This window comes from Taudactylus pleione, unplaced genomic scaffold (genome assembly GCF_031769625.1).
Source record: "Taudactylus pleione unplaced genomic scaffold, aTauple2 ptg000535l, whole genome shotgun sequence".
NCBI lineage: Eukaryota > Metazoa > Chordata > Amphibia > Anura > Myobatrachidae > Taudactylus > Taudactylus pleione.
This window is the reverse complement of record NW_028284937.1, coordinates 10,167,037-10,455,394: the sequence shown is the minus strand read 5'-3', so window position 1 is coordinate 10,455,394 and position 288,358 is coordinate 10,167,037. Positions and strand designations below refer to the sequence as shown.

At 44.0% G+C, this 288,358-nt stretch overlaps 1 protein-coding gene across 1 annotated transcript; it reads left to right on the top strand.

The window, feature by feature from the left end:
- The first annotated feature begins 64,043 nt into the window (after window positions 1–64,043).
- Window positions 64,044–282,279, top strand: LOC148501106 (galactoside alpha-(1,2)-fucosyltransferase 2-like). The gene is made up of 4 exons (XM_088450954.1): window positions 64,044–64,104; window positions 94,127–94,198; window positions 110,673–110,729; window positions 278,335–282,279. The coding sequence occupies exons 3-4, from the start codon at window positions 110,711–110,713 to the stop codon at window positions 279,477–279,479; spliced, it is 1,164 nt and encodes a 387-aa protein (XP_088307080.1). The 5' UTR covers window positions 64,044–64,104; window positions 94,127–94,198; window positions 110,673–110,710; the 3' UTR covers window positions 279,480–282,279.
- The last annotated feature ends 6,079 nt before the right edge of the window (window positions 282,280–288,358 follow it).

Genomic DNA, 288,358 nt, shown 5'->3' with positions numbered 1-288,358 from the left:
GGGTTGTGGATGGTACTCGCGTACAACTTCAGCCTCCAGCACGGCTGGAGGCCATTTTTCGGATCCAAAAACACTATCACTCACTGAATGTGATGCCTCCCTCCAGATCCTGTCCCTAAATGCAAAATTACCCGGGAGTGCACATGACTCATTCGTCATCCGGCAATCAGGGATTTGGCATAAATTAAACAACCTACAAGCTGGTGATGCGTGGCTTCTGTGTAAGTGGAGACCTTTATTAGATACCAATGCAAAGCTTGATACACAGTGATCCTGATTTTGTAACTTCTTTTTCACAGGAGACAGTGGCTACCCTTGCATGCCCTGGCTGCTCACTCCTTATTTGGCTCCCACACCAGGCCCACAAAGTGAGTATAATTCCGCACTTACAGCCACCAGGCAAGTGGTGGAGCGCTGTATCAGCCTTTTAAAAGGCCGATTCAGATGCCTCCACCGCTCTGGTGGCGAGCTCATGTATTTGCTGGATATGGTTTTGAAAATTGTGGTCCTGTGTGGGATATTTCACAACATCGCCATAAGGAGTGGTGTCCCAATGCAGCCAGAGGATGCCTTGCCTGAGGATGGCCCCCCCGAGGTTGGTCGGAGGTCAGTATGTGGGGGGGCCATACGCGATGATGTGGTGGCCAGATTTTTTAGGTAATTATTGTCCCAAATGAAGTTAGATGACACAATGTAGACATGTAATATTTTAATTAAAAATTTTAACATTTTTTTTAATCTTTTGGTGTTTTATTCCATAATATTTTTCAGAAAAACGATGACTACTACCTGATCCTAAAAATTGACTTCATGTGGACACATTGGATATAACTTCTGGACCAAATTTGTCGTCGACTCATTTGTGGAATCATGTTGGCATGCTACTTCGTCAAACAGTACTTGATTGTTTTTTTTTTTTAATTTTTGGGTGTAGGCTGTTTTTTTGAGAGTGTTTTCACTGTGTGTATTGATTGTGAAAAATCACTTTGTGTTTCTTATTTGTGATTAAAATATTTTTTGTTACGTTTAAACAAACATTTCCTTTCTAAATTACATGCAAGTGTAACCTGGTTCAAAAAAGGAAAACTTGCTTAAGGGCTAATCCTGTAATTTTTAAAAACTTCCAGTATTTTACCATGCTTAGTGGCTAAAAACAAACACCCAAAGGTATTATGGTGAATCAGTATGTTTTCTAATCTCGGCCTAAGCAGGTTTCATTTAATATTTATCTTACCCCCCAAAAAAATTAAACAACAAATGCTGCTAATTCTACAAACCTATTGGTATTGTTAGGTGTTGAATGTGCCAGCTTAGATAATTCAGCTTTCTACAATCTAAATTACATTACTTTAAAAAACTTGCTGCAATAGTCGACTTATGTTAGGTTAAACAATCTAATATTTACAGAGAAGGAATGAGACTTTAAACAAAACTTGATTTTTTTATTTTTTAAAACATGTCAAAGTTTTGGGCAAAGAAAAAAAATAGTGGCGCAGGATCCCTGACCTCTGATCGAGGACCACCAGCATGCCTATAACATGGCCCCTCAGCCTCTGCACACAAGCTGCTACCTCGGTCAGCCGCCTCTGGTCCTCTGTGGGTTAAAAAATTGAGGTGCTTAATAAAATGAAACCTTAATTTTGTTTTACAAACAACTTCAAAAGCAAATTCGACTTTACAAACATTACAATTCAAAACCAAAATTCTTTGCCAAAGTAAATTTCAAAAAATGACTAATAAAACTAAAAAATTTAAAAATGGAGAAGTACGCCCAAAAACTACATTTGTTGGTACCGTAAACAAGAGATACAAGTATAAGTGTTTGGACATGTGTGATATGTGTAAGGGGAAAACATCATAGACATTTTTAAACAAAGATATATATAACAAACATTATAAATAACTAAAATTTGAAAAATGCACAGGCAAAGGATAACATCCACCAAAAATACAAAAACAAAAAAAGTTTAAAAGGGAAACATACCGTTGACAATGACGCCTGGACCTGTAGCCCCACCATCGTCCTCCTCGGAGGTAGGCCCATGCAGGTCTGATGTAGGAGGAGTTATTTCTGAAGGTGGTGAGGGGGTGTAAAAGAGAGGGGTGGTTGGAGGGGAGGGTGATGAAAAGAGAGAGGGGGGTTGAGGGGAGGGGGAATTTTGAGAGATGGGAATTATCCTAGAGGGAGGGGCGTCCGGGTCTGGCCAGGCTGGGTTGGAGGGTGAATTAGGGGTAGGTTGGGGAGAGGAGGATTGGCTGGGAGTTGGGGATAGGGGACGAGGCCGACGTCGTCGCTGGCGATGACGGCGTAGTCTGCGCTCTGCCCCTAAATGATGGATAACAATTTAAGTTTTGTTTAATTTTTTACCTTGAAAACATCCAAAAATATTATTAAAAATAAAAACAAAAAAAAGCGGAAAACATGCACACGCAGATATGGACTAAATAAACAAATAGGGCAAGAATGAAAACATGCACATGCAGATATGTACTAAATAAACAAACAGGCCAAGAATGAAAACATGCACATGCAGATATGTAGTAAACAAACAAACAGGGCAAGAATTAAAACATGCACACGCAGATATGGACTAAATAAACAAACAGGGCAAGAATGAAAACATGCACACGCAGATATGTAGTAAATAAACAAACAGGCCAAGAATGAAAACATGCACACGCAGATAGGGCCGCAAAAAAAACTGGAAACCAAAAAAAAATAGACTTATTTTCAGTTATACGCTGTCTAAAACATGCCAGCAAGCGTGGCGTGCGGCGTTGCAGATCCGACCACCTGCGCTCCAGCTGGCCGATCTGTCGGCGTGAGCCGAAGGAGCGCAGGCGGCGGCGAACCTCCGCATATGCGGAACGCTTCTCTCTATTGCTGATGGGGGGAGGCTGGCTGGTTATCCACCGGTCCATAACCTCCGTAAGTACAAGAAGCTCCCGCCTGGCGAACGCAGAGGCTCTCATGATGGCAATGGTGGATTTTTGAAAAAACTGTTTTAATAAAGACCAGATAATAATTTTGATTGGCTAATGTAGTTGGAAAATTAACAGGAACCATTCTATTGGTTAGTGTATGAGTCATGTGTTCGACAGGCTAAAAAATCTAATGTGAGTTATGATAGGCTTAATGCAGTGACATGCGTTAGCTAATTTAAATAAAAAAATGAAACAAGTAAAATATGCGTAAGACAAAACACGGAAAACAATAGGAAAATTGGCAAAAACATGTATTTTGGATAAAGGAAACCATTGTTTAAACCGTACGTATTCTGTGTGAAAAAACAAACTGATATATTGATTGGCATGATACGATTGAAGTAGGTATGCAGAATGAACGAGCAGGTAATCGAAATCTGACAGGCCCACTTCCGGTTTGTACTTGTGCGAGCGTTCCCTGCATGCAAAATTGGAGATGTACGGTCGAAATTTGGCTCGCTCGTTAGCTAGAGGAGGGGTTGGGAGACTATGCGGCGGAAGATTAGCTGCGTACGAAATTGCGAGCGAGCGCTTGAATTTACATTTTTCGGCACGTACGCCGAACGTGTGAACGGCCACTTGCGTCCGGGTCTGAATCAGGGCCTATGTTCTTATTGGCCAGTTCGTTTGGTGTATACATACAGCTGTTATCCTGTCACCTTGGTTACGGGTTTGTCACTTGACCACGCCCCCATTGAGATCCCGACCGTCGGCGCGTCGCATGCCCATGACGTCACCGGGTCTCAGACGGGTGCACGTGGATTGCATGGAGCACGTCTGGTGGATCACTCAGGTATATATGTTGTATTTGTCTTCTATGTTTTTACATGTCTTGATAAAAGGGCTTACTTCCCTGAAACATTGACTATGCAGACTGCTTCTGTGTTTGTTTTCTGATTGCGGAGACTCCGAGTGCCACCCGCTCCACTTCTATATATATATATATATATATATATATATATATATATATATATATATATATATAATTTGATTCCTAATAGTCGCTAGTCGCTATTTAGTGCTGCAAGTCACCTAAGAAAGAATTGCTTTCCAGGCCAATCGTGTGGTTCCAAAGCACAAAAAGTTATTTATGTTATGAAAAAGTAACACGGTGAAAGAATTAACAAATTAGAGTAAAAAGCAATCAATAATAGTGCAAGCTGATACATACGCATGAGCACTGGTCCCAGTAAACAGTCATCAATCCAGAAGTCTGTGATCATCAAAGAGGATGTCTGTACACTGGGGTCGGGTCACTGCTTATATACCTTACAGAGTTCTACGTTAACAAAAGAACTAGTTTACAAGTTTCCATTGGTTCTTGCTTCTGGATTGTCTGGTCATTGGTTGATTCATACGGTGTCATCGGGGGCATGTCTCAGTTCTCCAACAGTCTTTTTGTGTAGTTTTCCCGCCGAACAACTGGTTAATACTAGCTACAACACTGCATATAGATACTAACATTCAATGCAATAACTCCCTAACATCCATAACTAGTGGACGCAAGTTGCGACTCCTTTGCCGATAGGAAGGGAGTCTGCAAATAAACAGGGATTTAGTATGATACCAAACATGACATGTTCACTATGCTCTAAACCTTAGATCTCATTTAAGTACTTTTTTTATATCATAATTATTAGTTAAAAATACTTTAATAACTCTGGTTAGTAACTATTGTGAATGGGAACCATCTTGCACATATGCGTCCGCATATGTGCGTCTGTGTATTGAAATAGCAACTATAAAAAAATGAGCATCCTTGTGTGAGTATGTGCGTACGCATATGAGCATCCGTGTATCTAAGTATATATACACTTATATGAGTGTGCATTATGTGCATCAGTGTATGTGTGTTGTGAACACTCAGTTTAGCGCATCGGATTGCGCAACGCAATGTAGCGTAGTTTACTCGACATCAGACTATAGATGACCAGTTTGTCAGATAATAATTGTGTGCGATCATATTCAATTATTTGACTTCAACAGTCCACCCTTTGATAGCAAACATAAAACTATCACATTCTAATCTTAACCTACTTAGTCATGCAAAATAAATTATTATTCAATGTTCTAGACCATAGGTTCTCAAACTCGATCCTCAGGACCCCAAAAAGTGCATGTTTTCTATGTCTCCTCACAGAATCACAAGTGAGATATTAACTCCACCTGTGGATCTTTAAAATGTGTCAGTGAGTAATAAGTACACCTGTGCACCTGCTGGGTGACTGCAAAACGTGACCTGTGTGGGGTCTTGAGGACCGAGTTTGAGAACCACTGTTCTAGACGGTGTGACACAATTTGGTCACTGAACCATCAATAATGCATTTCGAGAAAGGATGAAACAACCCTTATACACACTCAGCAGATCTATAGGGGACCATTGGTAAGATGTGGGACCTCATCGAACCTATAAAGGAAGTTTGGGGGAACGGAGACTACATTATCTAGGATGTTTAACAGAACATTTACAATATTTTATCATACATGACCAAGCCTATTCACATGTTATTTATCTGATGGCACATTCAATTTTAGGATTGTAATGCAGTTCTTTAATAACCTTAGTACCTATATCATCACCGCCCACCACCATCATAATTTCATTTTCACGGTTTACCTTGGTGGTACATTTTCCACCCTTTGCCACAGTAAGAACACATCTGACACATAAACCAATTACTAAAATGACCACAAGTATAAGAATAAGAAGCTTACCTATACTAGCAACCATCTCCTGTACCCACTCTCCCAGACCGGTGAACCACTTTACAGGGTTTTAACCAAGAGAACCATTTCTCTACCTTTACCTCTGTCTCATACAATGAAGTATTATGATCCTTCCAAAACTCCCACTTCAGTTGTAGGATTTCATCCATTTTCCGGTCTATATCCTCTTTGGGGTCATCAGTATTTTTGGCGATGTACGTGCAACACTTGACACCAAGTTGGGTGGCCAAAGTCACACAATATCCACCAGTAACAGATGTCAGGTAGTTTAGCAGTAGCCTATGTTGTACCAATTCCTGTTTGTAAGCCTGTAGCTCCTTACCAGTATACTTGAAAGTGTCATCATACATCTCGTGATGTTGTCTATTAATTTAGCCAGGTCTTGGATATATCTAAAATTTTAAGTTCCCTGAGTGATCCTGGTGGGATCTAATGCTACCAAAATTTGGAAACCAGTTGTTTCACTAATCAACTGTGTGGCTATATGGCCCTCATTCAGAGCCGTACGCTCTGAGCAGAGCGCACGCTCTGCATGAGGGCCGGGCTCCATTTTCATGGAGCGTCCTCCTGGACGCTCGTATAGCTGTGGGTCACCACCCACAGGCTATACGAGCGTGCATTTTGATGGCCGCGATGGTCGTGACCATCGCGACCATCGAAATTGCGAGCCGGAGCCTGCGGTTGAGGTTTTCAACCGCAAGCTCCGGAGTGATTTTGGCTCTATCAGAGCCAAAATCACTCCCACTGACATCACTAGTGATGTCAGTGGGCCGGCTTTTGACGGGAGGCGTTCCCGTGGGAACGCCCCCATCAGGGAGGCACGCCCCTGGCACGCCCACAAAAGGGGGCGTGCTGTCAATCAACATTGACAGCACGCCCCCTTTGATCGGACACAACGAGCGAAGGAAAGTCCTTCGCTCGTCGTGTCTGGCGCATGCGCACGACGGAGCTCCCTCCGTCGTGCGCATGCTCAGTGCAGACCATCGACCCACTTGCGAGCGGACAGCCGCTCGTGAGTGGGTCTGAATCAGGCCCTATGTTCTTCACCAGGGATCATATTTCTTTTGTCACGATGTTCATACTGTGTGTGTATGTATGGAGGGGGTGCGGTTTTATGGATACCAATCATTTCATCATGTGTAAGGGTCATAATTTCCGGTACCGCCCTTCCAAGATAACATAAACCTTCAGAACTTGGAGAGAGCCACTTGTACGCTTTCCTTCCACATATAAAATACACATCATCTTGGAGAATGTAAGGAATAGAAGGCATCATTATCATCGAACACATTACTCTGACAAAGGATCCTGCTCCTATTTCTCTCATTTGGCTGGTACATGTTTTTAGCTGTATAGCATTTGCACAGTATCCTAATGCTACTCTGCCAATTAATTTGTTGTAACTACGCGTGTACTGATACCGGAAGTATCTCCCACTTGCAATAATACTGCGTACAAGTTCAGAATCGATAGGCTCATTATCAGTTCAGTGTGAAAAGGTCATTGTCTGATTGTTCCTGGTCACCTCCCAATTTCCTGGTTTTCTGAAATTTGTGACATTTAAACATATCAGGGATCTATCTACGTGGTACTGGTGGAGCTTAAGACTAGGGGGTCTAGATATATTAAATTTCTTGTCCACCGTTCTTCCCCCATGTAATTCAAGTACCTCTGCTAACTGAAATGGGTATGGCACTAATCCCGAGTTACTATGTCCTTGAGGTACTTGTGAGCACACCCAACATTCAGTCTGGTTTAAGACCTTACCCACTAAGGAATAGTAATCCTCTAAAGGATGCCCGCCCACATACAGATTACTCTTGGACTGGCATCGTTGGATGCATTTCTCATTAACTACGGATCCACAGTACTCACAAATACAGTATTCCTCAGATAATAATCCCTCACATCATCTCTGAGTTTCATGATTAACAGATCTCTTAACCATTCCTGTAATGAATTTGACCACATACCGCCCTGATTGTTTTATCACTCTCTCTCTAGACCCCACTCCATCGACATCACTATTGGCCTCCCTCTCCATCATCTGTCCTCCATCACAGAAACAGGAAATCCCGAAACATATAAGGATGAGAAGAACCCTGGAAGGAAGCAAAAACACAAACTCAGCCAGCCACTCCATTGCTGGAATAGTGTTCTGCACACACCTCTAGCTCAGGTGTTTCACTGCAGTCTCTAGCTCTCCCGAAACAGGCTCTCAATCGACAGGCCCACGTTATCTGACTCGACTCCGCCTTGTATCTCCTTCAGGTGGTTGACTTTTCTGCAGTGAGTGCAATGGACCCAGGTATCTCTTTCCGCTACCTTCAAAGATGTGGTACTTGTCATCAACACCTGGTATGGACCTTCCCACCGGTTTGTCAAACAACGTGAGCGTAAGAAATTTTGGATCATAACATATTCCAGGTTCAACATCATGACAGTTTGTTTCTGGCATATCAGGTGACAACATTTTCAATTTCTGTTGCTGTTGTTTCAGCTGTTTACTCATTTTTATAAGATATTTCACAGTAACCTCATTATTACACTTCAAATCATCCTGTGGACTTACAATCAAATGAGGTTGCCTTCCAAACAGTATCTCAAAGGGGGACAGATTAAGAGGAGATCTAGGAGTGGTTCTGATGCTATGGAAGACTAGCGGTAAGGCTTCTGGCCATCCTAATCCAGTTTCAGCCATGATCTTACTCAGTTTATTCTTAATAGTACCGTTCACTCTCTCCACCTTCGCACTGGCTAGCGGTCGGTAGGGGGTGTGAAGTCTACTATTGATACCCATAAGCTTACACATGTTCTGGAAAACATCACCAGTGAAATGAGTACCCCTATCACTTTCTATGATTCTAGGGATACCGTGTCTGCATACAAACTCCTGAACAATCTTTTTAGCAGTAAAATCAGCAGTATTAGTGGCAGCTGGATATGCCTCTACCCAGTTAGAAAATACATCAGTACAAACTAATACATACTTGAGATTTTTTGCAAGGTGGTAATTGAATGAAGTCAATTTGTATTACCTGAAAAGGACCGTCTGTCGGAGGTATGTGGGATGGTTCGGTAGGGATTGTCTTCCCGACATTTTTCCTCAAACAAGTCAGACAGGACATTGCTATCTTTCCAGCTTGAGAAGAAAAGTCTGGTGCACACCAATATGCTCTGACCAACTTGCACATACCTTCTTTTTCCTAGGTGAGTCAGACCATGCGCTGCCTCAGCCAAGCTTGGGTAGTATGCCTTGGGAGCAACAGGCCTACCTTGTCCATCTTTCCAGAGACCGGAGGTCTCCTGAACACATCCCTTCGATCTCCAGACTGCCTTTTCCTGTAGGGAACATAAATTTTGTATTTCAGTTAATTTCTGCGTGTCTATTATCTGGAAGACCATCATGTTATCAGTTGCTAAGTTTATGCGCAACCCTGCTGCCCATTTGGCAGCTTCATCTGCTCTGTTATTGCCCATTGACATTGGCTCTTCTTCACATGTGTGGGCTTTACATTTGATGACAGCTACTGCCTTTGGTAGCTGAATTGCTGTCAGAAGTCCTTTTCTGTGATGTGAGTGTGCCACTGGTGTACCTGCTGCTGTCATAAAATTCCTAAGATGCCAAAGAGCCCCCAAATCATGTACTACCCCGAAGGTGTACCTAGAGTCAGTGTAGATATTAGCTGATTTACCTTCTGCTAGCTCACACGCTCTCCTTAATGCCACCAGTTCAGCCACCTGGGCTGGGTGAGGTGGACCAAGTGGTTCAGCTTCTACAACATCCTCGTCATTTACAACAGCATAACCTGTGCATAATTCTCCTGTGTCTGTCTGCCTGTGACAACTCCCATCTGTGTAAAATGTCAAATCTACATTTTCTAATGGTGTGTCACTTATGTCTGGTTTTGCAGTAAAAGTCTGATTCAAATACTCCATACAATCATGTGTGTCAGTATACCTGCAAAACTCACCTTTCAGCCAGAGACTCACCTTCCTCCACCCTTTCTTTGTGCATCTCAAGGCACATATGGTAAGTATGTTGCTGGATTTAACGTATTGCACCTTTTAATGGTGATATTTGCAGGTGCCATTAGGGCTAGTTCCCATTTTGTGAACCTAGCTGAAGAGACATGTCTGGTTTGGGCAGAATTCAACAAGGCAGATACTGCATGATGGTATTGACAGTTGTATCATGCCCTAATACTACATCCTTGCTCTTATTTACCAGAAGAGCAGTTGCAGCTACACTTCTTAAACACGTTGGGAGTGATCTTGCTACAGTGTCCAGTTGTGCACTGTAGTATGCTACAGGTCTGCTAGCATCACCATGTTTCTGTGTGAGGACACCTGCTGCACAGCCATCAGCTTCCGTACAAAATAACTCAAAGGGTTTTTCATAATCTGGTATTACCAGGGCAGGTGCTCTTGTCAGACTATCCTTAAGATTAAGGAAAGCCTGCTCTATCTCCTCAGTGTGTATGACATGGTCAGGTTTTGAGGATGAAACTAATTCCTGCAATGGTAATTCCAAAATAGAAAAACCTGGGATCCACGTCCTGCAGTATCAACACATGACCAAAAAAGGTACAGATTTGCTGTTGGTTTTGCGGCAGTGTCATGGTCTGTATGGCCTGTATTCTGTCAGTTGTAAAGTGTCATAGCCCCTGAGTTAGACAGTGTCCCGAGTATTTAACCTTAGTCTGGCATGGCTGTAATTGTCCTTTGCAACCTTGTGCCCTGTTTGTGAGAGATGATGCAACAACAGTTTAGTATCATTTAAACATGACATAAACAAATCAGAGCACAACAACAAATCATCTACATAATGAATGAGGATAGACCCATTGCTTGGTTGAAAGGATTGCAAAAAGTCATGTAAGGCCTAAGAAAAACTACTGGCGTTATCTATGAAACCATGGGGCAATCATGTCCATGTGTGTTATACTCCTCTGTAGGAAAATGCAAATAGATATTGACAGTCAAGGTAAAGAGAAACAGAGAAGGAAGCAGAACATAAATAAATGACAGTAAAATGAGTACTTGACCCCTAGCACTGACTATCATCCTCCAGCAGAGCATTGGCTGTCACTATGTGAGCGGGTGACCGTTGGAAATTCCCTGAATCTTGTGAGTGCCCTCTCTGAGTGTACCTAGGTGTTTCCTTCCTAGGTGGCCCCTGATTTCTCAATTTACAGTACCTCTGTATGTGTCCTACTTTATTACAATTAAAACACCTTTTTGTATTACTCAGTTGCTGGTATGTGTTGCAAGACTGTGGCGGTGTATGTGATCCCTCTAGAGCCTGAATGCTCACTGCCATCAACTTCTCACTCAGTGCCTCTTTCTTCCGGCCAATGTTCTTGTCATGTTCTATGGCTGGCTCTCTAAGTGCATCTACAGTAACCCTTCTCCAGTTAGGTAGAGAGGTTTGCACTCTGGTTTTTAGATTGTCTTTGAGACCATCTATAAGTACCAGCTACTTCCCTGTGGTGTACATCACCTTTAATATCTGCTATCCCAGTGTACTGGGTTACTGTTAGCAGTGCTCGGGCAAAATAATCTGATGCAGATTCACTATCCTTTTGTTTAATAGTGAAGATTTTACTCCAGTTAACTACCACTGGGAAATATATAGCCAATTGTGTTATTATACATTTTATATTTGCCTGATTATCCTCATCCATCAAGGATTCATCCTCCTCCAATACACAATCCTTTACAAACTTTTGCACATCAGTATTGGAGGGGAGACAGGCCCTTAACACCACTTGCCAATCCTTATTAGTTGGTTCATGAGCATTACCCAAATATTTAATACATTTCTGGCATTTGGCTAACTCTTTCCTAGGGTCTGGAAAATCTGACATAATTGAATGTAATCTGCTCTCGTCCATGGACAGTGCATTTCTACATTCCTTATGGCAGGGGTGGTGAACCTTTTTCCTGCCGAGGGCCATTTTGATATATATATCATTATTCACAGGTCCGGTGCAGACTGCGCCCCCTTCATGTGATGTCACACGGGGGCGGGGCCACAATCATCGGTGATTACAGCAATACCCGGAGAATCCTGAAGATACTCTGGGGAGCTATAAGGGCAACGGTGTGACCGTCTGTAGCGTCCTAAGTACGCTCCAGGCATCACTGCTGCATAGATTCTGGCTGCAGGGTGCCATTCTAGGCACCCTACTAGCCAGATGAGGCTAGCGGAAAAAAGCTCAGAGGGCCAGACCAAATGATTCTGCGGGCCTTATATGGCCCCCGGGCCTGAGGTTCCCCATCCCTGCCTTATGGGAACTATACCATCTTTGTCCGGTTTCCCATTGGGAATTGCAATTGTACGGACAGGATGTACACCTATCACATCATTATGTTCAGGATTACCTCTCCTAGTACGGTATCCACTAGTCTCACCAATTTCAGCTGCTGGCCCTGCTGGTTGGATCGCTGACTTTCCTCACTGTGGAACATCTAATATATTAACAGCATGTGTAATGGCTGAAATTACAGTAGGTGCATCATCTTCTACCAAAACATTTTCCTTGAGGGGACTTAAATCAGGATACAAGTTACTTAATACGATTTTTTTTATTATTTTTGGTATTGGCTGTACTTTCACCTGCAGTCGCATATGGCGACCGAGGTGTGCTTGCCCTGTCTCCTTTATGCATGGTGACGCTACCTTGCAGCGTGGGTACTCTACTGGGTGGCGTTTTACTTTGCGGCATCAGTATGCTGTTTAGCGGCGTGCTAATATGCCACATGTGTGTGCTATTTTGCATCATGAACATGCTGTTTTGCTGCGTGTACACGCTGCCTAGCGGTGTGAGTACGCTGCTTTGCAACGCACATAAACCACTGTGCTACGTGTTCCCCTCATGCTGCCACAACTTTAAACAATCATTATACTTTACTCTTTTCTTTAGAGATTTGACTAAACATACTGTATGTTATCTCTAACAGTATTCAGTACCTCCAAATCGAAACTGCCAACTTTAGGAAAGGTTTTCACACATCCTTTGGTCATTTTGACCCATATGTCACAGTATGCAGTAGCGTACTCGCCATACTTCACATTCATTATGTACCTTGCCGATCCAATTGACCCATTCATAAGCAGCTCTGCCTCGACCATCCCTAGCGACTGCTTAGCACCTATCTGGGACAACACTTTGCTACTTTCGCTAGAGATTTCGACCGGTGGACGAATTAAATAAGATGCGTCCACTCACTTCAACCCATTGTGCACCGCCGACTGCTAAGCGTTTTTCCATTAGCGTGCACAACGAGGGAACAGAAAATAGCCTATGCAATTATTCTGCTTTCCGTACAACTTCAACTTACCAAGCTATCAAGCTTCCTACTTTGAGTTACTCTCCACTGGTAGAATTTAAGTATTCCAATAACACTTACCCTTTCCAGGGATTTCCTCCCACGACCCCCAAGTCACAATCACGGTTTACACTACCAAGCGGTCCAATCGCATTGCCCAGAGACACTACCTTCTTATCAATGGACTTTGCGATTACTATTGGTGGTTCGGCAAGAGAAAAGCGCCTTCATTTTCTCGCTCAGTATACCTGCCGTGTATACCTACTAGTCAGACACCTATCGGGTCTCTCCTGTCTCTCTCTCCGACAGTGAAGAAAAAAACCTTCTTTTTCTCTATATCACATCACAAGCATACTTTCACATTCATATACCTTTGTTTTCTGAGGATTTTAACAAGTGATACAAGAATATCTATTACAACGATTGTTTAAACATGTGGCATCAATACAGGGAAAATGCCTATGCTATTTGCGAATTGCCTATTGCAGCGCAAAAGTGACAATAAAAGAAACAGACTTTTCTCTCTTGTCCCTGGATTCTAATCAGCACTCCTTGAATCACACAATAATGGACTATCGGTTTCACAACATAAAGTGATAAACAGGTTTTGCACGCAGTGCGTTCTCACCCATATATGATGCGCCTCTCCACCCTTTGTTGAGGAACCGAAATGTGTACGCTTTGTGTAATTCCTGATAGCATGACCTCAAAGCCGAGCCTCCATTTATTGATTCCTAATAGTCGCTAGTTGCTATTTAGTGCTGCAAGTCGCCTAAGAAAGAATTGCTTTCCAGTCCAATTGTGTGGTTCCAAGGCACAAAAAGTTATTTATTCAATGAAAAAATAACACGGTGAAAGAATTAACAAATTAGAGTAAAAAGCAATCAATAATAGTACAAGCTGATACATACGCAATGCGCACTGGTCCCAGTATACAGTCATCAATCCAGAAGTCTGTGATCATCAAAGAGGATGTCTGTACACTGGGGCCGGGTCACTGCTTATATATCTTACAGAGTTCTACGTTAACAAAATAACTAGTTTACAAGTTTCCATTAGTTCTTGTTTCTGGATTGTCTGGTCATTGGTTGATTCATACGGTGTCATCAGGGGCATGTCTCAGTTCTCCAATGGTCTCTTTGTGTAGTTTTCCCACCGAACAACTGGTTAATACTAGCTACAACACTGCATATAGATACTAACATTCAATGCAATAACTCCCTAACATCCATAATTAGCAGACGCAAGTTGCGACTCCTTTGCCGATAGGAATGGGAGTCTGCAAATAAACAGGGGTTTAGTATAATACCAAACATGACATGTCCACTATGCTCTAAACCTTAGATGTCATTTAAGTACATTTTATATCATAATTATTGGTTAAAAATACCTTTAATAACTCTGGTAACTATTGTGATGGGGAACCATCTTACACATATGCGTCCACATATGTGCGTCTGTTTATTGAAATAGCAACTATATTCAAATGAGGGTCCATGTGTGAGTATGTGCGTACGCATATGAGCGTCCATGTATATAAGTATATATACACTTATATGTGTATGCATTATGGGCCTGATTCAGACCCGCTCGCGAGCGCTGAGCGCTCGCAATTGGGTCGCTGGTGCCCTAGTGCACATGCGCACGACGGAGGGAGCTCCGTCTTGCGCATGCGCGAGACCCATATAGCGACAGCCAAGCCGTTGCTATGGGTCTCGCACCAAAGGGGGCGTGCTGTCAATGGTGAGAGACAGCACGCCCCCTTTGGTGGGCGTGCCGGGGGCGTTGCTGCCCAGACGGAGGCGTTCCCATGGGAATGCCTACCGTCTGGGGCCGGCCCCACTGACGTCACTAGTGATGTCAGTGGGAGTGCTTTTGGCTCTGATAGAGCCAAAAGCACTCCTGGGCTTGCGGCAGCGAGACCCTACCTCAGGGTCTCGTCGCAAGCCCGATGGTCGCGATGGTCTTGACCATCGCGACCATCTTTTTGGCCTCTCACATAAGCTGTGGGTGGTCACCCACAGGAATGCGAGCGGCCAGGAGGCCGCTCCAATTTTAGGTAGGAGGGCCCTGATTCAGAGCGAGCGCTCTTGTCAGAGCATCCGGCTCTGAAACAGGCCTTGTGTGCATCAGTGTATGTGTGTTGTGAATCCGCAGTTTAGCGCATCGGATTGCACAACGCAAAGTAGTGTCATGGTTTACTCGACATCAGACTATAGATGACCGAATCGCCAGATAATAATTGTGTGTGATCATATTCAATTATTTGACTTCGACAATATATATTTCTGCTGCTGTCCCCTGTATCTACATCCACTAGGGGTTTATGTTCTAAGTCATGGAGAAAGATAATGTACCCACCAATCAGCTCCTCTCACTTTACAAGCTGTGTTTGACAGTTAGGGGCTTTAATGGTTGGTACTCTGTCCACTTTATCTCTCTCCAAGGCTTAGGGTCTGATTCAGGTTGGATCGCAATGCTGCGTTCACACGCAGGCGGCCAATGTTTGCATTTTGCGCAGAAGACGCAGTGTGCATGCGCGAACCAGGCGCAGAGATCAGGACTGTGATCGCAGGCAGTACACAGACCCATCACTAAGTGATTGACAGGAAGTGCCATTTGTGGGTGGTGACGGGGGGTGGTCATGCAAACGCAGGCGTGTCAGTGCATTGAACGCTGTTGCAGAGAAGTGCAGAAATTATTCACAGCAAACCCATGCGCAGCCTGAGTACTCACTGCCTGCAGGAAGTTTAGCAACTTCTGTGCAGGGTCATGTCAACCACAAGTGTGCGTGCAGCTCCGATGTTACTCGATGTTACCGATGATTTTGCATACTTGCACATTAGTAAAGATGTGAGAATAGGGGTGGCATTATGTAGTGCTGGGCGTCTACATCTTGTGCTGCCCCGGCAGTGCAAATGCATTCATTAGCATATTTTTGCAGCTAGCAGGTGCATGCAAACGCAGCCGTGTGATCCGTGCTGAATCAGGCTTTTAGTATACAGAGCCCTAAGTATTTGCATATATCCCACAAATATGTTTTGATATATATGCCCCTGTGAATGACATAACAGCATTAACTTATTTTTTACCTCTAGAGTATGCTCATAATAGAAGGTTTTAATGTGTAATATGTTAAGTGCACACATTATATACATTTACAAATATATAGAAGATCTGAAGCTGTTAAGTGTTTTGTTTGGGTGTAAATCTCACAAGGACACTGAGAGTCATTTCTTCACAGCTGTTTATTTTACTGTACTGTAAATGAGGCCTGTGAATAATAGTGCCAGGATCTCATAACCTTTCCATTACTGTTGTGTTCCACGCTGCTCTGCAGGACTGGGCAGTGCCGCCTAACGATTACTGCAAGACCCATACATACTAGCTGCTGTCTGCACTGCCCTGTCTGTGTGTTGTTTTGTGTCCAATTGGCAGACTCAGGATCCGCTATGAGAAAGGCTTTAACTCCTGCAGTGCAGTTTTGCATGCACAAATCAAAGGTATGTGAATGGATAATACTCATAATCGTAAAATTATAGGGGGGAAATAAAGCTGGGGCATTGGAATGAGATTTAGAAACCATAATGCTTGTTTACGCTATCAGTAGTTTTGAAAATCGATTTACTATTAGTTACCAACTATTTGTCTGTTGGGAGCACATTAAATCTTGAGCGTTCACAGTTTTACTCTGCTATGTTAGGACACATTTTAAGCAGAGATCTGCATGTACTGTAGTTATTAATGGTACCCACAGTAAATACATTTGCATTCACAAATTTATCTAATTTCCATATTTAACTTTAACATGTGTCATTTGCTAGATCTGGTACTGTTGCTTAGTTGCATATTTTGGCCCTGGGGAGATCTCTTTGGATCCTTTTATAGAAGAATAACCTGTTCGGGCAAGATACTGTACTGTGTGTTTTACTTTCTTCTCGAGCCTTGGCTACAATTGCCTGTAATACTGTTGCAGAACTATAAGGTGAAGTGTCAATGATGCCGTCTAGCTATTTCCTGATGTACACTGTTTCAGTGATTAGGTGTCAGTGATTAGGTGTGTAATTTTTCTGTATAATAAAGTGTCCAGGTTACATACAGAAAATAATATAAATATATGATTTATGTGCAGACTTTCCAACTGTTTCTCCCTGAGCACTAGCGGTAATTTATCTACTGATTGTGTTATCAACTACAGGTTGAGTCTCCCATATCCAAATATTCCGAAATACGTAACAATACTGGATCAGAACCTTTTATACACACCTTCCTATACCTTCTAATATCCTGCCTATACCTTCTAATATCCTGCCTATACCTTCTAAGGATGACGCTAATTTCCGTACGTAGTTATACAGTAAATAAAGACTTAAGACCTGGAATCTGTGGTTCCAAAGCACAAGTATTATTAAAGTAAAAGTACAGTCAGTTACATGCTATTGATCCAGACACAATTCAGCGCAAAGGAATTATACAGACCAACGTACAGTATACATACGCAGCGCTTCCGGACCAGATGTTAGGCATCAGCAAGAAACCCCTCGTCTATCAGCATTCAGCACGAAGACTAAGACCCAGTGTTGGAGCACACAAATTTATACCCCCCAGAAATAGGCAACACAATAGAGAACTTTGTTGCTGATGCCATTGGTTCCCAAGGGGGATACATCTGTTACAGAGCATTTAACAGGCTGATTCAAATAGACACAACCCAGCCTCCAACAACTGAGGGTCCCTAGATTCCCGTTGCATGCATCATCCTAACAGTTGTTAACATAATATACATTTTGTTGCTTGAAGTCTCTGCGGTTCATAAGTTGAGAATGCATGATGTGATCTCCCCACCGATAATACCGGAATACTGTGGAAAGAGTACGCATCAGTACAATACCAAACACGGCTTACTTATCATGTATAAAACCTTAGTTACCAAACAATCTTTATTTCACAGCATTTATACTAAATGAACAAACTTAAATCTTATACCTTAAAGCTTATGAAACCTTGTATGTAGATATGTAATGTGTGAGTATGCAGGGTTTGATATAAGGACGCTAGTTAACTTGGTGCAGATGCGTGCACATACAGCTAATAAACAGCGCTTTTATATAGGATCTTATGCATTCGCTAATATGCGACTAGCTAACAGCGCAACGGTGCGTATTAATGTGTATATGAGAAATGGTGAAGGATGCAATCGCATGGTGCTAATATTAAAATCGCCATATGTACTTAATTGTGAGTTTATCTAAAATGGCGCTTGGGCGGCCAGTCGCAAAATGGCGTCTTGCGATTTCATTTCCAAGATGGCGTCTTGTGGCCAGTCGCAAGATGGCGTCGCTGCGATTCAATTTTAAACTGATTTTTGTCTCAGCCAATAATCCAGCTTCGACAGTCTACCCTTTGATAGCGAACAACATGCTATCACAATCTGATTTTAAAATATAATTTAGGGTTACATTTATATACTATTTTGTGTTATTATGTGGTTCTTAATCCATCAATAATGTGTCTCTGGGTGGGGACATAAAACTACTATTATACGCACACCGCGGATCTTGGAAGATCATGTGAAAGGTGTGGGGATGCACCAGTCTTATAAAGGCAGTATTGAAGGGGAATTGAGACTTTACATTATCTGAGGTTTTCTAAAAATAACATTCTATGCACGTCTAAATATAATACATTAAATGATGGTATTTCCTAGTTCAGGGTTGTAATGCAGTTCTATATTTACCTCAGTATTCGTATTGTCATTACTGACCACCATCATAGTTTTGTTCTTACATCTTGCTTTATTTTTGCTTTTTCCACACTTCAACACAATAGGAACACACCGGACACATATGCCAATTAGTATAAGGATCAAGAATTTGCCTATGCTGGCGATCACTTCCTGGACCCATTCCCCTAGACCTGAGAACCATTTCACTGGGTTCAGCCATGAAACTCATCCTTCTATGTTTTCCCCTACTTCAGCCACTGAAGCGTTATGGTTCTTACGAAACTCCCATTTTAGCTGCAGAATTTCATCCATCTTTCGGTTTATCACCTCCTTGGGGTCGCTGGTATCATTGGTGACATAGGTGCAACATTTTACTCCAAATTGGGTGGCCAACATTACGCAATACCCTTCAGTAACAGCAGTTAAATAATTCAACACTAGCCTGTGTTGCACCAGTTCTTTCTTGTATGCTTGCAATTCTCTCCCTGTATACCTGAATGTGTCATCGTACATCTCAGTGATATTATCTATCAATTTAGCAAGTTCCTGAATATACCTAAAATTTAATGTACCCGGAGCAATCCTGGTGGGATCCAGTGCGACTAAAACTTGAAAGCCAGTTGTCTCACTAATTAACTGAGTGGCTTTATGCACGTCACCAGGTATCATATTTCTTTTGCCTCTGTGTTCATATTGTGTGTGAAGATATGGTGATGGTGTGTTCTTATGTATACCAAGCATTTCAACATGTGTGAGGGTCATAACTTCTGGGACTACTCTTCCCAGGCAACACAAACCTTCGGAACTTGGGGAGAGCCATTTATACGCTTTTCTTCCACAGATGAAATATACATTATCAGGGAGAGCATAAGGAATGGTATGCATCATTATCATTAAGCACATTTCCTTTGCAAACAATCCTATTTCTGTGCCTTCCATCTGGTACATGCAAGTTTCTGGCTGTATTATTTTAGCACAATAACCATTTGGCACCTTACCAATAATTTCTTTGGTGGATGTATCAATGTATATCGATACCTAAAATGTTTCCCACCAGACTTAATTGAGCGTAATAGATCATGGTTTATGGACTCATTATCAGCTCTTTGTGAGAAGGTCATCGTCTGCTTATTCCCCATCACTTCCCAACTCCCAGGTTTATTGGGGTTGGTTATGTTTAAACACAAAAGTGATCTATCTACTTGGAATTGATAGAGTTTGAAATGAGTTGGTTTGGATGAGAGGAATTTTTCATCCAATGTTTTCCCTTTTTGTAATTCTAAAATTTCCATGATATTCAGCGGAAATGGCACCAACCCTACGTTATGCTGTCCCTGTGGCACATGTGAACACACCCAGCAATCAGTTTGATTTAATACTTTGCCTACCATACTATGATAATCCTCTAAAGGATACCCACCCCAGTACGGGCTATATTTAGGTTGGCACAGTTCTCATCAACTAGGGACCCACAAAGCTCACAAATACAGGAATCTTCAGACGATAAACCTCCACACCTTCCCCGAGTATCCGGAATAATCGCTCTCTTAACAATAACAGTACTAAGATTGGTCAGACACTCCCCTGATTGGCATTGCACTCCTCCTGACTCCACTCCATCAGCACTGCCATCAGCTCCCATTTCCTCAATCGGTCTCCCATCACAGAAACTGGATATTCCCGAACCGACCAGGATGGTGAACACTCTAAAAGAGAATATGAAAATGAACACAGCAGGCCCATCCATTGTCACAACAAGACCTGCAAGTTTCTTTTAGTTCAGGTATCTCACTACAACCTTTTCAATCCTCCCGGAACAAGCTCGCGAGTGACAGGTCCACACTATCATCCTTGTCTCCGACTTGTTTCTCCACCGGTTGATTGCCCTTTTTGCAATGAGTAGAATGGACCCAGGTATCTCTCTCTGCCACCTTCAAAGATGTAGTACTTGTCAGCAGCACCTGGTACGGACCTTCCCACCGATCAGTCAAACAACCCAAACGCAAGAAATTTCTGATCATAACATATTCTCCTGGTTCAACATCATGACAGTTAGTTTCAGGTATATCATTAGACAACAATTTCAGTTTCTGCTGCTGTTGTTTTAACTGCTTACTCATTGATATAAGATACTTTACAGTTACCTCGTTGTTACCCTTCAGATCTTCCTGTGGAGTTATAATCAAATGAGGTTGTCTACCGAACAGTATTTCAAATGGGGACAGATTTAGAGGGGGTCCAGGAGTGGTCCTTATGCTATGTAGGACCAAACGTAACGCTTCTGGCCATCCTAGTCCAGTCTCTGCCATGATTTTACTTAACTTATTTTTAATAGTTCCGTTCATCCTCTCTACCTTGGCACTGGCTTGCGGTCGGTAGGGGGTGTGAAGTCGGCTGTTAATACCCATCAGCTTACACATATTTTGAAAAACATCACCTGTGAAATGAGTACCCCTGTCACTCTCAATGATTTTAGGGATACCGTACCTGTATACAAATTCCTGAGCTATTTTCTTGGCAGTAAATGCAGCAGTATTAGTGGCCACTGGGTAGGCCTCAACCCAGCTAGAAAATACGTCAGTGCACACTAATACATACTTAAGGTTCCTGCAGGGTGGTAATTGGATTAAATCAATTTGTATCACCTGGAAAGGTCCATCAGTCGGTGGAATGTGGGACGGTTCGGTAGGGATCGCTTTCCCTATGTTCTTCCTCAAGCAGGTCAGACAGGACATTGCTATCTTTTCTGCTTGTGAAGAAAAACCTGGTGCGCACCAGTATGCTCTCACCAACTTGCACATACCTTGTTTGCCCAGATGAGTCAGACCGTGTGCTGTCTCAGCCAGGCTGGGGTAATATGCTTTGGGGGCTACTGGTTTACCTTGTCCGTCCCTCCAGAGCCCAGAGGACTCTTGCCCACATCCCTTGGACTTCCAAATAGATTTTTCCTGAATTGAACACATATTTTGCATCTCAATTAATTTCAGCATATCAATTGTTTGGAAAGACATAATTTTTTCAGTTGGAGAAAACATTTTTAACCCTGCTGCCCATTATGCAGCTTCATCGGCTCTGCTGTTGCCCAGTGACACTGGATCATCCTCACATGTATGGGCTTTACATTTAATTACTGCCACCGCTTTGGGCAGTTGGATTGCTTCTAAAAGATGTTTTATGCGTTGGGAATGTGCAACTGGTGTGCCCGCTGCTGTCATAAAATTTCTCAGACGCCATAGAGCCCCAAAATCGTGCACCACCCCGAATGCGTACCTCGAGTCAGTGTAAATGTTAGCAGATTTGCCTGCTGCCAGTTCACACGCTCTAGTTAGTGCTACTAACTCTGCCACCTGGGCTGAGTGAGGAGGACCAAGAGGTTTAGCTTCTATGATGTCTGTGTCATTTACAACAGCATAACCTGTACATAATTCACCTGTGTCTGTTTGTCTATGACAACTCCCATCCGTATAAAAGTCACATCCACATTCTCTAAAGGTGTGTCGTGTATGTCAGGTCTAGCAGTAAAGGTCTGATTCAGATATTTCATACAATCGTGCATATCATTATGTCCGCTGAACTCATCTCCCACCAGCAACTTGCCTCCTTCCACCCTTTGTACATCATGCTGTACATATGGTAAATATGTTGCTGGATTCAGCGTACTGCAACGTTTAACAGTAATGTTTGTGGGTGCGATTAGTGCTAGTTCCCATTTGGTAAACCTAGTTGAAGAGAAGTGTCTGGTTTGAGCTGAGTACAACAGAGCAGATACAGCATGGGGAGTACAGACAATCATATCATGACCCAATACTACGTCCTCTCTTTTACTCACCAATAGATAGAGCAGTAGCTGCTACACTTCTCAAACAGGTGGGGAGTGATCTTGCCACAGTATCCAATTGGGCACTGTAGTATGCTACGGGCCTACTGGCATCACCATGTTTTTGTGTAAGGATACTTGCAGCACAACCATCGGCTTCCGTACAATACAAATCAAAAGGTTTTTCATAATCAGGTATTCCCAATGCAGGAGCTTTTGTCAGACTATCCTTAAGATTAAGGAAAGCCTGCTCTGATTCCTCTGTGTGTATGACACGATCAGGCTTTGAGGGAGAGACTAATTCCTGTAAAGGTAAGGCCAAAATAGAAAAACCTGGGATCCACATTCTACAGTATCCACACATTCCCAAGAAGGTTTGAATTTGCTGTTGATTCTGCGGCAGTGTCATGTTTTGTATGGCCTGGATTCTATCTGTTTTAAGATGTCGTAAACCCTGGGTTAGGCAGTGTCCCAAATATTTTACTCTGGATTGGCATGGCTGTAGTTTGTCCTTAGCCACCTTATGTCCTGTATGCGAGAGATGAAGTAACAAAAGTTTAGTATCATTCAAACATAACATAAACGAGTCAGAACATAGCAATAAATAGTCCACATATTGAATTAGAACAGATCCATTGGCAGGTTGAAAAGATTGTAAACAGTCGTGCAATGCCTGGGAGAAGATACTGGGGATACTGTCTATGATACCTTGGGGTAACCGTGTCCATGTGTATTGTAAACCTCTGTATGTAAATGCGAATAGATACTGACAGTCAGGGTGGAGAGGCACAGAGAAGAAAGCAGAACAGAGGTCAATGACAGTGAAATGGGTTGCATTTGGTGGGATCTGCATCAGAATGACAGCTGGATTTGGCACTACAGGGAATTGGCTCTCTACCACCTTATTAACACCGCTAAGGTCTTGTACCAGCCTATAACCCACCACTCTTTTTCACTGGATAAATGGGACTGTTGGCTATACTAGCTGTACGAACTAAAATTCCCTGTTGCAATAATCGCTCAATTATTGGAAAAACCCCTAACTCTACCTCCTGTTTTAGTGGGTACTGGGGAATTTTTGGAGCTTGCCTACCACTTTTTAAATTTATCATTACAGGGCTTACATTTGCCATTAATCCAGGGTCCTGTCCATCCTTAGTCCAAAGAGAATCTGGAATTTGGGACAACATTTCATCTATCTGAGATGGATTTTAATTTAAACTTGTAGAGTGATACATTATCCTTTGGGGAGTGTCCAACATATCCCGCACCTCGTGTGCGACTCTCTCTAGGATATCTAAAAATACACCATCAGGGGTGCAATATATAACACATCCCATTTTACATAACAGATCTCTACCCAGCAGGTTAGTAGGAGCCGCAGCAGCCAGAAGGAAAGAATGCCTGGTATGCAACGGCCCAGTAGTAACCTCTGTGGACTTTGTTAATGGATAATGTTCCACTTTACCTGTTACACCCATAGTTGGTACTGTCTCGTTGGTCACCTGTAAATTAACGGGAGATTTTATTACTGACCTGGTCGCCCCTGTGTCTACAAGAAAAGGATATTCAGTACCAGCTACATCAACCATCATGACCGGTTCTTCCCTAGTACTTCCCATTAGCCTAACTATCTGTAGACTTCAGGTATGACCTGACCCCTAGCGTTGGCTACCATTCTCCAATAAAGCATTTACGGCCACAATTGGAGCTGGTGCCTGCTAGACATTTGCTGGTCTCTGTGTATATCCCTTATGGGGATATCCAGGTCTTCCCTGATTTGGGGTTCCTACTCTTTTTAATGTACAGTTTCTACTTAAGTGTCCTGTTATTTTACAATTAAAACATGTTCGTGGATCGGGTGAAGGCATGTGTTGTTGTGAGGTTTGAGCAGAGGGTAAAGGTGGTGGATATGGGTAAGGATAGGGAGGGTAAGGGTATTGTGGGGGATATGAAGTTTGTGAGTAGTATGGGACCTGTGGTTGTATCGGGTTAGTGGGATAGAGCTGTGTTTGTTGTTGCGTGGGGTTAGTGAGGGCATATACTTGTTCAGATGTAAGTGTGTGTGCAGGTGCAAGTGTGTCTGTTGGCTGTGATGTTACCGTCATTCCCTCCAGAGCTTGGATACTGACAGCCATTAGTTTTTCGCTCTGGGCTTCTCTCTTCTTTGAGATGTTTTTATCATGTTTGATGACGGATTCTATGAGGGTATCTATTGTAAGTCCCCGCCAGCCAGGCTGTGAGGTATGAACCCGAGTCTTTACATTCTCTTTCAGACCGTCCATTAGTACTGTGACTATCATTCCCCTGTGGTGAGTGCTATCTTTAATATCTTCTATACCAGTGTACTGGGTGATAGTCTGCGGAGCCCGATTGCAATAATCTTCTGCAGTTTCACTCTCTTTTTGCTTAATGGTGAACATTTTATTCCAGTTAACTACTACTGGAAAATATATACCCAATTGAGTTACAATACGGGAAATGTTACCTTGGTTTACTTGGTCTGTTAAGAGAACGTCACCATCCAATACACAATCCGTGATAAATTTTGTCACGTCGGTATTGCGTGGTAGACAGGCCCTTAACACCACACGCCAATCTTTATTAGTTGGCTCATGTGAACTACCCAAATGTCTCAAAAATCTTTGACATTTGGCTAGTTCCTTTTTGGGATCGGGGAAATCATTTATGATGGAATTTAGGCCCTCATTCAGAGCCGTTCGCTATTTGCGGTCGTTTGTTCAAAAACAAGGGGTGGCTATTCAAATGATCCGTTCGCAAATTGCAGTCTGTTCACACCTCTAAGTCTGAACGAGCGAGCAAAACATACGCTCGTTTATTTGATAAAAACGCCCCCTGGCCGCTCGCACCATACGTCATGTCCGCTATTTATTTGATTAATCGAGTACATCGTACAGCATATGAACTGCTCGCTATTCTTGTGGTTGGTTTTTTCAACCGCTATTTTGCGAGCAGTTCTGAGTTTAAAAAAACCAAGTGACGTGGTCAATGACGCTGCTGGATTAATTATGCACACCCCTAAAACGCCCGTTTTGACCTTTAAGCACGCCTGCGTTCGAATTCCACTCCCCCCTTTTCAAGCACCTTCCCCTGTTACCACCCACATACGCCTCATTCTGTCACTCAAAATAGCAGGCACTCGCTATATAGCGTACAAACGATTTTCGGCCGCACTGACTGGTTCGCGCATGCGTACTAAAAACCGTACGCATGCGCAGATGTGCAAACATCGCTCGGAACGAGCGTACTGCCGCTAACGAGCGGCTCTGAATGAGGGCCTTAGTTCTGCTCTTGTCCAAGGACAATGCATTACCACTTCCATCGTGGGCACTATACCGTTCGCATCTGCATTTCCATTTGGAACAGTTATTGTCCGAATGGGATGCAGACCGGTAGCGCTGCTACCTTTGACCTGGTTACCTGGCTGGGGCTTTAATCTGCTGCTGTTACGTATGATATGAACAACATCCTCTACGGATGCAGAGGGTGTTAACACTTCCCTTGCTGTTACTGATGAAGATGGCAGCACCACTCGTGATTGTGGTGGTGCAGCATCTATCATTTGCACAGCATGGGAAATGGCAGACATTACAATAGGCTCATCATCCACATCATAAACATTTTCTTTATGGTTGCTTAAGAGAGGGTACAAGTTGCTTGTTACATTTTTATGGGTATTTTTGGTAACTGATCTTGCACCTCCATCCACATAAGGTGGGGGAGGTGAGCGTGAACTGCTGACAATACTCTCCACAACGCTACCTTGCCGCACGTGCGCGACATTTTGCGGCTCGCCCGTATTGCAATTTAGCATCGCGGATGTATTCTCTGGCAATGCGGTCGCAACGCTCGTTTGCGTCGCTTGTACATTTTTAAGCCACGCATCCCCTTCATGCTGCCACAAATTTAAACATTCATAATATTTAACCTTTTTCTCTCGGGAGCGCATCAGACTGATGTGATCCCGGACATTATCTAGTACATTTTTATCAAAACTACCAATTCTGGGAAACGGTCTAACACTCTTCATCGTCATTTTAAACCGTACATCACAATACCTTATCGCACAAGTACTGTACTTAGTATGCATAATACGAAGAGCCGATCCGATCGGCACCTCCATTAGCAGCACATCATTGTCTAACATCTCTACTGTTTGCGCGGCTCCCATTCTGAGACAAAATCCTACGCTTTTCAATAAAGATTTAAACTGGTGAAAGACAATCAAGATACTTTCACTTACCTGTGGACGATTTAAGTCGGCGGCGCCCACACACCTGGATAAGATTTGAAAAAGGCAACTTCCACACCCGGATAAGATTTAGTAAGGCAACTTCCACACCTATGGAAGTTTGTATGTCGGCTACTTCCACGCACCTCTCTACAACAAAGACAACCTTTAACTGTAGGGAACAAGTTACCCCTACCAACAAACACTCACTGTTACACACTTTTTTTCCTGCGCAGAAAAATACACGTTAACCCAGATGTTGATAACAATTGAAAAATGTAAACCTCAACGGCTTTATTTAAACACGTGGCAGCACAACCGGAAGTACATATACGCTATTGTGTGACCAGCCGCATACACAATAATGCGACTACCACACAACCGTATCACAACTTTTTAGCTGCGTACGCAAAAGTGCATCTTTGCTGTGCGCAAAGCTGTGACTCAGCCGCGTACTCAATACTGCGGCACCCCTCTAAACATTAGGTTGTATCAACAAAGGAAAACAAACATTTTCCTCTCTTGTCCCTGGATTCTAGTCAGCTTCCTTGATTCACATGGAAATGGATAGTGATCTTTCAGCACAAAGCGGTTGCAGGTAAACCCTGCATGTGGCCACTCCACCCTTTGCTGAAATATCGATAACCGTATGTACCGTGTGAGCAGGTAAGTGACTTCACTACGAGCCCCCAACTAACGATACTGGATCAGAACCTCTATACACACCTACCTATACCTTCTAATATCCTGCCTATACCTTCTAATATCCTGCCTATATCTTCTAAGGATGACGCTAATTTCCGTACGTAGTTATACAGTAAATAAAGACTTAAGACCTGGAATCTGTGGTTCCAAAGCACAAGTATTATTAAAGTAAAAGTACAGTCAGTTACATGCTATTGATCCAGACACAATTCAGCGCAAAGGAATTATACAGACCCAAGTACAGTATACATACGCAGCGCTTCCGGACCAGATGTTAGGCATCAGCAAGAAACCCCTCATCTATCAGCATTCAGCACGAAGACTAAGACCCAGTGTTGGAGCACACAAATTTATACCCCCCAGAAATAGGCAACACAATAGAGAACTTTGTTGCTGATGCCATTGGTTCCCAAGGGGGATACATCTGTTACAGAGTATTTAACAGGCTGATTCAAATAAACACAACCCAGCCTCCAACAACTGAGGGTCCCTATATTCCCACCGCATGCATCATCCTAACAGTTGTTAATATAATATGCATTTTGTTGCTTGAAGTCTCTGCGATCCATAAGTTGAGAATGCATGATGTGATCTCCCCACCGATAATACCGGAATACTGTGGAAAGAGTACGCATCAGTACAATACCAAACACGGCTTACTTATCATGTATAAAACCTTAGTTACCAAACAATCTTTATTTCACAGCATTTATACTAAATTAACAAACTTAAATCTTATACCTAAAAGCTAATGAAACCTTGTATGTAGATATGTAATGTGTGAGTATGCAGGGTTTGATATAAGGACACTAGTTAACTTGGTGCAGATGCGTGCGCATAGAGCTAATAAACAGCGCTTTTATATAGGATCTTATGCATTCGCTAATATGCGACTAGCTAACAGCGCAACGGTGCATATTGTGTATATGAGAAATGGTGAAGGATGCAAGCGCATGTTGCTAATATTAAAATCGCCATATGTACTTAATTGTGAGTTTATCTTGCGATTTAATTTCCAAGATGGCGTCTTGCGGCCAGTCGCAAGATGGCGTCGCTGCGATTCAATTTTAAACTGATTTTTGTCTCAGCCAATAATCCAGCTTCGACAGTCCACCCTTTGATAGCGAACAACATGCTATCACAATCTGATTTTAAAATATAATTTAGGCTTACATTTATGTACTATTTAGTGTTATTATGGGATGGCACAAGGTGGTTCTTAATCCATCAATAATGTGTCTCTGAGTGGGGACATAAAACTACTATTATACGCACACCGCGGATCTTGGAAGATCATGTGAAAGGTGTGGGGATACACCAGTCATATAAAGGCAGTCTTGAAGGGGAAATTTGAGACTTTACATTATCTGAGGTGTTTTAAAATAACATTTCAATAATACATTCTATGCATGTCTAAATATAATACATTAAATGATGGTATTTCCTAGTTCAGGGTTGTAATGCAGTTCTGTATTTACCTCAGTATTCATACTGACCACCATCATAATTTTGTTTTACTCTATTTTTACATTTTACGGAATATTCCGAAATTCAGAATATTTTTAGCATGACTGAGATAGTGAAACCTTTGCTTTTTGATGGTTCAATGTACACAAACTTTGTTTAAGGCACAAAATTATTAAAAATAAAGTATAAAATGACCTATAGGCTGTGTGTATAAGGTGTAAATGAAACATAAATTAATTTCATGTACTGTATTTACACAAACTTTGTTTGAGCCACAAAATTATTGAAAATATTGTATAAACTTACCTTCAGGCTGTGTATAAGGTTTATATGAATCATAAATGCATTCTGTGTTTAGATTTGGGCCCTATTCCTAAGGCATTTCAATATAGTATACAAATATTCCAAACTACGGAATATTCCGATATCCAAAATACCCTTGGTCCCAAGCATTTTGGATATGGGAGACTCAACCTGTATCAGCATTATCTGTTATACTATAGCTGTGGCCACAACACTAACCTAAAACTTTTTCTGCTCCTACAGTAACTGCGCCTATCCTTTTTTTGGCTAAGCGCAAACTTACACAGTTGTGTCTCCCCCCCTCTCTGTTTGATCCTTCTTTACTATATTAAGAACTTTCTGAACATGGATACACCATCAATGGTGTCATACCCCATACCAATTATGTCACATATATCCCTTGACATCATTCCACACACGTAAACTACAGTATTGTGCTATATGATTTAGGTTATTAAACCATATCTGAGGTCAAACCTCAGAAGATGGACATTGTTTGAAGGCATGCCACACTGTCTAAGTAACGGGCCATTTATTATGAGGATATATCTGCTGCCGTTCCTCTGCTATTGGTCACAAAAGCCAATGGGGGTATAGCTGTCTATTGGAACTGCTATAATGGGCAATATGGCAAGCTCTAAAAAGCTTATCTTTTCAGATCTTGGCTGAGGATTTAACCAATTCTAGCCTATGGGCTATAGTTTGGCATTTTTTTTCGGATAAGAAAGCTTTGGATACCTCCGTCAGCCCATACTTGTTCATGCACAGCCTGATGGACACTTTAGCCACCTTAGCCATGCTGGAATTGTACTCAGAAGCAGCTGTACATGCATGTTGTGTACAATAAATACGCCACAAATATCTAAGTGTAACTAGTCTGTATTGAAAGTTTGTTTTACAACTGTGAGGCTGCATCTTCCTCCACCACTAATTAGCTTGTTGAACAAACTGCTCAAACACTCCCTCCCCCTGTACCAGCTGACCTAGCCTCTCCTGCAAAAGGGACTCCTCTTAAAGCCTGCACATACAAGCTTGGCCTGCCATTATAGCCTGCATTTGAAGCATGGAGTTAGAACCGGAGTTTGAACTGGATTTGGACTTTTGACTACTTTGTATCCAAAAATTAAACCATTTCTCAAACACAGCAGCACAGGAATGCTGCCACTCCACCTTCATCTCAACTCCCCTGAAACTGGGTTCGGGTGCTGCAGCCAAATTAAACTCCGCAAACTGCTGGATGCGACAAGACCACACACTCGAGTGAAGGAAATGCTGTGGCCTTTTGCAGAACACTCTATCATTTTTTAATTTCTGATTAAGTATATTATGGTTTTTAACTTATAATGCGGTCACCCTTTTTTTTTTTTCTCGACCTGGACATTATACTTCCACTACTTGCACACCCTGCCAGATGTAACCTACACAGTGCGGCCCAGATGGCTGCCTCGGTTGGGTTCTTTCTTGGGCAAGATGAATAAATACGTGGATCTATTCATTCAGTGCATTTTATATTTCAAATGTTTCAGTCACCTCCACAGGGAGGATGTACTTCACGTGGATCTATTCACATAGGGTATATCATACTGCCACACATGTGTCACTTTTCCCATATATTCCTTGGGTCCTTGCATGGTTCATCACCCACTGTGTAACCTTAGTAGTGCGCCCATCATGGCTGCCTCACCTGGTACACTTGTGGATGGAATGAAAAATACATGGACCTGACTATTATGTTGGGACCCTACTCCTAGCATCAGGACACTGCAACCACCCATTTTGTGTCATCTCTTCTAGGCGTAACCTATTCAACCCAGGATAATCCTACATAGTGCGCCCAAGATGGCTGCATCACTTGGTACCTTTTGTGGGTAGAATATATAACCCATGGAAGTTATTTCCCAAAATGTCTGCAACAACCCTGCAATATGCTTATTGTGCTATCTAGGTTTCGGTTGATTTTAATTATCTCGGTGTGGTTTTCTGTTTTTTTGCAACACCAAATCCTTGTACAATGTACCATGTTTTCTGATGTCTGTAAAGCGACCTTGAGTCCTAGGGAGAAGGAGAAAAGTGCTATATAAATAATATTATTATTATATGCGCCTTCCTCCCCATCCACCCCATCTGTGTCTCACCTGTTTGTCTGCCCCTCCCTGTTAGAATGTAAGCTCTTATGAGCAGGGCCCTCTATCCTCTTGTGCTTCTCCTTCTCTACTTTCATCTACTTCTTACTCCCCACTAGGCAGTGGCATAACTAGGGCAGGGCGAGTGTGGCACGTGCCCTGGGCGCCGTGGGACCAGCGGTGCGGGGGTGTGTGTGTGTGTGGGGGGTGCCGCCGACCATGGCACCGGCCCGTCCTAGTTACCCAGAGTAGTGCTGACCGCAGTGAGTGCAGTCAGCGCCACACATTTACACAGGACCAGCGCTAGGCTTCCCAGCGCCGGTCCTGTGCTGCACAGCTGAGCCCCTTCCCTCCCCATGAGCGCTTGCCCAATAGCGCCAGGAGGAGGGTGGGAGGCGGGTGGACTCAGGCTGTGCTAACACACACATCACCGCAGACAGACTCTCATTAGCTGCTGCTGCACACACATCTCCGCCAGTGCTGGCGGCGATGTGTGTGTTAAACAGCCAACAATGAGAGTCAGATAGACTCTCATTGGCTACTGAAGCGCCCACTGCAAGAGCCGGTTCCCTTTAGGCTCCTATAGTGGGTAATGGGAGAGACATCATGATGTCTCTCCCATAATGCAGAGCGCGCCGGCCCAGGAGGGCTGACATGAGGACGTCGTGGTGGCGGGAGCCAGAGCAGGAGCGTGGATGCAGGTAAGTTTTATTTTTATTTTATTTTTTTGCTATGTATTTGGGGGGGGGCACCTATACTGGGGGCAGTAATCGGGGGGACTACTACTGGGGGCACTCCATCAGGGACCACTACTGGAGAGACTATATAAAGGGCACTGCATAGGGGGGGACTACTACTGGGGGCACTATATATAGGGCACTGCATGGGGGGGACTACTACTGGGGCACTATATAAAAGGCACTGCATAGGGGGGGAATACTACTGGGGGCACTATATAAAGGGCACTGCATAGGGGGGGACTACTACTGGGGCACTATATAAAGGGCACTGCATAGGGGGACCACGACTGGGGGCACTGCATGGTGGGGGACTGCTACTGGAGGCACTATATAAGGGGCACTGCATAAGGGGGGTCTACTACTGGGGGCACTATATAAGGGGCTTACTACTGGAGGCACAAGGGACACTGCACTGGGGGCACAAAATAGTGAGGACCACTACAAGAGGCACTGGATAGTGGGGACCACTACTGGGGAGCTGCATAAAGGGGATTACTACTGGGGGCACTGTATAAAGAGCACAACTGGGGGCCTGCATAAGGGGGACCACTACTGGGGGCACTGTATAAGGGGAACTAATGGGGAGCTGCACAAGGGGGACCACTACTGGGGCTACTGTCTAAGGGGCACTACTGGGGGCCTGCATAAGAGCCACCACTACTGGGGACATTGGATACTGGGGGTACTGTACAAGGGGCACTACTGTGAGCCTGCATAAGAGGGACCACTACTGGGGGCACTGCATAGGGCGGACTGTATAAGGAGCACTACTGGGGTTAAGGTGCATATGGAAAGGATCGTTAAGAGTGACGAGAAAGGGGTATATGTGTCCTGTCCATTGTTAAGTGATCTTGCCCCTTGTGACCATGCCCCTTTTTTTGCCGCGCGTGCATACGGGGGGACTACATTATAAAATTTGCCCTGAGCTCCAAATACCCTAGTTACGCCACTGCCACTAGGGCACCTAACACTTCATTGCTTAAACTCTCCTGCTTATGTGGGTGTTGTGGTCGCTAATGTAGCAATGTATATTATCCATGTCCTTTTAATGCATTTTATTGTATTGTACTGTTATGCTGGGCATACACGACAAGATAAAATGTCTGTCAGACCGACAGACATTTTATCTGGCCGGCTGCCAGCCGCAGATGTCCGCGGCATACACTGTGAGAGACAGATAGACAGGAAATGTCTATCTGTCGGCTGCGCTGGGCATACACTGCCCGATGCGGCCGACAGTTACCGGGTAAATATCGCATCGGACGGGCATGCTGGACAATCCAGCATGTCCGACCGAGCAATATTTAACCCTCGGTCGCCCCCCCCATGCTACAATTATCGCGGCGATCCGCCGATATCGGGCGGATCGTCCCGATAATTGCAGCGTGTATGGCCAGCATAAATTTGGTCACATTTTTGTTTATATAGTTTGTAAAGCGTTGCGTAACACTTGTGGGGCCATATAAATAAATGACAATAATAATAATCATGTTATTTATCTCATGCATGTCACTTCACTAGGGGTTTAATTAGGGTTGGAGCCCCTTGGGCTAGCTGTATGTGCTGGAGTGTAAGTGTACCTGGATGGTCTAATAATGCTAATCCTCATGCAAGCCACTAGTTGTAAGCAGAAGACTGATGCTGCAGAATGGGTAGATACAGAGAACAGGTGCTGGCTAGCAGGAAAGCCAGTGGCTGTAGAGGTATGTGGCATACCTTAGAGCAGACTTCAATTACACTGGAACTGGGTGTCGTAAGCACAACTGAAGCAGGCTACAGGAAACACTGGAACTGAGTGCTAAAGCATGATTGAAGCGGGTTACAAGAATACACTGGAATTGGGTGCCAGAAGCGAAACTGGAGCAGACTGCAAGAAACACTAGAACTGCGTGCTGGAGCACGAATAGAGCTGGTTTGTTTTGATATATGCTGTGAAGCAATACTGGAGCAGGTTTGCTGGATTATATTGGAACAAAATGCTGTGAAGCAGATACTGGAGCAGGTGTGCTGGAACACACTGAGCTTGAATGTTGTGAAGCAAATACTGGAACGGGTGTACTGATTCTCTGAGAAAAATGTGCAGACAGAAGTTCCTGGTTTTTAAGTAAACACTGATAGGTTGGGTGAAACATGTGACTGAAGTTCCTGGAAGCTGGTAGGCAGAGTGGGTCAAGTGATCCAATCCAAGATGGCGGTGCCCATGGTTCAGAACAGCAGGAAGTGCCAGAAGGAGAACGCCAGCCACAATAACAGATAAGTGCCTTTGGGGGTGCCACAAGTGGCCAGCAGAGACGTGGAGGGCTGCAAAGTGACAGCGCCGTTCCTGGTAAAGGGGTCCTAGACTCTGGCGTGTGACAATACAATTGATCACACTCGATCCAGCTGCTCCACCCAAGAGCTGAGAAATTATATCACCATTCGGTTCAGCCACAAGATTCGTTCACTTGGTGCTCACACTGAGTGACCAGATTACTTCTGGCTTCACTATGACGTATTAGTGACATCGGAGGACTACACACAATGGTCATCTATAAATCACTCTTCCTCCCATGTCCTATGGTAATTTTATTGATTACATAAGGATCATTATATGGAATTTTGGTCAATTTAGTACAACACGATGCAAAATAAAGTCAATTCTAAAATTGGCTGATGTGCTTTAGGAGGAGAGGCTTTCTTAAGAGTAACTATGTAAAAGAATTTAATTTGTTAGTACAGTACCTGCCAAATGTATTATCCAATCAGCTTTTCACATATATAGTATTATTTAAAGAAATATAGTAACCATTGTTCTTTGGTGCGTATGGGATAGTGGGGCTAATTTAGCAGTGCAAGCTGATCTCAGATTCCCGATTACCGAGAATCTGCACATGTGCAGGACCCATTCTGCGAGTGTGCAAAATTGATCTGGTGTAGTCGCACGCAGCCCCTTCTCTGCCTCTGCCTAATTGACAAGCAAAGACATTTAAGTGGTGGTGCAGGGGCAGGGGTGTCCGGAATTCCCTGAAACGGGGGCGTTTGTCCCTTTTTCCGCGAGTGGCAAGGCCAGGGACTGCATCGTTATTGCATACATTAGCATAATTTTGTTGTGTATTAATGTAAGTTTTTCCTTGTGATACTTTTTTGTATATTATAGTTTTGTCATTGCATTTTACAAACATTTAACTAAATGTAGAATGAACCCAAAATACATAAAAAAATATAAAAATTCTAAACTTAAACTTAAACTAACACATTTCCATCACCTTTGCAAAAATCTGGTACATTCCATTCTCACACAAAATATTTATGCAGTGCCCCCAGTAGTGCCACTTATACAGTGCCCCATATACAGTACCCCCAGTAGTGCCCCTTATACAGTTCCCCAGAAGTACCACTTATACAGTGCCCCCAGTAATGCCCCTTATACAGTGCCCCCAGTAGTGGTCCCCCCTATGCAGTGCTCCCAGTAGCGCCCCTTATACAGTGCCCCAGTAGTGGCCCCCCTATGCAGTGCCCCTTATACAGTGCCCCAGTAGTAGTCCCCCCTATGCAGTGCCCCCAGTAGTGGTCCCCCTATGCAGTGCCCCTTATATAGTGCCCCCAGTAGTAGTCCCCCCTATGCAGTGCCCCAAGTAGTGGTCCCCCCTATGTAGTGCCCCTTATATTGTGCCCCCAGTAGTAGTAGTGCCCACTATGCAGTGCCCTCAGTAGTAGTCCCCCCTATGCAGTGCTTCCTATGCAGTGCCCCCAGTAGTGCCCCTTATATAGTGCCCCCAGTAGTAGTCCCCCCTATGCAGTGCCCCCAGTAGTAGTCCCCCTTATGCAGTGCCCCCAGTAGTGATCCCTCCTATGCAGTACCCCTTGTATAGTGCCCCCAGTAGTAGTCCCCACCTATGCAGTGTCCCCAGTAGTGGTTTCCCTATGCAGTGCCCCCAGTAGTAGTCCCCCTACGCAGTGCCCCCAGTAGTGGTCCCTCCTATACAGTGCCCCTTATATAGTGCCCCAGTAGTAGTCCTCCTATGCAGTGCCCCCAGTAGTGCCCCCCCCAGCAGTGCCAGATAAAGACACATAAAAAAAACACTTACTTGAATCCCACCCATACACACACACACACACCTACGCCACCGGCCCTATGGCAGCCAGGGCACAAGCCCTTCTCAACCCCCCCTAGATATGCCACTGATGGCAACATACCATTGCCATATATTAGTAAGAGGTATACAAAGGCACCCAGAGACGTAACTAGGTATTTGAAGGCCCCATAGCAAAAGTTTGTAAGGGCCCCTATGTATCACCCAATGGTGAAATATGTATATAACACATATAACATTGACAAGGAAGATGGGCCTCCCTCAGCTCTGGGCCCCATTGCAGCTGCACTCCTTGCACCTTTGATAGTTACGCCCATAGAGGCACTTCATCAAAGAAGCAATGTGCAGATTTTATAGCAGGCCAAAGTTCCAAAACATCATGGAAAGATCTGGCTTAAAACTACCCAAAAAGGCTATTCTTTGTGTGGACATTTCGCAGCAGATTGAGGAGACGAAGTTTCCCGGATCTGGATGGACCATCGTGTACCCTGCCCAGTGCTGGTTCCTGGCTGAGTATTGGCTAACTTCTTATGAGCTGGAAGTTGGGACAGGTAGTCTGTTTCTTTATAACCTTCAGTTCCTGGTGTATTTAGCTAAGAATAGAAGTTCTCTCTCGCATGTTAGCCTGGATAGTACTATGAGTAGTCAGTTTCTCCACTGTCTCCCTAATCCCAAGACGTCTACAAGGGCAGCAGTGGTGGATGGGGGTGGCACTGATGGTGGAGGTTGTGCCTCCCCCCATCCAACTGCAGCCCTTGATGTTCCACCTCTCCCGAAAAAGTAAAAAAAAAAACGTTTAAATTAAAAAAAAATTCAATAGACAGATAGAAAATCCCCATTCTAAGAACCCCACTATTATATAACACACACAATAGACACAAGAATAGTATACACATAAAACAAGTTTTTATTAAGAACATTATTTAGTTGATTCACATTATAAGGCTATCTGTCTATCTGTCTGTCTATCTATCTATCTTTATCACATGGGCGTATTAAGAGAGGATGGGGCTCATGTTCACCTACCGTCCGGGACCTCCTCCTCTCTCTCCGGTGGCCATGCCGCAATCACTGGTTCAGTAGACTCCGGGCACTAGTGCAATTTTTCACACAGCCTGTGACATGGCAGTTAGGAGCTGATTGGATGGTACCTTATCTCAGTTCACTTTATCTCCTGCTAAGGCTTAGTAAATAGACCCCTCAGTGTTTGATATACAAGTATATGTGGAGGGTAGTAGAAATTGGTAAGCTAAGTTGTTGCAGAAAGGTGGAAAGTTGTTGAAAATTAATAGTCGTAATATTTCTGTTTGGGTTTGAGAAGGCTTGATAGAGTTCAGTAACAGTGAGCTAGACGTAATGAAGGAGAGCGTGCAGGCAATAAGTTTGTGATCTTAGGGGTGAATTTACTAAAATGAGAGTTTTTAGAAGCCCATAGCAACCAATCAGATTCTACTAAACATTTAAATAGCACCTTCTAGAAGATTATAGCTAGAATCTGATTGGTTGTTATGGGTTGCTATGGGCAACATCTCTGCTTCTAAAAACACTCACTTTAGTAAATTTACCCTAGGGTTGTAAATGTTTGTTAATGCTCTATATATATATATATATATATATATATATATATATATATATATATATATATATATAGCATTATGTGTGTGTATGTATATATATATGTGTATGGAGATATATATATATATATATATATAAATATATATATATAAAAAAGGTGAAGCTTTAGAACTTTAGAGGGCACTCACCATTGCATCAATAAAAAACTCCTTTAATAGTTACTTATCACCAGTGTCATTACATAAAGTCCGATGTTTTGGACTGATTTCAGACCTTTGTCAAAGCACACAATTGTCAAGTAGCCACAGCCATCTGAAATAGTCAATGACAAAATATTCATAAACAGTTTAAATAGAAACCCAGGCATGTCTTACAAAGGGCACCTAGTCAGATCAGTGCTGATTCCACATGCTGTACTGAAATGTACAGCGATTAGGCCACGCCCCTATCAGCACAGAGTATTCCAAGCCTCATCTTAGATCATCCAATCAGCAAGCTTCAATACCAGGCACATGATCGCTCTCCCAGAAGGGCGTTGCTATACACACCATATTCAGACACGGCTAATACCATACGCGTCACTAGTAAACGCACCAGTTCCCCTGCCCAATTCATCCCCTATCAAGAGGAGGAGGAGAGTGGTGTGGAGGTGATCACGTGACAGCAGTGACGTGATCACCAGGCCCCCCCATATATATATATATACATATATTTGGAGCAAAAAAGGAAGAAAGAGTCATCACTCACATTTAGTAGATTTATTGTGAAGGTCACATATGAAATATACAGCATCCAATAGTTAGCGGCAGCTGCCCACCTGACAACCATTTCAACCAAATTCTAGTTGGTTTTCCTCAGAGGCTAATGGTGCATATTGTCCCTGCTTGTATATATCCTAAAAAAGGGTGCCAAACAATCTCAATCATTGCCCATACTGATATCCCCCGGCCGAGCGCTCTTCTGGCTCATTGTTTGTCGGTCAGATGTGTGGGCGGAGTTAACAATGTAAATGGTTGGTATCCTAACAGGGGTCAGGTAAGTGTACTGACCCTCCCCTTCTCCCCCTAACGCTTCCTTCTTGTAGCCTAACCCTAACCATCCCCACCCTGCCCCTCCCCGTTAGTGCCTAACCCTAACCCCCCCCAGTGGTGCCTAAGCCTAACCCTCACCCCTAGGGGTACCTAACCCTAACCTCCCCAGAAAAAAATCCAATGCTAACCCCGCTACGATACCTAAACCTAACACTCCCCCTCACGGCTAACACTAAGGGCACCCTGGACTTATCTAGTTTGGGCAGCCATCCTTCCGTGTTCCAACATCAGGATTAAGATAGACGTCGACACCGGAACACAGAAGGACTCCTATCTTAAGTCCCTTATTGGGCTTCCCCTGTCAGAATTGAGACCGGCAGCATTGCGGCTGCCGGTCTCATAACTACATCCCTTCTGACCATATGGGATCTACAGTAGTAGCTGTACATATCATAGTCCCAAAGTAGACATCTTTCAAGCAGTCTAGTAAACAATATGAGACATTCCAAGTGTCTAAAGAAAACAACTAATCCGGAATTCTTAATCGAGGCCATTGGGTACAAGACTCTTGAGTCCATAAATCCATCATAATTCTCTCTGGAGTAACAGTTTTTCACCACCCCCCCCCCCCCCCCGCCCCTGTACTGGCCCCCCGCCCCTGTACTGGCAAACATCTGGTCAATGTTGCAACATTTCAGCTGGTGGATCGTGTGGTTCTTATGTAGGAAATGCCTGGCCACGGGTAGATATTTGAGGTCCAGTTGTTCTGTACTGTTTCCCAAGCTTTTTTTTATACTTGCTGGTTTCGCATCCCTTTCATTTGTATACTCCAGATTTTTTGTTCAGCCAGTTGGTTTGCATGTTGGTCTTCTTTTTGGAATAGTCTGTTGTGACTAATAGGTCTTTTAAGTTGGGTCCGCATCTGTAGGCAAATCTGGGGACTTTGCCTATTGCGGTGGAAATCACCGGGTCACTGGCCATCAAGTGGTTCCAAAACTTTTTTATGAATGTAGTATGAGATAGTAGTGAACATACTGCAAAAATTGAGTTTGTCTGGACCTGATGATGATGATGATTATTCCATTTTCTCTCTTTTCAGTTGTCCGATCTTGTGAAATGCTTCCTCAATGTCCTCTTTTTTGTATAATCATTCAAGAAAATGTTGAATAACTGAAAAAGCTTGAGAAATCTGCAGGGGATCAGAAGTAATTCTGATCACTCTAAGAAGTTGAGAGTAGGCCCCTCTTGAGGAGAGCAGGATGAAAGCTGATAGCATGGATATTTTTATCTGATTCTTTGTTGTAGATTTTAGTGGATAGAGTTCCATTGTTATTGGTAATTGACACATCTAAAACATTTATGTGTATGCTACTAAATGTGAGGCTGAAGCGAATAGATCCTGGCAAGGAGTTGAGGTGATCAATGAATCTCAATAGTTTGGTTTCTACACTCTGCCACACAAAAAATAGGTTGTCTATATAACATACATAAAACAGAAGATCTTTCATGTATTCCAAATTGCCACTAATGTGGGTCTTCTTATATTCCACTATGAAAATTATGGCATACAATGGGGCCATATTGGACCCCATCACAGTGCTCTGTTTCTATATATATATATATATATATATATATATATATATATTTCCACAAAGTTGCACTCCTATGAATAAACAGCAGCCACCTGGGTGCCCTTACTGTGAAAACCATATAGCCCAATAAGAGAGGGGGAGAGAGAGAAAGAGAGAGAGAAATCTGAGAGTTAATACATTGAAGTAAAAATGCACTGTTACTTACCATACTCTGCTGCAGCTGCCTCATGTGTCTGCAGGGAGCTGAGTTGACAGTGCTTGAAGCTTGTTGCTGCTTGTTTTTGCAGTGCTAAATGCTATCTGCCCTGCGGTTTTGTCAACAGGCTGCCTGTTCCAACTTCCTGCTGCTCAGTAGCCTCTTAGGTGGACTGTGGTTGCAGGGAGGAAGGCAGGAACTTAACAGTGGAGGGAACAGCATCAGGGTAATGACGTTGCAACATCATTAATTTGCGAATGGTCCAGGACAAGTGACAGGAGTAATGGGGGGGGTGGGGAGGAATGGGTGGGCAGCTGTGCCAGTTGCCTGTTAGTTTATAAATTACAATTATGCACCACAGACCCATTTCTGCCCCTCTGAACTTCAGTGCCCTCTGAGCTTCAGGGCCTGGGATGGGTCTACCCTTAGTATCCCCCTATCACTGGGCCTGAATCCAAGATCAAGCTAGTGACCACCCTGTAGGGATGTTGAAATCACCCATGATGATAGTGGAGGTGTCAGGTGATTAGAAATTTTAAAATCAGGCAGAAAACTTCAACAAATTATTACAAAAAATTACATAAGATCATAAGTAATTAATGGGTCAATGTATTTACAATTGTATACACCCAGTGATGTTGTTCCCTAATTATAGTAGTGCATTTATCAAAGTATATTTATTAAACCTTAAGCATAGGTCATAAAGGGCAGGGCTTAGCAGGTTACACAGAATAGGCTTATTTATTAATAATAATGTCAGCTCGAAACAACTATTTTAATTGTAACAACAACAACAACAAATGACATACTACTCACGCCATCCAGTAACTGGTATGAGGGAGGCACAGACAGCTGTCCCCAGCCTTCTACTTTATATGTGTGCCCTAACTGGTGTGCTGCCAGGCAATACTGTACCAGCTGTTAATGCTGTGGGAGGTGAAATGACTCTTGTTACCTAGCACAGGCTTAGGGAATGAATAGCACGAGACTGAACGTCTAGCATCAGATGACATTATTAGACATACTCGGAGAAGTAGCAAAATAGAGCTCCTGCCACTGTAGATTATGTCTTCCATTGCTAAGAAGTTTGCGCTCAAAAAGTCATTCCATGCTGACACATTTCCAAGTCTCCTGGAACAGCAGTGGCATTGATAGACAGGGACAGTGCCCGAATATGATGGATGAAAAGTGGTGTGTTTAGCTGTGAAAAGTTTTGTTTCTACTTGTATCCCTATATGACATTAAGGTTACCTTGGGCAATAACTGCACCAGTGCTTTGGCCTAACTTTAGGGCAGGGCATGTTCTTTTTAAGCCACTAAGGATAACATTAATGAAAGGAAAGAACTGACATCTTTTCTGAAAACAAGATGTAACTCTCACCCTAACAGGACAATGCAGGAGAATGTTAAGATTGATCAAACTTGAAAGAAGTGACTAGGGTTTAAATATTTTCTTGGTCTTGATGTATTTGGGCAACCCAGTGGTGTCACGAGGGGGATGCGGGCCATCACCCTCGGAGAGGGTGACAACAAAATTCCCAGCTCCTCTGCAGTGACAGGAGCCGGGTGCTGCAGTGTGACATTCTCCTGCAGCATCCAGCTCCTGTCATAGAAGAGGAGCCAACAGTGCTGACAGTCCAGTCTCCGGGGGCAGACCGGCATCTCCGGTGATGCTGGGCTGCCCCCAGAGTGATATTGTCAGCATCTCCCGCAAGGCCACGGCCCCTTTATTTAGACCATACCCCCCTTTGGGCTGGGTGCACCTCCGGCACGTGGGGTGTATCAAGAATGGGTGCACCGGGTGTCTCCAGACCAGGTGACGCCTCTGGGACATCCCAGCATATATTGTGTCTATACATAATTTTTTTCTGGGTTTTTTGTGTGCTGTACCAATTTTGTATGTGCAATTATAGGATGTTATTAGACATATTTATACCATTATGTGACACTATAACTTTGTACAATAGTTGTCGGTGATGCACCACAAGGCATGTGCATTCTGTGCTTGGCTACCAGGCCATCTCCCAGTACTTCACCATCATTAAGGCTCATGAGGGCCTATTCATCATCGGGGGCTAGATGGTCCTCGAAGATTAAGTATCCAGTTTGCTGAATACTAGGCGGCCCCATAGAGATCCTAATAACGAATGGGCTCATTGCTTAAAACATGTGTTTCCATATATGTATAACGTATCCACTAGTGATAAAGTAGTGGACTGATAGCTGAACATTGGCTGCTCAGCTTACACAGGTGCACTTGTAATGAAGTCCCAAGAGATTGGTTAAGATTTTAACAGGGAATAAAAAGTAGGGTTATGGTGCTGCAGGGTCGTAACTAGGGTAGTGCTACCTGTGCCATGGCACAGGGCACCACAGGGCAGGAAGTGCTGTCCACAGGCAGCATCTTTAATGGTATTCATGTGGCTGTCATTGGCCAACAAATAATGTCACTGATAGCCCAAACTTCTATGACTGCAAATGAGCAGAGAACGTCTAACATTCATCAATCTATCTTATCACTACTCTTAAAATAGTACAAGGGGAAAAATATAATGTCAAGTAACTGACAGTTGTTAACTGTTACACTCAATGGCCCTGATTTAGCAAGGAACGCAGTTGCTAATACGCGCGTAATCAGCCGATTGTTGTGTACTGCGTATGCGTATGGATCACAGTGCGCAAACCAGCCACTGCGATGGGGACAGTGATCGCAGAAGCCCCGCAGACCCATCTCAGAGTGATTGACAGGAAGTGCCGTTTGTGGGTGGTGATGGGGGAGTGGTCGGAAAAATACAGGCACACCAGTGCGTTTCAACGCCATTGCATGGGCATGCATAAATTATCCACTGCGATGCCTTACGCAGTCTGAAGACTCATAGCGTGTGTGGAAGTTAGCAATTTCTGAGTAAGGTCAGGGCTTGTGCAAGTGTGTGTGAGGCGGCGATGGTACTCGAAGTTACCATGGTTTTGCATTCATGCTAAACATTGAGGATGTGCAGAGGTGTAGCGTGTAGCCTGGGCGCCGTGTGCACGTGCATGCTATGGCTCCCCCCAAGTGTTGCAGGGAGGAGGTGGGTCCATATGGGGTTAAAGTAAATGGAAGTTAAAATAAAGATATGGAGCAGTGTCAAACTGGGGCATGCAGGGCTTGATATATTCCAACCCACTAAAATAATTTCACTAATAAAATCCAGTTTTGTGTGTACTCAATAAAAATACACCTTAACTATATGGCAGTGTCTCTGCAATTGGAAACCTCTAAAGAAATTGATCCTCCTTGGGCAGAATATCTTCAGTCGGTATCCACTATTCATGCATGTAGGAGATCACATGGTCCGGAAGATGCCTGTTTGTGTAGGAATATAACCAATGTCATAATCATACAGCAAAGGTTCAACCAGACCCATGATTCATGTTCCGTGTCCCCTACAGCCTCCTGCCCCGTCTCTCCAGCCTCATGCCCCATCCAGCCTCTTTCCCAGTCACTCCAGCCATCAGCACCCTCACTCCAGCGTACAGCCCCCTGCCACTCCAGCCTACAGCCCGTCATTCCAGCCTTCAACCCCGTCACTCCAGCCCCGACACTCCAGCTTTAAGCCTCCTCTCACTCCAGCCCCCATATATATCAGCCCCCATTATATAATAGTGTCGCCAACTCCCCCCCCACACTGATTTTAGCAGGCCAGCACCATCCCCAATAAAACTCCTAAGTCACTGACTGCATTAAATATATAAGCACTCACCCTCCCCCCTAATGATTATAGCAGCCAGCACCATTTGCTATAAAACCCACAGCCACTGACTTCCCCTCCCCTGCCCTCTCTCACGCAGGGCCCTAAAACTTATATTTGTAAATATAAATGGCAGCACTGTGCGACAAACAGGCGCCACGCTACCAGAATGCACCTCGCTCTTCATTTCTTGGGGGGCACGTCCCAGTTCCTCTGTCTGTGCATGTTACGTCATGACACATAAAGACAGAAGTGCCCCCGAAGCTGGCTCCCTGCAGGCTGCCTGCTTAGACAGCTGCCCAAAGGCGGATGCAGGGGGGGGAGTGATAAGGGCGATCACCCCCCCCTTGTACACATAACCCTGATTCCTAAAAACCCTGCCCACCTAACAGGGCCAGAATAAGCCTTCGGGGGGCCTGGGGCATTTAAGACAGGGGTGCCCTGTCCCTCTTGTCAGCACCACCTCCCCTGTCTGTGCCTATTGTGTGTATGCCTCCTCCCCCCACAACTCCATGAGGCTGTTAAATTTATATATATATATATATATATATATATTGTGACACAGTCAGGTTAGGGGGTCCCTCTCCTGGGTAGAGGACTCCTTCCTTTCACACACAGCAGCTGGGAAACAGTACGCCAGACTGGATTCGACTACAAGCTGGTCGGCGCCAGTCTTTATTGTACAATGTCAGAAATAATATAAAAAAAACATAAACATAAATCCTAGCCCTGTCAGGGCACTAACTTCACAGGTGGTTCCCTCACTACCAGAACCTGGCAGGGCCTAATGCCCTCACCAGCAACAAAAGCACAGCACAACACTCACGGATAGGTTTTCAAGTGTCTCTGAGCAAACTCCCTGTCTGCTCTCCCAGGTGAGACACTCAGCCCTAAACACACTAGGCTTATATTGGCCACTCTCAGGAGGAAACCCTAACAAGCTTGTTACCAGGCTGCGAGAACCAAAACCTGGAGTGGCCGTGGGTGGAAACCTCCCTCTCCTCTCACCCACAACCCCCAGGTCCCAAACCGGCTTTTCAAAAAGCTGAAACTCAAGCCTGCTACACTGCAGACTTTCTCCTGGGGGTTTAAAACACATAAGACAGGAATCTGGGACAAATGTACCTGCCACAGACCACTTTACCAATGATCCTATCACATATCCCCCCCCTTTGTTTCGACCTATGGGGCGGAACAACTGAAGCCCCCAAACAATGCGTCAGCATTGGCCAGCTGGCTTCCTGGCCTTTGTTCCACTGAAAATGTAAAAGTTTGTAACGCCAAGAACCATATCGTAATTCTCACATTACTGTCCTTATTTTCGGACATCCACTTCAAAGGGGCATGGTCAGTGATCAATTTGAACTTTCTTCCAACCAAGTAGTACCTGAGAGCCTCTAATGCCCACTTTATGGCCAACACCTCCTTCTCCACTGTGGCATAGTTTCTCTCATGTACATTCAACTTTCTACTTAGATAGAAAATAGGGTGTTCCTCACCCTCCTTGTTCTGGGACAGGACCGCTCCTATACCTACTTCTGATGCATCGGTTTGTACTATGAATTCCCTTTCAAAATTAGGAGTCATCAGGACTGGTTGGGAACACAACGCTACTTTCAACTCCTGAAAAGCTTTCTCTGCCTCAGGACTCCATTCTACCATGACTTTTTGTTTGCCTTTGGTCAGGTCAGTCAGTGGGACTGCCATGGTGGCAAAGTTTGGTATAAACCTCCTGTAGTACCCCGTAATTCCCAAGAAGGCTCTCACCTGCTTCTTATTCAGAGGCCGTGGCCAGTTTTGTATGGCATCAACTTTATTGAGCTGAGGCTTTATCAGGCCTCTGCCAATGGTGTATCCCAGATATTTTACTTCCTCCATGCCTAGACAACACTTTTTTGGGTTGGCTGTCAAACATGCCTTATAGATGGAGTCCAACACTGCTTGTAAACTGGGTAAGTGAGACTGCCAATCAGGACTATGAATGACCACGTCATCCAGATAAGCAGCCGTATACCATCTATGGGGCCTTAGAATTCTGTCCATCATTCTTTGGAAGGTAGCAGGTGCCCCATGTAGCCCGAAGGGCAACATCTTGTACTGAAACAAGCCCTCTGGCGCTGAAAAAGCTGTCTTTTGTTTGGCACTCTCGGTTAACGGTACTTGCCAATACCCTTTGGTTAGGTCAAGAGTGGTTAAATACCTTGCCGTCCCTAGTCTCTCAATCAGTTCATCCACTCTTGGCATCGGGTAGGCATCAAATTTTGAAACACTGCTCAACTTTCGGAAGTCATTGCAGAAACGCACACTCCCGTCGGGCTTTGGAATCAACACAGTGGGACTTGACCATTCACTATGTGATTCTTAAATAACCCCTAACTCTAGCATATTTTTAATTTCTTTCGACACCGATTCTCTTTGTACTTCTGGTAACCTATAGGGCTTTAGATTAACTTTAACCCCTGGGTCAGTGATTATGTCATGTTTAATGACCGAGGTTTTCCCAGGTACGTCAGAGAACAGCACCCTATTTCTGATCAGAAACTCCTTGACCTCTTGTTGTTGAATTGCTGACAGGGTTTTTGCCACTGTCACTTCGGGAACTAAGGGCCCTGGATTTACTGGAGGGGCTCGGACGGCCGACAGTACCGTTCTATCTTTCCAGGGCTTTAATAGATTTATATGGTATATCTGTTCCGGCTTTCTTTTCCCCGGCTGGTAAACTTTGTAATTGACCTGTCCCACTCTTTCTAAGATTTCAAAGGGCCCTTGCCATTTAGCCAAAAGTTTATTTTCCACAGTGGGAACTGTTGAATTCGTCAATAAACCTTTTAATATATTCCTTCCTATAAACCTCTAAGATTCACCTGCCTAGAACCTCTAAGACAAAACCCTGCCTAAAACCTCTAAACAGAACGCTAATTACGTATGAAGTTTAACCGCAAATAAGGACAGGAGTGGAATCTGTGTTTCCAACGCACAAGTATTATTCAGGTAAAAGTACAGTCAGTACACGCAATCTATACATACACAAGTTAGGCGTAAAAGGAAATAATACAGACCCAAGTACGGTTATACATACGCTGCGCCTCTGGACCCAGAGATAGACTTCTGACTAGATATCCTCAGTTCACCCAAAATTCAGCATGAACTGGCAAACCAGTGTTCGGACACATGTATTTATTCCCCCCCAGACTGAAACAGGACAAAGGGGGAACTTCCTGCTGATCTCATTGGTTCCCAGAGGAGAAGCATATGTAACGACACATTTAACAGGTTGTTTCAAATAGACTTTCCCTGCCTCTAACAGCTGGAGTCTTTCTGGTAACGCCTCCTGTAACATTCCATCAACTAAACATTTTGTTGCTTGTAAGTTCTGCGATCCGTAACTTGAGTTTGCATGATGCGATCTCTCCACCGATAACACCGGGATTCTGTAAAAAGCGTACGCATCAGAACGAAACCAAACACACCTTGCTTATCATGTATAATACCTTAGATATCAAAAACCTCTATTTCTTAGCATTTAAACTAACTTAACCAACTTGAATCATACAATTTGATGCTAATGGAACCTTGTGTGCGAATATGTAGTGTGTGAGTATTCGGGGTTTGATATAAGGACGCTAGTTATTAATGGGTGAGATTTAAGTGCATAATTTCTCATACATGAAGTGAACATCCAGCAGTGTGGATGGCTGAGGGTTGTAGTTCTACATGCCCTCTGTCAGCAGGCCCCCACCTGTTGTGTGTTCAAAGGAAAACAAAACCTCTTTTGTTCTCACAGAGTCTTGTGTGAAATGCAAATGTATTACCACCTTAAGCTGTGGAATTTTGGGGCCATCCTGTCTAGGATTCAAACAAATCCAATTGTGTAGATATTATATTACAATTGCCACAACTATACTTTATCTGCATCCAGGGATTCACAATTTGTATGTAAAAATACCCATTGTCTCTTCTTATTTACTTTTACTCAGAAAGCTTGTTTTTCCAGTTGCCCTTGGTAGGTTAACAAAAACATTGCCATCTGTTCTTAGCTCCTGAGTTATAGCTTGAATTGACGCTGACCACAAAAATGGTGTCTTGCGATCTCATTTCCAAAATGGAGTCTTGCGGCCATTCGCAAGATGGCGTCGCCGCGATTAAATTTTAAACTGAACTTGTCTCAGCCAATTATTCAGCTTCGACAGAACCAACACTAACACTCTGTCCCCAGGAGCAAAGCTGCGTAACCGGGCATTGCGGTTGTATACCCTCTGCTGTGCCTGTTGAGCCTGTTCCAGGTGCTCTCTCACTATCGGCACTACCGCAGCAATTCTCTCCTGCATTTGAGAAACATACTTAATCACCGTTTTGTAAGGACTAGACTGCCCCTCCCATGTCTCTTTGGCAATGTCTAGTAACCCCCTTGGGTGTCTCCCATACAACAAGTCGAAGGGTGAAAACCTGGTGGAGGACTGGGGAACCTCACTTATGGCCAACAATAAATACAGCAATAAGTAATCCCCATCCCTACCATCCTTGTCGACCACTTTCCTAAGCATGTGTTTTAACGTCTTGTTAAACCTCTCGACCAGCCCATCGGTTTGGGGGTGATAAACCGAAGTTCTTAACTGTTCAATTTTGAACAGGCGGCATAACTCTTTCATGACTTTTGACATAGACGGTGTACCCTGGTCAGTTAGTATCTCCTTGGGTATACCCAGCCTGCTAAAGACATGAACTAGCTCTCTGGCAATGGTCTTGGTTGACGTATTGCGCAACGGGATCGCTTCCGGGTACCTGGTAGCGTAATCCATTATGACCAGAATATACTGGTGTCCCCTGGCAGACTTCATCAAGGGTCCAACCAAATCCATCACTATTCTTTGAAACGTTACCTCTATAATAGGCAATGGAACTAGTGGACCCTTAAAATGTGGCCTGGGAGCATGATACTGACACTCAGGGCAGGATGCGCAAAAGTCAGACACCTCTTTATGAAGCCCGGGCCAGAAAAACCTCTGCATTATTCGCTCAGTGGTTTTCTCTACCCCTAGATGGCCTGCCGTTATATGACCATGGGCCAGATCCAACACTGTTCTTCTGTAGGCTTTGGGAACTATTAGTTGTTCCACAATATCTTCCCCCTTCTTAGTCACCTGATATAACAAATCCTGACACATTGCCATGTGGGGATAGGACAAAGGACTATCAGGGTCTACGGGTTTACCATCAACTACTTTTACATTCTCCCTGGCTTTTACCAAAGTAGGGTCATTCAACTGCTCCACGGCAAAGACCTCTCTTCTGACCTCTAAATCAGGCAGACGATCACCTGGCCCAACAACACTTCCCACCTCAATGGGAGGCACATCAGTTGGCGGGCCACCATCACGTTCCGCATTCTCTAGTTCGCCAACCATAGTAGAAAAAGGGAATAACTCTGACTCAGAAGAAACTCCCTCCTCCACTACATTGACAACCTTCTCAAATGGATCGGGGTTGTTCACCTCTGGAACAAAACGGCTTTCCCACAACTTCCAGAAGTGAGCAAAGTCTCTCCCCAATATTGCATCGTACACCAGACCATGCACCAAACCCACAGAAACTATAGCAGAGCCACATGGTGTCTCGATGTTCACCTCGGCCGTAACATAATATCGAATATCCCCATGTATGCAGGTCACACCAACAGTTTTCCCTGTATGCCTCAAGGGGTTCACCAGCTCAGCTTTTATAAGTGTCACCAAGCTACCAGAGTCTAACAGTGCCTCTACTCGGTTGCCATCTACAGTGAGTACACACATGTGCTTATCAGTCTCAGCCTGCCGGTCAGCCATACAGGCTGTCTGTGCAAAGAAAGACCCCCTGCGGTAGACATGAGCAGTATCACATTGCATAGGTTCAGTTGTAAGTGAACAATTAGCGGCAATATGGCCGAAGCCACCACATCGGAAACACTGAGTCATATTAATGTCTAGTCGTTTACGGGGCAAGAACCTTCCTGGCCTGGCAGGCCTGTCTCCAGGTTCTACACCCTCAGTCTTAGGTACATTCCACCACCCAGCACCCTTCTCCCCTGGAACAGTCTTACCAGTGTCTGTGGGAGTTCGCCGGTGCGCCATCGGGGCTCAGTGGGGCATACTCATCAGCTCCTCAGCCGCCACGTACCTCTCCACCAGCTCGACCAACTGGTCCGCGGACTTAGGGTCTGCATGTCTCACCCACTTGCGCAGAGTCACAGGTAATGATCGCAGGTACCGGTCCATCACGACCCTTTCCACGATCTGTGGTCCCGTCAGCGTCTCAGGCTGTAGCCATTTTGAGGACAGATGGACGAGGTCATGCATCTGTGAACGTGGAGGCTTGTCCCTATGGAACTCCCAGCGGTGGACCCGTTGGGCACGAACAAAGGTGGTGACTCCCAAGCGAGTTAGGATCTCCTGTTTTAGTTTTTTATAGTCCTTGGCATCAGCCAGGCATAAGTCGAAATAGGCCTTTTGTGGCTCCCCAGACAAAAAGGTGCCACCAGACTTGCCCATTGCTCCTTGGGCCAACTCTCCCTTTCGGCCGTTCTTTCAAATGCGGCGAGATAGGCCTCCACATCATCACCCGAAGTCATCTTTTGGAGGAAGTGACTGGCTCGTACGGAGTGAGTGGGGGTGGGAGGACCAGCAGTAACCTCTCTGGGCCGGGCGACCAGGTGCTGTACCACCTCTCTTATGGCATGGCTGTTTTCCGCTAAGGCCTGGCGGGTTTCCTCAATGACGACCTGTTGAAGTCTGTTAGTCTCCTGCTGAGCTCTGGTAGATTCCTGCTGAGCTGCTCTAGCTTGGAGCAAGGCCTTAATAATGTCCTCCATTTTGTCCTGGGGTGTAGGTTGGAAGCTGAACCTTGCCTCTCTGAGCATTGGCTGACGCCTCCTCTATGGGACTCCAAGGACACAGTGTTATTTCCACACTCACCAATTGGGTGTCTGTCCCTTTAATTTTTAAACGGAAAGTTTTCCTCTTGCTGCAACTTCAGTGTGTGTGGGTGCCCGCATTCTCCACCATATTGTGACACAGTCAGGTTAGGGGGTCCCTCTCCTGGGTAGAGGACTCCTTCCTTTCACACACAGCAGCTGGGAAACAGTACGCCAGACTGGATTCGAGTACAAGCTGGTCGGCGCCAGTCTTTATTGTACAATGTCAGAAATAATATAAAGAAAACATAAACATAAATCCTAGCCCTGTTGGGGCACTAACTTCACAGGTGGTTCTCTCACTACCAGAACCTGGCAGGGCCTAATGCCCTCACCAGCAACAAAAGCACAGCTTAACACTCACGGATAGGTTTTCAAGTGTCTCTGAGCAAACTCCCTGTCTGCTCTCCCAGGTGAGACACTCAGCCCTAAACACACTAGGCTTATATTGGCCACTCTCAGGTGGAAACCCTAACAAGCTTGTTACCAGGCTGCGAGAACCAAAACCTGGAGTGGCCGTGGGTGGAGCCCTCCCTCTCCTCTCACCCACAATCCCCAGGTCCCAAACCGGCTTTTCAAAAAGCCGAAACTCAAGCCTGCTACACTGCAGACTTTCTCCTGGGGGTTTAAAACACATAAGACAGAAATCTGGGACAAATGTACCTGCCATAGACCACTTTACCAATGATCCTATCACAATATATATATATATATTGTGATAGAAGCACTGGAGAAGTTAGGGATGGCGTGTATTTGTGTCCCAGATTCCTGTAATATGTGTTTTAACCCCCAGGAAGAGTCTGTCTGATCTTGAGGTCAGAAAAGAGATCTTAAATGACCCTACTCTGGTAAAAGCCAGGGAAAATGTAAAAGTGATTGGTGGTAAATCCATAGGCCCTGATAGTCTGTTGTCATGTCCTCACATGGCAGTACGCCAGGATTTTTTGTACGGGAAACGTCCAAGGGGATTACCTGACATTGCCAAGGAGACATGGGAGGGGCAGTCCAGTCTCTATAAAACTGTCATTGAGCCTAGGAAAAGAAAGCCAGAACAGTTATACCATGTAAATCTTATTAAACCTTGGAAGGATAGAGCAGCTCTGTCAGCCGTCCCGGTCCCTCCAGTAAGCCTAGGGTCTTTGATTCTTGAAGTGACAATAGCTAAAACTCTGTCGACCGTTCAACAGCAGGAAGTTAAGCAATTTCTTATCAGAAATAGGGTTTTGTTCTTAGATTTACCGGGCAAAACCACAGTCATTAAACATGACATAATCACTGACCCAGGGGTTAAGTTTAACCTAAAGCCCTATAGGTTACCAGAAGCCCAAAGAGAATCAGTGCCTAAAGAAATTTATAAAATGTTGGAACTGGGTGTAATTGAAAAATCGCATAGTGAGTGGTCAAGTCCCATTGTGCTTATTCCAAAACCTGATGGGAGTGTACATTTCAGCAACGATTTCCGAAAATTGATTAGTGTGTCAAAGTTCAATGCCTACCCAATGCCAAGGGTGGATGAACTAATTGAAAGGCTAGGAACAGCCAGGTATTTAACCACTCTAGACTTAACCAAAGAGTATTGGCAAGTGCCATTAACTGAGAGTGCCAAAGAAAAGACAGCTTTTTCGACACCAGAAGGGTTGTTCCAATACAAGATGTTGCCCTTTTGGTTACGTGGGGCACCAGCTACCTTCCAAAGGATGATGGACAGAATTCTAAGACCACATAGACGGTATGCTGCTGCTTGTCTGGGTGATGTAGTCATTCATAGTCCTGATTGGCAGTCTCATTTGCCCAGAGTACAAGCAGTGTTGGACTCCATCTATATTGCAGGATTGATAGCCAACCCAAAGAAATGTTGCCTAGGGATGGAAGAAGTAAAGTTTCTTGGTTACACCGTTGGTAGAGGTTTAATAAAGCCAGAGCTTAATAACAAGGTGGTTCTTGTCAGTACAACATTTCAAGTTCACAGTAGAACACAGGCCAGGAAGCCAGCTGGCAAATGCAGATACTTTGTCAAGTTTGCATTGTGTGGGGGCTGCAGTTGTTCCGCCCACAGGTCAAAACAAAGGGGATATGTGATATAAGCACTGGAGAAGTTAGGGACGGCATGTATTTGTGTCCCAGATTCCTGTAATATATGTTTTAACCCGCAGGAAGAGTCTGTTTTACAAACAGATCTGAGTGTCGGCTTTTGGTAAAAGCCGGAGAATGGGTCCTGGGGGTGTGGATGTGAGAGAAGGGAGGGTTCCATCCACAGGGCCGTTTCAGGTGTTAGGCCTTTCAGCCTGTGAGCAGGCTAATTAGGACAGTGATTCTCAACTTCGGTCCTCAAGGCACACTAAGTCCTGGTTTTAGTGATATCCATGCTTGAGCACAGATGGTTAAATCAAATTAACTGAGGTACTAATTAAGTCACCTGTGCTCAAGTATGGCTATCCTTAAAACCTGGACTGTTAGTGTGCCTTGAGGACCGTGGTTGGAAACCCCTGAATTAGGGATTACACCTGGAAGTGGCAATATGGCTGTGTAAGAGTTTTGATGCAGTGTCTCATACCTGGGAGAGTAGGCCCGCAGGTTAGCTTGCTCTGAGACACTGTTTGCTACAATCCAGAAGGTACTGTGGACATGAGTTTATTTAGTGTTCGGTTAGTGAGGGAATTTACTGTCTAGTTAGAGCCCAGATGAGTTAGGATTTATTTCATGTTTTGCTTATTTGATTATTGGTGTTGCACAATAAAATCTGTCGCCGACCAGCTTGCACGAAAACCCACGTCTGGAGTGCTGTTTCCTGGCTGCTGTGTGTAAGGAGGTGTCCATCTACCCCAGGAGAGGTACCCCTACCCCGATCATATCACAATATATATATATATATCCAATGTAGGCGGCGGCACTCGGGTCACAAATAAAGCGCTTGTAGGCAGGTATAGAGTCACCAACGTTTCGGAGTACTTTATTCCTCCGTTTTCAAGGTACAGTAACATACAATACATAAAAGCACTTACTTTATACATCCAACACCCCACCACGTGTAACACGGCTCCTGGCTTCCGGTAACTCCTAATCCGACAGCGCCTACAATCGGCGTCATCAGTGAGGGACAGTAACCATGGTAACCGCTAAACACTAACCATAATGATCGTGCATACAAATCTCCAGAAAAGGTATAAACATACAGATAAGGTTATCCAATAGTCAAAAACATTAATGCTAAGCTTACTGTCTGTAAACGGAGAGTCTACATTAAATATAGTGCGTTCCCGCACTCCATTAAAACATTTTATTTTAATCCATATAGTAAGCATATCAAGTTCCACGTTATAATAAAATAACTCTGTTTGTAGAAAATCATTGTATACTAATCAGTGGTCGAAGTGGGAATTTTGAAGTGGGGGTATAGAAATTTATTGAGTGTGCGCGCCTATGCCGCGTGGGAAAAAGGGTGTGGCCACATGCCACAAGGGGCGTGACTATGTGTTATGAGGGGTGTGCCATGCATCCATCTCTCACCCTTTGCACTTCTCACTACTTTCTTACCCAATCCAACATGATGAGAGTAATCTACAGTATCCTAATGAGGACTGGTAGACCCAGAGCTACAGAAAGGAAGATCCAAGAATGCAAAACAGTGCAGGTTATAATCATATACCTGCTCTACCTTCAGCAGGAGAATGAGACTGGTCAGAAGAGCTTACAATCTAGCCTTGTGAGGGTAAGCTACAGAGCCATCAGTGGGACTAGTAGATAAAGAGCTGGGGAAAGAGAGATGCAGGAATATAAACAGTGCTGAGGGGGGTTATACAATTTAGCTTTACCCTCAGCAATGCACTGCACTGGAAAATGAGGTTCTTAAGCTGCATATACACTACGAGACTAGGGAAATACAGTACGATTACATCGTAATTGTACCGTCATTCCCCTTCCCTTGTAGTGCCTACACTGATTGGTCGTTCAGTGTAGGCACCCTCCCTCATCCCTGAACAAGCCCAATCTGTCGTTATCGACAGACTGACCGGCATGTTCAGCCGATGATTGAAGTCGGAAATGACCAGTGGGAGCGCGTAATGCTGGTCGTTTCCGACAATATAGTGCACGATTTGTGCGCGATTAATGAGCGATTGCACGATTACGATGTAATCGTGCAAACGCTCATTACTATTGCGTAGTGGATACGTGGCTTTAGGAGCTTGCAATCTAGTTTTATGATTTGCTAAAGGTGCCTACACATATGGCAATATTTTACCCGATCTGGCCGATTCCGACGCATCAGAACGACAGATCGTGTAAAATATGCCCAAATTGTGAGTCCCCACTCACGATGCGATGCACATCCCCGCAGGTCACACATTGCATCTTCAGATCTGCCGTGCTGTAGGGCAGATCTGACTATCTCAAGTCACGATGCACTGGATAGTTTAGGAGGCACGATAAATCGTGTGTCAAATTGGCAGCTTTTTCAAACCAAATCGTGCCCACGACTGGCGGGGAGCTCCCGGGGAGAGTTCAGGGGAAAATCGTACACACTGTGGGATTGTGAGCACAACGCTATGTGTGTAGGTACCTTAAGAGTGAGATACAGAGTCATTAAGGGAGACTGACAGACACAGAGCTGAAGAAAGGTAATGTAAATAGAGATGGGAAAACTGTTAATCACGTGTTAGCTATACCCTCAATTGAGAATCCAACTGAGCTGAAGAGCTTGCAATTGAGCTTAATGAGAACAAGTTATCAGACCATAGGGGCACTGTTACATCCAGAGTTGGGGGGAGAGGAGATCCAGAAATGAAAAACAGGAAAGGAGTATAATAATTACCCATCATGTATATCCTCAGCAGGAGAATGAGAGTGTGAGGTGCCTGGGAGAAGTTACCTGGAGCTCTCTTGGAGGAATACGCATAGTCTCCGCTGTTAGACGCCCCGGGATGTGGCATGGCTCCTGGTCCGTCACCCACCTGTAGGTTGTGGTCCAGACAGAGCTGGATTAAAGGGGGGCAATATGACCCCAATCCCCTCTCTCACAAAGGGCCCCCCTGGACCTGTTTTCTGATACCACAATCAAGCAGCTGCTTTGCTGCCATCATCGGGACAGTCACAGCACTGCTGCACTGCAGTCAGTGTGCTGCTGAACTTTACTCTATGTGAGGAAGTTTTCATTCTCTCCCCTCCTGTTCAAGACTCCGCCCCATTTCCTATGTGAAGCCCCACCCCCTTCCACCCATGAAGCCCCGCCCCTTTCCTTCATGAAGCTCTACCGTATGTCTTGTTTTCTTCTCCAAGTCTCCAGGGTCCACCCAGCCCCAGTCAGTGTGAGGAATTCGCGGAGCTTTGGAGGGAGGGGGAGATCAGCATGCACACCAGGCTGTGCTGTCACAGTCACTGGGGCAAGCAAAAAAGAAAAATAGTCTCAACAGGTGCCCCAGTGCCTGCCCGCTACACCAGCTATTCTTGTTGCACTTTCACTCATGTCGGACTGTCTGTCAGAGAGGGACCACGGAGCCTCTCCAGTAACTCTGGCTGCTTCAGGTGCGTGAAGGCAGGGAGGAGGTGGTGACCGGCCCCTAGCTGCTCTGGGAGGAGGGAGGGAACTATGCTGCTGCCGCCTGGCCCATAGATAGTGTCAGGGTAGCGGACGGAGGCCACTCTATCTGCACTCAGCTCAGCCGCTCATGGAATTTTCCAAAAAAAAAAATGTTCAGTGCTTGAAGTGCCGGTATACCATACCGTTGTATACCGGCTCACTTTGAGCACTGATACTAAAACATTCTATCTCAATGCAGAAATATATCCATCCTACTAATATCCATTACATGAAGTCTGTTAACACAATACATATCACAAAATTGACAGGAAATCTAGTATACTATATCCGGCTATATCAACTTCTGCACTATATTCTACTCACAAAAAACAATGCAAGCCCAGAGTTTCATTCAAACCCTTAGGCGACATAGTGGCCAAATGGCGTATCCACCGTGTTTCGCACTGCAATAGTTTCATAGATCTATCACCCCCTCTAATCGATTTAGGTATGTGATCTATGATGACATACTTCATAGTAGCTACACTATGCCCTGCTTGTACATAATGGCGCGCCACCGGTTGGTCACTACCACCTGTAGCTAAAGCTGCACGTATGGCAGACCGGTGTAGGGCCATTCGTTCTCTAAGTGTCCTATCAGTCTTGCCCACATAGGCAAGACCGCACGGACATGTCAAGAAGTACACGATAAATCTAGTAGTACATGTGACTCGGTGTCGAATAAAAAATTATATATATATATATATATATACCCACACATAAACCTTTCTATTGTCTAGTAAATGCCCCCCCCCCACTTCATCTCCTTATATATATTGTATGATTTGGTCTCTTTCCACTTCCTAACACCTCAGCACTCCCATCCTTATATCCTATATTTAAGGACCCCCCTCACCCCTTATATATTTAATGATCTCCTCACTCCAATCCCTTATATTAAATGATCCATCCCCTCACCCCCAGCCATTATAAAATATATTTAATGATGCCCCTTTTCTCACTTACCTTGCTGAGTGGGATGGGCTGCATTCAGCTCAGTCCTTTCAGAGTCCCAGCCTCCTACCGTACTGGAGCTGTCCACCAGGGAAGGTATTTTCAGACACTACCATACGCCAGAATCAGTCTCGCTTTTCGGGGCATGAGGTGTCCGCACGTGTCAGTAACGCAGATGCAGCGCCGATTTGTTTCATCCCCGCCCACCCGACCACTGGAGGAGGAAGCAAAGGAAGAGTGACAGGTCAGGTGCCAGTGACTGTACTGGCCGGGGACCGATTCTGCTAGTCTCCAGCGTCCACAGCTGGCAGTAGCGCAGGGTGGTGGAGGCTGGCGATAAACAAAATCATTCCCTGACCACAGCTCCAGCCGTGGGAGCCTGAGAGAGGGGGCGCCATGCGCACCTCCTTAATCCGGCCCTGCCACCTAATGACACTGTCAGCTGGCTGGGTTTAGCTGCTGGTGCTGCTGCCTGTCAAGTGCAGCCGCGCAGGCGGGTGCGGCACAGCACCAGCGCGATGCTATCAGCTGCCAAAGTCTTCTGTCAGCCAGCAGCCACAGCGTGTGGCGCCTCCGTATACCTTCGGCGCCTGGAGCTCGCGCTCCATTGGAACCGCGTTCCCTATGCCCCTGCGGATGTGTGTAAGGAAAGTGGGCATCCTTATGTAGTGCAGCGGCGGCATTGCGATCGAAATAAGTTAGCATACTATCGCAGTTGAACTGCGTGCGTAATCGCTATTGCATTCGCAGTTGCGTTTCCTAGTGAATCAGGCCCAAATATCCAGATCCCTGAGAAGGCTGTGATTGGGAGCACACTGAAGACAAGAATAGTGCAGAGTAAGAACCAAAAGGATGAAGGGGCTTGCCCATGAGAGCTTACAGTCTAGAAAACTTTTGATCTTCTAGAAATGACAACGTCTTGCTTGACAAGTCTATGCACTTTGGTGGAAATGTAGACATACATGTGCAAATCATGGTGCACAGTTAGACTAAAGATGATCTTTTACTGTTCATGAGAATTTTTACATTTCATAAATGACTTTCAATGTACATAAATGAAAACATCGGACAATGCAATTACTAAATGAAACTTGTTTGCATAATCAGTTTACAGGCTGTGTTTGAAAAATGACAGTTAAGAGCTGATAGCTTGGCACTTTATCTCTCACCACTTTATCTCTCTCCAAGGCTTAGTTCACAGTATATTGATACAGGAAAAAAATTAATTAAAATTAATAACATGGGCAAGGAAACATTTTTTTTGTCCTCCTAAACAACTTATAGGTGTGTTTTCTTTTTAGCCCTCACGATTAAATGTTTTTTTTTCTTTATTTGAAATATATATATTTTTTTTAACATAAACAATTATATAATCAAATAACTCCTGGCAAATACATTCACCCCTCTCACACTATTTCAATAAAAAATATTTGTGAATATTTTTGTCTTGTAAACCTTGGTCTAAAACTGTTGCTTGAAGAGATCTTTTCCTGTCAGAAACATGTCACAGGGAAAACAGTGCCAAATATTTAGTCTAAAAATAGATCTTTTACAGCCTGAGAGCAAGACGCAATGCATGCTGCTAAGTGAAACATGGTTAGTGCTATGTTTAGATATAGTTTAAAGCTTTCCAGTCGTGGGCTGGTATTTTTGAAAATATTTATTTCCAATTTCCAACCACATGAATGGTCAGCACCCTACAGTTGCTAAACTGTATGCCAGTTATGCTGGGCCCATAACCTATTAGCAAAACTGTGTGACAGTGTGCTGTGCAGCAGTGATGCTGGATGTAGTAGTCCTCCAGACATCTTACCCACCAGGAGGGAAAACACTTGGCCAAAGTATATATGACGTTGAGTGTGCTGTGCAGATATTTGGTACAGATTAACTAGTTTCAGGTAGAACAACAAGTAGCATAAAACTCACGCATATGACAGGTATAACTGTAGCATGTAGAAGCAGCCAGGAACTTTAGGATGTTGCTGAGCATTGTAGTGCACCGGGTGTCTGAGCAGTAAATGTACTGGCGGATGTTAGCATTATGTCCACACATTATAGCAGTGGTGAAATAGTGTACTTGGAATAGGATTGAAATGCCTGCGGCTCAAATACCGACAGCGGATGCCCGACATGAGGAGATCCCGACTGGGGTAGGTAAGTATACTAACCCTCCCCTGCCCCCCCCAGCCCTCCCTTAGTGGTGCCTAACCCTAACCTCCCCCCTTAGTGCCTAAACCTAACCCTCCTGGGGGGGTGCCAAAACTTAACCTCCCCCGGTGGTACCTAACCCTAACCCTCTCTTTTAGGGGTGCCTAACCCTAATCTCCCCCCCCCCAATCTAATGCTAACCCCGCTAGACTCGCTAATACTAACCCCCCCATGGGTGCCCCTCCGTTCGCGCTGGCGTCCTCGGCGTTCCGACGCCAGGATTAACATAGGCATCGGTATTTCAACACCTATGTTACATCCCTTGCCGGGATTCCGCTGTTGACATTTAGACCGGCAGCCTCTCATCACTACATCCCGTATACTTGAGGTGTTTGTGTAGGCTCTGTATGGTTAGCACGTTGGAGTGTCTTGTCTAGTTGGCAGGAATACCAGGGAGAAAGCCGTATAGAGACTCTGCACATGTGCAGTAGCACGTCAGTGCTTAGACCTCTCACTGAGCTCCGGTAGGTCCTAGAGACCACCTTCTCAATTTGCCTGTTTGCACTGAGGATGGAGGCAACTCCAGTGCACTCATCCAATACCCCCCTCGCTCAAGACTTCCTCTCATCACATGACGTAACATGATCATCATTCATTTTTATATCAGTATTCATATCATCATTCATATTTATATCAGTATTCATATCAGTATTCATATTTATATCAGTATTTATATTCATATCATTCATATCATTCATATTTATATTATCATTCATATTTATATCATCATTTATATTGACATCTCACCTACAATGAGAAACATGGAAGGTTTTGCAAACATAACAATATTCAACAAGAATAGACAGCATTTGCTTCTAGCGAATGCTAAGGTTTTATTGAATGTACTCAGGCTGCTGTCACCATAGAGGAGATGGACATACTTAAAGCCCATAGGGTTGTTCAGAGTTTCGATGTGCGTTCAATGTTTCTGATGTCTCCTCTTTTCTACATAAGCCAGGAATGTGAGATGCTGGAGGTGGGCGTCTCTGTGCACAAGATGGCGGCTGAGTCATTAGCAAATTTTTGCAAGTCCATGGGGTATGGCAGTGATTCCCAACCTTGGTCCTCAAGGCACACTAACAGTCCTGGTTTTAGTGATATCCATGCTTAAGAACGGATGGTTAAAATAACTAAGGTACTAATTAAGTCACCTGTGCTCAACTATGGCTATCCTTAAAACCTGGACTGTTATTGTGCCTTGAGGACCGTGGTTGGGAACCCCTGGGGTACGGTATTGCAGCAGCGGCGGACATTGCGTTCACCTAAATCAGGCTCAGAGTCTCGCCCTGGCATTGTGATGAGAGATTAGGCTCACCATCACTTCATAAATAGACTCCAAGAAAGGAAGCCAAAAGAGTGCAAGCTATGTATAAGCCTAAAAGCATACCTCCCCTCTTTCCAAATTTGGGGACTTCACCAGGAGCGGAGCTTACACAGGAGTGGGTAAAGGTTTGGATGGATCCAGGTGAACTTTGGGCAAATTGGGGATACTGCAAGTGCAGCTGAAGAGATATAAAGTTTGACTGGAAATCGTAAAATGCTCAAGTGGACTAACAGGACTCCTGGACATTGCTGGGAAGTGAAAGCAGCTGGGCTTGTTAGCATTTAGACGACAGACAGATTGGAGACACAGGGCCTGATTCAGAGCCGAACGCTCTGACAGAGCACTCGCTCTGAATCAGGGCCGGCCTTCTTGTTTTTTAGAGCGGCCTCCTGGGCGCTCGCATAGCTGTGGGTGACCACCCATAGCTATAGTGAGCGGCCAGGAAGATGGTCGCGATGGTCAAGATCATTGCGACGAGACCCTTGTGGTAGGGTCTCGTTGCCACAAGCCCCAGAGAGCTTTCGGCTCTAACAAGTGATGTCAGTGGGGCCGGCCCCAGACGGTAGGCGTTCCCATGGGAACGCCTCCGTCTGGGCAGCCACGCCTCCGGCCCGCCCACCAAAGGGGGCGTGCTGTCACTCAACATCGACAGCACGACCCCTTTGCTACGAGACCCGGAGCGACGGTTTGCCCGTCGCTATCTGGGTCTCGCGCATACGCATGACGGAGCCGGCTCCGTCGTGCGCATGCGCACTGGGCCACCATCGACCCAGTTGCGAGCGCACAGCGCTCGCGAGCGGGTCTGAATCAGGCCCTCAGTACCTACAAGAGGGCAGAGAGACATACTGTATATATCGTGGCACATGCTCCAATTGTATTTAGGTTACAGAAATCTGGAGATCCTCTGCCAAATACGAGAGAGGACTCCACAAATACATAAAGACAAGCTCATAAAAGGCGTAACTGTCTTAAGGCCCCCATACATCAGCAATTGATTGCAGCAAATGTGCAATTTGCAATCGATTGTGTATAAAAATCTTTCCCTTTTTCAATCGATTGTGGCAATTCTGCAATCTGCAATTGATTGAAAAAGGGAAAGATTTTTATACACAATAGATTGCACAATTGCTGCAATCAATCTCTGACGTATGGGGGCCTTAAAATACCCACAAATGTGGATACACGAACATTGTGGTGCACATTTGCAGTACAGAAGTATATATACACTGCCCAAAAACTAATGTACCCCTAAATATAAATAAGACACACTGAGATTTTATTAGCTATCTGAATTTGAGCATTTTGACTTCTTGTACAATATAAAATAGTTACATTGATGTTCTTGTATATGATCTGAAAATTGATTTTTGAATTTGTTCTATTTTGTTTGGAACAAAACTAATAACATATAAAAGTACCAGGAGCATGAATAGAACACACAGAACTGAATCATGCAATGAGGAAGGTGGAAATACTTGCAGATTTCATATAAAATTCCGGGTCTGACCCGGAGTTGGAACAGGGTTCCTATCCGGATCAGACCCGGAATTTAGCTGGCGCCGACTCGGGATATTCCCGAGTCGGCACCGCTCACACCGCAGTCAGGTCTGCAAAGGCCCGGCTCTTCCGGCGTGAAAGTGGACGCTTGGAGATTACGTCATCTCCAAGCGCCACTGAAGCCGGACCAATCGGCCGGCTAGCAGCGCACTCCAGGTCATCGTGACCCGGAGTGCGCTGTTATCACAGCAGGGTTTCACAGGCTATGCCCGTGTTAAACCCTGCTAGTTACCTGGGTTGGATTGCCGGGTCACTCGACCCGGCGATCCAACCCTCACCCCTTTTACACCAGGGAGCTGCCCGGGTTAACCCTGCAATAACCCGGGTTTTAGCTCCGGTGTAAAAGGGGTATTACAGGAAACTAACACTGCTTTTATACCGAAAGACCCGGAATTTCTCCGGCGCCGATCGAGGATATTTCTGAGTTGGCGCCGTTCACACCTAAGCTGGCTTTTCCAGCATTGAAGTGGACGCTTGGAGATGATGTAATCTCCAAGCGCCACTGAACCTGGCCAATCGACAGGCATGCGGCACGATCCAGGTCAACGTGACCCGTATTGCGCCGTTTACACTGTAGGATTTCACGGGTTATTCCTGTGTTAAACGCAAGTTACCTGGGTTGGATTGCCGGGTCACTCGACCCGGCAATCCAACGCTTTCCCCTCTTACACCAAGGAGCTACCCGGGTTAACCCTGCAATAACCCGGGTTTTTGCTCTGGTGTAAAAGGGGTATGAATGAACTGGTTAGGTCAGCTCAGTACACTACATCACATGTTCTCAAACTCGGTCCTCAGGACCCCAAACTGCATGTTTTGCAGGTCTCGTCACAGAATCACATGTGAAATAATTAGCTCCACCTGTGGATGTTTTAAAATGTGTCAGTGAGTAATGAATACATCTGTGCTCTTGCTGGGTAACCTGCAAAATGTGAACTGTGTGGGGTCCTGAGGACCGAGTTTGAGAACCTCTGCACTACATATTTGTGTGCAATTTCCATGCTGCCTGACAGAGGGAGCTGCTCACACATGTAATTCTAAAATTAATTAACCAGTATCAGTTTTATACCACTACCCAGGGGACTAGACAGTCAGACAGCCTTAACAGCATTGTCTATAGCAAGTGTCTCTTACTTCAGTGTGTGGCTCCTCTGTGGAAAGAACAGGTATGTTCCAACTTGCTAGTCAGGCCATTGTTTTAAAAAGCTGCTGACTTTTTGGGTGTTTTCTCCATAATGACATGCTTAGATGTCCTGTAACTGTTTTCCTTACTACTAGATATACTTGTTACCTGTGTTACTGGGCTGCCTGCAAAGACGATACTGTTAACAATAACATGTCCCTTTACTCTCTCTATGGGGGAGATGTATCAATTCTTGGAAAGTACCAACCAATCAGCTGCTGGCTCATTTTTCTCACACAGCCTGTAAAATGACAGGAGCTGATTGGTTGGTACATTATCTCTCTCCACATTGTCTCTCTCCAAGGCTTACTAAATTTTCCCCTATGAGACGTTAAAATGTTGCTATGCTCCTAAATTACTTTCAGCTGTGGCTTTAGTGTCTGCTAAAGTAATGATTGATTGTATTTTTAAATATATATTATTATTAATAGTAGAAGATGTTGATTGGGAGAAGGGGGTCTGGAGCGCTGGATAAACTACATCTCCAGAGATACTTATAAATATATAAAAGACACTAACTGACATTCATATATGTCAAAGGCTTTGTATTAAAGAGCTACATAATAAATATGATATAACTATACTAAGTATGGCCAGCATGCTTTCTCTCACTCCTCTGGTGCAGGTTGTCATTTTAGGAAGGCGATATTAGTTCAGCAGCAAATTCAGAGTGGCCAAAAGGATTCCCGAGTCCCATAGCAGCTGCTGCTTAGGCCTTGCAACTAAACTTCTTTACACAGTCTCTGAAAGAGCCGTCTCTTCGCTAGCCTGAAGTGGCTGAAAAACGACCTGGATCATATGCTTTGGTTATCAAACCTGTCTGATTCACTCGATCGTTGTTCAGCTGACTCCAGGCAGTGACTGGAGATTGCCTCCATACATCGTGTAGTGTATGGAGGTGCTCAGATTATCGTGTGGTTGCCCCTCCTCAATGTCTGCTGATCAGCTGCATTATTGTGCAGTCTTTAATCAGCTTTACAGTATATTCAACAACCATGTAAATCATAGTATGATCCTGAAGAACCTCATATAGGATCTGATTCTTAAATGTGCGCTTTAAGAATTTCCTTAATGCACACTCAGGGGAACTAAGGGACTGATTCTGAGTCGGACATATCTCCCATGCTCGATCCAACTGCACATGCATCTGAAATGTGCCACCCGATGGTTCCGAAGTCGCAAGTAGGTGCATGGCGTGCATGCCGCATCTTGTGCGAACAGGGACCAGCAGTGGCTTAACTAGGGTATTTGGAGCCCAGGGCAAGTTAAAAAATGGAATTCCCCACCACCCAACTATGTGCACGCACCAAATGCGTGTACCGAAAATGTGGGCATGGTCACGCCACAAGGGGCTTGGCCGCTGGAAAATGGGGGCATGTCAACATGACACACCACTGTTTCTTGTCACTCTGGGAACATTTAATTCCATTCCATATGCACCTTAATGCCAAAGTAGTAGTGCCCCTCTTGCAGTTCCCACTGTAGTAGTGCCCCTAATGCATTGTCCCCAGTAGCAGTGCCTCTTATGCAGTGCCCCCTGTAGTAGTGCCCCCAGTAGTGCATCATTATACAGTGCCCCCAGTAATGCACCCCTATACATGCCCCTTATACAGTGCCCCCATTAGTACCACTTATACAGTGCTCCCAGTAATGCCCTTTATACAACACCACTAATAGTGGTCCCCCTATGCAGTGCCCCCAGTAGTGGTCCCCCCTATGCAGTGCTCCCAGTAGTGCCCCTTATACCTTGCCCCCAGTAGTGGTCCCCCCCTATGCTGTGCCCCTTATAGGGTGCCCCAGTAGTGGTTCCTCCCCTATGCACTGCCTTTTATACAGTGCACCCAGTAGTGGTCCCCCCTATGCAGTGTTCCTTATACAGTGCCCCCAGTAGTAGTCCCCCCTATGCAGTGCCCCCAGTAGTGCCCCTTATATAGTGCCTCCAGTAGTGCCCCCAGTAGTGTTCCCCCTTTTGCAGTGCCCCCAGTAGTGGTCCCCCCTATGCAGTGACCCTTATATAGTGCCCCCAGTAGTAGTCCCCCCTATGCAGTGCCCCAGGAGTGCCCTTTATATAGTGCCCGCAGTAGTAGTCCCCCCATTGCAGTGCCCCCAGTAATGCCCCTTATACAGTGCCACTAATAGTGGTCCCCCTATGCAGTGCCCCCAGTAGTGGTCCCCCCTATGCAGTGCTCCCGGTAGTGCCCCTTATACAGTGCCCCCAGTAGTGGTCCACTCCTATGCTGTGCCCCTTAAAGGGTGCCCCCAGTAGTGGTCCCCCCCTATGCACTGCCCTTTATACAGTCCACCCAGTAGTGCTCCCCCCTATGCAGCTCCTTATACAGTGCCCCCAGTAGTAGTCACCCCTATGCAGTGCCCCTTATATAGTGCTCCCAGTAGTGTTCCCCCCTTTGCAGTGCCCCCAGTAGTAGTCCCCCCTACGCAGTGCCCCTTATATAGTGCCCCCAGTAGTAGTCCCTCCTATGCAGTGCCCCAGTAGTGCCCCTTATATAGTGCCCCTAGTAGTAGTCCCCCCTATGCAGTACCCCCAGTAGTGCCCCCATATGCAGTAGCCCTTCCATATATAAGGACAAAGGGGTCTATTTACTAAGCTTTGTTAGCAGATAAAGTGAACGGAGGTAAGGTACGATCTGATTGGCTGGTACCTTACCTCTGTTCACTTTATCTCCTAACAAAGCGCAGTAAATAGACCCCAAAGACACACACACAAAAAAAAACACTTACCTGAATCCCCACGCCTGCTCCTGTGCCCGCCACTGTCCCCCCCTCCGTCCTCCCGGCCCGCTCTTCACTATGGGAGAGATGTCATGACATCTCTCTCATCACCCACTGTGGAAACCGGAAGGTGGAGCTCGTGAGTGAGCTCCAGCCCGGCTCCTGCAATGGACACAACAGCCAATAAGAGTCTGCCTGACTCTCATTGGCTGCCAAAACAAACACACTGCCGCCAGGTAATGTGAGTGCACTACCTGGCGCCGGCAGTTTGTTACTGTGTAGTGAGTGCGGTCCGCACTACACTGACCAGTGTCCTGGACCATGGCTGGTGCTTCCCCCTTCCCCCCCCCCCCCCCATGTCATCATTAGTATGGGTACTTGCATCAGCCCATGCTAGGTGCATGAGATCTGACAGATACAGGCTTTTCATTCCCATACAATATTTTAGCAAAACCTGAAACAGCCCTGTTCACTTTATTGTAGGGAAAATATATTTGGCATTTAATGTTTTACAAAACTATTTTGCTTATTTATTGTATCATAGAGGCGACCACAATGCGTGGTCTCAAACTGTGAGACTTAGAAGTCTGCAGCTGCAGATAGGGCTGTGCCCAGGTATCCTGCTGCCTCAGCCTGCAATTTAAATGCTTCAGCTCTTATCCTGTATACAAACTTACAAAGTAATATCCTTGCTACTGTATGTAACATTAGCATTAACATTCTTGGTCTTCTTAAGACTATCATTAGCTTAAAATCCAAAAGATTTTGCCTAAACTACAGTAGATTTTTTCTTATTGGCTCCAAACCTTTGAATTAGCATACAAATACCAGTGGTTAATATTGGTATAATCTATCGGTAGAACCTGTTGAATAGGTGTTAGTGGAATGTGAAATGGATGTTAGTCCACACAGATGCCCTTCACCAGGATGGTGGGTTTCACTCTCTACCCACCATTGAGGAAACACCAGGTTTTACTACACAAAGTTCATGGAACTCCACAAGGAAAAAACAGGCCTGCCAGACACGTACTCATACCATCCAATCAAAAACTTATATAACTTGTCTATGGAATGATTCGTGGTGTGTGTAACAATGCTCAGATTTGTTGCCGTGTTACTCTCCTAGCTTCTGTGTGTGCTCATTTCTAGACAACGGCTTCTCTTCGGTTTTAGAAAACTTCACAGGTGCTGTTGTTTAGTTCTAGTTTATGAAAGAAAATAAAACTCCAGACACTCAGGGCATGATTATCAGGAATCTGCGCATGTGCGCAGGACTTGTTCTGCGAATGTGCAAAGCAGGTCCTGCGAGATCGCACGCAGACCCTTCTATGCCTCTGCCTGATTGACAGGCAGAGGCATTTAAGGGGTGGTGTGGTGGCGGGGACGGCCGTCATTCCCGGTAACGGGCGTGTCAGCCTCGTTTTCCGGGAGTGGCAAGGCCAGGAACTGCATCTACGGATGCAGTTTCCTGGACTCGCAAGCCGGCCAGCCTGAGTAAGCCACAATTTACAAAGCTGGCCGGTGGCCCGGCGCCATCTATTGTCGCGAACTATGGTCACGATGGCGATCCCAGCCTGCGACCTTTGTCGCAGTGCTGGGATCGCACAATGTAGCAGGGGGTGTCATACACATCCTGCTGCATTTATATATTAGCAAGCTGAATCACCCCCTCTGTGCGGAATCTCTTTGCCCATCTCTGCAATTGTAGAAACCGTTAATTAGTATAACATCTGATTGCATCATTTTAGCATATGCAGGGTGCGGCAGAAGGATTTTGTAAGTATGGAGCTTCTGCTTGTTGCTTCCAATAAAGAAAGATGTGTTGTGGGGTTACACATAGCTGCTCTGTATCTGCTAGCTGCAATTGCCAAGATTTGACTTCATCCACACCCACAAAAAAATGTTGTGTACTGTACTTGGCTGGCTCTGTATTTATTTCTTTAGGCAGAATTGTTTTATTGTTGTTATCCTGATACACAGCTTGTACATAAAGCATCTGTGCCTTATTACCTGGCTAAAAGCACAGGAGAAAGCCATGAAGGTACAGCAATATAGGAATAGGAGTACAGACATATCATTAGTAAAAGTTATAGGAGGACATATTTGAGGCAATAAAATTGTCATCTGAAGATAGAAAACATTGTTTAAAAGTAAATCAATTACACATCAGCAGGACAGTCCCAACTTGAGTGCTGTGTTCTGTATTGTGAGGCTGAATAAATATATATATTAGGGGTGTGCACTGGCCATGTTTTGTGTTTTGGATCTTTCTTCGTGTTTTGGATCTGGATTGGTTTTGCCAAAACCACCCTTCTGGGTTTTGGTGTCGGATCTGTATTTTTTTGGAAAAAGCATAAAAACAGCTAAAATCACGAATTCATTTTTTTTTGTTCCTACGCTATTATTAACCTCAATAACATTCCTTTCCACTAATTTCCAGTCTATTCTGAACACCTCACAATATTGTTTTTAGGCCAACAGGTTGCACCGAGGTAGCTGGATGACTATGCAAAGCGACACAAGTGGGCGGTACGCAGGGCCCGGGGCAGCGTACCCCTACACCACACAGGGCAGCCCCTGTAAAAATTATTTGTTTACAGAAGAAGGGCAGCGTACCCCTACACCACACATGGCAGCCACTGTAAAAATTATTTTTATTTTTGGGCAACAGCCCCTTGACAGACAGGAGCACAGCACCCCTATGCCGATGACAGGTGTGGCTAACGTGCACACAGAAACAAAAATATATATCTTTTTTAACACTGGTGGTAAGTGAAGAGAGCACCCCTATAGGACGAGCACCCCCTGGACAACACAGCACTACAGCCAGCCAGCCAGCCCCTATGGACAGGACAACAGCCAGCCCCTATATAGACAACAGTAACCAGCCAGCCCCTATGTATATGCCTATGGACAACAGTAGACAGCCAGCCCCTATGTATATGCCTATGGACAACAGTAGACAGCCAGCCAGCCCCTATGGTCAGCGTCAGCAACATCTCCCAGCTCCCTCCCTCTTCACAGTAGCCAGCCAGCCCAGTATGTAATGTATATAAGTGTACTAAGTTTATTATCACACAACAGTAGCCAACAGCTCCCAGCTCCCTCCCTCTTCACGCACACTCCACAGTCGGAATGAAAAATGGTGGCGATCACGGGACCTTTATAGAATCCAAAACCTGCGAGAATCCTATAGCAGGCTGATGACATTTTGCCTCGTTCCAGGAACCAAGTCTAGTGGGAAACCCCTAATACTGTATATATTATTATTATCCTTTATTTATATGGCGCCACAAGGGTTCCGCAGCACCTTACAAAGTACATAAACAAATGAGCACAAAAGACAAGTACATAGACAAATGAGCACACAAGAAAAACAGTTATTAACAGTACAAACAATGCAGGACAAATACATGATTTATACATTGCTGCATAACACTTAAATAAGCAGCATGGCATCAGCAACCAACTGTTAGGTGCTGTTGTAAATGAAAGTAGGAGTAAGTGAAGGAGAAGCACATGAGGGAAGAGGGCCCTGCTCGTGAGAGCTTACATTCTAAAGGGGAGGGGGCAGACAAACAGGGGTGACACAGATGGGCTGGATTGTGAGGAAGGAACATGGAGTAGTGGGTTAGGATGAGAACTGGAAAGCTTTGAGGAAGAAAGGGGTCTTGAGAGCCCATTTCAAGGTTAGGAACCAAGAAGCAAAGTTAACATGGAATTTTGAGTTAAGGCCAGGGGGACGAGGAAAGTCAGCTACTCGAGGAAGTTGGAAAAGGCAACTGATATGAGCACTGAATGCAAATAATGAAGTGGAGTGTTTAGAAGGTAAGAGTTGGTGGGAGTGACCAGATGATAGAAGTAACCCAACACCAACACTTTGGCAACCTCCAGCCCAGGGAGTGTGAAAGAATGTGAGGCTCCCAAAGGAGATAGATGGTGTCATATGGGTAAGTCCAGAATTTGGTGATGGCCAGGAGATTAAAGGAGTTGAATATGAAGTCGTATGGACAGGGAATATTTGATTATAGACAGGACCGGCTTTCCAGAGGAGACAGGAGAAAGGGACAGAGTTGGGAGGAGAGAGAAGGAGATTGTTAGGGTTGCTGTAGTGTGGGGTTGAGATTGATTTAGAGCAGGGGGATAAGGAGAGTGTGGGTATTTGGTGGGCTTCTGAGTGAGGAAGGGTGACAACAGGTGGTGGGCAAGGTGGAGGTTTAGTGTGGTGTAGGTTAAAAAGAAGAGGTGTAACTTGGAGAAAATGGAGAGTGGGTGCAGGGCTTACGAGTCATGGGAGATGCGGTGGAGAGTACTAGATGGACAGTACTAGATGGGATGAAGGGAGATAGAGGAGAGGAGGGAGGGAGGGAGAAGAGAAAGTGGAGGAGACTATGGAGGGAGAAAAGAAGTTGGAACTGGTGGTAGAGGAAAGTATTATGTAGCTTCTGAGTGAGGGGGGAAGTAGAAGAAAAGAGAGACATTGCATAAATGAGGGATCAGGGGGGGAAGAAAACAGCAGCAGTAGTGATGAGAGTGAGATACAGGAATAGTACAGTTAAAATGTCTAAAAATCCGATAAAAGGAAGAACAGTGTTAGTAGATGTAAAGGCACAACTACAGGAGTATATAATAACAAAATGAGTTTAGAGCTGTTAAAGTTGCAGGATTTTAAATTAAGGATAAAGCATTCTTATAGAGAAGGTGTTTAAAAATGGTAGATACTACTACTACTAATGGTAGTGGTGTAGAGATAAATTGACAGTGGTGAAGGAATAATATAAACAGTGTAGGGTCAAAAAACATACATTCAAAAATGTAAATGCAGCAATCCACCTGGTAGTTGCTTGCAATGCTGAAGCAGGCTGTTGGCAAAAGGTGTGTTCAGGTTATAATGAAAGCTGGTGGCTGAGTTGCAGGGTATTCAGAAGCTTAGAATATCGTTTTCAATTGTTTACAAGTTGTATATATTTGTATATATGACAAATGATTCTCTAAAGTCCCTATTCAAAACAGCATTAGCACAGTACTTGGAGCCAGTATCCACAGTGTCTCACTGTTGGAATATGTGTATACAACTGCAGATGGTATGGCAGAATATAAATTGCCTATTGGGAACAAGCTTCAAAAAGTTTTGATTTCCAGAGCTTGATACATAGGGAGAATGCGTTCAAACCGTTTGACCGCATTTTTGAGGATAGTGCAGGGTTATATTTACTAAAGTGCTGGTTTTTGGAAGTGGAGATGTTGCCCAAAGCAACCAATCAGATACTAGCTATTATCTTCTAGAAGGTACTAGATAAATGTTAAGTAGAATCTTATTGTTTGCTATAGGTAACATCTCCACTTCCAAAAACCTGCACTTTAGTAAATATACCCCTTAATATAATTGGACCTTCTCTCACCTAGTAAAAATAATATTGTGCTTATACGTTAAACTGTTTCACTTTGTCTGCTCAGAATTCAAGGTGCATTGTCAAGGTAGGCATCAGCTAGACATCTTTCACACATATGTTTCTACAGGAATTACAGGTTGGAAATGCCTTTAATGGATTCTTTGTTATGCCTATTCTAAAAAGTCAAGGAACTTTCTTTTTAACTTAAAATGTTGTGTCAATGGTTAAAAAGAAGTTCTCAAAGTGTTGTAAAATATGTTGCCAATTTTCTGCTGAATCAGGCCAGAGGCATTTTATGAGAAGAGGCAGCCTGTGTGCAACCTCCGTTTGGGCCCCCGCTTCTCTGTCAGCGCACTGAGCGCAGTAGATTCTGACTTCATGGCAGAGTCTACTGCGCATGCGCAGGTCTCCCGGAAAATGGTGCCTGCGCCTTTTTCCAGGGGACATCTATTTTGTGCATGTGCAAGTCACTGACAAAATGGCCACCACCATTTTCCCAGTAATTTTTTGCTGCTCTGCTGCGGAGCAGCACACCGGAATCTGCGGAAAGGTAAGTATAAATAATTATGGGTGCAGGGTGTGCGGTGTGGGCACTCCTGGACCCAGGGGCCCGTGAGCACCGAACACCTTGCACCCATTGTAAAGAAACCCCTGAATCAGGCTCTTTATTAGGTACACTTGTACACCTGTTGCAATGCAAGCATATTAACACCCTGTCAGTCAATCATCTGGCAGCAACTCTTTGCAAAGAGAACCCCATAGGGTTCTATTGGCAACAACATCTATATATGGCATTGCCTATTGGGCAGAAGCTCCAGAAAGTTATTCAGCAAGCTCCTGAAGCACTTCAACGCAGCTCACGGAATCCTATACCGTGCCGAGCTGGATTAAGGGGGGGCACAGGGGGCCAGTACCCCAGGGTCCCCCTCGCTGACCAGGCCCAGCAACAGGTGTATACAAGGGACCACAGTCTGGTGATTGTGAGGCTCGCACCACTGCAGTAATAGGAGGAAGCCTCTTCACTGGCATTCCCGACCAGCTCAATAAAGTTTATTTTTAGCGCAGTGCTCGTGACATCATGAAGTCCGTGCACAGCTTGTGTGAAGATCAGCCAAGTTAGGAGCCTATCGCTGCTGTGAGGAGGAGCAAGCAGAAAATGCAGCTTAGGGAAGTGTGGGGTTATGGAGTGACGTATGTAGGATACGCCTGCTCCCACAGAGAAATGGGGGGGGGTGCTGTTGCTGCTCCTGCAGAGAGAAGGGGGAGAGGCTGTGGCTGCTCCTTCAGAGAGACTGGGTGTCCTGCAAAGACACAGGTGAGTGTTTGTGGCTGGTGCTCCTTCAGAGACACAAGGGGGCGAGTTGGCTGCTGCTGCTGGGAAATTGGGAGGGGGAGCTGAGACTTCTGCTGCAGAGACACAGGGAGGCTAGGGCTTCTGCAGAGACACAGGGACTAAGGCTACAGTGCAAAGACACAGGGGGCTGTAGCTGCTGCTACAGAAACTTAGGGGGACTGTGGCTGCTGGATAGGCGCATGGGGAGGGGATATGAGGCTATGCAGAGACACAGGGGGGAGTTGAGGCTGCTAGAGAGACATGGGGGGAACTGAGGCTGCTGGAGAGACATGGTGGGATGAGACAGCTGAAGAGACACAAGGGGAAGGGACTGTGGCACAAGAATCTTCAATAAGACACCAATGGAAAAAAAATATTGCCTCGGTTGTATGATGATGACATTGGTTATATTCTAGGGGTGTGCACCGGCCACTTTTCGTGTTTTGTGTTTTGGTTTTGGATCTGGATCTTTCTTTGTGTTTTGGATCTGGATTGGTTTTGCCAAAACCACCCTTCCGTGTTTTGGATCTGTATTTTTTTTTTAAAACAGCTAAAATCACAGAATTTGTGGGTTTTTCTGCTCCTATGCTATTATTAACCTCAATAACCTTAATTTCCACTCATTTCCAGTCTATTCTGAACACCTCACACCTCACAATAGTGTTTTTATGTCCAAAAGGTTGCACCGAGGTAGCTGGATGACTATGCTAAGCGATACGAGTGGGCGGCACAAACACGTGGCCCATCTAGGAGTGGCACTGCAGTGGCAGACAGGATGGCAGTTTGAAAAACTAGGCCCCAAACTGTACATAATGCAAATGCAAAGAAAAAAAAGAGGTGCAAGATGGAATTGTCCTTGGGCCCTCCTACCCACCCTTATGTTGTATAAACAGGACATGCACACTTTAACAAACCAATCATTTCAGTGCCAGGGTCTGCCACACGACTGTGGCTGAAATTATTGGTTCGTTTGGGTCCCCACAAAACAAGCTGGCAATTAATCTGTCCCTGCACAAACTGGCTCTACGGAGGCAAGATGTCGTCCTCATCCACCGATTCCTCACCCTCTTCAGTGTTGTGTACATCCTCATCCTCACAGAGAATTAACTCATCCCCGCTGGAATCCACCACCACAGGTCTCTCTGTACGTTCTGGAGGCTGGTCTCCCTGGAATAGTTGATAATTCATTTTTATGAACATCATCTTCTCCACATTTTGTGGAAGCAACCTCCTACGCCTTTCGCTGACAAGGTTCCCGGCTGCACTAAACACTCTTTCGGAGTACACACTGGAGGGGGGGCAACTCAGGTAAAATAGAGCCAGTTTGTACAGGGGCCTCTAAATTGTCTCTTTTTCCTGCCAGTACAGGTCTGACATGCCTACTTGGATGCTGTCACCGATGTAATCCTCCACCATTCTGTCAATGGTGACAGTATCATATGCAGTGACAGTAGACATGTCAGAAATTGTTGCCAGGTCCTTCAGTCCAGACCAGATGTCCAAACTTGGTCCTGCCTGCTCTGCATCACTGCCAGCGGGTTGCTTAGGATACCTAAGTTTTTTCTTGGCAGCCCCAGTTGCGGGAGAAAATGAAGAAGGAGCTGTTGATGTGTTACGTTCCGCTTCCGCTGACAGTGTTTTCACCAGCAGGTCTTTGCACCTCTGCAGGCTTGTGTCGGCCGGAAAGAGAGACACCACATAGGCTTTAAACCTAGGATCGAGCACGGTGGCCAAAATGTAGTGGTCTGATTTCAACAGATTGACCACCCTGGAATCCTGGCAAAGCGAATGAAGGGCTTCATCCACAAGTCCCACATGCCGAGCGGAATCGCTCCGTCTTAGCTCCTCCTTCACTTTCTCCAGCTGCTTCTGCAAAAGCCTGATGAGGGGAATGACCTGACTCAAGCTGGCTGACTTCACGTGTGGAAAGTTCGAAGGGCTAGAGAACCTTGCACAACACGGAAATCATTCTCCACTGCGCTTGAGTCAGGTGCATACCCCCTCCTTTGCCTATGTCATAGGTGGATGTATAGGCTTGAATGGCCTTTTGCTGCTCCTCCATCCTCTGAAGCATATAGAGGGTTGAGTTCCACCGCGTTACAACCTCTTGCTTCAGTTGATGGCGGGGCAGGTTCAACAGTGTTTGCTGGCGCTCCAGTCTTCGGCACGCAGTCGCTGAATGGCAAAAGTGGGCAGAAATTTTTCGGGCCACCCAAAGCGTCTCCTGCACTCCCCTGTCGCTTTTCAGAAAATTCTGCACCACCAAGTTTATTGTGTGAGCAAAACATGGGACGTGCTGGAATTTGCCAAGATGTAATGCCCGCACAATATTGGTGGCGTTGTCAGATATCACAAATCCCCAGGAGAGGTTGTCGGCGGTGTGCCTCTTACTGAAACCGGTGATACACAGCGTAGCCTGCCGTGGAACGAGCTGGCATTTCTGAGATGCTGCTACTGGTGACGCTGCTGTTGCTGCGTAAGGTGATACATCTACCCAGTGGGCTGTCACAGTCGTATAGTCCTTAGTCTGCCCTGTTCCATTTGTCCACATGTCCGTGGTTAAGTGGACATTGGGTACAACGGCATTTTTCAGGACACTGAGGACACTTTTTCTGACGTTTCTGTACAGTCTTGGTATCGCCTGCGTAGTGAAGTGGAATCTAGACTGGATTTGGAACCGGGGACACACTACCTCCATCAATTGTCTAAATCCCACTGCACTAATGGCGGATACCGGACGCACGTCTAACCCCAACATAGCAGTCAAGGCCTCAGTTATAAGTTTTGCTTCAGGATGACTGCTGTCGTACTTCATCCTCCATCCTCCTGTAGGAGGGTCAATTGTTTAGTAAAAGTAGTGGTGTTCCTACTTCCTCTCTGGGATGATGTGCTTTTGCCAGCTTAACTCGTTTGATTTTTTTAGTGGGAGGAGGGCTTCCATCATCATGTGAAGCTGAGCCACTAGTCATGAACATAGGGAAAGACTCTGTGTCGTAAATGGCATATTGGCAAGTTTACGTTTCTCTTCAGATGATTTAAATGTTTTTTTCAAGGTCATTTTCCTGAACTTTGTCATTTGGGATTGTATGTGCCCTCTACTATGACATTGGGCATCGGCCTTGGCAGACGACGTTGATGGCATGTTATTGTCTATGTCATGACTAGTGGCAGCAGCTTCAGCACTAGGAGGAAGTGGTTCTTGATCTTTCCCTATTTTATTTTTATCGGAGAAAATTTGGTCCTCCATTTATGTTATATTGATATATACATGCGGCTAAGGCGCACACAAACACAGAAAATAATTTTTTATTTTTGTTGGAGACTAGTGCACTTTGTGGGTTACACCACCCTTTAAGAAATGAGCCAGCCGGCCCTTTACTTATGGGACACAGGCACACGCTTGGCGCTGCTCCTTTGTTGATGCACGTGCAGCTACAGCCCACACAATTCACAAACACAGAAAATATTTTTTTATTTGGTTTGGAGTGCCCTTTGGGGGTTACAGCACCCTTTAACGGACAAGCCAGCCGGCCTTTTACTTATGGGACACAGGCGCACGCTTGGCGCTGCTCCTTTGTTGATGCACTTGCAGCCACAGTGCACACAATTCACAAACACAGAAAAAATATATATTTTTTTGCACTTGGGGGGAGCACCCCTGACGGACAGAGCACCCCCTGGACAACACTACAGCACCCCTTTAGGACTGGGACACTGCACAGGACTTTGGAGTGGACACAGCCCCTATGGACAACTGACTGCACAACACAGTCCAGCCAGCCCCTATGGACTTTGAAGTAGTGGACACAGGCCCTATGGACAACAGCAGCATAGCACAACACTAAGCTGCACTACACTACACTACACAGCCCAGCCAGCCCTAAATTCCACCCTCCCTCTTCACTGTCCACAGCCGAGTGAGAAAATGGCGCCGACGCGGGTACCTTATATAGGATCCAAAACCCGCGAGACCCGGAAGGCGGGATGATGACGTTTTGCCTCGATTTCAGATCCGAGTCAGGCGGGAAAAGTCGAGCCGGCCTCGGATCGGGGGGGCTCGGGGGGGTTCGGATTTCAGAAATCCGATCCCGCTCACCCCTATTATATATTCCTAGTTAAACAGGCATCTTTCGGGCCATGCGATAGCCTACATGAACAGTGAATACCATCTAAAGCTATCATCTGTCCAGGTAGGATCCATTTTTTTAAGGTTCCCCGTTGCAGAGGTAAGAAAAGACTTAAGCTGACTGACCAGTACCATCTCGGGAGATATGGTTTGGGGGCAAGAAAAATGTGTGTGGTAGGCCCCAAGGTTTCTGTTGCCAGTCTTAGCTTCAACCCAGCTCTGGCGCTACTCTCCGGAGACAATTTTGCTTTTCTCTGGCCTCTACCGCCAGTAGCAGCACTACCAACTGCAACGTGACAACAGTTGGCGTGCTGCTGCTGGGAGAGCTACTGCTGGCAGAGGAGGCTGGAGATGAGCAGAATCAGTCCCGCACTGCCCGAAAGGAGGCTCTAGAGCTCTAGAGTCTGCTCCCCGCTGCAGGAGTGCAGGTAGGACCTGTGCTGCTGTTGCTGCCTCATAGAGGTGCAGGAGGAGGAAGTGCACACACATGGGCACAGCCAGGGGGCATCGATGACAAGAGGGAGAGAACCCCCATGTCTTAAGTGCCCATGGCCCCCCGAAGGTTTAATCCGGCCCTGATGCCACGGGTCCATAGCAGATATTTCCTATATCTTCTGTGGAAAGTTTTTGAGCCATATGTATTGCGGTAAACCTAGGAGCTGCAGTTTTGTAGCTGAAAATGCTTTGTTAATGAAAGTTCCAGCTCACAGAAAGGTAACAGTAATGTAAATAACCATATGTTACAATGGTGGTATGCAGAATAACATCTCTGAACACAGCGCGCTCCGCTCCAGGTCCCACTTCTGTCCGCTATGAATAGAAAACTGAGGCTACAGTGGATACAGGGTGACCAAACTGGACAGTTAAAGATTGGAAAAATGTTGCCTGGACTGACAAATCGACATTTAGATGGTAGAATTTGGCATAAATATCTAAATCCATTGATTCATCCTGCCTTGTATCAATGGTATGTAGTTATGAGCCGCCGGTCTCAATCCCGACACCTTAATCCCGGCAAGGGATTTAACATAGGTGTCGAAATACAGATACGGCCTATGTTCAGGGCCGTAGAGAGCGCCGCCGGGCCCGGTAAAGAGGGGGCGTGGCCTAATTGTGGGAGGCATGGCCACACCCCCTTGAAGAAGAGAAAACATTTTTTTTGCAGTGCCGCGAAGGGTGTGCTGTGAGCCCCTCAGCCCGGCGCAAAGCCAGAGGGGGCCGTGATCAGTGTGATTGCTTCCCCCCTCAGGCAGAGGAGATTGCTGTGGCTGCTGCTTAGCAGCCGCTAGCAATCTCCCACGTGCTGGGCTGCTGCGAGCGGTGGAGGCGGGAGGAAGGGAGGGGGGGCGGCACCAGGCCTGGGTCCCCGCCGGGCCCCTCTCGAAGCCTGGGCCCGGGTAAAGTGTACCCACTCCCCCCCCCCTCTCAGCGCCCCTGCCTATGTTAATCCCGATGCCGAGGACGCTGGACCGATCGGGTAAGTATACACTTAGCCCCAGGGATGGAGGGGTTAGGTTTAGGAACTCCTGGGGGGACTTAGGGTTAAGCAACCCCCTGGGGAAGGTTAGGATTAGGCTAGGGGAAGGGGGGTTAGGGTTAGGCACTAGTGGGGAGGTTAGGGTTAGGCACCCCCCGGGAGGGTTAGGTTTAGGGTATGGGGTGGGGGGTTAGGTTTAGGCACTAGTGGGGGGGAGGTTAGGGTTAGGCACTAGGGGGAGAGGTTAGGGTTAGGCACCCCTAGCGGAGGGTTAGGGGGAGAGGGGAGGGTTAGCATACTTACCACCAAGCGCCGGGATCTTCACCTGTCGGCCTGTCACTGTCGGGATTTGAGCCGCCGGTATTTCAATCCCGTTCCGTATCAATGGTGCAGGTTGTGGTGATGGTGTAATGGTGTAGGGAATGTTTTCTTGGCACACATTAGATCCATTGATACCATCTGTGTATTGCTTAACTGGCACAAAATATATAAGTATTGTTGTTGAGCATGTGAGTTCCTTTACTTTATAAACAACAAAATAAACAAAACATAAAAATAAATCCTAGCCCGTCTGGGCACTAACTATACAGGTTATTCCCTCTCTACAAGTGGCAGGGCCTACTGCCTTAACACAAACACAGCACAGCAACAAACCTCAGTGTCTGTTCTCCCCAGCGTATGTGAGACACTGAACCAAAACCTAACACAGCTTATCTGAGCCACTTACAGGTGCAACTACTAATCAGCCTGCTCTCAGACTGAAAGGCCCAACACCTGGAACGGCCTGTGGATGGAGCCCTCCCTCTCTTCTCACATCCACACCCCCAGGACCCATTATCCGGCTTTTACCAAAAGCCAACACTTCTGGTCTGTTTGGCTTTTCCTGGGGTTTTTTAAAACACATATGAAAGGAGTCTGGGACACACATATATGCCATCCCAGACTTCTCCAGTGCTTCTATCACACTGCTTCTAGCTGGATAATGTATAATGTGGAGAGGTATCAAACCTTCTAAAAAGTACAAATGGAATAGTTGCCTATAGCAACCAATCAAATTCTATAATTTTATAAAATGCACTAGATCAGTGGATATAATGGGGTCCTACAATGCAATGCATTGTGGGAGATCAGACTGGAAGTGTCTGATATGAGGAGCGATGCTGCAGAACGGTGCTGGCGATCACAACTAAAGGTAAGTAAGTGGGGACCTGGAGGGGGGAAAAGGTAGAGGCATGGAGGTGGCAAAGGGAGAGACATGGAGGTGGCAAAGGGAGAGACAGAGGGGGCAAAGGTTATGGTTATAAATACAAATTATTTTTTTTTGCTTGGGGATGCCTTGAAAAAATTATGGACACCCTAAGGGTGCCTCAAACTGAGAAAGTTTGTGAACCACTGCACTAGATAAATGGTAGATAGAAGTTGATTAGTTGCGATGGGCAAATCCACTTGTCCTCTTTTACAGGTTTTATACATCTCTCTCCATGTCATACAGCACGTGCAATCTCAAACTGGTTCAATAAAAATAAAAATTAGTTCAGTGTACTCTAATGGTCTCCTGCCAGAACTCACGGATAGATATAAGATGTTACCCTTTTGAGATTGGCGAGACCTATTACTCAGGCACCGAGTCTAAAGTGCTGACTGTATTCACCAGGGACTCCTGCAAGGAGGTTTGGACTGAGCTGCGCCCGACACGCAGGTTGCGGCCCTCAGACTTGGTTCTCTAATACGGGTGCTGGTGTGCTCTGAATTGGAGTAGAGTACAATGCAGCCGTACAAAGTAGTCGACAAGCTGGGTCAGAACCAAATGGACTAGACAGTACCAGGGAGCAGACATATGCAGGTCTCGGAGGACATCCAAGGTTCGAAACTGGAACACCAAACACAGTATCAGGGAGGAGATGGAATCAGGTCATAAACAAAGCCAAGGTCCGGAATGAGCAGTAGAATTACAGGTCAGAGCACTTGAGTAAGGTGTGGAAGCCTATATTCTAGCACAGAAGTGTGTTTTCAGGAACCTCTTTAGAAGGAGACTTGAATTTGGTGCCCATGTGACATCACGCATGGTGTGCCTGGCCCTTTAAAAACTATTGCTGAGTGGCATGCGCGGCCCTATGGAAGCTGCAGCCATTGTCAGAAAGTGGAGAGACAAGCTGCAGAGACTACCACAGTGTGCTCCGAGCCGCTGCAGAGAGGGAGAGCCGGCCAGACTCTGAAGCAGCAGGAGGCGGGGACCCTCTGCCCTCTGCCTCGCAGGACACCAGCGCCACTGGACCCAGTAAGTAGATGCCGGGATCTGGTGCACTGACAGTCTCCACAGTCACTATAGAGTATATGAGACCAATTGATTATCTTTAGGTTGTTGTGGAACAGAAGATGAACCGCATACTGTAAGTGTGCAGCCAACAAATCTGCAGCAACTGCATGATGCTATTGTGTCAACATAGACCTGGATCTCCAGCATGTCCTGCACTTTGAATCCATATCATGAGGAATACAGGCTGTTCTGAGGGTAAAGGGGCATACTACCCAGTACTAGAAAGGTGTACCTAATAGAGTGGCCACTGAGGATGCTGTATACATATGTTCTTACAGATACTGAGCAGGATAAACTAACCTCAAAAATGTGGTCAAACCTCGGAAAATGTTTGACCATATTGCCATATGAATCAAGCTCTGTAAAGGGTAACTTTCCAGAGGTTGTTCCCGATAGGCAATGCCAACTATGGGCATCTTACTGCAGACTTCCCCAAGAGGGATTTAATAGGATCCTCCGCAGCTCACGCATGTGCTGGACAACGGACGCGTATGTGCAGAAGGACTCTTGGGTCATAAACACTTATGTTCTCACACCGTAAAGGACAGCACTTACCGGAAGAGTCTTCATGCATAAGGCATTAATAAATTCTGCTATGCATTCGATTAGTGGCGGGATCCATCGCATTCAATATGCGATGCGTTATGCATCACGCCCACTGTATGAAGTGTGGGATAGGATTTCCCAGTATAACTAGCTGCACTGGACACCCTACTGTTATAACTAGGGATGTGCGTCGACCCCCGTGTTTTGGATTTGGATCTGGATTTTGCAAACCACACTCAGGTGTTTTGGTTTTGGATCTGGATTTGGTTTTGCAAACCACCCTCAAGTCTTTTGGTTTTGGTTTTGGATCTGGATTTTTTTAGATAAAAAAAAATAGATAAAAAGTTTTAAAAACAGCTAAAATCAAGTCATTTATGCAATCTAAAACCCGAAATTGGGATTTAAGATCCGAATTCCGAACCACAAAAAGATCAGAACCGCGACCCGGATTTACCCGGATCTCCTCAGGAGATTAGAACCGTGACTTACCTGGATTCACGAAATTCAGGTGGATTCGGATTTCTGGAGAGCCGAAGCGCACAGCTCTAGTTATAACCCTTTGTGCAGATTTCACACTTTTTATCCATAACACTACCGTACATTTTTCATAGTGATACACGTAGATACAATGATATTTTCTAAAGTACTGTACAGAAAGAAAGCTTGTTATACTTTCTAGTTTATTAATACAGTGACAATTGTGTACTGTAATAGCAAAAGAATTTGCCATCTATTTTGCCATACTGGAGAAAAACGAGTTGAATTCCATGCTCACTCCATGTAAAAATAACTCAAACAAGCCAGCCACAGTATCAGATGATTACTTTTTTCTTGAGGGAAAATATTGTGTAAATAAATTCCCAGGCCTACCTCACTGTATACAGGATTTTGTCATGCTGGTTAATTAAGATACTGAAAAATATAACAACTAGCACATGGAGGAATGAGAGAACTTTTTTCATCGACAAATATAGGGATTGATTCAGCTTGGATCGCAGTTGCTAATACGCACGTAATTGGACGATTGTTGCGTTCTGCGCAAACCACCCACTGCAATCAGGACTGCGATTGCAGTGACTACGCAGATCCATCACAGAGTGATTGACAGAATGTACCGTATGTGGTTGGGGACGGAGGGGGATCGGCGAAATGCAGGCATTCCAGGGTGTTTGAATGCTGTTGCATAAGCGTGCATAAATTATCCACTGCGATGCCATACGCAGCGTGAGGCCTGATAGCGTGCGCGTAAGTTAGCAATTTCTGAGTAAGGTCAGATGTTGTGCAAGTGTGCATGAGGCTGCGATGGTACTTGATTGTACCAATGTTTTCGCAGTCTTGCTAAACATTACGGATGTGTGTAAGGTAAAGCTGGTGTCCTTATGTAGTGCATAGCGATCGCAATGAATTAGCATACTATCGCAGTTGAACTGCGTGCGTAATCGCAATAGCAACCCTTACTGAATCACGCCCATAGCCCCAGAGTTTTGATTGGACAGAAAGTGAAGTGAACCCATGCTACTGTGAAGCCCTGCATGTAGAAACTACAGAAAGAGATGGTGAGAGACTATGGGGTAAATTTACTAAGAATCGAGTCTGATCTAATTTTTTTTTTTCGACTTGATTAGCATCGCCGAAACTCGGATGATTTGAGGCTCCTGAAACTCACAAATTTACAAAGAAGTGAGTTTAGCTGAGAGTGAGATGGCCGATGATGAAGCAGATCAAGTCTTTTTTTAACTATTTATTTTACAGTGGAGGTATGGGTGCTGGCCGCCTGCTGGCACCTGTAGTTCCACTGTAAAATACAATAGTTTATAACTATTTAACCCATTATTACCCCTGTGCCCAGGGGTGCAGGGAAGAGCCCCAGGCTTCAGCCCAAGCCTGGGGTTTGGGGAGAGGGGGACCCCCTTCTTGTTGGGGTCCCCACCCCCCCTGAGATCCCCGGCTTGGGGTGCGAATGCTTTGGCCGTGGAGACCCAGTAATAGGGTCTCCTGGCTGTGGCATTACACCCTGGTCGGTTTGGGTCCAGTGTTGGTTTTAAATATAGGGGGACACCTACGCATGTTTCTTCCCCCTATATTTAAAACCAGCACAGGTGCTAGTTCCTAAATTACGGGAGAACCCTACTCGTTTTGTTCCCTGTAATTTTAGGAACCAGGGCTGGCTGACAAGTCCGGTACTGGTTATGCTTTTGGGGGGACACCCTACGTAATTTTTTTTTTTTTTTTTTTATATCATTTAACCCTTTTTTTTTGCTATTTAAAGGCAGAAACATACATGGATCACACTGATCTATGTATGTTTCTGCCAAACTCGCAGCTCACAGTCAGGTGAATTGATTTCACAAATTTTTACAGGAGTGTTGTCTGTTCTCATGAGAGTTTATAAACTCTCATCTTGGTAAATTCCCAAATCCTATCTTCACTAGTGAAAAGTCACTCGAGTTTAGCCAATGATGAAGTAAAGAGAGTTTGCTAACTCTCCAGTATTTTCAGGTAGCAAAGGAGATTTCTCTCCCAAGTTTGTCATTAGTAAATTTATGAGTTGAAAAAAATGGCCAAACTCTCCAGAATTTGCTAACTCGACCAAACTCGAATCTTAGTAAATTTACCCCCCAAGTACTTAGTACTTAGGGGCATATTAATTAATAGGTCCCTTTATCAAGCGATAAGGTTGTTCTTTTTAACTTTGTTTATCTCAGCTTTAACAGTCTTATATCACCGGAGCAGTAAGAGTAAACCACTTTGCACGGCCAAGCTCTGTAGCTATATGAAGGTTGTGCAATAAGTTTCCGGCTACACAAACAGTATTATATTTACAAAGTGAACATTATTTTTTTTTTCAAAGTATTCGCCAGAGGAGCCTATGCAAAGTTGCATGCACTTAAACCACTTGGTGAAGCAGCTGGACCAGTCCGAAGCAGGTATGTCTTCTACATACTGGATGAAGGTCTCTGGTGACTCAAAACGAATCCCACACAGCTTGCATTTGGTTTGTGGAATAACACAAAGACGTCGCAGGGGGCCAGGTCTGGACTGTATAGTGGATAACCAAGCTCCTGGATGCATTCATGGGCCAGAAAATCCACCACTGACCTGGACTTGTGGGCAGGTGCATTGTCATGATGGAGAAGGTCACCACAAGCGCGAGTTCCTGGACGGTGCCTGTAAATAGCTTTCAGCACTTGCAGCAGGCAATGGTTGGCGCACCAGTCCCCAGTGAAGGTGTGCTGCTGCACGAGTGGTACAGTAGCTACATGACCAGTTTTGGCCCCAAAAACAGCCACTATCTGCTTGGCCATGCTGTGCTCACGTCAGAACTTCTGTGGTGGTGCACCTCCAACTGGGGTCCACTGGGCCGACTCGTTTGGTCTTGTGGTCAAAATGTAGATCCAGGATTCATCGCCACTGATGATATCCCAGACAGAGTTTGCGCAACTGCCATCAAACCTGGCCAGCATGTTTGCGGCACCATGTCACCCGAGCCTCCTTCTGCTCGCGAGTCAGCCCTTTCTCAGGCCAAGATTTCTATGGATTATTGAGCAGATGGATCCTGATGAGATGCCTATCTTCTTCTCTAACTAGACCACAGTCACCCTGACCTCCATCTCAACTATGGCCCGCGCGACAGCAACATTATCCTTGGTGATGGCGGACACAGATCGGTCGCAGTGCTCCTCATCTTCCAGGGACCATCTACTGTACAGAAATTCTGCAAACCACTCAAACACAGTAGTTCGGGATGGTGCTTCCTCAACAAAAGCAGCTCGCAGTCTGTCAAAACGCTCCTGCTGTCGCAGACCACTCTTGTAGCCATAGATGGCTCTTCAGTGGCCTTTGTTGAGCTCCATAATGAGTTTGTGAAGGAAGTAAACTAGCTGACTTCTTCGCTGTGCAGTGCTGCTTCTTTACAGTTCTGTGCCCTGAAATTTCACAAAAACTTTAGTCAGAGTTTACAGTTCACACCCAAATAGTCAGATTGTGTCTACCTATGCACTGCACATACAGAAACTTATTGCATGTCTATCATACTCGCCTACTTCCCGGAACTGCCGGGAGGTTTCTGAGTCTTGGGTACTGCTCCCGGCCACCCAGATCATTCTAGTCTCCCAGAGGCTGCAGTGTGCACTGACACATCTGCCCTGTGCCGCCCACACAACTGAATAAAGTGGGTAATCCGGGTGGCCGATAATGCGATTCGAGCTGATCTGCATCATCGTAGCAATCCGACCTATTTACAATGCCGGTATTCTCAGCCATGATGACCTGATCACGCCATCACACCATCTGGACTGCCCCCTTTGCTGCACTCCCCGCACGTCCCCTGCTGTGCCGACTCCAGATGGTCTAGCAACCGCCTTAAGTTATCTGGTCCATTGGATGTACTGTGAGGAAAAGTCTTTGGTGTCTTATAAAAGTCTTCAGTTATTCCAGGAAGCCTCCTCAAGAGAATGTAATGTCAGGAGAGGTGGACGTAAGTGCATCACAGCTGCTTGCAGAAGTACTATGAATGCTTCCATGAAGCTGGGTGTGTCATTCAAAGTAGTGACATGTGACATGACCACACTGTAGCAAATAAACTGGAGTGGGCTTGAATCATTGGCAGACATTTTTTATATATGCAGTGAACTGAGCACCTATTAGCTTCAGCGGTGTATTCACAATCATCCAATCACAAGTGGTTTGCTAGTGCTGGCAATTGCCATCATCGCTATTGTGTATTTTCATCTGCCGTTGACCACTCACAAATAATACAGCTTTCACAGATTAGAGTATGTGCTACCGTGCAGGGGCATATTTAGAGAGGAGGAGGCCCATGTTCACTCACTGTCTGGGGCCCCCTCCTTTCTCTCTGGAGGCCGCGGCGTACTGACGGGTTCAGTAGACTCCGGGCACTAGTCTGAAGTGCCATTTTCCCGGCAATTTCCCTACTGTGCATGCACAGAATGCCTGGAAAATGGCCACGGACATTTTCCAGGTATTCTGTGTAGCTCCTCTCCAGCCGACATGGGACTTTGGAGAGGTAAGTATTAGGAAGTATGGGTGCAGGGTGTGCGGTGTGGGCCCATGTATACCACACACCTTGCACCCATTATAGATATGCCCTGTCATGACCCAGGTTTCGCAGCATGGAGGTTTGTGGTCCTTACGGGTGAGGGCGCTGTGGCGCGGTCCTTCTGGCAGGGGAGCTGGCGTGTGGAGATTGGCATTGCATGTACATAGAGGTCTGCCAGCGTTGGGCTGTCCTGATAGGGGTAAGACTAGTGGCGCCTCTGCGTCACGGCTGTCTGGGTGCCACCATGTTGTCTTTGGCCATGTGACATAGCAGGCCAATCGTCTGTGGGTCACCTGCTCTCTGGCCTATTACGTTCTGTTGCTGTGTACTTAAGGGTGTTTGGAGCGTCCTGTAGTTGCCAGTGCAATGTGTTTCACAGCATCAGCTGTGAGAGAGAGTTCCTGCACTCCTGAACCTGAAACCTGTGCTCCGGTGCTTGCCTTAGCTCCTAGTCTGCCTTCAGCTCCCTGTAGGCTGCACTGCTCTGCCTTGCCTTGCACTCTGCTAGAGAATGCCCTGCACCTTCCACCAGACCCACTCCTGCCTGAACCTGTTAACCCATTCCTGTACAGCCATCATAACAGCATTACCTGATTCTCCTTTCAGCCATCATCACAGCATTTCCGGATTTTCCTTTCAGCCATCATCAGAGCATTTCCGGATATCCCTCTCAGCCATTACTCTGCATACCCGGATATCCATTTCACCTTTACAGTCTATCTGGATTTACCTTATTCATCTCTGTCACTGTGCTGGACATTTCTTTATTCCCACTCACTACAGTTTCCTCCTGCTACATTTATTAGTTTGTTATTACTGGACTTTAGTTTATCTTATTGTTCATGTCTACCAACATTCACATTAAACATCCTACTTTTCAGTTTAAACCTGTTCTGGTGTTTACTCCTATTACCACCTCGGGTCCACAACAAACACAGACTCTAACACGCCCCTGCTACCGTGTGCCATTCTGCATGTGTTTCTCAGCTGTGCTGTACTTGGCCCCCTTCTTCCCACTGTATGTCCTTTCCAGAAGCAAGTGGATATCTGTCCATGTGCACAACATTTTTACACAATGCAGACTGGTGTAATTCTCAATCTGCATCAGCACTGTGGTGTGGAAAGAAATAGGTGTAATGTTTTTAAGGACATAAGCAGTAGGTAAAGGGCAATGCTTAGCTTCTTCCTGGTCCCAACAGCTCCATCCCTCATTGTGGTGTCACAATGTCACTTGTGTGGAGGGTGGGACCATACAAGGGCATATTTTGTTATGCTGCAGCCATGGCTGATCCTTCAGAAGCAAACCCCACCCACCTCCTTCCTTTAAAAGCACCTTGGAATTAACATGTTTTCCCTACACAGTTCTGTCTCTTGATTATTTTTAGTTTTTGTTTGCATTCAGCAGCATATCCCTTTCTTCAATCTGTTATATGAACATATGCCCCTTCCATTGGGTGATGACATGCCCACTTACTTTGAGTCAGGGTAGCATGTCTTCCTCTTGCGAGTGTAGCACCAGGTTATGACATAAGACTGGGGACGCAGTGTAGTGCAGTCATCATCTTCCCAGGTAAGAAGTTGCTGACTGCTGCCCCGCTACATCAGTGACTGGCGCATACTGAGTTACGTAGACATATCTGGTGCATGCATTGGAGCCTGTATATGCAACTTTCAGCAACTACAGATGATTCGGCATCATACGCATATCAGCTACAATCCACACTCAGCTGAGTGGGTGAACTGGGTGAAAATGGTGCATTTGAACATGGATTAGTGTGCCATGGCCATCTCGTGGGCATGTAGGGTGAATTTTGGGCTATTCAGAGTTGAATGTACGCAGATATTCAGTCAATTTCAGATTCATCTCCACCAAGAATTGGCCTGGTGCAAATGCGCATTGCTAGTGATGACAGCAAGTGGATAGATGGGGGCGATGTAGGCACATAGATGCAGTCCACCTTTGAATGCAGGTAAAGATCTGCACTTATTTCCCAGCACACCAGTCTAAATCAGGCTCTGAATGAGTAACAATGAATGTAAGGGCGGTGCCAATGGGTGCCCAATCTCTGCGACCTAACGAGAGCTAGTGGGTTTTCCAACTTAACCCAAAGGAAATAGAATCGAAACCAGGAGAGCATCTCCGGCCCTGAGAAGGGTTCTTTATAGATCAGAACTTCACTGCGACACTTCCGCTATGCAAAACTGGTCCCTTACTCTCCATAAATGGGGGCCAAGCAATATAGGACTGTTAACTGTTAAAAGTGCTGATACTACCTTTAACAGTCCTATATTGTTCTATAAAGTACCCTTCTCAGTGCCGGACATACTCTCCTGTTTTCAATCGTGAATGAGTAACATTAGGTCACTCAATGAGTGTTTTAATGACCCCTAAACCCAGGTGCCATTGGTTCACCTAGTGGCAGCGCAGGCCGTTAATATATGATCATATGAGAATTTTGCCATTTGCCTATGCACCCAGATAAAGAACTTGGGATTTTATATATCAAGTGATCGACGCATAGTAGAGCCCATTTAACAAGTATTGTGGATGTTTTTGATAGAGATGAGTGGTTTGGTTTTGACTCTGTTCTTTTTGCCAAATTAGTGCAAGTTCAGATTTATCTTATTAACTATCCAAACCGTGACAGTTGGGTAGCCAATAAGATGTCATTTTTGAGATCCAAATATAACCGAGTAAATCCAATAAGTAGCTTTTTGTGGCACTGAAAAATAAGGTTTGTTGCTATGATAAAGAAAACTTTCAAAAATAGGCACCTCAGGGCCTGATTAAGTGATGTCAATAATGTTTGCGAATAAATCCTCATTGCGAGTGACAATTAAGATGAAACTTGGTGCATGCGCAGTGCAGCTCAGACGCAGATTACCACTAACACAGGTCTGCGAAATTTATGGTACTGTATTGAAAGCTTTTTTTAATAATACTTTTATATTCTAAATTATACTCCTGTGTACATCAAGAAATAGTATATTAAAAAAAAATTACCACATCACATTTACCTATAAGGGGGTTACATACATTTTTAAGAAAAGACAAGAAGTTTAATTGTTTTTGACATATTTATTGAGAAATACGAATAAATGTAGATGATATCACTGTGTTTTTGTCTTAATTACATAATAAAATAACAATAAAATCAAAGAATAATAGAAACAAAACTGAGGCCGTCGCCGCCCCCTCTCCACCCAGAAATGGCAGCATACTGTCAATCAGCCAGTCTGCTGGCGTATTGCGTGTGGGATCGCAGACCTGTAGTGCACATGCGCAGTATGAGTTAGGCGCAAGCGCAGATTACAGGTAATTGGGAATCTGTGTGAACCCCGTCCCCATCTGAATCAGCCCCATAGTTAGGAAGCTTGAGTTTATTGGATTGCCTTGTTGTGTACAGATGATCTTTGGCCTTACATCAGCACATTAGCACATGTAGCTATAAGACATCTCTGTTTTATATTAACAATTGCAGATGAAGAACATAGCTTTAGCAGAAAAGCTATCTCAGAGCTGTGACACTAGAGACGTGACAACCATCTGATATATGTTATTAAATCTGATTGATCCAAATAAGGATATGCAAAAGCATCTTTCATTTTTTGGGGGAGAGCTTTCTCTTCACAAACTATTTAATCTGGTCTATTATGCAAGCTTAGGAAATCAAGAAGCTGAAAGTTAAAGATGAAAGGACCTATTTATCAATTTCCCTATATGTCCTCATTAGTATTCAGTTCTAATCACCGGAAATCAAATTAATTAAGAAATAATTTTTCGGCCCTATTTATCAAAGTGGGTCAGTTGGGACAGTGATTGGGAGGTAGTCCTGACCAACAGAGAACAGTATGGTGACAGCTTTTAATTAGCTTTTCGGAGCTTGTAAAATATCCTGGGAACTATGGGTATGGCAGAACTCTGAGGACAGCTGTGATGTCTCTGATAGCATAATCTTTATACATAGCAAAATGAATGAATTGTGCCCTAATCCTGTGAATAATTTCTCTGAAAATGGAGAGGAAGCCTGATTCAATGTGAACATACACACTAATAACTTTTTCAGACATAAATTACCGGCTTCAACCCGGCTCGGACCCGGGACACCGAACATGGGTTGGGAATTTTTGTCCTCCTTTCACACATAGGGGGACGACCAAGGTTATTTCCGGGTCATCACCCTTCACACCGAACCAGGATCTCGCAGTGACCCTGGTCTTCCAGCATTCAGTGGGCGCTTGGAGCATGATCTCTTCTCCAAGTGCCACTGTCACCGGCCAATCAATTTATTTTAGGTGTGACCCGGGTTATCAAGACCCGGGTCACACCTTTCATACTTAAGCTTTGTCGTCGAAACCCTGCTAGCAAGTAGGGTCACGGACCCGGGACTGTCAACCCGGGTCGCACCTTTCATACAAACAGTACGTCAGAACCGGGTTGATGCGCGTTCATGGCTGACGTCTGAAAGGGCTATCAGTAACACCTGTGAAGGTTTAAACTGTTTGCATAAATGCAATAAGATATTAAACATCCTTACACATGGAAGGGAAAACTTTATGTATCAAATTAATATAAATGTGTGGGTGTATTAAAAGTTAACACCCACAAAACAGTAATCTTCAGATGCGCAGCCAGCTTTAGACTTTACAGATTTTTGTGGACTGACTGGGAACACCTGCTACAGAAATGTAAACAGTCACAATAAATTTAGACTTGTTATCTTGATAGACAGAGAATCAACACAAATACCTACTATCTTTGATATTATGTAAATGTTTTCAGATTATTTTTGGCACATACTTTTTTCCTTTTTCATATATTTCTCTTTGTTGTATTGAGCAACAAGGGCTGATAAATTTGAATAAACTTCTAAAACGTTAAGTTTTAATTTTAGTCTAATATTGTGTCTCTATTTAAACTGGTACCCTCTTTTTCTCTTTACTGGTGCAATAAGGTAAATTTACTAAGCAAGTTGCCCCTACTTGCTGTATTTAAGCAGGAAATTTTAAACCGGAATACTATGCAAAGCAAAACATGGCATGGTTAGCACTGAGTCCCTGTAGGTATATACTGATTATCAGCAAGGTCTAGCCTAGTAAGTGCCACGGCACATCCCTTACTACCTCGCACCACTGATCACTAGATATTTCTGCCTGCTCTGATACACCCTACCTGCATCTGCCAGAGATCAGTGATTACCTGTTCGGGGTAGGGAGAGGGGGAGGATTAGGGTACTGACTGATAGGTGTCGGCATCCTAACTCTGTCGGGATTCCGGTGTTGGGATTCTGACCGCTGAGATCCGAGTGCCGGCATCCCATACCCAACCCCATTATGGAGCTAAAAGCCTGGGAGCTAAAATTTCTATAGAATCTCTGAAATCAAAAGGAAATTTCATATTCCAAATATATGTGACATATAAATTAATTAAATAACCACATTTACATAATATAGTAATGGACATTGCATATAACAAAACAATTCATTAGTGTAAGAGTTAAATTGGTGTACTGTATTAGCCCACAAATCTGCAAATATCCACTTGATGGCAGCAGCTCCCTACTTTTGATATCTCCTATTTTATAAAATATTCATTTTGCAATTACTTTCACATTAGTTTATTTTCAGTACTCTTCTTGTTTTTTATTTTATTCATCTGTATATTCCACTACTTAAGGGGTACATACCAGCATATTATTCATCTGTACATTCCATCACTTATTGGGTACATACAGGCGTTAATAAATAATATTGCCCCAAGTAGAAATCATATAAATAATACTACCCCAGTACATATCAAATAAATAATATTCCTTTCAGCAATAACAAAATAAAGTATTCAGTAGTAATAAATAAATAATAGTGCCACAGCATTAAGAAATTAAATAATATTACCCAGTAGTAATCAAACAAATTATATTGTCCCCTGGTAGATAAATAATAAATACTACTACTAGTATTTTTTATCACTTATTAATGATGTGTAGTAGTAGTAGTAGTAATGCCTCATTAATAAATTAATTATTATTGGCCCCATATTTTGCCATAAGCAATAACTTAAAAAAACATGGACAGGGAAATATTTTAATACTTGGTCACCATATATAGATATGTTAAACAGACATTATCCAGATTACTGTTACAATTTTCTAATACTTTATTTTATTGTTCAACATGTTCTATTTTGTTTACATTATATACAATGTATTGTTGAAAATTTGTTTGCTAAGATGGAATTTTCTAATAATATATATTTAAACCAAAATATTAAGTTTCACTCCAAAACCTTTTATATTTGCACCCAAATATCATGTATTATAAGTAGCAATTTAATAATATAAATATTTTAATATTTATATATTTGAGTTAAACTGTTATTCCACATAAATAATCTGGGGACGTTATTGTAATGGCAGTGGGCAATTTTTATTAATACTCATGCAATTGATGTCTAAGAAACCTATTGCTTACAGTAAGTGTCCTATGAGGGAGTTGCCAGTACTGGTCTCCTCAGCCCCTCCTGTTAGGATTGGCAGTATGTGGTAACTGTGGTTCCTGATTGAATTGGCTGCAGCTTTAGTCCAAACAGCATTGGCATTTGCCATTTATTATACATATTTTGGACTTTCACTGCCAGTTCTTCTCTCCTATTTGAGCACCCAGGGAGAGGGATACTTCCATCAAAAAGCTACATGGGAGGGATATCCCTAAATAACAAATGTTGTGCATAACTGGAAAATCCTTTTAAAAAAAAAAACACTTAGCAAAAATGTTACTCTTTTTGAAATGTCATGCTTCACTTCCAGTATATCACAGTTCTCTGTATTTGGAACTTATGCATTCCACCATTAGCATGGATATTCATGTGTGCCCTGTCCTGCCATGCCTTGGAAATGCATTCTTTCAGCTGAATATTTTTAGCTTTACAATTTGCTTGATGAAAACATTAGATACAGATTTTTCCAAAGACTCATTTCTAAACTGATGTTAGATCTCACAATTCTTTCTTTAAATGACTTCACAGTGCTTCAGAACTTACAATATGCAAGAGACTTATCTGCAGACGAGCCGTGCATCCATATTCCTGACAGCCAAGGTAAGTAGGCAAAGGAAGGACATGGGCAGATGACTTGGGGAACACAGGTGCTCAGTAGCTGTGCTGTGTAATGTGGGCATGTTAATGGGTTTGTTCCTATAGCATACTCACGACTGTACATTATGTGCATTTCTGCCTAGTGTGAGTAAAACTGGGACGTGGCATAGAATACAAATCAGGATATGGCTAAGGTAGATAGGAGGAATGATAATTTTCATCAATAATGTGAGAAGAGAATGTACTTTATACTAGTCACATGATGGAGAGGTTGTCTGGTGTAGTCAAGCATAATATGATAATTATATTCTATACTGGGGCATGATATGGGAGCCAGGCGCGTAAATACCGTGGGTGCAGGGGGTGCGGTTGCTATGGGGCCCGCCTCCCCCAGCACCCAGCTCACCTCAGCGGCAGTAATGTTGTTGCCTGGACATGCTGGAAAGTGTCCTCCCCGCTCTGTGATTGGCTGATCACATTCCTGGCAGAGGCTGCCCTGCTCTCTGGCTGGCTGTGTGCAGTGGAGTGCAGCAAGAGGCTGCCCTGTTCTGTGATTGGATGGTCATGTTGCAAGAAAATGCCCCTTTGGCCTGTGGTTGGTTGCGCTGTACCACGTGTGGCGTGTTCTGTGTGCGGCGATGACGGCGGAATGGCCGGGTGGAGCAGGAAAGGTCGCTGGTGCTGCAGGTGGTGGATGAGTGCCTCCGGCTGTGCGGGGGACAACCACTGGCCGGCCTCCTCTCCCTCCTCAACCACCTGGAGTTGAGCGGCTGCACAGAGCTGCGGGAGGTGCCGGGCGGCCAGGGCCTCCTCTTCTACCTGTAGAGCCTCATCCTCTGCCGGAACGCGCTGCTGAGCCCCCTCCCCCCCAGTTTGTGGCAGCTACTCGGCATGCGGAAGCTGGACCTGTCTGGGAACCAGCTGGAGGAGCTGCTGACACAAGTGAGTCATCTGCTCAAGCTTTGCAGCCTGAAAGTTGGCTGTGCTCAACCTGTCATTGAACCTGGTGGGGCAACGGGGTGCCTAGCTAGACCTATGGGGGCCCCGCGGAAATTTTGCTATGGGGCCCCTATACCTCTGGTTACGCCCCTGATGGGAGCTGTACTATATACAGGGCTAGGATTATGATATTATATGATATTGTATATGGGTATTAAGGATTTTGTCTTTGAACCTTAAAAATACCCCTGCCTATACCTTTTAATATCCTTCCTATAAACCTCTAAGGATGACGCTAATTTGCGTACGCACCCATACAGTAAATAAAGACTCCAGACCTAGAACCTGTGGTTCCAAAGCACAAAGTATTATTCAAGTAAAAGTACAGCAGTTACACGCTATGATCCTCATATAATCTTAGCGCAAAGAGATTATACAGGCCCAAGTACAATTATACATACGCGGCGCTCTCTGGTCCAGATGTAGGCATCAGCAAGAAACCCCTCGTCAATCAGCATTCAGCACAAAGACTAGGAACCCAGGGTCAGAGCACACATATTTATATTAAACAACACAATAGAGAAGTTTGTTGCTAATACCATTGGTCCTAAAGGAGACGGCATATGTTTCAAGGCATTTAACAGGTTGGTTCAAATAGACACAATCCAGCCTCTAACAACTGGTGGTCTCTGGTTTCCCGCCTCATGAAAATCCTAGCAGTTGTTTATATAATGTACATTTTGTTGCTTGAAGTCTCTGCGGTCCATAAGTTGAGAATGCATGTTGCGATCTCTCCATCAATATTACCGGAATACTGTTGAGAGAGTACGCATCAGTACAATACCAAACATGGCTTACTTATCACGTATAAAACCTTAGTTACGAAATAACCTTTATTTCCTAGCAATGATAATAAATGTGCATACTCGAATCTTATACCTTAAAGCTTATGGAACCTTGTATGTGAATATGTAATGTGTGAGTATGTGGGGTTTGATGTAAAGACGCTAGTTAACTTGGGGCAGATGCGTCTGCATGGAGCTAATATTCAGCATTTTCATACAGGGTCTTATGCATTCGCTAATATGCGACTAGTTAACAGCGCAATTGTGCGTATAAATGTGTGTATGAGAAATGGTGCACTTAAATCTCACATAAACTCACAGTGATTACGCAATTATAGCATGAGCCTCTACAGGCACGTGAATTCATTAGAGCACAGAGATAACGCTGATCTGAAGTCTTAGAGAATCTGTGTGGAGGGAGACCACCACAGACCAACATGGGGAGCACTTCTTCGCTCTCAGATATCCCTAGAAGTGAACACTTAGCAGTGTGGAATGCTGAGCATTATAGTTCCATGACTTGCTCATGCCCCAGCAGCCCCCACCCTTTTCAGGCTCCAAAATACTGGTCTTTGTTCTCCCAGTGCCTGTGTAGATGCAAATTAGCACAGCTACAAGACCCAAACCTCAGATAAAATACCTTCAAAGCAAGAGTGTTATTGTAGGAAGCCTGCTAATGTAAGGTGCTACAAATGACCCTCTTGCTGTATTCAAGCAGGGCCACCCTGAGTGAGAGCAGACATTATGTCCATGAAGCTTGTCTTCACATGCTAGTTGTCACATGGCCATTTGCTCCGTTTAGCTAATGCAATCCAAGTTTGATATACTGTACAGCCATTTCTGAAATATATCCTTTAGGGGAATTATAATAATACACACACACTTTATCCAGAGCACCCAAACTACGTAAAGTCATGAAATGGGCTTTTGATGAATCGCCGTAACTTATGGCGATGGTCACAGATGAAATCGCATGATGCTAATAGTAATATCGCCACATGTACTATAGTGTGAGTTTATCTAAAATGGCGCTTAGGCGGCCATTCGCAAAATGGCGTCTTGCGATCTCATTTCCAAGATGGCGTCTTGCGGCCAGTTGCAAGATGGCATCGCTGCGATCCAATTTTAAATTGATCTTGTCTCAGCCAATTATCCAGCTTCGACAGTCCACCCTTTGATAGCGAACAACATGCTATCACAATCTGATTTTAAAATATAATTTAGGCTTACATTTATATACTATTTAGTGTTATTATGGGATGGCACAAGGTGGTTCTTAATCCATCAATAATGTGTCTCTGAGTGGGGACATAAAACTACTATTATACGCACACCGCGGATCTTGGAAGATCATGTGAAAGGTGTGGGGATACACCAGTCATATAAAGGCAGTCTTGAAGGGGAAATTTGAGACTTTACATTATCTGAGGTGTTTTAAAATAACATTTCAATAATACATTCTATGCATGTCTAAATATAATACATTAAATGATGGTATTTCCTAGTTCAGGGTTGTAATGCAGTTCTGTATTTACCTCAGTATTCATACTGACCACCATCATAATTTCGTTTTACTCTATTTTTACATTTTGTCACACTTCAACACAATAGGAACACACCGGACACATATGCCAATTATTATGATGACAATCAGTATACGGATTAAGAATTTGCTGATGCTGGCGATCACTTCCTGGACCCATTCCCCTAGACCTGAGAACCATTTCACTGGGTTCAGCCATGAAACCCATCCTTCTATCTTCTCCCCTACTTCAGCTACTGAAGCATTATGGTTCTTACGAAATTCCTATTTTAGCTGCAGAATTTCATCCATCTTCTGGTCTATCACTTCCTTAGGGTCGCTGGTATCATTGGTGACATAGGTGCAACATTTTACTCCAAATTGGGTGGCCAACGTTACGCAATACCCTCCAGTAACAGCAGTTAAATAATTCAACACTAGCCTGTGTTGCACCAGTTCTTTCTTGTACGCTTGCAATTCTCTCCCTGTATACCTGAATGTGTCATCGTACATCTCAGTGATATTATCTATCAATTTAGCAAGTTCCTGAATATATCTAAAGTTTAATGTACCCCGAGCGATCCTGGTGGGATCCAATGCGACGATAACTTGAAAGCCAGTTGTCTCACTAATTAATTGAGTGGCTTTGTGCACGTCACCAGGTATATTTCGTTTGCCTCTGTGTTCATATTGTGTGTGAAGATATGGTGATGGTGTGTTTTTATGTATACCAAGCATTTCAACATGTGTGAGGGTCATAACATCTGGGACTACTCTTCCTAGGTAACACAAACCTTCGGAACTCGGGGAGAGCCACTTATACGCTTTTCTTCCACATATAAAATGTACATTATCAGGGAGAACATAAGGAATGGTATGCATCATTATCGTTAAGCACATTTCCCTTGCAAACAATCCTATTTCTGGATCTTCCATCTGGTACATGCAAGTTTCTGGCTGTATTATTTTAGCACAATAACCATCTGGCACCTTACCAATAATTTCTTTGGTGGAACTCAATGCATACCGGTACCTAAAATGTCTCTCACTAGATTTAATTGAGCGTAACAGATCATGGTTTATGGACTCATTATCCGCTCTTTGTGAGAAGGTCATCGTCTGATTATTCCCTGTCACTTCCCAACTCCAGGGTTTATTGGGGTTGGTTATGTTTAAACACAAAAGTGATCTATCTACTTGGAATTGATAGAGTTTGAAATGAGGTGGTTTGGATGAGAGGAATTTTCCATCCAATGTTTTCCCTTTCTGTAATTCTAAAATTTCCGTGATATTTAGCAGAAATGGTACCAACTCTACATTATGCTGTCCCTGTGGCACATGTGAACACACCCAGCAATCAGTTTGATTTAACACTTTGCCTACCATGCTATGATTATCCTCTAAAGGATACCCACCCCAGTACGGGTTATATTTAGGCTGGCACCGTTGGATACAATTCTCATCAACTAAGGACCCACAAAGCTCACAAATACAGGAATCTTCAGACGATAAACCTCCACACCGTCCCCGAGTATCCGGAATAACAGCTCTCTTAACAATAACAGTACTATGATTGGTCAGACACTCCCCTGATTGGCATTGCACTCCTTCTGACTCCACTCCATCAGCGCTGCCATCAGCTCCCATCTCCTGTATCGGTCCTCCATCACAGAAACTGGGTATCCCCAAACAGATCATCACGACAAAAACTCTGGAAGAAAGAACTAGGATGACCACAGCAGACCACTCCATTGCTGGGAGCACTGATCTACACATTTCTTTAGCTCAGGTATCTCACCGTCACCTTTTTAATCCTTCTGGCACAAGCTCGCAATTGACAGGTCCACGTTATCGGCCTCGCCTCCGCCTTGTATCTCCACCGGTTAGTTAACCTCCCTATAGTGAGTGGAATGGACCTACGTATCTTCCCTGGCCACCCTTTGAGGATGTGGTACTTTGTCAACAATCGTCAGATACGGACCTTTCCACTAATCAGTCAAACGACCTGAGCTAAAAAGAATTCGGATCATAACAAATTCCCCAGGTTTGACATCATGACAGTTTGCATTAGACATGTTAGTTAATAACACTTTCAATTTCTGTTATTCTTATTCATCTTCGTATCTCAAAGGGGGGACAGATAAAAGAAATGACAGTCTGGAACGATCTTGATTTTATTACCCATCACCTTACACATGTTCTGGGAAACGTCACCTGTAAAATGAGTCCCCCTATCACTTTGAATAATTCTAGGGATATAGGGGGTCATTCAGACCCGGTCGTTAGCGCCGATGCGCTCGGACCGGGTCGATGGCCCCCCACAGAGCATGCGCACGACGGCGCCATCGTGCGCATGCGTGAGACCTGCTACGACCGACAGAGCCGGTCGTAGCGGGTCTCTTTCCAAAGGGGGCGAGCTGTCGATGTTGATTGACAGCTCGCCCCGTTTGGAAGGCGGGCCGGGGGGGTGGCAGCCCAAATGGGGGCGTTCCCATGGGAATGCCTACCGTTTGGGGGCGGCCCCACTGACATCACTAGTGATGTCAGTGGAGAGCTTCCGGCTCAGACAGAGCCGAAAGCTCTCCGGGGCTTACGACAAGGGAGACCCTACCCTAGGGTCTCGTCGTAAGCCCCGATGGTCACGATGGTCTTGACCATCGCGACTATCACCTTAGGTGGTCGTGAGGCTGTGGGTGAAAATTCAAGAGGTCCTCCCCTCATTCAGACCGACCGCACGCTCTGTGCGACCGGCTCTGAATGAGGTCCATAGTATCTGCATACAGGTTCCTGCAATTAAATCTTGTTATTAATAGCTACTGCTCTAAATAATGCCTGGGCCCCTGGGTTGGATAGTATTCCGAGTATTTGACCTTAGCCTGGCATGGCTGCCGTTTATCCTTAGCAACCTTGTGTCCTGTGTGTGAGAGATAAAGCACAACAGTTAAATATCATTTAAACATGACCTAAATACAACAATAAATCATCCACATTTTACATTAGAACATATCCATTGGCAGGTTGAAAAGATTGTAACAGTCATATAAGGCCTGAGAGAAGATAGTGGGGTTGCCTGTGAACCCATGGGAAACCCGTGTTCATGTGTGGTGTTCTTCACTTTGCAGTACTTACTTATGTGTCCCACTTGGTGACAGTTAAAACATCTTTTTGAACGGGGTGGATGAAAGGATTGTTGTGGGAGTTGAGCAAGAGGGAAAGATGGTGGGTATGGGTAGGAATATGGAGGATAAGGGTATGGTGGGAGGTATGAAATTTGTGGGTAGCATGGGACCTGTGGTTGTGTATGATATGTGGGGTAAGGATGTGTTTGCTGTGGTGTGGGATTGGTGAGGACGAGTAACTGTTCAGGTGCAAGTATGTGTATAGTGCAGGTGTGTCTACTGGCTGTGATGTTACAGCCATTCCTTCCAGAGCTTGGATACTGACAGCCATTAGTTTTTTGCTCTGGCTCTCTCTTCTTTGAGATGTTTTTATCATGTTCTATTGCAGATTCTATGAGGGTATCTATTGTTACTCCCCTCCAGCCAGGCTGTGAGGTCTGAACCCAGGTAATATTATCTTGGTTTACTTGGACTGTTAAGGGAACATCACCATCCAATACACAATCCGTGACAAATGTTATCACGTCGGTATTGCGTGGTAGACAGGCCCTTAACACCACACACCAATCTTTATTAGTTGGCTCATGAGAACTACCCAAATTCCTCAAAAATCTTTGACATTTGGCTAGTTCCTTTTTGGGATCGGGGAAATCATTTATGATGGAATTTAGTTCTGCTCTTGTCCAAGGACAATGCATTACCACTTCCCTCGTGGGCACTACACCGTTCGCATCTGCATTTCCATTCGGAACAGTTATTGTCCGAATGGGATGCAGACTGGTAGCGCTGCTACCTTTGACCTGGTTACCTGGCTCGGGGTTTAATGTGTTGCTGCTACGTATGGTATTAACAACTTCCTCTACGGGTGCAGAGGATGTTAGCACTTCCCTTACTGTTACTGATGGAGATGATGGCACCACTCGTGATTGTTGTGATGCAGCATCTATCATCTGTACATCATGGGAAATGGCAGACATTTCCCATGCTGTACCATGCATAGGCTCATCATCCACATCATGAACATTTTCTTTATAGTTGCTTAAGAGAGGGTACAAATTGCTTGTTACATTTTTATGGGTATTTTTGATAATTGTACTTGCACCTCCATCCACATAAGGTGGGGGTGGTGCGTGTGAACGGCTGGCAATACTTTCCGCAACGCTACCTTGCTGCACGTGCGCGCCATTTTGCGGCTCACCCGCACTGCAATTCAGCGTCGCGGATGTATTCTCTGGCAATGCGCTCGTAACGCTAGTTTGCGTCGCTTGCACATTTTTAAGCCACGCATCCCCTTCATGCTTCCACAACTTTAAACATTCATAATATTTGACATTATCTAATACATCTTTACCAAAACTACCAATTCTGGGAAACGGTCTAACACTCTTCATCCTCAATTTAAACCATACATCACCATACCTTATTGCATAAGTACCGTACTTTAGTATGCATAATACGACGGGCCGATCCAAACGCGGCTTCCATTAGCAGCACATCATTGTCTAACATCTCTATTGTTTGCATGGCTCCCATTCTGAGACAACTCCTATGTTTTTCAATAAAGATTTAAACTGGTGAAAGACAGTCAAGATACTTTCACTTACCTGTGGACGATTTAAACGGCAGCGCCCACACACCTGTGAAGATTTGAAGAAGGCTACTCCACACACCCGGATAAGATTTAAGAAGACAACTTCCACATCTATGGAAGTTTAAGTCGGCTACTTCCACGCACCTCTCTACAACAAAGACAACATGTACACCTGCTACTGTGTATAGAACGGTAAGCTGCTTATCGAACGGCTAGCACTTAGCCCTTAAAGGTCATGCGGTACCTCTAACTTTAGGGAACAAGTTACCCCTACCAACAAATACTCACTGTTACACACTTTTTTCCTGCGCAGAAAAATACACGTTAACCCGGATATTGACAACAATTGAAAAGAATGTAAACCTCTATGGCTTTGTTTAAACACGTGGCAGCACGACCGGAAGTACGTATATGCTATTGTGTGACCAGTCGCATACACAATAATGCCACTACCATACAACCGTATGACAACCTTTAGCTGCGTACACAAAATTGCGTCTTTACTGTGCGCAAAACTGTGACTCAGCCGCGTGTTCAATACTGCGGCACCCCTTTAAATGTTAGGTTCTATCAACAAAGGAAAACAAACTTTTTCCTCTCGCGTCCCTGGCTCACCCGAAAACGGGTAGCGATCTCTCAGCACCGAGCGGTTGCAGGTAAACCCTGCATGCGGCCACTCCACCCTTTGGTGAGAAATCGATAACCGTAAGTGCCGTGTGAGTGGGTAAGTGACTTCACTATGATCCCCTAACTAAGGATTCTGTCTTTGAACCTTATAAATACCCCTGCTTATACCTTCTAATATCCTTCCTATAAACCTCTAAGGATGACGCTGATTTGCGTACGCAGTCATACAGTAAATAAAGACTCCAGACCTAGAACCTGTGGTTCCAAAGCACAAAGTATTATTCAAGTAAAAGTACAGAAGTTACACGCTATGATCCTCATATAATCTTAGCGCAAAGAGACTATACAGACCCAAGAACAATTATACATATGCGGAGCTCTGTGGTCCAGATGTAGGCATCAGCAAGAAACCCCTCATCAATCAGCATTCAGCACGAAGACTAGGAACCCAGGGTCAGAGCACACATATTTATACCCCCCAGGAATAAACAACACAGTAGAGAAGTTTGGTGCTAATACCATTGGTCCTAAAGGAGACGGCATATGTTACAAGGCATTTAACAGGTTGGTTCAAATAGACACAATCCAGCCTCTAACAACTGGTGGTCTCTGGTAACCCGCCTCATGCAAATCCTAACAGTTGTTCATATAATGTACATTTTGTTGCTTGAAGTCTCTGTGGTCCATAAGTTGAGAATGCATGCTGCGATCTCTCCATCGATATTACCGGAATACTGTTGAGAGAGTACGCATCAGTACAATACCAAACATGGCTTACTTATCACGTATAAAACCTTAGTTACGAAATAACCTTTATTTCCTAGCAATGATAATAAATGTGCATACTCGAATCTTATACCTTAAAGCTTATGGAACCTTGTATGTGAATATGTAATGTGTGAGTATGTGGGGTTTGATGTAAAGACGCTAGTTAACTTGGGGCAGATGCGTCTGCATCGAGCTAATAATCAGCATTTTCATACAGGGTCTTATGCATTCGCTAATATGCGACTAGTTAACAGCGCAATTGTGCATATTAATGTGTGTATGAGAAAAGGTGCACTTAAATCTCGCTTAAACTCAGTGATTATGCAATTATAGCATGAGCCTCTACAGGCACGTGAATTCATTAGAGCACAGAGATAACGCTGATCTGAAGTCTTAGAGAATCTGTGTGGAGGGAGACCACCATAGACCGACATGGGGAGCACTTCTTCACTCTCAGCTATCCCTAGAAGTGAACACCTAGCAGTGTGGAATGCTGAGCATTATAGTTCCATGACTTGCTCATGCCCCAGCAGCCCCCACCCTTTTCAGGCTCCAAAATACTGGTCTTTGTTCTCCCAGTGCCTGTGTAGATGCAAATTAGCACAGCTACAAGACCCAAACCTCAGATAACACTCTTGCTTTGAAGGTATTTTATTGTAGGAAGCCTGCTAATGTAAGGTGCTACAAACGACCCTCTTGCTGTATTCGAGCAGGGCCACCTGGAGTGAGAGCAGACATTATGTCCATGAAGCTTGTCTTCACAGGCTAGTTGTCACGTGGCCATTTGTTCTGTTTAGCTAATGCAAACCAATTTTGACATACTGTACAGCCATTTCTGAAATATATCCTTTAGGGGAATTATAATAATACACACACTTTATCCAGAGCACCCAAACTACGTAAAGTCATGAAATGGGCTTTTGATGAATCGCCGTAACTTATGGCGATGGTCACAGATGCAATCGCATGATGCTAATAGTAATATCGCCACATGTACTATAGTGTGAGTTTATCTAAAATGGCGCTTAGGCGGCCATTCGCAAAATGGCGTCTTGCGATCTCATTTCCAAGATGGCGTCTTGCGGCCAGTCGCAAGATGGTGTCGCTGCGATCCAATTTTAAACTGATCTTGTCTCAGCCAATTATCCAGCTTCGACAGTCCACCCTTTGATAGCGAACAACATGCTATCACAATCTGATTTTAAAATATAATTTAGGCTTACATTTATATACTATTTAGTGTTATTATGGGATGGCACAATGTGGTTCTTAATCCATCAATAATGTGTCTCTGAGTGGGGACATAAAACTACTATTATACGCACACTGTGGATCTTGGAAGATCATGTGAAAGGTGTGAGTTTATCTAAAATGGCACTTAGGCGGCCATTCGCAAAATGGCATCTTGTGATCTAATTTCCAAGATGGCGTCTTGCGGCCAGTCGCAAGATGGCGTCGCTGCGATCCAATTTTAAACTGATCTTGTCTCAGCCAATTATCCAGCTTCGACAGTATGTTGTCAGGATCCTGGAGGTGACCATCCCGATGGTCACAATACCGGCTGTAAAATCCCGATGGTCAAAATACCAACGAATCCCGATTGTTAGTGTTAGGGTTAGGCACTTGGGCAGGGTTAGGCTGCCGAAGGGGACGGTTAGGATTAGGCTGCCGAAGTGTACAGTTAGGGTTAGGCTACCGAAGGAGAGGGTTAGGGTTAGGCTGTTGATAGAGACGGTTAGGGTTTGGTGGCCAAAGAGGACGGCTAAGGTTAGACTGTGGGAGGGGTGTGTTAGGGTTAGAATATTCACTAAAATTCATCTGGGTTTTGACCGTCTGGATTCCGTTGCCGGTATTGCGCCCGTCGGGATGGTCACAGCCGGGATATCGTACCCAACCCTCTATATGAACTGCACAGTTTTACTGGGAGCATTGGACCAATAATTAATATTGGTAGCATGGGAACTGGGCTATATACTTGCTTTTTATCACTGTACTATGTCATCATCTCCACAATACGGTAACTGCCCTCAAATTTCTCTCGTCAACAATACCAAAATGTCCTCAGTTCCCGAGCCTTATTAGTCACAAGCAATCTCTCTCTCTCATAGGGGCCCATTTGTTAATGATCGCATTTTGCAATGCGATCAGGCCATGCAGTACATCCCATGATCGCATTGCAAAATGCGATCACAGCGGCTGAATGTATTAACTGGCACATACAGGATGACGGGCTCCGAAAGGAACCCATTCATGCGATGTGGCCAGAGTGCATTCGGGGCTGCTGCGCATGCGCAGTCCCGTGGACTGCACATGAGCGGCGCCCTTTTGCCGGCGGAGGGATCTGGGAGATCCCTCTGCTGGCTGATATGCAGTAAGTGTTTATAGACTACAGTGGCTAACATTATCTTCAGATGGCGTTAGCTGCTGGAGCCAATATCAGGAATGCTTCGCATTCCCGATATTGGTACATTTGGCAGCATCGCATCCCCCATAGAAACCTATGGGGGAGGCGGCTGCCAGCGGCAGTGGAGGGATCGCAGCAGGTATCGGAGATACCTGCTGCAGACCCGCCTTCATACATCCGGGGGATACTTAGTATTTGAGGTAAACCCCCGAAAACGTGTGTTTTCAGGGATTTTACCTCCAAATATTGAATGATAAATGGGCCTCTCAGTCCTGTCGCTTACACCTTCAAAATATTGTTATAATACAGTATGCCCTCTTCTTATCCAAGATGCAACCAAAGCTCATATCCAATCCCTATAAATCTCCCACCTCAGCTACTGCAACCACATCCTATCTCCAAAACTTACACTCTTCAAACCATGCTAAGTGCTCCTACATGCGTGATATTTCATTCTTGCCTCTCCACCTCCGTCGCGTCACTCTGTAAACCCCCTTACTGACTCCACAGATCCTCCAGAATCCAATTGAAATTACTCACCCTCAAAGCAAAACATTCAACAACACCCTTCAAACATAAAAATGTCCAGATTAATCTTGATATAATCTTATAAATTGTGGGTTGCCTGTGTCTATAATGGCCACTCTCACTCCCGTCTGCTACTATGTACGGAATTTCATACCATACCAAGATCAGACTCATCCACAGATTAATATATGTAAACGTTCTATGAAAACCCACATCTTTATTAGAGCTAATACCCTACTCCCACCTATACTACTACCATTGGTACATCCTCATTACTGCCCCAATCTCCACTTAGAGGCACTATCACACTTCTTGTCTCAGCTGTGTCTTTCCCACTACATTGTAAGACTTCTTATGAGCAGGTCCCTCCCTACCTTTGGAATTCACGTGTGCTGACGTGGATCTAAAAATTACGGCTTCATACATAATAATAGATCCAATTTACATCTGTTTTATTATTAATAGAAATAGGGGAGTTAATAAGATTTTCTGACTCCTAAAAATCTCTCTTGGGAAAAAAAACATTTTAGCCAAATCTCTGTACTCAGGGTAGCTGGACAAATACATGTCATGGTAATTCTCTGGCATAGGTCTGAATATGTAAAATTATCCTTGGGAAAACATGAATAAGTCTATAATATTTGTCTGAAAATTTGCTTGGAGAAAATAAAGAATGAGACAGTTATGACTATGATGACTACCTGACACAGCCACCGGAACCATTATTCTCTGTATGTTTCATTTTCTCTAAGCATAATGCTTCACAAAGACTAGTAAATAAACCCAGAGGTTTGTGGTTATTTACAGGAAAGGGCTCTTCTAAATTACATGTGCTTGTCATATCATCTCACTCAAATTGCTAAAACAGCTGACTGTGGGCGTGATTCAGAGATGGACGGATTTGCAAAGCCGCACACAAGCGTCTGAGCACTTCCGTCCATCTCTGATGCAAATGTAGAAGGGGTGGGGACTCGTACACCTCCTGTATTTGCGATCCCATCACTGTCACCGACATCACAGGCTGGTATCACCAACGTGACCGAAGCTGAAGCTTTCCGCAGCCTGACCGGGTGCTGGTCACTTAAGAGGCCAGGAATCTGCGTTCACCAACTCAGACCCTGGCTTTGTACGCCCCCAATTTCCAGGAACGGTGACCAGGCACACCCCAAGCGCCACAGCATGCCAATCATGCTGCGGCTTGGGGGCAGGGGTTTGCGAGTGAGTTCGCAGGACCCGTTCTGCACATGCGCAGTACAGGTCCTGCACAGGCGCATACGCAGACCCCTCAACATCGACGATGTGCATTTAATCATAGGATTAAGGTATATATCTGAATCAAGCCCTAGGTTCCCCATTTTCTTCATAAAAAATTGTGAGATTAGGGGCCTGATCACAGGTGGATGCAGCGTTTATTTCAGTCACAAGTTGTCGATGTTTTCAGTCTGCGCAATGCATCCCAAAGGTTACTGCCGGGGAACACAGTGCAGGGGCAAATGCAGGAATTCCAGAGGGGGGATTCCAAAAGTAAGTATTGCTGCAGTACTTGTGCTACCACAATACCTGTCCTGTTATTGCCATCTTTATTCTTTGCAAAATATATTTTTTAAATGAGTAAAAGTTTTTAAATATTTTTTTTTTTTTTTTTAAATAAATTCAATCTGCACCAGCACATTTGCCATCAGCAGGATGTTATGGTGGTGGTGTAAGGGGCCCCTGATGTAATGGTGGTGGTGTAAGGGGCCCCTGATGTTATAGTGGTGGTGTAAGGGGCCCTGGGGTACAGATGAGCTTACAGGAGAACAGAAGGCAGATACAAACAAAAGGGGGGGGGGGGTAAGAATGGGAAATAAATACACTCATAGGTGGTGGGAGGCTGGCATGGGATGAGACAGAGATAAGAGACTTAAGGTGCCCATCCACTTGCCGATAATACTGAGCGATTGCACAATTAAGACATCATAATCGTGCAATCGCTCAGGTATCGGCTGCAAATCGGGCATTTAAATGTCTAAAACGACCAGCGAGGCGTCCGCCCGCAGGTCCTTTCTGACATCTATCATTGCCCGAACAAGACTGTCAACCTGACGACCGTCGGCAGGTTGCCATGTTCAGGGATGATTGATGTGCATACACTGAATGTCTGAACGTTCAGTGTATGCACTTCACCCCGCGGGAGACAACGGTGCAATTACGATATTGTAATCGTGCCGTCGTCCCCACATCTACAAGTGGATGGGCATCTAAACAATGAGGAGAAAGATGTGTACATATATACAAAATGTTGATGCTGTGGGGCGGGGTAGAGGCATCAATGGGGAAACAGAGGTAAAGAGATACCTAAAGAACAAACCTACCTTTACTGACAGCAGGGAAGGATACAAAATGATCCCTGTCAGTGTGCACTCTCCTGTTCTGCTGAATACATTCCCAGCTGAAAGGAAGCACCTGCTGCCTCACTGTTACAGTGTAACAGTCTTTGTACCCATTCCAGACTGAGCAGCGAGTGTTTAGTTAATACAAACTCACTGTTGCACACAGCAGAGGGGACCAGGAAACAGTGTCCAACAGCGCAGGATTGGGGGCACGACTTGCGTTCCTCGAACTGAAGAGCCATGCACAGCCTTCTCCATGGCTGGCAATGTTGACCAAGTGGAGCATGCCGCAGCCAACAGAATGAGGTGGTGATTACAGCACAGGGGGGTTTCCAAGTGTCCAGAAACCCCCCCCCCCCAATAAGTACGCCACTGGAGAGAGAAACAATTTCAGTGTGTGCTCCCGGGTGGTAACAGAGGGTGACTAGCTAGAAGCAGGCATGTCGCAGGCAACGACTGTGTCTTTTTCTGCAGTTGCACAGACAACAGCTATTTTCTGTGGTACAATCTCAGCAACCATAGGGCTGCTCTAATGTCCGATGGTGCAACCAATGTGCATCCAATAATACAATTTATTACGCAAAGCAGCGAATTTGAGTCACAATCGGTGGGTATCTCTGTATGAATCCCATAGGCTGTGGCATTAGCATAACAACACAGTCGCGCTGCGTAAGAAGATGTGGTCATGGCTGCATTACCGTCCACCTCTGAATCTGGCCCTAAGTTACTAATATCTAAATTAAATCATAACATCCAAACAACAGGCAGCTTTTATTTATCTATTGCAAATTAGACAAGCAAAACAAACACCTTATTGGTCTGAGTTGGAAGCAGCTCATTATACAGCCATAAATACCCAGCTTTGGAAAACTGTTCATGTGCAGAAGCAAATTTACGCATTATTTGCATATGTCTGTCCAATACTGCGTTGGATAGATTTCTCTCTTTGCATAAAATGTGCTTTTCTGGGTGGCAACGCTGCAGTCACATAAACAAGATCTATCTCGTGGCAGTGTCAATGGCGTATAGCTATTCTGAGTTATGCGAACAGTGAAGGGCAGAGCCGTAACTTGACTTTTTGGTGCCCTGTGCCAGAGAGAGCATTGGTGCCCACCCCCCCATTTTTTAAATAGGGACATGAAAGTGCACCGGGGAGGCCAGGAGATGCTGGGGATAAAATAAGAGGAAGCTACAAGTGAGAATGATAATAAACAGGAAAATTGACAGGCCCGAACAGCGCCCCCTGCCCTGCGTTGCCCTGTGTCATGGCACTGGTCACACCTCCCTAGTTACGGCTCTGGTGAAGGGAAGCCTGTTTCTGACTGATTTCTTGCACCTAGCACAGGGCAGGTGCAAGTGCTGATAATACTGATGATAGTTGTGGTGGTGGACAGAAAAAACGGTCAGCGATACTGCTTCCCGCTAGAGGCCGTACAGATCTTTGCATTAGCCCCTAAGAAACTTTCATTAGCATAAGGTACTGTAGTAAATCTGGCTTCCTGCAATTACAGTCACTTTGTGCAGATCTGTTTTTGAGAAATTTTAGTAAATAACCTTCAGTGAATATAGATATGGCAGGTCATGTACTGTAAAGTGATGGTGGGTGTTATTTTTTTTAACAGATTCTCTTTATTATTAAGATTTAGATAATTTTAGAGCAAATTAATACTACACTGCAAATTATTCTCCCGTTCTTTCTGACAAATATATTTTGTTTTTGTCACTATAAAATCAGCTTTTAAAATCCTTTTTCTTCTTCCAGGAGCCATATTTCATGGAGACATCCCAGATGGTCCTTTTATGCACTTCCCAAACAGAGGTGAGATTACATTTCCTATGGTGCTGATTTTTTGTTTATTGTTAATGTTTATTTATTGTACCCTGTGCTACTGAAGGGCCACAGTAGCCATAATACACCAATGGTAATCTTCAACTTGGGACATTTTTTCAATAACATCTGACTCAGGATCAGGCCTATTGTGTGTAAAGTCTAATGCCCATTGTGACATCGGACGACCAAATGAATCACACTTCTATGTGTGTCATTTGTGTGTTCTCACTAGTTGGTTAAATTAATAATTTTTGTATAGAATTTCTACTCTCTATGTAATCACGTATTCCTACATTATTAGGAGAATTAATTGGCCACATGGGTACAACAGCTTGTGGTCAATAGGATCATTGTAACCAGGACCATAACCAAGGGTGATGCGAGCAGTGCCATCGGCCAGGGCCCTGGTGGCGGCACCGTCGCTGCCTCATGGCACCTGTGTGTGACTTGCAAGGTGCCTGGAACAGAACCCTGCAGACAGTGGCGCTACTGCAGGGTCACCTGGAGCATCAAATGGAAGTTCCGGGCAGGCATCCTGCAGCCTGTGGAGCTGCCCAGAGAGTCCTTAAGACACTGCAGGCATTGCTCTACTTCCCAGAGTTTGCGGCCCTGCCCCAAGGCATAACATAATGATGTAACGAGTTTGGGGGGTTGTCAATAGTAGCATTTAAAAACGGACATGTCGGAAAAGACGTCATCGTGCGATTCATTCAGAGGTATTATGGTGAATTTTCATCACAAATAATTTTTTATCATTTATTTGTGCACAGGGTGAAATAATGTAAAAACCATCCAACAAGAAGATCAATTATTTTTCTATTATTAAACTATTTCGACTTTTGCTGATGATTTCAAGAGCTTTGTGAAGTTTGATGATCTTCCAAATGTTGCAGAATGGTCTCCAAATTATCTAAGCTTTATCGCTTGTCATTTGGTATAATTTGGTATTTCATGTGCATAGTGTGCATTTTGTTCCTTCACCCCTTAGGGCGCATACAAAAAAGAAAAATAGAACAACGGAATTGGCAGCATTCACACTATGGCTATGGAAAATGTGAAGGCTATGTTTAAAATTTGAGCACAGCTGGCGCTATACCTCACACGGTGACACATGCTACCACTCCACTGGTACTCAAAATAAATGCATGCGTTAGTTTTCACATATGGTTTTATCCACTTTCACAGCTATAGTGCCATAGTGTGTCCCTTGGTGCCACCACGAAGAGAAGGGGGCTTTAGAGATGATGTGATAGCTACACAGCAAAACATAAACATATGTTACAAAAAAGGATTGTAATTAGTAAATATGCACAGTGACGGGTTAAAAAGGTGTTTTGATTAATCATTGAGAATTATATATATATATATATATATATATATATATATGTATGTATGTGTGTATATATATATATATATATATACATACATATATACAGTCAGGTCCATAAATATTGGGACATTGACAGAATTTTCAGATTTTGGCCTCTATTCACCACCACAATGGTTTTGAAATGAAACAAACAAGATGTGCTTTAACTGCAGACTTTCAGATTTAATTTGAGGGTAATTACATCCAAATCGGGTGAACGGTGTAGGAATTACAACAGTTTCAATATGTGCCTCCCACTTTTTAAGGGGCCAAAAGTAATGGGACTATCAACTCAAAAGCTATTTCATGGACAAGTGTGGGTTATTCCCTTGTTATTTCATTATCAATTAAGCAGGTAAAAGGTCTGGAGTTGATTCTAGGTGTGACATTTGCATTTGGAATCAGTTGCTGTCAACTCTCAATATGAGATCCAAAGAGCTGTCACTATCAGTGAAGCAAGCCATCATTAGTCTGAAAAATGAAAACAAACCCATCAGAGAGATTGCAAAAACATTAGGCGTGGCCAAATCAACTGTTTGGAACATTCTTAAAAAGAAAGATTGCACCGGAGAGCTCAGCAACACCAAAAGACCCAGAAGACCTAGGAAAACAACTGTGGTAGATGACAAAAGAATTATTTTCCTGTTGAAGAAAAACCCCTTCACAACATTTGGCCAAATCAAGAACCCTCTCCAGGAGGTAGATGTATATGTGTCAAAGTCAACAATCAAGAGAAGACTTCACAAGAGTGCATATAGAGGATTCACCACAAGATGCAAACCATTGGTGAGCCACAAAAACAGGAAGACCAGATTAGAGTTTGCCAAACAACATCTAAAAAAGCCATTACAGTTCTGGAACAACATCCTTTTGACAGATGAGACAAAGATCAACTTGTACCAGAGTGATGGGAAGAGAAGAGAAGGAAAGGAACTGCTCATGATCCAAAACATACCACCTCATCAGTGAAGCATGGTGGTGGTAGTGTCATGGCGTGGGCATGTATGGCTGCCAATGGAACTGGTTCCCTTGTATTTATTGATGATGTGACTGCTGACAAAAGCAGCAGAATGAATTCTGAAGTGTTTCGGGCAATATTATATGCACATATTCAGTCAAATGCTTCAGAACTCATTGGACAGTGCTTCACAGTGCAGATGGACAATGACCCGAAGCATATTGCAAAAGCAACCAAAGAGTTTTTTAAGGCTAAAAAGTGGAATGTTATGCAATGGCCAAGTCAATCCCCTGACCTGAATCCGATTTCACTTGATGAAGACAAAACTGAAGGGAAAATGCCCCAAGAACAAGCAGGAACTGAAGACATTTGCAGTAGAGGCCTGGCAGAGCATCACCAGGGATGAAACCCAGCGTCTGGTGATGTCTATGTGTTCCAGACTTCAGGCTGTAATTGCCTGCAAAGGATTTGCAACAAAGTATTAAAAAGTGAAAGTTCGATTTAGGATTGTTTAGTTTGTCCCATTACTTTTGGCCCCTTAAAAAGTGGGAGGCACATATAGAAACCGTTGTAATTCCTACACCGTTCACCCGATTTGGATGTAATTACCCTCAAATTAAATCTGAAAGTCTGCAGTTAAAGCACATCTTGTTTGTTTCATTTCAAAGCCATTGTGGTGGTGAATAGAGGCCAAAATCTGAAAATTCTGTCAATGTCCCAATATTTATGGACCTGACTGTATATATACAGAGAAAATAATCGGCACTCACCAGATATATGAAAAAAGACTTATTTATATATGCAAAAACAGGTTTTGAAATACCCATAACAGCAAGATAAAGGGTTTCAGTCCAGTCGACGTTTCGATCCCAATCCAGGATCTTTATCAAGACTTCAGCAACCATGCAACAACAATTCCAAATGAGCAGCCAAGTGCAGGATATACACCATCACCATACTAGCCAGACTAAATACCCCAAACAATTAACACAAGGTGCCACCCCCAGCCACACAGCCTGATGGGTAGCAAAAACAGTACAAACACAATAGTACCATTAGACTCTCAAGGAGAACCACTTACTTTAAGTAGAGCATTCCTGCCTGTGTGCAGATCCTACGATAGGACCAGCGCTATACACACCAGCTCAAAAGCTGTAGTATTATTGAAAAAACGCGATAACCGGAAGTGGTATGCGCTCCACCACCGTGGAACGCACGCCAACACCGGAAGTCACGTGTCAGATCCATATTAGAAACAACAGTCAAGTTAACAAGCATTCTAAAGGTAAAGGAACGCGACCCCCGGGAGTAGCATGTGCTCCACCACCGTGGAGCGCACGCGAAAACCGGAAGTCACATGTCCGGACCATATTAATGGTCAAAAATCAAATTAGACTGTGTGCCATCACATAGGAGCGCATAGCCAATGTATAACTAGGCCCATATAAACGCCATCTACTGGATTACCAGCATATTGCACAAGCAAGAACATTTCTTTGCTACTATTCTACTGGTTTACTTGAAATATGGTTAATCGATGTGGGTAAATAGTATGGCTATTAATAAACACCAAGTGCATATTAAAAAAACGATAATAAATCCACAAAACTGAAAAAAATAAAAAATAGAAAATAAAATAAAGTAAACTAAAATAAAAAAATATATAAATAAGAAAACATACAAAAATTAGTATCCTCATGTGCAAGGTCAAAAAAATTCAAAGAAAATTTTTTTTTTAAACAAAAACACTATATTACTTCAAAAAGATATTATACGAGTTGGACTCGTTAAGTCCTCTAGAGTCCAATGTATCAAGGTAAAAAATCCACCTAGCTTCACATTTACGCAAAGCTAATTCACGATCTCCACCCCTAGCAAGGGCTGGTATGTGGTCAATTAGCATACACTTGAGACTTGCCACAGAATGTCCCTGTTCTAGAAAGTGGGTTGCCACTTGCTTATCTGATTTTTTCAGCTCCAACGCCATTCTAATCGTGGAGCGATGGTTCGCCATCCGTTCACGGAAACATCTCTTGGTCATCCCCACGTAGTGGAGGCCACACGGACAAATTAACATATACACTACAAAATTCATCATGCAGTGTAGTCGATGTTTGATCTTAATTCTTCTTCCACTATGTGGATGAGAGAAGGTACTCCCAGTCAGTAGTGATCTGCAAGTGGTGCAGTCAGTACATTTAAAACAGCCCATTCTCTTAGATGGAAACCAGGAGGTTGTAGTTGTTGCTGGTTTTAAAGTAGGTCGCATAAGCATATCACGTAGATTGGGACCACGTTTATAGGCGCATATTGGTGGTCTTTTGCCAAGTGCACCCAAATCAGGGTCGGTTGCAATGATCGGCCAATGTTTATTGACTATTTTTCTCGAATGGTTCGATGTAGCGTCAATCTTGCTGGAGAAAAGAATTCTGGTAGGGTCAATTTTAGAACCCCCAACAGACCTGTCGTCAGCGTGCCGTTTATTAGCCTTATGTAAACCTCTCTGTATAGTTGTCCTAGAGTATCCCCTGGCCAAAAACCGTTCGGACATCTCATCAATCTGTACACTGGCCATGGTATCAGAAGAATTATTCCTAAGTATCCGTAGAAATTGAGAAATCTGCAAATTCTCTTTTAGATGACTTGGATGTTGACTGCTCGAGTGAAGAAGGGTATTTCGATCAGTGTCCTTTCTGTATAGGGTAGTCCCAAGAACATTACCTTCAAGAAACACTGTAACATCCAAAAAATTCATTGTTGTGGGATGAATATTGCTAGTGAACTTAATGGGGGAAGCCAAACCATTAAGATAATGGACCATGTCCATGAACTGGGTTTCTGTACCTGACCAAATCATAGAGGTCATCAATGAACCGTCTATAAAATACTATATTCTCAATAAAGTTGGGCAAGATGTGTGTCTGTTCATATCTCGCCATGTACAAATTGGCGTACGCCGGAGCAAGATACGCCGGAGCAAGATTCGACCCCATGGCGGTGCCGGTGTTTTGAATATAGAAGCTACCGCCATACTGAAAATAGTTGTTGGTCAAGACCAATTCAGTGAGTTCAACCAGAAACTCAATTGGTGGGCCATAATGATCAATGTTAATCAACGCTGGTCTGATAGCATGTCGTCCACCTTCATGTGGAACTACGGTATACAGCGAAGATACATCCAATGTGGCCAACAAAATTGGTCCTGCAGGTAAACTCACTGATCTCAAATTCTGAAAAAAATCATCAGTATCTCTTAAGTAGCTAGGCATCTGTACTACTGCCACCTGGAGAAAAGAGTCAATAAATTGAGCCACTGTCTGTAATGTTGAATTACGTGCGGAGATAATCGGTCTCCCTGGTGGGTCTACCAGTTGCTTGTGGACCTTAGGAAGGGTGTATAAAATAGGGCACACTGGATGTTCCACCACCAAGCAACTGGCAACCCTAGCATCAATCCAACCCTGTTGACATGCACGTTTAATAGTTGTATCAACTTTACATTTAACAGAAAGCAGCGGGTTAGCAGCAACCTTGGTATAAGTAGAAGTATCAGATAGTTGGCGTAGTATCTCATTATTGTATGTAGTCCAATCCTGAACCACTGTTGCCCCACCCTTATCGGCCTGTCTCACAACTATTTTATCATTTTTGATCAAAGACTTCAATGCCAATCTCTGAGCAGGACTCAGCATCAGACAACTTTGTAGCTAGAAAGGTTAAATACTGTATCTAATACCGGCTGCCCCTGCCTCTCCTTCTTCTTGTGTCGCCCTCTCCTCATCTAGACCTCCTCTGGTGGATCTGGTCGCTCTGCCTAAAAAAGAACCACTGTTTAACCACACGGAATTATAAAGCGGTGGGCGGGGCCACGATGATGCGGTCACGTTGGCACGCCCCCGCTCCGCCTCGTTGACCTGCCCCCATCCTCCCTGCTGGACGGACCTGCCAGCCCCCTCCCGGATTCCCCTGCCGAAATGTCGGCAAGTATGCCTGAACATTTGTATTACATACTCAGCAGAGTTACAGACTGAATGCGGGGACTGTAATAAGACTGATTCAAGAGCACTTGTGTATTAATTAAGGTTTATTTAATACTATGTGTATGGTCATTTTAAAGATGAAGAAATCTAAATATAAGATAGTAAGTAATTGAAAAAATATACAATAAGGTAAAAATATAATTACTGATATAGGGTTCCCTGACTAGCCATCTCTCTGGACTGGGGCCATGGACTGACTTTGTTCATGCAGGTTTCCTCCCGCAGTCCAAAACTATGCTACATGATTGGATTTAGACAGAATTGCCTCTAGTGTATATACCATACTTACCTACAGTATTATCCCGGAAGTTGCTGGAGGCTCCCAATTTTTCAGATAGTCCCCCGCACTTTTGGAAGAGTGGCCTAGTGAAGTGGGGAGAGTAGGGAAGATAAAAACATGAATCACGGTCCGTATAGAGGAGTGGGGCTAAAATTATGCAAAAATGCATCATTTTAACCCAGCCCCCTCACCACAGACCTGCAAATCATGCTATTTTGTCATAATGGGTGGGGCCTAATGATGTGACAACATAGCCCCACCCCACCAAAGAGTTTGTATCACTGCAATGCTTTAGTCTCTCCTGTTCGTAAAAAGTTACCAAATGTATTATCCTTTGTTTTGTATTGGGTCCATTTTTTGTAAAGCTGGTTGTCAGTGGCGTAACTAGGGTATTTGGAGCCCAGGGCAAATTTGAAAAGGGAGGCCCCCCCCCCCCAACACCCTGATCTGAGCGCGCGCCGAAGGCGCGTGCGGGAAAAAATGGGCGTGGTCACTTAAAAATGGGGCGTCTCAACATGACATACCCCTTTATTTTCACGCTGAACATTCCTATCCATATGCACCTTAACCCCAGTAGTACCCCTTATACAGTACCCCCAGTATGCAGTTGTGGTCCCTCTTATGCAGGCCCATAGTAGTGCCCCTTATACAGTATCCCCAGTAGTGGTCCCCCTTATACAGACCCCAATTAGTTCCCCTTACTCAGTGCCCCAGTAGTGGTCCCCCCAAATGCAGTGCCCTATGTAGTGTTCCCCCTTATGCAGTGCCCCCAGTAGCAGTCCCCACAATGCAGTGCACCCAGTAGTGGTATCCCTTTATGCAGTGCCCTTTATATAGTGCCCCCAGCAGTAGTCCCCCCCATGTAGGTTTCCCAGTAGTGGTCCCCCTTATGCAGGCATCCAGTAGTGATCCCCCTATCTAGTGCCCCCTGTAGTGGTCCCCGCAGTGCCCCTAGCAGTAAGCCCCTTATATAGTGCCCCCAGCAGTAGTCCCCCCCCTCCCATGCAATGCCCCCAGTAGTGGTCCCACTGATGCAGGCTCCCAGTAGTGACCCCCCCCCTATCCAGTGGTCCCTGTAGTGGTCCTTCCTGTTATTGCCCCCAGTTGTGGTCCCCCCAGTGCAGTGCCCCTAGTAGTAGACCCCTTTTATAATGCCCCCAGTAGTAGTCCCCCCCCCCCCCCCCAAGTAATGGTCCCCAGTTGATGTTCCCCCTCCCGATTAAGTGCCCACTGTAATAGCCCCCCCCCCAGTAGAGGTCCTCCCAATAATGGTACCCCCAGTAATACCCCCCCAGTAGAGGTCCTCCTAATAATGGTGCCCCCAGTAGTAGCCACCCCCCCCCCGTTGTGCCCCCACCCCAGTAGAGGTCCCCCCAGTGGTAGCCACCCCCGTTGTGCCCCCAGTAGTGCTGACAGGTTTTTAAAAATATATATATAAAAACATACTTGCCTGAATCCACGCTGCTGCTGCTCCTCCAGTCCGCAACGCCGCTCCCGCCGCCGCCGCCCTCCAGTCCTCCCGGGCTGGCTCGCTCAGCATAATGGGACAGACGTCATGACGTCTGTCCCATTACCCACTGCAGGAGCCGAACGGAAGTCCGGCTCTTGCAGTGGGTGCTGCAGCAGTCAATGAGAGTCTATCTGACTCTCATTGGCTGCTGTTTAACACACGCATCGCCGCCAGTGCTGGCGGCGATGCGTGTGTTATGCACAGCCTGAGCCCGCCTCCTGGCGGAGGGAATGGGCTCAGGTGTGCAGCACAGGACCGGCGCTGGAAGCCTAGCGCCGGTCCTGTGTAAATGTGTAGCGCTGACCGCACTCATTGCGGTCAGTGCTAAACTGGTGGCTAACTAGGGCGGGCCGGACCGTGGCCGGCGGCGCCCCCCCACGCCGCCGGTCCCACGGTGCCCAGGGCAAGCACCCCGCTCGCCCTGCCCTAGTTACACCACTGCTGGTTGTATAGAGTTAAAAAAAAAACAAAAAAACTAAAACATTATTTCTGTTGTAAGTGGTCAGTTCATGTCAGGGTTTGTATTGCCCATATGTTTTTATATACTGTCACCTTTATGATGGTATATTACTGTGTCAGTAATTAAGGTAAGGTTCATATCTTGTCACATGCTTCATGTAGATTTTGAAATAAAAAGTAGAAGAACATTTTTGTTTGGTTATGTAATACCAGTACACACCATGAGATGGAGACAAAGCACCATTTCTGTTTATAGATGTCGTTTTGGGAATTTTCTATTTAAATACAGCAATTGCGTCCTGAAATTGTAAATAATTAGCAAATTCGTCTCAAATTCAGGGCCTTAGAGAACGGGGATGGACCCAAATAGTGAAGGGTGGGGGGGGGGCTGTTAGTGGCAACGTAGCCACACCCCCCATGAAAAGATAAAAACCTATGCGTGCTGCGCATGGGGGCCACGCACCCCTCAGCCTGGAGTATATCTAGGGAAGGGGGGTGGTAGCGATCAGTGTGATCACTCGCCTCCACACATCATGCAGGCAGAGAAGGATTGCTACTGGGTAAAAAGTGCTACAGAGGGAAGGGGTAGACCCGGGTTCTCTGCTGGCCCCTCCAACATGCACGGGCCCGGGTAATTAGTACCCATTCCCTCTCTTGGCGCCCCCGCTCATATTGCCATATATGTGACCCTAACATTCCCCCATTCTTGAGATTAACTACAGGTTGAGTTTCCCATATCCAAAATGCTTGGGACCAGGGGTATTTTGGATATTGGAATATTACGTATTTAGGAATATTTTCATACCATAATGAGATATCTAGGGAATGGGACCCAAGTCTAAAAACACAATGCATTTATGTTTTATATACACCTTATATACACAGCCTGCAGGTTATTTTATACAATATTTTTAATAATGTTGTGCCTTAAACAAAGTTTGTGCAGATTGAACAATCAAAAGCAAAGGTGTCACTATCTCAGTCATGCTAACAAAATTCAGTATTTGGGAATATTTGGATATGGGAGGCTCAGTCTGTACTTGTAATCAGATCTTTTTTTGTACACACAATGAAATCTGTGACTGTGTGTACAGTCATCTACCGATCGCAGTAACGGACCCCCTTATCACACTGTCACTCAGCCCAGTGTCAGACTGGGGCATAAAGGGCCCACCGAGGGAATGCAGTAGTAGGGGCCTGTGCTTAAGAGGTGTGGTCATCCACCAGATGGGGTGTGGCCAGCCACCGCAGTTGCTTGGCTAACTATTAGGCAAATATAGGTGTCGTTTCTATAGAAGAGTATCAAGAACCAATGTTTTTCAGTGGTTCTACTCCACGAGGTAACTGACTCTCCTAAAGAGAAACAGAGTACAACTCAGTGCACAGTCTGGAACATGACCCCTAGAGGAGGGGGTGGGACCCTCAGGCAGTGGGGCCCACCGGGGATTTCCCCTGTACCCTTGTGGGCCATTCCGACCCTGACTCAGCCTGAGTGCCAAATGGGTGGATCTGTCCGGTTTTGACACCCAAATATGCATACTTACAATTTGCGGCATTTAGCCCCATCCCTCCCCGCGGACCGGCAAATTCCTTGTAGAATCTCCCCATCCTGCCCACGTCACTAGGAAGTGGGTGTGATGCATGAGATCTGCCTACTCTTTCAGGAGTGCTGGGGGCTCATATTTTATTATATTTTATTTATATGGCACCACAAGGGTTCCATAGCGCCTAACAAAGCACATAAACATATAAGCAGAAGGAAACAAAGGTGTGTCAGTGCGTTTGAACGCCATTACAGGAGCATGCATAAATTAGCCACTGCGATGCCATACGCAGCTTGAGCTCCCACTGCGTGCAATGAGGTTAGCAATTTCTTGGTCTAAGTAAGGTCTGACCTTGTGCAATTGTGTGTGAGGCTCTGAGGGTACTCCATGTTACTGATGGTTTCGCTGTTTTGCTAAGTATTACGATGTAAGGGGAAGTGGGGGTCCTTATGTTAGGCTGCGACGGCATTGCGATTGCAAACATCAGCATATTTTCGCAGTGGGTCTGCGTTCGTAATCGCAGCTGCGATCGCAGTTGTAATCCATAATGAATCAGGCCCTAAACCAAGTATAGATGTAGTTATCATTTATAGGACTACAGTATCTGCAGTCTGTCTCCAAAGTAAGGCACATTCTATGGTCCTTGTGCACCACACCTTGTTCTTATTTGTTTTATAAGAGGTATAAAAGGTTCTGTTATAAAAGAGGATGGGTGGCTCCAGCTACAGATCTGGGACAGTTCAGCCACCTCTGCAGTACATGGAGCAGTGTTCTGGAAATGCATTACTATGCTTGTATTGTACAGTAGCTTTATTGAGAACAAGACCCATAATTCTGCTTATTGTATTGGTCTCTCTGACACTCAAAATGTTTTTCCAGTACACAGGAGGGACAGCAAAATATATACTGAATGGTGATATAATGGACATTGGGGTATCATGGGGATCCCCATGCTGGGAGATACTCATGGGCACGTTCATAATGAAGGATGCAGTAACACGAGATAGTTGTGCATGCATAGAAGTTGCATGTTGGGTGTCATACCTCTGTGGAAAGCCGCTGGGTCTTAGTGCCGGGTGGTTGCAGGCCATGTATATAGGCAGCGCACCTCTAACATCTATGGGGCTGATATGCTGTCAGAGTTACCTAGCTTGGACCCAGCAAACTTCACACAAATGACCAGTACAAGATTCCATAGTAACCTAGCTAATGAGATCACTTTACTTTGTACACATAGCATGGATGATCTAGTAGTAGATGATGCCCTTCCTGCAATCCGCAAAAGTCTCCTGATATATAGTCTAATTCTGTCTACTGCTTCTGCCTGATCACCATTTATTTATGTCTCCCCCTGGGCTATAGTAATGTTCAAAGTAGTTCAGGAAGTTGAACACTGAGCTTTTTCGTAACTTGAATGTCTAGTAAAATGGACCCGGCATACAGTATGTCAGTTCACCCGAGCTTGCCCCCTTCCCGTCTGCTCCCCATCCCCTCCCTACTATACTTATCAATCTTCCATTCTGCTCCTGGTGATCTATCCCATCTCTGTTGTTCTGATAAACAAGGCCATAATTAGGGGTGTTCGAGAGGTGCCACTGCATAGCATGCTCCCACAGTCCGGCATCTTGTTAGCAGGGGGCCTGGTATGGCACCCTGCATTCAGAATTGCTGCTGGAGTGCTGCGGGGATGGGGGCAGCAGGCAGCTAGAACACAGTGGGGAGGGATCTGAAAAGATGCTGCACAAGTTGCTGTGTAAACTGCCACCAGCTTCATATAGATGAAGGATGTCTACTGTAGAGATATCATTCATTCTTGTGGTAGGCAGCGTCGCCCTCCAGTGGCCAGCACCTTAGGCAGCTGCATAATGGTAGCGTCAACCCTGATTGGACCAGATCCAAGAGGACCATAGATGGAGGTGATCTACTGAATCCTTAGTGGTCACCAGGTACTGACCTGCATAGACACCAGGCTCTGTAATGTACCCTTGCCATCAGGGACTGGTATCTACTATACACTATTTGATCACTAGTGATTTATGTTGGCGTGACTAGTAATGTACTATGAGTATTAATAAGGGATAGTGTACCATGTATATCTGATTAATACAAACACCTGCCCTGATCAGTTTACAAGCTACTGTATACTGCCATGTAAAACACATACTGTACTAGAGATACCAATCAACTTCTACTGTAGGAAACAGTATATAGGTAAAGTAAGTATATAAGCTGCATTATCTTACTATTGTAATAAAAATATTTATGGGTTCATTGATGGGGTGTGGTATATTTTGTAGACATTTATCATGTCGACATTTATAATGTAAACATGAGAATGTTGACATTGTTGTTATGTCGACATGGTTGATATCGACTATGTTGACATGAAATGAAATGTCGATACGATTAGAACGTCAACAAAATGTCCCTGGTGGTCTAGCAGTGACTTACCTGGTACGACGGGTCCAACGAGGGTGACTGTGTCTTCCAGTTCCGGCAGTGATGTCAGGATGACTTCCGACGGATCCTGTGTGGCTTCCGGCAGTAAGTATGACTAAACCTATCCTCTAACCCTCCCCCTAGTCCCTAACCCTAACCTTCCCTCCTATAGCCTAACTCTCCCCCTAGTGCCTAACCCTAACCTCCCCTCCTATAGCCTAACCCTCCTCCTAGTCCCTAACCTCCACTCCTATAGCCTAACCCTACTTCTACTGCTTAACCCTAACCTCACCTCCTATAGCCTAACCCACCCCCTAGTGCCTAACCCTAACCTCCCCTCCTGTAGCCTAACCCTCCCCCTCGTGCCTAACCCTAACCTTCCCTCCTATAGCCTAACTCTAATGCTTCCCCAAGAGCCTAACCTCCCCTCATATTGCCTAACCCTCCTCCTATTTCCTAACCTCCCCTCCTATAGCCTAACCCTCCTCCTAGTGCCTAACCCTAACCTCCCTTCCTATAGCCTAACCCTAGTGCCTAACCCTAACCTCACCTCCTATAGCCTAACCCTCCTCCTAGTGCCTAACCTCCCCTTCTATAGCCTAGCCCTGCTCCTAATGCCTAACCCTAACCTCCCCTCCTATAGCCTAACCCTAACCCTCCCCCTCGTGCCTAATCCTAACCTTCCTTCCTATAGCCTAACCCTAATGCTTCCCCAAGTACCTTAACCCTAACCCTGCTCTTCCGTAGCCTAGGAGGCCTGCTGGTCTGTGCAGAATGTCCATATGTTCAATCAGGGCCGGCTCTAGGGGTGTTCGACCAATGCGGTTGCACAGGGGCGCCACCCGTAGAGGACGTACCCCTCCCCAGCATCCTGATTTCAGCGGGACAGTACTGTCCAGCTGTTCCACCCGTGGGCCGAAATGGCCCGCAGGTGGTCAAATCAGGTGGTTGGGGACCCCCACAACCGCAGCTGTGTGGCGGTGCCAGACCCCGGTGTGAATGGATGCAGCGCACATGCGCGCGGCATCCATTGCTGATGGGAGAGGGCTGGGGGAAGCCCAGCCAGTGATTTACCCCCAGCCTGACATTATTTGGAGGCTTGCCATGTGGGTACGCCTCAAAATAATGTCGCATAGGGGGCGTGGCCTATGGTAATTAGACAATGCCCCCAATTTCGGTTGCGCGCTGCGAAGCTGCGCATGATGTAAGGGGCGCCTTGTAAGGGGCCGGCACAGGGTGCTCCGACCCCTTTAGCCGGCCCTGTGTTCAATGTTGACATGTTCAATGTTGACTTGTCATCAATACTGAGAATTAGACATTGCTTTGTATACCTGTCACATTGCTAACTGAACATATCTGAATTTTTACTGGTATTGTGCTGTTTCTTGTGAATATCAAATATATCCACATTGATGTGTTTTAAGCCAGTAAAAATGAAGAGCTTGAAACTAACCTTTTGCTGCTCGCGACAGATTTATTACAGGCACGTCCCAAAAAAAACATTCACTGAAACATATAATTAATGTAATTACTATCACACCTGGTACCTCCCTAGGTATCGCTTCCTGAGCAGCATACAATATGAAAGGATAATCTCACTGGTTTTAGAATGTACTTTGATCATTGTTAGGTATCCCTATTTTCCCAAACAGTCTCAAATTTTATTGATCTTGTTGAAAAAAATTGTTGTTCAAAAATTGTTTAAAATCAGAAGTCAGAAATTTGACATTTTAAGTATCACAGCCAAGGACGTAACTACCATAAGTGCAGCATGTATAGCTGCTACGGGTCCCACAGCTGTGGGGACCTGTCTTGCTTGTACAGTTTGTCCAGTGTTTCTATTTGAGGGTTTTTTTCCATTGTCAGTACATGGTACCCTTACCTATGCTGTTATGAGTCCCACAGCTGTGGGGAAGTGCGTCTTCCTTGTCTGTCCAATGTTCTTACAGTATGTGAGTATTTTTTCCTTTGGGTGGTACATGGCACCCTTACAAATGTTGCTATGGGGCCCACAACTCGCCAACTTTGTAGTACTCACCTCCTGGAGAACACAGAGGGGAGGTCTAATAGGGAGTTTCTGGGGGAGTGATAATCCAATTTGTGCCATTGAGCAGCAGGGATTCTGGCTATGATGACATGATTCGCACAAATCACATAATCAAGTCCATATCTACAGTATATTAGGATCATTACATGCAAATTGAGGATTTGTACTGAAGAACATATACGTAAATAATTAATATGGCCTATATTAGTAAATGTGGCCCCACAGTCTCATATCCCTCTATCTAACACACACATAGACACCAATATTCTGGTTTGGTATAGATTAAGTAGTCCTAAAAGTACATATAATTAAAAATAAAACTATTATTTGTACTGTTGCGGCTTACCCTGTTATATTGGAATATATATGCTCTATATAGCTCTGCACGAGTTGGACATGAAATACCGGCAGCTGAATAGGTCAAATCCCGACAGCTGAAGAACACGACGGAGGCTGGTAAGTACCCTATCCCTCCCCTCCTAACCCTCCCTTGGTGGTGCCTAATCCAAACCTCCCCCCGGTGGTGCCTAACCCCCCCTTCCCACACCCTAAACCTAACCGTCCCAGCAGGATGCCTAACCCTAGCCTCCCCCCGGTGGTGCCTATCCCTAACCCCCCCCCCCGAACACCTGCAGCCTAACCCTTCCTGGAGGGTGCCTAACCATGAGTCCCCCCAGGGGGTGCCTAAACATAACCCCCCCGCGGTTATGACTCACCTTACTCCGGTGTCTAACGATCGGGATGCCGGCTTTCGGGATTCCGTTGCTGGTATCCTGATTCGTAAGGAGATAGCGGCATCAGCATTTTGTCCGTCGGCGAGATGCCGGTGTCGGTATATCAACGGCCGGCATCTCGTCCGCCGGGATATGCACTACATCCTGCTTTGCACAGTATCTACACTATTTAGATACAGTCAAAAGATCTACACCAACTGGTAGACAGGCAATAGGTCGACAGGTACAAAAAGTCAACATGGTAAAAAAGGTCAACATACAAAGGATCGACATGGATGAAGTTCAACATGTACAAAAGGTCAACATGATCAAAATGTTGACATTGGACTGGTCGTTTGTTTGTTTTTCTAACCCTAATCCTTTCCTTTGGTGCCTAACCCTAACCCTCCCTTCTGGTGCCCCCTAATGGTCGGGATAAGTGCCTAGCCCTAATAATCCCTCCTAGTGCCTAACCCTAACCACCCCTCCTAGCGCCAAACCCCAAGTTTGGCGCTAGGAGGGGTGCCTAATCCTTACCATTCCTTCTAGTGCCTAACCCTAACTGTCGAGGTAAGTGCCTTATCCTAACTGTCCCTTCTATAGCCTTAAAAACAAGAAATGTTGACCATTTTGTGATGGCCATTGCAATGTCGACCCTTTGACCATGTCGACCTTTTGTACCTGTTGATCTTCAACCATATTGACCTTTTGTGTGTCACCCTTTTGACCATGTAGACCTTTTGTACCCGTCAACCTATTGCCTGTCTACCAGTTGGTGTCTACCTAGACACCATCGACCTGTTGCCTATCTATTGACTGCCATCCGTAGTTTACACATTTTTCCATCCTATTTTGATTTGTACATAAATAGGTCTGATCTTTCTTTCCGTGAAATTGAGTGTTTCAGGGCAGCACAGGATCTCCGGTGATACTGTGCTGCTCCTGGAGTGATGTTATTGGTATCCCCTGTGAGGCCACGATCCCTTTTTTTTAGGCCACAACTCTTTTTCCGCCATGCGCGCCGCCAGTGCTCAGGGGAAATCCAGGGTGCGCACCGTGTGTCACCAGACCCGGTGACGCCCCCGTATTCCTTTGGATTTTAAAGATTGCATGTGATGTTCCCCACTAAAATCTATGCAGTGCTTATAATTGACTTGGGCCTAATTTCTTTGCTTATATTTAGAACTTGCTTCCACCTGATTTTATTAATAGTTAAATCTTTACTGAAACTCTGAAAACACTGATAAAATGCTGAAATTTGTGATTTGAATGTGTATTATGGATGTTGTCAAGGGTTTATATGTGTTTCTTTAATTCATAACATTTTATATTGTTGTTTTTTGGATATGCCTGAGCGCTGCCAATTTTTTGTTCTTTTGTTCTTCCGCACTTATACTCCTGGGACACTCAGCTGCTGTGACAAATATAGTAAGTAGCTACACCGGCACCTGAATAGTTTTTCTTCTTTGTACGTAAGCAAAATTAATGTCTAAAAACATAAGTGTGTCTTAGATGTATGCATAACCCTCAACATTGGTATTTTGTAATAGGGATGATCACATAACTGTGTTATAGTAGGCATGATCCACGATGGGCAGGATATGCAAAAAAACTCCTCTTTTACGGGATAACTTCCAAACCCCCCATTTCCATGCAAATAGAGGTGAACATCCAGATTATAGAATGAACCCCTCAAATGTGGACTATCCTGTCAAAATCAGTATGGTTGGGAGGAATGGTTATAAGCCTTGCGGAAACTGACCCCCAGGTGCTACCAGTACTGATAAATAGATTGGTAGATATTTAGTAGATTTTTTTTAAATCAAAATAGACATTTTGGAATTTCCAGTCAACAATTTTCCAAATCCTACAAACAGCTGTTGTTTCAATGATTTTGGACCTAAAAATTGGGACACATGGTTCATGTCACTTGAAGCTCACTGAATACATGAAAGTCAACCTTTGGTCAACTAGCAGAGCAGTACAGATATAGAAACCTAGGGGTATATTTATCAAAGTTTGATTTTGTTCAACTTTGCATTTGTGGTGATTTTGCATTCAATTTGCATTCGATTTTGATCATCAGAGATTTACTAAAGTCAAAATGGAATGTGAAATCGAACATAAAACTGAATCTCCTTCAAAACCGAAAATCGTCAAAACATTGGTACTTTTACAGAGACCAACATAGTAAAATAGAATTGAAAATCGAACACCAAATTGAACACAAAGTCGAACACAACATCCCCAAAATAATAGGCCTGCTTCACGTTGGCGATTTTAGCATGGTTCATGTGTGTTATGTGTATGTGAGGCTTAAAATAAAGAAAAAAAATTATGTGGGGTCCCCCCCCAAAAAAAACACAAACAGTACCGGCTGTGTAAGCCGGTCCTGGTTGTGAAAATATGGGGGGAAAAAAGACGTAAGGGTCTGCTGTATTTTCAACAACCTGCACCGGGCTCTTAATAGCGGGGGTGTAATGCACAGCTGGGGGACTTGCTTCACGGGGTCCCCCTGCCAAAGCATTCAGCAACCCACACAAGTCAGCCAAAGCTGGGGTTTTCTGGGGAAGTGGGGACTCTCCCAATTAAGGGATCCCCCTCTCCAGGTAACCCCAGGCCAGAGCTGAAGCCTGCAGCTATCTCCCTCAACCCTGGTGTGTGCGGGATTGATAGGTGTCAAATATAGAATAAAACTAATATTGTCTTTTACATGAGGACTATAGTTCTCAGCAAGCCTTTCCCGCATGCCGGTAGAGAGAACCACACCGTTAAAAGTAAAATGTTATTTTATACACTCACACTTTACTTACCTTGTCCCTGATGTTGGTCCTCATTTTCAGTAGCATCCCGCTGTTTGGATAAAAAAAAGAATTAAATATTCACCTTGGTGCAGGTCGGTCCTCTTCTCTAGTAACATCACGGGCATTTGAAAAAAAAAAAAACGGCATCACGATCCATACCAGACACAGAAGAGCTGAATGTGTATGCACATACAGCACTTCTCCGCAAGTGACAGGACCCATGAGGTTTTCTACTCCACCAGCCAATCGGCGGGTGCTACTCTAGTAACTGGCCGCTGTTTGGCTATGAGTGGCCTGGCTGTCAATAGCCAGGCCGCTGATTGGCTAACAAACATGAATCCCCAACCTTGGCTGACGTGTTGGCTGCTGAATGCTTTGGCAGGGGGACCCTGTGAAGTGTGAGAATTTTCTAAGAACATATGCATAATATTAAATAAGGTTATCGAAGGAGTATAGAAGTTTGTAGGCCTTTTGATATATATATATATATATATATATATATATATATATATATATGGGATGTGCGCCGGACCATTTTTGCCGGATTTGGTTCTAATTCGTCGTTTGGATTTGCCAAACTGCGGTGACTGGCTTTGGATTTGGATTTTTTTACAAAAACAGCTAAAATCACATAAATTGGTCTTTTTTTTCTTCCTAGAGTATTATTAACCTCAATAACATAAATTTTCAGTCAATTTAGACCACATCACAGCTTATAATATTGTTTTCAACATTATTGGCCAAAGGTTGCACTGAGCTGACTGGTTACTAAGTGACAAAGCAGCGGCACAACGACACAGACACCACAGTATAAAGCACATCTATGACACATTGCCACACAGCAGTGGCAGAAATTAAAAGTAGTGCACCCACCCAGTGGGGTACGGCCAGCAGAATCACAGTACTTGTTTACATAGTGGGCTACGGCCCAAGGAGTCACAGTGCACAATCTTATTCACATTACACCGCACATAGGGCCTGATTCACATTACACCATAAAGCAGTGTCTCTTATTTATGTTACGACACACAGTAGTGCCCCTTTTACACAATGCCCACAGTAGTGACCCTTTTACAAAATGCCCACAGTAGTGCCCCTTTTACACAATGCCCACAGTAGCGGTGTCCCTTACACAATGCCCCCAGCAGTGGTGCCCCCTATGCAGTCCCCTTAGTAGTAGGGACCCCTATGCAGTGCCCCCAGTAGAATGCCCCCCAGTAGTATGCCCCCCATTAGCAGGCCCCCCAGTAGTATGCCCCCCATTAGCATGCCACCCAGTAGTATGCCCCCCATTAGCAGGCCCCCCCAGTAGTATGCCCCCCATTAGCAGCTCCCCCAGTAGTATGCCCCCAGTAGTATGCCCCCCCAGTAGTAGGCTGCCCCAGTAGCAGCCCCCCCCAGTAGTAGGCTGCCCCAGTAGTAGCCCCCCCAGTAGCAAGCCCCTCAGTAGTATGGCCCCCCCAGTAGCAGACCCCCCCAGTAGTATAGCCCCCCCAGTAGCAGGCCCCTCAGTAGTATGGACCCCCCCAGTAGCAGACCCCCCCAGTAGTATAGCCCCCCCAGTAGCAGACCCCCCCAGTAGTATAGCCCCCCAGTAGTATGGCCCCCCCGCACCCCCAGTAGCAGACCCCCCCCCCAGTAGCGCCCCCGGCCCTTGCACAAGTAAAAAAAAAAAAAAAAAAACTTACCTGTATCCCCGCTCCCGCGCCGTCCGCTCTGCTGTCACACGCTGAGGAGGGAGCCGGAAGACGGAGCTCATGTGTGAGCTCCAGCCGGCTCCCTCCATGCAGCAGCCAATGAGAGTCTGTGTGACTCTCATTGGCTGCTGTAACAAACACACAGCTGCCGCTGGCGGCTGTGTGTTTGTGTCTGTGTAGCTCTCTGCCCTACACATTAGGAGCCCTGATGTCGGATTGTCACTAGAGAATCCGACATCAGGCGGCCGCCGTTCGGCCCCTAACGGGGATCCGAGTCAGGCGGTGAACACCCGAACAGGGTTCGGGTGGACTCTGATCCCCAATGTTCGGAGCGGTTCGGATTCCACAGAATCCGAACCGCTCATCTCTAATATATATATACATTGGAAAAAAAAGGCTCAAACCATTGATGCAAGGGATCATTTCTATAATCCTCATTTGGGTGTTAGAATACATGTAAGATGGACGAAATTGCACAAACACACACATACTGTGTATATACATATATATACTTTAATAAATGTCCATGCAGTTTAATGTATATTGGCAAACAAGTGGCCAAATTTAAAGACAGAACGGTCAGGACTCAGTGTTCTGAGTTGAGCCACATGGATTAGATACAGTGGAGCAATAGGAAGCAGGGGAGCCGCTGACTCGAAGTGAGCTTCGCCCCCCCCCCCAGCCCAGCACTGCAGATCAGTGCACACTCACAGACCCGACTCCTCCCGGCTTTAGCAGCGCGACTCCGAGTGAGTCGACTCGCTGCCAGCTCCGCCCACCTCCAGACCTACACACTGCAGAACATCCTACAGGGCCCGGCAGTGAGCCAATGACTCGCAGTGAGCTCCGCAGCCCAGCACTGCAGATCAGTGCATAAGCACAGACCCGATTCCCCCGGCAGTAGCAGTGCGACTCAGTGCCGCCAGACCCACACTCGCTGCTGTACATTCTACTGGCTACTTCACTGAGTCACCCAAGGCTCGGTCACCCAAGGCTCGGCGGTAGCGGCTCCCTCTGTGTCTGACAAAGAGGCTAGAGAGGTGGCTGTCTCGACACTTGAAACATTGAATGACTCGAATCATTCGAACATCTAAATTATTCATGTCATTGTGTCGAGACACTCAGTAGCCATCTCTACCATCAAGCAGTCATGCTGCCGGCCCCCTCCCTGTTCCCCCACGGCTTCTGAAAAGCAAATGCCTCTCAGCACCCAGCTTTCAGGACACAGGCTGAGGTGCTAAATAGATTTTCCTGTTTAGGGCAAGGAAGGGACAGGTTTACTGCCTGATACAGGTGGAAGGTCATCACACTTTCTGTAAAGGGCTACCTGTATAAACATTTTTTATTATGTCTAAATCCTGCTGTAACTGATTAACGATGGTATAATTTATACGTAACCCAGCCCTTGTGTCTGCCCTTTTATTACTGTGCTGCTGTGTAATTGTCAGGTATCTATGTTGTGGTATGGGAGGGGGATTTGGTGATGACTGTATGAATGTTAGGTCAGTAATAATACATTTTATGGAGACTAGTTCTTGTGGGGTCCCAGAGTTATAGCACAGTGATAGGGAATACCTGTAAAATTAGTGCTGAAAGTGTCAAATTAAAAAACAACGATTTAAAAAAATTATAATTAAAAAATAAAAAGTGGAAAATGATGGTAGGGAACGACACACCCCATGGATGGGGAAGACACCCCTCCTCTAGCTGACACGCCCCTGGGTGTCAAAGGGGGGGGCCCTGCCTGTTTTGTCAGTCCTGGGCCCCACAATTTCTGATGGCAACCCTGAGAATGGTCATTGATTTATATAGCATTTGAGAAACATACTATATATATATATATATATATATATATATATGTGTGTGTGTGTATATATGTGTATAATACTTATATATATATATATATATATATATATATATATATATATATATATATATGTAAATACAGTGCCAGTCAAAAGTTTGGACATTCTCATTCAATGGTTTTTGTTTATTTAAATTATTTTCAACATAGTAGATTAATACTGAAGACATCAAGACTATGAAAGAACACATATGGAATTATGTTGTAAACAAAAAAGTGTTAAACAAATCAAAATGTTTTATATTTTAGGATCCTCAAAGTAGCCCCCTTTTGCTTGGATGACAGCTTGGCACACTCTTGGCATTCTCTCAATCAGCTTCATGAGGTAGTCTCCTGGAATGGTTTTCCAACAGTCTTGAAGAAGTTCCCAGAGGGGCTGAGCACTTGTTGGCTGCTTTTCCTTCACTCTGCGGTCTAATGGGGCACATCCACTAGACAATCTACTCCCTGTCCAATCTCTAAACGATTTTCCCTTGAACTTTCCCTTGAAATTTTATCTTCCACTCTGAACGATTTGCAAACGATCTAACGATAAACGATGTCTTTTAAAACTGAGATTGACAGCTTTCATCTATAGTGGGCAGATATTTTAGAGGGGTGGGCGTGGCTATAATGAGGTAATAAATAGGTGGCGGCCATTTTACTCATTGCATTTATGCTCTGTGGCTAGTTTGGTTTGGTTTATACCTGCTGAACGCTGTTGCATTGCTCATTTGCTGTGGTTTGTTTTTGGCTTGTCTTTAAACAAACTGTACTTATTTCTCTTCCTCATGGATCCTTCTTATCGCTATCGTGTGATGACAGCATATGCTGGAGTTGTGCTTTTAGCTGATAGGGAGAGGTCTGAGAGACGGAGAAGGGTGCACTCATGCTGGACCAGGGAGTGGTTGCTGCAGAGGGATACTCAGTCGCACATGCCACTGCTGATGGGACTACGTGAGAACAACCCTGATGACTTCCGAAACTATCTGAGGATGGATTCAGGGAGTTATTGAGTTTGGTGACGCCCTATATCGAGAGGCAGGATACGAGGATGCAAAGGGCCATACCCCCTGAGGAGAGGCTGATTGCTACCCTGCGGTTCCTGGCGACTGGCAGATCCCTTGCTGACTTAAAGTTTGGCACCCTCATCTCTGCGCAAACTTTAAGTCGCATCATTCCGGAGACCTGTCGAGCCATATTTATGGTTTTGAAGGCTGAGTATTTTAAGGTAATCACATTTTATACTGTTCATTTATTAAGTGATCCAGGAATCCATTACCCCCCTCTCCCCATAGAAATGTTTGTATGTGCAGGACTCCTAGTATACACTAGCAGGTCCCCGCAGTCTGCCCTAATCTGTCACACATCATGTGCTGCCCCTCTAAATGCTGCAGGACCCCACTATTCCCCCCCCCCTGAAATGTGTATGTGCAGGACCCCACTATTCCCCCCCCCCCCCTTGAAATGTGTATGTGCAGGACCCCACTATTCCCCCCCCCTGAAATGTGTATATGCAGGACCCCACTATTCCCCCCCCCCCCCCTGAAATGTGTATGCGCAGGACTCAGAGTAATTTTATTTGCTAAAACACATCTCACATACCCTTTTTTAATATTCAGTTTTTAATTTGGAATATATAGGGGTTGATGTATGAAGGCCAAAAGCAGTATCAGCGCACGTTATGTGTGCTGATACCGCTTCTACCCGATGTATGATCGGGGGTGTGGACGGTAAATGATAGGGGTGCTATGCGCCCTTGTCATTATCGGCGCTGCTATCAACAAGATATCAGCGCCGAGCATAAGGGCTATGTATGAACGGTCATACCGCATGACCATTCGTCTGGCTGTAGCTGTCGTTATGGACAGCTACAGCCTGGCGCTATCCTATACCCACAACAGGGACAGCGCTGTTCCTTCTGGGGCTGCTGCCGGCTCTAGGGCTGCACGTGGGGATCTCGCAGTACTGACGAGATCCCGTGCATTTTCAGTGGAGCCGGCCGGGACAGAGACACAGGGCATCAGCACTAGGCTGATGCGCTGTGCTCTCTAGCGGTTAGCGCCGGAGGGAGGAGTTAACGCTCCCCCTCTCCGTCCGATAAGCTGTTCTTACATCTTATCGGTAGTGCTTCCTGCTTCGCCCCGGAAACGAGGCGAAGCAGGAAGTGGTATAGGGGCACGGTAAGTCCCGCTATCATACATCTACCCCAAAGTGTTTAAATGTTTTTTTTGTGTGTTTTAAATTTTTTTATTTTTTTTTTAGTTTCCATCTACAATGGCAAACAATAGCGCAAGAATTTGAAGATAAGTGGAACTTTCCAAATTGCGGAGGGGTAATGATGGGAATTGTCCCACCAGCTAATAGTGGCTCACTGTACTTTAACTATAAAGGTTATTTTAGCCTTGTGTTGATGGCCATTGTCAACGCCAACTATGAATTTATTTTTATAGATGTCGGTAAAAATGGCCGTGCATCTGACGGTGGATCATTTAAGGACACTGAATTTTACCATCGTATGATATCTGGAGCCCTCAATTTACCCCCTGTTTCACAATGCAAGCATCAGATGAACTTTGTGTTTGTAGCAGATGCGGCCTTTGCCTTACAGGAGAATGTAATGAAACCCTATCCCCAAAGGGGTTTAACCAAAGAGCGGCGTATCTTTAACTATCGCTTTTCAAGGGCTAGGCGTACTGTTGAAAATTCATTTGGCATCATGTGCAGCAGGTTTAGAATTTTCTATACACCTATTAATCTTGCAATTATAAAAATTGAATGGGTAGTAATGGCCTACTGTGCTCTACACAACTTGTTACGGCGTAAAGCAACATCGCAAACACACTTACCTACCTCTATTTTGGAGCGGACCGAACAAACGGTGAACAATGAACTCTTGCCATCAGTATCTCAATCCAGAGTCCCTCTGGTTGCGTCAGGGTGTGCAAAAGCAATAAGGGAGGAATATCTCCATTTCTTCAATGGTGTTGGTGCGGTGGAATGGCAAGAAAATTACTAATGGTTTATTATACCCATACTTAATAATCTGTAAATGAAAATAAAAGTTTTTACAAGCACTGACTGTTGGATACTTATTTGTTTTAAATTTAGTAAAATGTCATTAGATTATGTACCAAATTGTTCTTATTTTAAGTTTACTTATGCTTTTAGATAAAATTCATTTGTAATTATTCTTTTTTATTGTAGATAAATAGTATAAAGTGTTTTTTTTTTTTTTAGAAGTTTTTTTTTAAAAGGTTCTATTTTGGGTTTTATAGAACAACATCTGGATATAATATGGGTATTAAATAATGATTAGGTGTGAAAATTGTGGGCCTGATTCAGATACGGTCGCTCTGACAGAGCGCTCGCTCAGAATCAGGGAGTCCTTTTTTTTTTTAAAAAGGAGCGGCCTCCTGGCCGCTCGCATAGCTGTGGGTGACCACCCACAACTATTGCGAGCGGCCAAGATAATGGTCGCGATGGTCAAGACCATCACGACCATCCGGCTTGCAACTAGACCCTTGTGGTAGGGTCTCGGCCATCGCAAGCCCCGGAGAGCTTCGGCACTAACAGAGCCGGAAGCTCTCCACTGACATAACTCGTGATGTCAGTGGGGCCGGCCCAAAATGGTAGGCGTTCTCATGGGAACACTTCCGTTTGGGCATCCACCCCCCCCGACCCGCCCACCAAACGGGGCAAGCTGTCACTCACCATCGACAGATCACCCCCTTTGGTGCGAGACCCGGAGTGACGGAGCATCCCGACGCTAGCCGGGTCTCGCTCATGTGCACGACGGAGCCGGCTCCGTTGTGCGCATGCCCAGTACTCAACCATCGACCCACTTGCGAGCGCACAGCGCTTGCGACCAGGTCAGAATCAGGCCCTGAGTTCACAAATGATTCAGGTTCAGTATACATATGATAAATGGTATACACATATTCAATACACATACATTGGTTAATGAAAATTAAACCCACAACCAAAAATTTAACCTACATGAATGTACCATCAATAAAGAAAAACACAAGACCAGAGTATTGAATTTTAAAATTTTTATAAGTTTCAAAAAATAAATAAATAAATCTGGGCCGGATTCATTGAATATTACCAGGCCAATGAGTGCCTCCTCAGTAGGGACTACTCCAAAAATGAAAAGCTTCAGGCACTGAAATAAGTGTAATATACAGTCGGGAGCTAAACAGTGATGTTAACATAAGCAAGGTGAAGAACAAGAAATAGGGTTCAAAAACAGTGGGAGCACAAGAAGTATGCAGAAATCAAAACGTTGGGAAAACGGGTGCAAATGAAGTACATTTGCCAAAGTTAAGGCACTATGTACATGCTCAAATTCAGCTTTGACAAAGAACCAAAGAAAAATAAGTTTAACATTTTTGAATCACTGAAAAAACCGAATATTAAAAAATAACTAATAATTAAAATAAAGCTCATCATCGGCCTCCAGCGTGGCATGTGCACTCATCCATGATGAGCGCACTTCACTGCTGGATGTGGTGGGAATGGGAACTGGTGTCTGTGGGGCGCCCGACGCACGATAGGTGAGGGGATGTGACGGAGGAGGAATTGGCATTAATTGGGACGCGGGTCTATGAGGTGGGATAGGGAAATTGTCAGAAGACAATGGGGTGGGCTGCGCCATCATATATGACCCTACATTACTATGCTCATCCAATTTTCCTTCGTGAGCTAGTAACATAGCGTTATATATAATACGCTTGAAATGATGCAGCTGGTTTTGAGCCATGCTGTCCATTTCGTTGCCGATGTGTGCAGCAAAAGTTTCATTTGGACCGGAGGGTGCATGTAATACCTCCTCCGCGTGACTCAAAAATTTGTCACTTCTTGACGGGCCAGAGTATAAAGTCCTGGAAGCCGACCTCCGCTTCTTGGCGGGTGCTGCCACTGCCGGCCTCTCAATTGTAGACTCCATAGCCTCTGTGGTCTTGCTGGTTGAATGGACAGGATTCACATCCAGGACTTCCTCCTTGGAAAAATGACAAACAAAAAATAAAAGTATTTAGATATTAACAAAATAAACATACATACGGTGCCTTACAAGTTGTTTTTTGAATTAAAAAAGCTCAGCATTTGGAGCATCACCATCCTGTCCATCCTAGCAAAAAATAATCCACTATGGACCTGATTCAGACCCGGTCGCAAGCACTGAGCGCTCGCAACCGGGTCGATGGTGGCCGTCGTGCGAATGCACGAGACCAGGATAGCGACGGGCAAACCGTCGCTCCGGGTCTCGCACCAAAGGGGGCGAGCTGTCGTTGTTGAGTGACAGCACGCCCCCTTTAGTGGGTGGGCCGAGGGGGTGGCTGCCCAAACAGAGGCGTTCCCATGAGAACGCCTACCATTTTGGGCCGGCCCCACTGACATCACGAGTGATGTCAGTGGGAGAGATTTCGGCTCTGTTAGAGACTAAATCTCTCTGGGGCTTGCGGCCACGAGACCCTACCACAAGGGTCTCATCGCAAGCCCGATGGTCGCGATGGTCTTGACCATCGCGACCATCTTCCTGGCCGCTCGCTATAGCTGTGGGTGGTCACCCACAGCTATAGCGAGCGGCCAGGAAGATGGTCTAAAAAAAAAAAAAAAAAACGGTCCTGATTCAGAGCAAGCGCTCTGTCACAGCGAGCGGCTCTGAATCAGGCCCAATGTTCAATTAAAAAATACAATAGTTTATTGGCATACCTGGTCCTGCCCCTACACATTCTCCACGAGGGTCTCTTCCTCGGGAACCAGCGAAGACCGCGCCCGTGTCTTTGGTTCTTGGTCAAGGATGAATTTGAGCAAGTCATAATACCATAACTTTGGCTTTATGACTTCATCTGCACCTGCTCCCGAACGTTTTGATTGTTCATACTTCTTGTGCTCCTTCAGGAACACTGTTATCAAACCCTGGATCTTGTTCTTCACCCAGTCTATGCCAACATCACTGTCGTACTCCTGACTGTATACCAACAATTTCTTCAGTGCCTGAAGCTTGACATCACGGATAGAGTAGTCCCTGTCTGCGTGCTTCCAAAGGCACTCATTGGCCTGGTACATTTCAATGAACCCGGCGATAAAAGCTCTGGATTGCGTTCCAGTCATGTCTGCAAGTGAGAAAAAAAACAAAAATTATAAAAAAAACAAAAACACATGCATTACCCCATGCAGTCTCCCCCCCATGCCCTTTATGCAGCACCCCCCTATGCTCTTTATGCAGCACCCCCCTATGCCCTTTATGCAGCACCCCCCTATGCCCTTTATGCAGCACCCCCCTATGCCCTTTATGCAGTCTCCCCCCCATGCCCTTGATGCAGCCTCCCCCCAAGTCCCTTTATGCAGCCCCCCCATGCCCTTGATGCAGCCTCCCCCCCATGCCCTTGATGCAGCACCCCCCATGCCCTTTATGCAGCCCCCCATGCCCTTTATGCAGCACCCCTGTATGCCCTTTATGCAGCACCCCCCCATATGCCCTTTATGCAGCACCCCCCATGCCCTTGATGCAGCACCCCCCCATGCCCTTGATGCAGCACCCCCAAATCCCTTTATGCAGCCCCCCATGCCCTTTATGCAGCACCCCCCCTATGCCCTTTATGCAGCACCTCCCTATGCCCTTTATGCAGCACCCCCCCATGCCCTTTATGCAGCACCCCCCCATGCCCTTTATGCAGCACCCCCCCAAGTACCTTTATGCAGCACCCCCATGCCCTTTATGCAGCCTCCCCAAGTCCCTTTATGCAGCACCCACCCATGCCCTTTATGCAGCACCCCCCAAGTCCCTTTATGCAGCACTCTCCAATTGCCACACCCCGCTTGTGTGCCCCCTCTTGTACCCCTTCCCAGTGCCAGTCCCCAGGGAGTGCTACATTGGTGGACAGTGGTTTACAAATAAATACTTACCGACCTTCTATTTGTGATCCGCCTGGTCCTCCAAATACTGCAGCCTCTCACAAGCTCCTTCAGGGCTGAATCAACAAAATGGAGGTGTGGGAGCGTCAGGGAGTAGTGTCGGGGAGTAGTTCATCGTTTGATCGTTCACTGTGAACGATGTGTAAGCGATCTGCAAGCGATTTTAAAGCGATCAAGTGAAATTGACCAGCATGTTCACTCGATGGAGGAGACGATCAAACGATCAGCGGAAGCACACATCGTACATAGTTAGAAACTATTTCTGCACGATTTGCAAACTATTTGTAAACTATTTTTAAACGATTTAACGATATCGTTATCGTTCAATCGCCTGCTAAAATCGTCTAGTGGATGTGCCCCATAACTCATCCCAAACCAGCTCAATTGGGTTTAGGTCGGGTGATTGTGGAGGCCAGGTCATCTGACGCAGCACTCCATCACTTTCCTTCTTGGTCAAGTAGCCCTTACATAGCCTGGAGGTGTGTTTGGGGTCATTTTCTTGTTGAAAAACAAATTATGGTCCCAGTAAGCACAAACCAGATGGGATGGCATGGCGCAGCAGAATACACACGGTCCCCCGGGTCTAGACGGGGCCCGCACCGCACACCCTGCACCCATACTTTGTCATACTTACCTCTCCATAGTCCCGCATCGGGTCTCCCAGCGCTGTTCAAAAGCCGGGAAATGGCCGCCGCAGCCATTTTTCAGGCATTTTGCGCATGCACTGTGAGAAGACCACCGGGAAAATGGCAGCTGCCCCATTTCCCCGGCGATCTGCACATGCGCAATAGACCCTGGGCACACTCTAGTGCCCAGTCTATTGATTCTGCGGTGTCCAGCCAGCCACGTCATTCAGCTGTCGGACACCGAAGTGAGAGGAGGGGGCCCGTGACAGGGGATGCACACGGGCCACCTCCTCTCTAAAGACGCCACATATATATATATACATACATACAGTCAGGTGCATAAATATTGGGACATTGACAGAATTTTCATATTTTGGCCTCTATTCACCACCACAATGACTTTGAAATGAAACAAACAAGATGTGCTTTAACTGCAGACTTTCAGATTTAATTTGAGGGTAATTACATCCAAATCAGGTGAACGGTGTAGGAATTACAACGGTTCTATATGTGCCTCCCACTTTTTAAGGGGCCAAAAGTAATGGCACAAACGAAACAATCCTAAATCAAACTTTCACTTTTTAATACTTTGTTGCAAATCCTTTGCAGGCAATTAGAGCCTGAAGTCTGGAACGCATAGACATCACCAGACGCTGGGTTTCATCCCTGGTGATGCTCTGCCAGGCCTCTACTGCAAATGTCTTCAGTTCCTGCTTGTTCTTGGGGCATTTTCCCTTCAGTTTTGTCTTCATCAAGTGAAATGCATGCTCAATCGGATTCAGGTCAGGGGATTGACATACATACAGTCAGGTGCATAAATATTGGGACATTGACAGAATTTTCATATTTTGGCCTCTATTCACCACCACAATGGCTTTGAAATGAAACAAACAAGATGTGCTTTAACTGCAGACTTTCAGATTTAATTTGAGGGTAATTACATCCAAATCAGGTGAACGGTGTAGGAATTACAATGGTTTCTATATGTGCCTCCCACTTTTTAAGGGGCCAAAAGTAATGGGACTATCAACTCAAAAGCTATTTCATGGACAGGTGTGGGCTATTCCCTCGTTATTTCATTATCAATTAAGCAGGTAAATGGTCTGGAGTTGATTCTAGGTGTGACATTTGCATTTGGAATCAGTTGCTGTCGACTCTCAATATGAGATCCAAAGAGCTGTCACTATCAGTGAAGCAAGCCATCATTAGTCTGAAAAATCAAAACAAACCCATCAGAGAGATAGCAAAAACATTAGGTGTGGCCAAATCAACTGTTTGGAACATTCTTAAAAAGAAAGAACGCATCGGAGAGCTCAGCAACACCAAAAGACCCGGAAGACCACGGAAAACAACTGTGGTGGATGACAGAAGAATTATTTCCCTGGTGAAGAAAAACCCCTTCACAACAGTTGGCCAAATCAAGAACACTCTCCAGGAGGTAGGTGTATATGTGTCAAAGTCAACAATCAAGAGAAGACTTCACAAGAGTGAATATAGAGGGTTCACCACAAGATGTAAACCATTGGTGAGCCTCAAAAACAGGAAGACCAGATTAAAGCCATTACAGTTCTGGAACAACATCCTATGGACAGATAAGACAAAGATCAACTTGTACCAGAGTGATGGGAAGAGTATGGAGAAGGAAAGGAACTGCTCATGATCCAAAACATACCAGCTCATCAGTGAAGCATGGTGGTGGTAGTGTCATGGCGTGGGCATGTATGGCTGCCAATGGAACTGGTTCCCTTGCATTTATTGATGATGTGACTGCTGACAAAGCAGCAGAATGAATTCTGAAGTGTTTCGGGCAATATTATATGCTCATATTCAGTCAAATACTTCAGAACTCATTGGACGGTGCTTCACAGTGCAGATGGATAATGACCTGAAGCATACTGCAAAAGAACCAAAGAGTTTTTTAAGGCTAAAAAGTGGAATGTTATGCAATGGCCAAGTCAATCCCCTGACCTGAATCCGATTGAGCATGCATTTCACTTGATGAAGACAAAACTGAAGGGAAAATGCCCCAAGAACAAGCAGGAACTGAAGACATTTGCAGTAGAGGCCTGGCAGAGCATCACCAGGGATGAAACCCAGCGTCTGGTGATGTCTATGCGTTCCAGACTTCAGGCTCTAATTGCCTGCAAAGGATTTGCAACAAAGTATTAAAAAGTGAAAGTTTGATTTAGGATTGTTTCGTTTGTGCCATTACTTTTGGCCCCTTAAAAAGTGGGAGGCACATATAGAACCGTTGTAATTCCTACACCGTTCACCTGATTTGGATGTAATTACCCTCAAATTAAATCTGAAAGTCTGCAGTTAAATCACATCTTGTTTGTTTCATTTCAAAGCCATTGTGGTGGTGAATAGAGGCCAAAATATGAAAATTCTGTCAATGTCCCAATATTTATGCACCTGACTGTATATATGTATGTATATATATATATATATATATATGGTGGCACTCTGGTAATAAATGGATGCAAATAGCAGGTATGGTCATGCTATTTGCATCCATTTATTACCGGAGTGCCACCATTGAGATATATATTTAGGAGACTGGTTTCTGGTTTTCTATGGAAGGCAAATGCGATTGTTGTTTTCTATTATTGGGAGTGCCATCCAATCTGAACTGTGTGTATATATATGTATGTATGTATGTATGTATGTATATATATATATATTTATGTGTGTGTGTGTGTATGTATGTGTGTATATATATATATATATGTATATGTGTGTGTGTGTGTGTGTGTGTGTGTGTGTATATATTATATACTTTGCTTCTTCACCATAAATATATGGGGCCTGATACTGAGTTAAATGTACTTCAACTCAGTATCAGATTGGATCACTAGTTGGATCGTGTTTTACGTGTTTTCGCAACCCACTTGCGCTAAAACTGTGCGCACACAAGTACGGGTGATACTGTTTTCGATCGCATCTACACTTGCGACTAATGGAGCATACACACGGTCAGATTTGTCAGATGAACGATTTGAACGATTGAACGATTTTTGACTGCATTAAAATGAATGGAATCGTCCAAGTCTGACTGCAAACACATCAGATGTCAGATATCGTTATCTGACAAACGGGAACGCGCATTGTAAATTGTCCATCGTTCAGGCATGTCAGATATGTCAGATTTTCCTTCAGATATGAACGACTGAACGATTTTTAAATCGTTATCGTTCATATCTGAAGGAAAAATCTGACCGTGTGTATGCACCATTAGAAGGGGTTATGGATATGAGGCAGATACACAGCAAGATGCATAAATCTGCAATGGGGGCCAATATATACACCATTTTTATCTGTGCACGCAATGTAGGAGAAAATTCATCCAACTTTGATTCAACTCTGCATCAGACCTATGAACAATAACCAAGAACCCTCACTTAGGAAGTGATAATGGGGAAAAATTGCTTATTGTCCAATGCTTACTCACTCCACAGTATGGAATAATAACTTCCACTACCATCATATTTTATGCATTTTTCCAGGATTGAGTAAATGCCAAAGGATTCATCCTCCGCTCCTTAGTTACCCAGAATAAGCTGCTGAAGTCATCCACAATCATCAAATAGACTGACTGCTGTTACGTTGCTTAGATTGGGCTATTTCCCCGAAGAGCCGGAGCACAGTATTACACTCAGGACAATATGGAGAATGTGAGTAATACATTTTTTATTTTATGACCTACTGCTTGACTTCTAATATCAACACATTCATGATCTCCTAAAGTGCTGCATTATACCAGCTTAGGCTGAGTATTTCTAGAATGTAGTGATTGATTATAAATAGATATTGTAACAGTTATTTAACATGCAGTATGAAATCAGGGACTAATGAACCAATTAACTCATTTTTGGTTATTTAATAGGAGCAGTGTTTTTTTTCTATGAGAAAAGGTGTTGGTACTATGAGTAAAAGGTACTGGTACTCATCTAAACTGCTGAAAGTCCTGTGGCCAGGTAAGTGTCTCCCTGGTTTATAAAGTAGCTGCAATTAACTAATCTGTTTACACTAATTCCAAAAAGGAGCGTTACAACATACCAGCTATGATAGAAGAACTACTTGTTTCTGGGAACAAAAGCTGCCGGTACATTTCAGTGTCAGAAAGAAAACAATGACTATGCTAGATTCTCATGTTTTGTGGTTTATGCTGTTCATGTTGATGTATTGCTTTATTCATTTTAGTATAAAGTGTTATGGAGTTTGCAAATAAATATATATACTGTGGTGTGATGTCCATTTTGTGTTAATTTAGTATTTGTTACATTTTACTATATTGGTTATTATTATATGAGCACTTGTATTAATGATACCAGCACAGGTTATATAGTTTCCGTGTGTCAGATATGGAGCAGTTAACATCACCAATTTGCTGGAGGATATAAATGTATGTATGCTAATATATTTATGTATCTTTTTGAAAACACCATAAGGGTGTTTTATGTTTTTTTATTCCTCATATGATGTCCAGAAGTGTGGAAAATGAGATACCTGGCATTTTGGAGCGAAGAAGGATAAAATGCTTTTGTGTATTAGTTTTAGAATCCTATTTAAGTGAATAAAGAATACATTAACCTTGTCAGGTGCATATCTAAAGTGTCAAAGTGCTTTGCCTAGTGTGTACCTGATATGTCGCTGACGATGCGTGCTCCCACGCGTCGTCTGCGACATCCTCCATCGGCCCTGCATGCAGGTCCGACGGGCGATATCGTTAGCAAGGTCCATGTTGCTGAATGCAGCATTGTCCCCGCCGTCGCTCCATCGCTGCCGGCATCAGTAAGTGTGTATGCATTTGCCGATGCCGGGTCCCTTCGCTGACGACCATGGGCACACTAGACATCGTCTAGTGTGTACCGGCCTTAAAACTTGTCTTTACTCTCTAAATAGACAGCATACTAAAAGTAGTGGAAAGAGAGCTTAAAGTGGCCCTGGAAAAAACATTAAAATTGGCCTGATGTAGACAGGATGAAATGACTGTAAGCCAAGTAGGGTTCCCATTAGGGGGATACAGCTGGTATTAATGTACTGTGTCTAGGCTCAGAGGGAGGCATGTCACATGCCAATACTCTCACCTGTAAACTGCTTCTAATTCACAGGAAGATAACTGATGCCCCCATTTGTCAACGATGGTAGACACGAGCACAATTTTTTATTTAGTATCACTGTGTTACAAACAAAAATTTTACTGGTATTTACCAATACTTACCCCTCCGGCGAGGTCCCATGAAGTCCAGCGAAGTCCTCCTCCTCTGCAAGGTCCTCTACTAACGCTGCCAGCAGCATGGCTGCTGTGTTATGCGCATGCACAACTATCCATATGTGCATGTACACGGCACGGGGACCCAGCAGAGCCTGGAAGGCTTCACTGATGCCGGAAAGGCACCACCGGGACTTCATTGCTGGACTGCATTGCTCTCGCCATCTAAAAGATGGAGAGCGATGCTTGACAAACAGTGGTAATCTTAGATTACGGCTGTTTGTTAAAATCAGAGAGGGTGGCATAACCCCTTTAGCGAGCGCTAAAGGGATTATTCTTTGTTGATAAATGGGCGCCTGAGTAAGAAGCAGTTTGCTGTCAGAATCATTGGCAAGCTGTGAGCCCCCCGTCAGTGTCCAATGTTCTGTTGTTGTCTTGGAGGCAGTGCAGGCACGCAGGCAGGCTCCTGTAGGTACAGGAGTATATGTGTAGCTTCAGTTACATCCTCCTTCATTTAATATTAAGTATACTGTATGTTTTCTGATTCTATGTGGTGACTGTGATTGGAAATATGGCTGCTAGGACACTTTTAATGTGGGATGCCTTCCTAAAGATGACTTGTGGTTTGGTTGGAAGATGAGTTTTTAAGATGGGCTCACATAGATGAATGGGCCAATGTCTATTGATAATTTTCTTGATCGCCTCTGAGTTGTTAATAAAGTCGGAAATGAATGGAGCAGCAATTTCTTTCTTCTCTTTTCCAGTGTTGTTGGTAGTTTTGATAAGATCCTGCTGAGCGCACCTTTCAAAGTTTTTCCTCTATCAATGGTTCAGGATATCCCCTTTCTTTGAACCAATTGGATAGGAATGTGACTTATTGTTTGTATGTCACAGGATCTATGCAGTTCTTCCTGATTTGTCTGTACAGTCCTTTTGGGATATTTTTGATCCATTGGGGGTTATTACAACATGTTGGCATCAGATAATTGTTTGAATCAACAGCTTTAGCTATGTTTTGGTTTTAATTTCTCCATGTTCTTGACAAATATCAAGGTACAAGAAAACTATATTGTCTCTGTTAATGGTGTATTTGAACCTAAGATTCTATTGATTGTCATTAAGATATTGTAAGAATCATTTTAGAATGTCTCTTATTCCTCTTTCCAATGTCATCAATATACCTTCACCATAGGACCAGGTTCACACTGAATGGGTTATTATTCAATATGTTTATGTTCCCAGTGGCCCATGTATCCTTACAACGAACTGAGGATTACATAGGGTTGAGGTTACCCAAAGGTAAAAAAGGGCAGACTAGATGGGTCAAGTGGTTTTCTTATCTGCCGTCAAATTCTGTGTTTCTATATATAAATTAGCGTAACTGGATGTGAACCTGGTCCCATAGCAGTACCTTGGATCTGGAGGTAAAATTAGTTCAAAAGTTTAAAAAGTTATGTTGTGAAATGAAAAGAATAATATCCAGAATAAATAAAATCTGTTCCTTTTCTAAAATGCCTTCCTTGATGCTTTGATGCATTTGATGCAAGTGTACAAAAAAGCAACATCTATTGTACAGAAAATTAAGTCATCTTCCCATTGGATATTTCTGAGGATGTTGATAATCTCAGTGGAATCATTCAGAAGGGATGGAAGTTTAGTCACAATGGGTTGGAGATAAATATCCACATGTTTTGATAATCTTGAAGTCAGTGACTCAATGCACGAGACGATTAGCCGACCTGAGAGGTTGACTGGATTGTTGGGAAGTTTCAGTAAAATATTGAAATATGGAATATGTAGATAGGTGACATAGAGGTATTAGAATTCTGACTTCAATAGCATATCTAGATCTAGCGAAGGGATGGACAGTAAGCGGCCCTCCAGCTGCTGTGGGACTAGACATGTCAGCAAGCCCTGCCACAGTTTTCTTATCTGGGCATGCTAAAACTCGTACGCCATGTCCCCTTTGTAGCCCACGAAGATTAAGTGCCACACAGGGTGGCTCTGCAAATGAGCATCAGGCATGCAAGCCAATAAGTGTGGAACCTAATCCAAATGCAATGCTATGAAAAGCATTCTCCAAACAGCATTATATGCAGATGACATACTACTCACTATTTCTGACCCAGCTCATTCTCTGTCTCACCTGTTTCAAGATATTGAGAGGCATAGTAACCTTTCTGGCTATAAGATCAATACACAGGAACTGGAAGTCCTGAACTTCTATGTTTCTCAAGACTTCAAACATTAATTGGAACGTACCTATCCATTTAAATGGAACGGTCGCCAGATTAAATACTTAGGGATTCATCTTACTAAAAATTATCATCAGCTTTTTCAAGCTAATTACTCTAAATTGTTAGCACAATTCAAAACCGATATTGACAACTGGGGTGGCTGTTATATCTCATGGATTGGCCAGATCAGTGCCATCAAAATGAATTTATTACCACAACTTATATATTTATTTCAAACCTTACCGATTAGGGTCCCCCCATATGATTTTAAATATTTGCAACATCTCATCTCAAAATTTATTTGGTTCAGAAAACACCCCAGGGTGAGTAGAGACATTTTGCAAAGACCTACATCTAGCTGCGGTCTCGACATCTCAAACTTTAAGCTTTGTTACTTGGCAGCTAGTCTTGCTCAATGTGTACTATGGAATCGACGAAAGTCTGAAAGAGTCTGGGTGTTAATTGAATCAGAAACACTTAAACTACATTCAGTTTCTTCTTTGCTTTGGTCACCCCGATTGACCCATCCTAAAACTTGTTTACATCATCCTGTTAGCTCTCACACTCTAGATATATGGGACGTTACCAACCGTCGATTTAAAATTACTCCACACCCTAGCCCAATAATCCCCTTATTTGACAATCCTGACTTTCGGGCTGGAAGTAGCCCAGCTTCCTTTAACCACTGGCAGAAAGGAGGGATCAAAATATTGAATGATATCACTCATGATATTATATTCCCCACCTTTTCGGACATACAAGCTAAATATTCCATCCCCTCAACAAAGTTCTTTCAATATTTACAAATTTGGCACTTTTACTCCACCGTTAAATCTCATCTAACCAATAGACAACACACCATTATTGAGTCTTTGATTTTAAGGGGTGCGAACACGAAAGGCCTGATCTCCTCAATATATGTGGAACTTGTGCTTCCTAGTTCCGAGGCGAAAGACCCTCACGAGATGGTATGGGAGGTTGACCTGGGAGAAACTTTAGATAGCGAAGATTGGAGCGATATATATTCCAATGTGGCTTTCAGCTCTATATGCGTTCGCATTAAAGAGAACACTTACAAATTGTTCTATAGATGGTATTATGTCCCTTCCAGACTAAATAAAATGCACCCGGACATCTCAAATCTATGCTGGAGATGTGGCTCGGATGTTGGAACGTTTCTACATATGGTGGAGTTGCTCAAAGCTTGTCCCCTTTTGGAACGAAAATACATTGGTTCATTTCATATTGGACTTGAGCGTTCCACTACTCCTAAATACTTTTTACTACAATTATTTGTCCCTGCGGCAACTTACTACCAACACAAATTATTTCGACATATGGTATTGGCAGTCACATGTCTTTTGGTGTCTGGAAGAAAATAGAGGTTCCATCTATGGGGGAAATTGTAGCCAAAATCTGGCATATCCATTCTATGGAATATATGACTAGCATTCTTAAGAATTCTTCTAAAAGTTTTACTAAGATATGGGAACCATGGACCTCTCATTTTCACATGCCCCCAACATACATATAGCTGATTACTGCATAGATCTCCTTGGTTCTTTACTTTTATTTTTTCCTCACAGAAATAGGGTCTTCCTCAGAATAGGTCTACTATTTATTGGTTATATGGGAATATCCGGCAGAGTCTGCACCCTCCTCCCTTCCTATCTTTCCTTCTTTTGGGCAGCCACCCCACGTTCCTAATTTTTTCCCTTTACTTTTTTTTTCTTTCCCACCCTCCTTTATTACTTCTATTCTCATCTTTTGCCTCTTTTCTACGCTCTTCTTTCTATTAATGTAAAAATCGGATGACGACACTGGCATCTATTTGTTCTGATGGTATTGTTATTTATTTTATTTTTTTGTGTGTCTGCTGTTTGGTACTGATGTGCTATTCATTTTATACAGACCTCTGTGTAGGTCTTTTGTTTATTGTCATTCATACACTCAATAAAATCTTTTTCTATAGCATAACTGGGTCATGACACTGGCATCTATTTGTTCTGACGGTATTGTTATTTATTACATTTTTTTGTGTGTCTGCTGTTTGGTACTGATGTGCTATTTATTTTATACAGACCTCTATGTAGGTCTTGTGTTTATTGTCATTCATCCACTCAATAAAATCCTATAAAAAAAAAAAAGAAAATCATTCTCCATAAATTAGGAACAGCACTCCCAATTCACAATAACCCATGTATTGTAATTCACAAAAAGTTCAGCCATATATTGTCGTAGAGTGCATGCCCACACTTGTGCAATCTTTCTTGATTCTAAATGGTTATTTGAAGTGAACATAGTCTGGAGCCAAATTATAACTCTCCAGCTAATGATTAACAAAACTGACTAAGCTAATTTCTTTAACCACTTAACTAACGTGGTCACATGGGATGCGAATGCAGCTAACTATGCTTCAGCTGACAATGTGTGACCGCACCACTCTGCTGTGTTTTTGAAGAGGAAATCCGTTCTACCATGTGCAGAATGGATCTCCTCTGACTCCCTGGACTCTCCTGCGGACCAGGCAATTTCTAATGGTTGTGCCGGAAAAATTACAGTTAAGTGGTTAAGGAACACAAGAGAATAAATGGTCAAATAAACAATGTTAAAAGAGTATACGTAAGTATTCTTTTAGCCTACAAAATGTTCTTGATACGCTAAATACAGCTTCTGACGCGTTTTGTGTCCTGACTTCCAAAGCATGCCAATGCATTGTAAGGTAGTACCTTGTGTCGAGCATTTTATGGTTGACACTTTTATCTGGTTAGTTAAATAGTCAGCCTTCTGTGAGATCGACATACTACTAAAGAAATGTTTTTTTTTATTAAAAGACAATGCTTATTACTTAAAGGATTAAATTAGATCAACTATAACAATAATAAGCAATAATTATAATAAGATTATTATTTTTATAACATTGTTCTTGAATGAATATATAGGATAATAACACAAGAAACAAGACGTACAATTGTTACCATGTTTCAGACAAACAAGTCTCAGAACAGACCAAATAATTTTCAGATGGAGCTGAAGATAGTCATCGAGTAATTATAAATCACACTGATCAAAGTGAGGTATATTGTATACTGATAACACCAATCATAAAGCAATTAGTGCACTAATCCAAATTTATAAAGTAAAGCTGGGTGCACACTAAACGATATATATCGCTCTGATCCTGCGGATCGGAGCGACATATCGGGTACATCGTCTAGTGTGTACCCATGATATGGGCGCTCCCACAGGTCGTTAGCGACATCGCCCATTGGCCCTCCTGCAGAGCTGATGGAGGATGTCGCTAACGTCGTCCTGCTCCCCCCGTCGGACCTGGCATCAGCAAGTGTGTATGCCTGTTCCAGGCAATATCGCGATGGGTACACATCGGCTAATGTGTACCCAGCTTAACAATCTTCCATTGTAAACCACTTTTAATTAAACTTCCAATCTACACCTTGACAAGCCAGGATATCAGGCTGCCTCCAGGCTACAGGGAAGAGTCCTGATACGGTCTATGGCAGTCCTCCTGCATCTTAACCACCTGTCTTCTTTTCAGATTTTTTTTCTATTCTCTGCATTTTTCTTTGACACAATTCATCTTTTTGTGTTTGTTCAGGTAACTAGATTCCCAAGGCAAAAAGCAGATATTCCTGTTACAAAACAAATAAGACACGGGTCACGTAAATGGAATATGCTTATCAGTTCTCTAAAGGCAATGACAGGCAAATAAATGTGACAAGAGGAAATTAAAGTTACACACAGAGATTCATATTAAACTCATATTTTACAACTACACATGTTTTGAACAGATGAATCAAACTGAAATAATTATTTTACAACTAGCAGTGCCTACCCGCCGAGTGATTATTCATGTTATTCAAAGACAAGGACACAGCACCCTGGGCGCTCCCGATTGCTCCCCAGCTGTCCGCTCCTCTTTGCCCGGTGTGATGTTCACAGCAAAAAGTTTCCCAGGTAAGTTTCAGATACAGAAGTTGCCTTGGAAATGCTGGACAGGTAGATCCCAGAAGAGGTGGTTTGCCCGATGCTCAGAGTGGCTTACCCCCAACCAGCAAACCGCAGCGGCTGCGGCCCAAGGACTCATTCTCAGGGAGGGCTGGGTGGATGCAGCTCTAGAAGCAGTTCGTAAACATCCAAGTGGAAGAGGCTGATGGGGGACACAGATTCTGCACGCCCAGCGCTGGAAAACAAACAGGCATAAGAGACCCAATAAGTGCTGAGCTCTGGATGGCCTCTCCTCCGCCTCCCCAGGCACCGAGCACCGGAACCAGGCAGTGCAGAACCGCCGTGCAAGCTTCCCCCAGCACACCATGCACTGTACGGGGCACTCTGTTTGACAGGGCTCCGGGTCTCGGCGGAAACTGTCAGATTAAATTGGATGTGCGGGATCTTTCACTTGAAGGACACAAACATCTCACAGATTGCCCTCATCTCTCCTCCACTGGTTACATTAACATACGGTTTCACAGTCCTCCATCTAACCAGAGCCCGGAACCGCCCCGGCCATGCTAGGAAAGACGCATTACAGGCAATCGACGCGCTGCTGTCCCAACGTGGTGTCATGACGTCTTTAGATGCCTGAGTCAATGGTCACCCTCCCCTTATCATTCTAGGGGAAGCCAGAGGGAGACAGATAATCTCAAGGAACATTTCAGTAAAAACCTGATCAAAATTGGTTCAGTAGTTCTCAAGATTATCGCGAACATACATACAAACTAACGATTTTATATATATATATATATATATATATCAGGGACGTATCAAGAGAGTCTACTGCTACGGTGCTGTGTTCAGTGTACTGCCAGCCGCCGGAGAGAGAGGAGGGGGCCCCAGATGGAGACTGCACACGGGCCCCCTCCTCTCTCTTCGGCAGCTGCCAGTGCACTGAATACAGCACTGCAGCAGTAGACTCTGGGCACTACTCTGTGCCCAGTGTCTACTGCACATGCGCAAGCCACCGGGAAAATGGTGCGGCAGCCATTTTCCCTGTGGTTTCCTTACTGCGCATGCGCAAAATGCCGGGAAAATGGCTGGCGTGGTTGACATTGCCGACGTGGGACTCCAGAGAGGTGAGTGTGCACACCTGCACTCATTTATAGATACACCCCTGATATATATATTATATAATACATATAGATACAGCTATAAAGCAAAAGTCCTGCACCCAGTTCCACTTGGGTGGAAGTCTGTGACCACAGAAGTTGGGCGCACCCTGCGAGATGATTCGTAGCCTATGTTTCTTGGTAGATCTAAAAATGAAACATTGATCACACTAGGGATACTTCCAGTGGTTAGGTGTTTTTCACCTGTTTATATCATTTAAGCAAGTCCTATGAGTGCCACTATCTATACGTTGCTATATGTTTCTGGCAAGATGGACATTTATAAGGATGCGTGTTGGCTTCTTCTGGTTGTGTATACGTGTGTGTATATGTGTGTGTGTGTGTGTATGTATGTATATATATATATATATATATATATATTAATTAGGGGTGAGCGGGTTCGGATTTCTGAAATCCGAACCCCCCTGATCCGAGGCCGATCCGAGTCAGGCTCGACTTTTCCCGCCTGACTCGGATCTGAAATCGAGGCAAAACGTCATCATCCCGCCTTCCGGGTCTCGCGGGCTTTGGATCCTATATAAGGTACCCGCGTCGGCGCCATTTTCTCACTTGGCTGTGGACAGTGAAGAGGGAGGGTGGGAGTTAGGGCTGGTTGGGCTGTGTAGTGTAGTGTAGTGCAGTGCAGTGTAGTGTTGTGCTGTGCTGCTGTTGTCCATAGGGGCTGTGTCCACTCCTTCAAAGTCCATAGGGGCTGGCTGGACTGTGTTCTGCAGTCAGTTGTCCATAGGGGCTGTGTCCACTCCAAAGTCCTGTGCAGTGTCCCAGTTCTAAAGGGGTGCTGTAGTGTTGTCCAGGGGGGTGCTCTGTCCATCAGGGGTGCTCCCCCAAAGTGCAAAAAAAATATATATTTTTTTCTGTGTTTGTGAATTGTGTGCACTGTGGCTGCACGTGCATCAACAAAGGAGCAGCGCCAAGCGTGCGCCTGTGTCCCATTAGTAAAAGGCCGGCTAGCTTGTCTGTTAAAGGGTGCTGTAACCCCCAAAGTACACTCCAAACAAAAAATATATATATTTTCTGTGTTTGTGAATTGTGTGCGCAGTAGCCGCACGTGCATCAACAAAGTAGTGCCAAGCATGCGCCTGTGTCATAAGTAAAGGGCCGGCTGGCTTGACCGTTAAAGGGTGCTGTAACCCCCAAAGTACACTCCAAACAAAATAAAAAAATATTTTCTGTGTTTGTGAATTGTGTGCGCAGTTGCCGCACGTGCATCAACAAAGTAGTGCCAAGCGTGCGCCTGTGTCATAGGTAAAGGGCCGGCTGACTTGACCGTTAAAGGGTGCTGTAACCCCCAAAGGGCACTCCAAACAAAATAAAAAAATATTTTCTGTGTTTGTGAATTGTGTGCACTGTGGCTGCACGTGCATCAACAAAGGAGCAGCGCCAAGTGTGCGCCTGTGTCCCATAAGTAAAGGGCCGGCTGGCTCATTTCTTAAAGCGTGGTGTAACCCACAAAGTGCACTAGTCTCCAACAAAAATAAAAAATTATTTTCTGTGTTTGTGTGCACCTTAGCCGCACGTATATATCAATATAAATTAAACGGAGGACCTAAACTTTCTCCGATAAAAATAAAATAGGGAAAGATCAAGAACCACTCCCTCCTACTGCTGAAGCTGCTGCCACTAGTCATGACATAGACGATAACATGCCATCAACGTCGTCTGCCAAGGCCGATGCCCAAAGTCATAGTAGAGGGCACATACAATCTCAAATGACAAAGTTCAGGAAAATGACCTTGAAAAATTTTTTAAATCATCTGAAGAGAAACGTAAACTTGCCAATATGCCATTTACGACACGGAGTGGCAAGGAATGGCTAAGGTCTTTCCCTATGTTCATGACTAGTGGTTCAGCTTCACATGACGATGGAAGCCCTCCTCCCACTAAAAAAATCAAACGAGTTAAGCTGGCAAAAGCACAGCGAAGAACTGTGCGTTCTAAGGAGATATCACAAATCCCCAAGGAGAGTCCAAGTGTGGTGGCGGTTGCTATGCCTGACCTTCCCAGCACTGGACGGGAAGAGGTGGCTCTTTCCACCATTTGCACGCCCCCTGCAAGTGCTGAAAGGAGCACCCACAGTCCACTTGCTGATATGCAAATTGAAGATGTCACTGTTGAAGTACAACAGGATGAGGATACTGGTGTAGCTGGCGCTGAGGAGGAAGTTGGCGAGGAGGATTCTGATGGTGATGTGGTTTGTTTAAATCAGGCTCCGGGGGAGACAGTTCTTGTCAGTGGGATGAAAAAGCCCATCACGGTCATGCCTGGGCAGAAAACCAAACATTCCACCTCTTTGGTCTGGCAATATTTCTATCCAAATCCAGACAACAACTGTCTTGCCATATGTACCATATGTAAAGGTGAAATAAGTAGGGGTAGGGACGTTAACCACCTAGGAACATCCTCCCTTATACGGCACCTGCAGCGCGTTCATAAAAAGTTACTGTCAAGTTCAGAAACTTTGGCTAAGACCGTAAGCAGTCCAGGGACACCTAAATCCCGTTGTCCTGTTGTATCCAAGCGTCTGCAAACCACACCGTCAACTCCCTCCTCGTCAATTTCCTCCTTAGTCAGGATCGGAAGTAGTCCTGCAGGCCATGTCACTGGCATGACTGACTCTCCTATCCGGGATTCCTCCGGAGGATCCTGCATTGCTACGCCTCCTGCTGCCGCTGCTGCTGGGAGTCGTTTATCATCCCAGAGAGGAAGTAGGAACACCACTACTTTTACTAAACAATTGACCCGCCAACAGTCCTTAGCGAGGAGGATGAAGTACGACAGCAGTCATCCTGAAGCAAAACGTATAACTGAGGCCTTGACTGCTATGTTGGTGTTAGACGTGAGTCCGGTATTCGCCATTAGTGCAGTGGGATTTAGACAATTGATGGAGGTAGTGTGTCCCCAGTTCCAAATCCCGTCTAGATTCCACTTCACTAGGCAGGCGATACCGATGCTGTACAGAAACGTCAGAAAACGTGTCCTCAGTGTCCTGAAAAATGCCGTTGTACCCAATGTCCACTTAACCACGGACATGTGGACAAGTGGAACAGGGCAGACTAAGGACTATATGACTGTGACAGCCCACTGGGTAGATGTATCACCTTACGCAGCAACAATAGCAGCGTAACCAGTAGCAGCATCTCAGAACCGCCAGCTCGTTCCAAGGCAGGCTACGCTGTGTATCGCCGGTTTCAGTAAGAGGCACAACGCCGACAACCTCTTAGAGAAACTGAGGGAAATCATCGCCCAGTGGCTTACCCCACTTAGACTCTCCTGGGATTTGTGATATCTGACAACACCACCAATATTGTGTGGGCATTACATCTGGGCAAATTCCAGCACGTCCCATGTTTTGCTCACACAATAAACTTGGTGGTGCAGAATTTTCTGAAAAGTGACAGGGGCGTGCAGGAGACGCTTTGGGTGGCCCGAAAAATTTCTGGCCACTTTCGCCATTCAGCGACTGCATGCCGAAGACTGGAGCGCCAGCAAACACTCTTGAACCTGCCCCACCATCAACTGAAGCAAGAGGTTGTGACGTGGTGGAACTCAACCCTCTATATGCTTCAGAGGATGGAAGAGCAGCAAAAGGCCATTCAAGCCTATACATCCACCTATGACATATGCACCTGACTCAAGCGCAGTGGAGAATGATTTCCGTGTTGTGCAAGGTTTTCCAGCCCCTCGAACTTGCCACACGTGAAGTCAGTTCAGACACTGCCAGCTTGACTCAAGGGTAATATAGCACTTAACACAATTAAAACATAAGCAGCACAACATGTGTATTATACACTATCCATATTATCTAATCCCACAGTGCTGTCTACCTGAAGACAAAATATATTCATTCCAAATGTCACAATCACCTCTCTACGACACTCCGGCTCCTTCCCGCTGTCGGCGCCATTTCATAACATCACAGTGAGCCACCGGGATGTCTGTGTGTTACTAGGCAACGCTGACACATAGTGCATTGCCCAGCAACCTTGTAACTTACTACCAACTTGCGGAAGCCCAAATAGGGCTATCATATGGGAGAGAGTAAACACTGAGGGCCTCATTCAGACCCGCTCGCAAGCGCTGAGCACTCGCAAGCGAGTCGATTCTCTCGCTCCGGGGCTCACTACAAAAGGGGTGGCTGTCGATGGTGATCGACAGCTCGCACCGTTTTGTAGGCGGGGTGGGGGGGTGTCTGGCCAAACGGACGCGTTCCTGAAGGAACGCCTGCCGTTTGGGGGCGGCCCCACTGACATCACTCGAAAGCTCACTGGGGCTTGCGGCAGATGAGACCCTACCACAAGGGTCTCGGTGCAAGCCCCGATGGTCGCAATGGTCTTGACCATCGCGACCATCAACCTGGCCGCTCGCTAAAGCTGTGGGTGGTCACCCACAGCTTAGCGAGCGACCAGGAAGCCGGCTCTTCACATAGAAGCGGCCGCCCTCATTCAGAGCGAGCGTTCGCATTTTGCGAGCGGCTCTGAATGAGGTCCTGAGTGTACTATCTCACAGGGATAGTCAGTGATTAGACAGTGCTGTCATACAGGTCAGTATAGTCTCACCGGAGACAAAATGGATACGTTACATATAGAGACTAACAAGTCTCCTAATTAATTTAATTTAAGGTATGGTCACAGACTGTTATCAGAGCCAAAAGAGCAAAAAGAAAAAATAGAAAGAAAAAAATACATAAATCAATAGAGCCAAAATAATAAGAAAAAATAAATAAGAAAAAATATAAGAAAAAATATAAGAAATCAAGAATTAAAATTAAAATGTCGGTATCCAGTGTTCGTTTAAAGATTCCAGGTTGTCACAGAGTCCAATCATTCGATCCACTTCTCCGCATCCTAATCCAAAAAGATGCTATATTGTATAGAGTGATTTAATCCTCTTGGCCAGATCGTATCTAGTTTAAAGATCCAACTTGCTTCCCTTTTAAGTAGGAGTTTATTTCTATTACCACCTTTCTTGGGTGGTGGTATCCAATCAATCGCCATACACCTAAGGGTTGCCAGTGGATGCTGTGCCTCTAAAAAGTGTTTAGCGATTGGTTTATCAGTCGAGCCCAAATTCAGTCCAGATCTAATTGATGATCTGTGTTTTGCCATTCTTTCACGTAGGGGACAAATTGTCTTTCCCACATACACCAGAGAGCATGGGCACCAGAGTATATAGATCACGTGATCTGATGTACATGTCAGTCGATGTGTAATTTTTATTCTACGGCCTGTATGTGGATGATGAAAAGAATCACCAGCCATCATACTCCTGTAAGTCATACAATTTGTACATTTATTTATTTTATTTATTTACAGTTTCTTATATAGCGCAGCACAATCCATTGCGCTTTACAATTGGAAACATTTATAGAACAAAACAGGATAACAGACAGAGGTAAGAGGGCCTTGCTTGCAAGCTTACAATCTATAGGGAAATAGGCATTGATACACAAAGGTAGGTGCTATATATTGCAATTTGGTCCAGCCAGAATGCAGAGTTTCTTGGTTGGCTGCATGATCCAGTCACACAGGAATGTCGGCTAAATGTCAGGAGTATGTGAAAGAAAGACAATGTGTGAGGTTGTGTGGCATGAGGGGCTGTTCAAGTCAAAATTACAGCTTTCTGGATATGTCATATACCTAAGTTATTGCTTTCTTGATATGACATGCTGAAATGGATATAACGTTTACAGAAATGGATATAACGTTTACTGAAATGGATATGACGTATGCTGAAATGGATATGACTTATGCTGAAATAGAAATGACTTATGCTGAAATGGATATGACGTATGCTGAAATGGATATGACATATGCTGAAATGGATATGACATATGCTGAAATGGATATGACATATGCTGGAATGGATATGACATATCACATATGCTGAAATGGATATGACATATGCTGAAATGAATATGACATGCTAAAATGAATATGACATATGCTGAAATGAATATGACATATGCTGAAATTGATATGACATATACTGAAATGGATATGACATATGCTGAAATGGATATGACGTATGCTGAAGTGGATATGACGTATGCTGAAATGGATAGGACGTATGCTGAAATGGATAGGACGTATGCTGAAATGGATAGGACGTATGCTGAAATGGATAAGACGTATGCTAAAATGAATATGACGTATGCTGAAATGGATATAACATATACTGAAAAGCACATGACAGTGCCAGCCAATCACAGCTCTCCTATATAAGCATGGCTGATCGGAAGGAAGAGCAGGAGTACAGTGTGGCAGAGCTGGAAAGTGGAGGTGAGTGCTAACACCACAGTCAGTGGTGTAATAACTTTTGCTGTGCTGATGATGGTAATGTAACACATAACTACTACTGCATGTACTATTAGTTACAGCTGCAGATAGGAGACTGTCTCTTTTCAGCTTTTTCTCCTGTGAGGATTGTGCTCCTGCTGCAGGCAGGTTATGTATTAATGTTACTTTCACTTTCCTATCTGTCCTCATTCTCTCTCAACTCAGCTCTTTCTTTATTCTCCTTTCTCTTCTTTCTCTATGTCTGATTTCTTGCCAGTACCCCAGGTCCCTGCTCATGTTACAGTATATCTCGAGCCGCATGAGGCTCTTCTGAGCTTCTAATGTGGCTTGTGGCTCGGCAGACCCCCATTGTTACTGGGAACGCTGGTCTCTAAAGCCATCAGAGGCTAAAGAAGCCTCTGATCTCTTCAGAGTCCAACATTCCCAGTAATGCAGTGCGCGGGTGACGTCATGACGTCACCCGCGATGTGAGGAGTCCGCGCGTCTGCTGGATCCAGTTAGATCCAGCAGGTGGCAGAAGAAGAAGCAAAAGCGACGGCGCGGTGGCAGAAGCAGCAGTGACGGCGCGGCAGGACTCGGGAGCCCTGTCGTCGTGGAGCGGTGCCAGCACAAAGGTAAGTTTCTTCATAAGGGTGGGGAGATTGTGCTGGGGGCACAACTACAGGGAGCATTGCAGGAGGGGAACTGCTACAGGGGGCATTGCTTAATGGGCACAGCTACAGGGGACAGTGCAGAAGGGGCACAAATATTGGGGGGCATTGCTTAATGGGCACAATAACAGGGGGCATTGCAGAAGGGCAACTACTGGGGGACATTGCATAATGGGTACAGTACAGGGGGCATTGCATAAGGGCCACAACTAATGGGGCATTGCTTAATGGGCACAGCTACATGGGGGATTGCAGAATGGGCGCAACTGCAGAGGTCACTGCATAATTGGCACAGCTACAGGGGCATTCCATAAGGGCCACAACTACTGGGGGCATTGCATAATGGACACAGCTACCGGGGCATTGCATAAGGGCCACAACTACTGGGGGCATTACATATGGGGCACAACTACAGGGGGCACAGCATAATGGGCACTGGCATTCTCAATGTATTTTATGTGGTTCTGGATTTCAATATGTATTTTATGTGAACGTGACTATTTCAATGTTTTCGATATTGCTCTGGCTTTTTCTTTCACTTCAACAGTGAAAAATGTATATAGGGAAGATTATGTAAAATGTTTATTTTTAATGTCCTGGGCTCGCCCCCAGCATGACTAAAAACAGGGGTGTGACACAAGGTCATGCTCCTGCAAATGTCATACCAAAGGCGTGCGCACAAAAATGGGGTGTGGCCTTGTGACAGACCACGCTCCTTTTGCGCCCATACTATCGGCTTTTTCAATTGACTACATATATTTTTGGGCTCTTTGCCTCTGACTGGTTGGCCATCCCTGCAGTATATGCACTACATAAACACACAAAGCCATGTAAGTGTTATAACATACCTCCCAACATTTGAAGAGCTCCACTCGGGACATCTGCGCGTCCAAGGCGCGCATGTTCCTGAAAAGGGGCGTGACCTAGCGGCATGCCCCGTTTACATCACTAAGGGGTGTGCCCAGCAGCTCCAAAATGCTGGGCTGCCCCCGGGCTACCTCCCATACTGTGAATAGATACTGTGTGCATGCACACAGCACACATCTGTTGTCGCTCTGCGAGATGTATACTTCCCCCCCACCGTGGGACACTGCAGCACGTAGGTGGGACAGCGGGACAGTCCCAAAAAAACAGGACTGTCCCACTGAATGTGAGACAGTTGGGTGGTATGGTTATAATAATGCTTGGCACGTGTGGGGTGTGAAAACTACAGCCTACTGCTGATTGTGGCAGCCTATAACCCTCTGACCCAGCAGCCTGCATACAGTAACAGTACATCTAGCCATACAGCAGGGGAATCCTACCCCACCTGCTGGATTATGAAGGAGCCATCTTGCTGGGAGTCAGGGCACTCCCTAACATGAGCAGGGACCTGGGGTACTGGCAAGAAATCAGACATAGAGAAAGAAGAGAAAGGAGAATAAAGAAAGAGCAGAGATGAGAGAGAATGAGGACAGAAAGGAAAGTGAAAGTAACATTAATACATAACCTGCCTGCAGCAGGAGCACAATCCTCACAGGAGAAAAAGCTGAAAAGAGACCGTCTCCTATCTGCAGCTGTAACTAATAGTACATGCAGTAGTAGTTATGTGTTACATTACCATCATCAGCACAGCAAAAGTTATTACACCACTGACTATGGTGTTAGCACTCACCTCCACTTTCCAGCTCTGCCACACTGTACTCCTGCTATTCCTTCCCATCAGCCCTGCTTATATAGGAGAGCTGTGATTGGCTGGCACTGTCATGTGCCAGTCATATGTTATATCCATTTCAGCATACGTCATATCCATTTTAGCATACGTCATATCCATTTTAGCATACGTCATATCCATTTTAGCATACGTCATATCCATTTCAGCATACGGCATATCCATTTCAGCATACGTCATATCCATTTCAGCATACGTCATATTCCTTTCAGCATACGTCCTATCCATTTCAGCATATGTCATATCCATTTCAGCATATGTCATATTCCTTTCAGCATACGTCATATCCATTTCAGCATATGTCATATCCACTTCAGCATACGTCATATTCCTTTCAGCATACGTCATATCCATTTTAGCATACGTCATATCCATTTCAGCATACGGCATATCCATTTCAGCATACGGCATATCCATTTCAGCATACGGCATATCCATTTCAGCATACGTCATATCCATTTCAGCATACGTCATATTCCTTTCAGCATACGTCCTATCCATTTCAGCATATGTCATATCCACTTCAGCATATGTCATATCCACTTCAGCATACGTCATATCCATTTCAGCATATGTCATATCCATTTCAGCATATGTCATATCCATTTCAGTATATGTCATATCCATTTCAGCATATGTCATATCCATTTCAGCATATGTCATATTGATTTCAGCATATGTCATATTCCTTTCAGCATACGTCATATCCATGTCAGCATACGTCATATCCATGTCAGCATACGTCATATCCATTTCAGCATATGTCATATCCATTTCATCATACATCATATTCCTTTCAGCATATGTCATATTCATTTCAGCATATGTCATAACCATTTCAGCATACGTCATATCCATTTCAGTATATGTCATATCCATTTCAGCATATGTCATATCCATTTCAGCATATGTCATATCCATTTCAGTATATGTCATATCCATTTCAGCATACGTCATAATCCTTTCAGCATACGTCATATCCATTTCAGCATACGTCATATTCCTTTCAGCATATGTCATATTCATTTCAGCATATGTCATATCCAGAAAGCAATACCTTAGGTATATGACATATTCAGAAAGCTGTAATTTTGACTTGAACGGCCCCTCATAGTATGGACTGTGAGAGGGGATGTAATAAGACATGGAAGCTATGAAGGTTATGTGGTCAGTTCTGGAATCTGATAAGCTTGTCTGAAGAGGTGAGTTTTAAGGGAACCTTTGAAGGATTGAAGACTAGAGGTAAGTCTTATTGTGCATGGTAAGGCATTCCATAGAGTGGGTGCAGCCCGAAGAAAGTCCTGTAACCCTGAATGGGAGCAAGTAATGCGTGGGGATGAGAGACGCTGAGCGGAGAGGTCGGTTTGGGAGATATTTTGAGATGAGTGAAGAGATGTATGTTGGTGTGGTTTCGTTAATGGCCTTATGTGTAAGTAACAGTATTTTGTATTGAATGCGGTAGAAAACTGGCAACCAATGGAGGGTCTGACAGAGCGGGGCAGCAGACGATGAATGTTTGGCAAGGAAGATAAGCCTCGCAGCTGTATTCATAATGGATTGTAATAGCGATAGCCTGTTTTTGGGAAGACCAGTAAGGAGACTATTACAATAGTCAATGCGGGAATTAATGAGTGCATGGATTACAGTTTTTGCAGTGTCTTGTGTGAGATATGGTCGAATTTTGGATATGTGTTTTATGTGTATGTAACATGATTTTGAGACAGATTGAATGTGGGGAACAAAGGACAGTTCAGAAGGATGACACTAAGGCAGCGAGCTTGTGGGCCAGGGTGGATTGCTGAGTTACCAACAGTGATAAAGAGATCAGGTTGGTAACTGTTATTGGCCGGTGTAAATATAATTAATTCTGTTTTAGCAATATTAAGTTTCAGGTGGCAGATGACATCCAAGATGAAATGGCAGAAATACATTCAGTGACACTGACCAATACAGATGGTGATAAATCTGGAGAAGATAGGTAGATTTGAGTATCATCCACATACAGATGGTACTGAAATCCAAAAGAGCGGATTAGTTTGCCAAGGGAGGTGGTATAGATTGAGAATAGCAAAGGACCTAAGACAGAGCCTTGCGTTACTCCAACTGATAGAGGTAGCGAAGAGGAGGTAGAATCTGAAAAACGAACAGAAAAAGAGCGATCAGATAGGTAGGAAGAGAACCAAGAAAGAGCTGTGTCCTTAAGACCTAGGGATTGTAATGTTTGTATGAGAAGAGAGTGGTCAACAGTGTCAAAAGCAGCAGAGAGATCTAGAAGAATTAGGGGCGAGTAATGACCTTTAGCCTTGGCAGTGACCAGATCATTTTCTACCTTAGTCAGTGCTGTCTCTGTGGAGTGCTGGGAATGGAAGCTAGACTAAAGTAGGGATGAGCGGGTTCGGTTCCCTGAGAACCGAACCCACCCGAACTTCGGGGATCCGGGGCGATCCGAGCCCAAGCTCGGATCTCCCTGTCTGCCCCGGATCCCTCTCCCGAGGCAAAACCTCGAGATCTGCTGTCGGATCTCGAGGTTTTGCCTCGAGCGGCCATTTAAAAAAAAATGCCTTTGCCTTTAATGGGCAAAGTGCTGATTGGCTGACAGAGCCGTCTGTCACGGCTCTCAGCCAATCAGCATTATGGTGCTCATTTGCATGTAGCACGGACTCGTGAGATCCGTGCTACATGCATCTGTGTGATTGACAGTGACACAGAGCACAGATGGGTCAGTGAGACCCGTCTGTGCTGCTGTGTATTTCAATGACACAGATGCACGCACGGACCAGGAGATCCGTGCTACTTGCATCTGTGTCATTGACACAGAGCACTAACGGGTCCGTGAGACCCGTCTGTGCTGCTGTGGTAAATAAAAAAAAAAAAACCTGTGTAAAAAGAGAAAAAAATGGCGTGCCCCCCCCCCAAAAAAAGAGCAACCAGCCCCGGGCATTAGTGACCCAGTGCTGGGTGTGCTTAAATACAGGGGACAAACGACATAGGGGTCCCCTGTACTTAAACACAACCAGCACCGGGCTAGTCAGAACCAGAGCTGGTTGCCAAAATATGGGGGACAAACGACGTAGGGGTCCCCCGTATTCTGCGCAACCAGCTCTGGGCTCTGATCCGGTCCTGGTTCTGGAAATACAGGGGAAAAATATGAGTAGGGTTCCCCTGTATGTTCCAGAACCAGCACTGGACTTTTTCTAGCGGGGGGCTGATGCCACAGCCAGGGGAGCCCTTTCACCGGGCCCCCCAGCCGCAGCATCAGCCCTGACCGCTAGTCAGCCCAGGCCGGGGATCCCTGGAGAGCTGGGGACCCCCCCAATAAAGGGGTCACCCTCTCCAGGGCACCCCAGGCCCAGGCTGATAGCCCGGGGCTATCCCCGCCACCCCTGGTGGCGGTGGGTGGCGGGTTGATTGTGTGGTGTGGTGTAAATAAAGAATATCAAACATTGTCTTTACAAGTAGAACTGCAAGTCCCAGCAAGCCTGCCCCGCATGCTGGTACTTGGAGAACCACAAGTACCAGCATGCAGGGCATTAAGGGCCCACTAGTACCTGTAGTTCACCTGTAAAAAAATGTTTAAAAAAAACACAGGACACACACACCGTGACAGTATAAGTTTATTAAACATACATACACACACACACACACACACACACACATGTACACATACTCACCTATGTAACCCTGTAGCATCGGTCCACTTGTCCGGTAAAGTATCCATAGGGGACCTGTGAAAAAAAACATACTCACCATCTCCTATGCGAGGTTCTGTCCTCTTCGTTCCAAAGTAGGCATCCCCGGACTTGGCAAAAAAAAAAAACGAAAACGCGATCCACGAACTTAGTACCGTTCTATAGAACGGTACTTCCCGAATGAGAGCTTAGCGGCGGGGTATCACCATGGAAACCCCGCTGCTAAGCGTTCATTGGCTGAGAGAGGCCATCTCCCGTCTCTCTCAGCCAATGAACGGCTCCCTCCATTGTAGTCAATGCTGGGAGCCGCAAGGTTATTAAAGTTTACCCTGCGGTTCCCACCATTGACTACAATGGAGGGAGCCGTTCATTGGCTGAGAGACGGGAGATGACCTCTCTCAGCCAATGAACGCTTAGCAGCGGGGTTTCCATGGTGATACCCCGCCGCTAAGCTCTCATTCGGGAAGTACCGTTCTATAGAACGGTACTAAGTTCGTGGATCGCGTTTTCGTTTTTTTTTTTTTGCCAAGTCCGGGGATGCCTACTTTGGAACGAAGAGGACAGAACCTCGCATAGGAGATGGTGAGTATGTTTTTTTTCACAGGTCCCCTAGGGATACTTTACCGGACAAGTGGACCGATGCTACAGGTTACATAGGTGAGTATGTGTACATGTGTGTGTGTGTATGTATGTTTAATAAACTTATACTGTCACGGTGTGTGTGTCCTGTGTTTTTTTAAACATTTTTTTTACAGGTGAACTACAGGTACTAGTGGGCCCTTAATGCCCTGCATGCTGGTACTTGTGGTTCTCCAAGTACCAGCATGCGGGGCAGGCTAGCTGGGACTTGCAGTTCTACTTGTAAAGACAATGTTTGATATTCTTTATTTACACCACACCACACAATCAACCCGCCACCCACCGCCACCAGGGGTGGCGGGGATAGCCCCGGGCTATCAGCCTGGGCCTGGGGTGCCCTGGAGAGGGTGACCCCTTTATTGGGGGGGTCCCCAGCTCTCCAGGGATCCCCGGCCTGGGCTGACTAGCGGTCAGGGTTGATGCTGCGGCTGGGGGGCCCGGTGAAAGGGCTCCCCTGGCTGTGGCATCAGCCCCCCGCTAGAAAAAGTCCAGTGCTGGTTCTGGAACATACAGGGGAACCCTACTCATTTTTTGTCCCCTATATTTCCAGAACCAGGACCGGATCAGAGCCCAGAGCTGGTTGCGCAGAATACAGGGGACCCCTACGTCGTTTGTCCCCCGTATTTTGGCAACCAGCGCTGGTTCTGACTAGCCCGGTGCTGGTTGTGCTTAAGTACAGGGGACCCCTACGTCGTTTGTCCCCTGTATTTAAGCACACCCAGCACTGGGTTACTAATGCCCGGGGCTGGTTGCTCTTTTTTGGGGGGGTGCACGCCATTTTTTTCTTTTTTTACACAGGTTTTTTTTTTTTTTTTTTACCACAGCAGCACAGACGGGTCTCACGGACCTGTCATTGCTCTGTGCCAGTCACACAGATGCATGTAGCACGGATCTCCCGGGTTCGTGCTACATGCAAATGGGCACCATAACGCTGATTGGCTTCCTGTCTGCCACTGCAGTGCCACTCCTAGATGGGCCACGTGTTTGTGCCGCCCCCTTGTGTCGCTTAGCATAGTCATCCAGCTTCCTCGGTACAACCTTTTGGCCTAAAAACAATATTGTGAGGTGTGAGGTGTTCAGAATAGAGTGGAAATGAGTGGAAATTAATGTTATTGGGGTTATTAATAGCGTAGGAACAAAAAAAGGCCCATTTATGTGATTTTAGCGTTTTTTTTTTATTTTTTAAGAAAAAATCCAGATCCAAAACACAAAACCCAGAACCCAAAACACGGAAGGGTGGTTTTGGCAAAACCAATCCAGATCCAAAACACGAAGAAAGATCCAGATCCAAAACCAAAACACAAAACACGAAAAGTGTCCGGTGCACACCCCTAGACTAAAGTGGGTCCAATAAGTTGTGGGTGTTAAGAAAGTGTGTGAGGTGAGTGTAGACAAGTCTCTCAAGTAGCTTAGAGGGGCATGGGAGCTGGGAGATAGGACGGTAACTTGAGAGAGTGTTAGGGTCAGAATTTAGATTTTTCAGAATGGGAGTAATCACTGCATGCTTGAACAGTGATGGAAAGTTGCCAGTAGAAAGAGAGAGATTACAGATTTTAGTTAGGGTTGGGATGAGCACAGGAGACAGAGCCTTACTGATTTGTGAGGGTATATGGTCTAGAGGAGAGGTAATAGAGTAGGAGGATGAGAAGAGTGTAGATACTTCATCTTCATTTGTGACGTCAAATGAAGAGAATGTGCCAGAGGGTTCAGGTAGGGAATTGAGCAGGTCACTAGCTGAGGAAGAACATACCATTACATTTCGGATATTATCAATCTTGTCCTTAAAATAGGAAGTAAGATCATGCGCACAGATAGTAGCAGGTGGCTTGGGTGAGAGAGGGGTAAGAAGCAGTTTAAACATATTAAAAAGTTGCTTGGGGTTAGAGGCTTGAGCAGAGATAAGAGACTGGAAATATGTTTGTTTGGCAGTGTCCAGAGCAGTACGATAAGAGTTGTAGAAAGTCTTATATGTGATGAAGTCACATGGAGTACGAGACTTTCGTCACTGATGTTGTACTTTATGTGAGAGTTTTTGTAGATGCCTTGTTAAGTTAGAATGCCACAGTTGATGACTAAGTCTACGTGGTGTGTGATGGGTAGCTGGAGCTACTTCATCGAGGGCTTTTTCTTGAATCTGATGTAGGTGTGATACAGCAGTCTCAGGAGAAGTGAATGTAGAAATTGGTGGGAGTCGTTGTAGAGAAGTAGATAGTTGTTGAAAGTTAATAGCATTAATATTTCTGTGGGTTTTAGGAGGTTTGGTTGATTTCATTGACATTGAGGTTGATGTAATGGAGGAGAGTGTGCAGGTGATAAGGTTGTGATCTGAGAGAGGGAAAGGAGCATTAGTGAAATCAGAAACTGTGCATAGTCTGGTAAATATAAGATCAAGGCAGTGGCCCTCCTTATGAGTAGAGGAGTCAGTCCTTTGGGAGAGGCCAAGAGAGGAGGTTAGAGAGAGCAGTTTGGAGGCATGAGGAGATTGTGGACTGTCAATGGGGATATTTAAATCACCCATAATGATGGTATAGATGTCTGAGGATAGGAAGTGAGGGAGCCAGGCTGAAAAATGTTCCAGAAATTGTTGAGGTGGCCCAGGCGGGCGATAGATAGCAGCAACTCGCAGAGAGAAAGGGATGAAAGTCCTGATAGAATGTACTTCAAATGATGTAAATGTAAGTGAAGGTACCTGTGGGAGAACTGTGAATGCGAAAGATTGGGAGAGTAATATTCCTACCCTACCTCCTTTACAATTACCAGGCCTGGAGGTGTGTGAGAAGTGTAATCCATTGGTTGCCGGTTTTCTACCGTATTCAATACAAAATACTCTTACTTACACATAAGGCTATTAACCAAACCACACCAACATACATCTCTTCACTCATCTCAAAATATCTCCCTACCCGACCTCTCCGCTCAGGACAAGATCTGCGTCTCTCATCCCCACGCATTACTTGCTCCCATTCACGGTTACAGGACTTTCTTCCGGCTGCACCCACTCTATGGAATGCCTTACCACACACAATATGACTTTCCTCTAGTCTCAAATCCTTCAAGCAATCCCTGAAAACTCACCTCTTCAGGCAAGCTTATCAGATCCCAGAACCACCCACATAACCTTCATAGCCTCCATATGTAATTACATCCCCTTTCACAGTCCACACACAACCTCACACATCGTCTTTCTCTCACATCCTCATGACATTTGGCCGACATTCCGGTGTAAATGGATCATGCAGCCCACCAAGAAACTGTGCATTCTGGCTGGACCAAAATGCAATATATAGCACCTATCCTTGTGTATCAATGCCTATTTCCCTATAGATTGTAAGCTTGCGAGCAGGGCCTTCCTACCTATATATCTGTCTGTTATTACCCAGTTTTGTTCTATTAATGTTTACAATTGTAAAGCGCAACGGAATATGCTGCGCTATATAAGAAACTGTTAATAAATAAATAAATAAGTGTACATCTAACACAGCCAGTTTTTACAGATGTTAGCCATGTGGTATTTTCACGTGTAGGACCCAATTCTGGGGGCATCAGAAGGTCCCTTAGGTTTGGGCCCCTCCTGTAACTTATGAGTGGGCCTTAGGTAGGCGACCTTTAAAGACAGGGTCGGTGGCGACTATTGGCCAATGCTGTTTAATAACCTTTTTAAGGGCAGTGCTTGCTGTGTTAAAGGTAGTTGTGACAACAAAGGGTGATTGAGTAGTTTTTCTTTCTTTCTTTTTGTTCCCATGGGTATGAATTTTACGGGCTTTACCGAGACAACTGTTCACTATCTCATCTGTGCACCCTCTCTCCAAGAAGCGTAGTTTCATCTCATTTAATTGTTGTTCTGTAATTTCTGGTTCTGAATTGTTTCTAAAAACTCTCAAAAATTGAGAGACTGGGAGATTGCGTTTCAGCGGTATAGGGTGGTGGCTATTATATTGGAGGAGTGTATTGCCATCTGTCACTTTCCTAAACAGTCTGTGACCATATCCCCCATCGGTGGCAAATATTGTTACATTGAGGAACTTGATCTCAATGGCATTGGACTCCATAGCGAATCTAATTGGAGTATCCAGTCCATTTAGCTCAGCCAACATGTTCTGTAATGCCACTATAGTACCCTTCCAAAGGAAGAACACGTCGTCAATAAAGCGATGATAATATTCAATATTACCTCCAGCCCCAGCATACGCGAACCTGTACATGGATGCGTTCGAGCGGTTTGGAGGTAATATTGAATAAATACAAACATTTGCAAACCCGATTATAACTTGAAAGAAAGTAAATTATGTAGAGATCTCAATAAAATATTTTATGCTGGTAGAGTATGCATTCTTTGAGAGCTCTTGGAGCTTAAATTGAAACAGACAGCGCCTTAACTACTGATGGGTAGTTGTAATACGGGGGCCTGATTGCGTGCACTGATGATCGCAGATTCACGATTACCGGGAATCTGCGCGTGTGCAGGACCCATTCTGCGAGTGTGCAGATTGGGTCCTGTGTAGTCGCATGCAGACCCTTCTATGCCTCTTCCTGATTGATCGGCAGAGGCATTTAAGGGGCGGTGCAGGGACAGAGGCGGCCAGCGTTTTCAGTTGGCTGGCGACCTGGTGCCGCCCACCATCGATACCATCGACCACCGATGATCGCGATGGTGGTACCAGCCTGCGACCTCCGTCGCAGTGCTGGGATCGCAAATGCAGCAGGGGGTGTCATATACCTTCAGGTGCATTTGTATAATAGCAAGGACAGAATTGCAAAGCTGCCTACGTGCAGCTTTGCAATTGCGATCCTTGCTGAATCACCCCCATGGATTGGTAATTATTACCAGTCATTTGTATAGCGGACACATATTCTGCAGAATATTTCAGTCATTCACATCAGTCCCTGCCCCAGTGGAGCTTACAATCTATATTCCCCGCTACATGCTCACACATTAGGGTTATTATTTGTTTATTTTTTGTCTGGAGCCAATTAACCTACCAGTATGTTTTTAGAATAATTGATTGACGTACAAGCTTGAATAAGCCCCAAAAAATTATTTATTATAAAAAACATTTGAAGCCACAATAAAAAAGGTTTACAAAATACATATAATACGGCTTACAAAGGTTGTAACAATCATACACTCAGCAATTGAAGTGTCAGGCTATAGAGGAAATCACACCAGTTCCTAATTTGTGCAGTGTATAAGTTCCAATGTATGCTGGGAGCTTAATGACCTATAAAAGGGAGTTAATGATTGCATTTGGTTAAATTGCAAAGGTACATAAACATTTTAAACAAAGCACTATAAAAAAATTTGTTATTCTACTGATGTGTACAGTGGGAAGAAAACGACAAAGGACTGCAATTCATGCGCATGTACAGGGTTTGTATGTTAACTAAAATCACATAAAATTATGTATACGTGGCAGTAGTGCAATACCTACTAAAATAGGATTGCTTGGCTTATAGCCCTTCCCATCTATAGGCTCAGGACCTAATTCAGACCCGCTCGCGAGCGTAGGACGCTCGCAAGCGCGTCGATGGTGCCCTAATGCGCATGCACATGACGGAGGGAGCTCCGTCGTGCGCATGCGCGAGACCCGCATAGCGACAGCCAAGCTGTCGCTATGGGTCTCGCACCAAAGGGGGCGTGCTGTCGATGTTGATAGACAGCACGCCCCCTTTGGTGGGCGTGCCGGGGGCGTGGCTCCCAGACAGAGGCGTTCATCACTCCAGGGCTTGCGGTCACCGAGACCCTACCGCAGGGTCTCGTCGCAAGCCTGACGGTCGCGATGATCTTGACCTTCGCGACCATCATCATGGACGCTCGCATAAGCTGTGGGTTGTCACCCACAGCTATGTGAGCGTCCAAGAGGCCGCTCCATTTTTAGGTAGGAGGGCACTGATTCAGAGCGAGTGCTCTGGTCAGAGCATCCGGCTCTGAATCAGGCCCTCAGTACCTGTGTTATCCCCACACTTGGCTGAGTGGAAGTTTGCATAGTGCGTTTTAAACCCCCATTCCACGGAGTATCTTTTCTGCTTCAGGTTTTTACTTTTTAGGCAAAAGCCTTTGCAGATTGTTTTTCTGTGACTGCCATCCTAGTTTTATCAAACTGATTAATCTGTCCTACAAGCTTACTGCAAAAAACTCTGCATTCTCAATTTCTTTTCAGAATTTTTGCAGCTTTAAATGCTTTTTCTGCACTCACTGGTCTGGTATGTTAGGTCAACAGTTTTCATGTTAACATGTACAAGGTGATCATGTCGGGATTCATCATATCTACACGCATGACATGCTGACGTGATAGAATGTCAACCTAACGTCTCTGTTGGCCCAGTGATCACTCTCCCAGTCTTGGCGGCAGTGGCATCTGCAGTGTTATCTTCTGGGTCCTGACGGTTATGTGACCAACAGTCACGGTGCAGACCAGTGGTCGAATTGGAAATTTTGAAGTGAGTGTATGGAAAATGTAAGGTTGTACTTATGCGCACACGTCGGAAAGAGGGCGTGGACACTCAAAAGGGGCGTGTCCTTAAGACCTGCCAGTGGCATAACTAGGGCAGGGAGAGCGGGGTACGTGCCCTGGGCAGGCAGAGCGGGGTATGTGCCCTGGGCACCGCGGGGACCAGCGGTGCGGGGAGGCGCCGCCGGCCACGGTACCGGCTCGCCCTAGTTAGCCAGTGTAGCGCCGACCGCAGTGTGTGCAGTCAGCGCTACATATTTACACAGGACCGACGCTAGGCTTCCAGCGCCGGTTCTGTGCTGCACAGCTGAGCCCCTTCTTCCCCCTGAGCGCTTGCCCAATAGCGCCAGGAGGAGGGTGGAAGGCGAGCTCAGACTGTGCTAACACACACATCGCCGCCAGCACGGCAGCGATGTGTGTGTTATTCAGGAGCCAATGACAGTCAGGCAGACTCTCATTGGCTGCTGCTGCTGCATAAGGTTAAGGTGCATATGGAAAGTAATGTGATAAAGGGGTGTGTCATGTTGACACGCCCCATTTTTAAGTGACCACGCCCATTTTTCACCGCCCACACATGGGGGGGGGCTCCATTTTTACATTTGCCCTGGGCTCCAAATACCCTAGTTACGCCACTGAGACCTGCATTTGCATGCCCCTTTCTTCCCCAATCCTGCCTCTACAGTTTTATGGAGGAGCAAGTGTTAAATGTGTGCAAGTCTACATTGGCGCATTCTGTATGCATGCATTCTCATTGTGAACAGTGCTAATAAACTGTATCAGACTGACTGTGTCCTTTACTGCCTGCTTTAACGGGTTGGGTAAGGGTTGCCGTCACTAAAAATACTGACGCCGGAATACGTCGGTATGCTAACCCTCCCCCTCTCCCTACCCTAACCCTCCCAGGTGCCTGAACCTAACCTGCTCCCCAGTGCCTAAAACTAATCTGCCCCTCCCCGCACCCTATACCTAACCCTCCTCCCTTAGTGAACAACCCTCCCCCTAGTGCCTAACCCTAACCCTCCCCCCACCCCGTTACTTACCTTCGGCGTTCCAGCAGTCGGGATGCCGACATCGGGGTTCTGACCGGCGTCGGTATTCTGGCACTGGTAAGGTAAGCGTCGGCATCCAGACCGACGGGACACCGAACGCATACCGGTGCATGTGCAGTGTGAAGAAGACTTACGGGACTCCCAATATCTCTCTTCTAATTCCATTCTCAACTCTCGGCATTCAAGCGTCTGCCATCTTCATTCTACTGAGACTGCACTCACAGAAGTGATCAATGATCTACTTACAGCAAAGACTAAGGGGCATATGTATCAAAGTTTGATGTGAGATAAAATTGTGAGATATATATCACCAACCAATCAGCTTCTAACTTACATTTTGCAGGCTGTGTTTAAGAAATGATAGTTTGGAGCTGATTTTTTGGTGATATATATTTCACAATTTTATCTCACATCAAGCTTTGATACATATGCCTACTGGTGCATACACACGGTCAGATGAACGAATGAATGATTTGAACTATGAACGATTACTGACTGCATTAAAATGAATGGAATCGTCCAAATCTGACTGCAAACACATCAGATGTCAGATATCGTTATCTGACAAGCGGGAACGTGCATCGTTCATCTGACAAACATGTCAGATATGTCAGATTTTCCTTCAGATATGAACGATTGAACGATTTTTCAAATCGTTATTGTACAGATCTGAAGGAAAATCTGACCGTGTGTATAACACCATAAGGGTCACTTCTCCACCTTTATCATCCTGGACCTCTCTGCGGTTCCCTCTTTTTCCAGCACATCCAGTATAATTCATACATATCAAACCACTCAATTGTAAATTATCATGGGAACAGACACAAGTTTAAGAGCCAAAGTTGTGGCCGTACATGTTGGAGAGGTATGCAATCGGGAAGCCGACTGCCTAAATACCGGCAGCCGGCTTCCCGACTGTCATATCCCGGCAAGGGGGAAATGCCGGGCGTCTAGATGTAGACGCCCGCATTTCCCCGATGCCAGGAGACCGGTGCCCGGCATCCTGATCGTAGTGATGCCGGGCGCCGCGAGCGGACAGCCGGGGGGGGGGGAGGGTTAGGTTTAGGGCTCCGGGGGAAGACTTAGGGTTAGGCACCCCCCCGGGTAGGTTAGGGTTAGGATAGGGGGAGGGAGGGTTAGGGTTAGGCACCCCCGGCGGGGACTTAGGGTTAGGCAGCAGGGAAGGGGTGGTTAGGGTTAGGCACTTAGAGGGGGGATTAGGGTTAGGCACTTGGGGGGGAAGTTAGGGATATGGCACCCCTAAGGAGGGTTAGGGTAAGGGGGGTTAGGTTACGTTAGTAGATACTCACATATCCACGATCGGGATTTCCAGCGCTGTCGGGCTTCCGCTGCTCTGAACTCTGCTGATGTTTGGCTGCCGCTGACGGGAATCGAACCGCCGGCCATGTGGCCGGCGGTATTTCATACCAATTCCGTTGGAGATGACTGGCAAGAAAATAAAAACTGAGAAATTGGGTAAGACAAGGGCTTTTTTAATTTTTTTTTTTTTCTTTCTCTGTTGAGGAATAAAGGCAAATAGTAACAACTGATGCAAGTATTGTACACAACAATATTCTTCATATTACTCACTTCTAATTATCCTCGTTCTCACTGCTGCTTTTCATACTGCGACTATTCACTTCTCATGCAGACACTACAGTACATTCCCTACGTCTTCAGGACATTGGGCCTGATTCACTACGGATAGCAATATATAATATATTTCTTTTTATATTTCACAGTTTTAGTCATTACCAATTAAGATTGTATTTTATAGAGGGAATCCAATTATCCACGAAGGGGACGAGTTGCAGTTGCAACTGCAAATGGCAACGCTGGGAACGGCACCCAAACTCATACCCCTAGCGGCCCTTTCTCGTACTGGATTTGTACAACTAAATTCCACGAGTCCTACGGTACCGTAAGTGGGGCATCCAGCTGCACTTAAGGTGGGTACACACTACAGATATATCTGCAGATGATGGTTGTTCGTACAACCATCACCTGTGCCTGCCCGCAGCTCCCGGGGACCAGGGGGCGTGTCCCAGCGGGCGAGGGGCATGTCCCGCCCCCCTACCTGCTGCTGCTGTGTGCGTGTGTACGGGCGGTCTGCAGACCACTCGTACACACCTGCCGATGGACAGATATGTCTGCAGACATATCTGTCCATCGGCTGTGCAGCACAGCCAATGCAATTTGGGGTGAGCGCCAATGTTCACCGACATATCGCGGGTACACACTGCCTGAGGGGCTGCGGATACATTGCCCGATCAGTTGATCGGCCAATGTATCTGTCAGCATGGGCGCCGAGAGGGGGGGAGCGGGTACAGTTTACCAGGGTTTGCTAGAGGGGCCCGGGACCAGCGTCGCCCCCCCTCCCTCACAGCAGCTCAGCACACAGCTTGTGCTGGGCTGCAGTGCGAGACTGCAGCAGCCGGAGCAGTCTCCTATGGCTGTGGGGGCGATCACACTGATTGCACCCCCCTCCCCGATTAGCGCCAGGCTGTGGGAGGTTACAGCGCCCCTCTCCCCAGCGCGTGTACGCGGCGCTGCAAAAGTGATGTCTTATTTATTTTTTGTCAAGGGGGCGCGGCCACGCCTTCCGTGATTAGACCACGCCCCTTCATTTACCTGGGCCCGTCCGGGCTCTCTACAGCCATGTCTGTCAGTGTGTACCCAGCTTGACTCACGAAGTGACTTCATCCCGGGTTATTGGATTCCCCCCTAAATGTTTACGCCAATTAATGTGTGCCCCATAATTAGAATACTTGTCTTCTCTCAGACCTCTTTATGATAATTACCCCTTACCCTAGGGAGCACCACCCTTACTAATAATGAAGTTAATACCTCACAATACATTTGTTCAGTATAGGGGTGTCATAAATACTAGATACTATTATATGGTGTGCATTTCCTATTACCCATTCCCCTCTCCTTGAATTACTATATGATTTGGAGATTGACAGTATGCAGACCGCTTAAATCAGAAAGGCTTTATTCAAAGACAGCTTATTATTTTTGTTTAGAGGAAAACATTTATATGAAACAGTACAGCTGATACAAACACTTGTAGCGGCTTCCATACTTTGGACAAGTCATCAAATCCTTATTTTTATAAAGTGTTAAAATTAGGTCACTGATTTATCCAATTTTTTGGAGCTAGTTATGAGAATTAAAAGTTGCACCATAAAAAAAAAAATAGTTGATTACCATCAGTAAAAAAAAAAAACACATGATGTGACTATATAACTACTCATCTGAAATTCCATCTCATTGTGTTTCTCTTTTTAAATATACAGTATAAGGGTGTGATACGGGTGACTGGTTCATGCACACAGCCGAAAGTTCTAAAGGAAGTGTGCATCCTGAAAGGGTTCCCAGTGAACATCTTGGGCTGTTACATGGGGAAGCAGTCGGGAAGCCGACGGACGGAATCCCGACCGTCGGCTTCCTGACTGATCCCGGCAAGGGGTTAAATGACAGGCGTCGAAATCCTGACGCCTGTCATTTTACCTACACTGGGAGCCCGATACCCAGCTTACCGATCGAAGGTAAGCTGGGCGCGGACAGCCGTGTGTTAGGTTTCGGGTTCCCAGGTGGGGGCTTAAGGTTAGGCACCCCCCCACGAGTTTAGGGTTAGGCTAGGGGAAGGGAAGTTAGGGTTAGGCATCCCCCCCGGGGGACTTAGGTTTAGGTGGCAGGGAGGGGGAGTTAGGTTTAGGCACCCCTAAGGGAGGGTTAGGGGGTAGAATAGGGTAGGAAATACTTATCTTGGGACGATCGGGATTTTCACTGCTGCCGGGATGCCGCTGTTGGGATTTGAACTACCGGATGGCCGGCGGTGGACAAGGGTCAGCATGGCACTCTGACCAGTCCGTAGCTACACAACACCATACACAGCAAGCTGCGATGCACTGACATCTTTCTATCATATGAATGAAAGAGAACAATGGTCTCTATAGTATTAATTATAGTAATAAAGGTGTATACCAGGTTGTCTAATATATTGGTAAGATATATACAGCACTCAGCTGCAGGGGCAGAACTATGGGAGACAATGGAGGCAACTGCCCCCGGGCACCAGCACTGAAGGGGCACCTCCTCCATTGTCCACAACATATTTACCCCACTTAGGGCTGTAACAATTGACCCCGGAGTGTACAGTCACAGCCGCCCAATACATGGCACCCCTTCCCGGCACCTGAGAAGCCACCATACACTAGTGGAGAGCTCCATGTCAGACCATCAGCTGCTGCCTTCTTTATCTATAGTCTGTCTGCATGCAAATTGATACATTACAGTTTCAACGGGCGTCTCGGATGAACTTACGCCACTGCTCAGCTGCTTCCTCAGCAATTGCAAGATCTGGTTTCTTGAAAAATAAACTCAAAAATAAAAAATAAAGGCATTGCTATTGAGTATAAAATGTGTTTACTTCATTAGTAATTATATATTCAAATATAAAGAATATGCATCAAGTAAACTGCACATAGATAACTAATTTATAACACAGTATAATTCAGCATAAAATCCCAACAATAACAGTAAATCTATGACCACAGAAAAAAGAGAAAATATGGATTTTGAGTTCTATTTCAAAATAGAATTCGATGTTGTTCAATTTTGAGTAGTGATTTCTTATCCGGTTTTGATGTCTATTTCTAAATCGAACATAAAATCACCTATAAAATCGAATATAAACTCAAATACAACATCAAACACAGCATCCCCAAAATTATAGACCTGCTTCATGCTGGCGATTTTAACAGTCCTCTTGTGTATTAAAGGGTTAAAATAAAGAAAATGAATGATGTGGGGGCCCCCAAAAGCAAAACAAGCACCGAACTGCGTGAGGCAGTCCTGGTTGTGAAAATGTGAAAAAAAAAAAAAGTAGAGGTCCCCCTTATTTTTAACAACCAGGACTGGGCTCTTACTGGTGGGGGCGTAATGCCACAGTAGTGGGACACCCTTCACGGGGTTCCCCTGCTAAAGCATTCAGTATCCTAACCCTCCTCGTCTCCCAAACCCTCCCTCCCCGCTGCCTAAACATAACCTCACCTCTAGTGCCTAAGCATAACGTCCCCTCCGCACCTTAAACCTAACCTTCCCCCTACATGCCTAACCATAACCCTGCCCCTAGTGTCTTACCACTAACCCAAGTACTTACTGTTGGGATGCTAGTGCCGGGATTCAGACAGGTGTCAGGATTCCAGCACCGGCATTCTAAGTGCCGGCATCCCTACTGTTGGTATTATTACATCCCCTAGCCAGTATCGTTGGACAATACTCAGCTACCCTCATGGTATTTTCTTGTTAAATTGTGGTGATAGTAGATTTTTATATTGCTGTGTTAAATGGAAATAGAATATCTATATTATGCTAATAACTTGCACAGTAGTAGTATAAATATGCTACTAGTAAAAATATTCAATAATTTGTCAGCAATAGTTACATACCTACTGTATATATAATATTCATTGCAAATATCAGCAGAACTTCAGTTGCCTATCTGGATCTGGAGGACTATGTGGATAGTAATACCTTGGTCTTACCTGAAAAAAAGTGGACTGCAACACCTACTGTATATAGATCAGATGAGCAAACATCATCAGCATTGGCTTAGGAATGTAAGAGGACAGTTCAAAAGAATGAGAAGAAACTGTTCAAAAACCGAGGAATATGTGCAGCGCTAGAAAGGAGATTTGTGGGAAAGGGGTAGAGTAGAGCAACCATCAATACACAAAGGGAAAAGATCAAAGTAACAGAGCAGTCTTATTGGAGAAAAAAAATGTGAAAAAAAGAAAACCTCCTTTTTATCACGCAATTCAGCAGCCAGCACAGACCATTAGAGAAAATTATAAAATAACACTAGAACGCCTAACACTCTCTTCACTAATACTATATATTGTGGCTGATGCCATACAATGGATCTATGAGGCCCAGTATCTATATATGAACTGGAGGACTTCCTTTGTCCAGTCTACACCTTCACCCAGGCTGTTACTATAACTCACAGCCATCTCTGTGTAAATGTAGTCTCTCTGATTACAGGAATCCTGCTCCGGATCTGATAGTACAGTTACTCTATATAAGAATGTCATATTATTGACTTTGGTTATTTCACACTGCTTCATGACCCAATCCTAAACCTGAGGACTTTTCATTATGCCTAAACTTCGCAGGTCTGCTCCCCCTGCTGATCAAACCTCTTTTTATAAATAAAATGCAGGTTCCCTCTGAAAAATCAGCATCTCCCTCCCTTTCTGCCCATATTTCAGTCGGACCCTCCGGCTGGCTCTATGAGGGATAGCATTGCCTCCATTCTTTCTGAGATGAAATCATTTAAAAATGCATTTCATTCTGGTCTCAAAGCCGAGGTTTCAGAGCTTGGAGCACGCACTGATGAGATAAAATGGATGAAGTTATCCAATTCCAGCAGGAGGTGGAACACTCTTTGTCCGCTATACAGGTTGATATTCAGCAGGAGGATATCGAGAATAGAGCCCGACGGAACAACCTGCGGATCAATAATATCCCTGAATCCATTGAACCGGCCCAGTTGGAAGACTTTCTCATTCGCTTCTTTCAACACCTGCTACCCGCCACTCCAGTAGATCAATTTCTTCTGGACAGGGCGCATCGCACATTGCGGGCAAAGCTGGTACACTTTGCTCCTCCACGGGATGTAGTGTTACTTTGCCACTACTTCAAGACGAAGGAGAGGCTGCTGGCTGCAGCACGGGAGCGAGACAAATGTGTCTTTCTCCTATGACCCTTAAAAGGTGCGTTGATTTTCGGGACTATACCCAGGTTCTTCGGGACAATCATATTAAGTATAGACAGGGTTTTCCTTTCTCTTTGACTGTTTCGTCGGACGGGAGACAACTGTCGGCTAAATCCAAAGAGGATGCCCTTCGATTGTTGACAAAGCTTAATCTATCTCCTCCTGGCACTATGACCGCTCCAATATCTCAAATGAGTTCGGCTAACAAGAAGTCTTCTGGCTCTCCCGTGCTTCCAAGGGCTCCAAAGCGCGTTTGGTCAACGGTGCCTTCTACATCTACATCTCCCCACAACCCACCCTGAGTTTGGTTCTCCATTCATCCTGGTTGGAGCTATACCAATTTTTTGCTAACCCTTATTGAGTTGTTATTGATAAATTGGGTTGGTTTATTTTTGATGTCTTATTTAGTAAGTCAGTGTTTGTGTGATGTATCTGCGCTTTTGCAAGTTTGGGATTTTTTGTTTATCTAGATATTTTTTATAAAAATTTATGGTAAATGTTTTTTTTATACTGTATGTATTATTTCACGGGCATGTTAGCAGTGTGACCTCAGTTCTTGATTTCTATAATATGTTTCCATATTTCTGATAAATTCTGTATTTGTGATGTGTATTGAGTAGGGTTCCTTTTTCAATGATATCAGTTGGTGTGGGGCCAGTGCCTTACCCCTTCGGGTCAATAGGACCTTCTCTGAGCTTTGGTGGGATTTTTTCTCATGCCTTTCCCCTTCTGGGTACTCAGTATGGTAGACTCTTCCTTCTCAGGGTTTACGAGTCTTAATTTTTCTTTTCATGTACTATTTTACTTTGTTTTATTTTTATTTTTTTCTTCTCCTAATTTTGACTCTGTTTTGTTTTATTCTCGGGGGGGGGGCACCTTTTGCTATATTTGATGGGTAATCACTTTTATTATAAATGTCAATTTGTATTGTAACTTACAATGTTAAGGGTTTAAATAGCCCACAAAAGCGGACCAAGTTATTTTTTGACTTAAAGCAAATGTCTGGTGATTTGATTTTTCTCCAGGAAGTGCATTTCCGTGGTTTTTCCCACCCTGAACTTCATTCCTCAAGGTATCCTGTTGTATTCCATGCCTGTGATCATTCACAAAAAAAAGGGGAGTTGTTGTTCTGATTGCTAGTCATTTACAATTGGAACCGGAAACGGTGTTCAGAGATAGGAGGGGTAGGTTTATTATTAGGTAGTGGGTATGTTAAATTATACACTGGTTACATTGGTGAATGTCTATGCCCCGAATGTAAATCAATCTTCTTTTTTTGCCGCTCTAGATTAAAACGTTTTTCATTACCGTAAAGGGGAGGTTATTTTAGCAGGGCATTTTAATACAGTTCTTCATCAAAAATATGACTGGTCCCACCCCTTGCCTCCTTCATTGACCTATATTGGAGAGCATAATTCCAAAGCCCTACTATCCCTACTGAAAAACCATTTATTGTTTGACACCTGGCGGGTGCAGGACCCTCTTGCTAAAGACTATTCATTTTTCTCCCAAGTGCATAAAATATATACCAGAATTGATATGATATTTGTTGATCAGGCCATGACTCCCCATATTAGTGGGGTTAATATACACTTCATCACATGGTCTGACCACGCCCTAGTCTCCTACTCTATCTTGTCTAGCTCCAATTTCTCTACCTCCCTCCAGGTGCCTAAATGACTCTCTTTTACAAAATAATGATGTTTTAGTACAGATTTCCCAATTACTCAAAGATTATTTTTCCATAAATCAGACCCCTGATATCAAAGATATGATTTTGTGGGAAGCCCACAAAGCAGTTTTTTTACGTGGGCATTTCATTCAAATGGCTTCTAGAATTAAACGACAGCGTACACAATCCATTTTAGATTTATCTACACAGCTACACCAACTAGAATTAAAACCTAAATCTACTCTTATTCAATCTGACTTAGATCGACTCATTAAAATTCGAGGAGAACTTAATGTGTTACTGTCTCATAAGACAGAACTCTGCCTCCGTCGTTTAAATCAGAGGTATTATGAAAAGGGGGATAAAGCCGATAAGCTACTGGCTTGGAAATTACGAGCTAAAGTTTAATCTAAAAATATTTTGTCGATTAAAACTAGGTTGGGTGATCTAACGCATCACCCCGGGAGGATTGTGAAGGAATTTGAAAGCTTTTATCAAAATTTGTATATTACTAAACACAACTCTGTTCCATCTCCCGCTTTAGATAAAGATATTTATTCCTTTCTAACAAAGTGTCATCTCCCTAAATTAAGTCGTTCTAAGGTCGCTCAACTAAGCTTAGGCATATCTTTAGAGGAGTTGGAGGAGACTTTAAAATCTCAAAAATCTGGTAAAGCCCCTAGACCAGACAGCTTCTCCTTAATGTATCATAAGAAATTTAAATCTGTTTTATTGCCCCACTTGTGCAGACTTTTTAATGGATTTCTTAAGGGTGAGACTTTATCCTCTCGTACTTTGGAGGCTAGAATTTTTGTTATACATAAACCAGGGAAGGATCCTAATGTTTGCTCTAGTTATAGACCTATATCTCTTTTCAATAATGGTATTAAGCTGTTCTCCAAAATTTTAGTGACAAGGCTGGGTGAGGTACTACCACAGCTTGTCCACCCTGATCAGGTGGGTTTTATCCCGGGCTGACAAGCTTGGGATAATACAAGGAGAACAATTGATCTTATCCATATTATAAATAGGTGAAAGATGCCTTCTCTGCTTCTTTCACTACATGCTGAGAAGGCATTCGATAAAATTTTATAGCCTTTTATTTTTGCTACTCTTCAGAGTTTTGGCCTGAGAGGGAACCTTCTGAGGGGTATACAGGTTTTGTATTCCAACCCGACAGCGAGGGTTCGGGTGAACGGCAGGGACTCTGATCTCATTAAAATAAGTAATGGCACCAGGCAGGGCTGTCCCCTTTCCCCTTTAGTCTTTGCCTTAACTATAGAACCTCCTTATTTAATACGGTCTTCCCCCGATATTAAATGGATTAAATTTGGAGAGAAGAAATATAAAATATCACTCTTGGCGGACAACGTATTACTTACACTTTCCTCCCCTCACATCTCTATCCCCATCCTTTTCCAAACTTTATCTTCTTACTCTACTCTTGCTGGATATCGAATTAATTCTTCCAAATCGGAGGCCTTCCCATTACATGTATCTTCAGACACCTGTAAACTAGTAGAACAAAATTTTCTATTTGCTTGGCGTTCTAAAAAGTTAAAATACCTTGGGATTTATATTACTGGTTCTTATAGTTCTCTACACAAGGAAAATTTTCCATCTCTCTTTGCTACTGTGGAATCTGATCTTAAAGCTTGGAGGGGACAGATAATTTCTTGGTTTGGCAGGATGACTGCAGTTAAAATGAATGTGTTGCCCAGAATTCTTTATTTTATGCAGACTTTACCTGTAAGAATTCCTAGTGCGGTTTTGCGTCGGGTGCAAGGGGCAATAATTAAATTTGTCCGGCTAGGTAAGCCTCCTAGAGTGAAATTCTCCAAACTTATACGGAGCTCCCTAGAGGCTGGGCGAGGTCTTCCTGATGTGCGAAAGTATTATTTTGCTACTCATTCAGGTCAAGCACTCACATGGTTTACATCTACAATCAATTTACCTTGGGTCCAAATTGAAACTGCTGAATCCTTATTGTATTCTCTGCCCTCCATTCTTACTCCCTTAATTCCTAAACATAGTGCACTGGGGTTTGGACCGACTACTAAACTGACTCGTTCTATATGGCTTTTCTGCACTAGACGATTTGACCTTTCATCCTATCCATCCCCCCTGACTCCTATTTGTGATAACCCGGATTTCCTCCCTGGATTATATACTAATCATTCACATTCATGGTTTAAGCTACCATCCCATCCTAGGTTTCTGTATGATTTTATACAGGGCACTACCTGGTATTCATGGGAGGATTTGGTACAAAAATATAAAATTTCTCGCCCAGTTCTCTATGAATACTTTCAAATTAGGACATTTCTTAATTCTCTCTCTAAAGATTCTATTTGTAGACCATTTACGTCTTTTGAGAGGCTTTGCTACTATACACCTACGAGACAAGGTATCATTTCTATTTTATATAACCTACTCCGTTCCTCAGTTTCTGCGAATACACTTTCCAATGAAGTGGCATGGGAAGCCGATTTGGGTCCTCCGCCTAGTGAGGAATCTTGGGAAATTATTAGAAGTAATGTGGCAAAATCTTCCATCTCCACTCTGATAAAAGAAAATTCTTATAAAATGTATACAAGATGGTACTTAGTTCCAACTAGATTGTGTAAGATTTTCCCTTCCTCTTCCCCACTGTACTGGTGGAATTGTGGTCAACGGGGTGATTTTATACATATTTGGTGGTCTTATCCCAAAATTATTTATTACTGGAATGATATAAAATCCTTATTAAACAATGTACTTCATATCTCGGTTCCTCTAAGTCCATGGACTGCCCTACTGGGGCTTCCTGTATCTGGGCTGAATTCCCCCTCAAATAAACTTGTTCTTCAAATATTATATGCTGCAAGGTGTACTCTGGCCAAGTCTTGGAAACAGCCTTCCGTGCCCGCATTACATTTAGTGCATTCCAAGATTTGGTTCATTGCTAGTATGGAAAAAAATCATCTTTGCTCTTAGGGATCAATCAGATAAATGTAATAAGATTTGGGACCCATGGTTTAATTATTCAACTACTATTATCCCTAGGATCTGATGCCTTGTCTCTAAATACTATATTGTAAAAATTTTATGGTGGTTTTATGTGTATAGGATGGGTTCTAATACGATATTGTTAAATGCTGGACACCCCCCCAGTCTCCTATATACCAAGACATTAAGGTGATTATACTCCTTTTTAATGAAGAAGCTATTGTACTTATAGCTATTCAGGTTGGTCCACCCCTCCCTCCTTCTCTTTTTGTTTTCTTTTTCTTTCACTCTTTTTCTTTTTATTCATTCAATACTGATATGAATTTAAGGTGAATACTTATTTTGTATAATATGCTGTGGATATGACTTCAATTTTATTGATGATCTCTATATCTCTAACAATTTGATGTCGATATTCTCCTTTTTTTTTTTATAAAATATGGTTAATAAAAATAGAACATTCTTCATAAGGATGAAAAGCTGTGTAGAATTTTACCAGTGTAACCAAGATTTGTTTATAGTAGAGCAAAAAACATCAAGACACATAGTACACAGTGCTATAACATTAGACAGGAAAGATTCCATCATTATGACTTGGCTGTAAAACAAAAAGAATGGATTCTACCACTGCATGAATTGCCCTGGATGCAAAACCAGTAAACATAGGAACACAATAGGGACAACAGACTTCACGTCAAAAACAAAGAAAAAAACATACTCCATTTAGAAAAAAAATGCCCTGTAACAGTATAGGCGTAATATATGTATTGGAGTGCCCGTGTGGCCTTCAATACGTTGGAAGAACTGGAAGAGAGCTAAAAACATGAGCATCACAACTTGTTTGCTACATTAAAAAAGGGAATGGAGACCCACAGTATATCAGCACACTCCAAAGAAATGAATAACCAAGCCTTGTCTGGACTCGCTTTCATAGGGATTTTGAAACACAAGAATTCCTGGAGAGGTGGAGACACCGTGGCAAGTATCGCACAATGCACGATGGATTTACAATTAGGATACTACCGTACCAAGAGGATCATCCTTTGCAGTATCACCTTAGGGTTATTTTATCCTTCTTCACAGTATTACCTTACATTTAAGGTTTATTTTCTAATACAGAATTATCAACACCAGACCTTAAAATTTTAAATCTATAATTATTTTTGTATATATTTTATTTTTTGTTATATTTACTACTTCCAATGAATAATGACCAGTTATACATAATTATCAACTGTAGTCAAATGTCCTATTTAACACCACCATAATCATATATATTTGACAAAGGATCGATAAAAAATGCATATTTTAATACCATATCTGAATGATATAGAGAACTTGCAGTACTCGGAGTAAAGATTAGAGAATTCTTACATACAACTGTTGTACTCTTTACTCTTTCACCAGTTAGACATATATAACAGTTTTAATGCTTAAAATGAATACAACAATGATGGAATTAAAATGGTCAGCTATTGTAGTAATTACCAGGCGGTAATACTGACAAGTGAAGCAACTCTCATTATCAACAGCTGTAGCAATTATTCAATTAGACTGTGAAAGACTGTAGCAATCATTTAACTAGGCTGCCAGCTATCAGTATAATCAATGGGATATGGTACTTAAGACAACAGACCACAAACTCCCTTACCCTGAGGAAGCCCTTTACAGGAGAAACGCGTAGGAGGACACACCCTCACACTGGATTACCCAGAGGGACTGCACCAAGCAAGGAACCTTCTAACCCGCAGACTAGAAGCAGTGGCGGGCACAAAAATCCACACCACCCCAGAACGGTACCCACAGAGCTGAGGAAGACAGCTCACATGTACTTAGTGTGAGCAGCAGTAGCGACCTACTAACACAAAAGGAAGAGAAGCGACACTAGCAAAGCCACAGGGAGCCTGCATTCACAGAGGCAACACACTGTGGCTACATTGTACTTTGGAAACAGTCTGCACAGAAGATGTTCACAAGGGACTCAGAAAAGAGAAGTCTGGCATGTACACCACGGCACACATCAAAACAATATCAGCTGCACTATCACAAGCTGAGGATGGACACCAGCGAGTCAGGAGTCTCACAATACTGTAGAATTCACCACATGTGATTTATGGACATAATTATTGTATTTCCTAAACAGCTTCCAGTGTTACATGTACTACCAGACAGAAGTGCATAAATCTTATGTCCCCTCTGAGTTTTTTACTGCTGAAAATATAAAAAGTATCTTTATGCAGATTTTAAGTTGTATTAGTTTTTGTGCAGCTATTTATGCTATTTGTTTTATTATTCTGTGCACATGTATGTTAATGTATATTCAGCAGTGAGACATATGCTGTAATATGTATTATTCACTATTAAATGTTACAGTTTTTATGATCTTAAGTCTAAATATTTCTACTGATATATGCATCGGGATTTCAATAAATTAATATACACTTTAAACAGTTGGAAATACCTGTGTTTATCCCACTGGCAGCATTTTCACAAAAACATATAGGAAATTCATACTGAATAAGGAAATCGCAAATTGTATTTTTATCCAGTAACCTGTAGTACAGTAGTTGTCCAATAATATATTAGCAGTAATTTTATATTTTATGCCAGCATTAGTAGTTATAATGAAGTTGCAGCTGACTAGCAATGTGTCCAGAAATATGCCACAATCAGGGATGGCCAAAGTGCTTACTGGGACTTGTCCCAGTAGGCTGGTGGCTAAAGTCTTTTTGATTTTCTTTTTTCCAATTTAACTTTTATTTTTCACAGGCAGTGGAGTGGCAGCCACCTGGATATATTCATTTAATTTCCCATATTGCCTCATTTTAAAAGGTAGGGATCATGCAGCCTACTGCTACAGCACAGAGGGCCTGATTCAGACCCGGTCGCAAGCGCTGAGCGCTCGCAACCGGGTCGATGGTGGCCCAGAGCGCATGCGCACGACGGAGCCGGCATGCATGCGCGAGACCTGGATAGCGACGGGCGATCCGTCGCTCCGGGTCTCGCACCAAAGGGGGCGTGCTGTCGATGTTGAGTGACAGCATGCCCCTTTTGGTGGGCGGGCAGAGGGGGTGGCTGCCCAGACTGAGGCGTTCCCATGAGAAAGCCTACTGTCTGGGGGCGGCCCCACTGACATCACAAGTGATGTCCGTGGGAGAGCTTTCAGCTCTGTTTGAGTCGAAAGCTCTCTGGGGCTTGCGGCCACGAGACCCTACCACAAGGGTGCCCGATGGTCGCGATGGTCTTGACCATCGTGACCATCATCGTGACCATCGTGACCATCATCCTGGCTGCTCGCATTAGCTGTGGGTGGCAACGAGGAGGCCGCTCCATAAAAAAAAAAAAAAAAAAGACGCCCTGATTCAGAGCGAGGGCTCTGTCAGAGCGTCCGGTTCTGAATCAGGGCAAGAGTCCCTACCTCCTCCCTGGTGGCAACCCCCTGTCACATTCTACAGCTGGAACCTCTTCCACTGCTTCATGTCCACGATGCTGTCTGTCAAGACCCACATTCACATGATTGTGACTAGCAGCACAAATGGTAAAGGTGGCCTGCCTAATATGACTTTGCCGCGGTCATGTTATTGTAATTGATTTGTCATTGCAGAAACTGAATTTACAGGGACAGACACACTGGGTACAGTGCACATTTATAGGGACAGACACACTGGGCACATGCTTACAGGGACAGACACAATGGGCACATGCTTACAGGGAAAGACACACTGGGCACAGTGCACATTTACAGTGACAGAACACTGGGCACACATTTATAAGTAGGGGCACACATTCACAAGGACAGACACATTTGGCACATGTTTATAGGGATAGACACACTGGGTACATGTTTATAGGAACAGACAAATTGGGCACACATATGGAGACTGGCACACTGGCACATGTTTATATGGACAGTCACACTGGGCACACATTTACAGTGACAGAACACTGGGCACATATCAACAGTTAGATACACACTGGGTACACATGAACCTATGGGAAATAATTCTCTTTTGCGGAGACTGAGGGAAATAATCAGGGGATTAATGAATATGAATGGAATCCATTTATGCTGTTTGTATTCAGTTACTAGTGATAATTATGGTCCTGTATTGTTGGCAGACAGAAGGATGCTCTCTGCATTACATAATGGTTGAATTATGCTCTCTGTATAATAAGATGGTTATAATGATGCGCTCTGTAATGTTTAGGGGTCACAAAGTAACTTTGTCTGCAAGGATTCAAGTCACTTCACATATTGGATGGGATGTACTAAGCATCGCATCAGCGGTGCCGTACATACCGCCAATTATCAAGTACATAATATTGCCGGTATGTGCCTAAAAAATTGCAAAGGTCAGCTCTCCCAATTAGAGCTGTCTTTTGTGGTAGAGGGACTTCCGGGTTTATGACCTTGAAGTCCCTCTAGGTCATAAACGCTTCCCAGTTCACGCAGGCGCACTTTCACTGTCAGGCTCGGCAATGGTAATTTTGACTGCTACATAGAAAGTATCAGTGATAAGATTTGTGGAGACAGCTGATTTTCGGGATCAGCTGTCTTTGCGCTGGACCCTAACGATCATGGGATGTCAGCGGTTTCCGGAGCTAGGGTATAATATAAACCCATCAGCCATTACATTAAAACCACCTGGCTAATATTGAATAGATCCCACTGGAGCCACCAAAACTGCTCTGTGTCACAATACTCAGTGCATTGTAGCTGCATAGCTGCAGACGGGATAGGTTCAGAATCCTGACGCCGGAATCCTGACACTTATCGGAATACCGACGCCGGCTTCCCGAAGGTAAATACCGGGGTTACGGGTAGGGGTAGGCACTAGGTGAGGGTTAGAGTTAGGCACTAAAGGGGGAGGGTTAGAGTTAGGCACTAAAGGGGTGGGTTATTTTTTGGGTGCGGGGAAGGGGAGGTTAGCTTTAGGCACGGGGAGAGTTAGGTTAGTATACTTACTTACAGCCGTCGGGATGGTAACCTGGTAGGGAAGCCGTCGTTGGGATTCTGACCGCCGAGATCCTGAGCGCCAGCATCCCGTATCCAACCCCTGCAGACTGGTCAGAATGCTCAAGCTGACCCCTGTTCACCTCCAAAAGCGCCTACAACAGGCATGTGTGTGTTAGAAGGTTGCCTGGTCTGATGAATCCCGTTTTCTTTTACATCATGTCGGCCAGGTGCTTGTGCGTCGTTTACCTGGGGAAGAGATGGCACCAGGTAAAGAAGATGCACTATGGGAAGAAGGCAAGCAGGGAAAATCAGTGTGATGCTGTGGGCAATGTTCTGCTGGGAAACCTAGAGTCCTGGCATTCATGTGGATGTTACTTTGACACGTACCACCTACCTAAACATTGTTGCAGACCAAGTGCACCCCTTCATGTCAACGGTAATCCCTGATGGCAGTGGCAGTGGTGTAGGTGCAGTGTGTGCGGGGCACATGGGCTCCCGGGTCCAGGGGGGCCCCGCACTGCACACCCTGCACCCATATTATTTTAAACTTACCTGTCCGTGGTCCAGCATCGGGTGTCAGCGCTGCTCAGAACACCGGAAAATGGCAGTCACGGCCATTTTTTCTGGTGTTCTGCGCATGCGCAGTAGACTCCGGGCACACTCTACTGCCCAGAGTCTACTAATGCTCCGGTGGCTGGCCAGCCGCGTCAGTTGGCTGCTGGCCATCGGAAAGAGATCTGTTTCAGGGCACCGCATTATAACACATTTTTCCTTTATAACACATTTTAACCCTTCACCGTTTGTTTATTATACATGTACCTCACTTTTTTATTTTCATTCCTTATATGCAGCAGTGCTGCTCCTAACTATCTCTTTTACACTGCACTTTTCTAACTATGGCGGTGTCCTGGGGCGGCTTAGCTGGGCCAGTTTGGAGGTGTCCTGCGCTCTGGATTTGAACCCTAGTATGTTAAGGACCTACCCGACAGAGGTTACCCGGATGTGGTGGGTAGGCCCATAACCTTGGCCTAGATTGTGCCAAAAACCTCTATTCATTGCAAAAATGTATTTATTTATATACAATCAGTTAATTTGGAGTTGAGCACCTGTATTTCTTTTTTTTGTGCAAATAGTGCAAGGTATTGACGGCCCCCAGATCTCAATTCTATCGAGCATCTGTGGGATGTGGTGGAAAAAACAAGTCTGAGTCATGAAGGCCCCACCTTTCACCTGGGTAGACTTTAGATATTTTAATTTCCTTCAAACTATCTAAACTTAATTTATATGCTTAGTTTATTTTATGCCTCTGGTGAATATTGAACTGCGCTTGCAGCCCCACCTGAAGCTGCCACTTGAACAATACAATGAGTTTACAGTCACCTCGCTGGATGGGAAACATTTTACCACTTTTCACCCCCTTAAGTGTTTGATTTTCAAAATATTCCTGCTTAGTGGGTGCTTACATCGTGGAAGGAAAATACTCCCCAATGTTCATGTTTTTAGGTCCAGGGGTTTGGGCTGGGTATTGATGAGTCAAAGAGTCAGGCAGTCAGGACACTTGTTCATTTTTGCTTTTGTAATATATATATATATATATATATATTATATGTGTGTGTAATATAGTGTTGTAGGTGAATTGGTGGCACTCAGGTACATATAGTGTTGAGGGTGAATAGGCGGCACTCATGGTAGATATAGTGTTGTAGGTGAATAGGCAGCACTCATGGTACATATAGTGTTGTAGGTGAATTGGCAGCACTCATGGTACATATAGTGTTGTAGGTGAATTGGCGGCACTCATGGTACATATAGTGTTGTAGGTGAATAGGCGGCACTCATGGTACATATAGTGTTGTAGGTGAATAGGCGGCACTCATGGTAGATATAGTGTTGTAGGTGAATTGGCGGCACTCATGGTACATATAGTGTTGTAGGTGAATAGGCGGCACTCATGGTACATATAGTGTTGTAGGTGAATTGGCGGCACTCATGATACATATAGTGTTGTAGGTGAATTGGCGGCACTCATGGTACATATAGTGTTGTAGGTGAATTGGCGGCACTCATGGTACATATAATGTAGGTGAATTGGCGGCACTCATGGTACATATAGTGTTGTAGGTGAATAGGCGGCACTCATGGTACATATAGTGTTGTAGGTGAATTGGCGACACTTATGGTACATATAATGTAGGTGAATTGGCGGCACTCATGGTACATATAGTGTTGTAGGTGAATAGGCGGCACTCATGGTACATATAGTGTTGTAGGTGAATTGGCGGCACTCATGGTAGATATAGTGTTGTAGGTGAATTGGCGGCACTCATGGTACATATAGTGTTGTAGGTGAATTGGCGGCACTTATGGTACATATAATGTAGGTGAATTGGCGGCACTCATGGTACATATAGTGTTGTAGGTGAATAGGCGGCACTCATGGTACATATGGTGTTGTAGGTGAATTGGCGGCACTCATGGTACATATAGTGTTGTAGGTGAATTGGCGGCACTCATGGTACATATAGTGTTGTAGGTGAATTGGCGGCACTCATGGTAGATATAGTGTTGTAGGTGAATTGGCGGCACTCATGGTACATATAGTGTTGTAGGTGAATTGGCGGCACTCATGGTACATATAGTGTTGTAGGTGAATAGGCAGCACTCATGGTACATATAGTGTTGTAGGTGAATTGGCGGCACTCATGGTACATATAGTGTTGTAGGTGAATAGGCGGCACTCATGGTACATATAGTGTTGTAGGTGAATTGGCGGCACTCATGGTAGATATAGTGTTGTAGGTGAATTGGCGGCACTCATGGTACATATAGTGTTGTAGATGAATTGGCGGCACTCATGGCACATATAGTGTTGTAGGTGAATTGGCGGCACTTATGGTACATATAATGTAGGTGAATTGGCGGCACTCATGGTACATATAGTGTTGTAGGTGAATTGGCGGCACTCATGGTACATATAGTGTTGTAGGTGAATTGGCGGCACTCATGGTACATATAGTGTTGTAGGTGAATTGGCGGCACTCATGGTACTTATAGTATTGTAGGTGAATTGGCGGCACTCATGGTACATATAGTGTTGTAGGTGAATTGGCGGCACTCATGGCACATATAGGGGCCTATTCATTAACACATAAAATTCTATGGAGGTAATTAGGTTTAGAACTCGCACGGAGTTCTACCTAATTACCAGAGGAATTCATCATTCCTCCTCCCCATAAGTATCTATTCTGAAAAGCTGTCACTTTTGCGATGACAGCTTTTCGGGAAATAGATACTTTTCCCTCTCTACACTACCTTACCGCAGCTGTAATCAATGCTCCGCATGCGCGGTTTCATCCGTAAAAGCGGTAATTCATTACATTACATTGTACTTTTAATGTAAAGAAAAAGTTTCCATCGTAGGCTTATTACAGCAAGATTTACATATGCTTTGTTCTGAAACCAAGCTCTTGAAAAAACTCCCCTAGAAATCCTTTATTTAGCTGTGAACAGTATTCAAATGTGGGCTAATAGCTTTAGATTGAGACTCCCATTGGTGCACCTAACTGCTACGTACATAAAAAAGCTGTGGTTAGATTGAAAAACAACGTGCTTTGCAAACAGGATAAGGTGTATCAAAAATAATGATTCGGTGAAGCTAGAACTACTTGTTCCTCCTCCTTCTCCTAGCGACGTTTTCTGCAGCTGAAAACATCTGAAGTTTCAATGATGCCTCGCCTCGTATTTCAGGTACTTTGTGTACATTGCATTGTGTCTTACACCATTTTGTCTCAGGTTTTTCAGCTGGTTTTAGCTGTGCAGCAGGCTGGATAAACAGCAGTGTGATTGTGAATGACTAAAGCTAGTCACATTATTTGGGAGATCTTTCATAAACACGATCTGTTCATTACATAGAGAGATTTTCTAACACAAGTCATCTTCCTGTTATACACCTGGTGGTAGCCATAGGGGTCTATTTACTAAGCAGTGCTAGGAGACAGAGTGAAAAGTGATAAGGTGCCAGCCAATGAGCTCCTAACTGTCATCTCACTGTGTTTGAAAAATGACAGTTGGGAGCTGATTGGCTGGCACCTTATCACTTTTCACTCTGTCTCCTAACACTGCTTAGTAAATAGACCCCTCTGTCTTCTATTCAATTACTGAAAAGTTTTATTTTAAATTAATACTTCTCATAACTTATGTTACAGCGGCTTAAATAGTACATTTATAAAAGTGGGTCTTTAGTTTTCCAGTACAGGTGTTCTTTCCCTGTTTTTATTTTTATTCAGGGATGACCCCTAATTTTTAACAGACCTGAGGGGAGATGCACTAAGTCTTGGATAGTGATACAGGGGTCTATTCATGAAGAACACGAAGTGGCTAACGAAAAGTATCACTATATATCGCATCACATCGATGCGATATATAGTGATGATTAGTAGCCATTCATGTACACCTACCTGTCTGGCGTGTTCGTGCGGTATCCGGCCCCTCTGTGATCCCTGCACGCAGTGAGGATACAGATATATCAGGTGCCCGATATATCTCTATTCTCGCTGCGCATGCGCCAGCGTCTGAGAGCACTGTGATCGCAGAGTGATTGACAGGAAGAGAGTGTTTGGGGGTGGTGCCAGTGATGCCATTACAGGGGTGTGCATAAATTAGCCCCTGCGACGGCATATACGCAGCTTGAGTGCTCACTGCGTACAGGAAAGTTAGCAATTTAAGTGAGGTCTGATCTGCCGTAAGTGTGCGAGAGGCTCAGATGTAATTCGATGTCACCGATATTTTGGATGGATTACAATGCATACGGATGTGCGGGAAGGGAAGTGGACGTCTGCATGTTGTCCGTGCGAGTGCAATTATTAGCATACTTTCGCAGGAAAACTGCATGTGCGATTGCAGCCGTGATCATCAGCCATCCTAGCTGAATTAGGCCCAGTGTTTGAAGAATGACAGGAGCGGATTGGTTGGGGCTTTATCGCTCTCCACTTTTTCACTCTCAGGGGGAGATGTACTAAGCCTTGGAGAGAGATAAAGTAGAGTGAGATAAAGTACCAGCCAATCAGCTCCTAACTGACTGTTAGGGGGAGGTCTCTCCTTTCCTTTGTTTATCTGTTTGTACAATTGCTTGTTTTAATCTCATGTCTGAATCAATTATTCTGTTTTTAACAAATTATAATTAATATCTTAAAGAGAATTATTTGTGCTGCACTCAAACCGATTCAGTCTGTGTATGCCGTGGTCTAGTATTAGTCCTTATACTGTGTACCCCTAGTATTCAGTAACTAAATTATCATGGAGAAAGCAGATAGTTCCATTATAAAATGTTTGACTTCAAACATGTAGATTCATGAGAAACATAATAACAATATCGATCGGTAAATGTCAAAATAGAGTATAGCAGTTAACATACATTCATTCAAGTTATGGAATCAGATATGATACTGAACAATGTCTATCAATTAGAGCATGCAGTGCTCTGTAGAATACTTAGAATGCTGGTAGATACTTGTTAATAATAAGTCCAAGTATGATATTCCCAAAGAAAAAAAGGTAAACGTTAATAAAATGAATTTGATAGTTGAAGGTGGATGTAGGTGATTGCGGCGTCCCGCTAATCGCCTAGGTAAAGTTCACTTGGAATGGATTGGCATACATAGTGAGGATTTTGAAGGATAATAACAGACTCCAGTTATGCATAGAGGTTAGGATGTATATAGTCCACATGTTAACATAGGTAACATTGCCTGGGATGTGATTTCTCGGGGGAGGCAGTACGGAGGCTGGTGAACGTACAGGAGTACTGTGCCCGTGCTTCCGGAGAGGCAAACCGCTGTCTTGTGGATGTAGTGTCACGGGAGTAGTTCTTCGGAACCAACTACCGGGGACTCCCTCCACTACAGTGGACTTACCTTCAAGGTCTCGAGGACGGCCGACCGCTCCTTCCCCTCGCTACGTGGTCGCGGTCCGTCTTCTCCTTCTGTGGCAGGTTCCTGGTCGCCAGCTTATGTTCGAGTGATCGCGACTTGCCATATGCTGTGTGTGATAGTCTTTCAATTGAGGGTAGATATATGGTTTCTTTGTGGCAAATTCCAATGCGTTTCAACCATATTGGCCTTCCTCTGGGAGCATCAGTGTCTTAACTCGCAAAGTGTTACCCAGAATTATATACCTTTGAATCATTAGGATGATTTCATTTCAATAAGATTTGCACACCAGATGTACTAAAGTAAAAGTGTATTTATATAATCAAATTGCTGCTCATAAAGTCCACATATACTATAGTATATCATATTATACAAACTTCACAATATTAGTCAAATACAATATAAGATATACAGAGATAACACTGGGGAACAGTCAATCTGTTGCCAGGGATTTAAGAGTCAACTTTCATTACATTTGTGCCTGTGAATAATGAATATGCCATTCTTATTTTTCACATGGCTCTAGTTTTTGAAATATGCTTACAGTATGTCTTTAATATTATGAAAAATGTAATTAAACAATGTTAAAAATAGTTAAAAGGATTTTTTTTCATTCTGATTAAATTTGATTCATAAAAGGTTATAAAAAGACACAGGATAATTACATACATAAGTGTTAGGAAGCTATGAGAACAGTTTTTTGTAGGATTTTCTCTTGTATTCGTGTTGCAGGCAGTCCCTCTGTAGACTCCAACAGTAATCGGCCATCATGTGACGATCCCACCTTCCTTGATATCTTTCTTCCATTACCTGAATATCCTGGTGGAACCGTTCACCCTGTTCTTCGCTTAAATATCCTAGATTGGACAGGAAGTGATCTAAATGGCTGTAGAAAAAATGTACTTGCTTTCTTGAAACATTTTAGCATGTTGTGGACTAATTCATGATAGTTGTCTGCCTTGTGATTGCCTAAAAAATTTTGAATGACAGACACATAACTCGGCCATGCTTCAGATTCGGTTTCAGTCATAGATGTGGTAAAATTTGGATCCTTCACCAGTTCTGTGGGCCGTCAAAAATTCCTGTCTTTAATTTTTCAATACTAAGAGATGGAAATGTTCGACAAATATACGTGAAACAATCACCTGACTTGTCCAATGCTTTTACAAATAGTTTCATTAAACCCAGTTTGATGGAGAGACAGCAGTATGATTCTTTTTTTCCTGTCTATTAAGGGCTCATGAATGATGTTGGCTTCTCCTACAGTTAGAACTTCTCTTGGAGGCCATACTGTTTGCTGTCAGCGCTTTTGTTTTGCACGGCTAACCCTTAAGCATATGTGACAAGGATACTAAGTAGGGATGAGAGGGTCCGGATTTCTGAAATCCGAACTCCCCCGAGCCCCCCTGTTTCCGAGCCGGGAACCGAGGGGGTCATTCAGACCCGCTCGCGAGCGCAGGACGCTCACAAGCGGGTCGATGTTGCCCCACTGCGCATGCGCACAACGGAGGGAGCTCCGTCGTGCGCATGCGCGAGACCCGGATAGCGACGGGCTCTCCGTCGCTCCAGGTCTCGCACCAAAGGGGGCGTGCTGTCGATGTTGATTGACAGCACGCCCCCTTTGTTGGGCGTGCCGGGGGCATAGTGATGTCAGTGGGAGTAATTTTGGCTCTGATAGAGCCAAAATCACTCCTGGGCTCGCGGCATCGAGACCCTACCGCAGGGTCTCCATCGCAAACCCAATGGTTGCGATGGTCTTGACCATCGCGACCATCATCATGGACGCTCGCATAAGCTGTGGGTGGTCACCCACAGCTATGTGAGCGTCCAGGAGGGCGCTCCATTTTCATGGAGGAGGGCCCTGATTCAGAGCGAGCGCTCTGGTCAGAGCGTTCGGCTCTGAATCAGGCCCTCTGTCCGGCTCGGGTTTTCCCGCCTGACTCGGAACTGAAATCGAGGCAAAACGTCATCATTCCGCCTTCCGGCTCTCGCAGGTTTTGGATTCTATAAAAGGTCTCCGCGTCGGCGCCATTTCTCACTCCGGCTGTGGACAAAGAGGGAGGGGGGGAGCTAGGGCTGGCTGGGCTGTTTTGTGCTGCTGTTGTTCATAGGGGCTGTGTCCACTCAGTCCATAGGGGCTGACTGGGCCGTGTTGTGCTGCTGTTGTCCATAGGTGCTGGCTGGGCTGTGTTGTGCTGCTGTCATAGGGACTGGTTGGGCTGTGTTGTGCAGTCAGTTGCCCATAGGGGCTGTGGGCCTGATTCAGAGCCGCTCGTAAGCGGCCTCTCGTTCACTCCGAGCGATGTTTGCCCAACTGCGCATGCGTACGGATCGTTATACGCATGCGCGAACCAGTCAGTGCGGTCGAAATTCATGTGCTTGCAAAATAGCGAATGCCTGATAATTTGAGTGACAGAATGAGGCGTATGTGGGTGGTAACAGGGGAAGGTGCTTGAAAACGGGGAGTGGAGATCAGAACACAGGCGTGCTTAAAGGTCAAAACGGGCGTTTTATGGGTGTGCATAATTAAAACAGCAGCATCATTGACCACGTCACTGGGTTATTTTATAGCCAGAACTGCTCGCAAGATTGTGGTAGCAAAAACCAACCACAAGAATAGCGAGCAGTTCATACGCTGGTCGATGTACTCGATTAATCTAATAAATAGCGGACATGACGTAGGATGCGAGCGGCCAGGGGGCGTATTTTCCAAAAAATGACCGGAAGTTTTGTTCGCTCGTTCAGACCTAGAGGCGTGAACAGACCGCAAAGAGCGAACGGTTCATTTTAATAGCCACCCCTATTTTCTGGACGAGCGATCGCTAATTGCGTCCGGCTCTGAATCAGGCCCTGTGTCCATTCCAAAGTCTATAGGGGCTGGCTGGACTGTGTTGTGCAGTGTCCCATAAAGGCTGTAGTCCTAGAGGGGTGCTGTAGTGTTGTCCAGAGGGTGATCTGTCCATCAGGGGTGGTCCGCCAAAGTGCACGCCAAAAAAAAATTTAAACATTTTTTTTTCTGTGTTTGTGAATTGTGGCCCTGATTCAGAGCCGGACGCTCTGACAGAGCGCTCGCTCTGAATCAGGGCTGTCTTTCTCTTTTTTTAGAGCGGCCTCCTGGCCGCTCACATAGCTGTGGGTGACCACCCACAGCTATAGCGAGCGGCCAAAAAGATGGTCGCGATGGTCAAGACCATCGGGCTTCCGACGAGACCCTATGTGGTAGGGTCTCGTTGCCGCAAGCCCAAGAGTGCTCTTGGCTCTGACAGAGCCAAAAGCACTCCCACTGACATCACTTGTGATGTCAGTGGGGCCGGCCCTAGACGTTAGGCGTTCCCATGGGAACGCCTCCGTCTGGGCAGCCACGCCCCCGGCCCGCCCACCAAAGGGGGCGTGCTGTCCCTCAACATCGACAGCACGCCCCCTTTGTAGCGAGACCCGGAGCGACGGCTTGCCCGTCGCTATCCGGGTCTCGCGCATGCGCACGACGGAGCCGCCTCCATCATGCGCATGCTCACTGGGCCACCATCAACCCGCTTGCGAGCACTCAGCGCTCGCGAGCAGGTCTGAATCAGGCCCTGTGTGCGCAGTAGCCGCACGTGCATCAACAAAGTAGCGCCAAGTGTGCGCCTGTGTCATAAATCAAGGGCCGGCTGGCTTGTCCGTTAAAGGGTGCTGTAACCCCCAAAGTGCACTCCAAAAAAAAATATATATATATTTTTTTGTGTTTGTGAATTGTGTGTGCAGTAGCCGCACGTGCATCAACAAAGTAACGCCAAGCGTGCGCCTGTGTCATAAGTAAAGGGCCAGCTGGCTTGACCATTAAAGGGTGCTGTAACCCCCAAAGTGCACTCCAAATTTTTTTATAAATTCTTCTTTTCTGTGTTTGTGTGCGCCTTAGCCGCACGTATATATCAATCAATATAACATAAATGAAGGACCAAACTTTGGGCCTGATTCAGAGCTGGACGCTATTTGCGGATGGTCGTTCCAAAAAAGTGGCCGGCTATTTAAATTGAGCGCTCGCTCTTTGCGGTTTGTTGACGCCTCTGTCTGAGCGAGCGAATGAAAAATGCGCTCGCTATTTTGTAAAGACGCCCCTCTGCCGTTCGCAACACACGTCATCTCCGGTATTTAGTAGATTAATTGGGTACATCGAAAGGCATCTGAACTGCTCGCAGTGCTTGTGGTAGGTTTTTCTTAACACTATCACTGCGAGCAGTTCAGGCTAAAAGACAACCAAGTGACGTGGTCGATGACGCTCCTTTACTAATTATGCATCCCACTAAACGCCCTTTTGACTGTTTGGCACGCCTGCGTTCGGATCTCCACTCCCCCGTTTTCAAGCACCTTCCCCTGTTACCACCCACAAACGGTACATTCTGTCAATCACATTAGCAGCCCTTCGCTGTTTTGCGAGCGCATGATTTCCGACCGCAATGACTGGTTTGCGCATGCACATTACGACCCATACGCATGCGCAATTGTGCGAACATCGCTCAGAGCGAACGAGCGGCCGCTTACGAGTGGCTCTGATTCAGGCCCTTTGTTCCCTAAAAATAAAATAGGGAAAGATCAAGAACCACTTCCTCATAGTCCTGAAGCTGCTGCCACTAGTCATGACATAGACGATAAAATGCCATCAACGTCGTCTGCCAAGGTCGATGCCCAATGTCATAGTAGAGGGCATATAAAATCCCAAATGACAATGTTCAGGAAAATTACCTTAAAAAAACATTTAAATCATCTGAGGAGAAACGTAAACTTGCCAATATGCCATTTACGACACGGAGTGGCAAGGAACGGTCTTTCCCTATGTTCATGACTAGTGGTTCAGCTTCACATGACGATGGAAGCCCTCCTCCCACTACAAAAATCAAATGAGTTAAGCTGGCAAAAGCACAGCGAAGAACTGTGCGTTCTATGCGTTCTAAGAAGATATCACAAATCTCCAAGGAGAGTCCAAGTGTGGTGGCGGTTGCGATGCCTGACCTTCGCAGCACTGGACGGGAAGAGGTGGCTCTTACCACCATTTGCATGCCCTCTGCAAGTGCTGAAAGGAGCAGTCACAGTCCACTTGCTGATATGCAAATTGAAGATGTCACTGTTGAAGTACAACAGGATGAGGATACTGGTGTAGCTGGCGCTGAGGAGGAAGTTGGCGAGGAGGATTCTGATGTGGTTTGTTTAAATCAGGCTCCGGGGGAGACAGTTGTTGTCCGTGGGATGAAAAAGCCCATCACGGTCATGCATGGGCAGAAGACCAAACATTCCACCTCTTTGGTCTGGCAATATTACTATCCAAATCCAGACAACAACTGTCTTGCCATATGTACCATATGTAAAGGTGAAATAAGTAGGGGTAGGGACGTTAACCACCTAGATACATCCTCCCTTATACGTCACCTGCAACGCGTTCATAAAATTTTACTGTCAAGTTCAGAAACTTTGGCTAAGACCGTAAACAGTCCAGGGACACCTAAATCCCTTTGTCCTGTTGTATCCAAGTGCCTGCAAACCACACCGTCAACTCCCTCCTCGTCAATTTCCTCCTTAGTCAGGATCAGAAGTAGTCCTGCAGGCCATGTCACTGGCATGACTGACTCTCCTATCCGGGATTCCTCCGGAGGATCCTGCATTGCTACGCCTACTGTTGCCGCTGCTGCTGCTGTTGCTGCTGGGAGTCGTTCATCATCCCAGAGAGGAAGTAGGAACACCACTACTTTTACTAAACAACAGACCCTCCAACAGTCCTTAGCGAGGATGAAGTACAACAGCAGTCATCCTGAAGCAAAACGTATAACTCAGGCCTTGACTGCTATGTTGGTGTTAGACGTGCGTCCGGTATCCGCCATTAGTGCAGTGGGATTTAGACAATTGATGGAGGTAGTGTGTCCCCGGTTCCAAATCCCGTCTAGATTCCACTTCACTAGGCAGACGATACCGAGACTGTACAGAAATGTCAGAAAAAGTGTCCTCAGTGTCCTGAAAAATGCGGTTGTACCCTATGTCCACTTAACCACAGACATGTGGACAAGTGGAACAGGGCAGACTAAGGACTATATGACTGTGACAGCCCACTGGGTAGATGTATCACATTACGCAGCAACAACAGCAGCGTCACCAGCAGCAGCATCTCAGAAACCACAGCTCGTTCCAAGGCAGGCTACGCTGTGTATCACCGGTTTCAGTAAGAGGCACACTGCCGACAACCTCTTAGAGAAACTGAGGGAAATCATCGCCCAGTGGCTTACCCCACTTAGACTCTCCTGGGGATTTGTGATATTTGACAATGCCACCAATATTGTGCAGGCATTACATCTGGGCAAATTCCAGCATGTCCCATGTTTTGCTCACACAATAAATTTGGTGGTGCAGAATTTTTTGAAAAGCGACAGGGGCATGCAGGAGACGCTTTGAGTGGCCCGAAAAATTTCTGGCCACTTTCGCCATTCTTCGACTGCATACCGAAGACTGGAGCGCCAGCAAACACTTTTGAACCTGCCCCACCATCACCTGAAGCAAGAGGTTGTGACGCAGTGGAATTCAACCCTCTATATGCTTCAGAGGATGAAGGAGCAGCAAAAGGCCATTCAAGCCTATACATCCACCTATGACATAGGCAAAGGAGGGGGTATGCACCTGACTCAAGCGCAGTGGAGAATGATTTCCGTGTTGTGCCAGGTTCTCCAGCCCTTCGAACTTGCCACACGTGAAGTCAGTTCAGACACTGCCAGCTTGAGTCAGATCATTCCCCTCATCAGGCTTTTGCAGAAGCAGCTGGAGAAAGTGAAGGAGGAGCTAAGATGGAGCAATCCTGCTCGGCATGTGGGACTTGTGGATGAAGCCCTTCATTCGCTTTGCCAGGATTCCAGGGTGGTCAATCTGTTGAAATCAGACCACTACATTTTGGCCACCATGCTCGATCCTAGGTTTAAAGCCTATGTGGTATCTCTCTTTCCGGCCGACACAAGCCTGAAGAGGTGCAAAGACCTGTTGGTGAAAACACTGTCAGCTAAAGCGGAACATGACACGTCAACAGCTACTTCTTCATTTTCTCCCGCAACTGGGGCTCCCAGGAAACAACTTAGGTATCCTAAGCAACCCACTGGCGGTGATGCAGGGCAGGCAGGACCAAGTTTGGACATATGGTCCGGACTGAAGGACCTGGCAACAATTTCTGACATGTCTACTGTCACTGCATATGATACTGTCACCATTGACAGAATGGTGGAGGATTACATCGGTGACAGCATCCAAGTAGGCATGTCAGACAGTCCATACCTGTACTGGCAGGAAAAAGAGGCAATTTGGAGGCCCCTGTACAAACTGGCTCTATTTTACCTGAGTTGGCCCCCCTCCAGTGTGTACTCCGAAAAAGTGTTTAGTGCAGCCGGGAACCTTGTCAGCGAAAGGCGTAGGAGGTTGCTTCCACAAAATGTGGAGAAGATGATGTTCATAAAAATGAATTATCGACTCTTCCAGGGAGACCAGCCTTCAAAACGTACAGAGGGACCTGTGGTGGTGGATTCCAGTGGGGACGAAGTAATACTCTGTGAAGATGTACACAATACTGAAAAGGGTGAGGAATCGGAGGATAAGGAGGATGAGAACGACATCTTGCCTCCGTAGAGCCAGTTTGTGCAGGGACAGATTAATTGCTAGCTTGTTTTGTGGGGGCCCAAACGAACCAATCATTTCAGCCACAGTCGTGTGGCAGACCCTGGTGCTGAAATGATTGGTTTGTTAAAGTGTGCATGTCCTGTTTATACAACATAAGGGTGGGTGGTAGGCCCAAGGACAATTCCACTACCTCGGTGCAACCTTTTGGACATAAAATCACTATTGTGAGGTGTGAGGTGTTCAGAATAGACTGGAAATGAGTGGAAATTAAGGTTATTGAGGTTAATAATAGCATAGGAGCAGAAAAACCCACAAATTCTGTGATTTTAGCTGTTTATGGTTTTTTTTTTTTTTAAAATACAGATCCAAAACACAAAACCCAGAACACAAAACACGAAGAAAGATCCAGATCCAAAACCAAAACACAAAACATGAAAAGTGGCCGGTGTACACCCCTAATACTATAGTATATTCACTTTGCTGCCCAAGAAGAAAGTTTACCATTTTTTAAATCGACACAAACAGACCACTGATGCTGAGAATAAGCAATTTTTTTCTAAGACTAACTTGATATTTTCATACTGTTCTTTAAGTTTTGTTTAATGACCGATAGGAATCGACGCAAATTTATACCCATTGTGCAGTAATACGCATTTTAAGCTCCTTTTAGAACTATCCAAAAATAGCCGCCAGTCTTCTGCTTGATATTCTGGTAAGCCCATCATCTGGAGAAGTTCTGGAATATTGTTGCAATACACAAGATTGTTATCTTGGCTGCTAAAGAACGGCAGTATGGCTTGCTCTCTATTTCGATACAAAGTTATAGTAACATCCGGCTCAAAACAGTGCTTTTCTTGAAGTCTGGATGCTAAAAGCTCAGCTCCTTTTTTCAATAAATTCAAGTCACGAATTAAATCGTTTAGTTCCTTTTGAGCAAATTTATTTGGAGTAGAGGAACTTTCTTCAAACTGACTTTCATCTGAGTTATCACTGGATGAAATTAACATTTCCACATCATCACATCAACTTCGCTCAAAGAACTGAATGATGGTACAGGTAAATCTTTGCTATGTGGTATCGGTTGTTTTGCAGAATTCATACTAGGTTATTCCCGTTTGCGTTTTTTAAATCGATTCATACCCTTCACATTTACAGCACAAAAATAGCAGTCACTCAAGTGATGTTTTGGCTCACACAACATCATAGGTATGCCGAAATTAAGTCCTTTTTGATCACCTTTAGTCCAATTGTGGAGTAATTCCACGCAGGTTTTACAAACTTTGTGAGGCAAACAAATCTTGTCTTGATGGCTTATGTGACATCCAAAATACGCCTGATATGCTTGTTTTACGAATACAGTTATATTTTTTCTTTCTTTTGCAACAATATATTTGCCACAAATATAACAAAAAACATCAGGGTTTTTAGTACACCGTCTCTGATTAATTTAGTAATTTTTACGGTGAAAACATTTTGTTTCACACATTCAGTGCTAACTCCCTACAAAAGCCGAGGACATACTGAACAAAACAAGTCCAAACGGCGGGAAATTGGTTGTGGTGGGACAGAGAGAGGGCCGAACAAAGGAACAGAATGTGTGCTAACTGCGTCACACGGTCCTCTCCGTTGCTTCTCTCTGTATGCTGGTCTGAGGATGTCCCAGCAGGCTCAGCAGTGCACGGCCACACCTCCTGCCAGCGCTAGTGAGGAGATTTGAATGTGTTATGTGTCTCAAATGTGACTACCAGCTACGTTATCACAAATAAAACAAATTCTTGTTATTGTTGAAAGAGGGTGGTTGTTTTAAAAAGCAAAATTAAGTCAGTTATGTTAAGTAAAGCAGGCCTAGACTAGTAAGGTACTTCAGATGGAGAAAATATTTGAATTTTATAATTGTTCATTAATTTGAAAACTGGAGCCAATTCAGCTATAGCGAAGATCAAATGCGAAAATAGGACCTGCGAGTACTCTCAAACCGATCTTAAATCCTTGGCAAGAAAAAAAAAATATATATTTTTTTGTTCCCCAGTGTAATTACAGAGAGAGAGAGAGAAAGAGATAGAAAGTTAGTATGGAGGTATAGGATGTGTGGGGGATGGGATGGCACATGTTCTTTGTATCCATAACCTCATGGTTCAAAGATAATCTCCATTTTGAATGTGAGGAAACTCCCATGATGCTATTGCTCTGTAATAATAACTTAATGCATCCTGTAATTCACATATCCATCCAACCACCAACTTCATCAGACATTCCTTGCATTACTATTATAAATATGCAAATTGGATATTGTAAGCCGTTTGCTAACAAAACATGGCAATAAGGAAAATAAACTTTAATGCAATCGATATCTATTAATGAGATGTGGAACTCATCTCACCTTAAAGCAATTTTTGGTTAAAGGGGCACCATTATCACACACCACTGTGTGATATTTTCAGGGAAACATTGCATTATACAGTATTCCAGAATGCATAACATAAGCTGATTCCAATATCTAGCAATTCCATCTTAATACAAACCTCACAACAATGTTTAAACCACATGGTGGCGGCCATATTAACAAACTATCGACACCATTCCAAATTCATCTCTCACGATGATAAACCTATTTGAACTATAATTGACCACTACAGAACTTCACAATAAACAGCATCTACTTGCTGTTTATTCACAAAATATCACAGTGCTGTTTATTCCCAAAATAGTATAAAAACTCCACTACAAATCACTTTCCTGTATGTAACTTCAAAAAGTATAAACAGACTAGAGCACACTACAGCATCTACTGCATGCTATCACATAATTACACATATAAACCAGGGCCGTAACTAGGGTAGTGCGGCCGGTGCCATTGCACACGGCACCACAGGTCAGGGGGCGCTGTTTGGACCTGTCAAATTTCTGTTTATTATTATTCTCATTTGTAGCTTCCTTTTATTTCATCCCCAGCAGCTCCTGGCCTCCCCTATCTCTTCCCTGGCCCTTCCCCATGAGGTAATTCCCCTTTTTTGGGTGCAATATGTCCCTTTGAAAAATGAAGTGGGCACCAATGCTCTTTCTGGCACAGGTCACCAAATAGTCTAGTTACGGCTCTGATATAAACTAACTACTGTTCAGACTATTACATTATTAAACCATTAACCATGCCATAATCGAGGTCCATGTAAGCCAAGTGTGGGTTGAGAGAGAGGAATACTTACCAATCAGGGAGGAAAGGAGCGAGCTTCTCCATTGGGGAGTGTTGAGATCCCATCCTTCTGGTATAGCTGTAGCAGCGTGAGTGTGTGTCTCTGGTCTGTGGGCTCTCTCTGTCCGGCAACCCGCCTCCCTCACCTGTGAGCTGTGGCCACGAAAGAGGTATTTCAAACCGTATGTGTTACAACAAAAGCCAGAGAGCTCTTGGCCACATGTATTGAGATGTTAATTAGAGATGTTGAGATGTTAATTTGTAGTGTGAGAGCTGGCTACATGTCTTCAATGCTAATCAACCAAACTGTGACTATATTAACAGTACCTAGAATCTCCCTGAATTCGTATGGGGGTTGAGCTTTCAGTTTTGGGGCTCTAACCTTATGGAACTCACTTCCCTGCACAGTTCGAGAGGCCTCCACTCTAGAATCCTTCAAACATAGACTCAAGACTTACCTCTTCACCCAAGCATTTTGTACTGTAAAGGCAAATGTAAAACACTTTGAGTCCTGTAGGAGAAAAGCGCTATATAAATAAAATAATTATTATTATTATTATTATTATAACTGAATAGGAATTTAATATTCATATATATATATATATATATATATTTTTTTTTAATTAATATTAGTTTACAAATTGTGATATTAAATGTACACATTCTTTAACACTGACACAATTCTTGCTGTGTTTGAAAAATGACAGCTAAGATCTGATTGGTTGGTACTTTATCTCTCTCAAAGGCCTAGTACATCTCCTCCTCAAAGGCTTAGTGCATTTACCCCTATTATAGGTACCCAAGAATATAGATACAACATTTAGGGGGGTCAATCTAATTAGGTGCGAATTGCAAGTAGCAAGTTTGTTTCTTGGGACTCGACCACTTTGCACGAATGCGCACACCAGAAAGTTCTCCATTCCAATTATAAATGCTTATTTGCGGTACTCGCAGCGGAGGTTTACAAACTGGCAAATGCAATGTGAGAGAAGTGCATGAAAAAGTGGGGAGACAGTCTTGGACCCTCCAAAATGTATAATTTTGTTAGCAGGACTGTATAGAAGGCTGTTTGTGGGCATTAAGAAAGTAGTGAGGGTCTCTAAATGGTATCAAATGGCTGATTTGTGCTTCTTTTTTATTTTTTAAAAATGCTATAAAAATTATTTTAAAAAAACCTTTTTTCGTTTAATCTCAAACAAATTAAACAAAACATGAAAAGAAAAAAAAAGGAGTTTTTGGGTTACTTTGAGGGTACTTTGAATTTTTTTTTAAAAATGTATATATTAAAAAAAATATATATATATATATATATATATATATTTTTTTTTTTTTTTTTTTTTTTTTTTTTGTTTTTATAATTTTTTTTTTTATTGAAAAAAAAATTATATTTTAGATAAATTTGGGGTACCTAAACTACGAAAAAAAGGTTGCTTTTGTGGTAATTTGAGGCCATTTCTTTTTACCCCCCAAAAAATTACATGTAATTATTAAACTGTTTAAGCTAAATGGAAAATTCCAATTGCCTAATTAGTCACTAGGGGGGGTGTCCAAGGGTTTTCAGCACAGTGTCTCAACATTTTAACCTTAAAATAAAAAATTAATATCTATCTCTCACCTTCAGGGAGGTGCAAATGGAAAAATGCAAATTCACTCTGACTGGTTCAGTGAGAATTGCTAATTGGATTGCAAAATGAATTCGCTATGCGAATTGAAAATAGCAACTCGCACCTTGCAATAAAAGCCTAATTGGATTGGATCGACCCTTTAGTGCTCTATTATTTTTTATTGCGAAAACTGTAATTTCTTATGGTGGTGATAAATGATTGCTTATTGCCGTGATCAGTTTATTTAGTACACTGGCAGCTGATACTCACCTGTTGCAGCAAAAAATACTGAAGGCGATAAACGTATTTATCCCATGGGAAGCATTCCGCTCCACCATTTAAAACAAAATAATTTTAAACCCCAAACATACAGTATATATATTTGGGATCCATTCTTGACAAGGGATCTGTCTGGAGGTGGTGCCATTACATTTTTTTCTGTTTTGCCATCCTGAGATTGCTTGAACAGAGAATGTATTAGAACCCCAAAAGAGATAATAAAGCTGTTTTTTTTCTCAATGCTTAATTTTTTTTCATGGGCCACATCTAAAAAAACCCCACCAGCATCAAAAACTCCAATTTTTACAAATAAGAAATTAATTGCAAAGAAAAGAAACTGAAAGTAGGGTTCTGTTTTGTTCTCAGCACATCTCAATCACATTTTTCACATGACAGAATATCACATGTGTTCTGAGATATCAGACAGCTAGAGGACTGATATTAAATTCAGTTTAAGGCCCTCATTCAGAGCCACTCGCTAGCGGCAGTACGCTCGTTCCGAGCGATGTTCGCACATCTGCGCATGCGTACGGTTTTTAGTACGCATGCGCAAACCAGTCAGTGCGGCCGAAAATCGTTTGTACGCAATATAGCGAGTGCCTGCTATTTTGAGTGACAGAATGAGGCGTATGTGGGTGGTAACAGGGGAAGGTGCTTGAAAACGGGGAGTGGAGATCCAAACGCAGGCGTGCTTAAAGGTCAAAACGGGCATTTTATGGGTGTGCATAATTAATATAGCAGCGTCAATGACCACGTCATTTGTTTTTTTTTAACTCAGAACTGCTCGCAAAATAGCGGTTGAAAAAACCAACCACAAGAATAGCGAGCAGTTCATATCCTGTTCGATGTACTCGATTAATCTAATAAATAGCGGACATGACGTATGGTGCGAGCGGCCAGGGGGCGTTTTTAAGAAATAAAAGAGCGTATGTTTTGCTCGCTCGTTCAGACTTAGAGGTGTGAACAGACTGCAATGTGCGAACGGATCATTTGAATAGCCACCCCTTGTTTTTGAACGAACGAACGCAAATAGCGAACGGCTCTGAATGAGGGCCTAAGGCCCTCATTCAGAGCCGTACGCTCTGAGCAGAGCGCACGCTCTGAATGAGGGCCGGCCTCCATAACTATGGAGCGTCCTCCTGGACGCTCGTATAGCTGTGGGTCACCACCCACAGCCTATACGAGCGTGCAGTTTGATGGCCGCGATGGTCTTGACCATCGCGACCATCGAAACTGCGAGCCGGAGCCTGCGGTTGAGGTTTTCAACCGCAAGGCCCGGAGTGATTTTGGCTCTATCAGAGACAAAATCACTCCCACTGACATCACTAGTGATGTCAGTGGGCCGGCTTCTGACGGGAGGTGTTCCCTTTGGAACGCCCCCGTCTGGGAGGCACGCCCCCGGCACGCCCACCAAAGGGGGCGTGCTGTCAATCAACATCGACAGCACGCCCCCTTTGATCAGACACAATGAGCGAAGGAAAGTCCTTCGCTCGTCGCGTCTGGCGCATGCGCACGACGGAGCTCCCTCCGTCGTGCGCATGCTCAGTGCAGAACATCGACCCACTTGTGAGCGGACAGCTGCTTGCGAGTGGGTCTGAATCAGGCCCTAAGTTCCCAAGTTTAAACATCTTCTGGGCTATGTGTAAAATCATAGGCCCTGATTCAGACCCACTCGCGAGCGGCTGTCCGCTCGCAAGTGGGTCGATGTTCTGCACTGAGCATGCGCACGACGGAGGGAGCTCCGTCGTGCGCATGCGCCAGACGCGACGAGCGAAGGACTTTCCTTCGCTCGTTGTGTCTGATCAAAGGGGGCGTGCTGTCGATGTTGATTGACAGCACGCCCCCTTTGGTGGGCGTGCCGGGGGCGTGCCTCCCTGACGGGGGCGTTCCTAAGGGAACGCCTCCCGTCAGAAGCCGGCCCACTGACATCACTCAGAAAGAGGCTAAACATCATCTTGCATGGACAAACATCATCATTCCTGGACTGTCCAGGAATGATGATGTTTGTCCATGCAAGATGACGTTTAGCCTCTTTCTGAGTTCCGTTTTTTTGGAGGGAAAAATCCGAACTCGGTGTGCAAACTCGAACCTATCTGAGCCTGCGCATCCCTAACTTATACCAGGTGCGTGGATCGGTAAACTCGTTTTTTTTTTCCAAAGTCCATGGATTACTGCAGAGACCAGCGCCAGGATATACGTGAGTATGCAATCTTTTTTGCAGGGCCAGTCATTACGGATTCTACTGGAGAAGAGGACAGAAGCATCTGGTATAGGTAAGTATGTGTGAATGGGTAGGTGTATGTAATGAAGTTATACTTAGCACGGTGTGTGAGTTTTGTCTTTATTTAACTATTTGTTTTACAGTGGGGGTACATGTGCCGCCCGTCTGCTGGCACTTGTAGCTCCACAAGTGCCAAAGGGCAGGCATGCTGGCACCTGTAGTCCCACTGTAAAATACTATAGTTTACTTCTATTCTTTACATTATTACCTCCGTACCCAACACTCCAGGGGTGCGGGGAGGAGCCCCAGGCTTCAGTCCAAGCCTGGGGTTTCGGGGGGGGACCCCTTCTTGGTGGGGTCCTCACCTCCCCTGAGATCCCCGGCTTGGCCTGACCGGCTTGGGCTGATAATGCTTTGGCCCCGGAGCCCCAGTGAAAGGGTCTCCTGGCTGTGGCATTACAGCCCGGCCGTTTTGGGTCCGGTGCTGATTTTAAATATAGGGGGGACCCTACGCAATTTTTTTTAACCCTATATTTAAAACCAGGACTGGCCCTGCAGCCTGGTGTTGGTTTCTAAATTATGGTGGAACCCTACACATTTTGTTCCCCATAATTTTGGAAACCAGGACAGGCTAGCAAGTCCGGGGCTGGTTAAGCTTTAGAGGGGGGGGGGGGGGGCGAAGTCATTTTTTTTTTTTACACTTTTAACCCGTTTTTTTACAGCTACAACACAAGCAGCTTACACATATCTCACTGATATGTGCAGGATGCTTGCTCGGGAGAGATTTGCAGAGAGAAGGCACTGCAATCTCGGGTGAGTAATCTCCTGCAAAACCTGCTACTCGGGGAAGATATCTCGTTCTGCTTCACCATCGGACATCTCACACTCAGCTAAACTCACTTCTTCGTAAATTTGAGAGTCTCAGGAGCCACAAATCACACGAGTTTCGATGAAGCTAATCAAGTTGAAAAAAAAAGCGAACTCTCCCAGACTCGATTCTTAGTAAATTTACCTCTAAGTGTCTAAATTTGTCATTATTATTATAATTTTTTTTTATTATTAATAATAATAATAATAATAATAATAATAATAATAATACAGGTAGTAATAATAATAATAATAATTTTTTAGAATATTTGAAACTGCAAAAATCTTTAAATAAAAACAGGTCTTTGCTATTAGTACATCAGTCTGGACCCTTTGTTCCTGGTTCGGCTGGGAAAAGAAGTGCCCCCTAGATGAAGGCCAGCATAAAAAAGGGAAAAGCAAATTTACTGACACAGCTGGACACTTTGGAGGTGGGGGCCGGGTTCCTATGTAATTAGAGGCTAAATGGTGCATTTTAGCGTCATTTAACCCCGCCCCCTCCATATGGAGCCGCGATTCATGGTATTTATGCCGCGATTCCCAGCATTTATCTCCCCTTCCTGCCCACTTCACTAGGGGATGTGGGAGATCTGGTAAGTATGGGGTAAAGACTTTCTTCTTTTCCACTATTAGTATAATGAGTAGTCCAGTCTTTGTCAGTAGAACCTACAGTATGCAGCTGTACAGTAGATCAACGCAGTCAACGCAGATTTACTTCAAGACACCATGCTGAATACTTCAGGAACAGTAATAGTTATAACCAGGATTATGTTGGAAGAGGACATAGGGCCTGATTCAGAGCCACTCGTAAGCGGCAGCTCGTTCGCTCTGAGCGATGTTTGCCCAACTGCGCATGCGTACGGATCTTTATACACAAGCGCGAACCAGTCAGTGCGGCCGAAAATCATGTGCTCGCAAAATAGCGAATGCCTGCTAATTTGAGTGACAGAAAGAGGCGTATGTGGGTGGTAACAGGGGAAGGTGCTTGAAAACGGGGAGTGGAGATCCGATCGCAGGCGTGCTTAAAGGTCAAAACGGGCGTTTTATGGGTGTGCATATTTAAAACAGCAGCGTCATTGACCACGTCACTGGGTTATTTTATAGCCAGAACTGCTCGCAAAATTGTGGTAGCAAAAACCAACCACAAGAATAGCGAGCAGTTCATACGCTGGTCGATGTACTCGATTAATCTAATAAATAGCGGACATGACGTAGGATGCGAGCGGCCAGGGGGCGTAGTTTCCCAAAAAACGACCGCAAGTTTTGCACGCTCGTTCAGACCTAGAGGCGTGAACAGACCGCAAACAGCGAACGGTTCATTTGAATAGCCACCCCTATTTTCTGGACGAGCGAGCGCTAATTGCGTCCGGCTCTGAATCAGGCCCATAATTCTTAGCTTTTAATGAGTTGCTAGCAATGCATTCCTTACCATAATGGCATACCTCTCACAGGGTTTCTTTCAGACCCGGTCGCAAGCGCCGATGCGCTCGCAACTGGGTCGATGGTCCCCACAGAGCATGCGCACGACAGAGCCGGCTCCATCGTGCACATGCGCGAGACCCGGCTAGCGAGGGGTCTCGTAGCAGACGGGGCGAGCTGTCGATGTTGAGTGACAGCTCGCCCCATTTGCTGGGCGGGCTGGGGGCATGCCCGGCCAAATGGAGGCGTTCCAGTCGGAACGCTTGCCGTTTGGGGGCGGCCACACTGACATCATTGATGATGTCAGTGGGGAACTTCCTGCTCAAACAGAGCAGGAAGTTCCCTGGGGCTTACGAGTGCCCAGACCCAACCTTAGGGTTTGGTCGTAAGCCCCGATGGTCGCGATGGTGATGACCATCGCGACCATCACCCTGATTGCAAGCTAAGCTGTGGGTGGTAACCCACTGCTTAGCTTGCAACCTGGAGGCAACACTTCAAAACAAGAAGTGTCCGCCCTCATTCAGATTGAGCGATCGCTTCTTGAACTGTGGCCCTCTGAATGAGGGCCACAGTTCCATTATCCAATGGGGCAGTATCTACTTCAACATGATGAAATGGGTATAACACACTGGATATATGGTATGGCAGGTTGAGGCGTGGGCTGAACAAGCTAAGGATCTAGTCAATTTTGCCCTTGATTCTATGCCAGTATACTAGTGTATACTTGCTGGTCAAAAGAGTAACTGGCTTATGTGTCACGATTATTCTCAGTCGGACTTTTTCACTTAACTAAAATATTCTCGCTATGTATTAAATTTAAATCGCAGGGACAGTGGTTGCGATAACCGTTGTACCTGCGAGTTACACCCTAGGCACATTGGAAGAGTCTTCTATATATTTTCGGAATATTCCTCCTGAGAATCTGACATTGCGAGAGAGGGAACGTAAGATCCCTCTTTTACGAGAATGTCTCCATAGGCATAAAGTGGTTTACACATCTAAAGATGGCATAAACCAGCGTGGCTACGCAATTTTTTTTTTACATTTTATTATTATATATAAAATAACAAATATTTATGTTTAAAAAAAATATATAATGTAATAATAAAGGGAACATTGCATCACTTCAAGGCAATTCTTTTTTTGCGTATGTGTTTTTTTTTTTGAGTGGAACAGGAAATAATCTCCACTATACATATTACGAAAGGGGCTATAAATAATAAGTACTAACAATAACTACCAGTGCAGAATCTTTCTATGACGTCTTGTAAACCGATCGAACAACACTTTGAAAATTTACGCTTTTGGTAAATAGGGGTCAGACCATAGTACCCACTGATAATAATGGGGACTGAGGTCTGCAGTGCTAATTAGCTTTTTGCAGAATATTTCATAGAAATCTCCTGCATTAGGCTGTCAGTACATAGTGAATATACACACAATTACGCAGATAATATTGTGAATACAGATCCTCCAAGCGCCGGCTTTTCCTACGCAGTGAATGGGACCTGGGTCGCATTGACCTGGGTTACCCGTTCACACTGCATCACGAGCCGGGTTGAACGCGCGTTCAACCCTTCTCGTAACCAGTGTTGAAATGTCGACCCGGCTTATTTCAGCCTGGTCCTTTCACACTGCACAGTAACCCGGGTTGCTGTGTGTTCACGTGCAATAACCCGGGTTAATGCTGCAAGTGTAAAAAGGGTATGAATAACACCTAAACCATGGCTGTGACTTTATTTTTCCATATGAAAGTCATTTTTTTTGTTAATGCTTAATGTCTCTTAAATAATTGAAAAGGTGTCAAAAGCTTGTTGTTGCATTTAAAGGTTTATTATAGGTGTGGAGAGTTTGTAGGTGGGATGTAAAGAGTTTAAATATATCTGTACAATGCTAGTCCTAGTGTGTAAATAAATAGTTACTGCAGACAGAGTGGAAGACAGTATTTGTTCAGACCTGTTTCTATAGCAATGTGTGATTCTTATCACATTATCAGTGTTATCAACGCAAATAACTATTTTGAAGCTTAACTTGACAATCCACATCTATACTTTTTTACATGAGTTGCTGAAGAATATTTATATATTTTAAGTGTTTAACTATTTGCCTTATACATCCTGACACAGCAAGGTGTGTACTATAATAATATTCTTAAAGAGTAACTACAGATTTACTTCAGGGCAGAGTTAAATGAGTTCATATAAAATATTATGAAACTGTGTTTACTGTACCGCAGATGCCAGGCTTCCTGACGGCTGTAAGGGTCCCACGCCATGCTTGGCCGGCTTAAAACAGTCTGAGTGAGTATTGGTGCCTACTCAGGTAATTTCTTGGGGTAAGAAGCATTAATACCTGATCGATCTGCTTAAAAAAGACCATTTGGTAACAGGCAACAGTAGACATGAGAGAAATTGAGTCTTGTGATGGAACAGAACATTTTGTAGAGGTCGATCTAAAATAAAACCTGGAGATACTGAGTAGGGTAAAGCAACACAACAGTGTAGGTGTTACGGAATTTCTAGGTATTACCGCCAGCAGCTCAAATCCCGGCGCGAGAAGCCCGGCAGGGGTTTTTGGTAAGTATTACTAATCCTGCCTCCCCCTAACCCTAACCCTCCCTTAGGGGTGCCTAACTCTAACCTCCCCCCTAGTGCCTAAACCTAAACCCCCGTCCCCGCAGCCTAAACCTAAACCCGGGAGCTCTGACACCTAACCCTCCCCTAGTGCTGTCCGCGGCCGCCTCCCGGCTTACCTTCATTTGGTCTGCCAGGCGTCGGGCTCCTGGCGTAGGTCTACTGACAGGTGCCGGGATTTTGACGCCTGTCATTAGTACCCTGCCGGGATTGGACAGTCGGGAAGCCGGCGGTCGGCATTTTGACCGTCGACTTCCTGACTACATCCTGATGTAACTGCTAATTTCCATAGGTGCATACACACACAACGATTTTTTGAACGATCATCGTTAAACGATATCGTTTAACGATAATTGTTTGAAAAAATCGTTCACTTTCTGAGTCAAACGATGAACGATTATTGTTCATGCGCGTTCATGTTTGTAGTTTGTAGTTCAGTCAGACTTGTCAACTCAACGATTTTCATTAAGTTAATATGCAAAAATCATTTGTAGTTCATAAAAATCGTTCATTACATTTAAATGAACATAGTAAATGAACAACTTTAGTAAATGATTTTAGGGCCTGATTCAGAGCCGGATGCTCTGACCAGAGCGCTCGCTCTGAATCAGGACCCTCCTAGCTAAAAATAGAGCGGCCTCTTGGCCGCTCGCATAGCTGTGGGTGACCACCCACAGCTATAGCGAGCGACCAGGAAGATGGTCGCATGCGCACTGGGTCAACATCGACCCGGTTGCAAGCGCACAGCGCTCGCGAGCGGGTCTGAATTAGGCCCAGAGTTTGGGAACCTCTGATTTAGCTGGTTGTCTTCAGCGCTGTCATCTCTATGTTGTAGAGGTGTAATGTAATGGTGATGTTCCATCTTTGCTTTTCTGTGATATTGTGAAACACCGCATGTGCAGAGTGCTGCGGTGAATTATTATACTGAGTGATAAACTGTTTATTGAATCTTGGTGATGTTCAATTTGGTAAACTCTTAAGAATGCCAATTAGCCTGATTAATATAGGGAAGGACAGATGGTTTTTAAACCATTTTTTTTCACTCATCACTATGTCTATATATTTGTATTAAATTTTTCCTATTATCTTTTGATATTAATATGAATGCAGATACAAAATCTTTATAAATTGAAACCAATAAAAGTTATCTTTTAACTAATAGTAATACAGGGGGTCATTCAGACCCGCTCGCGAGCGCAGGACGCTCGCAAGTGGGTCGATGTTACCCCAATGCGCATGCGCACGACGGAGGGAGCTCCGTCGTACGCATGCGCGAGACCCGGACAGCGACAGCCAAGCTGTCGCTCCGGGTCTTGCACCAAAGGGGGCGTGCTGTCGATGGTGACTGACAGCACGCCCCCTTTGGTGGGCGTGCCGGGGGCGTGGCTGCCAGACGGAGGCGTTCCCATGGGAACGCCTACCGTCTGGGTCCGGCCCCACTGACATCACTAGTGATGTCAGTGGGAGTGATTTTGGCTCTGATAGAGCCAAAATCACTCCAGGGCTTGCGGTCACCGAGACCCTACGGCAGGGTCTCGTCGCAAGCCCGATGGTCGCGATGGTCAAGACCATCTATTTGGCCGCTCGTATATGCTGTAGGTGGTCACGCACAGCTATGCGAGCGGCCAGGAGGCCACTCCATTTTTAGGTAGGAGGGCACTGATTCAGAGCGGGCGCTCTGGTCAGAGCGTCCGGCTCTGAATCAGGCCCACAGTTCCCACATTACTGCGTCTCTTTTGAATTGAGTTTTCCTATTCTAGGTATTACTATTTTGAGCTCTTTATCTTTTAATAGGGTAGGTCAAACCCTCCTGTTCAAGTCTGATTTAAGTATGTTTATCACAGTGTTTTGGGGGTGTAGGCAATCTTCACTGACAACCAACCCTCCTCCTCCCACACCTTGATTATAGTTTTTAATTTCTAGGTATGAGACCAGGATGTTTCTGGCAGATCATCTGTTTCAATTATGTGATTCTCGTTCATTGACTTTATACTTCTGCCTTTTTCTAAATGACTAGTAGTCCAGAGGTGATCTTTCCCCATCTGTACCCCTTCCACCCTTCTACCGCACTTTGTTAATTTATGTCAATACTATTACAATGTTGGAAACATACAGTATATGTTGTTATTCTAATATTGTATCTTGTACCATATGTCTTCATTTTTGTTCTGTTTCTAATATTTGTAAAACTCAATAAAAACTTTTTTGAAAATAAATAAATAGTGTGGGCCAGTACCTTCTCCAGTTTATCTCAAAGGTTCTCCATCGTTTGTGGCATTGAGTGATGATGATTGGGTATTGGTTAGTTTATGGCTTTTAGTCCCAAATCTCCTTGGACTTTATTCTTATTCTGTAATTCTTTTTATCAATTGCATGTCTGGTGATAGTATGCTAATCCATTGTGATCACTTTAGCCGCTGCAGCACTACATGAGGACGCCCACTTACCTTACACACTTCCGTAGCAAGACTGCAAAACCATCAGTACAATTGAGTACCGTCGCAGCCTCACGCACACTTGCACATAGTCAGACCTTACTCAGGAATTGCTAACTTCATCGCACGCTATGTGACCTCAAGCTGCGTAAGGCATCGCTGAGGCTAATTTATGTACGCCACTGCAATGGCGTTCAAGCGCAGACACGCCTGCATTTCGCCGACCACCCCCGTCACCTCCCACAAATGACACTTCCTGTCAATCACTCTGCGATTGGTCTGCTATCACAGTGGGTGGTACGCGCACTGCGATTCATACGCATGCGCAGTAAGCAAGAATCGGCTGATTGCGTGGTTAATCACAGTTGTGATCGGTAAAGAATCAGGCCCAAAGAACCCCTACATAGACAAATAATTCTGAAATGACTGTTAAGATAAAATATCTAATTTACAGTAGTAAAAATAAAACAACTGAAACCATCAATAAAAACACAACATTTTAGTGAGTGTCATAAGTTAATACAAAGATATTTTATTATCATAGACAATCTCGGCTGTATGACAGTGCAATTTCAAGAACATCTGAAATTAAACATTATATTTGGAAATTCAATTCCTGTCACTACAGCTGGAGCAGGGAGCCGGAATCAGCTGCTGCTGGGATTGACAAAAGCCCCCCATACAGTATATCAGCAATGGATTGCAGCAATTCTGCAATTTGCAATCGATTGTGTATAAAATTCTTTCCCTTTTTCAATCGATTGTGGCAATTCTGCAATCTGCAATCGATTGAAAAAGGGGAAGATTTTTATACACAATCGATTGCAAAATTGCTGCAATCAGTTGCTGATATATGGGGGCCTTGAGACAATTAACAGGAAAATGTGGAGCATGCCCGGCTTTCCACCTTGGGCTATGGTGCAGCTCACCAGTCGCACCTCCTTTGATCCTTCCCTGAGCATTTTACGTTAAGCAAACAAGCATATGCCCATTCAGCACGTCATGTATTTCTTCATTTTATTTATATTGAATTTGCAGTCTCGATTTGCTGACTGGACAGAGCCCCAATGATGTATCTCAAAGTGTTTTTACATACTGTACTTTATTAAATTTTTTGTCTAAAAGCTAAGCCAAAAAAAAATACTAAATTATTAACCGTATTTCTTTCCACAGTAATATCTAAACAAGTACATGTACAGGGAATACCTTTAACAATCTAATGCTGGGTACACACTGGCAGATATATTGGCCGATCAATTGATCGGCCAATATATCGTCGGCCAGTGTGTACTAGCGATATGTCTCTGAATGATGTAGTTCACAGACATATCGTGTCGGCTGTGCTGCACAGTCGATGGCAGATATATCCGTCCATCATGCTGTGTGTACAGGCTATCAGCCGACCGTCCGTACACTTGCTGTGAAGCCCGCATGGAGGGTGTCGCAGCCGACCCCCGCCCTGCAGGACCCGTGGCCAGATAGCAGATGATGGTTGTTCAGTGTGTATGAACAACCATCATCTGCAGATCAGTCAATCTGCAGATATATCTTTTAGGTGTGTATCATAAGGGGTTGGTTAATTAATTAATTAATTTATTTATTTATTTAATAGGCATCCCCATGCTTTCTATGATAAATAGATCCCTTAGTCAGTAACCTTGTGGATGATCACATTAATACAATAGAACACGCTTTAGCTCTAAAATATATCAATTAAAGTAGGAAACTTTTGTATAATAAACTTAGAAATATTCCTAAATAATGTATTATCATTATAATGTAAGAGGTTATAATTGTACATTTCGATAAATGTGTATATATGTAAGTGTGGGATTCGGCACTATTTGTTGAGTCAAAAGAATGATAATGAGATGATATGGATAAAAATATAAAGATATAATACTTATCCTATGGGAAAAAGTTGGTCTGTTTATTCTTTCTTTTATACTTTCAAGACATTGGAATTCTCCTCAAGCAATCATGGAATTGATAAAACAAAAGAGAAATGCAATGTGTCTTATTGCCCAAACTTATGACAAATCCCTATTATGTGACTTTTCAGGGCGTACCCAGACTCACTGAATAGAGGTTGGGTTCACTCCTATAAAGGTTTCTTTGAGTTGGGTTCACTCCTATAAAGGTTTCTTATCTTCATACAGCACAAGTTTTTAGGCAGAAGGGAGCACACCCAGGCATACAAATCAGTGGTTGAGATAGTTCCTAAAGCCTTTTCCCTTTCAATATATATATATATATATATATTTCCGCAGGTTGCTTTCATTATGAGGACGCACCTCATGGCTATACAGTACTTTTACTGTCATTTTGTATACATCTTCCACTGTAAAACGTACAGTTGTTGAAGTTATATTCTAAACAATATGATTTTCATTTTATTGTTGGTCAACGTCGTAAGCACGCCCTGCTGTGACTACAATGTTTTTGGATAAATCTTTGAAAAACAGTATTACGCAAACCAGAGACAGATTCGAGTTTCAGCTGTATGAGTAGTACAAATACATGTAAAACGATCTTATATAATAGTAGGTACTTTCAGAATGTGTTAAAGTTCGCAGACTGGCTAAGGTGTCAGGAGAAGAATGCACTAAAGTCTACAGTTCCCCTGACAGACAATGAAGTGAAGAGTCTATAGGCGTATGCTATTACATGAGTCTTATTATAGTATGTGGCTGTGCTAATATGGAAACACATACAAAGTCATTCTGGGAGTGATACTTGACATAATTCCTGGTAATATTTACACAGACAAACTGCATTTAGCTATATCTGGTAGCCAAGGGTGTAACTAGAATATTATGGGCCTAATAGCCAAATTTTGAAGGGGGCCCCAATGCTTTCTAGTGAGACACTTCTCTCTCTGCAGCACTGCACAGAAGCATCTCCTGCTCTAACCCAGGTTTCTAGCACCACAGGAGGTACAGGGGCTTACGCAGGAGCAGCTGACAGAACGTGATCCAGAGGAGATCATTGTGCTGTCTCTATTGCCTCATTATTATACCATCTGTATACTTTGCAAATCACTGAGGGGCCTATTCATGATCTTAAGTATCGGGGTCCGAACGGACCCCGATAATCAACATTCTAACTCGTCGCAGCTGCCGGAGCTATTCATCATGGCTCCGTCGCAGTGATAGCTGATGCGAAATCAGCTGTTCCCGCAAGCGGCTTCATTGCTCCTTTTCGGAGCAGTGAATCTTTTGTCGGGAGTGCGCATGCGCGACCTACAGGTCACACATGCGCACAAACGCCCCGACATCCAGCACAAAGAGCCGGACAGGGGCGGAGGTATCTGAAAGGATGTATAAACGAGTAATGGGTCCCTTGCGCACTGGATAACTGACACTAGTTGTTGCGGGGTGTGCTGCGAGTAGAACAGAGGTGCCTCGTCCTCTTAGGTTTGCAAATAGAAGGGAGTGGTTACTGCGCTCAACCCCTGGATGGTGTATTTGATGCTTGTGTGTCTATAGATCAAACTGGTATGTGGGTTATAATGTAATTTATTAATACAATACGATATGGACTTTTATGTGTCAAAGAATAAAGTCACAGTGTTACACACAAATATACAAACATACAAGTGAATACATTCTGAATGGTACAGTTGCAGTAGGTCAGAATGAAGTATTAACACAAGAATATAAATGCCTGACCGGCAGTAGACGGCAGAGTGCAGCGTCCCGCAGTGCTGTTATAGTTAGTTGGCATGCGTATAGAATAATGAAGTCAGTGGTTAGTGGTGAAAAACAAGGGATATGCACGATCCAACAAGGTGCACAGATTGGATATAGAAAAAATTTGTTAAAAGGTTGAAGAAACGTGGCCAGGAATAGTTACTGTAGATGATGGTAGTGACTGTTAATGCACAATAATTTGGATAGCTTGGAGAGTGAGGTAGAAACAGAACAGGGGGGAGGACAGAGTGTGAATCACTCTCGGCAGAAGTGGATCAAGTACCTTTGCAGATAGCCTCAGTTCCGGTATGCCTTATTCGGATGGGGCGCTGGATGGTTGTCAGCTGGGGTGGTACGCGTTTCGGCCGGGTTGGCCTTCCTCTGGGGGTGTGCATTTTCACCTGCATTTGTAAAAATTAAGTGATGATGAATAGGCCCCTGAGTAAGCAATCTATGAAAACTAAACAACATGATATTAATAACCTAAACCGTTAACCAGCTTGAATATTTAAATAAAAAAGCTCAGATCTGGCTGTACGGCTAATCTTATACTGTGACTTTGATTGAACATAATTAGGGGGTAGAGTTATACCCCCTTTCCATCAAATTCCCGGGTCTGACCCGGGAGTTGGAACACGGGGCCTAATTCAGACCCGCTCGTGAGCGCTGAGCGCTCGCAAGCGGGTCGATGGTGCCCAAGTGCGCATGCGCGAGACCCGAATAACGACGGCCAAGCCGTCGTTATGGGTCTCACACCAAAGGGGGCGTGCTGTTGATGGTGATTGACAGCGCGCCCCCTTTGGTGGGCGTGCCGGGGGCGTGGCTGCCCAGACGGAGGCATTCCCATGGGAACGCCTACCGTCTGGGGCCGGCCCCACTGACCATCGCGACCATAATTTTGACCGCTCGCTATAGCTGTGGGTGGTCACCCCTAGCTATGCGAGTGGCCAGGAGGCCGCTCCAAAATGAAAGAGGGACGGCCCTGATTCAGAGCGAGCGCTCTGTCAGAGCGTCCGGCTCTGAATCAGGGCCACGATTCCAAGCCAGGTCAGATCTGGGATTTACCCGGGTTACCCATTTCCACTGAGCTTGACCAGGGTTTTAAGAGGGACCCAGGTTTCTGAGGTCTTTGGGATATATGGTATATCCCAAAGACCTCAGAAACCTGTTTCCCTCTTGAAATTGTTGTATGTTCTTATACTGGCATCTCTAAGCTGTAAGAGTCATTCCTTGCATACAGGTACATTGGACATTAATCTTTTTGTAGTAGTGTTACTGCCAGTCTCTGAATTGGAGAGACACAGTAGCAGTAGGTGATAGGTGTATCTCAGAAACCTGGGTCCCTCTTGAAATTGTGATATGCCTATCACTTATTACCATTTGGTAGGAAGCGAAGAAGACGTGTTTATATATGCGTAAGAGAAATGCCAACAAGGAAAACAGACTCTGTGCTAACATTTAGTATACTATTTATTGATTTTAATGTTATGTTTGATATTTATATGTGGCATTGTATGTTTCAGCTTTTTTCTACATTTTTGCTAATTGTATGTGGTCATATTATATTGCACTGTACACATGCTTGAAAGGAAGTAAACCATGCAACAAGGTACCAACGGCTCTTCTTTTTCTTCTGTGGGTTTGTGTCAGATGTTGGGGTGCCAGGAATGTGGGGAGGGCGGCCAAAGCATATTCTTGCACCTGGGCCCACCACTCTCTAGTTCCGCTACTGGGGTTGACACAGCAATAACCCGGGTATTTTGGCCAGTATAACTAACACGTGGTTTGTCATAGTCGCTGATGATCGTTGATTTTGACAGAAATATATGCTAAGCCACATTGGTTTAGCCTTTGCGTTAAAACCATCGGCCAAAGCTGCCGATTAGATGAGAACTGCAGGTTAGTAAGGTTTACGTGCAGGAAGCCGGCGGACGCAATGATGACCGTCGGCTTCCAGACTGCTTAATCCCGGCGAGGGTTAAATGACAGGCGTCTAAACCTAGGGCATCCCCCCGGGAGGTTCGGGTCATGCTAGGGGAAGGAGAAGTTAGGGTTAGGCACTCACCAGGGGGAGGTTAGGGATAGGCACCCCCCCCGGGGGATTTAAGTTTAGGCGTCGGGGAAGGGGGGGTTAGGTTTATGCACTTAGAGGGGGGATTATGGTTAGGTACAGAGGAGGGGGGAGGGTAGGGTTCGGCACCCTAAAGGAGGGTTAGGGTTAGGGGGTAGAATTAGGTTAGTTTATACTTACCTTTAGGATGATCGGGATTTCCTCCTCTGTTGGGCTGCCGCTGCCAGAATTTGCGGCCGGCGGTAAATCATACTGAATGCGTTAGTAATTCTACTCCCTAGCTCTGTTTCCCACCCTCCATGATAATACAGATAAATACTAATCCAGAATCTCTATGCAACCTTTGCATGGGAAGCCAAGATGTACATTATAAGGCTATACTGTCAGACAAAAATGAAGTTTGTACTGAAAGTGTGTTTACTTAATCTCATTTAATCGCAGCTGACAGCAACATATGTACAATCTGAAGGGGGAGTGATAATGATATGGTGATTTCTAGCTGAAATCCAGTGATTGACGAAAAATATTAATAGCTTGCATGATCAACACTAATATTACAAAATAATTGTTTTCAGATGTAACCTAACGGCAGCTGGTGGAGCTGAGCTGAGTGGAGCGGGACGGGACAGAGCAGCAGAGAGAGGTGTAGGGTGGGACAACAGCAGGCAGTGAGAGGGGTAGGGTGGGACAGCGTGGGAGGAGTAGCAGCTCTGGGGGAGATGTATCAAACCTTGGAGTGAGATAAAGTGGAGAAAGATAAAGTACAAACCAATCAGCTCCAAACTGTCATTTTTCAAACACAGCCTGTAAAGTGTCAGGAGCTGATTGGTTTGTACTTTATTTCTCTCCATTTTATCTCTCTTCAAGGCTTAGTACACCTACTCCATAGAGGGGTTGAATCTGAGCTGGGAAGGTTGGTGCAGACTGAGTAGCCTGGCATATGCCGGGTCCTTTTACTAGTTATAACTTATAAATAAAGTCTTCACCCACTTATCTTTTATGAACAGAAAATGCTAATTTACTGCAGGTCTGGTCTCAGTCATCACTAGGTAGTCATGCATATGCAAACTTGGTTTTGGGTACAAATTAATTATTTATAAAAAATTAAAAAAAAAAAAAATGAGTTGCCACTTAGATGCAAATACCAAGTTGGTTGTTTTGTTATAGTCACCTGCTGGCAGTCAAATTGTGAATCTTTTCTTCTTTGTGACAACAAAGCACCAATCAATCAAGGGCCTTATTTAGAGCTGTATGTAAATCTGATATTTATGTACCTCTCGTTGTTTGCAGATCTGCGCATATGCAGATTTTTTGCTGCGAGGTTGGTCACAGTGCCCCAAAGCCGCAGCATGATTAAATTGCTGCAGGCGTTTGGGGACGGTGACACAGAACGTTCCAGAATACGGGGGGGGGGGTTGTTGGTCTCGTTTTCTCAGCGTGCCGAAGCCAGTGGCTGCGTCCTTGGATGCAGCTTCACTAGGTGCAGTAGCTTGATTTTCCTAGACATCCTGAGTAATCTGAGGGATACTCAGATGTCCGATGTTCATGCAGCTGATCCGTAGGCTGCGTCTCAGAACGTGCAGCAGATCAGAGAAGCCGGCAGCGGGCATCTTTTTACTTAAGGCACCTTCTGCAGCTTTTGCATCTCTGAGTCAGGCCCCTAATTGTAACATCAGGAATGTTAGATTGTACCTGGGAGGCTGTAAACCGACCACTCTTGGGGGAACTAGAACCAAATTGCTTGTATTTTTATATGTCATGTGTCATATATATATATATATATATATATACACACGCACTGTATATATACTGTATTTACGGCACTGTGCAAAAGTTCTAGGCAGGTGTGGAAAAAATGCTGCAAATTTAGAATACTTTCAAAAATAGAAGTGTTAATAGTTTATTTTTTATCAATGAACAAAATGTAAAGTGAATGAACAGAAGAGAAATCTAAAATCAAATCAATATTTGGTGGGACTGCCCTTTGCCTTCAAAACAGCATCAATTCTTCTAGGTACACTTGCACACAGTTTTTGAAGGAACTCGGCAGGGAGGTTGTTCCAAACATCTTGGAGAACTAACCACAGATCTTCTGTGGATGTAGGCTTGCTCAATCCTTCTGTCTCTTCATGTAATCCCAGACAGACTCGATGATGTTGAGATCAGGGCTATATCATCACTTCCAGGACTCCTTGTTCTTCTTTACACTGAAGATAGTTCTTAATGACATTGGCTTATGTTTGGGGTCATTATCCTGCTGCAGAATTAATTTGGAGCAAATCAGACGCCTCCCTGATGGAATTGCATGATGGATAAGTACCTGCCTGTATTTCTCAGCATTGAGGACACTATTAATCCTGACCAAATCCCCATCTCCATTTGCAGCCCCAAACGTGCAAGGAACAACCACCATGCCTCACTGTTGCCTGCAGACAATAATTATTGTACTGCTCTCCAGCCCTTCGGCGAACATACTGCCTTCTGTTACAGCCAAATATTTAAAATTTTGACTCATCAAATTTTGAGCACCTGCTGCCATTTTCTGCACCCCAGTTCCTATGTTTTCATGCATAGTTGAGTCGCTTGGCCTTGTTTCCATGTCGAAGGTATGGCTTTTTAGCCACAATTCTTCCATGAAGACCACTTCTAGCCAGCCATCTCCGAACAGTAGACGCGTGTTCCTGGGTCCCACTGGTTTCTGCCAGTCCTGAGCTGATGGCACTGCTGGACATCTTCTGATTTCGAAGGGAAGTAAGCATGATTTCCAGTATCTTTCATCTGATGCACTAAGTTTCGTTGGCCGACCGCTGCATCTACAGTCCTCAACATTGCCCGTTTCTTTGTGCTACTTCAAAAGAGCTTTAACAGGACATCTTCAGATCACAGTCTGCTCTTGGGAGAGACCTTGCTAATGCAGTATAACTACCTTGTGTCTTGTTGCTGTGCTCTGTCTTGCCATGGTGTATGATTTGGGATATGAAACGGTCTTCCGCAACCTCACCTTTGTAGCAGAGTTTGGCTATTCCTCACCCAGTTTTAAGCCTCCTACACAGCTGTTTCTGTCTCAGTTAATGACTGTGTTTCAACCTACATATGAAAATGATGATCATTATCAACTGTTTGGTATGAATCCTACAAAGTCCCTGACTTTGTGCAAGTGTACCTAGAAGAACTGATGCTTTTTCAAAGGCAAAGGGCAGTCACACCAAATATTGATTTGATTTAGATTTCTCTTCTGTTCATTCACTTTGCATTTTGTTAATTGATAAAAATAAACTATTACTTCTATTTTTGAAAGATTCTTACTTTGCAGCCTATTTCCCACATCTGCCTATAACTTTTGCATAGTACTGTATGTATGTGTACTGCATATTCTAACTAGTGCTTTGCAATCACTCAGATCAGCTGTTTGTTTTTTAAAAAGTATGTTACCAATTTCCATCTAGCAAGCAACATATTGTTCTTACATTTCTGCATAATGGAATTTATTTCTGTTAGCACAGATTTAGATGTAATGACTTGATTGTAATTTGTATTACCAGGGTGCGGGATGTTGTTCAGTGATGCCTAGTTTATTGTAGGATATTGCTTGTGTTTACACAAGCCCAGTGCTAAATTTGTTCATTGATTAGTTAGCATTTGTGCTCAGCTGTAGCATGTCTCAATCAGAATTTCTTTAAGTTTAGAATCAGTATAGAGGCAGCCGTGGATGACAATGGCAGCCGTGTATTATAATCACTAAGTGTGTTATAACAGAAAGTGTAATTTATATAACAGTTAAAAAACAGTTGGACAAACATTGAACAACATCTACAACAAGGTAATTACAATATCATTCCTTGCCAGTAGTTTGTGTGTTGTACATTTTTGAATGTTTTGAAAAAATGTATCAAAAATTTCTATTAATGATCTCACTCCATGGAATCATCTCTAAGACTACTACATCCTTTACTCTCCCTGCAGCTCATTCTTCTGTACATATTGATGCCTCATTACTTTTCTCTCCTCTTACAAAAACACACGAGCTTTTAAAATATCTATACACATTGACAATAACATCCACAACCTCTTGCCATAAAAAACATTCAGACAAACCCCACAAATATATTTATATCTCTCTCCTGTTGCTTCTATTAGCTGGTGACATATCTCCTAATCCAGGCCCAACCCACATGCCACACCCACAACGAAATATAAATCCAGCTAACCTCACAAACATTGCGTGCCTCCCTTCACCCTCCAAGTCACTAAAATGTGCCTTATGGAATGCACGGTCTGTCTGCAACAAACTAACATCCATCCATGACCTCTTTATTTCAACTAGCCTCAACCTTCTGGCAATAACAGAAACATGGCTCACACAATCAGACACTGTCTCCCCTGCTGCACTTTCACATGGTAACCTACACTTCTCACACACCTCCAGGCCTAGCAATTGTAAAGGAGGTGGGGTAGGAATATTACTCTCCAAATCTTTCACATTCACAGTTCTCCCACAGGTACCTTCACTTACATTTACATCATTTGAAGTACATTCTATCAGGACTTTCACCCCTTTCTCTCTGCGAGTTGCTGCTATCGATCGCCCGCCTGGGCCACTGCAGCAATTTCTGGAACATTTTTAAGCCTGGCACCCTCACTTCCTATCCTCAGACATCTCCACCAACATTATGGGTGATTTCAATATCCCCATTGACAGTCCACAATCTCCTCAAGCCTCCAAACTACTCTCTCTAACCTCCTCTCTTGGCCTCTCCCAATGGACTGACTCTTCTACTCATAAAGAGGGCCACTGCCTTGATCTTGTATTTTCCAGACTATGCTCCATTTCTGATTTCACTAATACTCATTTCCCTCTCTCAGATCACAACCTTATCACCTGCACACTCTCCTCCATTACATCAACCTCAATGTCAGTGAAATCAACCAAACCTCCTAAAACCCGCAGAAATATTAATGCAATTAACTTTCAACAACTATCTACCTCTCTACAACAAGGACTCTCACCAAGTTCTACATTCACTTCTCCTGAGACTGCTGCATCACTCCTAAACCAGATTCTAGTAAAAGCCCTAGATGAAGTAGCTCCAGCTACCCATCACAATCCGCGTAGACTTAGACGTCAACCGTGGCATTCTAACTTAATAAGGCATCTACAAAAACTCTCACGTAAAGTAGAACATCAGTGGCGAAAGTCTTGCACTCCATGTGACTTCCTCACATATAAGACTATCTACAACTCTTATAGTACTGCTCTGGACACTGCCAAACAAACATATTTCCAATCTCTTATCTCAGCTCAAGCCTCTAACCCCAAGCGACTTTTTAATATATTTAACTGCTTCTTACCCCTCCCTCACCCAAGCCACCTGCTACCAACTGTGCACAAGATCTTACTTCCTATTTCAAGAACAAGATTGATAATATCCAAAATGAAATGGTATGTTCTTCCTCAGCTAGTGACCTGCTCAATTCTCTACCTGAACTCTCTGGCACATTCTCTTAATTTGACCCCACAAATTAAGATGAAGTATCTACACTCTTCTCATCCTCCTACTCTATTACCTCTCCTCTAGATCCTATACCCTCACAAATCAGTAAAGCTCTGTCTCCTGTGCTCATCCCAACCCTAACTAAAATCTGTAATCTCTCTCTCTCTACTGGCATCTTTCCATCACTGTACAAGCATGCAGTGATTACTCCCATTCTGAAAAAACAAAATTCTGACCCTAACACTCTCTCAAATTACCTTCCTATCTCCCAGTTCCCATGCCCTCCAAGCTACTGGAGAGACTTGTCTACACCCGCCTCACACACTTTCTTAACACCCACAACTTGCTGGACCTACTTCAGTCTGGCTTTCGTTCCCAGCACTCCATAGAGATAGCACTGACTAAGGTAGTAAATGATCTTGTCACTGCCAAGGCTAAAGGCCATTACTCACTCCTAATTCTTCTAGATCTCTGCTGCTTTTGACACTGTTGACCACTCTCTTCTCTTACAAACATTACAATCCCTAGGTCTTAAGGACACAGCTCTTTCTTGGTTCTCTTCCTACCTATCTGATTGCTCTTTTACTGTTAGTTTTTCTGATTCTGCCTCCTCTTCACTATCAGTTGGAGTACCGCAAGGCTCTGTCTTAGGTCCTTTGCTATTCTCAATCTATACCACCTCTCTTGGCAAACTAATCCGCTCTTTTGGATTTCAGTACCATCTGTATGCGGATAATACTCAAATCTACCTATCCTCTCCAGATTTATCACCATCTGTATTGGTCCGTGTCACTGAATGTATTTCTGCCATTTCATCTTGGATGTCATCTCGCCACCTGAAACTTAATATTTCTAAAACAGAATTAATTATATTTCCACCGGCCAATAACAGTTACCAATCTGATCTCTTTATCACTGTTGATAACTCAACAGTCCACCCCGCCCCTCAAGCTCGCTGCCTTGGTGTCATCCTTGATTCTGAACTGTCCTTTGTTCCCCACATTCAATATATCTCAAAATCATGTTACATACATATAAAAAACATATACAAAATTCGACCATATCTCACACAAGACACTGCAAAAACTCTAATCCATGCACTCATTATTTCCCGCATTGACTATTGCAATAGTCTCCTTACTGGTCTTCCCAAAAACAGGCTATTGCCATTACAAGCCATTATGAATGCAGCTGTGAGGCTTATCTTCCTTACCAAACGTTCATCGTCTGCTGTTTGGGGAGTAAATGATAGTATAAGTAGGGGAAGGAGAAGCACGTACGGGAAGTGGGCACGGCTCATGAGAGCTTGCGCATGATGCACATTTTCTACTATTTAATGTGGGTGTGTTATGAGATGGGTTGGGTATGGGATCCCAGTGGTCAGGATGCCGCTGGTCAGAATATAGACAGAGGCATCCCGACAGTCAGAATCCCCACACTCATACATAAGTATAGTAGCACTAACCCTAATCCCTACCCTAACCCTCCCTCCCCAGTGCCTAAACCTAACCTCCCCCCTGGTGCCTGAAAATAACCTCCTCCTTCCTGCACCCTAAACCTAACACCCCCTCCCCGGTGCCTAAACCTAATCTCCCCCCTAGTGCTTAAACTTAACCTCCCCCTCCCCACACCCTAAACCTCCACCCTTAGAGCCTAACTCTAACTCTCCCCCTAGTGCCTAACCCTAACCCCTAACCCTAAACCTCCCCTAACCCCCGGTACTTACCTTTGGGATGCTGGCGATTGGGATTCTGATGCTAGGATCCAGACGTGTCAGGATTTTGGTGCCGGTATTTCGACAGTCGGCATCCCGCACACCGGGATGCTGACTACATCTTTTTTGAGATATATGCCCACACATGGTTGTTATTCCCTAGTATAATTCAAATAGTTAGAGCAACTACTTTTTTTTTCTTTGCTTTGTATGAAGATATAGGAGCTTAAATAATGAATGAAAGTGAGGATGGGGACTCTTACGGCTATTAGAGATAACTCAACAATACATTGGTTTCTGCACGTTGCTGCTATTCATATAGTGAAGGTTCAAATAACAAAAGGTAAAACAGATGTATTGAGTTCCTTATAGAGCATATCATGTTTGTTCCCCTTAAATGAGGAGATCCTGTTACAATGCTGTAAATAGAAGTGAGTATTTACCATAAAGAATGTAGTGCCTGGAGCAATGTGTGAGAAGTAATTAGTATATTCTAAGCAAAGAAATCTATGTTGTGAACTTGTGAAAGGAAAACGGCTTTGTGAGACAGGATGTTACTACAGAGTAGCAGATAGATAGGTTATTATCTTAAATGTTTATAAAACTTACAAGTAAAACTAAGGGCACCATTTATTAACATTATTTTTACTAAAATAAAGTGAAAAGGAGGAGTTTTTTTTTACACCCTTTTCACATTATTTTAGTTTCCATAAAATTCTACTCCAAGCCCTAATTATCACATAGTTTTGGAAAGCAGATCACATTTCCCATAATTGTAATGGGAAATGTGATCTGACCAAAGTTACTAAAAATAAAATGTGAAAATGTACTGGGGGATGCCCTGTGATAATAACGCCACCTGGAGATGGCGTTATCCAGGGTCTCCCCCGGTTCCTCGGCTCCTGCTCTACTCTAACAGGCAGAGCAGAGCAGGGAGCCGGGTCCCTGTGATCAGCTGTGTGGTCTAAATAGACCACAAGCTGTTCACTGCAAAAGAAATAGTTGAAAAAAAAACACTTACCTGCATCAATGGATCGGTGAACGGTGCTCTGGTGATGTCCTCTGGGGCTCCGGTCAGCTGGTCTCCCGGCTCCTGCACTGTGACCCTTGCCAGCTGCTGTATAGAACTGCTGACCGGGGTCATAGTGCAGGAGCTGGGAGACAAGCTGTCGGAGGACCTCACCGGACACTGATCACCGGAGGCAAGTGTAAGCTGGGGGAAGGGGGGGTCATATGTGGTCGAGGCAATCACGGAGAGGGATCGTGTTGTCTCAAACTTGCATGCAAATTTAGTACATCCAAGTGATGCTTCCTAAATTCGCAATGCGAAGTTAGCCGGAAATATCTCACTATAACCACATTTTAATGTAAGCCCTCGTGAGCAGGGCCTTCTCTACTTGTTTCCCCCAAGTGCAGCACTGGCACCTTATAATTTAATAAAAGCTAGATATATGAAGTTCACATTATGGGGCCTGTTTGGCAATTAATGGAATATGGAATATACCCCAAAAACACCCTTATTTGGAGGGTTACCCATAAATATTACGAATCCCCCAAAGGTATGTACAGGGGACCGATGCAGAAATCAGAGATATCTGCTGTGGTTTGCCATTTTTCAGCTACAATAGCAGTCTCAGTGGCGGGCTGGGCTGGGGGGCAGGGTGCCATCTGCCCCCCGGGCCGGTATAATTTCAGTGCTATGGGGCCGCCAGTTGCCTTATGTTCCATGCACGTCTGGCACCCAGGAGACATGCAGAGGATGCTCCCCGGCCACTCAGTTTGTGTAACAAGGATAATCAGTGCGGCCGTCTTTGAAGCCCTTTTAACAAACTAAGCAGCCTGGGAGCGTCCTCTGCATATCTCCCGGCCAGGGACAGATTGCCTGTAGACCTCAGCGGGAGTTTGGGGCCGTTGTTTTATTTTCTTCTTCTTAAACTTGCCCTCTCTGCCCTGGCCAGCGCTGATCGGGAGCTGGCCCTCAGTGATCACAACTAGAGGGAGAGAGCTGGAGGGAGGCCCCGCCTCCAGCCTTCACTCTCCAGTCTCCTCAGCTCTGCCTCTGACGGTTGGTGGCTAGCTGCACGCCTGGGCTGGCTGGGCATAACTGAGCCTCTAGTTCTCTCTTCCAACCAAGCCAGCCTGACACACCAACCCCCGCGCCCCCCCCCCCCGCGCGGCCGCGCCCCCCCCAGCGCACGCGACCCCCCTCCCCCACTCCTACAGAAAAGTGTGGCAGCGCCACCTCTTCCAGCAGCCGCAGCAGGGAGATGGAGACTAAGCAGGGGCTGCTCAGGATGCAGCTGTCAGCGTGTGAAGTGCTGGAGAGCGTGTGCAGGACCAAGCATGTCGTCTACTGGATCAGCAGCAATCCCAGGTCAGTGCTCCCATTCCCCCAGCCCAGTGTCCCTTATCATCTATAACTGATCCCCCAAATGCCAGTGTATCCCACCTAACCAGCCCAGTGTCTCCCCCTTACCAACAAGTCCACATCTCACCTAGGACCCCTAGCCATTCCAGTCATAGTGTCCACCTTTCTTCAGCCTTTTGTTCCCCCCAATTGCACTGTCCCACACAGGGGCATTTCTAGAGAGGAGGGGGCCCGTGTGCAGTCTCCGACACGGGCCCCCTCCTCTCTGCCTGGCAGCCGGCAGCGCACTGAGCTGTGCGCGGCCAGCGCCGGAGTTATAGACTCTGGGCACTAGAGTGCACCCAGAGTCTATAGAGTATGCGTAGGTCACTGGGAAAATGGCTGCGGTGGCCATTTTCCCTGTACTGCGCATGAGCAAACGACGGGAGAATGGCCGTGATGGCCATTTTCCAGTCGTTTTTACAGCACCGGACACCTGCACCGACGTGGGACTCCGGAGAGGTAAGTCAAACTATGGGTGCAGGGTGAGCGGTGCGGGGCCCCCCTGCACCCATAGATACGCCCCTGGTCCCACATCCAGCCCAGTGTCACCCTCATATACCGCTTCATTTCAATCTCCTTTATTGGAAAGCTTCCTCAAGGACTCTATAAATAATTAATAAATAAGGGAGATTCAAACTTTGGCATTAAGATGACCTATTGTTTGCTGATATTGCACGATGAGAGTACTTCACAGGTTGATTTTTTTTTTTTTTTTGGAGAAAGCCGGAGCCACTTGCTTGTGTTGCCCCCCAGGCTGAAAGATGCCAGCCAGCCCCTGAGCAGTCTCCATGGGTTTCTATAGGTGATTTGTTTTTGTCACGTTTACCAAGCTCCTAAATGCGATACATTCCGGGGCTTGACCTCTGCTATAGGCTACATTCTGCAAGAGTTACCGGGAGAGTGATCAATATGATCTGTCCCTGACACTCTCCACTCATGCATTCATGGTCAGCAGTCCGTGCATGCGGAGTAGTGCACCCAACTACTTTGAGAGCTCTTGTCCTTGCAGGTGTATTTTGATACCTTAATTTTTAAATGCCATGACAAGCGCAATAAACATTTTTTTTGGGGGGGTCTAAGATCCGATAATTAATAAATATGCCCCTCAATATCATGATTTGCACATTTCTGGGTTCCTAATGTACAGCACAACATGCACAGTTTTATACTTTTTTCATGTGCTGTGATATTTTTATTATAATAGTTAATTACACTTTATGATAGTATACACGAAAGGAAACAGAAGTGCATATCCTAAAATACATAACCATCTCCCAAATGAGCAATTTTTAGCAGTGAACTCAGCATAATCACAGCAAAGAGGGACAAGTTGTAAGCATGGCTGGATTCGGTTGCATAATACTGTATGTGCCAAGGTTGAATCAGGGATTTTGAGAAATATACTGTACACATATTGGGCCTGGTTTTGAGTTGCACGCAGGAGAGAGTTAAAGCACAGGGACAGAACAAGTCCCTGTGCTTTCAAAGAGAGGAAAAAAAATAGGTTGGGATTGGATGTGTGGTTGTAACAGACGACGGAGGTACATTTACTAAAGGGAGAGTTTTTAGAAGTGAGTTTTAAAAGTGATGTTGCCCATAGTCCAGGGCTTGACAAATGTTTCTAAAATCTAGTGCCAGGATGAGTGAAGGAGCCAGACCCCCCTACTTTCCCCGGGGCAGCATTACTGAGCACCTACGCCCCGGCAACCAACCCCCATTGCCACACCACTAACAGGGTACCCCAGGTAAACCACCCTCCCACAGCAACATTACTGAGCAGCTAACCCCCCTCTCCAGGCAACCAACCCCCACAAAGACCACCCCTCTGCAGCCAAAAAACCCTGTGCAAGCAAAGTCACCGCCGGCAGTGGCCAAACTAGAGAGCGGTGGGCCCAGGTACAAGAATATGCTTTGGGCACCCATATGCAGTGCTTCCAGTAGTGGTCCGCTATGCAGTGCCCCCAATAGTGCCCCATATACAGCACCCCATTAACAGTGAGGTGAGCGGAGGACCTCACTGGATCTTGCCTGTCCGATTGAAACCCATTAGCTGGGTGTGCATAAATTAGTTACTGCGATTGCATACGATTTTTGATAAATAGAATGTTTTAGTCAGAATATCCTTCATTCCTTCAGGATTATGCTGGCTGAAATAATGTATATGCACACTCTAATATCATGTGTAATTTTATATGCTAAAGAATTCTAGTGAATTGATAACCATCACTAACTACGCTAGTATCTGTACTTGATGTACAAGCTAGGGTTGATGTTTAGCAAAGCTTTTTATTAATACTGTCCAATGCTAAAGGCCCACATCCACTAGACGATTAAATTGAGTGATTGAATGATAACGATATCGTTATCATTTAATAATCGTTTGAAAATTGATTACAGATCGTTTAAAAAAAAGTCATAAACGACCAGCGGTGCGCGCTCCCGCTGGTCATTTAGACATCTGTCATCGTACAAATATGTTGTACAAAATGACGATAACGTCAGGTTCAACATGTTTGCAGATGACAGACACTGAACGACTGATCGTTCAGTGTAGGCACATCACAGACTGACAAACGACTGTCCCCTGTATTTTGGCAACCAGGGCTGGTTCAGAATAGCCTGGTGCTCGTTGTGTGTCATTCAGGGGACCCCTACATCATTTGTCACCTGTGTCACCAGTACTGGGTCTCCAAAGCACGGAGCTGGTTGTTCTTTTGGGGTGGGGGGGGGGCCACGCTGTTTTTTTTTCTATTTTTACACAGGTTTTAATTTTCTTAAACACAGAAGCACAGACAGATCTCACTGAGCCGTCCCTGCTTCTGTGTCAGCCTGAATGGAGTTGTCAGCGATGGGTAAGTATGTTGAGATGTGAAAAAGGTGTTCTATTTGAGATTTCTATTTGGGGCTCGTATCGGCATCTTTTGCTGCTGATTTGCACTATTTATCGGCCGTGATGACAATACGAATCTTTAGTAAATTTCAAGGTCCTATTGCTTTCTATGGCAAAGTGCTGCCAAGTTGTTCCGATGGTGTATGTATTGGTAAACATGTTACCGTCCAATTTGCGGGTGTTCTCGGCCGAGACTCAGATATCGACTGAAGCAAAGTCGGCAGAGTTTAGCCTTTAATAAATTCTGAATATGCTTTTAACAGACTATTTTGATTGTGCCCCATTCGATGTCATTCGAGCTTAGTAAATTTCCCTATAATAATCTCATGGAGGAAACATTGGGGAGAAGAATAAGGAGGATATATGCATAGGCCTCGGAACAGGGGAAGCAAGGGGGCGGCTCGCGCCCCCAAACATTTGAGAGGCGCCAGTGGATCGGCGGCTGCGGACGGCCAGAGGCTGTGCATTATAGCAATAGGCTGCACGGCCCCTGAACTGCACGGAGGAGGAGGTGTAATGTGCGGGCTCCGTGCAGTGCAGCCTATTGCTATAATGTGCGCAAAACCTTTCTACTCCTCCCTGATGGTCCCACCCTCCCCTTCTTCCGTGGTACCAGCCTCCTCCTCCTTTGTGCTACCGACCAGCAACATTGGTTGCGCACACCGCATAGCCGGATAGTGTGCCTTGGAAATGTTAAAATCTTGTGTAGTGTGCCTCGAGTTGAAAAGGTTGAAAATCACTGGTCTAGCTGTTATAAGGCTTTGAAAATAAAGAAACATCAAGCCTGTCTTACAATTGCGATTGATTTGGATCCCATGTACAGTTGACGGAAGTCAATTTTAGGACATGACTTCTTAGGCAGGGCAGTACACACCCGCTTCAGAACTGCAGCCGCAGGCATACTTAAGATGTTGCTTTCACAATCTCCCTGAAATGCTTTATCAAAACTAGGCAAGCACTGTGTGATTTTATTTCCATATGAGGGCTTCTCTTTTTTTAATTCTGTTTAAGAATATCTTTTCAGTCACCGCCTCTGTCGTTTCCTACTCCCTATCTAATCTCACTTCCCCTGCCAGGCTGCTTTCTATTGTATCCCCCTCCGGCCAGACTGTTTGCTCTTCTTTATAAATTATACGCAGGACACTCATTATCTTGCATGTGACTGCGACTAGTATGCTGTGGTGTAAGGTATACTGTATGCAACACGATGAGATTTGCATATGTGAATTGAGGATAAAAGATATTGATATTTTATTAAAGGATAATAATATACATTTTCCCGGCTGTTGACTATATTGCCCAAAGTCGTTGGATCACAATTTACTGCATTAACGTAATGTTTATCTCCATTATGTAATCAATATTTTTCTAAAATAACTGGTCCAGCACAGACAAATCACTAGTGTCTCTTAATCAGTCAGGGGAAAATAAAACTACTGTATTATTATGGGTGTTGTACGAGAAAGCTATACAGCAGTGAAACATGATCCTGGCTCAGGTGCCTGACTGATGTAAGGAGAATCTAGTATGTAATTGCTGGACACTAACACCTAGTGCCAGTAGTGAGCCGCACACTCACACACACTTTTTTATGACATGATCTCTAGACGAGTACACCTGTCACAACGCAGGACTACCTGCCATTTCCCACAGGCACACTGATGGTCTAGGAACAAGGCAGCTACAATGCTCCCATATAGATCCTGAGAGGTACGGAGTTTTCTTTCCTTTGTCTTTTATCACAGTGTTTAGTGATATAGTTTCAGCTATATCATGTCTAAGGTCCACCTGCTAAGAAGCCTACGTATAACCTAACACTGACTATATAATATTGTGATCTACTTTGTCCGCCCAATTAGCATCAGGGTTGTTCTGTTTTATCACTTCATGTGATGCTGTGACTTCTCCACAGCTCACAACATCCCTAGACGTTAATTAAGTATCATGTGACATTCTTTCCACAGGTATCCCAAGGGGATTGAGAGGTTTATGTCTCCATGGAAAAGACATAGATCTTTCTAACATAGACAGTTGTCAGCTTGTGATACCTGTGGCAGTAGTGTGCACAGGCTGAGGTTGGATGATAAGCCTGGTGCACTTAAATATAGGCAGGGTGGTCTTTTGGTCAGATGCTCAGGTTGTAGTCTGAAGAGGTATAATATGGGTAGTGTTATATATAAATATTTATAAAACATATATTTATATTTATATACAGTATATGCAGCCTGAGGAAGACGTTATTAAAACATTGAAACGTCGGTAAACCACTACATCTTTTCAATGTACCTGCACCGTGCATTTGTATCACTGAACCCCTTTTGCGTGATATTTGGAGCATACTTTGAGGAGTGCTGCCAGTTTGGTGGATTAAGTATATATATATATATATGTATATATATATATATATATATTTGTATCCACATGCGGCACATGTCTTGATGAAAAGACCTGAAATGACAACTGCACTATGTTATTTGTATATTTTTTGCAGTACACTTTCATATTTAAAAACATAGGAGTGCTGTCTATACATACTATATATATATATATATATATATATAATATAGGTAGATAGAAGCGACAGTGAGTGTAAGACAATGCCTTGCTATAGTACTGCATGTGATACAGAGTTTACCTACTGTCTAGATGATATGACAAAAAAATAGACAATTCTTATATTGGAATTGGAGTTTACATATTTAGAAGAAAAATGTATAATATTATTTGAGTTATTATTATTTGTGAGCTGACAGACTATCCAATTCTCGACGATGTGCGGGTAGAACCACCAAAATGGTCACAGAGTCCACTACCCGAACACCCATTCTCACTGACTGGTGTGCAGGAAAATTGCGAAGAATTAATTTGTCTGACATCACCGAGAATTGCATTTCCCATGGACTTGCTGCAGGTGTTACATATAAGCACAATGTAGCTATTATAAAGTCTGTACATGTCTCTGTAATTAATTGTGAACAGTACTGTAGTAAATGAGTGGATAGCACATAGACATGTGCTGAGTTGTTGCAAAGAGGTTATCTTGTATATTTTCCCTTTTTTATATTGAATTGTTTGTGTTTCACTGTAATTTTTCTCTTGGTGGCACCATGTCAATAAAAGATGATAATATTATTAATAATGATGATAATAATAATAATAATAATAATAATAATAATAATAATAATAATAATGCACATTGAATAATCTCTGTGTATTGAGTTCACAAAACAATACATGGTACCGGGAGTGGGTTGGTCGGTAAACATTCTGTAACACTGGATCCAGACACAGGGGAGGTGAAGGAACAACTGCAACTGGTACCGACAGGTCCTAATACAAATATATTAACTGATCTAGTTACAACAAGGATCATAAGTACTGATATGCATAGGGCAAAACAGTGCGATATATATATATATATACACACACACACACACACACACACACACACACACACACACAGGGGCGCCGAGAGGGGGGGGGCGGGTACTAATTATCTGGACTTGCTTAGGGGGCCCGGTGCCTTCCCCCCCCCCTCTTTCTTACATCACAGCAGCCCAGCACATGCTGCTGTTTGCTGGTCTGCACTGGGAGACTGCTCGCGGCTGCTAAGCAGTAGCAGTCTCCTATACCTGTGGGGGGGAGCGATCACACTGATCATGCCCCCCACTACCTATGCACTGGGCTGAGGGGCTCATAGCACCCCCCCTTCCCATTATTGGTCCTAGAGAGGTGGTGGAACTCCCCCCCCCCCAATACTCGGCGCTATGATAATAAAGAGACAGCGCACATCGCAAAAAGGGGCCTTGGTCACGAATGAAAGAGGCATGGTCACACAATAGTATCCCCAATTCAAATTATGCCACACAGTATCACAATCCTATTTATGTGTTGACATTATGAATGTTGACATGGTCACGGTTGACATAATTTACCGAACTACGAACACATCCTCATTAGCTGTACCCCATCAGTATGTCTAGAGAGCTAAAGCTAGCCAGGACACCATCAACTTGCGGTGAGCTGTAATTTCCCAGTTCATTCAGTTTATTCACATCTGATACCATCATAGTTATGAAGTATTACAACACAAGGAATAGTAAGTTCAGTGCAATTATGGAGTGAACCTTGGAAAGGCTTTTAAAATGAAGGGCAGAAGTGATGTAACACTGTTAAGGGATTGAAAAGAATTTGTGTACAGTATAATGATAATATCATTGATATAACAGAAATGATGCAGTCTTTCATAAGGGAAGCTAAAGTTGTAGTGTTGACCTGACTTGTATATACCTAAAATACATATATAATTAAAATAAAATAGTAATGCTTCTAAAATAAAGATTACACCCAACTGGGCAAAAGTTTGTTATTGAGAAATTCAGAAAAATTGTAGTAAACTAGTAAAGTGAAGTAAATTGTGCTTACCTGTCATCCTTAGGGTCAGTTATATAGTGGTGGACAGGTTTGCACTTCTTTTTGTCCACATATTTACATTACAGTGACCATAAATAATTTGACTTGGTGCTGGACCACCATCCTGAGGCACCCCTGCAAGTGGTTTGGGAAACACTGGTATAACCTATTGGTAGAGCTTGTTTGGTTACAATACAGTAGGTGTGAGTGGAATGTGAAATGGGTGTCCACACAGTTGTCCTTAACCAGGATGGTGGGTTTATTTGGTAACAGCGGTGTATTTTTGTGTCAATTGCACCCTTATTGTCACACGCAATGTTGATAGTCCCATCTTGGCTAAGAAAACTTACTGTAACTTGCACAAAAGAGTATATTTACTTAAGTGCGGGTTTTTAAAAGTGGAGATGTGGCCCATAGCAACCAATCAGATTATATTAACATTTATCTAGCACCCTCTAGAAGATAATAGCTAGAATCTGATTGGTTGCTATGGGCAACATCTCTACTTCTGAAAACCCACACTTTCTTAGTGGTTTCTATAAGTGCCATGTACTCTGCCTCAGTGGTGGATACATCAACAATGGGTTGCTTTCTGCTTGCCCAGCTGACAGCTGCACCTGTAGTACAAACAGATATTCTGTATATGAATGATGGTCAGCCTCATCTAATGCCCAGTTGGCCTCACAGAAAGATTTCAATACAGAATTTCCAGACTGAACTCTCTACTTACCTTACAATCTTTTTAACTGCAGTCCAGTGTTGATTCCCAGGGTTAATTGCAAATTGGCTAACCCCGCTAACAGCATTTATGATGTCTGGATGAGTCCCAATGCTTGCATACATTAAATTTCCAACAGCAATTTGATAAGAAAGTTTCTTAATTTCCTCTATTTCTGCTTTGTTTGTTGGTAATATGGCTTTTATTATTTATTTGCTTTTATCACTGGGAGTACTGGCTGGTTTTGTGTCTGTCATTGCATACTTGGTAAGTATTGCCTTGATAGATCCCCGCTGATTTATTGTGACAGATCCTGCACTCAAATTTTGTAAGATTCTCAGGTCTAAAACGTGATGTGCAGGCCCTAGGTTTTTTTACTGGAATTTATGTTTTAACAGATGTTTGAAACTGGCTATGTGTTTCTCCTGACTAGCTAGCAACAGATCATCCATGTATATGAGTACAATGAACAATTTTTGCTCTATTGTCTTAGAAAGTGATCAGTCTCTGAACTTATAAATACCATTTCTAAAAGTACAGCATCTAGCTTAATGTACCAAAAATGACCACACCGTATTAGACCATACAATGCTATTTTCAACAGGCATGTCCTCATTGTAATGTTCATGGGGGTTCCATATAAATTTCCTCAACTAGTAATTAATTTAAGAAGCTGAATCAAAGTCTAACTGGTATAGCATTAAATCATGCATGACAGATATGGCAATTACTAAATATAATGTACTGTACCTTGCAACGGGCAAGAAAATATCCTTTAGCAACAAGACAGGCTTTATAACAGGCAATCGATTGGTCTGTATTTAGCTTTTTACAATAGATCCACTTGTTCATGACTGTCTTGCAGTGGCTCGGCCAGTTAACATAAGTCCATGTATCGTTGTCATCCAATGATGCCAGTTCTTTATCTATTGCTGATTTCCATTCCTTGCATTTGTCGCTTGACTTTGCCTCTAAGTGACATTTGCAAACTCCTCATATTATTTCCTAGGGGTTTTTCTTTTACTGCTTGTAACAGAACCACTGCTCTGTGATTGGATATTCACATTGGTAGTCTCTAGCTCAGCCATGCTTCCAGCTATTGGCATAACCAACTCAATAAACTTGTACTGTGGTTTTCATTCCAGATTGACATCAGGTGGTGCTGTTTCATGGAAAGTAATGTCCCTGGATTTTGCAACCTTTTTATTTGTAGTGTCCGTTTACTTTCTTGGCATTATCCAAGCATGATACACTCGACTGACTTGGGATCCAGTTTACATCACTTCTCCTTAAGGATGTGTGCATATGCTCTGCACCCAAACACTCAGAGATGATTGACGCTTGGCTTTCTTCCAGACCACATCTCTAGCAGTGTTTTGCCTTTCACAGCTACTGTGGGTGCACGTTTTTTTTTTCAGATATTCTCCGGTAGACATTGCTTCTGCCCAAAAACTCTTTTCTAGGCATGCATCTCTCAGCATAATCTGCTCTCTCTCCAAAATTGTGCTGTTGGCCCACTCGCTAACACCATTCTGTTCTGGCATGTATGCAGTGGATATCTGGTGCTCTGTGCCATATTTCTTCAAGAAGAAGGCTACACTTTTGTTCTCATATTTACCATCATTGTCAGTTCTCAAGTTCTATTGTTTCTGACCCGTTTGAGTCTCCATCAAGCTCTTGTAGTCTGCAGTTTTGTTTATTACTTCACTTTTATCTTTAATGAAGTAAACATGTGTTAATCTCATAATTCATTGTTGAAAGTCAAGAAATAGTGATATTCACTTATTAATTCTGCCTCCATCAGACCATAGAGGTCTGCATGCACCAATGCCAGCGGAGACTTCACTCTCGTTGAGTTTGGAAAAGGATAACGGTTTTGCTTATCCTTTCTACAGCTCTCACATGCTGGTCTCTCTGAATTGTTGTGGCTATCCCTGTCACCATCCCATCATGGAATTTTTGGACATTATCATAACCCAGGTGGCCTAGTCGCCTATGGCACAGCTCCATAGTCTCAAATCAGAGGTCACCATTGCACTCCTCTGTGTCTAGGACTTATAGTTACTGGCACTGAGTTATTGTTGCTATTACATTCCCTCTTTTAATTTACACAACACACTTACCCTCTGCAAATATGACCTTGAATCCTTTGTCTTCCAGGACATTTATGGCGATAAGGTTGGGCTCCAAATCTGGTACAAATAACACATCCTGGATGTCTGCGATTATGGTTTCACCTTTACTTCTCATGCATACTGTGATTGTCTTCACTTTCATGGCTATAAAGGACTTTGGCCCTCATTCAGAGGCGGTCGGAGGATGCAAGCGGTCGCTCAGAAACTGGGCGGCCGCTTGCATCCTGACCGGCCACCTCTGTTTCAGTCGTTAGGCTGTGGGTTTACACCCACAGCTCTAACGACCGCTAGGGTGATGGTCGCGATGGTCATAGACCATCGCGACCATCGGGGCTTACAATGAGACCCTAGGGTAGGGTCTCACTTGTCGTAAGCCCCGGAGAGCTTCTGGCTCTGTCAGAGCCGGAAGCTCTCCACTGACATCACTAGTGATGTCAGTGGGGCCTCCCCCAAACGGTAGGCGTTCCCATGGGAATGCCTCAGTTTGGGCTGCCACCCCCCCGGCCCACCTTCCAAACGGGGCGAGCTGTCAATCGACATCGACAGCTCGCCCCCTTTGGAAAGAGACCCGCTTTGACCGGCGCTGTCGGTCGTAACGGGTCTCACACATGCGCACGAAGGAGCCGGCTCTCTCGTGCGCATACGCACTGGACAAACATCGAGGCGGCCGTGCGGTCGTAGACCGTACAGCCGCCTCTGAATGAAGCCCTTTATCTCCAATCCCTCTGACTGATAAAGGGTCACATGTGCTTCAATCAACGTAAACTATCCTTGATTGCAACTGAAATGGCTTGAGGCTGTCTGTGACATTTAAAGCTCACTCATTTATTTTTTGACACTTCTTTTCCATGCCATTCAAGTCTCTTAGGCTTTATGTCCCAATTTGTGACATATGAAATACCTGTACTTAGGCCTTTTGGTCTTGGTGTCCTTTGTGTGTAAAGCAAAACGCTCAGCATTTATCTCAACCAATATGCATTTTTAAAACTGCAGCAGCTTAGCCCTCATGATCTCCGTCGATAGCTTGGTTCCACAGAATTCCAAAACCACTACTAAGAAAATTCAGGCATCAGATTTTGCAGCATTGCCATTACAACCTCCTCGCAATAAAAATGCTGATCTCAGATTTCCTTTTCTGCATTATGGTGCAATGAAGTGTACAAGTAGTGAGATGCCTACTTTCAGGCTGCGTGGTCTGGGCATTTGAGATGTAAACACACCGACATCAACCCAACATCGGTCACACATTCACATATGTGGTAGCCTAGTGTCTACTCTAGCTACTATCTTCTAATCCAACTAAACATGGCCACTAATCATTGTATTTGCAATTGGGAATGCAGCAGTGTTCCCAGACATGCTTGTAACACTCCCATAACATGCCCATGAAAAGGCCCCTTTTTGCAATCACTTTAGGTCACCTCCCAGTCTCCACCCTAAAACGCCCAGGGATTGCAAACCCCTTCTCAAGTCTTAGTGATTCTATACAATTGCGAACGGCATCACTCACATTGGTTCATGCATGCGCAGTAAATTTTTTGGAGACTTTTCACACATGTGCAGTAGCAAAACATTGCTCAACTGAGTAAATATTGCACTGCGTGTATTTCTGAATCAGGCCCAGTTTATGCCTCAGGTTTATCCTCCTCATCAAACCTTTATCCTTATATGCTGCCTGGAGGGCTATCCACATGACACTTTCCCTTGAATTATGGAATATCATGCTGTTCTACAGCTAGGTCAATGGTTCCCATGGCTCTATCCACTTAATCAGTATTTGGATTGTCACCTGGATCATTTGTGATCTTCCACAACTTGTCTCGCTTTAGCTGCATCTCCATAGCGAATTTCCATGTGGTGTAATTCTCTGAGCCTTTTTGTTTTACTAAGCTCATGCTGGATACTCCACTGTGCATTATCTGTCTAGATCCAAAAATAGGACTTTTCTGTATTCTTCGCACTCAGGGTACTAGGCCCATAACCTATTTATATAACCTACTGGTAGAACCTGTTTGGTTACAATACTGTAGGTGTAAATGGAATGTGAAATTTATGTTAGTCCATACAGATCCAGGATAGTGGGTTTATTTGGTAACAGCAGTGTGCATGGGGTTAACTGTGGTGACTGCAGTAATAGCAGTAGCGCAGGGTTAACAGCAGTAACAACATGACTGAATGCAATAGTAACAACAGCAGGTCTTTACAGAGGAGCTAAGTACTGCATGTCTGTGCACTCCTGCGGCACTCAGTCCTACACAGTGCCATCACAGCAGTGACATTATCCCACCGGTGTGTCACTGTACAGCTCACTATTGCTGGAGCTTTACCTTTGGAGAATGACAGCAAACAGGGTCATAGAAAGTAGTGACAGGCCCTGGTACTGTAGAGGGCATGGCCTAATTGTGCAGGAGTTGCAATGCTCCCTACTAATAAAGAGTAAGGTATGAAAATCATTAATTGAGGCGCCACACGTGGGCACAATGGTCCTCTCAACCAGGGGAACAACCAGGGGGGGGGGTCACGATCAGTGCAATCACTCTCCCCCTCCTCCCCCTGCACATCAGGTGTAGGGCAGGCAGAGGAGACTGGGCTGGAGAAAGAGGCTGCTGCTGACAGGGGTGTGCACTGATCCTGGCACCCGCAGGGCCCCTCCAACAAGCCTGGGTAATTAGTACCAGCCCCCTCTTTGCACCCCTGACAGCAAGCGCCATCTTCAGATGGCATTTTCTTCCGGGGCCAAGCTCTGAAAAGCTAAACTTTTTGGAGCTTGATAAATCAGATAACATTACCATCCCCATAAATATCTATCAGTATTGTGGTAATCTCTGTTTCATATGTTAATGCTGCAAAAATTAGTGATTTCTCCAGTATTAGGACTTTAATACATTTTCCCCATCTGAAAATGTATTATTTTCCTGAGAGAGCTGCCATATTTGATGGAGGTAGGGCTTGATAAATAGGCCTCCAAATCAGATGAGTCAACAGAGGAGCGGCTTATTCAGCTGCAACTAATTGCACAGGACTAAATGTTCAATGGTACAGATGATATGATTAAAGATTACATATTAATGGTAACGAAACAAAGTAAGTAACCGGAAAAACTACTCTAAGATCTTGACCTTGAGAAAACATTTTATTAAAAGCCAGGAGAATGCAGTACATGCTGTTGTAAAAGCACACAGACATACCATATGTAGGGAGACACATACAGGGACAAGGCACAAAGCACATACTACAGACAGCACACACTGCAGAGAGCACATAACATTCCACTTTAGACTTATGGGTTGAAAAAGCAGATTGTGAAAGGACCTACTCATGTCCCAGAGGGGCAAATATGCTAATGACAAATTAATAACTAATCTCATTAATTAACCACTTGCAAAGGTATTTTCAAATTGACCCAAGAAATACAATTCCTTTTCTGAGGTATCACTATATGTTATTCTGACACATAACTTAGCAAATATATCCTAGATAAGGGACTGTGGGGTCTATTTACTAAGCAGTGTTAGGAGACAGAGTGAAAAGTGATAAGGTGCCAACCAATCAGCTCCTAACTGCCATCTCACAGGGTGTGTTTGAAAAATGACAGTTGGAAGCTGATTGGCTGGCACCTTATCACTTTTCACTCTTAACACTGCTTAGTAAATAGACCCCTTAGGGCCTTATTCATTACCGATCGCAACTGCGATTACGTACGCAGATGGCTGATTGTTGCATTCTGCGGATGTATAACAGTGCGCGAAGGTCTCACTGTCATCATACTATGCAGAGTGATTGACAGGAAGTGAGTGTTTGGGGATGGGTCAGCGAAATACAGGGGCGTGCATAAATTAGCCACTGCAATTCCATACGCAGCTTGAGCTCCCACTGTGTGCGACGAGATTAACAATGTCTGAGAAAGGTCTGACCCTGTGCAATTGTGCGTGAGGCTGCGATGGTACTCGATGTTACTGATGGTTTCACTATTTTGCGAAGTATTAAGAATGTGAGTAAAGGGATGTGGGTGTCCTTATGTTAGGCTGCAAGGGCATGGCAACTGCAAACATTAGCATATGTTCCCAGTGGGTCTGCACGCATTATTGAAGCTGCGATCGCAAGTGCTGTGCCAGTTTGAGTACCATGTAGGGGGGGGCTAGAGGTGCACGTGCACCGGGTGACGGATAGCAGGGGGTGAAAAAAAGCTGACTCGCGGTGGCTTGGGGGTTATAGATTCAGAAAACGGCCATCCAAATATGGCCGCCGCCAAAGAGGAGACAAATGCTAGAGGTCCTTACTGGTCCTGTAGTGTTTGTCTCCTCCTTGGCGGCGGCCATTTTTGTATGGCCTTTTTATGCAGATTCCATGCGGACCAGCCATCCGTATGGACTCTGCTGAAAATGGCCATCCAAAAATGGCCACCGCCGAGGAGGAGACAGATGCTAGAGGTCCTACTGGACCTCTAGTGTCTGTTAGGCCAGCTAAATGCACACAGCGTTCCCGGCACCGGGAACTCTGGCACTGCCGGGAGAAGATGCTGAAAGCTGCATCTTCTCCCATGAAAGCCCCTGGCAACGAACATAAACCCCCCTGGCAACGAGCATGAAACCCCATGGCAATGAGCATAAACCCCATGGCAACAAGCATGTAACCCCTGGCAACGAGAATAAACCCCCTGGCAACGAGCATGAAACCCCTGGCAACGAGCTCAAACCCCATGGCAACGAGCATAAAACCCCTGGTAATGAGCATAAATACCCTGACAATGAGCATGAAACCCCCCTGGCAACGAGCATGTAACCCCTGGCAACAAGCATAAACCCCCTGGCAACGAGCATGGAAATGGTAATGAGCATAAAACCCTTGACAACGAGCAGGTAATTTTAAAGTAATTAGAAGCCTTACTGTGGGGTATAAAATGTTGTCGGGCAAATATGTAAGTGGCACTTTGGTAATAGGCATTACAGTGAGTGGCATAATGTGTAAAGGGCATTATGGTGTGTGGAATAATGTAAGTCACTATACCAGGGACGTCTGAGTAGTGCACTGCCTTATGGAGGAGCAAGAACAAAATTCAGGTACAGGAAGGGAGGGGGCGCAAAATTGCTACCTTGCACCGGGTGACAGATATCCTAGTTTCAGCCCTGTCCATGGGTGAGTGGCGGTGCCGCCCACAGAGCGCTGCTCTCTGTGTGGCCACTCGCACACCCCTAGTTACGGCTCTGGCGATGAGTATTATGTAATGGTTAAAGAAATTCATAATGTAATTGTTAAGGAATAAAACCTGGATTCATATAATGGCAGTGTAGAAACCACAGTGTCCCAATACAAGGTAATAAAGAGATAAAGCCTCTGTGTTTGGGAGGATGAAATGCGTCAGCGCCTTCAGCTGGACCCAGTTTCTGTGCACAAGCTACCTCTATTCATTTGCAGTAGCGTACGGATCTTCCCCAGCATTGTCATGGAGCCGCACACAGGAACTGCACCTCTTTCACCCGATGCCGGTTAAGCAGCTAAAGATCATCTACAATCACCGGGAGGTTGTTACACTCATCATACACTACATACCCGGATTATTTGGTAAACTACCTAGCAGCATTATTACATTGTACTGGGATAATTTGGTTAGTACACTGCCATTATATGAACTGAGGTTTTACTCCTCTCCTTAAGTGGATTTCTTTAACAATTACATAATACAGGAATACCAGGATATATTTTATATGTTGCCTTTTTATATTGAAAATGTTATCTATGCATTTTATGACAATTGGGAAGCCTATTACTGTTTTTTACCCATTAAATGTGATATTTACTATATGAGTCTTGATAATTTCTGCTGTACCAGTAGTATATAGATATTTATCAAACTATTCATTAGCACTGTTCTTTTTATATATTTTTTTGTGTTGTTATATGGATTTCTCTTACCTAATCACAGGAATTAGCAGCTGTTTCTGATGCCTCTTATCGTATATTTAATTATTTAAACATATTTTATTTAAATTTGAAATTGACATTTTTCTTAGATACATGTAGCACATAGCGCCGGGGTATTTCAATCTTTCTGTATAGACTTAGATACAGTTGCCTAATAAATCAGTGGGACATTGCTACTGTATGTATACAGTGTAGGCCTGGGGCATGAATGGTCCACCGGAGCATGCAGTGATATGGGACCATACCTAGGAGTGTGGCCAGCCTCCACAGGAGCTTGTCTAACCATTAGAAAGTGCATGGTCTGGACCCCTTTAAAAATATATATTTATACAGTATATAGGAATTTCTGCTAGAGCATGCATGATAATGTGCCATAGCATTGTAGAAAATACACCAGTACTTTGCGGTATAATGTAACATATGTATAATTGAAGTGCACAGTCTGGAACCTGTTCCTAGAGGAGGGGGTGGGCCCTCAGGCAGTGGGGCCCACTGGGGGTTTCACCTGTACTCCTATTGGCCAGTCCGACTCTGTATGTATACTGTATCATCAAAATTTCCACATGGATGCAAAGCTTCATGTGACATATATATTTAAATATGAATATAATCATATACATACAATATATGTAAAACAGTTTTATGGGGGCATTTATCAAAGCTGGGAGAGAGATAAAATAAAAATAAAAAAATTAACAATCATTCATCTCCTAATTAACATTTTATAAACACAGCCTGCAAAATGTAAATTGGAAGCTGATTGGTTAGTACTTTAGCTCTCACAATTTTATCTCTCTCCCAGCTTTGATAAATACCCCCCTTAATCTACAAATATACAATAGTAAAGCACCTCTGGCTCTAGTGACGTAAAGAAATAAATGTTACTGTACTTGTCTAGCCGGCAGTGGTAATTTTGATGACGGTAGAGAACATGTAATAAAAAATAAGAGAAAAGGCATCCAATAGTGTAAATATGTTTGATAAAGAATAAAACGTATTCATTTCGACAATCCGTAAAGATAAAAATATGGACAGTAATATAAAATCACATCAGAATACTAGGATAATCAGCCAATAATATTCTTCAAACAAATATGCATACGATTAGCTAAGTAGCCATGTAAATGAATCCTGGTAGGCTGTGATAGCACAACATTCATATGAAAAAGTAAATGAATAAAAGGTGCCAGTTATAATGGACCTGTACCAGAGTTCCGTGGAAAATAGTCGTTGTGTTGCAAACAGGGGGTTCCGGAATTACCCCTGTGTGGCTAACAGAGTGTGGTGACTCTAGATCGGGTTTCTTCCAACAGCATGCAGCAGTCATGACGCCTTTTGAGCTCAGTACTCTTGTTACTCAATGGTAATCATCAAGTTCAGAAACTTTAAACCCTACTAAACAGTTTTATACTGCAGTATAAAGTGATCTGGTGTAGACCATAATTTCGTTGGTGCACTGTTTCCTTCCTTTCCTCAGCAGTGTATGCAGGAAATAATTGATGAACTGGAGACTAGAGCAAGGGCTGATACCAGTTTCAATAACGTTGAAAGGAGTTTTTAATTGCAATTGTGCATCAGAATAATCCTGTGGTGTTATGATAGAGAATCCGTATTTGAATCCTTGCGACTGTAACAAACTTTTTGTTATGAAGAATTAGTTACAATTTGCAATTTACAAGTTTAAGTAATGCAATGTGGGCACTGACTGCAAAGTCTGCAGAGGTAGGACACTAACCCAGCCAGAAGGAATATGTCCTCACATCTACTCTCTGTCCCTGAGTGAGCACTGACTGCAATGTGCTGTCACTATAAAATGTTCCCACAGCTTCTTTCTTAAACTGCTTTTTAGTGAGAATTCTGCAGCTAAAGCATCTATGCCGTATTTGGTATAAGTAAATAATTCTGTATAACCCTGACATATATAAGCAGATGAGAGATCACATTATTAAAGTCATTGATCCCTCCATTGGGTTATGGTGGACATTAAAGTTGGGGTGTAACTTGGCCTGTCTGTGTGAATTGAGGGGCTGATTAGTCAGTTACAAGTAACAGTAAATCTGGCAGTTCTATCTCCTCTGCTAATGTCACTAATATTCCTGCTGAGTGGTGACAGATTGTCAGCTTTACCTCAGCAATAGTCAGCAGATAGAAGCTGTGGTCCTGTGCTCACCTCCTTAACTCCAGTCAGTGCTGTCTCAAGGGGTGGACCGCTGCCTCCGATCTACTCCCATGCATCACTCAAGGGGTGGGCAAGTTCGTCCTCTTTATGTTAGCCCGACAGAGGGTAAGCAGCGGTACTCTCCTAGCTACTTCAGGCTGACTCCAGCAATGTGCATCTCCCCTTCACTCCTGAATCTCGAGTGATACACCCAGCCGCCGAGAAGAACATTCAAGTCTCCTGAAGCTGCACTGCGTCCGCTAGGTGCTGCCCACTTCTTGAGTAAAGTGGGCAGCCCGGGCGGAAGATGATGTAATTTGTGCTGAATCATAGCCATGCCACCCCTGCTTTACAATTCCAGTAAAGTCAGCATTGTATTGTGGGGGGCGGGGCCACGATGACACATGCTGCGACATCCCTGACACCACACACCTATGTTGCACCACGCCAGCCGCTGTGCTGACCTGCCCGCCCCCTCCAAGAGAGTCAGACAGTAGCACTGAAAGACCCAACTGCCGCTATTGATGAACACAATTCCTAACACTCACATTGAACTTCCTGGGCCTGCTTGAGGAGCACACTCACCCACCTTCCCCACTTACCTAAAAACTGTTGTCTGTACATTTCACCAATGGCAGCTGAAGCACACAATGCACGTCCACAAATATGTACAATGCACATCGTCAACAGTGTTCCAAAATATATTCAAAGGGTAAAAAAAAAAAGGATAGCCTGAAGAGATCGCAGAGACTGGAAAAGAAACACAGAGAGAGACTAAACCAGGAACAATAAAAAGTGGGAGAGAGGGATATAGAAGGAAAAAACACTTTCACTATCAGAGAGTGAGGCAAACAGTAATGGAGAGAAAGAACAAGATGGGTCAGAGGGGTAGGGTGGAGGTTGAACCCCCCCAAAAATGCAGCCTGGACTGGTCAGAAAGGGCTGAACAGCAGTACTCCCAATGGGAGGTGGAGGTGTGAAGGTGGGAGAGAGAGTGAAATAGGGGGGAGAGAAAAACAAGTGGTAGATACATGAAATAAGACAGAGGGACATAGAGAGAGACTGGAAAGAAGGGGAGAGAGATAGGAAGGGGGGAATAAAGGTAACATAAAGGGCTAAATGTAATATAGTGCGGGCCATTAACATGCTTGCAGCTGTAAAAATACGGGAATACTTGCATGTATTCCCACAGCGGCGCCGACTCTCACTTTATTACATTTAACCCAAAGTATGCCAACACCACTACAGGTATCCACGTTGATCACTTTTCATGCTTGCAACCCTCAGGATGAGGGTTCAAAAATTCTCAGGGCCGGTTCGAGGCATGGTCGAACAAGGACGCCACCCCATACAGGGCGCACCCCTCCCAAGCATTCCCAATTTCATTGTGACTGTCCCATTTTTCAGGCCCTGCCCCACTGTTTCACCCGCGGGGTGAAGTGTCCTGCGGGCAGTCGGGAGGTTGGGCAACTCCACCACTGCAGCTGTGTGGCGGTGTCAGCCCTGGAGAAGAGGAAAGGATGCCGTACACATGCACACGGCATCCATTCAGTGCAGGAAGAGGACTGGGGACAGCCCAGCTACTGACATAGTGCTGGGCTCGCCCCCAGTCTAACGTTAACGGGAGGAGTGCCATACGGGCACGTCCCCAAATAATGTAATTTAGGGGGCATGGTCTATGGTAAGCCCGTCATGCACAGGGCGTGGCACCCCAAGGAGCCGGCCCTAAAAATAGTAGTATATACATAATAAAAGTATATTCCATCCAACCACTTATGGTTTATAAAAAGAAATAAAGCATAAATACAAACACAATCACAGTTCACTTAATATTGAGAAATGTTATGCACATCATCAGTGTATATTCACTGTGGTAGTTTTTAATGAATGTATGTATTTGTATAAATCACCTGGAGTTGACTTGAATATTGTAGCAAATATGACAGATGAGGTATTTCCTAGCAATTGTCTGTGCTAGCTGGGGTGTAAGGTACATTACCATACACTTTACTCCACCTTTGATGGGTTTGTAATTTTATGGTTAATTACAGCAGAATTACTCAGAATGTTTGTTTAATCTATCTAAGCAATTGTTGACTGAACTTGGAAACTGAGTAAGTACAATGCACGGAAAATATGAGTTATACCCATATTAATGACTGCTGAATACTCTAACTACACTTTGGAAATTAATCTGCCAGGATACATGAACTGATTCAAAAAAGCTACTCAACTCAACAACTCAAATGAAGGAATATTATTTAAATTAAGATAAATTAAGGTTGAGATGTATCAAAGCTGTCTATCAGTTTTGCTTCTTAAATGCTAGTTAGAAGCTGATTGGTTGGGCAACCTATCCTATTGCCCATTTCTTCACTATTTAGAAGCTTTGATACATCTGCATTTTAGTTCTCTCTATTATAACTCCTATAATGTCAACGTAATTTGACATCTCGCAAGTCAGTTTAAACACCAGCTAGGATGCTCTCGGCAAAGCGACGGGAATTCTAGAGTTCAAACTATATACATATAGTTATTTCACATGAAGGGTTTAACGGGTCTTTTTTTTTTCAAACAATTTATTTACATTTTTCACAAATACACAGAATACACAGACAAAAAGTATCACCAATGGTGATATCATAAATGTACAAAATTATACAACAGTGATACAGTAATGAAAAATAATAAAGGTTCTTTAACCTTGAAGTGTGGCTTTTATATAGCATTCTTGCTGATGGCTGTGTATCCTGCTAAATTACAATTGTTTGAGCTGCCATGTGAGCTTTTTTACCTTATTTTATTTTTAAACTGAAACCTATTGTACATAAGTGTACAATGTCAGAAGATGCAGCATGGCAATACTTGTTTATCTTGTGAAGAGATATTTAAGGTTTAGAGAGTAATCTCAAACCATCTAAATATTAAATAAGAACAAATTTTGTTATTATTATTATTATTATTATTATTATTTAACAATGTTTAACTGATAGCCCAAATTTTAATTTTAATTTGCACTGTGCAAACCGGCATGAAGTTTAGCAGTGATTAATGTATCAAGATGGCTATAGCAAACCAAAAGCATTAAAACATGCTTTATTATTTGAATAATTTTTATTATATTAATTTTAATTTTTTAAAGATATTTTTCCGATAAAAATATTAATGAAACTGTATATTATTTATTTTTCTGAATTGAAATTAAGCCAAAATACACTGTGGCAAGCAGGCTAAGTCCACTCCACCTGACCTGGCCAGAATCAGCAATGAAAAAAAAATCTACCTTATTGCTGCAAAGTAGTTCTTAAAAATAAATTATTTTTCGGATTTAGATTTAAGCAAATTGTTTTTACAAATGTTGTACAAGCATAGCATATGTGTAAAAGCAGATTTTTGCATAAAATCAACTATATTTTCATATGTAAACAGTGAATATTTGCAACTGAATATCCTTCTTACACTACATTTTATATGATACTCACAGATGACATAATGTTTGATATTCTATCATTTGCTACTAACATTAAAAATTACTTTCAGGGTAGTGGTCGCTTTTAATGCTATGCAGGGTCTAGTTACTTCAGATTGACATTATTATTTTGTATCATACTTGCCGACTCTCCTGGAATGTCCACAAGACGTCCGAATTTTTGGGATCCCCGGAAGAGCAGATGGCCCAGTTTGCATCCCTCCACTTCCTAGTGAAGTGGATAGAAATCATGGGCCCATTGTGTGGTGGCAAGCCCAATAAGATGTGCTTCTATGAGAATCCTATCATTTTGTCTCCACCCCCTCCTCATAGATCGTGATTTGCAGCATTATATCATGAGGAGGTGGGGCCTAATGACTAAAAGCACTTGGCTGCTCCTCCCTAACCAATCAGCTGCTCTTTTCAGGAGAGAAATCAAAAGAAGGCACGTATGATTTATATTAGTAATACAGAGAATATGTTACAATCTTCAATCATTTCAAGGATTTATGAAACAGCAAGGCTTTGAAAAAACATGCTCTCCTATTAAAATACTAAATATTTAAGACCCTGTCACAGGGCTGGCCCCAGGTCTACTAGCACCCTGTGCAAGAAATATTGGAGCAACTCCTTCCCCCAAACCCAACTGTATTCATCATAATATATTATTATTATTACTTTTATTTTTATATAATAATTGTATTTAATTATTCAAAACACACACATTGGTCCCCACAGGTAAAAAAAAAATATTACACACAGATACAGTAGACTTTCACAGGAACAAAAACACTCTTTTATAGGTCCTTAGGCAAAATAACACAGACATTGGTCCCTACTATAAAAGAAAAAACACATTGACCCCACAGGAAAAAAATAAAACCCAAAAAATAGCCTGAGCTAAAGTCACGGATGCGCAGGAACACTGCTGGGTGGAAATGTGGATGCTAGAGATCGCAGGACAGCTGCTTTTCAGAGCAGTTGTCATGACCCAGAATTTCTTACGTGGATTTGCATCTGCCACCGCAAATCACAGTGAATCAGGTCCATAATTATTAGTGAAGGGCCAACACTTTTATCATTGAATAGGCCCCTTAGTCTGGGATTTAGGACCTCAGAGTCGGTCGTTGTGGCCGCTCGGTCGTAAGGGAAAAGGGGCCGGATATGCAAATGAAGCGCTCGCAAGTTGCGTCGTTAAGATGGGATCGTTAGCTGGACGAGCGAGGGGAGGATGCGGCCGTATGACTAAAAACACGCCCCCTTCTTGTTCGCAATACACGTCATCTCCGGGCATATAAGGATTAATCTAGACCATCGGGAACCATCGGAGCTGGTCGTAGAGCTTAAGGTTGACCATACCCTCTCTTAAGCACTACGATCAAGTCAGTATAAAAACCTCCCATGTCATATGTGCCATGACACTATTTAGTTAATTATGCACTCCCATAAAACGCCGTTTGCATAGTCAGGCACGCCTGCGTTCGGATCTCCACTCCCCTGTTCACAAGCACCTTCCCCTGTTACCACACACAAACGCCTCATCCTGTCACTCAAACTAACGACCTGGCCAAGTTGAAGGAGAGAGAAATTTTCGATCGCAACAGCTAGTTTGCGCACACGCATTGCGAAACTTACGCATGCGCTGTTTTGCGAACATCGCTGGGTACGACCGAGCGGCCGCTTACGACTGACTCTGAATGAGGTCCTTAATCTCATCCATTTTTGTCAACTGTATGAAAAGTTGCCTAACCGCTATGACTAACAATACAAAAAGTCAGGACAGAAATACAAGAGCACACTTCTGTCACTAAAGAAATCATAATCACAAGTACAATTATTGTGTAATAGAATATGTAATATTAATTTACAATGTATTGTCTAAAATAAACATGAGGCTCTTAAATTAGTTACACACCTGACAGATTAGAGAAACGATCCACAATATTTTATTTTTCTGAGAGCTGGAACAATCCTATGAACATCCGATTTTCATTGTACATCCTACTCATTTATAATTCCTGTCTGAATGACGTTTTATATGCACTACTGTACTGTATGTCAAAGCAATCTGTGCGCATTTGCGGCACGATATTGGTTCATCATTGCCAACATACGTCATTCAGCGGTCCAGATCAGACTGCTTTTTAATAGACTGTCGGCCCCTGGTGCTGTGTACAGACAGCCATCAGGGGGTATGCAGGGTACACTTGTGAGGAGCCCAGGCATTCAAGGGGGCCTGGAGCTGATGATCCTGTGTGACATTTAATTAAAAGTTTTCACCTTGACTCACTATTTGGTGATCAGTTGTACCATCAGTTTGTCTCCAGTCCTGAAGCCATAGTGGCTGAGTTATTTACATAGGTCTTAATGCATTTATAAATATATATATATATATATATATATATATATATATATATATGTGTGGTCTCATTATTTTATGAGATTCTACATTTACCAGTGCAGTGAACAAACCCTTACAATCTTTCTAACCTGAGGGTTGCTCAGATGTTCGATGTTCATTCAATTGATCCGATGCCGCATCTTTGGACACATCAGCAGATCAGAGAAGCCTGCAATAGGTGTCTTTTTACGTAAGATGCCTCCTGCAGCTTTGGCATATTGTAGCACAAATGCTGCGTACTGTGCAAAGAAGCAGCGACTGTGCTTTTCCGGAAATCTCTGAATGAGGACCTCAGCCAGCAATAGAGAAACACTGTACAATAAGTTAATTCACCTGACAATTAGTTTTATAAGACTTTGTTTGACCACTTCCCGTCAGCAGAATGAATAAGCTTGGCGTTCTGCTTATATGTCAAATATAGGTACTTTATTATAGAACCAACCATATTGCTGCATGCAGTATATTATTGTCTGTCTCTGTTCTGTGTGTGCCTGTCTGTGTTATTGTGTTTGTATGTGGCGTTGGAGACGTTGGAGCGACATTGGTTTAGGGGGAACCCTGCATGTGCCCACAATTTCTGATGGCAACCCTGACTGTGTACACATTGTGCAATAACCGAATCGGGCAGCCGGGAATTGGTTGTTTGAGCCTGATTATTGTACAGTGTGTGACCTACTTAAGTGCGTCAATTATATTTACCTAGATCTAGATAGGACCTCATCCGGATTTATACGTACACTAGCAAGTCACATTACTATAGCATGGTACATCCTGTCTGTTGGATCTATGAATTAATGGCCCCGCTCACTAGAAATGAGAATCTAAAATAGATTTTGTAACTCATTATTACATTATATAGTATAGCCCTTGAAATGGAGGATACTAATAATTAGGGCCGTAACTAGGGTAGTGCTACCTGTGCCATGGCACAGGGCACCGCAGGGCAGGGGGCATTGTTTGGGCCAGTCAATTTTCCTGTTTATTATCATTCTCACTTGCAGCTTCCTCTTCTTTTATCCCCAGCATCTCCTGGCCTCCCCTATCTCTTCCCTGGCCATTGCCCATGAATCTATGGCCCTTTTTCAGGTGCACTATATTATGCCCCTATTTAAAAAAATTGGGGGGGGGGGCACCAATGCTCTCTCTGGCACAGGGCACCAATGCTCTCTCTGGTACAGGGCACCAAAAAGTCTAGTTACAGCTCTGCTAATAATCATGTGAGTTATGAACTGCTCAGTATTAATTGTATTATTAGAGACTCACAAGATTTACTAAAATGTGAGGGGAAAATTCTTTCACATTGCATAAAATAGTTGACATTTTGGCCCACGAATGTACTCCTAACATACTTCTGTTATGTTGGTGCAGTAAAATAAAATCATAAAAACTACATTTGAAAGTTTTAATTTTACTAAATATTAATGATACTTTTGCAGTTGGTCAATATTGTAGCTCCCACTTCTGTTAATCATTGCCAGTCTGCAGAATGATTAGAATGTACAGTACATTTGTCACAATTTACTTTTGAGCTAACATCGAGCTGTTAGTTCTGAATTTGCTACAATCGCTCATATACAAGTGTCTCTAAAGCCGCGTACACACGGAATGATATGCTCCATGAGCGATATCGTTCAGTGTTGTCCCCTCACCTGCTGGGCTCAATGCCATTCCCGACATTGAGCATACACAGTGAACGATACAATTTACAATATTGTTCAGTGACGTCACCGGCTGCATCCCCGAACTTGCAGGATCTGACGATATCGTCAGATTGGCCTGCAAGTACGGCTGATGATAGATATCGTTATCGATCCGCGGGAGTGCGCATAGTTAATGATATCTTGCCTACACACAGAACGGTGTGAACGATAACTATATCGTTCACTTTAACGGCCCGTGTGTATGCAGCATTAACGTTTAACTACTCCGTTCCTGAGCTCTGGGTACCATAGACCTCTGTCTCAGACCTTCCCCTCAAACTCCCCTAACTTCTTACCTATTGTGGAACCAGGGTAGGGCAGCATCTTCTAAGTTTGGGAGTGTGGCGCTGGCCTGTGACATTAGTAATAACATATGTAATAAAATAATTTTACTACATTAAAGTTGTTCTTAATAATTAATACAGATTATTACACAATTGCCATGTATGGTGGAGTTTTGGGCATATTTTTCATGACAGCTATTCCCTTCAATGTAATGGAAAACTGGCAGTGCCTTGTCAACCATTGGCAACTCCTGTTGGCAGCGGCCTCACAGCTTACTTAAAACAAGCTTGTTACTTATCCAGCTGTAAACTGTTACTTATCCAACTGCCCTGAGTCAATGTTGATAGAAGTTCTTACAGTGACTACCAGATGGCTGTAACCATGTAACTTACTGCTAACACCTTTACTTTATGTGCATTGTGCTACACCCGATCTGGGCAGTCTGAAGAGCTACAAATTATTAGCCCTACTCATCCTCGCCTTCCCCAAAGTCCACAACTATCACAAGATGCCAAGATCCAACATGTATAACCTTCATCACCTGCACATGCACATGCACATATGAATGGTTATTTCCTGAGCATGCATATGCACTATGCTCTGTTATTAGCATAAATATAGGGAGCTCTTCAAGTGAATTAGCCTAAGGCTTCCTGAACCCTTAACCAGGCCCTGGAACTGGTGCAATGGGATTCATCTCTTAACACCAATACAGACAATATAACAGATGGGGGAAATTTTAACTATTAGAAAGATGCGTTCCAATGCTTCCTGAAGAAGACATTGCAAGTAGCAATGCACTAGCCCTGCTCACTTCAGTACATTTAGAGATGGGTGATATAGATCTAAGTAGACTTTGCAACAACTGTATAAGCTGCAAAGAAATATATAGTTTTGTAAACAAGGGTGTGGATTAAAAGATCTACAGTAAAACAGTTGACAGTATCTAGGTAGATACAAACTATTAGACAGGCAATAGGTCAACAGGTACAAAAGACCGACATGGTCAAAATGTCGACACACAAAATGGTTGACACATGTTTTGTTTACTGAACCTAATCTTCACCCTAACGCTAACACTAACCATCCCCTTGGTGCCTAACCCTTACCCTCCCTCCTGGTGTCTAATCCTAACCGTTTCTCCTAGTGCCTAACACTAACCCTCCAGTAAGTGCCTAAACCTAATCGTCCCTCCTAGTGCCTAACCCTAACCGTCCCTTCTAGAGCATGACCCTAACGCTGTTGATCATTTTTGTGTTGACCTTTTGTACCTGTCATCCTTCAGCCATGTCGACATTTTGTTTGTTGACCTTTTTGTACCTGTCAACCTTTTGTACCTGTCGACCTATTACCTGTCTAACAGTTGGTGTCTATCTAGACACTGTCGACCTTTTTACTGTAGATCTATTGAATGGAACCCTTGTAAAAAGAAGCTTTTCTATAAAGGAAATTGACCTCAGTGTATTTTTACTTAGGGGCCTATTCATTAAACGTAAAACTTCTCTGGAGATAATTAGCTTTAGAACGCTCATGGAGTTCTAGCTAATTATAGGTGGAATTCATCATTCCACCTCTCCATAAGTATCTATTCCGAAAAGCTGTAATTTTTGCGATGACAGCTTTTCGGGAAATAGATACTTTTCCCTGCCTACACTACCTTATCGCATCTGGAAACAGTGCTGCGCATGCGCTGTTACATCTGTAAAACCAGCGCATGCGCAGCACTGCCTACAGATGCGGTAAGTTTCGTACCCCCCTGATTCCCCCCCCCCCCCGACTTAACTGTCCCCGCAGCAGCCTCCGGCTCCATCCTGCTGGTCTGTCATGTGGTTTCCCAGCAGACCACATGACAGATTAGAAAAAAAAAAAAACTTTTTTTTTTTTGTCTAAACTTTCTTGTGCTCTGCTGGGGAGCACACATGACAGACCAGCAGGATGGAGCCTGAGGACGGAGCAGAGCGCCGGAGGGACTCGTCGGGGGACCTGCACACGCCGATACAGGTAAATTTCACCTGCTATTCGCCACCTCACAGTGGCGAATAGTAACTGCATCAAATTCCGAAAATTGATAATTTTCGGAATTTGATGAATACCATAATTTCCACATCCCCATACTAATGTATGGGGAGTGTGGAAATTAACGCAGGGGAACTTAGCAAGGAGATATCTGTGATAACTCCTGTGCTAAGTGGCTACATGAATACCAAAATAACGTTATTTAAGGAAAATGTCCTTAAAAACTTTATTTTAGTGTTGATGAATAGGCCCCTTAGTGTGTTATATCTGCTCTACAGTGTATCATACTTTAGTAAAATGAAATATGATTAATATTCAGCAATAGAAATGTTCAGAAATTGCCAGGTTGCCAGTCAGGGCATGTATTTTCGATAGGATATATTTTGATTCCGATAAAGACAGGAATACATAAGCAGGATGTGACACACACAACAGAGGTGCTAACTGCACCCATCTCTGAAGCAGGCCCCTAATTCATTTGGCCATACATCACCATTTATTCAGTATTCTGCTTTTTGCTTTAGGAGACTAATTTATTTTTTTATTTTACATACTTTTATTTAAGGCTATTACTTGTAATAAAACTTAAACCTTTAACTAATTAAAGGCACACATCCACCAGACGACAGGCAAAAGACTGCACAATTACGACATTGTAATTGTGCAGTTGTTTGTCTGTCTGTGATGTGCCTACACTGACCGAGCAGTCGTTCAGTGTAGGCACAATCAATCATCTGCAAACATGTTGAACCTGACGATATCGTCAGGTTGTACAACATATTTGTACGATGATAGATGTCTAAATGACCAGCGGGAGCGCACATCGCTGGTTGTTTTAGACATTTTTTAAACAATCTGCAAACGATTTTCAAACTATTATCGAACGATTGAACAATAACGATATCATTATCATTCAATCGCTCATTTTAATCGTCTAGTGGATGTGTGCCTTTAGAGTTATGCAAAATCTTAGCTGCTTCTGAACTTAGAGCCTGATTCAGACCCGCTCGCTAGGTTGTGTTCGCACGTTGCCTGCCGGTCTATGCAATGTGTCAGCAGTGCGCGTCCATGCGATCAGGAAGCGTTCGCGCCCTGTACATAGACGTCTCGCTAGAATGAGTGACAGGACGAGCCATTTGTGGGTGATGACAGGGGTTGGTCGATGGAAACGGGGGTGTGGTGGTGCGAACGCAGGTGTGTCTGTGCGTCTTAACGCCATTTCAGTGGCGTACATAATTAAGAGTTATAATACACGTCACATGGCTGAATTACACACAGCGGCACTCGCAGTGCTTGCAGTAGGGTATGGTCAGCCACAAGTGCTGCGTATGGGTCCAATGTTACTCGATGTTACCAATTGTTGAATACATTTCCTGGAGATGACGCGTGTTACTAAGGGAAAGTGGGCGTCTTAAGACAGGCTGGTGGGCATCTAAATACACACCGCGATCACACGCCAAGACATAGTGGGCGTGCTAATGTCTTGCCATGCGATCGCGGGATTTGCACACTTTGGCAGCTGACGGCTGCGTGTGAATGCATCTAGCGGGCGGGTCTGAATCGGGCCCTTCATTTTATCTGAAGTTTTGAACAGCACGTCTTTTAAACCAAAGCTTGGTAAACCATAAAATACAGAGCTACCACTTTTCTTAGCATATTGGGCCTGATTCAGATTTGAACGCAGTACACACAGCAGCTGTGTGCTGCTGCCAGGGTGGGCATTTCTCAATTCACTTAAGAAGTGGACAGGATGCAAGAGTGTTGTCTACACTCCCAGCAGGGTTGGGTATGAAATACCGGCAGATGGGATGCCAGCTGTCAAAATACAGACAGCGGCATCTCGATGCTCAGTATCCAGACAGGGGCTCCGTAAGTAAGCCAAACCCCCTCCCCCCTTCTTCTTCTAACCTTCTGTTCTTGCATCCTAACCCTAACTCTCCCCACCGCACCCTAATCCTAAACTCCCTGTTAGTGCCTAAATCTAACCCTCCCCCTTGATGCCTGAACCTAAACCCCTCCCCAGTGGTGCCTAACCCCCCTGGTCTGTAGCCTAATCCTACCTAACATCCCCCCTGTAGCATAACCCTAACCCCATCCCCCACTGCTAACACCTAACCCGGTCCACTATACTTACGTTTGGGATTCCAGCTTCGGCATCTGAACTGGCGGTCGGGATTCCGGCGTCGGTGTTCTGTCCCAGGTCGGGATTCCGGCGCCAGGATTTCAACAGCCGGCATCCCATGCGGAGGTAGAATAACTACATCCCCTCCCGGAATACCAGGAGAGCTCCCCGAAATTCAGGACTATCCGGGATTGTAGACAAATGTGTGTTATTACAATCCAATCTTTTTTACCCACAAATGTGTTATATTGTTCAGTAAAACATTTAGGGGACGATTCCCTTAGCAAAGATGTGGCACCGAACATCTTGCAATTGCTGGCTTCTCAAATACCCGGCTATTACGGTAGCCTCAACATCACTACTTTTCCTAATGTTCGAGCCACTGATGGAATGCTTTAGTTACAATGCCAAATAACACAAGTTCTGTAAAGTATAGTGCAGATATTTCTGCATGTCTCAAGGTGCCTTTTCATACAGGATCAACTGTTTATTTTCCCTATGGCTGTTGGATAGATGTTAATCTCTGCTGTAGCAGGGCCATTACCCTAGCCACCAAAGACCTCTCTTTTAATACCATGATGAAACAGCTGTTCACAATAGTGTCTAATTTTGCTGCAGCAATGGCAACTTGTCATGAAACAAGACATAACTTGTTGCGGAATTCTTCATATTAAGAAACTTGCTCTAAGAATTTCTAAAGAAAAGACTGCATTATTAGTAAGGCACATTCTTTCACATAAACAATTAACACATTTTTTTTTCACCACCATATACAGTACCCTTTTGAGAAAAGTAAAGTTTACTGTAGTTATGATACTAGACAGGGTAGAACAAGTATTTCCAGTTAAGATTAAATTGATACTTGGGAATTGCTAATAGGGAGAGACATACAAATTTTACCTTTTGACGGACACACCTGTATCACTTGGTTCTATGCAGATACAGTATACAGGATGCGATACACAATGCTGCTCTGGAAGCTCCATAAACTAGGTAAGTGAGCATACGGAGGACATGTACTAGTCTATGGCTATTGGTTTTCACAATAATCTGAGTAAGGACACTGTAGAGCCGACAACTGTAGTCTTAAATAATCCAAACATAACTACACAAAATGAGTTACTTTTGTTTTGTACGGATCCGATTACAGATAATATAGAACATATTTGCAAATGTTAAATCTTTGTGAAGAGACATAAAACAACTGCTAGAACATTGTGTAGTGCACATAGAGGATGCAGTGTTTCCTCTGTAGGAAATAGAGACTCTGGGTATAATATTTCCTCTCTCGTTAGACCAAAAAAATAGATCATGTAAATATGAAAATATATTTAGTGCTAATACATAAATTAATAAATTAATAGATCATATTCAACATATTCAGTGAGGATATAGTGGTCACAAAATGTATAAAGTGCAACCGTGAAGTATATAAATATATGTAATTTATTCTAAGAAAAGGTAAAAACAAAATAGATGCACAAAAGATAACCACATGATAAAAATACAATAATACATAATTCAATACAGTATGGGCACAAATGAATTAATTGTATATAAAAAAAATAAATATAGGTAAATGGATAAAAGGAGGATATCAGCTTATCTGAGTAAAAGAGGAGCCAAAGTTCATGCTTATGTTTATTGACACAAGGCTGACGCCCATTATTTCAGGGCAAGGGTTGCTTAATTGATTTTTTATGGTTGATTTCATCTAAATATACTGATTGGTCAACTACTGTGTGTTTTGTCGCCGGATCCACATATTGTTTTCATGAAAATATATTTGCTTGTATGGTCCTGCAAAGTCTATTCAAAATAAATATTAAACATAGGGGGCACTCAATGTCAGATTGGGCATAAAGGGCACACCTACAGCAGGGGGTACATAACAGATTACATCGCAGATCCGCATCTGCATATGGCTGGCGGGGTGTGGACCAAAATGCGGAGGAGGTGTGACCCTCTTATTTGGGAGACTGTGGGGCTGATTGTAAATAGGGCTCTGCAGTGTCCATGTGTGCGACTTTTGACGGTATTGGGTCTGAAACTTTCTGCAAATACCGCTACAAGCTGTTCCCTGGTGTACAGGTGTGCGTCTGAGGGCTTAAATCCCAGGTGGACGCAGTTGCAGCCTTGACAGCACATTTTGCAGCAGCTGCTACTGCGTCTTTATGCCAATGCCACGGCTGAAGGTCTTCCTACAGAGACTAATCAAATATTCAGGCGCTTATAAAATCCACTAAAATATATATATATGAATGTTTTCCCTTATTATGATGTGCAAATTATTGCAGCTCCTACCGAGTAATTCTGTTATACTCTTTTAAATGATACACAGTAAATGTTATTTAAAACAACAAGGAGCGCAAAGACGATCATACAACTCAATATTTGATATCCATATGTATATATACACATTCAAAATTTACATAAAAAAATGATCAATAACCAATGCCACGGCTGATGGTCTTCCTACAGAGCCGCCTACCAGATGCGGCGCTAATCCGTTGCTGTGCGTATTGGGAAAAAAACATCCCAATTAACTCTGCCATTGATGATGTAGAACCATCAGATATTTTCCATCGATGGTTGCTAACTGTTGATGGCCATCTCTAAAACTGTGGCCGTGATTCAGAGCCGAACGCTCTGACAGAGTGCTCGCTCGGAATCAGGGCTGTCCTTCTCTTTTTTTAGAGCAGCCTCCTGGTCGCTTCCATAGCTGTGGCTGACCACCCACAGCTATAGCGAGCGGCCAGGAAGATGGTCGTGATGGTCAAGACCATCGGGCTTGCGACGAAACCCTTGCGGTAGGGTCTCGTTGCCGCAAGTCCAAGAGTGTTTTTGGCTCTGACAGAGCCAAAAGCACTCTCACTGACATCACAAGTGATGTCAGTGGGGCCGACCCTAGACGGTAGGCGTTCCCATGGGAACGCCTCCGTCTGGGCAGCCACGCCCCCTGCACGCCCACCAAAGGGGGCGTGCTGTCACTCAACATCGACAGCACGCCCCCTTTGTAGCGAGACCTGGAGCAACGGCTTGCCCATCGCTATCCGGGTCTCGTGCATGCGCACTACGGAGCCGCCTCCGTCGTGCGCATGCGCACTAGGCCAACATCGATGCGCTCAGCACTCGCGAGCGGGTCTGAATCAGGCCCTGTGTACACTGGGACTATATTAGCTGTAGTTTTGATTACAGAAGTCAGTGATGCTGGTTCAGCTGACAGTCAGAGCCCTGAAAAGTACAGTAATAAACATTGCTGTTAGCGCAAACACTGGTACTCCCGCAGCTGGGAGAGGAAGGGGTATGTGTGCTCTAATCTCTCTAAAGGGCAAGGTGACCCAAGGCAATGAGACCCACAAGGCATTTCCGCAATATCATGGTGAACCAGTGAGAAGCTGGGTTTGCACATAAAGGGCTTATTTGTGCTGGTGTGCAAAATTGCTTCAACATTATCATTAATATATAATTAATATGAAATAATTCTGAAAAAAGTGTATTTTCGTTTTACTATTTTCATCTAGTTTGTGTTTTATAGCCCTAAATATAAAAGGGCTGGAGCCGAGTTGGGCTTACAGCAATTTGCATAGTGTAAAATATGCAAATTGGCTCTGTGCTTACCCATAGAACAGTCCACACACAGATAATCATGAACGGGGTAGTTACAATTATTTGCCATTGGAGAGGCTGCATGTGGAGAGGAAAAAACATTGTAACATAGGACAAGTACAGATGCAGTGATGCATATATGCCTTACATATCATCTCTGGGTGCATGAGGGGGATGCGGTCAGGACGCCGGCGGACGGGATGCTGGACGTCAATATACCGACGATGCCATCCCAGAGAGATGAAGATACTGATGTCTGCATCCCAATGGTAAGTATGCAGGATAGGGTTAGACTGGTTGATGTGGGGGGTTTAGGTTTAGGGACCTCCCAGGGTGGGTTAGAGTTAGACACCGACCGGGGGGAGGTTAGGGTTAGGCACCACCAGAGGAGGGTTAGGTTTAGGGTGCAAAAAGGGGGGGGTTAGGTTTAGGCACCATTGGGGGAGGGTTAGGGGGTGAGAGGGGGAGGGTTAGGCTACTTACCGGTCCCTGTCGGGTTCCTGAACATCGGGATGCCGCTGTCAGCCTTCTGACCGCCGGTCAATCATATGTATTCCACTTGAGGGATAACATAAATACATACCGATGACAATCAAGAGCACTCAGTAACTGCTTATAATTTGATGACTGCAGATTCACCACTGAAGCTCATAGATGCTTTTTTTTGCACTGTTTTATGCAAAAATGATTTTGTGAGCATATTTTAGCATTCTGTTTTTAAACGGTTTTATTTTATTCACACTTAATGTTTGCAAATTTTGCAACTTTGCATATGCACACGATTGCATATGTCATTATCTCTTTATTTTTTTTAGTGAACGCCTGTTACACATGCGACTTTGGGTGCAGTTGCATTAAATACACATTTATATAAAACACTCAAAAAGAGAACCCTTTAAGTCACACGTACAACACAAACAGTTTACAATATTCTCATACCTTAAAATTAAAATGTTCTTGTCATTTAACTAGTACATTACCAATATGTAAATATGTGTCTGGTCCCAAAACTACAAAGTTGGCTATTCAGGGGTTAATGGAGTTGTAGTTCTTTGTTATTGTTTGGTAGATGGGCCTAAATATTTTAATGATGATCAGGTTTATTAACAAAAATAATTGAATGCTATGGGATATTATTCTCCTGCAGGCACATTTACAATGCTAGTGCTTCCCAAACTCTGTCCTCAAGGCTCCCTAACAGTCCAGGTTTTAAGGATATACATGATTAAGCGCAGGTAACTCAGTCAGTTTAATTATACCATCTGTGCACAAGCATGCATATCCTTAAAACCTGGACTATTAAGGTGCCTTGAGAACCAAGTTTGGGAAACCCTATAATAAGCGGTAGCTTGCTTGTTGGCAGTTCTGGCCACAGGATTTAAATAGGCAATACCATCAAATGCAAAACCAGTGTGTGAGGGGAGAGGATGGCGTTCCTTAAATCTGTTTTTGTTTTGAGGTCCCTTTATTCCTAGTTACTCCCCTGGTTCTCTTCATTGTATATTAGTCACTAGAACGGTCACTGTATTTTATATTGACCATGACCAGTAGTTATTTCAACTCCAGCCCTCAAGTACCCCTAACAGGTAGTGTTTTCAGTATTTCTGTTTGTGGAAACAGGTGGTATAATTACTGACCCAGCAAAAGAGATCAACTCACTTGTGCATGATTACAGAAATCCAGAAAAACATGACCTGTTGGGGTTACTTGAGGACTGGAATTTGAGAAACAATTGTCATGACTATGTTCTTGTTGATTGGACGTCATTCTATTTAATTATAGCTTTCAGCTGTCAGTATTTCATTTAATTTTCTGGCTGTATAAAACCACCCCTGCATTACACAAGCAAATCGTTCATGTTTTTGACCATACAGTACCTTAGATCAGTGGTTCTCAAACTCGGTCCAAGGGTCCCACGCAGTATACATTTTCCAGGTCACCTAGCAGCTGCACATTACTCACTGACACATTTTTCAAGATCCACAGGTGGAGCTAATTTTTTCACTTGTGATTCTGTAAGGAGACCTAGAAAACATGCACTGTTTGGAGTCCCGAGGACTGAGTTTGAGAACCTGTGCCTAAAGGCCCCCATACACAGTGCGATATGCGACTTGAGATCGGGCAGTTCCCGATATGTCGGCCCCTCCTGCACCTCCGTCCCCCACCCGCATAGGGCTGCAAGGGATTGTACTTCGCATCCCCAGATCAAGAGAACATGCAGTAAAATTTGGAGGTGCGATGTACGATCCCACGGGAGAGCGCAATGGCCTATATCATGCCCACACACAGTGCAATATAGCAGCAATATCGTACCAATCCGTCGGATCGGCTGTTATATCGCCCTGTGCATGGGGACCTTTAGACATAATATAATTTTTGTGGACAGAGCCAGACAGCATGCTTGTTTATATGAGCACATCAGGTGTGTACACTGATGGTCATTGGTCATAATGTGTGTCTGGTACTATTCAGTATAATGTTTATGCTGGGATTGTGTACAAAGCTGCATGCATAATCAACTTAAAGGGAATGCTTTGTGGAGAATCTAAACTTTAGCAATGCACCAGATCCCTACCATTCAGGACAAACCTTTGTTCTCAAACTTCATACATGCTATTGCATTGACCTTGGCTGAATTCAGTCATTCATGTAAAGAATAAAAAATATACACAAAATAACACCTTTCTAATCAATTACTTAATTAAGCCCAGATAACTGCAATAATACATTAAGTGGGACATTTCCGGATCAGAACAGTTTGTAGTTGGTTAGAAGGACTGCAGTGCTGCTTTTATACACAAGGGTGGGTGGTCCTTATTGTGAATTCATCTGGTGGACCCCTGGTACCTTAAGTTTGACACTGAATACAAACATTGTTTCAATGCTAAAAACAGGAGAGAGTCTGTTGCATTTCCATAATACTACAGATAAGACATGAATGATATACTCCATGTATAAGCGTTGCATTATATATGATGGTATACCAGTATGTATGCCTAGCACACAGAGACATTAACACAGGACTATTCCAAATGGAAACTTGGGACAATGGTCCAAGGAAGGTTAGTACAATTTTTTTTCTTTTTTTAATTATTTTATATTGCCTCTTTAGGGGAGAGTTCAAAAGATCAGTGCTGGTGAAGTTTCTCTAAAATGCCTGAATATAGTGCAGCTTAAAGCTTGCATTAGATTAAATATTAAATCGTTTTACACATTTCATATAACCTTTTATATCCCTTTTTTATGTTTGGGCAAATAAATACAATGGGGCCCAACGAATTAGCCTGTGAGTTTTGCAGGTGCCAAGTTTAGTTCTATTTAGTTGCCACTCGACAGATATAAAGTGTCCCTTTCCTTTTAAAGCGAAACCAGACAGGTTTTCCATCTTAAATAACTTGCAGCTTTAAACCTTGCTGCTATATCACAATTTCAATGCTGTTACATTTTGGCCCAAAGTCACGATGGTAGAAATTGGGAAGAATAAAAATATAGAGCTAAAATGATTTCATTTTAATGTTATCAAAATATACTGTGGATGAAAGAGTAGAGTGTTAGGAAGCTATGTCCACCCATTATACTGTATTGTAATTTTGTGATTGAAAACAAATTCCTGTGGAGCACAGCTATGAAGGTGACGAACTTTATCTTCTATGTAATATTTTCCTTTATTACTCAACAGAAATGTGACCTTTAGTAAATGGAACGGATGTGAAAAGAACAAAACAGGATTAAATGAATTTCGCTCCAAACTCACCTATAAAAAAATGTTTAGCTCACATCATCCACATGGCTGCACAGAGAATGCAATATAACATCCAACCCTTGCATCACCATCCTAATCATTATTACACATTTGTGAGGGTCCTTTAAGTAAAACATACTAGGAATTTATAGCAGCAATTTACTTCAATGCAGCATTGCTTATCTCTGTGAACGATTCTGAACTGTCCTCGTGGTTGCACCCATACTGTTCTTCCATGAGAGTATGAGCACAAGTTATTCTCTTGTACATTTTATCCAAAGGCTAGGTCACCAATTAGTCCAGTTATGATGTCATTATTTAACATTGGTTAAAAGTGAGACAGCGTGTTTGCCATGGTAGGAGTGGGCTGACAGATCAGTCATTTAAAACATCTATTCACAGTCATTCCATTGCAATAAGTGTAAATGAACTCTACATGAGTAACACGTGAGAGATTTCTTTTTATAATTTTTTTTTTTTTGTTCTTTTTTTTAATTTATTTTTTTTTTTTTAAAATGACCTCATTTTTACAGATGAATGTGCAAATAGCAGGGCTGACGCTAGACTCTCTCACCTGGGCAAAGATTCTGGGCCCAATTCAGACCCGCTTGCGAGTGCTGAGCGCTTGCAAGCAGGTCGATGTTGGCCAAGTGCGCATGCGCACGACGGAGGCGGCTCCATCGTGCGCATGCGCGAGACCCGAATAACGACGGCCAAGCCGTCGTTATGGGTCTCGCGATGAAGGGGGCGTGCTGTCGATGGTGATTGACAGCACGCCCCCTTTGGTGGGCATGCCGGGGGGCATGGCTGCCCAGACGGAGGCATTCCCATGGGAACACCTACCATCTGGGGCCGGCCCCACTGACATCACTAGTGATGTCAGTGGGAGTGCTTTTGGCTCTGATAGAGCCAAAAGCACTCCAGGCCACAAAATTATTGAAAATATTGTATAAATGACCTGTGTGCATAAGGTGTATATATTTGGGTCCCATTCCCAAGATCTTTTATTATGGTATGCAAATATTCCAATATCCAAAACAACCCAGGTCCCAAGGATTGTGGATATGGGAGACTCAACCTGTGTTGCCTGATTTTCATGCTTCAAGGTCCAATGGTTTGGGCTGGGCGTTGATGGGTCAGTGAGTCAGGACATATAATTATATTATTATATATACTGTGCGTGTATGTATGAAACTGTGTGTGTCAGGACTGTACAACTGGTATCAAACAAAGTCACTGTTTATGTTATGTCTACTGTTTTTTCAATATGATATAAGTATATATATATTTTTTCTATTTTCTAAGGGAGTGCCTCCTGTGTTTTGTTTTTTCCCTGGGGGTTGCTATACCTCACATAGGAGAAACATTGTGATTGTATGCATTATTTAGGATGGCACCCAGTCTCTCGCAGTCTCTCCTGAGTGCCGAACTTTTGCAGTGTGTGTGTGTATGTATGTATGTATGTGTGTGTGTGTGTGTGTGTGTGTGTGTGTATATATATATATATATATATTTCATTCTATATCTAGTGTATTTAAGACATTCATAACAAATTCTAGGTGCAGGGTGCTGATCAGTGTGAAGGGCATGTTGTTTTAATTTTGAAGGGCAAAATTATAAGTGTGCTGTTTCGCTACAGTAGTTCTGTACTGTTTATGATACCTATCTACTGTATTATGCTACCCACTGTATGTCCTGTATTGTGCTCCCTACCTCCAACTCCTGCATTGTGCACCCCATCTATATGTTCTGTATTGTTATAATTCACCCATATCTGTATGATTTGTACAAAGCTCCACCCCTTGTCTATGTTTTGTATTATGATACCCTCTCCTATGCCCTGTATTGTGCTACCCCACTTGTATGTCCTGTATTGTGCTTCTCCTGTATGTCCTGCATTGTGCACCCCCATCCGTATGTCCTGCATTGTGCACCCCCTAACTGTATGTCCAATAATGTACTTCCCTTCTCCCCCTGTATTGCCATTAATGTACTTTTCCCCCACATCATCTGTTTTGTCATTAATGTAATGTGCCCCCCCCATGCATGGCCATTAATGTGCTCCTATCACTTCCTTTATTTGTCACATAATTGTGCTTCTCTTCCCACCCTCCTCTGTATTGCAAGTGATACCTCCCCACACCCACCAAAGTATTTAGGGCCTGATTCAGAGCCGGACGCTATTTGTGAACGGTCGTTCAGAAAAAGGGGCTGACTATTTAAATTGACCGTTCGCTCTTTGCGGTCTGTTGACGCCTCTGTGTCTGAACGAGCGAACAAAACATGCGGTCTTTTTTTTTGTGTAAAAAACGCCCCCTGGCCGCTCGCATCCTACGTCATCTCCGCTATTTATTAGATTAATCGAATACATCGAAAGGCGAATGAACAGCACGCAGTGCTTGTGGTTGGATTTTCCTACCGCAATCATGCGAGCAGTTCAGGCTAAAAGACAACCAAGTGACATGGTCGATGACGCTGCTTTGTTAATTATGCACACCCTTAAAACGCCCGTTTTGACCTTTTGGCATGCCTGCGTTCGGATCTCCACTCCCCGTTTTGAAGCACCTTCCCCTGTTACCACCCACAAACGCCTCATTCTGTCACTCAAATTATCAGGCATTCGCTATTTTGCGAGCACATGAATTTCGACCGCACTGACTGGTTCGCGCATGCGTATTACGAGCCGTACGCATGCGCAGTTGTGCGAACATCGCTCGGAGTGAACGAGCGGCCGCTTACGAGCAGCTCTGAATCAGGCCCTTAGTTTACCTTCTCATGATCCTCCTTTTTTTTTTCCCATAGCTTGGCTCCTCAATTGACACAGTCACTTTACAATCGCACAGGTCTTTCCTGTCTCAGCATTAGGGATGGCCTTGACCAGCGATGATTCATAATAATCGATGGTTTATGGTTGATGTTGAATGCTTTAATCATCGATGGGGGAGAACCAGATGGTTTCCCTTCATCGATGGTACAACATAACCGAATGTTTTTTTTTGTGTTCTTTTTACAAGTTCCCGGGACTCAGGGGAAAGCTTCTCATCTGACACCCATGAAGCCCCACCCCCAGGTTCTGATTGGCCCACGGGCCAGTCAAAGGACAGGGATGACCATCAGTTGGTGAAACCATTGATGGTCATCCATTGCAAAGTTGGTTACCATTGATAGCCACTTGCTACAGTATATCACCATCGATGGTAACCACACTGATGGCCATCCCTACTCAGCATTGACAGCCCTACAGGGCAACATGATGACATCACGCATGGTGGAGTGTCACTGCCACTGAGTGACAGGACAGAGATAGGTGAATTAGGGGAGCGAGGGTCAGGAGAGCCGGACACACTGCTCACAAAGTATCCTTTGCGACGGGTGACTGGCATTACATTGTGGTCCAGAATGGCAGAGGATCAAAGGTAATGGTTGCAATCCCGCCCTCCCTATGGTCCTGCAGCCAATGCCACCAGGATGAGGACCCCTTCGTCATTGTGGGCCCCGATGCAGTGCACCCACATGCTGTACTGTCGGTAGTTACACCCCTGAACTAGACATTTTAGTGCTTTGGGAGAGAGACTGCACCACTGTTCCCTTCTTCCCAGCCATAAAGTATAAAACAGAGAATTGTTAACAGGATACTAGGCAGAAGAACAGCGCCCTAAGAATGCTCCAGGTGTCAGGTTTTTAGGCTATATGGTGCTATTCTAGGCACAACACATGCCAAATACAGGTGCCACGGGGCAGTGTCTGTGCTGCCCCCTAGGCCCTGCACAGTGGCACCACCCACTCACCCCTAGTTACGGTATGGCCCTGCAGTAACTGCCATATAATACAAAGAACAACTCAGGTTAACAATTGCAGCATGTACAGTACCCTAATTGCTGCTGTAGATCACATAAACAAAGTGGTAGTTTTACCTTTTAAATTAAGGGATTATTTGCTAACTAGTTGTCCCCCTAAATTGATGTGCAAATGGAAGTTTACATATCATTTACATAAATTAGTCTGTTTAGGAAGAGTCTAATGCAGGAGTTATCCAATATTTCTCTTGCATTAGGCAAACTAATGGTTCATACCTCATTCCCTATTATATCACTGGGAATTGCGGTCTAGGCTAAATTAGATGGCTACAAAAACCATAATATTTTGGAACATGGCCACGATAGCTAATGCCATCACCAGATGGTGTTGTAACCCTATGGATGGATAAAACAAGATGGGTGTGTATCTTAGAGCGCTGGGTTAGGACTATGGATGCAATCTCACTGAAAATAAATGTACTGATGGCTATGATGAGCAACAAAGTAATATACATTTATTTGAATAAAACATACATGAATCAAATGTGATAAAAATATGAAAAGATCCTGGATAGAACTGTCCATAAACTCCCTGGTGGACAATAGTGAAAAAATGTCCTCACCCTTTGTGGTGGCTGCGATGGGTTAGCCTCATTTCCAGAATACCGCTTGTGGACGGAGCGTCCATAACCGGAAGTGAGGCTTATGGAATGTAATGAAGATGGGTATTTAAACCCCAACTAATAGGAGGTAAGGCATCCGCACCTGAAGAAGGATTATTCCAAAACGCGTTGTGCGGACGACCTACGTTGCCTGGACTGAGGCAACGTAGGAGTTACTATCACTCCCATTTGGGCTCCCCATATTTGTCTGTCGCGGTGGTGCCATGCTATCAGCCCGGGACCTATAGCTACAGTAAGCTAGCCCACCGCAACCACCACAAAGGGTGAGGACATTTTTTCACTATTGTCCACCAGGGAGTTTATGGACAGTTCTATCCAGGATTTTTTCATATTTTTATCACATTTGATTCATGTATATTTTATTACTTTGTTGCTCATCATAGCCATCAGTACATTTATTTTCAGTGAGATTGCATCCATAGTCCTAACCCAGCGCTCTAAGATACACACCCATCTTGTTTTATCCATATTGCTTAGAGCAGTGGTTCTCAAACTCGGTCCTCAGGAACCCACACAGTTCACTTTTTCCAGATCACCTTACAGGTGTATTCATTGCTCACTGGCACATTTTAAAAGATCTACAGGTGGAGCTAATTATTGCACTGGTGATTCTGTGGAGACCTGGAAAACATGCACTGTTTGGGGTCCTGAGGACCGAGTTTGAGAACCTGTGGCTTAGAGAGTTTTTGTGTGTATTGAGCTACAGGTGGTTAGGATGATTGTGCAAGAATTGGTTCTACTCCAGTTTTCTGAACCCTATGGATGGATTATCCTGTAAAGGGATTTTCTGATCCCTCACTGGCAGCCTCTGTTCCTCTCCGGACAGTTATAGCAATAGTGGCCAAGCATGTACATTGTTGTAGCCCACAGCAAAATGATAGCGATAAATATTACTTTACGGATAAACTCTTCGCCTAAACATGCTCATAGAAGATGATGATTTTTAAAATATATTTTTTAAGCTAGCCTCCCAAAACATAATTATTTTCATAACAAAGCAGATAATATGTCAAATAGAGGACAGAACTGCAGGTGGATGCTCACAATTCTGTTACCCACCACTGTTTTAAGCATTCCATGATAACTCCCCTCTTCAAGCAATGTAACCGGGTTGGGTATGGGATCCTGGCAGTCGGGATGCCAGCGGTCAGAATACCAACAGCGGCATCCTGACAGTCCAAATCCCAACCCATCTAGGTAAGTGTCCTAACCCGTAACTCTCCTCTCCCGCAGCCTAACCCTCTCACCCTGCAACCTAACCCTCCCCCTAATACTTACATCGGGATTCCAGCGCCGGCATTCTGACCTCCAGCATCCGGACCGCTGGGATGGTAACTACATGCTATGTAACGTCATGTATAAAACTCCTATTATAGATTGCAGGACCTTCTTACCATTGTCTTTTAGGAAATACCAAATCCTGTTTTACTGCTGTTTGTTTACAAGCAAACAATATATTACCACAGGCGCAGTGTATTTGTTACCTCTAAAACAACAGGAATATATAGCTGCTGGCTGTAGAGAATAAAATAAATGAAATATCTCTTAATAACAATGGATTAAATTAGCCTGTGCTCAAATTCCCCTATAAAATAAATAGGTATCTCAGAAGTACTTTAAAACTTTTTATTAGCCAATTTGGGCACCGTTTAGTTAAATCACACGATTAAAAAAAATTATAATATACAGTTATAAAAAATAAATTGTATACCGGCTAGTACTTGTTAATTCACTGTGAGTAAAGTAGTAAAGTCTCACATAATTAACAGAAAGTATTGGAGCCATCCAATTGCTATGTTAAAAGGCAATGTATTGTAGTTGTGCACCTTCTTGTAAATATTAATAAAATTATTTAGTTCAGGCCAAATTATTCATATTGTAAAACACATTGGTAAAGTACATGGAAAATATCACATTATGACTTGGCTTAAAATGACAGTTGGAACCACAAGATGGTTAAGCAAAACAGGAAATTACTAATACTTAACTGTACAAGAAACAACAAAAAGTATTCCCCCAGCACTCAGAATGAATTCGGCAATAAGATTTGAAAAACTACATGGTGGTAGATAATTCAGGGATCTCAGTTGCATATACTTTGAAAAATATGGCTAAGCCTCCAGGCCATGTCACGGCGTCTCTGATACCGGAGGTCCCTATCACTTGATCAGAGTCTGGGGTGCAGAACCCCAAAAGAGCTGGCAAAGATGGGACCAGAGTTTGGAGGGCATCCTGGTTCTTGTAGTGCCGTTAGGAGGACTTAGGGGTGACTCTAAGGTAAGCTGGCTCTCAATTCAGGTATATTTGTATGTGCCATTATCATGTTGTCTTATATTGGGCAATTATATGACCCAAATTGGATATAGTTATCAGTTTTGGGGATGAGTTTGGGGTGCGGTGCCCTCCGGGGTTGGTGTGGCTGGGCTGCTCTGGGGTGGCACACTTTAACACATTATTTAGCACTTTAACACCTTTAAATTATTTTTTTCTCTTATTGTGTGTGTATGTGTATGTATATGTATGTATGTATATGTGTGTGTGTGTGTGTGTGTGTGTATATATATATATATATATATATATAATTTATTTTTATTTTTTTTTCTTAGCATTTTAGTTACACCTTTCACATATGTATCACCTAGTTTTTGCTTTATTCTTATTAACACATACTAACACATTAGTCTCTCACTGGTGTGCTTCACTGGGGTGGCTGGCCTTCACTGGCTCTTTTGGGGTTCTGCACCCCAGATTCTGACCAAGTGATAGGGACCTCCGGTATCAGAGACGCCGTGACGCGGCCTGGAGGCTTAGCCATATCTTTGCAAATATATGCAACTGAGATCTCTGAATTATCTACCACCATGTAGTTTTTAAAATCTTAATGCTGACTTCATTCTGAGTGCTGGGGGAATACTTTTTGTTGTTTCTTGTATAGACTAACCCCTCCCTTACATGCACCTGAGTGATATTACTGAAGTGATTGAGCAGCTACCAACATGTATTGTAATACTGTGTATACTGTTCCACCAATAAAAGTCTGCTACATACCGTTTCAAATGCAATATGGAAAGTTAAGTAAAAGACAAAATTCCCCCAATTGATCATATGTTATGTTGCAGTTTGTTTTCTTTTTTTCTCCACTTAGTATTTTATATCCTGCACTTGTGCATATTTGAGCATGTTACTTACATGACGTACTTACACTTCTGTTTCTGTTCTCTGGCAGGCATTAGATTTTCTATGCATGAGCCTATTTTACATCTTCCAAAAGTACACTACTGTCGCCAAGTAAAGATGGAGCTGCCTAACAAGAAAAAGAAAATGCTGCTACTGGGATGTATCTTTGTATCGGTTGTTGTCTTCTCTGCATTGTACCGACTGCAACTCCATGTAGAGTTTTTGACTTTTTCTGCTAACATACCTTTATCTTTCATATGTCCTGAAAAAAACAACGAGCCTACTGAACCAGTAAAGTACATCTCAGATTCCAGCACTAGTGATATAGTGTCCAAATGCAAAGATTCCGGAATTTGGACAGTAAAACCTGATGGGAGGTTGGGCAATCACATGGGCGAATATGCTGCATTATACGCCTTGGCCAAAGCAAATGGACGTCAAGCCTTCATTCTTACAGATATGCATAACTATTTAGCACCAATATTTAAGATCACTCTGCCAGTTTTACATAATAATGTAGTCGGCCGTGTCCCGTTTCAAGAGTACTGGATACACGACTGGATGTCAGAAGAATATAATCACATTCAAGGAAGTTTTGTGAAAATCACCGGCTTTCCTTGCTCATGGACGTTTTTCCATCATCTTCGTGACCAAATCCGTAGGGAGTTTACAATTCACGACTACCTTAGGAATGAAGCCAGCCATGTTTTAGAAGGGGTAAAAGGTTCCAGAAAAAATGTAACCTACATTGGGGTCCATGTCCGGAGAGGAGACTATGTGAACGTCATGCCAAATATATGGAAGGGCGTGGTGGCAGACAAAGGATATTTGGAAAACGCTATGAATTATTTCCGTAAAAAATATGAAGAACCAGTTTTTGTGGTGACCAGCAATGGAATGGACTGGTGTAAGGCGAACATTGACAACTCCAGGGGAGATGTCTTCTTTTCAGGGGATGGTAATGAGTCAACTCCTGGCAAAGACTTTGCACTTCTTGTTGGGTGTAACCACACAATCATGACAATTGGAACATTTGGTTTCTGGGCAAGTTATCTGGTTGGAGGGGAAACCATTTACCTCACAAACTTCACATTGCCAGAATCTGAATTCTTGAAACTTTTTCATTATGATGCAGCTTTCCTACCAGAATGGATCGGGATTCCTGCTGACCTTTCACCTCTCAGGCACTCATAAGAATGATGGAAAACCCGAAGGTCACACACATGGACATGTCCACAAAATGACCATATTTATCCAGGAGAACAATACACTATGGGGTATATTCACTAAAGTGAGAGTTTTTAGAAGTGGAGATGTTGCCCATAGCAACCAATCAGATTCTAGCGGTTATCTTCCAGAAGGTGCTAGTTAAATGTTAAGTTGAATATGATTGGTTGCTATGGGAAACTTCTCCACTTTTAAAAACTCTCACTTTAGTAAATATACCCCTATAAGTTTATGGATTTTATTGAAGTTACATCAATACTCCTACATATTATGTTGTCTCTTTTTTATTTTTTTTTATTATTATTATACATGTTAAATATGTGACTATTTATTTGAGCTTTCTGCTAACTCTATCCAAATGCACCAGAAAACCACAAGGGAATTTGCTTATCTTGTTGGAGGAGCTTTATTTTTCTAGCATTTCTGTATTGTTTAAACATACATGTATAGCATTAGGCTGTTTTTTTTTTGGGGGGGGGGGAGGGGGGTTTGTGTTGCACTGGGAACCGAGAAAAAGCTGCTCCCTGGATATTGCTGTATATAACTTGATTAGCAGAGCAGAATACACAGCAGCAAAAATAGACAGTTTTATGGTATAATATTAGTACACAGCTAAAAAGGACAAAAGAAATAGAAAGCAATAGTTAGTAAAAGTTGCAAACAGCAAGTGCTAGTCAATTAATGAGTCATTTGACGTAACCCACTCTAAATTTAATCGCAGTTTCTCGCCAGGTCCAATCTGCTGCATTCGCTGCACACGTCCAAGGTATGAAGGGATCTGTGCTGTCTATGTTAAGTGCTACAACCGGACCTGGACGTTGTAGCATTATTGGTCCATAATGGGCAGCAAATTACAAAGGATAAGAAATCTTAAAAAAATAAAATAAATAGATAATACATTTAAAATAATGCTGTTAGCCCTGAGAGAAAACAAACAAAACATTACATTTACTGTATTTCACTAGGAAAACAGCATTATTTGTTTTGTTTGTTTTCTCTCAGGGCTAAGCTACATATGTCTGTGCTTTGTTTTTGACGTGATTCCATTGGATAGAAATGACAGCCAGACCCTAATGGGATTTGCATGTGTAATCTCCTCAACCTGTACTTCCCACAGTGCAGGAGAAAGTGTACAGCTGAGCTCACACCCTCTTCTGGCTGCTTGACTGTGACACCTGCTATTGTCCTGCAGGCGACTAGGAATTTGGCCATGTAATTGATTGGTATGCTTAATAGTGACCATTGTATTGCTTGCTATGCAATTGATTTCCTACAATAAGGTATATTTCCCTTCATTTACTCCTGAATTGAGTAAATGAGTAAATGAGTTTGCACAAACCTAGTTAAATCCATTTTTTGATGCTCTCAACAACAAAGAAGCTAGCGTGCACTTATCCACCTTTTGTGGAGCTACAAGTCTCAGGATGCATCATTAGATTATGGTTGGGATGTGCACTTCACACCAATTAAGCAGGCCATACACCAGACCTACTTTCCTCCAATCATCCAACTAGTTGGTTGTTTGGAATGAAAATCCGGTAATGTATGGGAGCAAATGACAATCAGCAATTTGCTACCATGCATTACTGGATTCAACCAACCAGCTAGTTGGATGGTTGGAGGAAAGTTGGTCTGGTGTATGGCCTGCTTTAGGGAGTCACAGGCTGTCCACGCCTACAAATAGATTCTGTCCTTTTCTCTGGTACGAATTTGCTGCTATTTAATTTTTTATTATTGTGTTGTTGCTGGGGGTAATATATGCTGCTATAATAAATCAATGGTTTATAAATATACATGTTATTTCCTGCATGTGCAGAAATCCATCATCCTTTCAATGTTTTCCCAAATGAATTATCAAAATAAAAAGCACCAATTGTCTAGGAAACTATTAAATGTTACTTGTCTACTGTTGTGTAGATTTATTAAGTGCCTTGGAAATTTTAGACATGAACATTTAAACATTTCCTTCCTGAAAAGGCTTGTTCAACTTTTATATGCAGCAGTGCCTGGATCTACCACTGTATGACATTGCAAATTCTACAGCTACCTACAAACCATGGCTAATTCTTGATCCTAAACTTAGTCCTTAAAGCACCCTAACAGTCCAGGTTTTAAAGAAACGTATGCTTAAGCACAGGTGACTTAATTAGAACTTCAGTAAGTTTCATTGAACCATCTGTGCTCAAGCATATATATCCTTAAAACCTCGACTGTTAGGGTGCTTTGAGGATCGAATCCAATTATCTTGGTATATGTTCAGTTGATCTGGGGATGCGATGTATGATCCCATACAGCGCTATGTGGGTGGGGGAGGGGGGTGCCAGCACAACGGGCGGTCAGCCACCAGATCGCTCCGTGTGTGGGGACCACCCGATATGTCGCCATCGGATCGGCCATCGCACCACACCGTGTATGGAGGCCTTTAGTGTGCTGATTTAATTCCTTGAACTAGACCAATTGGCATCATATAATGTAGCTAAATAATTAGGCTGGCAAAATATTTTTTTTAAATATACTATAATTCTATTTCTTTACACAAGCCAGGAAGGTGTTGTGGGTGTTTGTTTTTGATAAACAAAAAGTATGTTTTGTGAATAATTGTGCTAAATGGAATTGTTTTGTTGTATGACCTATTTTGCTCTGTTACATGTTATGGATCTTCCCCATTTAAAATGCAAATATGTTGCTACCAGGCTCAAAAACCATTACACTAAATAAAAAAAGTTGAATACATGCATAAAAATCAAATGTGTAGTTGTATTTATTACACATGTTTGTACTTTTATACTTATTAAATTATTTGAGGAAAAGGAAACTGATTTTAGATTACAGTCTCCAGGATTTTGTACGGTGAAGGGATGGCATTCGTGATTACACGTTGGTTTACTGTATACAACTGAACAAGCAGCATTTGTAATCTGCCAGCAATTAAAAACACTTTTAAAGTTTAAACCATGTAATAAAAATGAGGATTGATCTCTCTTTCTACATGCACTCAAGCCGTGATTATCCCTTCCCTATGTCTGGTATATTTCGGCTTGTAGAACGTTTCACTAAAATTTAATTTTGCAGGAATATATTCTAAAGAAACTTTACTTAAATTTGAGTATCTGCTCTAAAAAGCCCAACATTTCAGTCTAAACCAAATTAGATATTGAATAAATGGTTAAATTGCTGATTTTCTATGTTAATAAAAACCTTCAATAACTTTGAGATTCTTCATGCTTCCCAATCTGTTGCTATGGACGGAAGAATTGATCTCTAATGCAAGTGCAGTAGGCCTGAAAATCCACAAACAATATAATTGACAAGTCAGGCTTATTTTTTTTTTAATAACTACTGTACATATAACAAAAATATGACCATCATGGCTGAACTGATTTTGATACTTTTTGACTTACCCCAGAATTGTTGCATTTTTAGTAGCTAACAAGTACTTTAAGTACAGAGTAACTTCAGATATATATACTGTATGTATATATATATATATATATATATATATTATATAAGCGTAACACCCTTTAATAAGTATGAGAAATAGGGATAATCCATATAGGGTGTAAAATATGTAAAATAAAACAGAACTATATGTGTGTATATTACATATTTAAGATAGTATTGTATCTGTATGTGTTTAATATGACTGTGTATAATTATTATATGTACAGTGTGACGGGGTGAAACATGGCCCCAGTGAAAGTGATTTACTGCACCTCATACACCGCATGGAGGGATAGTTCTAGAAAGAGCACATGGACAGGTCAGCAAGGTTATAAATGCCACTGCAGCAGCATAACTGCCAGTCTAGTAACTGCCAGTCTCCTGATCCCCCTCCAGTGCTGACTGACCTGATCACCTCCATGCTGTCTGGCTTAAGAGCTGAGGTGACGGCAGAGATGGAGTAACAGGCTCAGTCAGGCCAGTGTGAGCAGAGCAGCATCTGCACTGAGCTGACGGCATCAGCGTCAGATCGGAGGAGTAGCCGCAGCAGCATCCGGCCACTGAGATAGTGGAGTTCAGGCAGGGAGCTGTGTGATGCAGGAGCTCATTACAGCTGAAGGAAGGCTGTGGTCAGAGTAAGCCAGTCAGCAGTGGAGCAGCCCAGCTGAGAAGGCAGGAGGCGGAGGCAGCTGCTAGAGCTTTGCCTGACTGACATAAGGAGTCAGCTGGGAGCTGCTATACGCGGAGGTGGTGAGCCCAGATAATAACACAGCATTACAACACTGGGAGATAGTGAAGTGAAGCAGACACTGGTCTCAGCTATACAGGAGGTGGTGAGCCCAGTTAATAACAAACACTAAGGAGTCACTCTTATAAAACTTTTATAATAGCCAAATGGAGAAAAGTGCTGGGGGAGAGATTGGATTAATTTAGACCTGCAGTGATTGCATTTACAGAGATATTACCTTCTGGCTTAGATTACCATTATTACACTAACTAATCCCTGGGGCCATGAGACATCCTTAAAAAGAAGACTGTAGTAGCAATATTACTGAGGTTCTGTTTTCAAAAGAAAATAACTTTAAAAGGTCATTCGCTACAATAGTTGCCAATATTAAACGGGATTCTGGACTTGAGACAGGAGAAGCACATTTACTGTACTAAAGGCACCCGTCCTCAGGATATGATATAAAACACTACCCGGAACATATAGCAAACTAAATACTGCTCAGTCTAAGTGAACTATAGCAGCGGACATCCTTCTGTTAAATACAAATTGGGATTACTCCCTGATGCAGGACTAAAGGCACGCCACAGGCTGCCTATTGTGTGATAGACTCATTCATAGACTTTTCTAAATAATTTCATATTTGATGTTTTTCAGTGTTTGTATGTAATAATATACAGGCTATTTATCCTGTTAGCTATTTGCTAGGTATCATATAAATTGCTATATTAATAATAAGAGTATGGTTGATTGTATTACAACCACTATTCTAATATATTTGCAACATAAACATGTGTTATTCAATATGTTAGTAGTACGAAACCTTTAAAACTCTGTTTGAAAGTTATCACAAAATATAGAAAAAAAACTTGTACTGTGGTGTTATTTACTTAATAATCCTTAGGTGAGATATTTCAAAGAGTGAATTCAGTGGAGAAGAATTATACAGATAGCAGGTAAATTATGTTTCTATGTAACGCAACACTAATTTAGTAATTAGGTGGGTTTTGTCCAAGTGGACACATACTACATTATAACAGTAAATAGCTTGGGTGGAGGCACTAAACTTAACCAATCTGCAGTCACAAACAGGGTTACATATATTTTGTTTGTATTTAATTTTTATGTCCAGATGGTGAAGTTATTCATGGAAAGCTGATGATTCGTTCACATTACGGGGGAAATGTATCAAACTGTAGCAACCAATCGGCTTCTAGTTATTTAATGAATGTACTAGCTAAATTATAGCTAAAGCTAATTGGTTACCATGGGTTACTTCTCCACTAAAAGGTTTGATACATCTCCACCTAAGTTAGCTGTACTGGTGTTGATGTTGCAGAGTTATGTAGGCACACACCAGCGAATTACTTAAACTGTGAGCAGCCCAGTTACTTAAATAGTACTATTGGTTTATTGATAGATAGCAGGTACGGCTGTACTCACTGTTACATGCACATTGGTGATGGAGCAGAGCGGGGTTCTATACGGTGCATCAGCTAGTAAGTGTATGCTGTAAACAGAGAGTGGTGCAGGATGCTGGAACGGTATGTAGTTATGTGACCGGCGGCCGCAATCCCGACGGCATAATGCCGGTTAGGGATTCATGATAGGCGTCGAGATTCCGATGCCTATCATAATCCTGACGCCGGAATCCAGGACAATGTGGGCCCGAATTAGGTAAATCTGGGGTGCCTGTCCTCTTAGCCGTGGTGGGGGAGGGTTGACTTTAGGGGAAAGGGGGGTTAGGGTTAGGCACCCCCCCCGGAGAGTTAGGTTTAGGGTGCAGGGAGGGGGGGTTAGGTTTAGGCACCCCTAAGGGAGTGTTAGAGGGGGAGAGGGGAGAGTTAGGTTACTTACCTGCCGCTATTGGGATTTCCTCCCTTCGGGCAGACACTGTCGGGATTTGAACCGGTGGCATGTCAATCCCATTCCGCTGGAACAGCTATATATGCAGGTATTAACTTGGTCTCATATGAGCTAAGTAGAAGACTTCTGTCTCCCACCATGTCACTCTACACATTAAAAAAACAAGATGGTCCCTGCACATGCTCAGTAGTGACCACGATGACCATCTTGGAACAGGGCATGAAGCCACCCTAGAGGGACAGGAAGTTTGGAGTCTGCTCAGTAAGCACACTCCTCATTCAAAATTAGCCACATGAGTACAGTTGCACATGGTCTTTAGTAAAGATCTCAAGGCATCATTGATCAGAAATCCAAGAAGCATTGGACACCTTTTCAAGCCTATACAGGTAAAATAAAATATGTCATAACTTTGAGTGTAGAACATCAAATGTTAATTCTGAATCCTGTATCAATTTTAGAAATTTTCCTCCATTAAGGGAGATCTTAACTACATATTTTTAGGGAGTTCAGTGACTATTTTGCATGTGGCGATGACCGTTTCCCTCCTAGTGTTAATTATATAATGTTGCTGCTGCAGCAATTGCTGTATGTACAGTACTTCAAGTGACACAAAGTGTACTAAGGACTGTAATTAATTGGTTACACTTTTAATCAAATGAGATGTCCGCATTAGACCCTGAACTATTTATTGGACACCACACAGAATATGCCTCCAAATCAGTGTTACACGTGTGTTCTGTTACACAAGCTTCACATACAGCTCATTTCAATATATAAATATAGAAATATAACTTTTATTAAATCAACATTTTTACTATTTACAGTTTGGGGGGAATTCAATTCAACGTGAATTGAATAGTGCTGGGAGGGAGCTCCTGGAGCTATTCAATTCATTGCGCTGTTATGACGGAGGATACCAGTTCTCGCGATTTAACAAGGGTGTTAAGGCGCGGTAACCGGCATACTCTGACTAAAGTGCCGGGCGCACAGCTGTTAGCACAGCGCTAAGCAGGAAAACAGCTGCGCGCCCAGCACTTTGTCGGATTTCTTCTCGCATCCCCAGGGGGGTGCGAGAAGAAATCCTTAGCCCGCCCAAACAGCGAGGTGTATTGAATAGCTTCGGGAGCTCCCTCCTGCGGCTATTTAACATCGCACTGAATTGAATTCCCCCCCTTTGTGTCATTTAAAATATATATATATTTCTATAAAACGGAATTTATTTGTGGCACTCCAGGAGGAGTGCCACAAATAAACAAATGGGTAGAAACATAATAAAAACTTTTTTAAATGTTTGTTTTTTATATGTAATAAAAAGGTATTTTTTCATAATTATATAGCTTCAAGTTCTATAAAGCAATGCACTGTGGTGTACAAGTTCTGTCTTAATAAGAAAGTCCTTTCTTTCCTGATGCACCTAATCTCCATTTGTAACTATAGATGTGCACAGTACCCCCGTGTTTTTATTCTAAATTATTGTCATGTTTCGGTTTTCTTTAAAAAATTTATTAAAACTAGGGATGTGCGCCGACCCCCGTGTTTTGGTTTTGGATCTGGATCTCCCCTGGTTTGGATCGGGATTGGTTTTGCCAAAACCTCACCTCCGTGTTTTGTTTTCGGGTTTTGGTTTTGGATCTGGATTTTTTCTTAAAATATCATAAAAACAGCTAAAATCACATAAAATGGGCCTTTTTGTTCCTACAGTATTAATAACCTCAATAACATATATTTCCAGTCATTTCCAAACAATTTTGACCACCTCACAATATTATTGTTTTCATCTAGTTAAGGCAACTTAAGCTAGCTGGTTGACTAAGTGACACAGTGGACGGCACTAACATGTGGCAGTTCAGCTTCCAATTTCCAACATGGATACAGGGTGTTATACAGTGTGGGTTGGATACACCGATAGTGCACTTACTGTGACAGCAATGTCGGCAGAGCGGGATTGCTGACTGTGTCATCAGTACATGTGCAGGGTATCGGCTGTGTCAGCAGAGCGGGGCTGCCAGCGGTGTCTTTAGTGCAGGTTTGCTGGGTGTGTCGGCAGTGCGGGGGTTGTTGACGGTGTCCTCAGTACATGGAATGGCAGTGCTGCGGTGCTGGCAGTGTCCTCAGTGAAGGGTACCGGCGATGTCAGCAGTGCCAGTGGTGTCTCTAGTGCAGGTTTGCTGACTGTGTCGGCAGTGCAGGGGTGTTCTCAATGCAGGGTGTCGGCAGAGAGGGGGTGCCAGTGGTGTCCTCAGTGCATGTGTGCTGACAGTGTCGGCAGCGCAGGGGTGCTGGTGGTGTCCTCAGTGTGGGAGCACCGACAGTGTCAGCAGTGTGGGTGTCGCTGACTGTGTTTTCAGCATGTGGGGCAGCAGTGGAGGGGTGCCGGCAGTGTCGGCAGCGGTGGTGTCTGCAGCGGGGGATGCTGCCAGTGGGGATGCTGCCAGTGGGGATGCTGGCAGTGTCGGCAATGGGGGGTGCCGGTGGTATCAGGCAGCGGGGGATGGTGGGCATCATCTTCTTTTGCTTCCTGACTGTGTGCGTAATGGGCTTAACGCTGATTGGCTGAGAGCCGTGACAGATGGCTCTCTCAGCCAATCAGCGTTAAGCCTGCTCAATACAAAACCTCGCGACCCGACAGTGGGATCGCAAGGTTTTGCATCGGGTGAGGTATCCGGGGCAGGCAGGGAGATCCAAGCTTGACTCGGATAGCCTCGGATCCCCGAAATTCGGGTGGGTTCAGATCTCTGAGATCCGAACCCGCTCATCTGTAATTAAACAGCTAGCTTGGGCTGGTTTTTATTTGCAGTCAATTTTCACCACC